General features: G+C 43.1%; 2 protein-coding genes, 2 long non-coding RNA genes, 1 other non-coding gene and 2 pseudogenes across 15 annotated transcripts; 3 read left to right on the top strand and 4 right to left on the bottom strand.

Annotated features, from left to right (window-relative positions):
- The first annotated feature begins 14,497 nt into the window (after window positions 1-14,497).
- On the top strand, window positions 14,498-14,632 carry LOC116268735. Its single transcript, XR_004175903.1, has one exon. It is a non-coding gene; the product is annotated as a small nucleolar RNA SNORA70 (small nucleolar RNA).
- Window positions 14,633-51,362: 36,730 nt separating this feature from the next.
- Window positions 51,363-53,338, bottom strand: LOC103886630. Its single transcript, XR_001905346.3, has 2 exons — window positions 52,595-53,338; window positions 51,363-51,612 (listed from the first exon to the last, which is right to left on the bottom strand). It is a non-coding gene; the product is annotated as an uncharacterized LOC103886630 (long non-coding RNA).
- A 237-nt stretch (window positions 53,339-53,575) lies between these two features.
- On the top strand, window positions 53,576-168,647 carry ERI1 (exoribonuclease 1). Of its 10 annotated transcripts, none has more exons than XR_004185732.1 (8): window positions 53,576-54,567; window positions 59,377-59,555; window positions 63,256-63,466; window positions 67,821-67,904; window positions 70,154-70,263; window positions 72,199-72,313; window positions 127,651-127,821; window positions 129,671-129,805. XR_004185732.1 is itself a non-coding variant. In XM_009212536.4 (8 exons), the coding sequence occupies exons 1-7, from the start codon at window positions 54,460-54,462 to the stop codon at window positions 85,147-85,149; spliced, it is 870 nt and encodes a 289-aa protein (XP_009210800.1). In that variant the 5' UTR covers window positions 53,576-54,459; the 3' UTR covers window positions 85,150-85,184; window positions 85,358-85,876. The 10 variants fall into 10 exon arrangements, 9 of the variants coding, with proteins under 9 accessions (XP_009210800.1, XP_009210796.1, XP_021797708.1 ...); XM_009212536.4 differs by lacking the exons at window positions 127,651-127,821; window positions 129,671-129,805 and adding exons at window positions 85,087-85,184; window positions 85,358-85,876; XM_009212532.4 differs by lacking the exons at window positions 127,651-127,821; window positions 129,671-129,805 and adding exons at window positions 81,847-82,136; window positions 85,087-85,876.
- LOC116268794 lies at window positions 111,853-111,937 on the bottom strand (annotated as a pseudogene).
- Window positions 119,393-119,447, bottom strand: LOC116268727 (annotated as a pseudogene).
- A 15,365-nt stretch (window positions 168,648-184,012) lies between the features above and the next one.
- PPP1R3B (protein phosphatase 1 regulatory subunit 3B) lies at window positions 184,013-199,052 on the bottom strand. Of its 2 annotated transcripts, none has more exons than XM_003902443.3 (2): window positions 198,796-199,052; window positions 184,013-189,177 (listed from the first exon to the last, which is right to left on the bottom strand). In XM_003902443.3, the coding sequence occupies exon 2, from the start codon at window positions 189,150-189,152 to the stop codon at window positions 188,295-188,297; it is 858 nt and encodes a 285-aa protein (XP_003902492.1). In that variant the 5' UTR covers window positions 189,153-189,177; window positions 198,796-199,052; the 3' UTR covers window positions 184,013-188,294. The 2 variants fall into 2 exon arrangements, with proteins under 2 accessions (XP_003902492.1, XP_003902491.1); XM_003902442.4 differs by lacking the exon at window positions 198,796-199,052 and adding an exon at window positions 198,013-198,123.
- Window positions 199,053-213,261: 14,209 nt separating this feature from the next.
- LOC110743907 lies at window positions 213,262-215,950 on the top strand. Its single transcript, XR_002523695.2, has 2 exons — window positions 213,262-213,690; window positions 214,539-215,950. It is a non-coding gene; the product is annotated as an uncharacterized LOC110743907 (long non-coding RNA).
- Window positions 215,951-250,105: the final 34,155 nt, after the last annotated feature.

The following is a 250,105-nucleotide window of genomic DNA, read 5'->3' as shown; positions in this document are numbered from 1 at the left end:
ATTAGATCATACGGCTTTGTCCAATCATAGTTTTGCATGGCCATCCATGAGTGAAAGTACACGGGTTTACCCTCTTCTTCAGGGCTTCATTTCCTTATCAAGGCTCCCGTGTCACGTAAAACTTATATTCAATTTGTATGCTTTTTTTGGCTTCTTTTCTCATGTTTCTTTTGTTATAGGAGTCTAAGCCCTGAACCTCAAACCTAAGATAGAAAGGTAAGGTATTTCTCTTCCCTAACACTCCTAAGCCAAGTAACCAGGTCACATGTCTATCCCATAGTGTTCTCCAGACTGCTGAGCCACTTTGGTCCTTCTTTTGTTTGTTTGTTTGTTTATTTATTTATTGAGACAGAGTCTGACTCAGTCGTCCAGGCTGGAGTGCAGTGGTGTGATCTCGGCTCACTGCATCCTCTGCCTCCCAGGGTTCAAGCGATTTTCCTGCCTCAGCCTCCCGAGTAGCTGGGATTACAGGCGCACACCACCACGCCTGGCTAATTTTAGTATTTTTAGTAGAGACGAGGTTTCACCATGTTGGCCAGGCTGGTCTCGAACTCTTGACCTCCAGTAATTGACCCACTTCAGCCTCCCAAAGTGCTGGGATTACAAGCGTGAGCCAGGGCACCTGGCCTTTAGTTGTGTTGTTGATGCTTATTTGATTCAGCTCATTTCAGGCATTCAATGTCACCCTGCTAAGGGAGAATGGATTTTGTTTGGTTAGCGGCCTAACCAGCAATTGTGGTTAGACACTTTACCTGTTTCCTTCATTCACTAAAATTATAATGTATTTTATTGCAAATGCCTCTCCATTTAGGGATTGAGTATAATTACCATTGGGTTTCTGCTGCTCCTAGTGAATTACCTAATGTTTCTTAGTTACTTACTAAAGAGCCTAACAGCCAAATAGTTTTAGTAATAGTTTAAGGTAAGAAAAAACGTAAACTTGGACAGGAGCACCTCATCCTTAACTTTTGTGGGTGTCGTATTTCTCTATGGCCATATGAAAGCATTTACCTCCCCTGTCCCCATAACTTTCACAGGGACCAAGAGACCTGGAGGCAAATGACAAAAGTCAGTGGGACAACAAAGGGGTTTACTCTTGTCATTTGCAGAGCTTTGTCTCTTTAAAGCAAACAGCCTCTTGTTTTTACAGTCACACCCTCCTCATAGTCATAAGCAAACAAATGTTGAGAAAGTGCCAGAATCACTCATGAGCAAGCTCTTTCTTTTTGAATCAGCCTTCCTCATGACTTTCTACCGTCCGCCTAGGGAAGCCTTCCTATGCCACCTACTCCCTCAGCTTATGTGTGCAAAACCAATATCACAGCCAACTCTTTTTAATCTACTAATCCTGATTTCTATCTTTTCTACCTCCATTGCATGGAGTTTTGGAAGGACAAAAATGATTAAGACAAAGTCTCCTTCCTCAAAGATCTTGCAGCCTTGTGAAAGAGACAAATACATATACATTTAATTTTAATAAAATGTGTTTAGCCAGGCACAGTGGCTCATGCCTGTAACCCCAGCACTTTGAGATGCCAAGGCGGGAGGATAGCTTGAGCCCAAGAGTTTGAGACTACCCTGGGCAACATGGCAAGACCCCATCTCTACAAAAAATATAAAAAATTAGCCAGGTGTAGTGGCACGCACCTGTAGTCCCAGCTCCTTGGGAGGCTGAGGTGGGAGGATCAATTGAGCTCCAGAATTCTTGGCTGCAGTGAGCCATGACCGCACCCCTGCACTCCAGCCTCGGAGGCAGAGTGAGATTCTGTCTCAAAAATAACAACAGGCTGGGCACAGTGGCTCATGCCTGTATTGCCAGCACCTTGGGAGGCTGAGGCGAGTGGATCACATAAGGTCAGGAGTTCAAGACCAGCCTGGCCAACATGGCGAAACCCCGTCTCTACTAAAAACACAAAAACTAGCTGGGCATGGTGGTGCGTGCTTATAATCCCAGCTACTCGGGAGGGTAAAGCAGGAGCACTGCTTGAACCTGGGGGGCGGAGGTTGCAGTGAGCTGAGATCGTGTCACTGCACTCCAGCCTGGGTGACAGCGTGAGACTCTATCTCAAAATACAAAACAAAACAAAAAACAATAACAACAACGACAAAAGGCGGGGGGAAAGTGCTATGATACAATTATACATAGGATGCTATGGGAGCACAGAGAAGGGCCACTGAGGCAAATGCAAAGCTCATGAAGGTTTTCAGGGGGAAAATGATACCTAAGTTGAACCACAAAACAATGATTACTGTTTGAACATAAAGCATGAGGCAGGAAACACTGGGCTGTGGCAGCTGGAGGGGTATATACAGGAACTATCATAAAAGTCATGGAGGTCAGGGCTTAGAAGAGGCTTTCAAGCATGGCTTTGAATTATTTATTCCTATTAGAGTTTAAGCTCCTTCAGTGTAGGAACCTGATCTATCTTGCTCACTAATGGATCTTTAATACCTAAAATGGTACCTAGCACCTAAATGGTACTAAATAAGTATTTGTGGAACTGGATGAAAGCTTGGAAATAACACTACCAGATATATATCTCTTATAAATCATTTTGGGAGCTATGTGGGACATCAGTCCTGAAGCTAATGCAATAGTCCAGGTAGTGAATTGAATGAGACCCCAACGTGGCAATGAGAGCAGGATAAGGAAGAGGGAACTTATCTGAGAAATGTTTACAAAGTGAAATCAGCAGGAATTAGTAACTGGATGTAGGAGGTCAAAGAGAGGCAAGGATGACTCTTAGTGATAAAGACTACAGGAGAAGGAACAGGAGTGGTGGCTCATACCTATAATCCCAGCACTTTGGGAGGCCGAGGCATGTGGATCACCTGAGGTCAGAAGTTCCAGACCGACCTGGCCAACATTGTGAAACCCTGTCTCCACTAAAAAATACAAAAATTAGCTGGGCATGGTGGCTTGTGCCTGTAGTCCCAGCTATGAGAAAGGCTGACGCAGGAAAATCGCTTGAACCCGGGAGGCTGAGATTGCAGCGAGCTGAGATCCCACCACTGCACTCCAGTCTGGGCTACATAGTGAGACCCCATCTCAACAACAACAACAACAACAACAACAAAGACTACAGGAGGAGGACTAGATTCAGGGAGGGAACAAAACGATGAAACCTACATGGCTGGAAATTCTATTTGAAAAAATTTCTCTTCCACTTCCCTTTTCATTATCTACCCTTGATCCTCAGAGACCCTCTAGACAGGTGATGTTCAGATCACATTCATCCGGTCATACACATTCAAGTCATGTTTATGTAACTTTGAAATTATATAATTTATGAAATTATAAAATAGAATATAATTATATGTTATTTTTATAGTTTCTTCTTTTCTGAAAATATTTTCAGGTTTGTCATTTACTTATTTAAACCTGGTAAGCAGAGTGGGTTTATCATCTGAGTCTGAAAATTCTGATCCCTGAAGTCCATGTGGCCTTTTTCTATTATCTGTTGTTTCTGCTGATTCTCCCTCAAGTGCTTTTGCTTTCATGTAAGTGTGAGTCTCTTTAACTGTATGTTTGACACTGCTCTTGAAAGTTACACATGAGGATTTCCTGAGCCTCAGAATGAATATGCCTTCCCCTGGGAGGCTGTGCGTGTGCTGCTGTCAGATGCTTAGACACACTGCTGCCTGGGAACCATCTCAAACCAAATAATGCTTGAGGCTCTCTGGCTCCCTCAGACTCTGTATGCTTAGAATGCAAATACATGTGAGAGCTGGTCTGTGGCCAATATTTCTAAGGATTTTTTTCCTTTTCTTTTTTTCTCCTGTTTTGCTCAGTTCCAAGGTAGCGTTTTCTAGTCTCTTGTGGTTATGAGGCAGAAGAGCATGTTTAGTTCTGCTTAACTCTCATGCTGTTGGGGTTGCACCTGTGGTTAAGGGCTATAGGGACACTTTTGGAACTGTCCCCCTGTGCTGCACTTCTGTCCCCCTCACTCCACAGGGCTAACAACCTTAGCCAACTGGGTGTTGCCCCCAATTCCCTCAGGAAATATGTAGCTTAGATCTCCCCCAACCCCATTCAATATATTATTCTGAAAACAGGCTTTATCCCAAAACTGGCCATTGAGTCCTCATTTGTCAACCTTTTTCTGCTTTTCAGTTTTTAAAGGCAATTCAAATAACCTAGCCCTCCTTTTATGGAAAAAAAGAAGTATTCTGCTAGAAATGTTGAACTTTGTAATTAACAAAAGGTAGAATCACTCAAAAGTTTTTTGCTTTGGGAATCTGCTGATAAAAATAAAGGTGAGTGGTTGCTTAATTTTATTAAAGAATAAATGTTTATTATTAATAGTCAACAAGATAAATCATTTCAGTTGGCATCATTATCTGTAACACTGTATGCAATTCCAACTAGCACTGTCTTTCTATCTCTGCACCTGGTACTCAGTTGATAAAAGTTCTTTGAATAACCAGGGACACAGATGGTGACCTGTACTAGCTTCTAATCATATGACCTTAGGCTTCCATTTTCTCGATTCTGAAATGAAAAGTTGAACTCTGAACTCTGAAATGAGAAGGTCATATCAGTTGAAAAAGTAGTATGGCTTATTTCAGAGCTAATAATCTGGGCTAATCACATTTCAGCTCTTTTCCCTGGGGAAGGAAGGGAAAAACAGGTTTATCCAGTTACTACTTTTTCCCCCTCTCCTCAGTCTAAAAAATAAAAGAGTTTGTGGCAGCATATGAACATAAATGAATATAGTAACACAGAAATATATACTGATACTTTAAAACCAGAGGAAGAGAAAAGAGATGAACACCACACATTTATTCCCTAATGTCCTGTAATTGGGTCCACATCTATGCAAAACTTTGCGGTGGCCCAAGTAGAAAAGAAAACTTGACTAGTTACTAAACTCAAATCATGTGTAAAATAATGGCAAGCCACAGAAAAGCTTTTCTAGATCCTTGTTCTGAGAAAATCTTCTCCCATGGGTTTTTAAAATCAGATTTCTAGGGCTGCCATAGAAAATTACCACAAACTGGGTGGCTCAGAACAATAGAAATGTATTCTCTCACAGTTTAGGAGGATGGAAGTCTGAAATCGAGGTGTTGACAGATTCTTTTGGGGGATGCTGAGGCTGTCCCAGCATGACCTCCCAGCTTCTGTTGGCTGCTGGCAATCCTTGGTATTCTGTTTGTTTGTTTGTTTGTTTGTTTGTTTGTTTGAGATGGGGTCTCTTTCTGTTGCCCAGGCTGGAGTGCAGTGGCATGATCTCGGCTCACTGTAGCCTCCTCCTTGGGCACAAGCAATCCTCCTGCCTCAGCCTCCAAGTAGCTGGAATTACCGGCATGCACCACCACGCCTGGCTTTCTTTCTTTTTTTTTTTTTTTTTTTTTTTGTATTTTTTGTAAAGACAGGGTTTTGCCATGTTGTCCAGGCTGGTCTCAAACTCCTGAGCTCAAGCGATCTGCCTTCTCAGCTTTCTGAGTAGCTGGGACTGCAGGTGTGAGCCACTGAGCCTGGCCCTTGGCATTCTTTAGCTTATATTTCTATCACTCCAAATTCTGCCTGCTGTCTCATGACCTTCCCCTCTGTGTGCCTGTATCTCTGTATCCAAATTTCATTCTCCTTTCTCTTATAAAGATGCCAGCCATAGGAAAAGCCTACCTAAATCCAGCAGGACCTCCATCTCAACTTGATTATATCTGCAAAGACCCTGTTTCCAAATAAGGTTGTGTACAAGTGATTCACATGTACCAGTGGTTAGGTCTTGAATATATATTTTTCAGGCACAAAATTCACAGGTCTTTACAAAAGAAAGCCTGAAGGGTATAGAAGAAGCATTTATAGCTCCTCTAGCTGCCCTTCTCCTGGGGTCCAGCCCCTCTTGTGCTCCACTCCTTCGCATCCCATCACCCCAAAGATGACTCCTTGACCACCTGAAAGATGACTCCTTGACCACCTGGATGTCCAGCATATTCTGACAGATTGTTCTGAACTGCCCAGATGGGGCATTAATAAATAACAGTAGCTGGATCAGCTAGTTATTTGTACAAGAAATAGAAAAAGCACTGTCAGTACTTACTGTGAACCGAAGCTTCCTGGAAGAATACCAGATTTTAGAATCATGATCAGTTTATCTTGGGTGAGTCTAATTAAGATTTTGGAATGAGGATCTAGCCATCTTTATCCTTACTCCAAATTTTTATTTGAATAAGCTGCCATATTTGCTGCTGTGTTTTAGATACAGTATGCCACTGGACCTAGTTTTCTGTGCCAAAGTCCAGAGAAATTAAGACAATGGAGGTTCTGGGACTAGTTTTGAGCCTCTATGGTTAAATGGGTGCTATAGTTTGAAAGTGCCCCCCAAATTCCATGTATTGGAAACCTAATCTCCAACTTAATATGTTGATTGGAGGTGGGGCCTTTGGGAAGTAATTGGAACTAGATAAAGTCATCAAGACAGGGCCCCCATGATGAGACTAGTGGCTTTATAAGAAGAGAAGACAGAGTTGAAGTGGCAGGCTCTTGCCTTTTGCCATGTTATGACACAGCAAGAAGGCCCTCACTAGACACCGGTGCCATGCTCCTGGACTACCCAGTCTGCAGAACTGTGAGCTAAATAAACTTCTATTGTTTAGGCCAGGCGCGGTGGCTCAAGCCTGTAATCCCAGCACTTTGGGAGGCCGAGATGGGCGGATCACGAGGTCAGGAGATCGAGACCATCCTGGCTAACATGGTGAAACCCCGTCTCTACTAAAAAATACAAAAAACTAGCCGGGCGCGGTGGCGGCGCCTGTAGTCCCAGCTACTCGGAAGGCTGAGGCCGGAGAATGGCGTGAACCCGGGAGGCGGAGCTTGCAGTGAGCTGAGATCCGGCCACTGCACTCCAGCCTGGGCGGCAGAGCGAGACTCCGTCTCAAAAAAAAAAAAAAAAAAAAAAAAACTTCTATTGTTTATAAATTACCCAGTCTGTGGTATTCTGTGATCGCAACAGAAAGCAGACTAAGACAATGAGTTAGAGACAGAAGCTGCTCTAAGTGTTAATTGGGGAGCCTCAAGACATAAGCACAGTTTTGGGGTTCAGACTGGGGCATAGAGCACCAGGGAGAGGGGGGCTTTCTCATTTTTCTGTGGTCACACAGCTTGACCATGCAGCAGGGAGGACCAAATGGAAACCTGTGCCATTCAGTGTATGAGAAGATTTGCAGCATGGAGAATGCAGCGAGTAAAGAAGTGTGTTAGGGAAGAGACACTGGTAGCTATGGCAGTGAACAAGTGACTCGTCTCTCAAACAGTTCTAAGTAGAGAACTTACTCATATAAGAAAACTGGCTGGGCACAGTGGCTCACACTTGTAATCCCAGCACTTTGGGAGGCCAAGTTGGGCAGATCACTTGAGGTCAGGAATTTGAGACCAGCCTGGCCTGCATGGTGAAACCCCATCTCTACTAAAAATTTAAAAATTAGCCAGTTATGGTGGTGCACAGCTGTAATTCCAGCTGCTCAGGAGGCTGAGGTGTGAGAGTTGCTTGAACCCAGGAGGCGGAAGTTGCAGTGAGCAGAGATGTTGCCACTGCACTCCATCCTGGGCGACAGAGTGAGACTCTGTCTTAACAAAATAAAAAAGGCCGTGTGCAGTGGCTCATGCCTCTAATCCCAGCACTTTGGGAGGCTGCGGCAGGTGGATCACCTGAGGTCAGAAGTTCGAGACCAGCCTGGCCAAAATGGTGAAACCCTGCCTCTACTTAAAATACAAAAATTAGCTGGGCATGGTGGCAGGTGCCTATAATCCCAGCTACTCAGGAGGCTGAGACAGGAGAATCACTTGAACCCAGGAGACAGAGGTTACAGTGAGTCAAAATTGTGCCATTGCACTCCAGCCTGAGTGATAGAGCCAGACTCTGTCTAAAAAAAAAAAAGAAAAAGAAAAAAGAATGAATTATTGGCTCCTCTCCCTTAAGCCTTGCAAGCAAAATCAGGGGACCGTCCAGCCTAGTCATAAGAAAACCGAAGTGACCTGTCTTCTCTCTGACTGCCAACAGAATGGGTCACAAGAAACAAGCTTTTTCTATCTTTATTGGAATTCTTATTTATCTTTTTGAAAATAAATCCTATTTGCATAAAAAGAACTTTATCAGATTTACTTCTTCATGTTCTCTATTCCCAAACTGCCATATTGTCAGATGGGCAATTTGGCCCGTCTGACTGACAGAACACTGAGAGGCTGTGATACAGCTGGAGGGCCATTTGAGTGTAATTACTTGGGGTTTTATTACTCTCCTTGCAAATGAAAAGTGTGAAGATGTGCAAGTGCCAATTGTTCCCAATTACTTGAAATAGTTTCTGTTAATATCCAACCCCTTTCTGCAATTGTATTGCCAAGTCCAAAGGGAAATTACCAGATTATTGTAGAGAATGTTAAGGTGGCTGAGCATGGTGGCTCACACCTGTAATCCCAGCATTTGAGGAGGCCGAGGTGGGAGCACTGCTTGAGCCCAGGCATTCAAGACTAGCCTGGGCAACATAGGGAGACCCATCTCTACAAAAAATTTAAAAATTAGTCAGGAGGGCCGGGCGCGGTGGCTCACGCCTGTAATCCCTGCACTTTGGGAGGCCGAGGCGGGCGGATCACGAGGTCAGGAGATCGAGACCATCCTGGCTAACACGGTGAAACCCCGTCTCTACTAAAATACAAAAAATTAGCCGGGCGCGGTGGCGGGCGCCTGTAGTCCCAGCTACTCGGGAGGCTGAGGCAGGAGAATGGCGCGAACCCGAGAGGCGGAGCTTGCAGTGAGCCAAGATGGTGCCACTGCACTCCAGCCTGGGCGACAGAGTGAAGACTCCGCCTCAAAAAAAAAAAAAAAAAAAAAAAATTAGTCAGGTATAGTGAAGCCCACGTATAGTCTTAGCTACTCAGGTGACTGAGGTGGGAGGATTGCTTGAGCCCAGGAGATCAAGGCTGCAGTGAGCACCACTGCACTCCAACCTGGGAGACAGAATGAGACTCTGTCTCAAAACAAAAAACAAACAAAAAGGCCGAGCACAGTGGCTCATGCCTGTAACCCTAGCACTTTGGGAGGCTGAGGCGGGTGGATCGCCTGAGGTAAAGAGTTCGAGACCAGCCTGGCCAACATGGCGAAACGTCATCTCTACTAAAAATACAAAAATTAGCTGGGCATGGTGGCAGGCGCCTGTAATCCCACCTATCTGGGAGGCTGAGACAGGAGAATCGCTTGAACCCAGGAGGAGGAGGTTGCAGTGAGCCGAGATCGCACCATTGCGCTCCAACCTGGGCAACAGAGCAAAAACTCCATTTCAAACAAATAAACAAAAATAACACGGCCGGGTGCGGTGGCTCAAGCCTGTAATCCCAGCACTTTGGGAGGCCGAGACAGGCGGATCACGAGGTCAGGAGATCGAGACCATCTTGGCTAACACGGTGAAACCCCATCTCTACTAAAAAATACAAAAAACTAGCTGGGCGAGGTGGCGGGCGCCTGTAGTCCCAGCTACACGGGAGGCTGAGGCAGGAGAATGGCGTAAACCTGGGAGGCGGAGCTTGCAGTGAGCTGAGATCCGGCCACCGCACTCCAGCCCGGGCAACAGAGCAAGACTCCGTCTCAAAATAACAACAACAACAACAACAACAACAACAACAAAATATATATATCCATATATATTGGTTAAGCTATATATACACACACATATATATAGCTTAATAAAACAATTACATGGTTGAAATATGATCATCAGAAAATATACCTGAATTCAATTAGAACAGTATGTGTCACATCTTTGATGCTGAATGGAATATTAGTAACAAATGAATAAATAAATAGCCACATAGAAAATACAACATAACTTTATACAAATAATAGTATATTGCCATAACTAGATATGTAAAGTCTCCTTGAAAAACCACAAATCAAATCAAACTTTTTAAAAATGTTTTTTCCTTTCTAATTTTTTTTAGTTAGCTTTGAGTTCAGCTATCAAAACCAAACTTTTTTTAAACTCATTTTCTCTCCTGAAAAAACAAAAACATAAGTAGAAAAATAAAATAAAATTGGGAATATCCTCTACCTACTAGTCTATGTCCTCTTAACGGACACAAAAAGTGGAACGCACATTTGGTTATGGCACCCTGTTGACCTGTTGAAGCAAGGAGTTTGATTTTGTTAATATGACCTTGGGTGAATCCAGGAGTGCTAGAGTTCTTGAACCGGAAGATATTTAAAAATAAGAAATAGCAGCAAATCTTCAAGTTACTTATGCTTGTTAGGTTGAATTGCGGTGTTGCTCTGGGCTGTCTGAGTAGGTGGCTACTTTAGACAGCCTCTACCAAGTGGGTGGACATCATGGGGAAACTCAATGTTATCCTAAATCTCAGGATTGGAGAATATCTTCTATGCCAATGAATAGCCTGCAGGTACTTATTTATAAGTTGTCCAGTGATCTAGGTGCTTGTTTAAATATTATGTCAAAGCATAACCTAAACAGGTAACACAGCATTTGGCCAAGTCATTCATAGTGTTTAGTAATTTACCTATAGAGGACTTGGCCCTGGGAAATGGTTGACTCGAATCTACGTGATTTTAGGAATTTAGGACTCTAAGAAGACCATGTGATGATGTATTGGTTTGGCATATGCCATGCCTGTTCTACTCTGTCACCTCATCACTTCCATTGGCTCAAATCTTGCAGCACATGTGGGTTTAGGGATTTTACAGATAGAAGATGGACCATCTTGGTATTTTTGCCCACTTTTGTTCTCTTATGTTACACCTTTCAGGTTGGAAACAGAACAAATGGGATTATTTGCTGGTAACAGTGTTAGATAACTCGGGGAAAAATAGATTACCCCTAGCTCCTATCAATGCACATTTAAATACAATTTAAATAAATGAGTTAGTGACATTCCCTATGCAGCAGATGAAGCCCGTCATTCTTATGCTTATTGTGCAGTCCCTGGAGAGCTTCCATTTCCTAGAGCTGATTAACTGGTTACGGGGCTTTTTCCCACTCTTCTCTCTAGTTTTGTTGTTGTTGTTCTTGTTGTTTGTTCGTCTTTAGTAAATGCTCAAAAGCCTAGTGAGACAGACTAACAAGAACCAAATAGAGTTTCTCAGGTAGGAATTTTCTATTAATATACAAAGGGGTTTATCACTAAGCCATGGTTTTGCTCATATCCAAAACATAGAGCCAGCAAAGTCCCCTCTGAAAGAGTCTGCCGGTGGACTCAACCCAAGCACCAGCGAGTGTGCTTGTTCATTTACAGAGCATTGATGAAGAAAAGATTCTTTTCCTGCTGATACTATAGTGATGTCCAAACTGAGTAATCAAGATGCCTTTTAAAAGAAAAAAAATCATCCTCCTAGTAGTTTAAAGATCCAATGTAAAAACACTAATATTTTATTCCACAAGAAAATTTTTTATTGTAAAATTATTACCGCAAAAGCAATGGTTTGTAAGAAGGAGTGTCTTTTTGTTTTTGTTTTTTAACCAGGCCTTCCATATGAAATTGATGAACACTGGTGATGCTTTGAACCTCTACTATGGTCATCATTACCCTAATGGAATTTAGGAACTTATATTATTTCCTATTCCCATTTCCTAAAGAATTGCAAAAGTTCTTGTTAAGACAGACAGCTGAGGGAAGTGCCTAGGCTTTCAAAAAAAGCCAGCCTTTATGCTACCAGTACATGGGAAAATGTAAAGGAACCCTCCCCAAAAGAGTTTATTCTATAAAAACAAAGTGAGCAACTCTGAGTGGAACTTTGGTTACAGAAGAGACAAGCTGCTTCCTGGGATGGGGGGATTTTACCAAGAAGATAGAATGAGAGAATACAAATAATGGTTGACCTAAGAATTTGCAATTGAAGTTGAGACAAACCAAGCCACCTTCCCAACTCTCCCACTGCTCAGGAGTGATACCAACGTCTTATTAATTTAGTGAAGCTCTAGGAATCGTGAAACTGAGTTGTATTTTGGAGAAAAGGAATCAAAAGTCTCTCTCTCTCTCATTGAAGATATCAAAAAGATCATTTAAAATACATATTATATTTGACTTTATGTTGATCCATTTTCATGCTGCTGATGAAGACATACTTGGGCCTGGGCAATTTACAAAGGAAAGAGGTTTAATGGAGAACTCCAGTTCCAGGTGACTGGGGATGCTTCACCATCATGGTGGAAGGCATGGAGGAGCAAGTGACATTTTACATGCATGGCAGCATGCAAAGAGAGCTTGTGCAGGCAAACTCCTGTTTTTAAAGCCATTAGCTCTCATGAGACTTACTCAATATCACAAGGACAGCTTGGGAAAAACCCACTCCATGATTCAATTACTTCCCATCAGGTTCCTCCCACAACGCGTGGAAATTATGGGAGTTACAAGGTGAGATTTGGGTGGGGACACAGAGCCAAACCATATCATTCTGCCCCGGCCCCCTCCCAAAACTCGTGTCTTCACATTTCAAAACCAATCATGCCTTCCCAACAGTCCCATGAAGTCTTAACTCATTTCAGTATTAACTCAAAAATACAGTCCAAAGTCTTATCCAGATAAGGCAAGTCCCTTCTGCCTATGAGCCTGTAAAATCAAAAGCAAGCTAGTTACTTCCTAGACATAATGGAGGTACAGGAATTGAGTAAATACAACCATTCCAAATGGGAGAAATTGGCCAAAACAAAGTGGTTACAGGCCCCATGCAAGTCCAAAATCCAGTGGGGCAGTCAAATCTTAAAGCTCCAAAATGACCTCCTTTGACTCCATGTCTCACATCCAGCTCACGCTGATGCAAGAGGTGGGTTCCCATGGTCTTGGGCAGCTCTGTGTCTGTGGCTTAGCAGAGTACAGCCTCCCTCCCAGCTGTTTTCACAGACTGGCATTGAGTGTTTGCAGATTTTTGAGGTACATGGCACAAGCTATCGGTGGATCTACCATCCTGGGGTCTGGAAGAGGGTGGCCCTCTTCTCACAGCTCCACTAGGCAGTGCCCCAGTAGGGACTCTGTGTGGGGGCTCCGACCCCACATCTCCCTTCTGCACTGCCCTAGCAGAGGTTCTCCATGAGAGCCCCACCACGTGGGCATCCAGGCATTTTTGTACATCCTCTGAAATCTAGGAGGAGGTTCCCAAACCTCAGTTCTTGACTTCTGTGCACTGGCAGGCTCAACACCACGTGGAAGCTGCCAAGGCTTGAGGCTTGCACCCTCTGAAGCCACAGCCTGAGCTCCACATTGGTGCCTTTCAGCCATGGTTGAAGTGGCTGGGACGCAAGGCACTAAGACCCTAGGCTGCACACAGCATAGGGACCCTAGGCCAGGCACATGAAACCACTTTTTCTGCTAGGCCTCTGGGGCTGTGATGGAATGGGCTGCGGTGAAAACCTCTGACATGCTCTGGATATATTTTCCCCATTGTCTTGGACATTAACATTCGGCTCCTCATTACTTATGCAAATTTCTGCAGCTGGCTTGAGTTTCTCCTCAGACAATAAGATTTTCTTTTCTTATTGCAGCATTGCAGCATTGTCAGGCTGTGAATTTTCCCAACTTTTATGCTGTGTTTCCCTTTTAAATCTGAATGCCTTTAACAACACCCAAATCCCCTCTTGAATGCTTTGCTGCTTAGAAATTTCTTCCCCCAGATACTCTAAATCATCACTCTCAAGTTCAAAGTTCCACAATCTCTAGGGCAGAGACAAAATGCCGTCAAGTCTCTTTGCTAAAACATAACAAAAGTCACCTTTGGTCCAGTTCCCAACAAGTTCCTCACCTCCATCTGAGGCCACCTCAGCCTGGATCTTATTGTTCATATCACTATCAGCATTTTTGTCAAAACCATTCAACAAGTCTCTAGGAAGTTCTAAACTTTCCCACATTTTCCTGTCTTCTTCTGAGCCCTCTAAACTGTCCCATCCTCTGCCTGTTATCCAGGTCTAAAGTCATTTTCACATTTTCGAGTATCTTTTCAGCAACACCCCACTCTACTGGTACTAGTTTACTGTATTAGTCTGTTTTCACACTGCTGATAAAGACATACCCGAGAATGGGCAATTTACAAAGGGAAGGGGTTTAATGGAGAACTCACAGTTCTACATGACTGGGGATGCCTCACAATCATGGTGAAAGGCAAGGAGGAGCAAGTCACATCTTACATGGATGGCCAGAGAGCTTGTGCAGGTAAACTCCTATTTTATCAGATCTCGTGAGACTTATTCACTATCATGAGAACAGCATGGGAAAGATCCCACCCCCAAGATTCAATTACCTTCCACTGGGTTCTTCCCACAATGCATGGGGATTGTGGGAGCTACAAGATGAGATTTGGGAGGGGATACAGGACCAAACCATATCAGATTTTATTTTCAAACACATTTTCTTAAAAACAAATACAAGATGCTTTTTAAAGAAATTATTTACACATATTCCAATTGGCATATATATTTTGTTACCATAAAAGGTAATATACACATATGGTTGTATACGAAGAAGAAACAGATAGTAGGCTACAAATGTAAAAATGATAAAGGGCTGCAGCTAATTGAGCTAATGGAGTTCCTTTCCTCATGGGGGCCCAGTGTGCAATAGCTGCAGACAGCAGCTTCCTTGGTAGTGTATGCAGCCTGTTTCTTGTATGGGTTGCTCCAAGGGACCTTGGAGACAGGTCTTTCAGATGGATGTTCATGTCTCTGACCTTGCACTACTCTCAGTGCAGGCTCCAAATAGGTATTCGAGGTGCCTTTGGAAAGCCCCAGGGTGCCGTGGCCAAGTCATCATGCCCATCCGCACCAAACTGCGGAACAAGGAGCATGCGACTGAGGCCCTATGCAGGGCCAAGTTCAAGTTCCCTGGCCACCAGAATATCCACTTCCCAAAGAAGTGGGACTTTACCAAGTTCAATGTGGATGAATTTGAAGACATGATGGCTGAGAAGCAGCTTATCTCAGATAGCTGTGGGGTCAAGTACACCCCCAATCCTGATCCTCTGGACAAATGGTAGGCTCTGCACTGATGATGGCTTCTACTGTGCTGCCCTCTCCTAATGCCCACCAATAAATCCTACTTCCTATCCACCTTAAAAACAAATGATAAAGGGTAGTCACCTCTTGGGAATGAGAATAGGGCTGGTGTGGAAGTGAGTTTTTACTTCTCACTGGACATATTCCATGTTTGAAAACCTGTTCTAAAGTGGGTATCATTTTTATAACAATTAAATTTCAAAAAATATTTCACTGTGTGCCTAATCTGTGCAAGGGGAGAATGCAGAGGAGGGAGGCATTAGAACCACATGCAAGGAACACCAGAGTCCCAGTGTGTTTGACTGCAGAAAGCCATTACTTATCATATTTGGCTAATAAATACTGTATGAAGATTACTTGTGATTTGTAATCTCTTAATTACAGATACACACAAAAGACCAGTCATGAATCACCCCAAATTGGAAGCAAGCAAGGTGTCCTTCAGTGTGTGAATGGATAAGCAACTATGGTGCATTTAGATAACAGAATATTACTCAGTGCTAAAAAGAAATGAGCTATCAGCCATGAAAAGATGTGGAGGGTATTACAGCCATATTACTCAATGAAAGAAGCCAGTCAGCAATGGCTGCAGATATACAATTCCAACTATATGACATTCTGGAAAAGGCAAAACCACGGAGACAGTAAAAAGATCAGTGGTTGCCAAAGGCTGGGGAAGGGGTGAAAGAGTAGGATGAATCGGTGGAGAACAGGGGGATTTTAGCCCAATGGAGCTAGTTCTGTATGAAACTGTAATGATGGATATAGGACTTTATGCATTTATCAAAATCCATAGAACTGTACAATACAAAGAGTGAATTTTAATGTATACGACGGATTCAATTAATAATAATGTATCCATATTGGTTTGTCAATTGTAACAAATGTAATACATTAACGCAAGATGGTAACAGCCTAACTGTTGGGCAGAGAGAAGATGCATGGGAGCTCTCTGGACTTTCTGCTCAGTTTTTCTGCAAACCTAAAGCTGCCCCCAAAAACTAAAACCCAAATTAAGAACAAAGTTAACGCTGTTTAAACACAATAATAATAAAAGGCTACTAATAACATACTAATGTAGAAAACTAGTATTTCAAAACCAAGTCAGGACTATGATGCTGTCATCCATGTTTCTTTGTTTGTTGTTTTCAAGGTTAGGCGATGCTTTCCTTCGCTGTCCAGTTTGCAGAGCCGTCTTGGAGCTGGTGCGGGTCCTCCCTCGGTCGTCCTGGCTCTTGGGAAGGAACCAGGCGGGCTGCGGACCTGGCGTGCCCTCGTGCGCCCTCAAGTCCTTGGAAAGCGCAGACCTCGTGCGCTCTCCAGCGCCCTGCCAGGGTGCAAGGGCAGGACAGGTACATCCCGCGTGCTGCGGTGGCGATCAGCGCGGACACGGAGCCCGGCTCCACCCGTCCGCCCAGCCCCGGGGTTCTGCCAGAGCGCCGGGCGCAGAGCAAGCGGGTCCGAGCTCCAGCACCTTCGGCAGCTCCCGGCCCCGGGATACGAACGGCGGCCGTGGCTCACTGGGTGCAGGAGCAGTCGTCCAGGACACTAGAAGAGAAGCCTAGAGCAGGGCGACTTTGTTTCCCCACCTCCTCTGGCCGGCTCAGGCTCTTAAACCCGCCGTGTAACAGACGCAGGTACCCGCTCAGGACGCTCAGTCAGTGGTGCAGGAAGCCCGGGTCGCGGTGCACCGTGTTTAAAAATAAACACCCACTTCCCTCGGGGCCATTGGTATTTATTCTATTTAAATTACACAGATTGTTTCCATTCCTTGGCGTCTGAAGTATTAAGGCTGAAGTCTGCTTTCCCAGCTATTTGCATGTATTTGTTTAGGGACGGAGTCGCTCTGCAACACGGGCTGCTCCTATGGCAACTGCTGCAAAACAAGATCAGGCTTCACCAGGGTCGGGGGAGGAAACCTCCCAAGAAAGCCAGGCACTGGAGTCACGGGTGTGGATGTCCTTTTAGGGCCTAGGAAAGGAGGGTCTGATGAGAAGGCATTGAAGAAAAGCCAGTATGACGACGATGCTTTCATGGTGAAGTTTTGTGCATTTTCTACTGAATATTTTTTAAATTATGCCCTTCTTTTTGAGTTAGAAGGAAATATTGGCATTCAGAGTTAATGCTTCTTAAAAACAGTTATGTGGAAGGGAAAGTATTCCACCTTAGCTCATTTGCATACAGTTGCATGATCCTTGATCTTTGTTTATATATATATGTGTCCAATGAATATACTGTAGGATGTGTATGTAATTATTGTATCATATGTATAGCATAGAATATAATTATATAACTTTTCTTTTGAAACTTGTGCTTCAGAGAAGACACTTTTTGGGAAACTCCTGCACACTTTATACACTGAAGTTCTTTTTTTTGAGACAGAGTCTCACTCTGTTGCCCAGTTTTAAGTTCTCTCTTTTGAGAGGCAGTAAGTGATGATTAGGGAGAATGAATGGACCTCAGAGACCGAAATGAACTTGTAAGTGATTCTCTTTGGAATCTGAATGGGCCTGAGAGTCAGACTTTATCTTGGGAAAAAGTCTGTCAGGTGTGGTCACATTCGTCAGTCTCTTTTTCTGAGATAATGAGATTCCAGGGAGGGCATAGAAAGCATTTAGCTTTCCTTTGGTAAGCTTCCTTGGTCAGATAAGGACATTCGAGAAATAGTCCCTGCCCTTGGGGTTTGGGGAGGCACAAGACGAGATTAGAGGGACCTTCATTCTGAGGCTTATTTCTGAGGCCGCTCAGCTTTCAATAAGCCCTCAGGGTGCTCAGGTGCCATATTTTGAGGCATGATTTTCTATACCCCCAACATCATCAAACCACCTCATTTAAGCTTCAGGTGATAGCCCATGGTTCCTTTCTAGGTTTTCTTTTCTTTTGTTTTGTTTTGAGACTGAGTCTGGCTATGTCCCCAAGGCCGGAGTGCAGTGGTGCAATCTCAGCTCACTGCAACCTCCACCTCCTGGGTTTAAGAGATTCTCCTGCCTCAGCCTCCCCCGTAACTGGAATTACAGGCACATGCCGTGACGTCCAGCTCATTTTTGTATTTTTAGTAGAGACAGGGTTTTGCCATGTTGGCCAGGCTGGTCTCAAGATATCCACTCACTTCAGCCTCCCAAAATGTTGGGATTACAGGCGTGAGTCACCTCGCTTGGCCTATGTTAAGTTCTTATATTAAATATAGAGTTGACATTTAGGATTCCTCTGGATCCAGCCTAAAAAGCAAGTCTTTATTTCCTTCTAAAGAAAAGGCTTATAACCCTATCAGACCCAATGCTCACCATTTTTCTCTTTTTTTGGAGACAGGGTCTTGCTATGTTGCCCAGGCTAGACTGCAGTGACTATTCAATACTGGTACCATCAGACCGCACTGCTTGAACTCCTGAACTCAAGGGATCCTCCTACTTCCCCTATAGCAACAGGCATGCACCAATCATCTTTTCTTTCTTTTCTTTTTTTTTTTTTTGAGGAGGAGTCTCACACTGTCACCTGTCACACTGCACCTAGAGTGCAATGGCACTATCTTGGCTCACTACAACCTCTGCCTCTCAGGTTCAAGTGATTCTCCTGCCTCAGCCTCCCAAGTAGCTGGGATTACAGGCACCCGCCACCATGCTCGGCTAATTTTTTGTACTTTTAGTAGGGACCAGGTTTCACTATGTTGGCCAGGCTGATCTCGAACTCCTGACCTTGTGATCCACCAACCTTGGCCTCCTAAAGTGCTGTGATTACAGGCGTGAGCCACGGAGCCTGGCCCATGATCACTTTTTATAAACAAAATTTTCAGTACTACCTACTATGCTTAATTTTTTAAAAATAGTTTTTATTTTTAAGAACAGTTTTAAGTTCACAGCAAAATTGAGTAGAAGGTAGGGACAAAGATTTCCCATACACATAGCTTCCCTTACACATATCTTCCCCTATTTATCAACATCTCCCACCAGAGTGGTACATTGTTGCAATTGATGATGCTACATTGACACATCATTATCACCCAAAATCTGTGATTTACTTATGGTTCACTCTTGTACATACGATGGGTATGACCAATGTCTACTGACATGTATCCACCATTATAGTATCATACTGAGTAGTTTCACTGACCTAAAAACCCTCTGAGATCCATCTCTTCATTCCTTCCTCCCCACCAACCCCTGGCAAACACTGTTCTTTTCACTGTCTCCATAGTTTTACCTTTTCCAGACTGTCATATAGTTGGAATCATACAGTATGGAGCCTTTGCCGATTGGCCTCTTTCACTTAATAATATACATTGTATGTTTCCTTTCTGCCTTTTCATGGCTTGAGAGCTCATATCTTTTGAGCACTAAAAATTTTCCATTGTCTGGATGTACCATAGTTTTTTCACACATTCACTTACTGAAGGACATCTTGGTCATGTCCACGTTTGGGCAATTATGAATAAAGCTTCTATAAGCATTCACGTGCAGGTTTTTATGTGGACATAAGTTTTCAACTCATCTGGGTAAATACAAGAGCTATGATTGCTGGATCATATGACAAGAGTATGATTAGGTTTACATTAATAAGAAGCCTCCAAACTGTCTTCCAAATTGTCTGTATCATTTTGCATTTCCACCAACACTGTGGAAGAATTCCAGTTGCTCCACATCCTCACCAGCATTTGGTGTTGTGGTGTTCAAGATTTTGGCTATTCTAATACGTGTGTTGTAATGTCTCATTGCTGTTTTCATTTGCATTTCCCTGATGATATATGATGTGGAGCATCTTTTCATGTATTTGCCATATAACAAATATCCTTAACACCTCTTTAACAATCCTGAAATGCAATTCTTAGCTAATATCATTTACCTACAATATAATTGTTAAAATAGTCAATACAATGCTCTAAGAAATAAAGGACTAAAAGGAAAGTGATTAATAATGACATAATACAGGGACCCCACAAGAGAAGACATGATGAAGTAGACAGATGATTGCCCTTAAATGTAATAGGATCACCATGGAAGTACCTCGTATTGGCAAGTAAAATATCCCAAATCAGCAATGAGATTCTCTGAAATGGCAAACAGCTCTTAGTAAAGCAAGCAAAACAAAGTATAATCTTCCCTCTTTTCACATTGTAGTTGCATTTGTGGAAATTTACTGTATATTAAAATTACACAAAACACATTTCGTGTTTATATATAAAATGGAGTTGAACTCTAGATGCAGATAATTATACATAGGGTGCTTAGTTTGTTTTTCTTACACAAACATCTGTTGGGATATTCAGAATTTGACAGAACTGTCTCATGCCAACAGTGCCACTCCAATATTGTGAAAAAAAATCCTACTTTAAAAACCACTGTTCTAAAAGATGGAACTTGGTTGAGTGTGGTGGCTCATGCTTGTAATCTCAACACTTTGGGATGCTGAGATGGGAGGATTGCTTGATTGAGCCCAGGAGTTCAAGAGCAGCCTGAGCAACATAGCAAGACCCAGTCTCCACCAAAAATTTTGTAAATTAGCTGGGCATAGGGCATGCGCCTGTACTCCCAGGAGGCTGAGGTGTTATTTACTGGTAGAGGGTCTTGACTGCAAGTTGTCTGGGTTAAAGGCATTTTTGAACAAAGAAGTGGACAAAATGCACAGCAAAGCAAGGACAGAATGAAACAAAGAAAGCTGAGATTTATTGAAAGTAAAGGTACACTTCACAGTGGGAAGCAGTTGGAGCAGCAGCTCAAGAGCCCAGATGCAGACTCTTCTTGGGTTCAAATACCCCCTATAGGTTTCCCATTGGCCACTAGGTGTTCACCTCATGTAAATAGAGTAGTGGCTCACAATCAGTGTGATTGGTTATGGACAGCAACCAATCAGAGGCTGAAGTTACAAAGGTCACACTGGTATGCACACATCGGATTGGTCTCGGACAGCAACCAATCAGAGGCTGAAGTGAAGTTACAAAGGTCACACTCGTATGCACACATCGGATTGGTCTCGGACAGCAACCAATCAGACTCTAAAGTGAAATTACAAAGTTGCACTTCTATGCAAACCAAGACTTGGCTGGCAATCAGCCTCATTGGTTGCAGACAGCAACCAATCAGAGGCTGAAGTTACAAAGTTACACTCCTATACAAAGGTCTGATTGGTTGCAATCAGAGGTACTTTCAATTTCCCATCTGCCTGAGCAGAAAAGATAGGGGTTTGCAAAGGGAGTAGCCGCTGATCCTTGTCACTCAGGTGTGGATAGTTAGGGTTCTCCTTTCCAGGACCTATTCTCCTACCTCAGGAAGACTGATTGAGCTAAAGAGCGAGGCTGCTTTGAGCCATGATCACCCCACTGCACTCAAGCCTGGGTGACAGAGCAAGACCCTGTCTAGGAAAAAAAGAAAGAAAGAAAGAAAAGAAAAAGAAAAAGAAAAAGATGTAACTCTTTCTCCAACAGGAACATTATGAATTTTATTCACTGACTTGAGATTTGAGTCCAAGAAGGAAGGTGAAATTGCTGAAAAACCAGACACACTTAAAAGTTAAAAGCTGAGCCAGGCACGGTGGCTCACACCCGTAATCCCAGCATGTTGGGAGGCCAAAGTAGGTGGATCACGTGAGGTCAGGAGTTCAAGACCAGCCTGGCCAACATGGTGAAAACCCATCTCTACTAAAAATACAAAAATTAGCCGGTCATGGTGGCAGGTGCCTATAATCCCAACTACTCAGAAGGCTGAGAATCGCTTGAACCCGAGAGGTGGAGGTTGCGGTGAGCTGAGATCACACCATTTCACTCCAGCCTGGGTGACAAGAATGAAACTCTGTCTAAAAAAAGAAAAAAGAAAAAAAGAAAAGTCTAAAGCTGGTGAACTAATCCCAATGAGAAGCTTGGCACTGAAATGATGAGTTTATTCACAGAGAAAAAGAGCAAAGTCTCCAAAAGCTTTTCTAGGCATTTTGTAACTGAGCTGGTCCCAAGCACAGGTGCAGGAGTTCCTAGCTCAGCCACGGGCAATAACACTGCAGGAAATGCATGGCCAGGGATGAGCTGAATGAAATGGGGGGGAATGGGATCCAGTATCCCGTCTCTTCATCTCCAAACAGCTGCCTGCCTGTAGAAACCATTTCAAGCTAGCTTGAGCACAGCGTCCCCTCTGCAGGGCTGCACGCCATTTGCTCGTCCAGCAATCCCGTAACTCATAGGCAGATGCTGTGTGCCGTATACCAAATAGCAAAGTGGAGCTGTGCAGGGTAGGAAAACTGGATTGAGAGGAAAGAGATGAGGCAATCATTCTTGGCTGCACAGCAGAATCTCTTGGGAAGACTTGCTGGGCCCATTCCTATGGTATTCTTTTTTTCTTGATAAATGTTAGCAATTTTATTAGTCTTATGTCCTTGTTTTTGTGTACTCTCTGTCCCCAGGGAGATTATTTTTGAGAATTACCCCTAAATTTTCATTGTTTTTTCCCTTCAAATTCAGTGCTTATGAGACACATTATGAAATGGAGAAGCGACTCCACATTTGTTTAATACATTACTTCCTCCACTTAACCTCTTGCTTATTGGAGCTAAAAGCAGACTCTGTAGTCCTTATCTCCTAGTCGCTCTAATCCGCACTCTCCTAACCGGGAATTTACCATCATAGTTTCAATGCAATGGCAGTTTCATTTTCTTTTTCCATCCTAATCCGGTGGTTAGCTTAACTTGCTCTACAGTGAAATATACCCATGGTATTCTGACTTAATTGACTGAGTGCATGACCCTGGCATCAATAATTTTTAAAAGCTGATAAGGTGATTCTAATGTGCAGTTGGGGTGCAGAATACCAATCTGGCAGCTGGAAACAAAAAAGAGTGAACATTTTCCCATTTGGTGCTTCCTCAAAGTAATTAAATACATATAAATGCTGGGGAAAAAGAAGGCTAAGTCCGAAGCTATAAACTAGTTATATGATGTTGAGCTGGTTATCTAAGACTCAGTGTCGTCTTTAAAAGGAGGGAAATTATAGCACCAGCCATATACAGGTGTGAAGATTAAATGAGTTAATATGTGTAAATCACTTAGCATGCTGCTTGGCAGTGCCCAATAGACAGGCCCAAGGCACAGTGGTTCATGCATGTAGTCCCAGCGCTTTGGGAGGCTGAGGCAGTAGGTTCGTTTGAGCCCAGGAGGTTGAGGCTGCAGTGAGCCATGATCGTGCCACTGCATTCCAGCCTGGGAGACAGAGACTGAATCTCAAAAAAAAAAAAAAAAGGGGGGGTGGGTGCTGGGCACAGTGGTTCATGCCTGTAATCCCAGCATTTTGGGAGGCCGAGGTGTGCGGATCACTGAGGTCAAGAGTTCAAGACCAGCCCAACCAACATTGCAAAACCTACTAAAAATACAAAAATTAGGCCAGGTGCTGTGGCTCATGCCTGTAATCCCAGCACTTTGGGAGGCCAAGGCGGGTGGATCACAAGGTCAGGAGATCAAGATCATCCTTGCCAACATGGTGAAACCCGTCTCTACTAAAAATACAAAAATTAGCCGTGCGTGGCTGTGCGCACCTGTAGTCCCAGCTACTCAGGACGCTGAGGCAGAAGAATTGCTTGAACCTGGGAGGCAGAGGCTGCAGTGAGCCGAGATCGTGCCACTGCACTCCAGCCTGGGTGACAGAGTGAGACTCTGTCTAAAAAAAAAAAAAAAAAAAATAGCTGGGCTTGGTGGTGCACACCTGTAATCCCAGCTACAAGGGAGGCTGAGGCAGGAGAATTGCTTGAACTCAGGAGGTAGAGGTTGCAGTGAGCCAAGATTACACCACTGCATTCCAGTCTAGGAGAGAGAGCAAGACTCCTTCTCAAAAACAAACAAACAAGAAAAGAAGTGCCCCAAAATGACTGCTGTTTCATCATTATCCTCATTGTCATTTTGGAGAATAAAAACATTAGAGGTTTATATACAACATATTTGCCACCATAAATAAGTGCAGATTGTGAAATTCAAAGCAAAAAATTTTTAAAAATCATTTTATATTTGCTAAGAGCTTTTCCTTTGAACAGAGACTGGGGGAGGCAGTTTCATAGATTTCAATGTTCATAACTGGATCCGTCCCCAGTCTTTTTTTGGCATTCTCAGCCTCGAACCGCGTCCTGTTAATCTTCCTCCACAAAAGCCCGTACTAGCTTTTATTTATGTTCTCTCAGAATATCCCACATCTGTAATTTGTGTTGATTTATGCTCTATAAATACTAATTCCAGACTTGTGTAGCCAGCACTTTCTGGCCCCAAGTGCTCCACAAAATGGACTCAGATTGTCTTCTTGTATAATGCACAGTCTACCGGGTTGGTGAAAGGTGATAAAATGATCTGCGGAGCTCAGATGGAAAGAACCGCCTGGGAGAGCCAGGCTCCTAATCACTTAAATCCTTTCCAAACATGGGGAGGGGGTGGTGCGAGGGAGAATGAGAGCAGACAAAGCTGGCTGTCATTGTTATGATTAGGCTTTTGCTCTAAGCCTCCAGAGAGTTGTGAGCTGGGGTAAATGATGTGAAGGATTCATTTGGCCTGGATAGAGACAGGCTCAAGGGGCTGCACCAGTAAAAGTGGGATGAACAGCATCTTAGACTCCCTTTCCTCTAAGCCCACTGCAAGCCACAGCCTCCCAAGCAGCCCAATGTGATAAGACAAATCCAAGGAAAAAAGAAGGAATACGCTTCCTCCTGAGAGCTAGATCGTCATGTCTCTAATCCCCCCAAACTGTTTTCTGTCAGGAATCTTATTTGTAAGCAACAGAATCCAACTCCAATGACTTTGGAAGGAAGAAATTTAGCAGAAGGCTATTCAGGAGCTCTGGCTCGTGCTGAGCTGATGGGAGAAGCAGGCTGAGAGTCAAAGTTTTAGTGGGAGGCAGGAGCACAGGTCAATCAGTGAGGACACCAGTGCATCGGACATGACCACAGTGCTCACCCATGGCTGATGCTGGCACGAGATAGTGGTTGCTGCTGCGGGCATCGCTACCTCTGCACTTGGGAACTTGCCAGTGCCCCCCCATCTGCCACCACCCACCTATCCATGGTTTCTCCACCACCCTGCTGCCTGGGGTGCAGCAACCCCCAAACAGATGCAGCTTTGGGCCAGCCTTATGGAAAAGAAAGCAAATTCCCCAAATGTCTGAATCACAAACACAGAGACTTCACCCCCGTGACAGTGGAAATAAATGCCCTGGCCTCTGACCCCTACAGATCCATGTTCCTGCCCTTAAACCGTGCAGTGAGAGGAGGGCTGGGCTGCTGAACAGGTGGAGAGAAGAATGTGGTGTGTCCCCTAGGGGTTGGTGCTGGGGCTCATATTGTCTCCAGGGTTTCGTGCCTTTCTATGTGGTTGAGGGCAACATTTCCCAGAAGTATGTGGATACCTGGGATTTTAAGAGGGTATCATGGCAACTGTTTCCCTCTCTAGTTTTAGAGGTGATGGTGACAAATATCTCTTATCTGAGAGCCTTTGAGTACGCACCAACTAATCATGTGGGGCAATTGGTGGGGATCAGGTTCAAAGACGGGTGACACAGTCACTCTATTGAGTTAGCACCAGCTGAGCACAACAGGCCACCATGTTGTCTCTGATGACCATGCAGCATGGCAAGCTGCTTGTTGTCATCCCACATCCATTTTCCCCTTCTTCCTTGGCAAATGGCAAGCCAGCTAAAAATTGTGTTTCCCAGTCTCCTCCTCCTCCTCCTCCTCCTTCTCCTCCTCCCTCCTCCCTCCTTCCCCTCCACTCTACCTCGCCTCCCCCTTTGCTTCCCCCTCCCCCCTCCTCTTTCCCCTCATTCTCTTTCTCCCCCTCCTTTTCCTTCTCCTTCTCCTTCTTCTGACAGAGTCTCGCTTTGTTACCCAGGCTGGAGTGCAGTGGTGCGATCATGGCTCACTGCAGCCTCAACCTCCTGGGCTTAAATGATCCCTCCACGTCAGCCTCCCAAGCAGCTGAGACTATATGCACACACCACCACGCCTGGCTAATTGTTAGATTTTTTCGTAGATATATGGTTTTTGCTATGTTGCCCAATGTGGTCTTGAACTCCTGTTCTCAAGTGATCCTCCTACCTCAGGCGTCCAAAGTGCTGTGATTACAGGTATGAGCCATCGTACTCTGCCTACCCTCAGCCTTTTTTACAGCTAGGTGTGGCCATGCAGCTAAGTTTGCATCAGTGAATTGTGAGAGGAAATGATGCATGACATTTTGATTTCCACCGGGCGCAGTGGCTCACGCCTGTAATCCCAACACTTGGGGAGGCTAAATCTGGCGGGTGGATCACTTGAGCTCAGAACTTCAAGACCAGTCTGTCCAACATGGTGAAAACCTGTCTCTACCAAAAATACAATTTTGCCTGCAATTCCAGCTACTGGGGAGGCTGAGGCAGGAGATTCACTTGAACCTGGGAGGTGGAGGTTGCAGTGAGCCGAAATCGCTCCACTGCACTCCAGTCTGGGCAACAGACTGAGACAGAGGGAGACTCCATCCTAAAAAAAGAAAAAAAAAATTTCTTTTTTGGTCTTACTCCCTTAAAACACTCCCCCAAATTTGACCTTTACTTCCCCCCAAATTGTTACAGATTTTCATTTGTTCCCTTTCTTTTTTTTTTTTTTTTTTTGAGACGGAGTCTCGCTCTGTCGCCCAGGCTGGAGTGCAGTGGCGGGATATCAGCTCACTGCAAGCTCCGCCTCCCGGGTTCACGCCATTCTCCTGCCTCAGCCTCCCGAGTAGCTGGGACTACAGACGCCCGCCACCTCGCCCGGCTAGTTTTTTTTTGTATTTCTTAATAGAGACGGGGTTTCACCGTGTTAGCCAGGATGGTCTCGATCTCCTGACCTCGTGATCCGCCCGTCTCGGCCTCCCAAAGTGCTGGGATTACAGGCTTGAGCCACCGCGCCCGGCCTGTTCCCTTTCTTAAATCAGAAAATGGCTATATGTGCTGCTTGGCTTTGATCATGTAGATTAATTCATAGCCCTAGGTCAATTTTTTTTTTCCTCCAGATGGAGTCTTGCTCTGTCACCCAGGCTAGAATGCAGTGGTTCAATCTCAGCTCACTGCAACCTCCACCTCCTGTGTTCAAGAGATTCTCCTGCCTCAGCTTCCCAAGTAGCTGGGATTATAGGCACGCGCTACCACGGCCGGCTAATTTTTGTATTTTTAGTAGAGACGGGGTTTCGCCACATTGGCCAGGCTGGTCTCCAACTCCTGACCTCAAGTGATCTGCCTGCCTCAGCCTTCCAAAGTGCTGGGATTAAATGCATGAGCCACCATGCCCAGCCCAGGAGCTCTTAATCAGGGTTTTATGAATACTCAAGGAATTTGGGGATATAAGCCACGTGAGTTCATGAACTTAAATTGGGGAAAAAATGTCTTCATTTCAACTTAACTTTAACTGAAATTGAGTGTATTTTTCAATTATGAATACAGGAAAGTAACCACAGTATTAAGAGTACAGGTAACTTTGTGACCAACAGAAAGATATTTTTATTTCACATTTCAGTTGAAGATATCTCAAAATATTATTTGTGCTCTTCACTAGTTTGAAATTGTGACACTAGACAATTTGACCCTACTAGATCTTTCTATTTAATGTATTAATAAAGAAGCAAATGTATTGGTAATTCACACATTTGCTTTATATGCATTGTGATGAATATATTTCAATATAATTGGTATCTTTTATAATCCTATGCATTTTATTTTACATCTTTGAAATAATTATTCTGAGGCTAGGCATGATGGCTCTCGCCTGTAATCCAACCACTATGGGAGGCTGAGATGGGAGGATCACTTGAGGCCAGGAGTTTGAGACCAGCCTGGTCAACATAGCAAAATCTCATCTCTATTAAATAATAATAATAATGATAAAAAGAAAAAAATTATTCTGAGATAGAGTCCATAAGCTTCACCAGACTGTCAAAGGGGACCTTGTCACAAAAAACTTAAGAAGCAACATGGTTTCTTTATTCTAGTCGTTCTGTCTTAGGGGATAGCAGAGCAACTGGCTCTCAGAATACATGTGGAACAGATCTCACCCTCAATGAAACCACTCACCTAGAGACTTTAAATAAGAGAGAAATCAACTTTATGATCTTTAAGCCATGCATTTTCCGGTCTTTTGTTACAGCAGCTTAAAAAATACTCTAACCATACATATAGTTTTAAGTTATTTTATTCTCTTTTTCTTTTTTTTTCTTTCTTTTGAGACGGAGTCTCGCTCTGTCGCCCAGGCTGGAGTGCAGTGGCACGATCTTGGCTCACTGCAAGCTCCGCCTCCCAGGTTCACGCCATTCTCCTGCCTCAGCCTCCCGAGCAGCTGGGACTACACGCGCCCGCCACCGCTCCCGGCTAATTTTTTGTATTTTTAGTAGAGACGGGGTTTCACTGTGTTAGCCAGGATGGTCTCGATCTCCTAACCTCGCGACCGCCTGTCTCGGCCTCCCAAAGTGCTGGGATTACAGGCTTGAGCCACCGCGCCCGGCTATTCTCTTTTTCTTGTTTTAAAATTTATATCAACATCATTCATTAAAGGTAACAAGTATAAAGATGTCAAAATCCAACAACTTGTTGAGGATTATTAAAATGATAATAATTATGCAAATTTATTTCAAGGAGATATTTGCAGTTTGTATGTTGTATTCATCTCAGCAAAAGTATTATGTAGCACAGCAAAATACTTCTTGTACTTTAAAAGGTATTGAGAGAAAATATGGTGCCTATTAAATCTAATTTGATTTCTTATTTATCAAAAGTAAACATTAACACCTGAAATATGTTGTTTGCACAGAAATACCTATATTTGGAAGCTTGAAATATTTCCTCTGAATTGATAACTTAGAAACCAAACATGGAAATTATAGTAAGTCAATTTCATGTTTAACGTGCTAAATGCAATCTGTTTATACAGTAGTATGCAATTTTAAATTTTAAACCAGATTTTAATATATGTTTGATCCTAAGGTTAAATATTATATATACTCTTCTTGAATTAATTTATTTATAAATCATGCTTTTGTGACTTAATTAATTAATTATTCTGGATGGAGTCTCACTCTGTTAGCTGGAGTGCAGTGGTGCCATCTCGGCTCACTGCAACTTCCACTTCCCAGGTTCAAGTGATCATGCCTCAGCCTCCTGAGTAGCTGGGATTACAGGCGTGTGCCACCATGCCTGGCTAATTTTTGTATTTTTAGTAGAGATAGGGTTTTGCCATGTTGGCCAGGCTGGTATTGAACTCCCGACCTCAAATGATCCACCTGTCTCAGCCTCCCAAAGTGCTGGGATTACAGGTGTGAGCCACGGTGCCCAGCCTGATTTAAATGAATAGTATGTATCAGTTGTTACACGGGAAAAAACCTAAATGTTTCTATGTATTTTAAATATTCCTACAGATTATATAAAAATGAACTCATATGCTAATTGAAAATACACTTTATACTTGAAATTACTTTATATTGTATGCCTTGCAAAGTTGATAGAATTATTTTTGAAGTTATCTTTTTGCTTCCCTCAGCTATGCTATAAAGGGGCTTTGAGGATCAAATACAGAGCTCGAGAGTAGTGAAAGCACCACCAAGTTGAGAGGGGGAAGACCTTGTATGCAGGATAGGATTAACTTTGCCCACACAGGGGCCTGGCCTTTGCCCTCAGCTCCTGGGAGATAATCTCTAAACCGCTGAAATATCCTGCCTGATAAGAATGTTCACCTGAGGACTTTGGAACAAGCCCATAACCTATCCTAACAATGCAATCGATAACGCAGGCTTTGGGCCACACGGCTCCAGCTCAGCCTCTAGAGGGGCTGCAAACTAACCATGTCGATGTGACAGAACCCCAGTAAAAACTGTGGACACCAAGGCTCAGGTGAGCGTCCCTGGGTGGCAATTCATATATATCCTAACACATCACTGCTAAGTTAGTTCTCCACTGGGAAAGAACAACTGGAAGCTTTGCACTTGGAGCTTTCCTGGACTCTTCCCCACATGTCTCTTCCCTCAGTTTATTTATTTATTTAGAGACAGAGTTTCACTCTTGTTGCCCAGGCTGGAGTGCAGTGGCGCAATCTTGGCTCACTGTAACCTCTGCCTCCCAGGTTCAAGCAATTCTCCTGCCTCAGCCTCCCAAGTAGCTAGAATTACAAGCAAGTGCCACCACCAGCACATCTGGCTAATTTTTTTGTATGTTGGTAGAGATGAAGTGTCACCATGTTGGCCAGGCTGGTCTCGAACTCCTGACCTCAGGTGATCTGCCCGCCTTGGCCTCCCAAAGTGCTGGGATTACAGGCGTGAGCCACCACGCCCGGCCCCCTCAGCTGATTTAAATTTGCATTCTTTCACTGTGATAAGCCACAACTGTGAGTATAACAACTTTCAGTGAGTTCTGTGAGTCCTTCTAACAAATTATCAAATCTGTGGGTGGTCTTGAGGATCCCTGACCCTGCAGTTAGTGTCTGAAGTGAAAGTGGTCTTGGGGCCTCCAGAACTTCACACCTGGCTTCTAGTCCTGACTGCCCCTAACTCTAGTTATCAACAAATCTCCATTTGCCTCCAAGCCACAATGTCTGCTGGTTCTCTACCAAACTCCCAACTTTCTCTGCTTTCCTTTGTGACATTGCCTATGTTCCCTAACTCCAGGGGAAGAGGAGCAGGTGGGAGACAGGGAGAAGCCATCCTACTTCTGGCTCCAGTGGCAGCAGTACCAGTGACTGTATACAACAGGGGGCCCGAGAAACATCTGAGGCTCCAGTGGAGACACAGGGTTGGCTTCTGTTCCCCAGCAGTGGGGACATCTCCAGACATTCAGCAGCTCCAGCTCGGGGACTGCTGCAGCTTCTGACCTCTGGGTAATACCCCTCTTCTCTCTCTTGCTCTTCTAGCATACCCTACACCTTTGTCAACATCCCCTGAATTAATTCTCTTTCTGCTTTCAGTTTTCCTGAAAGGACAAGAAGGGAATACAGATTTCCCATCTGTATAAGGGGAATAATAATTATTATCTCTGTTCTCTTTATCATTCAGAACTGTTGTGAGCATCCACTATTAATGGTTGCTTTAAGGTTAATAAAGAATCACCTAATTTCACACTATTAGGATCATGCAAATAGAGGCATTCTCATCACAAAACAAGTATCAAGTAGGGAGGGAATTTCTCTGGAACGTGGAACAAAAACAGAAAATATATTTTAAAATGTTCTTACTGTATTATGATGCATTTAAGCCTTGTAGTCAAATCCCAGCTTTACAATTTATTGTCTGTGTGGCCGTAGGCAAGTTGCTTAAGTTCTCTGTGTTTTATTTCCTCATCTGTAAAATGAAAGTAACCATGGACCTACCTCACTGGACTTCTGTGGGGATTAAATACAATAATTCATACATGACTGAAAGGTTGTATAAGCTATATTCATGGACCATGATAAGAAACCACCACTATTTTCGCCTGTAATCCCAGCACTTTGGGAGGCCGAGACGGGCGGATCACAAGGTCAGGAGATCGAGACCACGGTGAAACCCCGTCTCTACTAAAAATACAAAAAACTAGCCAGGCGAGGTGGCGGCGCCTGTAGTCCCAGCTACTCGGGAGGCTGAGGCAGGAGAACGGCGGGAACCCGGGAGGCGGAGCTTGCAGTGAGCCGAGATGGTGCCACTGCACTCCAGCCTGGGCGACAGAGCGAGACTCCGTCTCAAAAAAAAAGAAAAAGAAAAAGAAAAAGAAAAAAGAAACCACCACTATTTTGTTTCTCATTGTTTATTTAAAATTTTTTCAGCAGGAGAAAGTCTTTTCCTGCTCCTAAATGTAAAATCAGGTGGTTCTCTAATGCTTCTGACCATCCTTAGGTAATAAAAGTTTCTACAACCACATTAAGTTGCAAAACACACTCTCATTTTTAGATTTAGAATGTCACATCCCACGTAATAATAAAAGCTTCCAGTTTTATGGAAAGTTCCCCCTAGCTGGGGTCTTTTGCTAAGGAGCCAGGTTTAGGAGGTATGATTCTCTTCTAGTCACCTTACCCCTGCAATCCCAATTTGATAACCACAGTTTCTCATCAATTGAAGTGGGTTAGGTTGGGTTAGGATAGAAAAGGTTAGGGTGTGGTCAGAAACCTTCTCCTTAAGTGACACTCTTGTAGGCTATGTTCTCACTTTCTGGGTTTGGCAAATGTTTGAAGGTGACTTTTTCATCCTGGTGCTTCAGATTCCACCGTGACCTTCTACTATGCTTCCCATGTTGAGGGCAATGTATTTGCTCCTGGTTGCTTTCCTCTTGCTGTGTGTGTGTATGTCTGTGTGTGTCTGTGTGTGTCTGTGTGTGTGTAGCTATCCGCTATGCATAGAATCTCTGTCGAAGACCCCTGTTCTTCCAGGCGTCTCTTGACCAGAGTTTAAACAGGCTCCAAGCCATCCTCCTCTCCCTCATGGTCCACATGTGAATTTTTTGTCATGACATACTTTGGGAGTGCAAGCTGACCTCAGTGCTGAAGCAACTCTCCTTCACCCTGTTAATGTCTTTTCTAGACTGCCCTTCTCTCTTGCCCTCTAGATTCTCTGGATGCAAGTCAGACTGCAGTCTACTGTGCTTCCACCTTGCAGGGGACACAAACCAAGCTCTAGTTGGTCCTAGTGAGGTCTCTCTTGACCCGACATGAAGAGGAGGCGTCCCTACCGGTCCCCTTTGGTGCACGTGACAAAGGACCCATACAGCACCTCTTTCCAGACACAGTTCCTTCCATTTGTTTCCCTCAATTTCAACTTTTTAATATATAGCCATGTATCACTTAATGATGGGGATACTTCTGAGAAATGTGTTGTTACGTGATCTCATCATTGTGCGAACATCATAGAGTGCACGCACACAAACATAGATGGTCTAGCCTACGACACACCTAGGCCACGTGGGACAGCCTATTGCTCCCAGGCTACGAACCTGCACAGCATGCGATTGCACTGAAAACTGTAAGCGATTGCCATAGTCTTAGTATTTGTATATCTAAGTATATCTGAACATTAAAAAAGGTATAGTACAACTATGATATTATAATATTTTGGGACCATCAACGTATGCACAGTATATCATTGACTGAAATGTCATTATTCACTGCAGGACTGTATTTCTTTTTTGTTTTTGTTTGTTTGAGATGGAGTCTCGCTCTGTTGCCCAGGCTGGAGTGCAATGGCATGATCTTGGCTCACTGCAGTCTCTGCTGCCCAGGTGCAAGCTGTTCTCCTGCCTCATCCTCCTGAGTAGCTGGGACTACAGGCATGCACCACCAAGCCTGGCTAATTTTTGTATTTTTAGTAGAGACAGGGTTTCACCATGTTGGCCAGGCTAGTCTTGAACTCCTGACCTCAGGTGATCCACCTCCCTCAGCCTCCCAAAATGCTGGAATTACAGACATGAGCCACTGTGTCCAGGCCAGGACTGTATTTGACTTAGTGGAAGTAGTCCAAAATTGCGTAACTAGTTTTTGACTAAATCCTACTTTATAAGCCCTCTGGGGTGGTCTGTGTGAAAACTCACTTTGGTATTTAGTATCTATTATCTATTATCCTCATACCTGAGCCAAACTGGGAAAGAAGGAGCCTCATTTTTACATCTTTTATATGTGAAGAGCACTTAGAACAGTGCTCAATAAATATTAGCCATTGTTAACTATTGTGAACAGAAAACAGAACATGTGGGTAGTTTGAAATAAGCAAGTGGAACCAAAACAAAAGGATCACCCATTATCCTTCTTTCACAAAGAGCTTTAATGAATTTGATATTGTGGGATATCTTTTCTAGCTTATTTTCAGAGTAGAAGAGATTTTCATCTATTTGGAATGGATTAGCTGCCATTCAGCTTAAGCAGAGCAGTAGACTTGTGACCTCTTATTTTCAGGTTCATGATGCTTTGCAACTCAGCCACAGAAAGCAAAGATATGGGTGGCAAGGCTGGGCACAATAGCTCACGCTTGTAATCCCAGCACTTTGTGAGGTCGAGGCAAGTGGATCGCTTAAGGCCAGGAGTTCGAGACCAGCCTGAGCAACGTAGAGAGACCCCCCCCCCCATCTCTACAAAACAAACAAAAACAAAACAAAACAAAAACCAGCCAGGTGTGGTGGTTCCTCCCAGCTACTCCAGAGCCTGAGGTGGGAGGATTGCTTGAGCCCAGGAAATAGAGGCTGCAGTGAGCTGTGATTGTGCCACTGCACTCCAGCCTGGGTGACAGAGTGAGATACTGTCTCAAAAAAAAAAAAAAAGATATGGATGGCAGCAATTTTGCCCCACGTGGGGCTGCAGTGAGTGTATAGGGCCATGGTGTTTCTTGGGAAGGAGAATGCGGAAATGTTAATATTCAACCCATTTGGAAATACAGCAACTAACATTTCCTTCCACAGGTGTAGTAGGGAAACTGAGTGGTGCTGTCCACATGCTTGGAACCATTCCTCCAAGCCTGACTTTTTACAGCAAAAGGCTTATTTCATTTTACTTTACTTTTTGAGACAGTTTCACTCTGTCGCCCAGGCTGGAATGCAGTGGTGCAATCTCAGCTAACTGCAACCTCTGCCTCCCAGGCTCAATTGATCCTTCTGCCTCAGCCTCCTGAGTAGCTGGGACTACAGGCATGCACCACCATGCCTGGCTAACTTTTGTATTTTCAGTAGGGATGTGGTTTTGTCATATTGGCCAGACTAGTTTCGAACTCCTAACCTCAAGTGATCCACCCATCTCGGTCTCCCAAAGTGCTGGGATTACAAGTGTGAGCCATAGTGCCTGGCCGGCTTATTGCTTTTTAAACCTGAAATATTTTCATGGACTGGGAGAGACATAATTTTTTTTGTTGTTATATAAATTCAGTCTCTTTCTTTGCACTTTCTTTTCTATCGAAAGTTGAAAAGTTTGATGGATTTGGAATAGGGAATGTAGTTCTGATTGGACCGGTCAATTCCCAGCTCTTAAAAGCCTGGACTGATACTCACGGATTTCTTGCAGCCTCACTTTCTTATTCCATAAAGTGGGATCACAGTACCTAACTGCCCTGACAACTCACAGAACTGTTTTTGTTTTGTATTTTGTTTTTAGAGACAGGGCCTTGCTTTGTCACGCATGCTGGAGTGCAGTGTTGTGATCATAGCTCAATGCAGCCTTGACCTCCTGGACTAAAGGGATCCTTCCACCTCAGCCTCCTGGTTAGCTGGGACTACAGGTTCTGCCACCACACCCAGCTAATTGTTTAATTTTTTGTAGAGATGGGGTCTTCCTATGCTGCCCTTGCTGGTCTCAAACTCCTGGCCTCAAGCAATCCTGGCACCTTGGCCCCCAAAGTGCTAGGATTACAAGCATGCCCCACCGTTCACACCCTCACAGAACTGTTTTAAGGATCTGATCAGCAAACGGGTGTTAAAATTGCAATAATATTATTTCTTTATCATGAAAGCACTTAATAAGTATATCATATAACCAGTTTTCCTATTGAGTTTGTGTTTGGATCTGCTAAAAATACATTTTACACTGAGCAGGCTGAAAGAGAAAGCAAAACCCCAGAGAGCTCGGTGTTTTCTGACTAATAAAATAATCGACATAATCATATAATGATCAATTGCTGAACACAAGCCTGGCAAGTTCATTTATGTCAGCAAATTCCAATTTTTTTCAATCGACATATTTTGTAGAATGAAAAATTAATTCAATGTTTTATAACAGTGTGATCACACATTTGTAACTGAAAGTCACATTTCTAGGAGGTTGAATGAGAGCTAAGTTTTTATTTTTATTTATTTATTTTTTGAGACAGCATCTCACTCTGTCCCCTAGGCTGGAGTGCAGTGGCACAATATCAGCTCACTGCGATCTCTGCATCATGGGCTCAAGTGATTCTCATGCCTCAGCCTCCCAAGTAGCTGGGATTACTGTAGTATGCCACCACACCCAGCTAAATTTTGTAATTTTTTTAGTAGAGATGGGGTTTCATCATATTGGCCAGGCTGGTCTCGAACTCCTGGCCTCAAGTGATCCACCTGCCTTGGCCTCCCAAAGTGCTGGGATTACAGGCATTACATCCACCATTCCCAGCCGAGAGCTAAGTTTTTAATAGCTGAGCATCCTCTGAATTATTTTGAGAGGTTATTTCCTCTCAATAAACACAACAAGTCATAGATCCTGCAGAGATTTAAACTGAAATAAGATGGCTGTGCAAGGAGACAACAGGACCACGGAGACTGAGATAAAATGATAGGAATATTGAAATATGCAAGTAAATAACTACACTGAGATTAATTAAAGGTAGATATTTTACTGTGGAGGAAGAGATTACAAATATAAAAGGCTGAGAAAAACCCTGATGTGTGGGATTGAAACTGATGATATCAGCGTGAACTTATATTTACATAGAAAAAGATACACAAAGATGGAAATATTTATATAGAGTATGTGTATGTGTGTGTCTTCCATCTCTGTTCATGAGGGGTCTCAGAAGCAATGACCCTACTGTAGCAACGAGTGTATTCTTCATTAGGCCAGGTGCGGTGGCTCATGCCTGTAATTCCAGCATTTTGGGAGGCCGAGGCAGGTGGATCATTTGAGGTCAGGAGTTTGAGACCAGCCTGGCCAACCCAACATGGCGAAACCCCGTCTCTATTAAAAATTTTTTTAAAAATTAGCCAGGAGTGGTGGCACACCCCTGTAATCCCAGCTACTGGGGAGACACAGGCAGGAGAATAGCTTGAACCCAAGAGACGGAGGTTGTAGTGAACCAAGATTGTGCCACTGCACTCCAGCCTGGGTGACAGAGTGAGACTCCACCTCAAAAAAAAAAAAAAAAAAATTATTCTTCACTAAAAGACCCAGGACTCCTTAGAGAACTGGCAAATTCCTGGGCCAGGACAAGGGAAAGACAGAATGAGCTTGAAACAGTTTGTTGCACAAGAATGTAAGAAAATGCTAAAAAAAAAAAATGGGAACATGTCAAAAGGACATAGGAAGCAGCTTGAAGAAACTCCCTTGGCCAAATCTAGGTTAATCTAAGTGTCATCTCCTCCCCCCCGCCAAAAAAAATGATAGAAATGGATTACATTTCCTCAAATAAAATAGGAAGCCATGAGTCCATACTGACATACATACATAGGAAAGCAAATTTCATAGGCATTTGCTTACATAGGAATTACATAGGAAAGCATCTCTTTGTAGTAGAATGTCAACTACAGAAGGAATTATGGAAATAGAAAAATCATCATTTAAGGCTGGGCACGGTGGCTCACATCTCTAATCCCAGCATTTTGGTAGGCTGAGGCAGGTGGATCACCTGAAGTCAGGAGTTTGAGACCAGCCTGGCCAACATGGTGAAACCCCGTCTCTACTAAAAATACAAAAACTAACTGGGCTTGGTGGCAGATGCCTGTAATCCCAGCTACTCTGGAGTCTGAGACAGGAGAATCACTTGGACCCGGGAGGTGGAGGTTGCAGTGAGCCGAGATTGTGCCATTGCACTCCAGCCTGGACGACAAAGTGAGACTCTGTCTCAAAAACAAACAAACAAACAAATAAACAAACAAAAGTTAAAGTCATTGTTTAATGACTACCACAATGACGGTTGATTCAGACAGGAATGGGTAATGAATGGTCCAGCCTGTGTGCTGGTATTTGATAAGGTACAGATACTCCTCGACTTACTATGGGGTTATGACCTCACAAATCCATCGTAAGTTGAAAATATCATCGTGTTTTAGATACACAGTGCTTCTTCTGATTACAGAATTTAAATATTCTTGAAATTTTCCTTTTCTTAATATCAGTGGTTTTGTCACTAAGTCTGAAACTTAGCAGTTTAATCTTGTCCTATTTCCATTGAAATATGGTTAGTCTTAATACCTACTCAGAATCCCTGCAATGTAAGGTACAAATGAAGATTCTGAGGCTACCCAGATCTAGAAAGTCAAACCCTGAAATAAGGACCCCAGGAATCTACATTATTATGGAGTTCCTCAGGATTCTTACACACACTAAAAGTTAAGGGCTATTGTCGTATGGTTTCTATAATATTGAGCTTTGTGATTTTGTGAAGAAATGCCTTCAATAAAACCCTACAAAATTCCATCATGAAATCTTCATTTCAAATGTAATAATTTTCAATTGCTTAGAGTACTTATTCAAGCATTTTTTTAATGGACCCTTGCATAGCTAAGAATTTTTGTTTACATCACAAATGACAGATACCTTGGTTGACAATAAAATTCTTAGAGTGTAAACTTTTCCCCTCAAAATGTTGTAAATGTTGATCATTGACTTCTGGAATTTAGTATTTCAGATAAATTTGAGGACTACCTAATTTTTGTTTCAAGAGTTCTAGTTTTTGCTGGGTGTGATGACTATGTCTGTAATCCCAGGATTTTGAAAGGCTGAGGCAGGCGGATCACTTGAGGCCAGGGGTTTGAGACCAGCCTGGGTAACATGATGAAGCCCCTTCTCTAAAAAAATCACAAAAATTAGCCGGGCTTGTGGCACACACCTGCAGTACCAACTACTCCGGAGGCTGAGGCAGGAGGATCGCTTGGGCCTGGGAGGTTGAGGCTGCCGCGAGTTGTGACTGCGCCACTGCACTCTAGCCTGGGTGACAGAGTGGGACCTTATCTCAAAAAAAAAAAAGAAAAGAAAAGAAAAGAGAAAAGAAAAAAAGAAAAGAGAGTTCTAGTATTTTTACGCCTGGATAATTCTATAATCTTTTATCATTTTAATTCAAAACTTTGCCAAGACGTGCCATTAATCTTGCTTGCTCTCGCACTACGAATGTTTTTTGGGTACAGGCTATTGCCTTCCATTGCATCTTTGATTATTTGCCCCACAAGTACCCTGCCAGGTACCTTCAAGCCTCCTCCCCTTTCTACAAATTTCCTGAAGTATACCCCTGCTTCCTCTGCCTGGAAACTTCCTCCTCATTATTTTGTCACGGTTTAATAAAGCATACAAGTTTGTATTATTGAGAGCAAAGTAGAGGCTTATAATTTTTTGCAAATAATGTTTTTCTCTTCTGTGGTTTCATTAGTGGTAAAATATACATACAAAAAAACTTTTAAGAATATATAAGTAACATATAAGCAAAGTAGAGGGGTTATAATTTTTGGCAAATAATGTTTTTCTCTTCTGTGCTTTTATAAATGGTAAAATGTATTATATACACAAAATAACTTTTAACAACATATAAGCAACATACTACTATTTTTTTTTTTTTTTTGAGACAGAGTTTCGCTCTATCGCCCAGGCTGGAGTGCAGTGGCCAGATCTCAGCTCACTACAAGCTCTGCCTCCCGGGTTCACGCCATTCTCCTGCCTCAGCCTCCCAAGTAGCTGGGACTACAGGCGCCCGCCACCTTGCCCGGCTAGTTTTTTTTTTGTACTTTTTAGTAGAGACGGGGTTTCACCATATTAACCAGGATGGTCTCGATCTCCTGACCTCGTGATCCGCCCGTCTCGGCCTCCCAAAGTGCTGGGATTACAGGCTTGAGCCACCGTGCCCGGCCCAACATACTACTATTAATAAAACACTTTGCACCTGTCATCCCCGCTGAGAAATAGAACTTAGTGCATTAGGAGCCCCCACTGTGTCTCTTTTTTATTGCCTTTTCAAAATCTATTTTTCATGTAGGGATATGCGCCTAGCTATCATATTGTTTAGTTTTGAAAATTAAGATGCAAACACAGACTTAGCTGTATGAGGAGGGACAGAATCGTCTCTATTTGATGAAGTCTCCCAGGTAATCTGAACGGTCTCTAAGTCATAGCCTGGCTTCATCTTGCTTGATTGCTGATGGGAAACCTTTGGAAATTGGTGGGCAAAGCTGTATGTGTGTCCTAGGAAATGTAGGCGTGTAAGGGCATCAGACAGAACTATGGCATGGATTACAAAACATCAAGAAGAAATATAGGCCCAGTGCGGTGGCTCACGCCTGTAATCCCAGCACTTTGTGAGGCCGAGGTGGGTGGATCACGAGGTCAGGAGATCGAGACCAGCCTGGCCAACATGGTGAAACCCCATCTCTACTAAAAATACAAAAATTAGCTGGGCATGGTGGCAGGCGGCTGTAATTCCAGCTACTCAGGAGGCTGAGGCAGGAGAATCGCTTGAACCCAGGAGGTGGAGGTTGCAGTGAGCCAAGATCACGTCACTGCATTCCAGCCTGGGCGACAGAGTGAGACTCTGTCTCAAAAAAAAAAAAAAGAAAAAAAGAAATATGGTTACACACAGTGAGTTACAGTGTGTTTTCTCTTTCTTAGCTTACCATGTTTTATCTCCAGCTGTTGCTTAGTTCAAAGCACAATACTTTTGTGGGGTGAATGAGTGTCTTCAACTACTATAGCAGCAGGACTTGGAAGGGAAAGTGGAACTTCATCAAGTTTTCATCAAGACAAAGTAAGCAGCTGGGTGCGGTGGCTTGCGCCTGTAATCCCAAAACTTTCAGAGGCCAAGGTAGGCAGATCACTGGAGGCCAGGAGTTCGAGACCAGCCTGACCAACAGGATGAAACCCCGTCTCTACGGAAAATACAAAAAGTAGCCAGGTATGGGTGTGCACACCTGTAATCCCAGCTACACAGGAGGCTGAGGCACAAGGATCACTTGAACCTGGGAAGTGGAGGTTGCAGTGAGCCAAGATTGTGCCACTGCACTCCAGCCTGAGTGACAGGAAGACTCTGTCTCCAAAAAAAAAAAGACAAAGTCATCACATATCATCATCTGACCAGATTCATTGAACTTTCTGTTCATCTGTTAAATAAAGTAGGCATCTTGGTGGTAACAGCATTCAACGTGCCTGTCTCTTGAATTGCCCTGCTCCTATCCTGACCAGTGTCCCCTGGAGCACAGCTGTCATGCCGCGATCTTTCTCCATCATCTTGGGGATTCTCTCTGCCTCTGTCCGGTGTTACATCTCCTGTTTTATTATGGACGTATAAGAGTTGCCCATATTTATGGGGTATATGTGATATTTTGCTACAAGGATACAATGTGTAATGATGCAATCAGGATAATTGGGATACCCGTCATCTGAAGGATCTGGCATTTCTTTGCGTTAGGAACATTTCAATTTCACTGTTAGATATTTTGAAGTATACAGTAAATTGTTAACAACCTTTGAAGATTTTGTGGTATAAGTGTGGTTGATTCTCAGCTTTCCCACTGGCAGCTTGGGATTTTGTTTTCTCATATTGTTATGAGAAACAAGTTTGTTAAATCGCTTCGCACTGACCCATTGGTTTTGCAGCTTCCAAAATGTCATGGCTGTTGTCTCCTTTCCTATTCTTCTAGCCCTTGTGGGTGTAGGTCTTAAAACAAAACAACTCCTATTTTTATGGGGTTCCAGAGAGAGAGAAATATTACATGCACATGTTCAATCCACCACGTTAACTTGGAAGTCCAAAAATGCCTACTTCTGTAAGGTCCAGTTCCTCTGGGAAGCATTCTTTTGGCTCGTCTGCCTTTAGCAGAATTAATCCTGTCCTTCAAAAGATTTTTAGTGTGGTGCATAACACATTGGATTCTAATCCATTTGTTTACATATGCCTCTTTCCCCGGAGAAAATATGAATCCTCAAATGTCAGGATCAGGTTTCATTCTAATTTTATGAATAGCACCCATCACAATACCTACATGTATTCGCTAAATGTTTGCTGTCTACAGGAATGTGTAATTAGGTTCCGAAAAGGATAGTGCTGAACCTTTTCAAAAATTGGACACTTATTCAAGTACATGTTATATTGACTAGGAATTTTTAATTCCTCCTTATCGGTTGTCAAACTAAACCAAAACTGATAGCCGGTGAGCTCTTTCAGCAGCACAGAAGCCTGTTTCTGACACTCCAGATAGAGCAATGTTTGGTTTGAGTACCCTCTGGTGGCATTTCAAGAAACTAAGTTCTTTTGCAGCCTGATTTCTGGTTCTGTTGCTGTTAAAAGCTTGACGGAAGACATCACTCATTTTCTTAAATTTCTTGATTGAACATGCATGACTTTTGCAATCAGAAAAATTGTATAATTTTTTCCAAAATAACATAACTTTATGAGTTTCTGAGACAAAAGAAGATGTTAGGAAGCTGAACAAACATACAAATAGAAATTGCACATATTTTAAAATTAACCTATTTCTAATGTTTGCTTGCTGTTTTTTTTGAGATGGAGTCTCGCTCTGTTGCTCAGGTCGCCCAGGTCACCCAGGCCATCCAGGCTGGAGTGCGGTGGCACAATCTCAGCTTGCTGCAACCTCCGTCTCCTGGGTTTCGGCGATTCTCCTGCCTCAGCCTCCCATATACAGGCACATCTCATCACACCTGGCCAATGTTTGTGTTTTTAGTAGAGACAGAGTTTCACTACGTTGGCCAGGCTTGTCTCGAATTCTGGACCTCAGGTGATCCACCCACCTCAGCTTCCCAAAGCGCTGGGATTACAAGCAAGAGCCACCATGCTGGCCTGCTTTACCTTTCTTATTTCTCAGTCTGAGTTAGTTGAATTATGATAAGCCTCAAATTGATCATTTATAATTCAAATGGTAAAAATAAATCTGGAATTCTTCATACTAGAAAGTCCATTTTCTTTTTTATGCCAAAAAAATTGAGTTTCTTCCACTCAATTTCAAAACAAATCTGAAATTTTTAACATATAGGCTTAAGCATGTTTATTTATTTAAACAAAGACACATAAAAATGTGCAAAATGAACTTTGACATATTTTTAAGCTTTTATTTTTGTTTTTTATTTCTTTTTTCTGTTTTTTTTCTTTTTTTTTTTTTTTTTTGGTTTTCTTTTTTTTTTTTTTTTTTTGAGACAGAGTCTCACTCTGTCGCCCAGGCTGGAGTGCAGTGGCGTGATCTCGGCTCACTGCAATCTCTGCCTCCTGGGTTTAAGCGATTCTCCTGCCTCAGTCTCTTGAGTAGCTGGGATTACAGGCACCTGCCACCAAGCTCAGCTAAGTTTTGTATTTTTAGTAGAGACGGAGTTTCACCATGTTGGCCAGACTGGTCTTGAACTCCTGACCTCAGGTGATCCGCCCACCTTGGCCTCCCAAAGTGCTAGGATTACAAGTGTGAGCCACCATGCCAGGCCTTGGTGGACGATATTCTTAATGAAAGGGTCTGGATGTGTGTAAGCCTTCCCATTAGTGGGTTGTGCTTGTCAGCAAGGCTACACCTTCTGGTGCTGGGATTAGAGCAGAGGATCTTGTTTGTTTTTGTGATCAAGATTAGATAGAACATGATTTGTACCAGGTCACACAAATGTTTCTAAACAATCGTGTAACGCTTAGAATGAAACTTCGGGGTTGCCTGTATGAGAGAGAGGGCAAGTGTGTTTTATGTGTAGGAACAAGGGTGTGTGTGGATATGTGGGGTCACCAGAATTGTGGCAGAGAGTGTTAGTTGTCCTAATATTTGATCTTCCCTTCTTCAATAGTGATAGACTTTCAATTGTTCATAGGTAATTGTCCACAGAACCAAGACAATATTTTCACCAGGCTCTTTTGCAACTAACGTGTGGTCCTTTGACTAAGTTCCAAAGGACAACATATAAGCATAATTAATATGCATGACTTCAGGATGTGACCTTATAGAGAAATACATAGTCTCCCTTTTACTGTTTCTGCCTTTCCATTGACTGAACGGTGTGTGGAATGGGGAGGTGTCTGGAACACGGCAGTGAGGGCAGCATACGAGGAACGATAAAACTGCAAGACAGAAAAGCCCTAGGTCCTTGATATCTTTATATTAACCTCAGAGAGAAATATGTTAACTTCTACCTCACTTAAGTCACATATATTTAAGGCCTATTTTATTCCCAATCAAATTTTAATTGTATTTTTTCCTCTTTATTTTTTGTAGACATGGGGTCTCACTGTGATGTCCGGGCTGGTCTCAAACTCTTGGCTTCAAGTTATCCTCTCGCCTCAGCCTCGCAAAGTGTTGGGATTACAGGTGTGAACCATTGCCACTGGCCTTTTTTGTCTTATTTTCAAATCTTTATCCTAAAAAAAAGAAAACATGCCAAGAAACGAGACAGATTCTGCAAAGGGTGAGATGTAACAAAATCTGGGAGTTTGAGGGGAAAATCCTGGAGGAAGGGAAATTGAACCTCTGACCTAAACAATGAATGAAATTAGCTAAGAAAAGTTCTGAAATGGGAACCAGCATGGTGTATGGAGGTACTAAAAGAAGAATGGAAAGAGAAAAAAGGTAGTTTGTGCTAAATCAGGAGAGAGAAATATAACCCAGATCATCCTGAAGGCATTAAGGAAGGTAAAGAGGAAAAAAAGTCAAAAGTGATGCCCATATTTTTGACCCAATCAACTGCATGGGTTGTGGAGTTATTTACTGAGAAAAGAAACACCACTCTGGACATGGTGGTTCCCACCTGTAATCCCAATACTTTGGGAGGTTAAAGTGGGAGGACTGCTTGAATCCAGGAGTTGGAGACCAGCCTGGACAATATGGCAAAACCTCGTCTCTACTAAAAAATACAAAAATTAGCTGGGTGTGGTGGTGAGTGCTTGTAGTCTCAGCTACTCAGGAGGCTGAGGTAGGAGGATCACTTGAGCGATAATTGTGCTACTGCACTCCAGCCTGGGCGACAGAGGGACATCCTGCCTCAAACAAACAAACAAAAAAAGAAAAGAAAAGAAAAAAGAAAAACAGAAACACCAGAGAAGTGGCAGGTTTGGGGAGGAAGATGATGATTTCACTTTGGATATGTCAAGTTTGTGGTGTCTGTGAATAGGCAAGTAGTTATGTGGCTCTGGTACTCTGATTTAAGATCATGGTTAGAAACATAGATTTTGGAGTCATTGGCTACTGGATGGTAAATAAAGCTAGATGAATGGATAGAATACCTAGAGCAAGAATCTATACTTTGAAAAGAATATAAAAGTTACAAACAGGGCCTAAGATCCAAGTCCTGAAAGAATTCCGGAATTAAATGATTGGATATAAGAGGGGGAACTGATCAAGGAGATTGAGAAGAAATGGCCAGAGAAAAAGGAAGGAAGCAGGAGAGTTTGCTGTCTCCCCCTCTTATATCCAATCATTTAATTTCCTTAAGGAAATGAGTGTTGCAGTAAATAAAGAATAGTCAGCTGGGTGCAGTGGCTCACGCCTGTAATCCCAGCACTTTGGGAGGCCGAGGTGGGCAGATCACGAGGTCAGGAGATCCACACCATCCTGGCTAACACAGTGAAACCCCGTCTCTACTAAAAAATACAAAAAATGATCCAGGTGTGGTGGTAGGCATTTGTAGTCCCAGCTACTTGGGAGGCTGAGGCAGGAGAATGGTGTGAACCTGGGAGGCAGAGGTTGCAGTGAGCCAAGATCTCGCCACTGCACTCCAGCCTGGGCGACAGAGCAAGACTCTGTCTCAAAAAAAACAAGAATAGTCAGCAACGCTGGATGCTGTTAAAAGGTAAGTCAGATGAGATTTGATAAGAGGCTATTGGGTTTAACCACATGGGGATAACTAGTGACCTCAGTGGAGAAGTAGACGTCAGTGGAAATTAGGGTAGGTTGAATAGTGGGTAGATACGTGAAAAAAGAGACAATTCTTTCAAGAAGTTTAGCACCAAAGAAGGTGGGAGAAAAGATAGTGCAGCAGCCATAGGAATTCTGAGGTTGAAGGAGGTGTTTTGTTTAGCTGGAGGGCTTTTTAAGTTGGAAAATTTTGAGTCAAGCTCATTTAAATGCCAAAGGGAAAGGTCTACAGAGGAGGAAAACATTGAAGAGACAGAACAGAGTGGATAATACAAAATTCAAGATTCCTTGGAAGGTAGGAAAGGAGGGGAATTGAGGGAGAATGTGGTGGTGTCAACCCAGAAAATGAAGGTGGGAGGGAGGAATGGATGAAAGGGGAGAGGCTAGGACTCAGGTGAGGCAAGGGAGGTACTCACTTCAGGCACAAAATTTAAGGAGGCATCCCCCAAAAATCAGTAACTAAGGTAAACACTTTACTGTAATTTTTTTTTTTTTTTTTTGAGACAGCGTCTTGCTCTGTCGCCCAGGCTGGAGTGCGGTGGTGTGATCTCAGCTCACTGCAACCTCTGCCTCCCAGGTTCAAGCGATTCTTGTGCCTCAGTCTCCCAAGTAGCTGGGATTACAGGCATGCGCCACCACGTCAGTTAATTTTTGTATTTTTAGTAGAGACAGAGTTACGCCATCTTGGCCAGGCTGGTCCTGAACCCCTGGCTTCTAGTGATCCTCCCGCCTCAGCCTTCCAAAGTGCTAGGACTACAGGCATCAATCTCTTAATACATCAAAATTAATGTTAAAACTGTATGATGAACAAAATATCAGCATATTAAAGACACGATCAGATGTAAGCTGGTAGATTTGCCAGTAAAAAGCTAAAACTGTTTTCTTTGTGAAGCAGGAGGCAAGGTTGTCTGCTGAGAGTACGTGGGAAAGGAGATGGGAGGTTGGAGGTGAGAGCAGAAAAGGTTTGCTGCAGAAGTTGTGGACAGAGGGAAGACAAGACAAGTAGAGAAATCTGACGGCTGCCAAGGAGGACTAGCACCCACGTGGAGCAGGTGGCCCTTAATTCTTCACATCACTGATCTGGCCATTGCATGATCTCTAAGGCCTCTCTCAGAACTCAGAGAAAGTATGAAGAAGGAAAATAGATTTATGATCATGGCGGGTTTAAACAGGGAAAAAAGTTGAGGATATTGGCAAGGGATTTATGATAGTGGACCACAGAAGCTATGATAAGTTATGATAACGGACCGTTGAACCTAAGCCAGCAAGGGAATAAGCCAAACATGAGAAATAAACTAAATCAAATGTGAAATGATAGCTCTGAAATATAATGTAAATGCCAAATGTTATGGGGTGAGTTGTGTCCCCCTAAATTTATGTGTTGAAGACCTAACCCCCAGTACCTCAGAATGTAACCATATTTGGAGTAAGAAATAAAAATAAAATCCTAAATCCCCTAAGGCCAGGTGTGGCGGCTCACACCTGTAATCTTAGCACTTTGGGAGGCCAAGGCAGGCAGATCACTTGAGGTCAGGAGTTTGAGACTAGCCTGGGCAACGTGGCGAAACCCTTGTCTACTAAAAATACAAAACAATGAGTTGGGCATGGGGGCACACACCTGTAATCCCAGCTACTCTGGAGGTAGAGGCAGGAGAATTGCTTGAACCCTGGAGGTGGAGGTTGCAGTGAGCCAAGATTGTGCCACTGCACTCCAGTCTGGGTGACAAAGTGAGACTCTATCTCAAAAAAAAAAAAAAAAAAAATCCTAAATCCCCCAAACTACTGTACTGAACGGACCCCTTTCTAGTCAAGAAGACCCCAGAGAAACCTTAAAACAGAGTTCCAGGACGTCTCGGGACAGGAGGTCAGACATGTCTCAGTCTGCCCCTTCCTTATTAAACTTTAACCAGAATCTTTCCTAAGAAGTAAGCAGGAACCAGCTGTGGAAGACAAGAGCAGATGACTTACTCTGTTACTGCTGTTAGCCAATTGTCTGAGGCCATGATGAGACTTCCCTTTCCTCTTTACGGTTTTTACATGACAGCTCACCAGTTTCACAATGCATACCTTCCTTATCAGAGACTGTTGATGATGGAGATGCTCTGGCCAGTCTACGGAGGATGCACAGAGGATTTTCGTGTCCTCTGTTTCACTTTCTGATGTCAGAAGGCTGAAAACTCCACACTCAGATTATGCTAATGCTGCCATTTGTGTACATATGACCCATGAAGAGGTATGAAGCTCAAGTGCACACGCATGTTTCTCCTTTAATAAACACTAATGATTCCTCCTATAGCTTATTAAATATGTATATTTGGCCACTACGCTCAGCATACATTCCTGTCTTATGCTTCCTTCCCTCAAAGTGCCTATTTCTGGCTTCTGGCTGGAGGCTACACTTCCCAGCCTATCAGAATGGCAGCCTGCAAGGATGCATAACCCTAACCCTTTATGAGGGATAAAGCTCTCTTTTCTATACTTATGAACCTTGTCATTCTTCAGTTGGCAGGAGATTAGGTCTTTAAAGAGATGATTAAACTAAAATGAGATGGCCTGGCACAGTGGTTCACGCCTGTAATCCCAGCACTTTGCGATGCCGAGGCTGGTGGATCACCTGAGGTCAGGAGTTCAAGACCAGCTTAGCCAATATGGTGAAACCCCATCTCTACTAAAAATACAAAAAATTATGGTTTTTATTATACAAAACAAGGAGAATCCTCACCTAGATCTATTACAATGAAATTTAAGAACATCAATGACAAAAAGAAAATTTGCAGACTCCAGAGAGAAAGAACAGATTATCCATAAAAGAGTAAGAATCATATCGACATCACACTTTTCAAATAAACATAGGATACAGGAAGAAAATAACGTTTTTAAATGATTGAGGGAAAAGACTTTGTAACTTGCAGAAACCATTAAACTAAATAGAAAAGCTTTATACACGTTTCCCATGAAATCAGCACAGCACCATTACTATTAATATATTACAAAGTCTCAGCCAGGCACGGTGGCTCACGCCTATAATCCCAGCACTTTGGGAGGCCGAGGCAGGCAGATCACAAGGTCAGGAGATTGAGACCATCCTAGCTAACACAGTGAAACCCTGTCTCTACTAAAAATACAAAAAAATTAGCCGAGTGTAGTGGTGGGTGGGCACCTGTAGTCCCAGTTACTTGGGAGGCTGAGGCAGGAGAATGGCGTGAACCCAGGAGGCGGTGGAGCTTGCAGTGAGCAGAGATTGCGCCACTGCACTCCAGCCTGGGCGACAGAACGAGACTCCGTCTCAAAAAAATAATAATAATAATATAATATATATATATATTTTACAAAGTCTCCTGGCCAATGTAATAAGAAAAGAAAAAGATATAAGGGGTATAAGGAAGGGCAGGGCTAAAACTGATTATTTGCAGAATTTGATAATTTTAGAAAAAAAGCAACAGAATAATAAAACTATTAAAAATTACAAGAAAGTTTAGAAATTATCCAGAATGTTCTGGGGATTAATAAACAAAGAATGTTTAGAAATTAAAAACCATCAGGAGTTGGAGACCAGCCTGGCCAACATGGTGAAACCCTGTCTCTACTAAAAATACAAAAATTAGCTGGGCATGGTGGTGCACACCTGTAATCCCAGTGACTTGGGAGGCTGAGGTGGGAGAATAGTTTGAACCCGGGGGGCGGAGGTTGCAGTGAGCCAAGATTGTGCACTGCACTCCAGCCTGGGCGACAGAGCAAAACTCCATCTCAAAAAAAAAGAAAAGAAAAAAGAAAAAGAAAGAAATTAAAACCAATTTTTTGTCTTTAAAATTTTAATTTCTTTTACATCAAAGGCAAGCTTACATAGAGTGAAACGCATAGATCTTACATGCATAATTCAATGTGTTTTGATAAATACATACATTACATAACCACTATCCCAATTAAGACGTAGAATATTTCCAGGACCTGGAAACTTCCATTGTGTACCTTTCAAGTTAATCCTCAACCCCTAACCCCAAGCTGAAGCAGTCACTATTGTGAATTTCTATTATCATAGATTAGTTCCTGGCCTATTCTTGAACTTCATATAAGTGGAATTACAGTATGTCTTCTTTCGCATCTGGCTTTCACTCAAGATTTTTCCAAATTCATCCATACTATTGCACGTATCAATAGTTTATTATTAGCTGGGCACGGTGGCTCACACCTGTAATCCTAGTACTTTGGGAGGCTTGGCCAGGCGGATCACTTGAGCTCAGGAGTGCAAGACCACCCTGGGCAACATGGTGAAACTCCATCTCTACAAAAAATACAAAAATTAGCTGGACATGGTGGCATATACCTGTAGTCCCAGCTACTCCAGTGGCTGAGGTGGGAGGATCACCTGAGTCCCAGAGGTCAAAGCAGTCATGATCCTGCCACTGCACTCCAGCCTGCATGACAGAGTGAGGTTCTGTTTCCAAAAAAAAAAAAAAAAAAAAATGCTTATTATATATCAAGGAGTATTATGCCATTACAGGGATACATCACATTCTAGTTATCCATTCACCTGTTGATGGCGATTTGAGTTAATTTCATTTTTCAGCTATTATGAATAATGCTGCTGGAAATATCGATGTCCAAGCCTCCACCTGGACATTCACTTTCACTCTTCCTGAGTGAATACCTAGGAATGGAATCGCAGGGTGATAGGGACGATGTATTATGTTTATTTATTTATTCATTTTTGAGATGGAGTCTCTCTCTGTCACCCAGGCTGGAGTGCACTGGTGCTATCTAGGATCACTGCAACTACTGCCTCCCACGTTCAAGCGATTCTTTCCTGCCTTAGCCTCTTGAGTAGCTGGGACTACAGGTGTGCGCCACTACGCCTGGCTAATTTTTGTATTTTTAGTAGAGACAGGGTTTCACCATGTTGGCCAGGCTGGTCTCAAACTCCTAACCTCAGGTGATCCACCCTCCTCGGCCTTCCAAGGCGCTGGGATTACAGGTGTGAACCGCCGTGCCTGGCTCTTTTTTTGTTTGTTTGTTTCTAATCTGGTTGTCTTTTATTCTTTGTTTATTTAACTTAAAAATCAATAATATTTTATGTAATGGTATAAAATAATTTACCATTCATAATGGCAAAAAACCCATAATGTATCTAAGAATTCCTGGTTACGAATGTACAAGATATCTATGGAGAAAATCGTGAAATGTTAAAGATCATCATAAAAGACAATCTGAATTAGCAGTTCTATATTACAAGAGGATAATTTGTCATTTCTCTTCAAATTAATCAAGTGAATTCAATCTTAATGGGTTTTTTTTTTGGATTGGATTGGATTGGATTTTTTGAAGAGCAACAAATTTGTCCTAAAGTATACATGAAAGATTAAATATCCAGAAATAGCTAAGTCAGTATCGAAAAAGAGGAGTAAGAGGAGGAACATGTTTTAAAGATATGAAGACATATTGCAGAGCTGAGTAATAGAAAGCAGTGTGGGAAGGGTATAAGAACAAATACCAGAGACCAACAGAACAGAGCAGGATGCTCAAATACAGACCTAAACATATTGAATTATCTAACACGTGGCATCAGGCAGCAATGGGAGACAGCTTAGAAACAAAAGGCATTTTTGCTGGGATTACAGGTGAGAGCCACCACGCCTGGCCTTACAGTAAATTATTGATAAACAACCCAGGAACTGCCTCTTCTTTCCTTTAAAAATTCACTTGCAGCTACTACTAATCTGAGTATACCCAGGGCAACTTGAATCTACAATTGCAATCCTCAAGTTTGGCCCAAATAAACTCTCTACTTATATTAATTTTGCCTCAGCTTCTTCCTTTTAGGTTGATTATTTCATGCATCTTTCACCTTGTTCAATCTTTAATTGCTCAAACCAGAGTCTAAAGACAAAATAAGTTACTGCACGGTAGTAATTTTCACGTAGCTATTTTCATCTGGCTTGGATTTTTTTTTTTTTTTTTTGACTATTTTTTGACTGACTTTGACTATTTTCACCTAGCCAGGATTTTTCAGAAGGGACATTCTTTAATTGTGTCTTACAATCCAATTTCCTCAGAGAAACTTCTTGGAGTTTCCCCAGCACAGTTGCTCATCATAGCCTTCATGGACAAAAGCCTCACTATTTATTAGATTCTCTTCTTCTTGGTCTTTTTCTTTATGACAGTTCAAATTTCTTGATGCTGCTGCACTAGTTCTAGAAATCAAAGAAACAAAGTCAAAAGAATTGTTTCTTGAGATAGAAGCTGAGATGGAGGTATGTACGGTTAGAAAGGACTACTTATCCCCATCAAAGATTATTGTTATTGGCATTATACCCTATCTCAATTGCCTATTTAACAAAGCAAATAATCTAGAATGGGCAAGATTTGAGACAATTATGATTTGTTACTAAGTGTTCACTTAACTTCCAAATTGGCGTATCTTCTGAGTAGATGGATTCAGGGTGACTTTAATCTATGCTCCCGGGTTGCAATCCTCAAGCCTGGACCAAATAAACACTGCTTATATTAATTTTGCCTCAGCTTCTACCTTTTAGGTCAATAGTATTAAGCCTCTTTAAGTGGCCTATAGGTAACTGAAGCTATGTTCAGTTTTTTTTTTTCTCTGTGTGCGCCATTTTGTATCGTTTCTGTTGCTATGTCTTTAAATTCATTAATCTTTTTTCTGCATTGCCTAATGTGCTACCAATCCCATCCAAATAAATTTTTATTTCAAATATTTTTCACCTCCATCTAGAAATTTGTTTCTTTTCAAAAATCTTTCCAGTTTCTCTCCTATTATGTCTTCCTTTAAATCTTTGAGCATATTCATAACAGTTGTTTAAAAACCTTGTCTGTTAATTTCATCATTTTTATCATTCTGGAGTTTGTTTCTATTAACTTCATATTTTCTTACCACTTGGTCAGTCTCTCTCTCTCTTCCTCTCTATCTCTCTCTCTTTTGAGACAGAGTCTCACCCTGTCGCCCAGGCTGGGTTGCGGTGGTGCAATCATAGGTCACTGCAGGCTTGAACTCCTGGGCTCAAGCAATCCTCCCACCTCAGCCTCCCCAAGTGCTGCGTGTCTCTTAATTTTTGACTGGATGTCTCACATTTTGAACTTAATGTTGTCGAATCCTGGATTTTAGTCTTTCAGAGAGTATTAGACTTTGTTCTTACAGGCAATTAGGTTACTTACAGAGCAGTTTGATCCTTTCAGGGCTTGTTCTAAGGCTTTTGAAGAGTCTACAGTAGCTTATACTCTGGGTCCTGCAGTCTAGGGCTATTGTATCTCACTAAGGCATGACGCTTTTGTAACTGCCCAAGAGTTTCATCTTGCTCACTGCCTAGACAGAGTGGATTTATCAAGACAGGCAAATTGCAATAGACAAAGTAATTCATGCAGAGCTGGCAGCACAGGAGACCCGAGTTTTATTATGTAAATCAGTCTCCTTGAACATTTGGGGATCAGAGTTTTTAAGGATAATTTGGTGGGTGAGAAGCCAGTGAGTCAGGAGTGCTGATTGGTTGGGTAGGAGATGAAATCACAGGGAGTCGATGATGTCCTCTTGCACTGAGTCAGTTCCTGGGTGGGGGACACAAAATCAGATGAGCCACTCTATCAATCTGGGTGGTGCCAGCCGATCCATCAAGTGCAGGGCCTGCAAAATATCTCAAGCAATGATGTTAGGTTTTACAATAGTGATATTATCGCCAGGAGCAATTTGGAGAGGGTTAGAATCTTGTACCTTCAGCTGCATGGCTCCTAAATCATAATTTCTAATCTTTTGGCTAATTTGTTAGTCCTACAAAAGCAGTCTAGTCTCAAGAACAGGATTTTGAGAAACGGCTATCACCTTTGTTTTAAACTATAAGCTATACACTAAGTTCCTCCCAATGTTAGTTTGGCCTACGCCCAGGAATGAATAAGGATAGCTTGGAGGTTAAAAGCAAGATGGAGTTGGTTAGGTCCGATCTCCTTCACTGTCTCAATTATAATTTTGCAACGGCAGTTTCTCTTCTGAGGTTTCTAGTGCAAGTTCCATGGTATTCAATAATCTCTTCACTCTGGTTGAGTCGTTCACAGAGCTCAAACGACTCCCAGTTCTGTGTGAGCTCTCATCATTGTTTGGTGTACTGCTCCCCAATAATTGTTCTTTCCTGGCCTTGTGGAGTTTCACGTTTTTTACTCAAAGATTCAAAGGTACTCCTAAGCAGATTTCTGAAGCTCTTTTTCCATGTAATTCCCTCCTCTCCAGAATTCTGTCCCACAAATTCCAACCAACTTGGCCTACCCCAATTTCCTCAACTCCAATCCCTGTCTTCTCAACCTGGGAGATCCCAGGTTTCCATTTGATTTCCCTTCTCTGCACCACAGACTGGAAATGGCCTCTGGGCAAAAGGGCAGAGTGATATAGGGCTCCTTTTGTTTCTCTTCTCTCACGTAAAACAATCCACAGCTGCCTGTTGTCCAACGTCTGAGGAGTTGTTTCCTACATCTTGTTCCGTTTTCTAATTGTTTACAGTGGGACACTAAGTCCAGACCCATTTTCTTTTCTTGTCCAGAAGTGTAAGTTTTAAGAAACTCCTTACGGAAAATGCGAATTGCTTTATTATTTTTTATGGTTGAAAACATCTTTCTCTATGACACCTCCCCACTTACCCTGCTTTTTTCTTCTCAGAAAAAGCTGACGCGATCATCCGTTCCGGTGCTACCCTCTAGTGTCCGGACTAGATCCTTGCGCAACTTCAACCCGCGCTAGTTCCGCCCACGGCCGGCCACGCCCCGTCTTCTCACCGGCGCGCCTCCCTCTTGTTCTTCCTCCCTCCCCCGTGGACTGCGGCGCTGGCGTTCCGTGCACGCCGGCTCACTGCGCCTGCGCGGCGTTTGGACGCCACACGCTCCCGGAAGTAGGAGGTGGCCGCTGGAGTTTGTGTGGCCGCCGCCGCGGGAACGCGAGCCCGGTAATTTTTCAACGGAGAAAGGCGAGGCTTTCGGGCTCGGCCGAGTGAGAGTGAGTAAGTGTCCGGCTCCAGCAGCTCTCCTCTGGCGTGGCAGCCGGCATGGAGGAACCACAGAGTAAAGAGCCTGCCAGCGAGGCCGTGACTCCCGTGCTGCTGGAGTCGCCGCGGCCGGAGGGCCGGGAGGAGCAGCCGCGTCCCAGTCCCGAGGTGAGGAGTCGGCCCGCGCCCGGTTGTCGGCGCCCGCTGCCCGGTGCCCCAAGCGCCCTCGGCACCCCTTTCTTCTCAGGTGTCCCGCAGAAGGTGCAGCTGCGCGCCCTTGGACCCCAGCCTCTTCCCCCGCGCCAAGCTCCCTAGCCTTATCCTGGGATGGTTGTCTTGGAGCCCCATCAGGGCCGAATCACTCTGTGGGAGGGAGGAAATCGTCAAGACCAGTTCTGTCAATAGTGGGTGAATAGGTTCTAAGTGGGAGTTCTGCTCTAAACTTAGTTCTATGTTGACGGTTGCTGTTGTCACTCCATCTAGCCGTTATGGGTAATTTGCAAGGCTTTCTCTTTTTAAAATCTCACCATATACCCTAGGTATGTCACTTCATACCTTTAAAAAAAAATTTTAAAACACCCACCAGCATCCCTCTCTCTTAACCTGTTAAGTGGAGCTTCGTCTTAACTGCTTTTGCTCATTTACTGGTGTCTCATATAAACATAGTATAGTGTACGATTGAATTAATAATTTTGACATCTCGTTGGTCGAACCTAGTTATAGTGGCAAAGTTGTAGAACAGTCTTGAAACTTATCTTATTTAACGAATGTAATGGTTGACTAGCGCTGCGGATTGTGATTGAACACTAAAATTGATCTTTTCCTAATAATAAACATGTTGAGCACTTCGTGAAGTGGGTATTTACAAGAGGCCTCCTAACTCTTGCTCCTTACGTCCACAATCAATTTCCATCTGGCAGCTAGAACGAGCTTTGTAATAACATGAATTTGGCTTATTCTCCTCCTTAGTAACTTCGATTTGCTGCTCTGCGGGGTCTGGTGCCTGCCTCTGTTGCTAATTGGATCTCACACAGTTTTTCCCTTTTGTTCCCAGTGCCCCTCGCTTCCTTGTGTTCTTTTACGTTGGAAGGAAGGTCTTTCTTGTTAAGGGTGTCTCTATGTTCCTTGTGCGCTGCATGCACTTCCTTTGGATCTTTACAATTATCTTTCTCCTTCTAAAGTTGTTACTTTCAAAGAGTACTTGCTCATTCCCTCTCATAAAGAACCACTCTTCCACCTGCCTCCCTCTTCAACCTGAGATACATTGTGTCAGTCTCATCCTGTAAGTGGTTTTTAAAATAAATTTCGAAGTTTATTTTTAGTAAAAAGAAGTGTGTTTGAATCTACTTCTTTATATTTGAAAGTCTTGACACTTTTACAGCTACTTAAGGCCTAGATTTCTGTTCCAAATTGGCTTTAGTGACGGTAGTAATTGTTAAAAACTTACCGTTACATGCTCTTAATAATGATACTTTTTTTTTTTTTTTTTTTTTTTTTTTACAAAAAGGAGCCGGGCGTAGTTGCGCTTGCTCACAGTCCCAGCCACTAGGGAGGCTGAGTGGGGAGGATCACCTGAGCCCATGGGTGGAGGCTGCAGTGAGCTGTGATCGTGACAGAGTGAGACCCTGTCTCAAAAAATAATAATGATGACAGTTTTTTTTTTTTTTTTCTTTTTTTGGAGACAGAGTTTCATTCTTGTTGCCCAGGCTATAGTGCAATGGCATGATCTCAGCTCACTGCAACCTCCGCCTCCGGGATTCAAGTGATTCTCCTGCCTCAGCCTCCCTAGTAGCTGGGATTACAGGAACCCACCACCACACCCGGCTAGTTTTTGTATTTTTAGTAGAGATGGGGTTTCACCATGTTGGCCAGGCAGGTCTCCAGCTCCTGACCTCAGGTGATCTGCCCACCTGGGCCTCCCTGAGTGCTGGGGTTGCAGGCATGAACCACTGTGCCTGGCCATGTTACAGTTTTTTTCAATCTCAAGCAAAGTTTTTTGTTGAATTCACGTGGTAAATTTCCATTATCTCTAATGCCAGTTGTCTTTGAAAACTAACAGAAGCTATTGCATATTTATATTTTTAATAAGTAGGTTCAAATTTCATCAGAACTCTCCAAAGAGAGTTCTGATGAAATTTGAGAGTTCTGATGAAATTTGAACCTACTTATTAAAGTATATATAAAGTATATAAAACATCAAGAAGATTTCTAAGTTTTTTTTTTCAGTGTGCAGGTGCAGAGGTTTTCCTTTTCTTTTTTTAGTAGGTAGTACCTCGATTTTTGGCAACAAAATAATAGAAGTATTTCCAAAACCTCTGTTTTCAAAATGTTCTCTCTAAAGTTTCTTTTGAAAAGCAGTTACTTTCTAGCTTACTGTTAAAATGTATTTTCTTTTATCTTGCAACAACAGATTGTGTTCGTTTAAAAAAATGTTAAAAATCAAGCTCCCGTACCCTTCCGAGTAAGAAGAGGACAGCAATTTTAGAATATCTGTCTTTTTGTTATAGAAAATATGTAACTCATCTTTCAGTTCAACAACAGTTAAAGTGCTTTGTTGCAAGATAGTAAACCTGTGTTTGGTATGGAAGATTTTCATGGCCACATCCCAGAATGTAAAAGATTCTTTTATTTGAGATAATATAAACCATACACCCACTTAATTGAACACGTGAATATTGCAAAATGTTACAGTTCTGTGATGCTGAATGTTTCTCTGCATATTGTGGTATCTATCACTTTTCTCATTATATGGTCAGTATTCTATGTGACGTGATGGATGTAGATACTGGCGTGGATGCTGTTGCAAATGTAAGTATTTTGTAAACTAATTTTGTGTTTCTGCAGATTGACAATACAAGTAGGGTTTTTAATATTTTCTTTGTGCTCCTTGGTGGATTGACTTGAGCATCCTTCTTTGTGAATCATTAGTGTAGATCTGAAATTTGGGAGGAGACACTGATTTCTGAGGATTGGACCTTGGCTGTCTCTAGAACTTCAGTGAAGGAAGAGAACTAGATCTGGACCTAGGAAAGGAAGCAAATTTTTCTTTATAGAAGTCATAATTTATAGCATCTATAGAAGAGGCCTACGTGTTACTTGTGAATAATTTTTGTAGCTACAGTTTTGGATGAGAATTAACAAGTGAATGAGAAAGAGGATTTGTCCAAAGAGAAAATCTACTTAAATTAACCGAGACATCTGTTTTGGTAGACAAACTGTTTCTTAATGTTGACCTAAATTTTAACCTGACTAAAGATGAAGTTTAAAATTCAATGTAGATTTAAAGTCAAAAGATAATTTTTTATTAAATTCTGATCAAGCAGAGAGATATCTATTGTAAATTTAATATATTGTTGAAAGTGAATTATTGGTCAACTAGCAATACTTTTTTTTCTTAACATTGTTAACAACGAACCTCAATGTGGCTATTCTTTAATTTATGGACAGTTCACACATTGGAACTGCTGACTTCTTCCTCAAAGGAGATGGGTGAGTCACTCTTGAGTACTCTGGCACCTTTTTTTTTTTTTTTTGAGACGGAGTCTCGCTCTGTTGCCCAGGCTGGAGTACAGTGGCCGGATCTCAGCTCACTGCAAGCTCCGCCTCCCAGGTTCACGCCATTCTCCTGCCTCAGCCTCCCGAGTAGCTGGGACTACAGGCGCCCGCCACCTCGCCCGGCTAGTTTTTTGTATTTTTTTTTAGTAGAGACGGGGTTTCACTGTGTTAGCCAGGATGGTCTCGATCTCCTGACCTCGTGATCCGCCCATCTCGGCCTCCCAAAGTGCTGGGATTACAGGCTTGAGCCACCGCACCTGGCCTCTGGCACCTTACCTAGCATTACATTTCCAGGAAATGTGTGTTGCATTAAATTGAGAGCTTAGATTAAGAAATAGTTCCTGAACCATCAGGATCAGTTCTAAGTCAGGGACTGTGGCCTCTTTGTGATTATCCTTTCTTGATCTGTAATTAAAGTTTATATGAGGACAATGTGGTAAATTATAACTGAGGTAGCAAGCTTTCATAGGGATTAACAGTAAGTACTAAGTATTTTTGAAAATTCTGGAACATAGCTAATATTTGTGATAGTGCATGTGGAAAATAACTTATAAATGAATCTTTGGAACTTAACATATTAGTAATTTGAGACTGCCTGTGGAGAAAGTAGAATTGAGTCATGGTTTTTTCTTAACAGATTTTTATTTATGAAAAGATTTATAATTCTGTGCTGCTTCTGTTTAACTGACATAAGTATAAATTTTGGAAAACGTTAAGTTTTGAAATGAAATACATTTCCTTTGCTTTGAGTACTAGGAAGCTGTGATTAGATTTGCAGTCCATTTTGTTTTTATGTTGGGCGATATTTGTTAACTTTGTGAAATGAAGTCAGGTTAAACAATTATCAGAAGTTATTGTACATGTGTAATGTAAAAGTTCATTTAAAAATGGGTTCATTTGTAAATACTAGCATATTGTTTGTGAAGGGCTTGTTGTATAGTCTGTGATATTAATAGTTACCATTTATTAATTGCTACTGTGGGTCTAGGAGCCTGATACATATAATCTCATTTAATCTTTGTAATAATTCTGCCCAAACACTATTTACCATTACCAAATTGCCATTTTATAGATAAGGAAATTGAAGATCAGAGGCTAATACGTGACTATCCAAAGTCATGCTGCTATTTCTGGTAAATAGTCAGCTGGGGCTCTCTGTTGAGGTGGTGTTGACTCCCAACACCAGTCCTCTTTTTACTTAGCTTTGTTTCCTTTGAGGAACCTCATGACTCATAATAGAGTGGGGTAAATTGTATTGGAGACACATCTTCCTTCTTCTTATCCTTTCCTCCCTTTAGGAGCTGCAGTGAACACTTTTCATTGAACATGTAGCATGAAGAGGCTTTAGAAGTTTGAATCTTTAAATATGTGATGTTTGTACTGATTATAAACTACATCTCTTCCCCCCCCCCCCCCCCGTAGGAAACTCAACAGTATAGATTTGATGGCCAGGAGACAAAAGGATCCAAGTTCATTACCTCCAGTGTGAGTGACTTCAGTGACCCAGTTTACAAAGAGATTGCTATTACGAATGGCTGTATTAATAGAATGAGTAAGGAAGAACTCAGAGCTAAGCTTTCAGAATTCAAGCTTGAAACCAGGTAATTAAAAATAACTTATAAAATTATAAAAGTAGTACATACTGATTTTAGAAAGTCTTGAAAACATTGAAATATTAAAAATCGTCTGTAATCCTACCATAATGACATGACCCTATTAACAATTCAAAAACACCATAATTAACATTTTTTATGTGCAACTCTGATTATTTTTGTCCATCTTCTAGATGATAGGACTGCTGAATCAAAGTCTATGAATGTTTTAATGACCTTCCGGCAATGTATAGGAGTATCTGTCTCATTATAACAAGTGTGTTTTTTATTTTTTTAGTTGCTCATTTAAATGATGGATAGTTATATTAGTGAGATTGAGTATTTTTCTTTTTTATTTTCTTTTTGCCATTTGTATTTTTTATAAAAAGAGTTTGTTTGAAACCAGGTACGATAAACGAAAAACATCATTCACTTACCAGGAATATTTTTTGTTTTGATTTAGTTTCTAAAAAATAATGTACAGTGATGGTATGCATTATGTTTAACTGTATATTGAGTGAGAAAAGGCAACTTAGTCAACTGTGTGTGTATTTTAATGAGAGATACACATACCTAAGTTTTTAGTAATTTTTTATGAAACAAATCACTTTACGTTGACTTGGGCCATGGGGCAGGAATGGCTTTTGGAGTCCAGAAAAATACATAGATTTTTGATAAACAGTAGAACTGCCAGGCATCAAGAAAAAAAGTTGCCTGTATGAAATAGGTGAAAACTCTTACTTTTTCAAGGCATCTCTGAATCTTAATTCTCTTAAAAGTAGTAGTCTTCCTCTTTAGAGTTTCATCACTCTTCAGAAGAGCACAAATATATTTCTAGATTGTCTACATCATAATGTATGAAGAAATTTTTGATTCCTAATTCCCCGATTCTTTCTGTTATGAAGGTACAGCTTGTAGCCTACAGAAGATTTTCCGAGCAAAATTTTTGTCCTTCCCAGGTGTGAAGATCAGTTGCTTACTCCTGGCTTGCATGGGAGCTAGAGATGTAGATGTATGTTTATACATTTATTCAACAAGCCTGTATTGAATTCTAACTACTGCACTAGGCATTGAAGTTATAAAGGTAAATACAGATACGTTCCCCACTTTGACAATCTCAGTCTTTTGGGAAAACACACAAAGAAATCATCACAATACAGAGTGGCCAGTGCTGTATTGGAGGTCTGGCCAGGTACAGCATGAGGATCCAGAGGAGAATATTTCTCAGGGATTCAGAAAGATGACATTTGAATTGTGCCAAACAGAAAAGGGAGGGAGGGTATTTTAGACAAAAAAATAACATAGAAGCTTTTCTAATTCCAGTTCTATGGTTTCTGCAACATGATCTTGCCTTTTCTTCAGCTGTTGTGCAACCAAAGTTATAGGACATAAAAGTGTACCACACATACTGAGAACATGACTTTTAAAGTTTTTTTATTTTTTTGAGACAGAGTCTCGCTCTGTCGCCCAGGCTGGAGTGCAGTGGTGTGATCTCAGCTCACTGCAACCTCCGACTCCGGGGTTCAAGCGATTCTCGTGCCTCAGCCTCCCGAGTAACTGGGATTACAGGCATGCGCCACCATGCCTGGCTAATTTTTGTATTTTTATTGGAGATAGGGTTTCTCCATGTTGCCCAGCCTGGTCTCGAACTCCAGCTCAAGTGATCCACCCACCTCCCAAAGTGCTGAGATGATAGACGTGAGCCATCCAGCTGGTGGAAGCCATGACTTATAGTATGTTTTGTCTGCAGTACACAGTATACCTCAGGAACATTTGAGAGTGGTACTGAAATGATAGGTTGTAGCCAAGTTGTGAAGGAACTCTATGTTGAAGTCTGCATTTTACCTTGTAAGCAGAAGGGAGCCACTGAAGATACTTAAGCAGAAAATTGGCATTAGTGCTGAGTTCTCAAGTAAGGTAAAGAATGAATTGAAGGGTTGTGGTAATGGAGGCATTTGCTGTACTCCACAAAGCTAATGAGAGCCATGGCAGAAAGAATTAAAGAGAATCATGTTCTGAATATTTTTCTCAGTTGGAATTGGCAAATATGGTGAATATTTGGAAGAGCAAAGGAGATGTTAAAGGTAGCAGGTTTCTATCCAGAGCAACTAGTTGTATGTTTGTCCTTCCATTAGCTTTGCAGACAACTCTGGTAAATGTAGTCTCTCCCCCATCACACCTCCCACCCCCCAACAAAAATAAAAAAGAGAAACTAATCCAAAGCTGTCACATGACACAGAGGTCACTCACAGTGCCTTAATATGAAAGAGGTTAAGGATTTTCTCCCTAGGTCTTGATAATTTGGAAAATCTCAAGCAAAGAAACAATATTAAGACATTTTGTCTTAAAATAGCTAACTGGTCAATTATTACTATTTTCGTGGGTAGGGTTTTTTTTCACTGCTTAATTGTAGTTTAGAAAGGAAAATAGTCCGGGCGCGGTGACTCAAGCCTGTAATCCCAGCACTTTGGGAGGCTGAGGCGGGCGGATCACAAGGTCAGGAGATCGAGACCATCCTGGCTAACAACAGTGAAACCCCGTCTCTACTAAAAAAATTACAAAAAACTAGCCAGGCGTGGTGGCGGGCGCCTGTAGTCCTAGCTACTCGGGAGGTTGAGGCAGGAGAATGGCGTAAACCCGGGAGGCAGAGCTTGCAGTGAGCTGAGATCCGGCCACTGCACTCCAGCCTGGGCGACAGAGCCAGACTCTGTCTCAAAAAAAAAAAAAGGAAAATAAAAGTTTAAAACGTTTTTTTAAATAGTCATTAATCAGTTAACATGATACTTTACTTGGCACTACAAGTTAATTTAGATCCTCTTATTTTTACTTCTACTTCATATTTGCAGGCCAATATAGGATTCATTTGCATAACACTGAAGGAAGCCTGAATGCTGGTTGCAACTTTATTTTTTGGAAAAATATGTATTGTTTAAAGAATGAAGTCACCTGATCACTGTTACCGTTAGGATGACCTTTCTCTCCTCCCCACTACTCCCATTTGTGGAATGTATATTTTAAAGCTACCTGTGATATTGAAATCCCCTAAATCATATTCTACCCATGATAAATTAAGAAACTTATTTCTAGTTAAGAACCTACTAGTATGATAATGTTCCTCTGGACACAGTTCACTTAAAGTGTATTCTAATTTAGTTTTCCTTGTTAAGTAACCAATAGACATTCACCTTTATATGCTAGGCTCATAATGCTTTCATATTCATATGAATCTTTTGAGTTGACTAACCTACAAAAGCCAAAAGAAAGGAAAGAGATAATACTATATCTTCAACTTAACCCAAATTTTTATATTCTTAAGTTTATATTTTGGCCAGTGGAATAATTTTATATTAATTTCAATGTTTGTATCATATATGTTATCTTAGTATATCAGGCAATATGACTGTGTTGGTGGTATATGCTGACAATGTATATGGTTTGAAATACCAGTATATGTTGGAGAAAATACTGTTATATACTACTAAAATAAAAAACTACTTGTGAAGGAAAATGTTAATGTTGTAATGAACATTATTTTAATTGTTTCTTTGCTAACTTAGCTTTGAGTCTTGCTTTTCTTACATTTATTTTAGCTAGCATTTGCTAAATTATGCTGTAATTGTCAGTGTTCAACCCAGTGCCGGCAGGTAAGAATTTTGATTCTTGACTGTAGAATTTACCTAAGTGTAACTACTCTTCTTCTTCTGCTTAGAGGAGTAAAGGATGTTCTAAAGAAGAGACTGAAAAACTATTATAAGAAGCAGAAGCTGATGTTGAAAGAGAGCAATTGTGCTGACAGTTACTATGACTACATTTGTATTATTGACTTTGAAGCCACTTGTGAAGAAGGAAACCCACCTGAGTTTGTACATGAAATAATTGAATTTCCGGTTGTTTTACTGAATACGCATACTTTAGAAATAGTAAGTGAATTTTTATATTTTAATTGTATTTCTAGCAGCAACTATTCTGGTGTTTACTGGTTATGTGGAGGACCTCACTTGCTGTTTAGCTAGAACTAGACTTCTAAAGTAAGTTTTTTCTTTGCTGTGAACTTTATATCAGCTTGATTAATAGAAAAGCTTTATAATAAAGCAATTTTAGATACTACTGCTTTCTTTTTGCAGTAGCGAAAGTTAAAATTTTTTTTCCATTTGCTTAGAACATCTGGGCGTGGACATCAGAATCTCCTGGTAAGTAAAAAAATAAAATACTAATGATACAGATGCCTGGCCCTAGTCCCGGAGATTCTAATTTAGTTCTGTGATAGGGCTCCTGAAATCAGCATTTTTTTTAAGCTTTTCAGTTGGTTTTAATATGCAGTCAGGCTTGATAACCACTGCTGTGGCCTAGTGTGAACTCTAATCTCTAAGAATGATAATTTACAAAAATGTCTTTTGAACCTGTCTCTCTAGTGGAAAGTTTAAGGGTGAAATGACTCATATAGCCCTGGTTTCTAAGCCAAATGGTATGTGTGCTTTAGATACTTGTCAGTGCATTATTAGTTCAGAAAGTCATAGTAGGAATTCCCTAAAAGAATACTGCTTGCCTTATAAAATCTGGGCAAGAATATCCTAACGTCTCATCTTTCCAAAAGTCACTTCTATGATATCCTCAGTTGCTACCAACCCACTTGGGAGTAAGTATAAAAAGGCTTTGTGAATTAAAATGCATAGGTTATTCTTAGTGCTATTAAAAATCTCTTTTATAGTCTTAATTAGTCTTTCTATAATTTTCTCATGCAAAGCAGATTGAAGGTCAGTAAATTAGAAGGAAAAATGGCAGCTGTGAAGGCAAATAATCTTGCATAAGTCACTAGATTTTACTTCTGTCTTATTCGAGGATGTTACTGTAGCAGGTCTCCCGCATTTGGACGTTATGATTTACAGCTTTCGTCTGTATTGGTCCCACTACACACAAATATGTTATTTTTTTCACACCATAAAAAACCTTCTCTTCATCCCACTGCGCTGCCAGCTACCCCATTTCTTTGTTCCTCTTTTCGGGAAAATTCTTCACATAAGTTATATGTACTTATATATGTATTGCTTTCCTTTTCTTCCATTCTCTCAAATTCATACCATTGTGGGTTTACATTCAATAAAGTTTAAACTATGTATTCAATCCCATCATTCCACTGATATCACTCATCAACATCATCTTTGACCTTTACCCTAAATCTTGGCAAAATTGAACATTCTCACTTTTTTTTTTTCTATTTTGAGATAGAGTCTTGAACCCAGGCTTGAGTGCAGTGGTGTGAACCCAGCTCACTGTAACCTCCACCTCCCAAGTTCGAGCAGCTCTCGTGCCTCAGCCTCCTAAGTAGCTGGGAATACAGGTGCATGTCACCACACCCAGCTAACTTTTTGTATTTTAGTAGAGACAAGGTTTCACCATGTTGCCCAGGCTGGTTTCGAACTCCTGAGCTCAGGCAATCCACCTGCCTCAGCTTCCCCAAGTGGTAGGATTACAGGTGTGAGCCATTCTCACTTTAAAAAAAAAAAATTAACACTGCATTGCTGGTTTGAATACTTTTTCCTTGGAGCATTTTCTTCAGGTATAACTTGTTCTGCTTGATTTTTCTCTAGTGCTACTGGATTCCCTATTTGCAGTTTTCTTGGCTGGTTCCTCATTTCCTTCCCAGCTTCGCCTTCCCTATTTGCAGTTTTCTTGGCTGGTTCCTCATTTCCTTCCCAGCTTCGCCGTATCAGATGTCCCAGGTCTCAATCCTAGCTCCTCTTCTTAGCTTACATCCTCTCGCTTGATGATCTTATCTAGTTCCATAGCTTTCAGAAGCTATCTCTATGCTGGTGACTTTCAAATACATATTTCAAACTCGTACCTCTGTTCCAAATCCAGATTGCTTACTTGATATCTCTATTTAGATGTCTCAACCTGTTGAACTTACCTCCAGCCCATTCTATCTTTAGCCTCCTGTAGCTTGGGTGATGGCAGCTTTTTGTAATTAGAATCCTTCTAATTGCTCAGTTCAAAAACTTTGGAGTCATCTTTGACTCCTGTTTCTCTCACATCCAGGCCATCAATGATTCCTGTTTGGCTCTGCCTTCAAAATATATCCAGAACCCAGTCACTTAACTGAATTGCTGTGACTTCATTCTGAGCCCCTATCATTTATGTGACTTACTGCATTTGCCATCTAACTGGTCTTTGTGTTTCTGTCCGTGTCATCCTACAGCCAGTTCTCAACAAAGCTGCCAGAGTAATCCAATATAAGTCAGATCATTTCACCCCTCTGCTCAAAACCCTACACTGGCTCCTCATTTAACTCAGAGTACAACCCATATTCCTTACATGCCCTGGCCTGTTGTTTCCTCTGATTGTTTCCTGTCTTACTACTCTCTTCCTTAACTCACTCCTCTCCAGGCATACTGACCTACTTGCTCATTCTCAAAAATGCCAGGCTTGCTTTATCCCATTACTTGCCAGGACTTTAGCTCCAATTTTCTTACCCAGAAGTCTTGCTGACCGATGTTTTTCTCCTTCTCTCCCTCCCTCTCATTTTTCCTTCTGGTCCTTCCTTAAATCTTACCTCTAAATAAAGCCTATTTGTTTATCCTGTTAAAGAGTGTGGCCTATACCCATGTTTCTGACCCCCCTTACTGCTCTGCTTTTCCTTTGCTTGCTCAAGTGAGTCTCCTGCTTCATCTTCCTGAGTAGCTGGGATTACAGGCATCTAGGTTCCTTTAGTTTTAACCCTTATGACCTTTTAACTTACATAATTTATTTAAGTGATGATTAAAGATTTGGCCAATGAATGCATAGTTCTCTCTAGCATTTTTCTGTTAAAAGTTTTTAGTAGTGAATAATAACATTTTAGTAATATCTGTTATTTAGTACTACCGAATTGTAATTATAAGGGAAGTTGCAATGTATTTTTGAAAGAATGTCATTTAAAATGATAAATAGTGATTTTAAAAGGATATAGACTTAATTTATCTGTGATATTCAGTTAAGTGGAATTTTGCAATATGTCTGGTAAGTAAAGAGTGTCTAACTTTTGAAGTTCAATTATTCTTTTTTTTCTTTTTTTTTTTTTGAGATGGAGTCTTGCTCTGTCACCCAGGCTGGAGACCAGTGACTCAATCTTGGCTCACTGCAACCTCTACCTCCTGGGTTCAAGCGATTAGCCCACCTCAGCCTCAGTAGTTGGGACCATACGTGCGTGCCACCTCGCCCAGCTAATTTTTGTATTTTTAGTAGAGATAGGTTTCACCACTTTGGCCTCACAAAGTGCTGGGATTACAGGTATTAGTCACCACATCTGGCCTAAGGTGTGTGTTCTTTACTGTTGCTCATTTACAATTCTTTACAACCATTTATAGCTTAATAGATATGTAGAAATAATTTATTCTTAGGAAATACAATCTTTTCTTTTCTTAATTTTTAAATCTTCTGCCGTAAAGAATATTTTTTGTCATTTTCTCTGCTACCTAGGATTAACAGTTGCTGCCTTTAAATCTTTAGCGTTTAAAATTGTGCTTAATTTCTCAAAAGTGACTCAGTGTGTTCTGGTTAGGGAGGCATTACTGGGCTAGAGGAAAAAGCACTTAGAGATTGGAGCCTGATAACAATACTGGCCTCACTTAGTTTATGGAGTTGTGAGCATAAAATAAGACCATCGTGTCAGGAGGTGGAGACCATCCTGGCTAACACAGTGAAACCCAGTCTCTACTGAAAATACAAAAAATTAGCCGGGCGTGGTGGCAGGCACCTGTAGTCCCAGCTGCTTGGGAGGTTGAGGCAGGAGAATGACGTGAACCCAGGAGGCGGAGCTTGCAGTGAGCCGAGATCGTGCCAGTGCACTCCAGCCTGGGCAACAGAGCGAGACTCCATCTCAAAAAAAAAAAAAAGACCATCGTGAAAGCTTCTTGAAAAGGTTCAACATTGCTACAGGTACACTGTGTTAGCAACTCTTAAACTACGTATATGTTGTTAACAGTTAAATTTTGACTATTTAGAATTTAGTTCCATTGGATTTTTATATGAAAATAAAGACTATTCAGGAGTAAATGAGAGCAATAGTTTAAAGCTAATTTATTATAACTGAAGGCTGGCATTAATTATGAACCAAATGATTTTTTAATTTAAAAAATAAGAGTGCTTTTGGTGTGGGGAATTATCTTTAAAAACTAGAAAGGTTTATGCTATGAGATCCTATAAAATTACAACCTGCTGTAATGAATTCTTCATGTATCATGTATCGTGTATCTTAAGTCATATAAATTACTTTAACTTGCTATCCTTCCCTTGCAGGAAGACACATTTCAGCAGTATGTAAGACCAGAGATTAACACGCAGCTGTCTGATTTCTGCATCAGTCTTACTGGAATTACTCAGGTTATAATTCTAAGTTCTTCTTTCTAGAGTTTGAAAGAGTTTTTGAAATTAGGGATTTACGCTGGGTGCGGTGGCTCAAGCCTGTAATCCCAGCACTTTGGGAGGCCGAGATGGGCGAATCACGAGGTCAGGAGATCGAGACCATCCTGGCTAACACGGTGAAACCCCGTCTCTACTAAAAAATACAAAAAACTAGCCGGGCGAGGTGGCGGGCGCCTGTAGTCCCAGCTACTCGGGAGGCTGAGGTAGGAGAATGGCGTAAACCCGGGAGGTGGAGCTTGCAGTGAGCTGAGATCTGGCCACTGCACTCCAGCCTGGGCGACAGAGCGAGACTCCGTCTCAAAAAAAAAAAAAAAAAAAATTAGGGATTTATTTTATACATAGTTTTAAAAAATTATTATTGTTGTAAACAATTTAATACCTTGCTTGGTAAAGATGTTTCGTGTTGTAATAATTAAAAAAAAAAAAAAAACCAGCAAATTTTACACCTGGTAACATTTTCCTCAGCCTTTCCTCTTAAAGAGTTGTAGTGATGAATCTAAAGATTTCATTTGTAAAATGAAGCATCAGCAAATTGTTACCATACTGAACTTGGAGATAAATTTTATTTATTTATTTATTTATTTATTTATTTTATTTTTATTTTTGAGACAGTCTCACTCTGTCACCCAGGCTCGAGTGCAGTGGCATGACCTCGGCTCACTGCAGCCTCTGCCTCCTGGGCTCAAGCAGTTCTCCTGCCTCAACCTCCTGAGTAACTGGGACTACAGGCACGTTGCTACCACACTGGGCTAATTTTTGTATTTTTAGTAGAGACACGGTTTTGCCATATTGGCCAGGCTGGTCTCAAACACCTAACGTTAAGTGATCCTCCTGCCTCGGCCTCCCAAAGTGCTGGGATTACAGACGTGAGCCACCATGCCCAGCCAGAGATAAGTTTTAGAGTGTATCTGTTTACAACCTGACTTTATATGTTGCATTTATTTTTTATTTTTATTTTTTTGAGATGGAGTCTCACTCTGTTGCCCAGGCTGGAGTGCAGTGGCACGATCTTGGCTCACTGCAACCTCTGCCTCCCAGGTTCAAGCGATTCACCTGCCTCAGTCTCCCAAGTAGCTGAGACTATAGGCATACACCTCCATGCCCGGCTAATTTTTTTTTTTTTTTTTTTTTAGTAGAGACTGGTTTCACTGTGTTGGCCAAGCTGGTCTTGAACTCCTGACCTCAAGCCTGCCTCGGCCCCTGCAAAGTGCTGGAATTACAGGCATAAGCCACCACACCCAGCTTGTTTTATGCATTTTTAGGTCTCTGATTTTTGGTTGTATTCTAATGTGGTAGGCACTTTTTTCATTTAGTTGGTTCGTTCATTCACTCCACATGTGTTTGAGTGCCTACTATAATATATGCCAGGATTCATATGTATCTTTATGTGTATATAGATGTGTGTCTGTCCAGTGGTCACAGTAGGCCTGATAAGTCAATGTTTTATTGGGGTGTTGTGGACATCTAGGAAAAGGGCTTCCATATATGACAGAGGGAATAGAAGACTGTCCTGGGGAAAAACATCCTCAAGTTGACGAACTTGGGCTGAGTCATGAAAGGTAGGTAGGCAGAGAAGAATGGCTGGGCATTTCAGGTGGGGACTGGCAGGACTACAGGTAGTTCAGGATGGTTCAGATGTGTATGGGCTGGTAAGAAATGGTCCAGATAGGCAGAGGCAATCCAGATCCTGAAGGGTCTTGTGCATCTATTTATCCTGAAAGCCTTGGAGAGTGGTTGGAAGATTTAAATATGAGAGTGATAGGGTGGACCCGATTTACGTTTTAGGAAGATCAATCTGGCAGCAATATGTAGTATGCGTGGAAAATTGTGAGACCTGAGATGGGAAGACACTTAAGGAGCTGTGGCTTTCAACTTAGAAGAGATTGCTCTTTTCCCGCCTCTAGAAATCCAGTAAGCCACTATGTTGAGGCCTATAAAAAGAGAACCAACGACTGGGGATGATCTTAAATCTTAATTTTGGGAGGATTATACATTTCAGTTGAAAGTCGTCCCTGGTACTTGGTTATGAAATTTTTTAAATTTCTTAAAAATGAAACTTTAGGTGGAGCTAAGCCAAGGAAATCATGAATTTAAAGCATCAGCCTTTCTCATACTGTTTCTTTCCCTCCAACTTAGGTCTGGGTATTTTGTAGGACTACGTGAAGCTACAGCCCTGATTTTTGTATATTTTACTTTTATATCCTCAGGATCAGGTAGACAGAGCTGATACCTTCCCTCAGGTACTAAAAAAAGTAATTGACTGGATGAAATTGAAGGAATTAGGAACAAAGTATAAATATTCAATTTTAACAGATGGGTAAGTATTTAGGAAGATTATTTTTTGTATCTACTTTTTAAAGATTAAAGATACCCTAATTTATTTAACTTTTAGAATAACCACAAACTATTATTGAAGACCCTAGAGTCTCACCCCACAGGGGATAGTGTTTTTCCTTTCACCTAAGGATGGAAGAGAGGAGGAAAGCAGTGGTCACAGTTCAATCCAGGACTAGAACACTACAGAAAGATCAATATGTAAAGCTAAAAAGACTTTCCTACAACTCTGTTTTTATCATGACACTTCCTTGCTCAAAAAGTCCAGACTCTTGAGCTTGGCGTTGAAGGCCCTTTCATCGCATCCCACCTTACCCGTTTAATCTAATTCACCTGCCATTAGTCCTCTTCAGTCACACTGGCCCAGGAATTCACATGGTTTATCCTTTCTCTGTGTACTTAACGTATGCTTCCCTCTCTACTGGGAGAGTCTCTTCTCGACAACTTCTTTATCATTTTTCAAAGCCCATCTTGTGTTTTACCCTGACAACCCCATTGATCTTTTTTCCTTGAAACCTTATAACTTCTATGATATGTACCATTCATGTTGACATCTGACCATATATTCTGATATGTAATCTATGTACATACATCAGACTTACTTTTGCAAGGAAATTTAAAATTCTTTCAGAGAAGGACTTTTGCTGCCTGATAATCTTCCATAATGCTTACCTTAGTGGTGAGCTTAAAGTGTATGCCCAAAAAGCATTTGTTAAATGAAAAGCTAAATGGGAAGATTAGAAAAATTAAAACATAGATGACAGACATTGTGCCAGGGCAACTCCTATACCTTAAGGCCATTAAGGTTGAAAAGAATGTCCTAAACAATTTGTTTCAAACTGTACAGATTATCCTCTATCCTTGAGATGTCACCAACATAGAGAGTTTAGAGATCCTCACATATGATAGGAGAAGAGCGTTGAATTTAATCACATCATAACTGTTAAGTTTGGAAAAATGTTTATGGACCCCTTTAGAAATCTATTACTGATTTTAAACATGAATGAGCAGTGCTCTGCTAAAGTATACAAGTGTTTCTGCTGTAATATAGTATATGCAGTTCTGTTAAAGTGTCATTTTCTGGGACAGATCACTCAAAACCTATGCAATTTTGTAACTAGAGCACTAACAAAAACCAATCATTGGAGTCTCCATAAATAATTTGGACACAGCCCAGGCAAGCAACTAAGGGAAGGTAAGGTTGCGTCAAAGTATATTAAAATTGCACAGAAGCACTAGTATCCTGGGGACATAAACTTGTTTTTAATTTTCTTATAATATAGTCGACATTATTATAAGAAAATGCAAAGGATTATGTCCTGTTCCCAGTATAGCAGTTGAATTGAGGGCTTTTTTATTTCCTGCTGAAGTTTATAATTTCCACTGCTATTATTCTGACTCTCCTTGCTTAAGAACAACCACATGTGAACCAACACAATTTCCGTATTACACAATCAGTATTGTCCTTAACTACAATAAATTGGTTAGTGTTATAGAAACATGTTGTAGAAGAAAAAATTGTATTTTAACCGTTTGATACCAGCTACTTTTGTCTCTTCCATTTTTTTGTTTTTGGTATTGTTTCAAAGCACACTGTCAACTTACTTTGCTAAGTCTGGCATTAAAAGTAAGCTTAGCATAATACTCAGCAAGATAGAAGCCTGCCCAGAACCATAAAAACAATCAAGATGAGCCTAATAGGAATTAGTTTGTGAGCAAAATTTAATATATCCGACTTCTTTGTTTTTTAAAGCTTTATTTTGAATTAGTATTTTGTAGGAAGCAAGGTTAATTTTGTCAGGTTAATGTTACGTGTGAATATGAGAAAGTTGACATCAGTAAAAGATTTAAAATACTCATTTGTAAGAATAGTATACCATTTATTTCATCAATTTTTTGTCTTTTTTTTGATTTATAGTTCTTGGGATATGAGTAAATTCTTGAACATTCAGTGCCAACTCAGCAGGCTCAAATACCCTCCTTTTGCTAAAAAGTGGATCAATATTCGGAAGTCATATGGAAACTTTTACAAGGTAAAATTTCTATATTTAATAATTATATGGTTCTTCATAAATTTGTTAAATTTTGCATGTATGTTAAGTTGTAATTTTCCAGGTGTTTTTCATGGAAAAAGGCTATATAATTAGTTCTTACTCTCCAGATTCCAAATTAGTTATGTTCAAATTAGATAAGCCTTTTTCTCATTCAGCCTGTTAACTTTATTTAAATAGGGTAACTATATATACCTGACAAGTTTGAAACTGTAGGGGCAGTCAGTATGTGGATCATTTGTGGAGCAAATGCTCCCCACTGGATTTTAATTTTACTTTACATTTATCAAAGTTAATATGTGTGTGTGGTGTAAATGTTTAAAATATTATTGCAAGACTTACAATGAATGTCAGTATTCGGCCATAGCCTTCACTAGAACTGGTTCCTGTTCTGAGGCAAACACTTTCAACTTCTGTAAAGCTCTTTTTTTTTTTTTTCCCCCCAGATATTTACCTTTGTATTTCTAAGTTTCATGCTTATACTACTTCTTGACTTTTCCGTTTGTGACCTGTTGAATTCCTGCAATGAAAGATGAAGATTGAGCTTGACTAAGCTACCACTCCTGCATGTCCTTCCGTTCCTGCATCTTTCTACTATAGCTCTATTACCTTTCAGTCAGAGCAGTCAGTGTTCACAACTTTCCTCTAGGTGTAATAATTTACTTCTGGCGTTGTTTACTTATCCCCTTACTCTCCATTCAAACTGTAGGTCACTGCTTATGACTGAAAACACTCACGTAGTCTGTCAGATTTTCTTTTTTCCTCTTTTTTTCCTTTGCAGACTGTCTTCCTGGAGCCTTTAATCCTGTTCTAATCTGAACTATTAGTTCTTCAGGCTTCTTTTAAAATCATCTTAGGGGATTTCCTTTGATTCTCCTTCATTCTTTAGATCCTATGTTGTCATTTTTCTCCCTTACGGTTTCATTTTGGAGAAGGATGTTCTAAAGTAGTTTCATGAGAAAAGGTGCTTTTCCTTACAGACTCTTCTGTTTTAACAGTCTTTTAAAACTGAGAAGTATGCATACAGAAAGTAGAGTTTTGCAGATTGTTATAAAGCAAATACCCTTGTAACTTCCACCCACTTAACTCCCTTCCTTCCTCATGGAGTTAACCCTAATTCATCCTTTCATGGTAATCATTTTCTTATCATTCCTTATAGCTTTAATATTTAAATGTATATCCTTATACTATATAGTTTTGTCTGGCTTTGAGCACGATATAATTAGTGTTATACTGGCTATATTATTTATTTATTTATTTTTCTCAATATTATGCTTGAAATCCATCCACATCATGTATGTCACTACAGTTCATTCACTTTATTGCTATTATTTCCATTGTGTGATTATACCAGATTTGTTTATCTGTTCTACTTTGGCCATTTGGGTGGTTTTTATTTGGGGCTTCTATGAAGATACTGTTATAAGCATTCTTCGGCACGTCCCCTGGTGTCTTTGTGCACTGATTTTTCTGGGATATAAACCTAGGAGTCCAGTTGCTGGGTCATGGGATACGTACATCATTGACATTACTAGATAATGCAAAAATAGTTTTCCAATGGAGTTGTACCAGTTTGCACTCTTATCAGCACTGTGAGTTTATAGTTGCTGTAAGTTTTTGCCAGCATTGATATTATCAGACATTTTAAATGTTTTTTAAATTTGGTGGGTGTGTGATACCATCTCATTGAGGTATTACCTATCTGGATTGCGTTTTTGTAAACCCCTTGTTTAAATTTCTGACCATTTAAAAAAAAATGGTAGTCTATTCTTTCGTCACTGGTGTTTTTTACTGGTTTATAGATTTTTACTTTGGATGCTAGTCCTTTAGTTATATTTGATAACTTTTTTATGTGCATTTTTTGTTTATTTGTCTTTGAGATGGAGTCTCATTTTGTTGCCCAGGTTAGAGTGGAGTAGCGCTATCTTGGCTCACTGCAACCTCTGTCTCCCAGGTTCAAGCAGTTCTCCTGTCTCAGCTTCCCGAGTAGCTGGGACTACAGGCGCCCGTCCCCACACATGGCTAATTTTGTATTTTCAGTAGAGACAGGGTTTCACCATGTTGGCCAGGCTGGTCTCGAGCTGCCTGCCTTGGCCTCCCAAAGTGCTGGGATTATAGGCGTGAGCCCCCGCACCTGGCCTTTTGTGGATCTTTTTTTTTTTTTTTGAACTCATTTTGTGAATTTTTTTAAAAATTGTGTTCTGGAAAATTTCAAACATACAGAAATAGGTATAATGAGTCCTCATGACCCAGGTTCAACAGTTACAAACTCATGGTCAGTCTTGTTTCACGTGTATCCCCACCCACTTTCCTCTTCCTTATTATTTTGAAGCAGAAGTCAGATACGATGTTGTCTGTAAAAATTTCATTACAAAGCTCCAAAAGCTAAGGGTCATTTTCTTAGAAACACAGCTACCATACCATTGTCACATCTTAAAAAATTAGCAGTAATTCCTTCATCAAATAGTCATAAATATTTTCTTTTACCTTTTGTGTGTTGAATCAGATCAGAATAAGCTTCACAGATTTGTAGTTGGTTAATATGTCTCTTAAGTTTTTTAGTCATTGATATGTGTGATATCTTAATATGTCTCTTTAGTTTTTTTAATCTCTTCTTTTTCTTCCCTAGCAATTTCATTTTATTCTTTAAAGAAACTGAGTCATTTATCGTGTTATGTTTCCCCTTATCTGGATTTTGTAATCGTATCCTGGAATGTGGTTTCAGAGATGTTGCTGTCTTCTGTATTTCATGTCAATTTATACTCCATTTGAGAAGCTCGATCCCCTTTAGGTTCTTTTTTTGCTACAAGTCCCAGATGGAATAATTTTTATTATTAAGAATTAATAAACCTTAAAATAATTTTCAGTCAGGTATGCATAAATCTACAGCTCACAGTATATTAGTGTAATCAGAAAGTTGTAGATATTATAAGGCAATAAAATGCTCCCTGCTTTTTTGAGTAAACACTGGTTTCTCTTTGTGGACCTGTTTATTTTGGCCAGTTTGTTAGCCTACTCTTTTTTTGTGTGTGGTTTTCCCCTCTTCATAATAGGTAACTATAATGCAATTAGTTGTATAAGTAGAAACTTACGTTTCCTTTTTTTTTTTTTAATCTTATCTAAGACTTGGCCGGGCGCGGTGGCTCAAGCCTGTAATCCCAGCACTTTGGGAGGCCGAGGCGGGTGGATCACGAGGTCGGGAGATCGAGACTATCCTGGCTAACATGGTGAAACCCCGTCTCTACTAAAAATACAAAAAACTAGCCGGGCGTGGTGGCGGGCGCCTGTAGTCTCAGCTACTCAGGAGGCTGAGGCGGGAGAATGGCGTGAACCTGGGAGGCGGAGCTTGCAGTGAACTGAGATCACGCCACTGCACTCCAGCCTGGGAGCACAGCGAGACTCCGTCTCAAAAAAAAAAAAAAAAAATCTTATCTAAGACTTAAATAAAACTCTCCATCACAAGTTTCTGTTGTCTATAATGCTAATAAGGTATATTATTTGGTATGTCTCAAAACATTTTTGTTTTTTTTAAAAATAAAAATGACCTTTTTTAAAAAATTTTTTTGAGACAGAGTCTTACTCTGTCACCCAGGCTGGAGTGCAGTGGTGCGATCTCAGCTCACTGCAACCTCCACCTCCTGGGTTCAAGCAGTTCTCCTGCCTCAGCCTCCCGAGTAGCTGCGATTACAGGCGTGCACCACCATGCCTGGCTGATTTTTTTGTGTTTTTTAGTAGAGATGTGGTTTCACCATATTGGCCAGGCTGGTGTTGAAGTCCCAACATTGTGATCCGCCCCCCTTGGCCACCCAAAGTGCTGGGATTACAGGCGTGAGCCATCGCGCCCAGCCAAGAATGACATTTTATCCAACCTTTCTTGGGGGCAAAGGGTGGAAATGGGTAATTAAACTTGGAGCTTAATCTCTTTCATAAATTTAAAAGGTAGTAACTGTAATAATTTCACAATTATTTCTGTGAAATAATTGGCTTAGGCTAAAATGGGACTTGGTTTTTCTAAAAGTAGGCTGAAGTAATATGAATGAAAATATGGTCTAAGACACATTTTTATGCAAGATTTTGGAGGGAAAACCCAAACTTCTTTGTGCCTGGCATATCAGGTGCAAATGTGGGCTTAGCGTTTCCAAATTTTACAGCTGTTTCTTTCTTTCTTTATTTTTTTTGAGATGGAGTATCACTCTGTCATCCAGACTGGAGTGCAGTGGTGTGATTTCAGTTCACTGCAACCTCCGCCTCCTGGGTTCAGGCAATTCTCCTGCCTCAGCCTCTCAAGTAGCTGAGATTACAGGTGCCTGCCACCATGTCTGGCTAATTTTTTTTGTATTTTTAGTAGAGACTGGGTTTCACTATGTTGGCCGGGCTGGTTTTGAACTCCTGACTTCGCCCCCCTCGGCTTCCTGAAGTGCTAGGATTACAGGCATGAGCCACCACGCCCAGCCTTCTTTATGTCTTTATAGGCCTATGTATACGCATTAAAATGCTGTTGTTGAAGTAAAAGGAAAGGATGAAATATACCTCCTTCCTGTAAAATCTGTTTTTTTCCCTCCCTTTACAAATACTTAATTCTGGGTTGAATTTAAGATAAGCTCACATGAATTCATTTTCTTTGGAAATTAGACAATTTCTGCCTTTGCTCTTCATGTGTGTTAAACACAAAAAACCCTGCTTACACATGTAGAAAGTTGAAACTACAGTGAAATGTTATTGCTTTCAAATGAATGACAGGATACTATGTTTGCAGAAATCCACAACTTTTCTAGGGGCAGAGCATGAAGTCTCATCTCCGGTGTGCAGTCAGATTGTACCTATAAAGCTCTTTTCTTAAAGTCGGATTCTCAGGCTGAACAGAGATTGAGAGAAAGGATCCCTTACCTCATCATACTCTGGTGTTGAAAGGGAGGAAAAATACTTAATTTTCTCCTACAGTTTTTCCAGATTGTACTCAGTTAGACTTGAGACTTTCAAATAGCTTTCCTCAGTTGATACCAAACCCAAGCAAAAGGTGGACGTTTTAAGGTTTTCTGTTATAACATGATTATTTCCAAAGACATACTCCATTACCTTTGAAATGCAAGAATCTTGTCACTTGAAGTCAAACATTTTCTCCAGCTTCTGATAGGGACTTGTTCAGCTGGTTCATGTGATGAAAAATGTCTATAATGAGGCTACGTTTTGCAGCCCTTCTTCAAACTGCTCAGCAAAATCTGGCCTTTTTGTTTTCCTGTTGTTCACCTTTCAACTCAGACACCTGATGGAGAACTTTTCCTTGCTAAGCCAGAGGAAGTAAGAGGTTGGTTTGTTCTTTGTCCAGATTTTCACATCATTTTTAAAAACATGATGAAGTGACTGGCCTTTGTTTAATAAAGTTAGTAACTCTTTTTCAGGCATTATCTAGGACTTTTCATTTTAATCTTTTTTTTTTTTTTGATGGTAAAATATACATAATACAGGTTGAAGTATTGTGTATAATGAGTATCCCTAATTGGAAATTATTGGGACCAGAAGAAATGTTTCAGATTTGGTTTTTTTTTTAGATTATGGAATATTTGCATATACATAATGAGATATCTTGGAGATAGGACCCAAGTCTAAATATGAAATTCATTTTTGTTTCGTATATACCTCATAGCCTGAAATTAAGTTTCATACAACTTTGTGGATGAAACAGTGTATGTACATTGAACCATTAGAAAGCAAAATTGTCACTGTCTCAGCCACTGATACGGACAGTCTGGTGGTTTGGTGTCATTCCTGATGCTGCCAATAAGCAATCGCTTTCTTAGTCACACACAAATTAATTGTGCGTCATGTACCTGTGTTTTGACTGGGAACCATCACATGAGGTGTGGAATCTTCCACTTGTGATGTTACTTTGGCGCTGAAAAAGTTTCCGATTTTGGAGCATTTCAGATTTTGGGTTTTTGGGATTAGGGATGTTCACCCTGTATAACACTTGCTGTTCACTTAAAAATGCTCCCAATCATTGTTAAGTGCACAACAGTTCAGTGGCATTAAGTACATTCACATTGCACGACCGTCACCACATCGTTCTCCAGAACTCTCATATTCTGAAACTGAAACTCTGTGCCTATTGAACTTCCCCTTCCCGCCAACTCCTGGCAATCATCATTCTTTCTGTCTCTCTCAGTTTGGCTTATCTATATACCTCTTATAAGTAGAAGCATACAGTGTTTGATGTGTTGTGACTGGCATATTTCACTGAGCATAATGTCTTTAAAGTTCATATTGTATCGTGTCAGAATTCTACCTTTCTGAGGCAGAATAAGAATTCATTGTATGTATTTACGGGCTGAGTATCCCTAATCCCAAAATTCAATATCTGAAATGCTCCAAAATCTGAAACTTTTTGAGCACTGACATTGTACTCAAAGGAAGTTCTCATTGTAGCATTTCAGGTTTTGGATTTTTGGATTTTCAGATGAGGGATGCAAAAGTGGTGTGATGTAAACATTTAATATTTCAAAATCCAAAACATTTCAAATCCAAAGCATTTCTGGTCCCAAGCATTTCAGATGAGGAATATGTAACCTGTACCACATTAAAAAAAAAAAAATCCATTGATCGTTTGATGGACATTTAAGTTACTTCCATGTTTTGGCAATCATGACTAGTGCTGTTATGAACATGGGTGTACAAATATCATTATTTTTCCTGTGTAACCAGAAGCTGAATCATGTGCTCATCCTATGTTTAATTTTTTCGAGGAATCTCCACATTGTTTCGCACAGTGGCTGTACCATTTTACATTCCCACCAGCAATGCACAAAGTACTACATTCTCCATATCCCTGTCAATGCTTGTTATTTTCTGGTGTGTGTGTGTGTGTGTGTGTGTATGTATGTGTTTGTTTATGGCCATTCTAATAGGTGTGAAGTGGTATCTCATTTTGGTTTTGATTTGTATTTCCCTAATAGTGACGTTGAGCATCTTTTCGTGTGATTATTAGCCATTGGCATATCATGTTTGGAGAAATGTCTATTCAGGTTCTTTCCTCATTTACTAAATGTGAGGTATCATGATGTTTTGAGTTGTAGGAGTTCTTTATTCGGGATATTAATTCCTTATCAGATATATTCTTGCAAATGTATCTTCTGTTCCATGGGTTGCCATTTCACTCTACTGATAATGTCTTTAGTAATAAGGTTTTTAATGTTGATGAAGTCCACTTTATTTTTTCTTTTGTTGCCTGTGTTTTGGTGACATCCAGGAAATCATTATCCAATCCATTGTCATAAAGCCTTTTCCATAGGTTTTCTTCTAAGAGTTTTATAATTGTATGTCTTACATTTAGGTCTTCCATCAATTTTAGTTAATTTTGGTATATGGTGTAAGATAAGGGTCCAACTTCATTCTTTTGCACGTAGATATTCAGTTTTCCCAACACTATTTGTTGAAAAGGCCGTTGTTTTCCCCATTGATTCAGTGTATTTGTGAAGGTTTATTTCTAGACTCTATTCTGTTTTATTAGTTTATATGTCTATCTTAATGCTAACACCACTCTCTTTCAATTACTATACTCCTTCCTTCTGTTAATGGTTGTGTTAACATTGTTTTTTAAATGTTGAGCCATCCTTGCATTTCAGGATAAAATCCGGCTTGGTCATGGCACATAATTATTTTAATATGTTGCTGATTTAGGTTTGCTTATATTTTGTCAAGGATTATTGCGTCATGATATTCATAGGGGATACTGATCTATAATTTTCTTTCCTCATGAGGTCTTTGTCAGGCTTTTGTATCAACGTGATGCTGACCTTAATGGAATGAGTTGGGAAGTATTTCTTCTTCAGTTTTTTTGTGGTAGTTTGAGGAGGCTTTGTTCTAATTCTTTAAATATTTGCTAGAATTCAGCAGTGAAGTAATCTGGTTCAGAGCTTTTCTTTGTTAGAGGTTTTCAGTTACTGATTCAGTCTCCTTCCTAGGTATAGGTCTATTCAGATTTTCTGTTTCTTTGTAATTCAATTATTGGTAAGTTGTGTATTTCCAGTAATTTGTCCCTTCCATCTAAGTTATCCAGTATTTTGGAAAAGTTATTTTTAGAAGTGCATTTTCCAAGTGATAATTAGTGGAAGGTACAAGATATATTGCAGTATAACAGCTTAAGATAATTATGGATATTTTACATGATTTGCTTTGTGATTATCCCAGTAACCCTATGAGTAAATAGTAGAACCGTTAGTCCCATTTTATGGATGAAGAAGCTGAGATCCATGATGCATAGGCAAAATAGCTGTGCAAACTATGGAATGTAAAACCTAACAAATCTTGATAGAAATATGAAGAAAATATAACAATTTTTTTGTTTGTTTTTGTTTTTTGAGATGGAACCTCACTCTGATGCCCAGGCTGGAGTGCAGTGGAGTGATCTCAGCTCACTGTAACCTCTGCCTCCCGGGTTCAAGGGATTCTTCTGCCTCAGCCTCTTGAGTAGCTGGGATTACAGGTGCACACCACCATACCCAGATAATTTTTATATTCTTAGTAGAGATGGGGTTTCACCGTGTTGACCAGGCTGGTCTCGAACTCCTGACCTCAGGTGATCCACCTTCCTTGGCCTCCCAAAGTGCTGGGAATACAGGCTTGAGCTACCACACCCAGCCAATAATTCTTAAAAGTGGAGGTGCATATTGGAATTTGGGGAGTGTGAGTTTTTTGTTTTGTTTTGTTTTTTTTTTAGTTTATCAAGGAACAGGTTTTAAATAACTTGAAAAACATCACACGACATCATCTTTCATTCTTAATCTTCATTATCTTTAGCCATCCCAAAAGGCTAGTCTTTTTATCTAAGAAATCAGTCAAGTAAAGTAAAACATGATAGAAAAATACCATGTAAAATAACTAATTTGGTTTAGAAAGGTAGATTCAACTTACATGTCCTGAACAATACATTCCCTTTAATAAATTATTTTTAAATTTTAAAACTGCAGAGGTTTCAGATGTTTGAGGATTCGGTCTGTATTTTCAGCTAAAACTCTAAGATCATATTTTAGAACTCTGAAAATTTGAGGTTTTTTTTTTTTTTCTTTTCTTTTCCCCGATGGAGTCTCGCTCTGTTGTTCAGGCTGGAGTGCAATGGCTTGATCTGAGCTCACTGCAGCCTCTGCCTCCCAGGTTCAGGCAGTTCTCCTGCCTCAGCCTCCAGAGTAGCTGGGATTACAGATGTGCACCACCTCACCCAGCTAATTTTTTTGTATTTTTAGAAGAGATGGGGTTTCACCATGTTGGCCAGGCTGGTCTCAAACTCCTGACCTCAAGTGATCTGCCCGCCTTGGCCTCCCAAAGTGCTGAGATTACAGGCTTTGAGCCACATTGCCAGGCCTGAGTTTTTTATTTGCCTTATTTGACTGGGGGTATTGCCCTTTGCCTAGCTTTATTTAGCTATTTGTGCTAATTTTCAGTTCCGATTTTTCAGCTTAACTGTGGCTTATATTACAGTTTAGAACACCAAAGAATTATTTACTAAGCTGTTTATTTTTCAGGTTCCTAGAAGCCAAACCAAACTGACAATAATGCTTGAAAAATTAGGAATGGATTATGATGGGCGGCCTCACTGTGGTCTTGATGACTCTAAGAATATCGCCCGAATAGCAGTTCGAATGCTTCAGGATGGGTGTGAACTCCGAATCAACGAGAAAATACATGCAGGACAGCTAATGAGTGTGTCCTCTTCCTTACCAATAGAGGGCACTCCACCGCCACAAATGCCACATTTTAGAAAGTAACAGCAGTTTTGTGTGTGGATCATTCCAATTGAAGTTGCTATGAAGAGGTAGCAGATGAATCTCATTGAATTAGTCCTATAGTGCAAACTTTAAGCACCTTAAAACATTTAAGATCTTATTACAGGTGATAGAGATAGATAGATGTATGTGAACAGATTTTGCAGGAAGGCGTACTGAATTCTTTGTCACCAGCACTTTTGATAAGAGCAGTATTCGTTACACAGTAACAGTTCCTGCTTAGAACTGACTTTTATAATTTAAGGTGTTCACTATATTTTCTTTGGTTTTAAAATGCAAAATCTCATTGGCTGTTCTCTTGAATGTCATATCATACTGGTGTTAAAATATGTAATGTATTTCTTTATTAACATCACTAGATGAAACCATATCTTAAAATGCAGAAGTGATTGGAAAGTAGGTCTTATCTAGCCTTTGGATTTCAAGAATATCATAGTCCTTTTGATTTTTCAGAGTTTATATATGAAGTTCACCATGTATGTGATGAATTGCATAAGGTACTTGGTATACATATTTGCCTGTGTTTCTTTTCAACTCATAATTGGAAGAATTGTGATCGATTATAGGATCTGGTTAAAAATTCAGTTACTGAAGGAATTAATGAGAACTTGGAAGAAAATACTGAAAGGACTATCATAAGGGCTGTAGCTCAAACTTCATAATACATAAATCACTGGCGTCTTTTTGGATTTGGTTGTTTGATTCTCCTTCCTTTTTTGACATATATATGCCTTAATTCTTCAATCTGAGGGACCATGCTTTGAAATAGACTGAAAATTAAGGGTCACCACCTAATTTTACTTTGTATTCAATATCATAAGTGAGGTTAATAAAGTCAATACTTTCTACCACATATTATGTTTTTGTTATTAAAAAACTTCATTGGCCACCAGTGAAGTTAGTCAATAAAATACTTTTTTCTGATTTTACATAGTAAGTGGCTGCTAACTGTTGAGTTATTCTTAACTAAATCTAAAAACAAAAATGTGCATTTCGACTTGATAGGGTAGAACTCTTATCTAGAGGCTAAACCCATGTATTTTCAGAATTGAATTTTTCTTGATTTCAGGGGACAATTTTTCTTGATTTCATTGACATTGCTTGCTTCCTGCCTTTTACCTTTTAATAAAAATTGTGATGCTACTTTATTCTGAAGATTTATATTTTATAATCAAATGAATTTCCTCAAAGGTTTCCAAACCTGATATATAGGGTGAAAAGCAGGAAAGCAGACGTTTTGCTTGGTGTGGGAATTACCTACATAGGGCGGTAGATTTCTTTTTCTTTTTTTTTTTTTTTAAGATGTAGTCTCATTCTTTTGCCCAGGCTGGAATGCAGTGGCGCGATCTCGGCTCACTGCAACCTCCGCCTCCCGGGTTCAAGCAATTCTCCTGCCTCAGCCTTCTGAGTAGCTGGGATTAACAGGCTCCCGCCACCACGCCCAGCTAATTTTTGTATTTTTAGTAGAGATGGGGTTTCACCATGTTAGTCAGGCTGGTCTCGAACCCCTGACCTCGTGATCCACCCACCTTGGCCTCCCAAAGTGCTGGGATTACAGGCGTGAGCCACCGCGCCTGACCCAGGGCGGTAGATTTCTTAAGCCAATAAATTTCTGCTTTTGAGCAGTAGTCATATAATCAGTGTCATAAAGAATAATGTGTAAATAACAGAAGGCATGAGTGTGTGGTGTTCCTAGATAAACTGTTACAGATTATAGTAAAATAAGGAAATCTAAGTGCTTTAAGTTTATACAGTTAATTCTTAGGATAAGACAGATATATGCTGAGATGTTTGTGAATCCCAGATAGCACTGTATGATAAACTGTAAAGTATTAATGAATGTCGTAAAGAATTTCCTACAAATCCTTACTGTGCCAGGGCAAAGGAGTAGAAAATAGCAAATCACAGATGGCAGGAGATCTAGACACTCTTTAGCCATCCTACTGTGGAATTCAAATCCATGCTCTAGCAGAACTCTAATCTCTCAGCACTTCCAGAGTCGCACAGGAATAGCTGAAACTGCAATTGGAAAATCTGATGATGACAAGGAAATACTACATTTCCGGTTTTGTTTTAGCTCTATCTGCTAATTTCTTTGCCTATTTTCCGTTTTGCCAAGTACCAACAAGCTTATGTTGTATTTCTTTTTAAGACCTTCAACATTATAAGCTCTCACTACCCTATCTTTGGTTGTTGTTCGAGATAGTTTTTGCTCGTCTGCCAGGCTGGCGTGCAGTGGTGTGATCTTGGCTCACTGCAACCTCCGCCTCCTGGGCTCAGGTGAGATCCTCTTGCCTCAGCCTCCTGAGTAGCTGGGGTTACAGGCGCGCGCTACCACACCTGCTTAATTTTTGTTTTTTTAGTAGAGATGGGGGGTTTCACCACGTTGGTCAGGCTGGTCTCGAACTCCTGACCTCAAGTGATTTGCCCACTTTGTCCTCCTACGGATGTGAGCCTCTGCGCTCAGCCATAGATTTTACTGTCTTAACCCATTTTAATTCCTCTGTTGAGTCTCTGTCCTCCCCTGCAATTTGATTTGGGATTTTGCTGATGAGATTATGCTAAACATTGAGAGTACTGCTTTTTACTCTGACTTTTATTGTGTTGTCTTTCAAAGACAAATAGTACAATTTTGTACAAGGAAACACGTAAGAGGTGGATGTGTTTCTGGTATCCCCACGAAAACAATATTAGTATACTCTATTATTGTTACTTATTAATAGTATTTACAATTTATTAATTATTAGCTATGTTAATTTTTATTCTATGCTTCATTTGCTCTGACATTGACATAGTGGATTTCTGCTGATTTTTTTCGAATCCACGATCTTTATAACCAACTGAAAAATATAATAGAGCATTATATTTCGTCTTTATTTGTGTTCTTTTGGATCAAGTATTTAACATTTGCTCTGAAAAAAATGTTTTTGTGACGTGTCTTTGTTGCCTTGAGACAGAGCTGTTTATCCTGCCTCCTAGGGAGAAGTTTCTGCCTGGATTGAAACAAAAAAACACAGGAGTCACAAGCATGTTACCTATTAAAAGAGAGAGGGTATCTCTGAAGACTAATTAAAATGGTAATTTTTTAAAAGATGGGACCAGTTGACTTTTAGTATATCACCCCAAGTATTATCCCCAAAATGATAATACAAAACAATAATTTGGAGACCAGGAGAAAAACTGGTAGTAGGATTATGGGGGAGGGGAAGAAGCGCAGGTGGTCAAGATAATAATGCGTGTTTGGCCTCAGCTGTAGGTAGAGGTGCCAGAGAAACTACCTGCCTCACAGATGAGCACACACAGGTGCATTGTAAAAGTCTGGGAAGGATGTATTGTACTCTGAAGGAAGACTTTCCATTTCTAAGCTACCATGGAGAAGTATAAGTTCCTTGAGACCAGAGACTGTGACTTCTGCATCTTTGATTCCAGCGACATATGATAAAATGTTTTGCACATAGTTGAATCCAGCGTTGATAAAGGACAGCCTTACATCTTTTTTCTGTTATACTTAGCAATTTCCTCTTTCTTCTGCACCACCAACCTGTATTTCAAGCCTCCCTGCCCCACAGAGCTTCCAAAGCCAATAAATTTGTTAATCTAGAGCAGGGGTCAGCAAACTGCCACCCCTGGGCCAAATCTGGCCTGCTGCCTGTTTTTGTATGGCCTACAAACTATGGTTTTTATATTTGTTAATGGCTCAAAATAATATTTTGTATAATATGAAAATTACACGAAATTTTAGTTTCTCTGAATAAAGTTTTGGAAAGAACTACCATTCTCATTTGTTTTCATGTCATCTCTGACCACTTTTGTGCTACAATGGCAGAGTTGAATAGCTGCATCAGTGGTACCATCTGGCCAGCAAGGCCAAAAATACCGTCTGGCCCTTTACAGAGAAAGTTTGCCTACCCTTACCTCTCTTATCGAATGTAATATGTAAGTTGCATCAACAAACAAGAAATGGGACTGATAACATGAGAGCCTAGAGCTGAATGTTAAGGTGCAATAATGATACTTGCACCAAACATTTATTGACACTGTTAAGTACTTTACCCCATTGTTTAATAAGAATCTGGTGAGGGAGAGAGGCCTTCTCTCCAGTGTACAGATGGGAAAATTAGGTCCAGAGTAGTTAACTTGCCAAAGTTTAAGTTGTGGGAGCTGTAGACTCTGGCAGTCTGACTTGAGCCACTGCTCTTTACCCCTGTGCTATGTATGCTGCCTCCCCTCATAGACTTTGGCTTAACCTGATATTCCAGGAACAGATAGGTTGTCCTAGGTAGAATAAACATCTTTCTGCTACAGTTTAAACTAGACATTTTCAATGCGGTTTTACTAAATGCTGCAAATCAGATAATTTGATGTTCATTCTTTGAAGCAATATAAAGTATTTTTAACTTCTAATGTAACCAGCTCTGAGGTTTTTTGGAGATGGGGATAAGTGGAGAAGGAGAAGGATTTTTGCTTTAAAATTTCCCCAGTGTTCTTGAGATGAGAAACGTTAGTGTCTTGAGTTTATAATGACACAGGCTAAAGGGCTTAAGCCTGACGGATGGATTAAGAGGTGGAAGTAATTGTTTTTCTGGATTCCTTACCAAGACTTGGGTAAGGGGCTGATGCCTGAGGCTTTAAACCAGATCTGCTTTTCTACTTGCAAATGAATGTTCTCAAGTTAAGTTTCATTAGATTTGTTTTAGGATGAATACTGCTCAATCATTGTGGAGCCAGAAGGCATGCTTCTTTTTATTGCACTTCTCTTTATTGTACTTTACAGATACTATTTTCTTTTCTTTCTTTTTTTTAACATACTGAAGGTTTGTGTGAATCCTGTGTGGAAAAAGTCTGTTGGTGTCATTTTCCCAACAGCATTGCTCACTTCATGTGTCTTACATTCTGGTAATTCTCCCTATATTTCAAACTTTTTGATTATTATTATCTCTCTTAGGGTGACTTGTAATTAGTGACCTTTGATGTTACTATCATGGTTGTTTTGGGGCACCACAAACCACACCCATATAAGACAACAAACTTAATTGATAAATGTCTGTGTTTTCCCCATCGCTCCCTCTCCAGACCTACCTATTCCCTGAGACATAATATTGAAATTAGGCCAGTTAATAAGCCTACAGTGGCCTGTAAGTGTTCAAGTGAAAGGAAGAGTCACATGTCTTCCACTTTAAATCAAAAACTAGAAATGATTAAGCTTAGAGAGGAAGGCATGTCAAAAGCTAAGACGGGCTGAAAACTATGCCTCTTGATCCAAATTGGCCAAGTTGTAAATCCAAAGGAAAAGTTATTGAAGGAAATTAAAAGTGCTGCTCCAGTGAGCACACAAGTGATAAGAAAGCAAAACAGCCTTACTGCTGATATGGAGAAAGTTTTAGTGGTTTGGATAAAACATCAAACCGCAACATTTCCTTAAGCCAAAGCCTAATCTAGAGCAAGACTGTAACTCATATTCTGTGAGGGTTGAGGGAGGTGAGGAAGCTGCAGAAGAAAAACTGGAAGCCAGCAGAGATTGGCTCATGAAATTTAAGGAAAGAAGCTGTCTCCATAAAATAAAAGTGCAAGGTAAAGCAGCAAGTGCTGATGTAGAAGTTATAGCAAGTTATCTGGAAGATCTGGCTAAGATAATTGATGAAGGTGGCCACACCAGACAACAGGTTTTCAATGTAGATGAAATAGCCTATTAGAAGAAGATAACATCTAGGACTTTGATAGCTGGAAAGAAGTCAGTGCTTGGCTTCAAAGCTTCAGAGGACAGGCTGATTCTTGTTAGGAGCTAATGTAGCTGGGGACTTTAAGTTGAAGCCAGTGTTCATTAACCATTCTGAAAATCCTAGGGCCCTTATGCTAAATCTACTCTGCCTGTGCTCTATAAAGGGAACGGCAAAGCCTGAGTGACAGCACATCTGTTTACAACATTGTTTACTTAATATTTGAAGCCTGCTGTTGAGACTTAGTGCTCAGGAAAAAAAAATTTTTCAAAAGATGACTGATCATTGACAATGCATCTGGTCATCCAAGAGCTCTGATGGAGTTGTATAAGGAGATTAATGTTGGTTTTAATGCCTACAAACAATATCCCATTCCGCAAGCCATGGATCAAGTAGTAGTTCTGGCTTTCAAGTCTTATTATTTAATAAATACGTTTCATAAGGCTGTAGTTAGCATAGGTAGTGATTCTTCTGATGGATCTAGGCAAAGTCAGTTGAAAACCTTCTGGAAAGGATTCACCATTCTGAATGCCATTACAAGCATTTGTGATTTGTGAGAGGAGGTAAAGATAGCAACCTTAACAGGAATTTGCAAGAAGCTGATTTTAGTCCTCGTGGATGACTTTTAGGGGCCCAAGACTTCAGTGGAAGAAGTCACTGCTGATGTGGTGGAAATACCAAGAGAACTAGAAGTGAAGATGTGACTGAATTGCTGCCACCTCATGATAAAACTTGAGGAATTACTTCTTATAGATAGGCAAAGAAAGTGATTTATTGACATGGAATCTATTCCTGGTGAAGATGCTGTGAACATTCTTGAAATGACAGCAAAGGATTTAGAATATTACATAAGCTTAATTGATAAACCAGTGGCAGTGTTTGAGAGGATTGACTCTAATTTTGAAAGAAGTTCTACTGTGGATAGAATGCTATCAAATAGCATGATAAAGAGAAACCTTTTGTGAAAGCACAAAGATCAGTTGATGGAGCAAACTTCATCGTCTCATTTTGAGAAACTGCTACAGCCAATCCCATCTTCATCACCTACCACCCTGATCACTCAGTTGCCCTCAACATTGAGGCAAGATCCTACACCAGCAAAAAGATTATGACTTTCTGAACACTCATGATTGTTAGCTTTTTCTAGAAATTTAATCTTGCAGGTGTATATGTATTTTTTAGACATAATGCTTTTGCACACTTCATAGACTATTGTTTAAATGTAACTTTTATATGTATTGGGGAGCCAAAACATTTGTGTGAGTTGCTTTATTGTGATACTCCCTTTATTGCAGTGGTCTGGAACTGAACCTGCAGTATCTCTGAGGTATGCCTGTATATAGTATGATCAAGAACAAGTTTAGAATACAAGTCCTTTTTTTTTCTATTTAATTGAGTAAAAGAACAGAAGAGGAGAAAGCTTATGATTTTCTGCTTGCTAGTTTAGTGTGGCACACCATCATTGGTAATGGCAGATTGATGGAAGGGAGAGGTTGAGCCTTCCCTTTCAAGTGTCCATTCTTGCTTGCCATCTCTGCACCTTTGAACATAGACCTGTTTTCCCTTTGGATTTATTTTTGTCTGTGGGACCATGATTATCACAGTCACATAGGATTGAAACCATGAAACTCATGGTCCCTCCTTCCCCCTTTTAGCACAATGTCCTTTATTTTCCAGTCACTTTATCCTCACCCCTGTGTTCATCATTGCTGCACAGACTATTGCTAAAATTTAACTGACGTCTCTCTTGCTGTCTCTTCCTATATACCACTGTCATTAAAAAACCTTCCTAAAATGTTGCTTTGCACACTGATCTCAGAAACCTTCCCATTTCTGATGGGATGAAACTCAGCTCTCTGTTGGCATATAAGACCCTTCACAGTCCGATTTCCATCTACCAACTTTTATAGTAGCCATCTGCTCTGGGGTAATAGTTATTCGCCTCACCATCATAATTGAATTGCATGTGCACCATCCTACTTCTGTCCCCAGGAAGTTAGCCCATCAGTCTTACCTCTTGATTCTGTTTTGTTAAAGACCTGCTCTGATTTCAGCCTTCTCCTTCCCAGACGACCCGGACCTTTTTCAACAACTCCCTCTATTCGTTCACTGCACTTTTGTTGTATTCATTGGGCCCTTCATTTGTGCTGCAGAGATTCATTTGTACTATGTTGTTGGGGTTTTTTCTGTTTCCCCAACAGGAGTGTAAATTATTCAGGCACATTTTCTTTCTTGTATCTCAAGAACCTAAGACACAATGGGTGCTTAGTTAAAAATAATTAGTGATGGTAAAATGTATCCTCCAAGGTTAGTACCTATTCCTGAAATTGCAAAAGGTAGCATAAGTCTTGACTGCTGTGATGAATGAGTTGCTGCTTTGGCAGAGTTACCGATATGAGCTATCCCCTTTTCTGTTACTGTGCACCATAAATAAATTTTTACAGGCTCTATCTCCAGTAGAAATGTGTAATCCCTGTCTATGCTTGACTTTCCCTCTAGGTGCCAGGAAAAGCAAACAAATGTTAAGCTGTCCTTCCTGGTAGTTCAGTCTGTACATTGCTGATTAAAAAAAAAAAAAAATCTGCTCCAAGTATCTTTGGCCTTGAAAAAGGTTATTGCTTGCCTTTGTTCTGTGTTGAGCACTGATTTTTCAAACTTTTTTGCACAAGTACTCCCTAATACTTAAAAAATATTGTTTTAAAAGGAAACTCTCTATTTGCACATTTAAAGGTGTTCCTAAGTTAAATATTGGCAAAAGATACAATACCAGCATAGTATAAATATTGACATTTTAAAACAAAACAGGCTTCATTATATAATCAGTGGAGTCTACATACCATAGAAATTTAGTACCATTATCTACATAGAAAATACATAAAGGTTTTTAAAATTCCTCTTTCTCCTGGAACTTGTATTTTTGTTGCAGTTCTCCCACAAGATTTTATTCTAATGTACTACGTAGTCCCCTCTTATCCGTGGTTCCGCTTTCCATGGTTTCAGTTATCCAAGGTGCAGTAACAAGATATTTTGAGAGAGAGCACATTCACATGACTTTTATTGCAGTGTATTGTTATAACTGTTCTATTTTACTAGTTATTGATATTAATCTCTTTTCCTAATTTATACATTAAACCTGATCATAGATAAGTATAGGAAAAAACATCAGGTTTGGTGTTATCCAAGGTTTCTGGCATCCTGGGGTTCTTGGAAAGTATTCCCTGTGGATAAGGGAGTACTGTACAGCAAAACTCCACCACAATATCTAGGTAGGACCCCAAAAAATTGAGTTGTGAAAATGTGGGGTCATATTATTGCAAGAATAATGAAAAAATATATTTTAGTTTGTACTGTCGCACAAAGATGCAGAAATAAAGTTTTGGTGAAGCTTACTGTTTCACCATCATTAACTGACCAGTCACTAAACTTAGAAAGTCCCCGTTGATGACAAGGCAGTCACTTTCTAGCCACCACCACCACCTGCCATCTCAGAGAAGCTTACAGCTTTCAGCTCCTGTGTTTGAGCAGAGGCTCTGGGCTGGAGTACAGGGACCAATTCCACTACATCTGGTTTTCATCTTGTAGCTTGTCGTCATCAGGTTTTACTCTATATTTTTATGCCTGAAAGTCATTGATCATACTGTCATACATCTTTGCAACAAATGTATATACATTTAAAATTATATGTGACTGAGCGCAGTGGCACATGCCTGTAATCCTAGCACTTTGGGAGGCTGAGGTGGGTGGATTGCTTGAGCTCAGAAGTTCGAGACCAGCTTGGGCAACATGTCAAAACCCTCTTTCTACAAAAAATTCAAAAACTTAAGCCAGGCATGGTGGCATAAGCCTGTAGTCCCAGCTACTTGGTGGGCTGAGGTGGGAGAATTGCTTGAGCCCAGGAGGTGGAGGCTACGTTGCATGGAGATCTATTTATTTATTGTGACCGTAAGGATGTGTTAAATTCTATATTTAGTCATTTGCCTAATGGATCAAGATATAAATATATTAAAATTTTTGGAAATTCTTTAATGACATGTTTTTACAATTAGTTTATATAGCTGAATTAAAATGACATTGCTAGAATGAAAGAGGGTCCAGCATCAATTCTATAGCTTTACCTAAAAGCCTTTTACTCAGTTCTTTAATTTCTGTGACAAAAAATCACATTGTCATCTATCATCTGTGATGATAAATCATTCTGCAGCTGACAGCATGACTAGTTTCTTGCTTATTTTTGTTGAAAACAGAATTTTGAAAGTTGCCTAACTTTTAGAGGTGTTTACTTAGAATTTACTCATTCTCATATTTAGGGATGTAAACCCAAAGGGCTTTACCAAGACTATCAAATGATTATTAATTATATCTGTTACTCTTTAACCTGGAAAACCTTTATTTATTTCAGTATATTCTTAAAGGGTTGGGAAAATCCAACCTGTGCATTTTGGCTATAATACTCTTGGTACCGTTAGTGCTTTAAATATATTTTTATTATGTGTTTCATCAAAACCTTGGAACTACAGATTTAGTCATTCAATTTGTGGTACATGTCCATCATATAATGAAATCAAGCAAAATATTCATTTCATGAATCAAATCAAACTACTGACTTTGTCAGAAAAAAAGTCTGACTTGAAAATTCATGTTAGTGTATTTTGAACTTATAAAAATCATTAAAAACCATCACAGAACACCTTTTGTAAATGCTTAGTGAAGGTGTCAAGACTTAAAATTTCCCTTATTTAACTTATAACAAGTCACAGTCATCTGTGGCAAAAACAAGTTATTTAGGAAGCAAGTTAGGTTGATAAAAGGCAAGATACTCTTTCAATAAAGGTGTGTACGTATATTGAACTAAGATGTTTGGCTTTTGTTAGAATTAGGAATCAAAAAATAACATTAACTTTTACTAGGATTATGCTTTTCCTATAGAATGCTATCCTGCTAAAAACTAACTGGTAGCTATCTAGAACCTAATTTATTTTCTGTTAAGAGGTAAATATTTCCCATTTCATAAGATAAAGTAAATTGATATTTGACTCTATTTGGAGTAAATATTTCACAATATGATTGTGGTCAGTTTTTTCTTTTTTGTGATCAGTTTTGTCTATAGGTTTTATTCAGTGCATCATGAAAATTCTGATAGTCCTGAAAATTATTCCAAGTACAACTGAAATACTCAGCATCACTAAACTCTTTTTGTTTTGACTGTCCAACAATGATTGTGCTGTGGATGAGTTTTTAAATAGTTGAAAAAGTGACTTAGAAGAAAAGCTGTCTGTAGCATTCAGTATTTCTTACTGATACTTGCCGCTGTTTGCTGGTGGGACCTCCACCAAGAGTGATTTATTTCTTGGCAGGAGTCTTGGAGAGGGAAGTGGCCAGTTTGTTCAATAAAAATCATTACTGTCACTTTACCACATATTCACATTTTGAATATCCTAACAAGTCTCCGAACATCCCCATTTCTAAATCCCCCTTTACAGAAGTTTAGAACAGGGAAAGTCACAAAGCCCTTAAAGCCTTAAGCTGACTTGAGGAACCTTTCCGGGTGGGAGGCTTCTGCTCTGTTCTCTGTGTTCGCTACCGCCTTGGGGCAGCAGTGCCAAGTGGGCTGGGAAGGTGAGTGGTGTCTTTGTTTTGTAGAACGGAAGAAAGCGTGGATGCCACGGGTTTGCTTTTGTTAGAGGGCTGTATGAAAGCTCAGAATTACCTTAAATTCCGCATTAATTAGGTCATCCTGTAAAATTCCCCTTGCTGAGGCACCCTTTAGAAAGTTTCGAGGTGGCCCTAGGGTGAGACATATCCCACATGAAGACCTCTGGTTCGAAGTGTTGAAAATTTCTGTTATTTTTGTATGTTCGTAAAATGTTTTCATCAGTAATAGAGAGTGTGTGTGTGTGTGCGTGTGTGTGTGTGTGTGAGTCCACATTTGATACGATTCTTGTTTAGGGCTTCCTTAGCTCTGAGAAAACAAGCTGAGTCTTTTGTAGAAAGAGTGGAGCACAAACCTGCCCCTGCCTCATTCATGTCGAAAAGCCTCTCCGTCAGCCTGCCAGCACCGAGCGTTTTGAGTGCCCTTTGATAATGTCAGTAACACCTGGGTTAGCATTATTCCCTCCTCAGTCTAGTGCTTACTCAGTCCTGGGCCCTGCTGAAATTGCATGCATACAAGGTATAGTGTAATGAGACAGTTCTCAGTGCAGACAGCTGAGCCCCCAGTCACTTGCTCCGCTGAGTGTTTCAGCGATTACTCTGCACTTCTGCTAGCCTGCCTGAAATGCATGAAGAGTACAGTGGGGGAACAATGAGCATGACTTTTGTTCATTCTGTGTGTCTGGTGAGAAAAATGTGGGAATTCCAAGCAACAACGTATTAGTGATGATTCTGGAAATTCAGGAGAAACAGGTAAAATATAAAGAAACCTGAAGTTGTAAAAATTGTGTTAAATCCTACGTTCCTTACTACAGATGACTTCCTTGTATTCTCCCACTTCATGATTTGATAGGAGAGTGGGAGGGGGAGCTTTTAAAAATTAGGTGTGTTGCAGCATACACATTCTTTTCATCAGCCCATGGAACATTCTCCAGGGTTGACCATAGGTTAGGACACAAAACAAGTCTCAAGAACTTTCTAAAACTCGGAATAATATAAAGCATCATATCTGACCACAAGGGAATTAAACAACATCAATAACAAGGAACATTCGAAACTAAAGAAACACATGCAAATTAAACAACATGCTCCTGAATGGTCAGTGGGTGAAAGAAGAAATTAAGAATGAGATTTAAAACTTCCTTGAAACAAATGAAGTAGAAACACAATGTACCAAAACCTATGAGACATAGCAAAAACAGTACTGAGGGCAAGTTTATAGCAATACATGGCTACATTAAAAAACTAGAGAGATTTCCTTCTCTTTCTCTCTCTCGCTCTCGCTCTCTCTTTCTCTTTTCTGTCTTCTCTCTTCTCTTCTCTTTCAAGTTTCACTGTTGTTGCCCAGGCTGGAGTGCAGTGGTGTGATCTCAGCTCACTGCGACCTCCGCCTGCTGGGTTCAGGAGATTCTCTTGCCTCAGCCTCTCGAGTTGCTGGGACTACAGGCATGCACTACCACGCCCAGCTAATTTTGTATTTTTAGTAGAGACATGGTTTCACCATGTTGACCAGGCTAGTCTTGAACTCCTGACCTTGGGTGATCCTCCTGCCTTGGCTTCCCAAAGTGCTAGAATTACAGGCATGAGCCACTGTGCCTGGCCAAGAGATTTTTTTTGAGACGGAGTCTCGCTCTGTTGCCCAGGCTGGAGTGCTGTGGCCGGATCTCAGCTCACTGCAAGCTCCGCCTCCCGGGTTCCCGCCATTCTCCTGTCTCAGCCTCCCGAGTAGCTGGGACTACAGGCGCCCGCCACCTCGCCCGGCTAGTTTTTTGTATTTTTTAGTAGAGACGGGGTTTCACCGTGTTAGCCAGGGTGGTCTCGATCTCCTGACCTCGTGATCCACCCGTCTCGGCCTCCCAAAGTGCTGGGATTACAGGCTTGAGCCACCGCGCCCGGCCTGGCCAAGAGATTTTTAAAGGAACAACCTAACAGTGTACCTCAAGCAACTGGAAAAGCAAGAACAAACCAAACCCTCCGGGGGAAAGCAATGAGATACAGTAGAATAAGATAAGCATTAGGAATTTCTCAGGGCCAAGAGAAATCCCTGTAAAGAGAAGAGAAGGAACTTGGGGGCTGCAGAGCCAGAATGCCTCACCCAGCATATGTTTCATACGCTGTGTCCTTGGTCCTAACTATGTGATAATTTCTCCCTGTGGCACACAAGTTTTCAACTATCCCTTCTCTGCAAAAGGTTCCTAAAATCTATTGCCCTGACCTCTCTTTTGAGTTCCAATTTCCTGGATTTCATAGGTGTCACCAGTGTTTTAAATTTTATACATTAAGAAACAAACAGGTGTTTATTTCCTCACCTACTACCCCCTCTCCTGCCTCCAGCAAACACACAGCCTACTCTTGTGTCACTCAAGTCAGGGAACACCTTCCCATTATACTCGAATCTGCCAGTTCCCTGTTCTTTGGGGGTGCTTATGAGGAGGTAGCATCCTTTGTCACACTGCAGGCCTTCTGGAGCTTTATGCCCGTGGAGGAAGCCTGGATGCAATGGGTCTTTGTATCTAGAATGAAAGTTAGCTGACAAAGCTGGAGGGAAGTCTTATGCTTTGAGGAGGTAATACAGGTTGAGAATCCCTAGTCCAAGAATCAGAAACGATCCAAAATCTGAAGCTTTTTGAGTGTTGTCATGATTTCAGATTAGTGATGCTCAACGAATAAATATCAATACAATGCAAATATTCCAAGATCTGAGTAAATTCAAAATCTGAAACATTTCTGGTCCCTAGCATTTCAGAGAAGGGATGCTCAACCTGTACCTGCACTTGCTTGAGTCAGTTACCCTGCATGCTCCCGTGCGCAGCGCCGTATGTTCCCCGGGGCACGCTCTGCAGTCTGCAAGGCTCTGGAGAAGAAAGGTGTGGCGGCGCTTCCTGGCTGTGGGCGCTTCATCGCTGCCATTGGAATAGCTTGTGTTTGATTCTATTCTTATGTCTAAGTACATCTCTTTGGGTTTCTAGCCTTGGAACCATGCTTGACTGTGGAATGGGGTACATAATTCTGATTTGTTTTTAAAGTGTTATTTCTACTTCTTCATGTATAATTGATGCAAACCATTTCTGACATTCTTTAGAAGACGTGTGTCTTCTTGAAACTCTCACCTTTAAGACGAGCGACGAGTGTGTTTTTGTGTGGCTCAGATATGTAGGTGATATATCGGGGAGAAACCTGTGTATGCAGCACCCTCCCCCAACCACCCAATTTCAAGCCCAGCTTTTGTGACGCTTTTGTGACTCAATTATGAATAATTAGCCTCCTGAGTAGCTGGGACTACAGGCCACAATTGTATTGTTTATATTCAACAAAGAAATATTTACTGAATATTTAATTCTAATTGAGAAAATAAGGCATAAGCAGGGAAAGATAGTTCACAATGTAAAGTAAGTTTCAAAAGAGGCCTGTAGCATGGTGTTTAAGGCTATAAGAGATTGGAATTGGATCTGGGTTTAGATCTTAGTTCTGAGACTTGCTGGTGGTGGGACCTCAGCAAGTTACTTAACCTTTATGAGCTCCCAATTTTCCTTACAAAACTCTTTATAGGGTTGTTGTAGGAGTTAAATGGGATATCATCTGAATCATGCCTAGTGAATTATAACTGAATCATAGAGTAAGATAAAACATCTTCAAATAAAACATCTTCAAAATTCATCATGGTGCGAAAGGATGTCCTTGTTAGCACGGCATGCTGGATGCAGGGCAACAAGTCTAGAGCTCCTTCAATTTTCTGTGATTAGGGGATAAGTGGTCCCAGATCCTGGAATGGTGTTGAGATTGTTGAAAGAAGCAAGGTGACTTTGGTGTGGGAATAAGGAGGATGTGAGGAACAGAGGGGGAAGCCAGGGGCCAGGCCAGCAGGCACATCACTGTGTCAGTTCAGTAGGGGAGTTCACCCTGGCCCCCCTACAAGTAGATCTAGTTACCAAATTGCCAACTACCCATCATCAACTGAAGATGATGGAGAAATAATTACAATCCATGATGTGGCCAAAGTACACAGAGGACAGTATAGGAGCAGAAGCAAAGCTTAATGGACTAGGGGGTCAAAGAGGGCTCCTTCAGTTGGAAACATAAGCTAAGCCTTAAAGAACAAATCAATGATATTAGAAAGAGAAGCAGTCTTTTACCAAGCAGCAGACTCAGCATGTTGAAGAAATAAAAACACAGGAACATTGAACACCACTGGACTCTCCAAGGTGGTATTTTCCCAGTGGGGTTCTCCTTTTCTTCAGTGTGAAAATAGAGATTCCAAACCTGTCCTTGACTCTAACCCTGACCTGCCACACCTGCAGCATCTTCTTGGCTAACACTGAGCCAGATTTCACGTGGCGAGAACTGTTCTGAAATCTTGTCTTAGAGTCCTGACCACGAAGCTCTTAAGAGTAGTAATATTACATTCAGCCCTGAGCTGGCTTCTCAGATTTCCACTAGACTGGTTCTGCAGCCAGTGCTGTAGGGACTTCCCCATCCCACTCACATATACTTGCACTGAAACGAATTGCTCACTCCAGCCGTATAGGTCTAGCCTCCACAAATAGATAGCTTAACAAGCAGGCTCTCATTAAACTTTAGTAGAAACATTCATGGATACCAAAAACTGTGTTTCAGTGGCTCTCAAATCTAATGTATTTACCCTGGGCATGGTGGCTCATGCCTGTAATCTCGGCTACTGGGGAGGTCAAGGCAGGAGGATCAGTTGAGCCCAGGAATTTGAGATCAGCCTGGGTAACATATCAAGACCCCTATTTGTATTAAAATATAAATAAATCTAATTTATCATCAGAATCTATAGAGTTTTTTGTTGTTGTTTTGTTTTTGAGATGGAGTCTCACTCTGTCACCCAGTGCAGTGGTGCAATCTCGGCTCACTGTGGCCTCCACCTCCTGGGTTTAAGTGATTCTCCTGCCTCAGCCTCCTGAGTAGCTCAGATTACAGGCATGCATCACCACACCCGGCTAATATTTTTGTATTTTTAGTAGAGATGGGGTTTCACCATGTTGGCCAGGCTGGTCTCGAATTCCTGACCTCAAGTGATCCGCCCACCTCAGCCCTGCAAAGTGTTAAGATTACAGGCGTGAGCCACTGCGTGTGGCCATATTTATAGATGAATTTTTAATACAGAGTCCCAGACTCCACTCAGAGATTCTAGGGGGTGGAGCTGGGCCTGTGTTAAAGAAAAAAAATAATTAAAAAAATTAAATTAAAAAAACAAATTCCCAGAGGTAACTGTGATCCTCAGACAGATCTGGAAACCTTGACTGAGAGGACCCCCACTGGGCCATCAGCCATCACCATGGGCGTTGCCGATGGAATCTGACCAATGAGGTTCTTTTTCCTGAGAATCAGTTCTGAAAGATGCTAATTCTTCTGAGCACATCTCTTGAGAGGCAGTGATGAGTGCGCCCCCCCACTGACAGTGACAGTGACATTTCTCCTTGCAGCCTGGCAGTGAGAGCCAATCAGCAGAGAGAGACCTGAGCAGCACGTATGCGAGGCTGCCTAGAGGAGATAAGGCAGAGTGGCCCGAGGCCTCTCCAGTTCCTGAGGCCACGCTGCACACGGCCACACTCCTCTCCTTGCTTCCATGAGACGCTCCTTTATTTCTATGACAAATTCCCCTCTCCGGCTAAGGCCAGCACAAGTTGGTTTCTGTTACTTGCAATTAAAGAGCCCAGTGACTATGACTGTTACTCAAATAGCATCCCTAAAGAACAATGAAGGGACACACTTTAAACATGCTAGTTTTGAAATATCAACTTTGTCCCCAAACAACTCTGGAAATGAGCTCTTGCTCAGGGAGGAAAAAACAAAAACACTTTGACTGTTGAGTTGTTTATGCAGCTATTAGCTTGGTCCAAAGAATATCCCCTTGTGAAAAAAGAAATTCAAGATGCTGTATTGATGGGAAGAAATGAAGCCGTGGAAGCTCCACTCTCACAAGCAGGGCCCACATCGGCCTCCCCCCGGGAAGAGGAAATACAGTCAGTTTTGTGGCACAGGTGAGCTCCAGGCAGAGCCAATCTCACTCACGCTGATTGCAGCCTGCACCTTCTGCCTCACCCTCGTAATCAGCCAGAGGCTGGCAGAGGTCTGTGAACTGGGCTGAGAGTTTTGACCTGTTAGGTTTTAGCATATGGCAGAAACAATCAACACTGCCCAAGAAACGAATAAAGCACAGCTGTTCCCAAAAGGGAAAACGGGCAAGCTGCTCTTTCCCAGACGGAGCACTCCTTGCCACACCAGCATGCCCCGAGGGTCTTCCTGCACAGGGCACTTAGATATTCACCTGCTTAGGAAACACGTTCCGGCCTCTAGCCACCATCCCACACCTGAAAACCAAACAGAGCCATTCATCCAGCTGGGGACAGGGAGTTTATAGCAGTGCCTTTCGGGTGGGTGGTGAGCTCAGCTAGTGGTGGCTTACTCCACTCATCAGCCTGCGGCCAGAAAGCCACGTAGGCCAAGTAGCCCTGCTCTGCTCACTCCTGTGGCCACAGAGTGGTCCCTGGGCCTAGCCAGTCAGCTGGCTGGCAGATGCTTGCCACCAGGAGATGGGAAACGGGCTGCAGAAGTTCGGAAGCAGCAAATGTCACCTGACCCGCCTGGGCAACATAGCAAGACCTTGTCTCTATAAAAAATGTTTTAAAAATTAGTCAGGCTAATTTTTACATGCCTGTACTACAGGTACACATCTGTAGTCCCAGCTACTCAGGAGGCTGAGATGGGAGGATGGTTTGAGCCCAGGAGTTTGAGGCTGCCGTGAGCTGTGATTGCACCTCTGCACTCCAGCCTGGGCAACAGAGGGAGACCCTGTCTCTTAAAAAGAAAGAAAGGTAGAGTGGGGCTTGCATCTGTCCCTACCCTCCGCTTCAAACAGAGCAATTCCACCTTTACCTGTTTATTAATTGGACTTCCTATCATTTTGTTTGAAGACGGGAATTCATAACTGCTAATACTAATTGCGCACGCTGTGTGTTGGGGTGCACGGGTGCACACACGCCCACCAGGCACCATGCCAGATGTTCCAGATGCCTTGGCTTGATCTCTTCAAACAAGTCCAAGAAGGAGATTCTGTTATTATGTCCACAGCACAGCTGAGGAAACAGAAGTCAACTATCTTGTCCAAGGCCACAAAGCCAGTAAGTGGGAAAGCCAGGAATTGAACCTAGGTCCCTCAGACTCTACAGCCTTTCCTGCCATTGTCCTCTGGGAAGGGCCACAACACCTGAGTGAAGAAAAGCAAAACCCAGTCTTTCTCTAAAGCAACTGTTCTCCACCTTGTCTGCATACTGGAGTCACCGAGGAAGCTGCGACCAGCGCAGACGCTGGGCTGTCACCTCTGGAGGCACTGGTTTGCTTCATCGATCTGAGAGCAGCTTGGGCATAGGGATTTGTGTTTTTAAAGATTGACAATCACTGCATTAGAGAAGCAGTGATGGGAGTTCAATAATTAGAATTACATGTCAGCACTGATGTGAGGGTTCAAGATAGGAATTTCCCTCCTGGCACATTACTCAACTGATGGTTTAAAAAGTGTCCTTAAGAAGAAGAAAGACAGCCAGACTCCTCCTACAGCTCTGGTGGAAAACGGAGAAGACTTTTCCTTTCCTCCATCTCCCCCAGGGCCTGGTGGAGTGAGGCGTTGTCCAGCTGTAAACTGTGTGCACCAGGCAGTCACTGGTCGCTTTTCTGGTGGGGCCAGCAGATAACAGTTGATGTGTGAAGGAGGCAGGGAAGGACACGGGAAAAAGGTCCACTGGAAATCAAAGCCCACTGTCATAATTCTGTCCTTTTTTTGAGACAGAATCTTGCTCTGTTGTCCAGGTTGGAGTGCAGTGGTGCAATCAGAGTTCTCTGCAGCCTCAACCTCCTTAGCTCAGGTGATCCTCCCGCCTCAGCCTCCCGAGTAGCTGGGACCACAGGTACGTGCCCCTGGCTAATTACTATTATTTTTATTATTATTATTAGTGGAGATGGGGTCTTGCTATGTTGCCCAGGCTGGTCTTGAACTCCTGGGCTCAAAAAGCCTCTCACCTCGGCCTCCCAAAGTGCTGGGATTACAGGTGTGAGCCATCACATTCGGCCATCATTCTGTTCTTTATGCACCCAGTCCAGGACCAAGATAGGTGGAGGTGAGTGAGATGTAAACTCAGCCATCAACATAAATAATGTTTGAATGCCATCTTTACAAAGGGCAGCAAGGCACAGTGGCTCACGCCTGTAATCCCAGCACTTTGGAAGGCTGAAGTGGGCGAATCACCTGAGGTCAGGAGTTTGACACCAGCCTGGCCAGCATGGTGAAACCCTGTCGCTACTAAAAATGCCGCGTGTGGTGGCAGGAGCCTGTAATCCTAGCTACTCAGGAGACTGAGGTAAAAGAATCGCTTGAACTGAGGAGGCAGAGCTTGCAGTGAGCCGGGATCGCGCCACCGTACTCCAGCCTGGGCGAGAGAGCGAGACTCAGTCTCCAAAAAAAAAGGGCAAAATTAATGCAAAAACATTCATGGTGAAAAAAATGTCAATGTCAAGTGTTGAAATATGGATAGCATCCGACAGGGCTGAGGTTGGGGTGAGGGGAGTGAGGTGAGTCCTGCAAGTAGACCTTTGGATCCTGTCTTTATTTGAATTTTGTGGATTTTTTGGCATTAACTTTGACTTTTAAAAAATATTGCATGAAAATATTATTTTTCTTAAATTGTGTGCCCAACTGTAAAGGATTGAAACAACGTTTGACTTGGTGATCCTTCTGCATTGAGGGAGGGGATGTCTCAGAAGCACACCCTTTGAAAAGTATCAGAATACTAGGCCTCCTCCTGTAGCCCCCACAACCCCACCTCCCCTCAAAAGAAAAGAATACTAGGCCTCCCCAAGGCCGGATGGGGTTTCTGTATCAAAGAGAAGACGTCAATGGAGAGAGAACCTGGTCATTCAGACGCCGCAGGTGAGGAGGGCGGGACAGTGGACAGCCATGCCCAGAGAGGGCAAATTGAGTGCATGACCATCAGCCCATGCCAAGGGCAGCCTGCAGAGTTCCTGTCTCTGTTGATTCACTTGGCTGGGATAAGTTCTAGACCTGAACACACACCTCCCCATCATACAGGATTACTCACTGTTACCTTGGTAAATTAACCTGATTAACCTTCGGCTCCCTCGTCTGTAAGATAGAGCTAATACTATACCCCTCACAGTGATGTTTCAAGGATAAACGAGGTAGAATGTATGTAAGGCACTTTACAGAGTGCCTGGTACATTCTAAGTGCTTCTAAGTGCTAAAAAAAAAAAAAAAAAAAAAAAGACAGTTATTTTCACCTTACTATTAGATTTTCTAGGTCAAGGCTGGGTGCAATGGCTCACGCCTGTAATTCTATCTCTTTGGGAGGTGGAGGTGGGCGGATCACCTGAGGTCAGGAGTTCGAGACCACCCTGGCCAACATGGTGAAACCCCGTCTCTACTAAAAATACAAAATTAGCTGGGCGTGATGGTGCATGCCTGTAATCCCAGCTACTTGGGAGGCTGAGGCAGGAGAATCACTTGAACCTAGGAGGTCAAGGTTGCAGTGAGCTGAGATCGCGCCGTTACGCTCCAGCCTGGGCAACAAGAGTGAAACTCCGTCTCAAGAAAACAAAAAGCAAAAAACAAAGATTTTCTAGGTCTGTTCTAGGTCTGTTCTTGTCTGAGTCCTCACATTTCACTGCTCCCTGGTAAGTCACCAGAGGTTAGGCCAAGCCAGTGAGCTTTGATGCTTATTAATATAAAATCTGGGAAATTGTCACTAAAATGAGCCAGAGTTACAGAAGGAATGGAGAAGCCTGGATTCTGGTCTCAGCTTCAGGACTTGTTAGCTGTTGGAACTTAGGTCTATCCCATCGCAACTCTGGGCCTCTTCCTTCTTTATGCCATAAGAGTAACAGTATCATTCCCATTGCTCTTCTGTTGTGGGGATCAAAGAGATAAGAAGGGTGCAAAAGTGACTCAGGGCAGCACCTTCGGATGGAAATGAGCTTTGTTAGGGCATTGTTCTTTCAGTGGGCTCATTTCTTTGCCTGGGCTGGTTCATCTGGTTTTGAGACTGAACTTTAATGATCTTTGGAGGTGGATTCTTTATTCTGGAGTTTAAAATGATAGCAGAAAGAATTAGCTGAAAGTAACAAAACTTGGACTATGGAATGAACTGGAGTTATTGGCAAAATTACTATTTAAAGTGGGTATGATAGATATTAGTTCTGGTATTAATTATATTACTTTCCCATAGGGAATCAGAGGCATTTAAATATATTTTTATATATATATGTGTGTGTGTGTATATACACACACACACACACACACACACACACACGAAAAGGAGTTTATTTCTTACAGTATGGTGGCTGAGAAGCCCACAGTTGAGGGACTGCGTCTGATGAGGGCCTTGTTGCTGGTGGGGACTCTGTGGAGTCCTGAGGTGGCTCAGGGCATCACATGGTGAGGGGGCTGAGATTGTTAACGTGCTCAAATTGGAGGTGTTTTTAAGAAGCATAACTAAGGGCTGGGCATGGTGGCTCATGCCTGTAATCTCAGCACTTTGGAAGGCTGAGGCGAGCAGATTGCTTGAGGTCAGGAGTTCGAGACCAGTCCAGCCAACATGGTGAAACTTACATCTCTACTAAAAACACAAAAATTAGCTGAGCGTGGTAGCGTGCGCCTGTAGTTCCAGCTACTTGGGAGGCTGAGGTGGAAGGATCACTTGAACCCAGGAGGCAGAGGTTGCAGTGAGCCGAGACTGCGCCACTGCACTCCAGTCTGGGTGACAGAGTTGAGACCCTGTCTCAAAGAAAAAAAAAGAAAGAAGCACAACTAAGGGAAGTGCCTTCCTCTTGGTCCTGCCTAGAACCACTTCTTTTGTTCTTCTGAGTTTGTACATTTAGATCTTGGTAAGTGTCCTATTAGTTATACATTTTCCTTAAGTATGAGTTTGAATGATCACTTTATTTTCTCAAGTGAATGCACTCACTTATGAGAATTTTCGGTCATTTTGACCATAATTGCTTAAAATTCAGACTGTAGCTGCAGAGTCATTTTCTAGCCATCCTTAGAGAGTGAGTATGGTGTAAGGATTGAGACCCCAGGCTCAGATGCCATGCCACTAAATAAGTGACCTTGCTCTGTTAAACAGGGGCATGCCAGCCCAGATCTCATAGGGTCATGGTGAGAAATGAAAGAATTAATGTTTATAAAGTGCTTAAAATAGTGTTTAGTGAATAATAACCACTCAATAAATGTTAGCCATTATTGTATTGACCTATTTGTGTTAGCTCTTGTTACACTGGTCTGCACGAGGCTAAAACTTGGGGCTTGTTCTCTATGGGATGTTCTCTGTGAGTTTCAGCTACTGCTCCTAGTACCCTTCCTGGCAGCGTTTTTGTCTCTCTCTGTGTTCTAGTTCTCTGCTTTCTTCCATTCTTCCGTGTCCATGTATAGGATTAGATAGACTTCCCCCCCGCCGCCCCAATAAATCCTCTTTAAGCAAAATTGAGTCAGGTGTCTCTTGCTACCAAAAGAACTGGACAAACTCCACTAGTGTGAGAACAGTCACCTTCTATTCTTGTGCTAATTGGTTGAACTCTCCTAGAGCACTGAGTCTTCTGGGATTCTGGCAATGTACTGACACTGACACCAGCAGCATTCTGGGTAAGCAGCATATACCACTATTATCAGTGAATGAATCAAGGAACACGCTAAGTGCACATATATGAAGGGGCATCTTTTGCACACAGAACTGGGGCACAGTTGGCAAGGAGGTTAAATATGTTAGCTTCGGGATACATTTAAGGAAACTGCAATAAAGAGATTTACCCAGAAAACACATTTCAGAACTATGGTGTAATAAAAAATAGGTTTGGTCTTTATCCCTGACTCCTGGCACTGAGCATCAAAGACCCTTGGAAATTTCCGAGTGGTTGGAATGTCTTTTGTTATTCATTAATCCTTTCTGATCATAACTAAGTTTATGCTATTGAGGCGAGTCAGGGTGGGTCCTTAAACAGTTTCAAGAGAGAGGCTGGCCACACTACAAAGACCAAGCTTATGATTAGAGGGTGGGAACTTTGGGCTCCACCCCTCAACTGCTGGAGAGAAGAGGAGAACTGGAGATTGAGTTCGATCACTAGTGGCTAATGATTTATTTATTTATTTATTTTTGTTTTTGTTTCTGTTTGAGACAGAGTCTTGCTCTGTCCCCCAGGCTGGAGTGCAATGGCACAATCTCAGCACACTGCAACCTCTGCCTCCTGGGTTCAAGCGGTTCCCCTGCCTCACCCTCCTGAGTAGCTGGGATCACAGGCGCACACCACCACACCTGACTAATTTTTGTATTTTTAGTAGAGTTGGGGTTTCGCCATGATGGCCACGCTGGTCTCGAACTCCTGACCTCAAGTGATCCGCCTGCCTTGGCCTCCCAAAGTACCGGGATTATAGGCAAGAGCCACCGCGCCCAGCCAATGGCTAATGATTTAACTGATCATGCCTAAGTCATAACGCCTCAATAAAAACTCTTGAGCAACAAGCTTCCAGGAGCTTCTGGGTTGGTGAGCTCATGATGTCCTGTGAGGATGGCATGCCCAGAGAGGGAACGGAAGCTCCACACCCCAGCCACTAGCCCCATACCTCATCCTATGCGTCTCTTCCATTTGGCTGTTCTTGAGTCGTATCCTTTATAGGAAACTGTATGTGAATCATCAATACAGTGCTTTGTTGAGTTCTATGAGTCACTCTAGTCTATTAATGAACCTGATGCAGTCATGGAAACTCCTGAATTTATAGTCAGCCAGGTAGAAGTGCAGGTAGCCTGGGGACCCCACTGGCCCTGGACGTTTTATGGAACTGAGCCCTTAATTTGTGGGACATGACGGTAACTCCAGATAGTACCAGAACTGAACTGTAGGACACCCAGTGAATGTTAGAGAATTGACGTTGAAACCATAACAACTTTGGAGGAACTGATTGTAAGAATTCTCTTCTGAAAAGTAGCCAAGTCCTCTATTGCCTCCAGAGAACCACGTTGAAATCATTGATAACAGAGTATAGTATTTCTATTTCTCTGCTTTCTTCCTTTCTTTCGTGGCATTCAACAGATTGTTTGGAAGTGAAAGGAAGTATATCTGTGATAGGTGGCTAAACCACACCCTGCGGCACGCAGAGTTCTAAGGCCTGATAGGCTACGGGGTGTGATAACCAACTCCCATTTCCACATTCACATATGAAGTTGATCAGATTTGTGATTTATTCTGCTGAAATTCCCCACAGCTGGTCCAACTCTCTTACCATGTAAAAGTAACATCATGGGATTGAGTACATCAAAGGTGATATAAACTGTAGTGGGAATGGTGTTTTAGAGCACATTTTAAATAACCTAGTTTTGGACTTATCTGTATGGCGGGCTCCCATTAGAAAACAGTTGTGAGGGCTAAATGATCCGCATCAAAACACATCAGTTATGTACCCATTTAATCCTATTCTGTTGCACTTTTTTGTGGGATTCAGCTTTCCTTTTCTACAAATACATTTCTTCTCTTTTTCATACTTCTATTCTTACATTTTTGTTTCTATTCATTATGTAACTGAAGTGAGGATTGTGGAGTCAGAAAGGGAGTGATCCCTTTCCTCCCCATCCTAAGGCTTATGGCTGACACCCCTACAACAAAAGACAGGTTACCAAGGAAACAGCACAACAAATGCATTTGATCATCGTTTTATGTGGCACAAGAGGCTTCAGGATAAAGACCCAAAGACCCAGAGTAACCTATCCATGTTTACATTTAGGGTCAAGGAAGCAGGGACAGCCATGTAGAAATGTGATTGGGCCAGGCACCATAGCCCACGCCTATCATCCCAGCACTTTGGGAGGCCAAGGGGGCCGGATCACTTGAGGCCAGGAGTTTGAGACCAGGCTGGCCAACATGGCAAATCCCCATTTCTACTAAAAATACAAAAATTAGCCAGGCGCGGTGGCGGCGGGCAACTGTAATCCCAGCTACTCAGGAGGCTGAAGCAGAAGAATCGCTTGAACCCGGGATGTCGAGGCTGCAGTGAGCAGAGATCGCGCCATTGCACTCCAGCCTGGGTAACAAAGCAAGACTCTGTGTCAAAAATAAATAATAAATAAATAAATTAAATAAACACATAATAAATAGAAATGTGATTGGACAAAAAGGGTATAAACTGTTACAAGAAAAACTTCAGCTGAATTAAATTTCACAGAGTTTAATTGAGGAAACAATTCGCGAATCAGCAGCCGCCTGAGCCAGAGGAGGCTCAGAGACTCCGGCAGAGCCCCGTGGTGGAAGATTTGTGGACAGAAAAAAGAAAGTGACATACAGAAAATCGAAGTGAGGCACAGAGACACAGGAAGAGTGGTTATAGCTTAGTGTTTGCCTTATTTGAATGCAATTTAAACAGTTGGCCACATTTGATTGGCCAAAACTCGGTGATTGGCACAAGAGTAAACTACAGTCTGTTACAACTCCATTCAGGTATAGTTCATGAGGTACTTTAGGTCAAACTTAAAATATGTAAGGAGAGGCCGGACGCAGTGGCTCAAGCCTGTAATCCCAGCACTTTGGGAGGCCGAGACGGGCGGATCACGAGGTCAGGAGATCGAGACCATCCTGGCTAACACGGTGAAACCCTGTCTCTATTTAAAAAATACAAAAAACCAGCCGGGCGAGGTGGCGGGCGCCTGTAGTCCCAGCTACTCGGGAGGCTGAGGCAGGAGAATGGCGTAAACCTGGGGGGCGGAGCTTGCAGTGAGCTGAGATCCGGCCACTGCACTCCAGCCTGGGCGGCAGAGCGAGACTCCGCCTCCAAAAAAAAAAAAAAAAAAAAAATGTAAGGAGAGAGCTTTAGGAGACTTGATTTAACAGAGCTGATGGTAATAAACTGAATGGGGAAACCTAGCCAGGCTTGCCTGTTCAGATTCTTGTTGGCCTGTGGGTTGCAGCATTTCTTTTTTTTTTTTTTTTTTTTTTTTTTTTTGGCGGGGGTCCCCTCTGCGGCCCGGGCTGGAGTGCAGTGGCGGGATCTCGGCTCACTGCAAGCTCCGCCTCCCGGGTTTCCGCCATTCTCCTGGCTCAGCCTCAGGAGTAGCTGGGACTACAGGCACTCGCCACCTCGCCCGGCTAGTTTTTTGTATTTTTTTTAGTAGAGATGGGGTTTCACCGTGTTAGCCAGGATGGTCTCGATCTCCTGACCTCGTGATCCGCCCGCCTCGGCCTCCCAAAGTGCTGGGATTACAGGCGTGAGCCACCGCGCCCGGCCGGGTTGCAGCATTTCTTCTTCCTTGGTGTAGGGCAGGACCCCCTCTGGAATGAGGGGCTTTATTTATGAGCAGCTGATACATTGAAATGTGGGGGAAGGTAAGAGTAATATTTTTTTTTTGTTGCCCAGGCTGGAGTGCAGTGGTGCGATTGTGGCTCACTGCAACCTCTGCCTGCCTGGTTCAAGCCATTCTGGTGCCTCAACCTCCCAAGTAGCTGGGATTACAGGTGCCCGCCACCATGCCTGGCTAATTTTTTGTATTTTTAGTACAGATGGGGTTTTGCCATGTTGGCCAGGCTGGTCTTGAACTGGCCTCAAGTGATCCTCCCTCCTCAGCCTCCCAAAGCCCTGGGATTACAGGCATGAGCCACCGTGCCCGGCCAAGAGAGGAATATTTTTAAGGCTTTGAGGGAAAGGGGTTCTGGTTTCTGTGGCCCGCCTTGGGGAAGAGGATTACCAGTTTCTATGGCTTGCCTCGGGGAAGAATGAGGGACAAGAGACAGAAAGGCAGGGGAAGGTCAGAGAGAAACTTCACTCCTAAGGCCTTCACTTTGGGGCATCACTTTCTGAGCTCCAACATTGTTACTCTGGATCCTAATTCATACACGTTCCTCAGAAGCTCTGAGATCTCACAGGGTGCCTATGTGCTATGGGTTCCTGGAGCTTAGAGGAGGCATCGTGAAGAAGAGTTGGGAAATGGAAAGGTTTTTGGGCCTTGGAGCTGTGATCCCCAGCTCCGCCGGAAGCGGAAGACACTGTCTCCGGGGATTTGGGATCAGATGGATGGGGCACTCCCTGAAGTCAGAGAATGCAGGAGCACCAGCTCTGTCCTGCTCCTACCTCTGTTGCTATTTGACCTTTTTCCCCTAATCTGTTGGGGTAAGGGGTTATATAGCATCACATTAGGACTTTCCTACATTGTTAAACTATTAATGAGTCACTAAAAACAGGATCGAGGTAATGAGCCATGTATAGTTCGCTTAACCATGTTCTATGGCCAGTCATATAGGTTGCTTTCAAGTTTGGCTTTTATAAAGGCATCTGTAAATAAAATATTTGTCCATAAAGATGTTTCCAAATTTAGGGTAAATTCCCACAAATTAATTCCTGAACATCTTAAGGCTTTTGGTCCATTTTTCAAATAACTTTGCAAAGGGCTCTGTTTTCTAAAAGGCAAGGTCTAAAGGTACATTTTTTTCGTTCCTTTGCCAGCATTATTATAGTTTTTAAAAACTTTTACCAATGTAGTAGCTGAAAAATGGTTGTATTGATTTGATAAATACTTCCCTGATTACTTTTGATGTAATCAAACACTTTGGATTACCCGTCAATTTTGACTATTCCATCAATTACACAGGAACACTTTCCCCATGTAATTGTCTGTTGGTTTTTTGAGACAAAGTGTTGCTCTGCACCCAGACTGGAGTGCAGTGGTGAGATCTCGGCTCACTGTAACCTCTGTCTTCCAAGTTCAAGTGATTCTTCTGCCTCAGCCTCCCAAGTAGCTGGAACTACAGGGGGCACCACCATACCTGGCTAATTTTTGTGTTTTTTATAGAGATAGGGTTTTGCCATGTTGGCCAGGCTGATCTCAAACTCCTGACCTCAAGTGATCTGCCTGCCTCGGCCTCCCAAAGTGCTAGGATTACAAGCCTGAGGCACCACACTGGCCTGTTTTTTTTGTTTTTTGTTTTGTTTGAGACAGGGTCTCGCTCTGTCGCCCAGGCTGGAGTATGGTGGCGCAATCACTGCTCACTGTAGCCTTGACCTCTTGGGTTCAAGTGATCCTCCTGCCTCAGCCTTCCAAAGTGCTGGGATTACTGACGTGAGCCACTGTGCCTGGCTCCTGTGTACGTGTTAGCCACTTCTTTTTTTCAGGTGCTTTGCCCAGCTCTGGGCTGTGCTGCCTCATACAACTTGTAATTGCAGAATGAAACCCACTAGGGATTGGCAACAACTCCAATCGCCACCTAGAAGACCCAGCACGTAGCTCACAGACTCCATCACTTTTGAGGTCCAAGTTTAGAAATCACAGTTGTTAACTAATTTGTGGTTTGCAAAACAAGTGTTAGGAATCTAGTCATTTGCTGATTCATCAGATATTTTTTATGGGCTCTCTATGAGCCAGACACTGTTTTAGGCACAGTGAAAAAGACAAAAATTTTTCTTTTTATGGACTGTACATTCTGGTGAGGACAGGAAGAAAGTAAACATCATTAAGTCTGTTGTCAAATAAATTAAAAGATGTTCATTGCTTTAGGAAAATGAGCATCAAGGGTTGGGGTGGTTTGGAGAAAACTGGAGGTTGAAACCTGCTGCAGATGTAAAGTGCGGTCAGGACAGAGCCCAGCAAGGAGGTGAGAGAGCCATGGGAGCTGCCTGGGGACACTGCATCTGGCAGAGGCACCAACCATGGGGAAGAACAGTAGGAAACCAGGATGGCCAAAATGGGGCAAGCAATCGGAGGAATAGGAGTTGATGCCAGAGAAGTCCAAGGAGTGGATCTCATAGGGCCTTGGGGGCCGTTGCAAGCATTTGGGCTTTCCTAAGGATGAAATGGGAGGACCAGAAGGTTTTCAGCCACAAGAGTGATGAGATCTGTCTGGCGTTTGAAAAGAGTAGCTCTGGCTGGCTGCTGCATTCAAAACAGACTGCAGGGGGTCAAAGGCAGGAGTTGGAGGAGAGGGCGGAGCAGACAGACTGCTGCAAATTACCCAGAGCCCTCACGTGGCCCTGGAGCTGGTGAGTGAAAAGATCCCGGAATCCGGCAGAGCTGATGTGATTTCCTGATGGAGTGAATGTGCGCCGAGAGAAAGGGTGGAGCCACGGACAGTTTCTATTTAAGACCTCATAGGTTGCTCTGTGCCCCATCGTCCCTTAACTAATGTCTGAGCGTTTCCAGAGTTGAACCAGAGACACATTTACTCATGGGGCTTGCTTCAGGTATGAAGGGCATGATAACTAATCCCTGCCTTGAGAACTCAGAAGGGGTAATTGTTTTATCCATGTTAATGAGATGATGAATAAAAATGATAATGACATTGTGGCGTTTGGTCCATTCTTTGATGATCTTCATATATTACTGTTTAACATTTTTTTCTCTACACGTTTAGAGAAAACTTCTCTAGTAGCGAACTATAGAAATGATCCCTGAAAGTATTGTCTTCTGTTTAACTTTACTTAATTGAATTAGGATAGTTATTTCCTATCTTGGTAACCACATGTGGATCTTATACAAGATTTATGCATGATGTCTTTTTTGCTGTTGTTAGAACAACTCAGAATAATAAAATTCTAGTTCATCGTTGGACAACATTGTTTCCCACATCCGTGAAATAGACCAAAAAAATAAAATAAATAGCAACTTCATAGACAAATAAGTAAATAAATAAATACATCTTTTATCTTTAGCCTTTTTAACCGTCTCATACAAACCAACCATCTGTAGTACAGCTAAATGCATGTACAAAAAAAGTTAGTGGAATGCTCAGAATAAGATTGTTTAATTGTTTTTGCTTCTTTCTATGAGTTTTCTTTTGTCCTTTGAGGTGATAACGAACTTGGTCACAGCACAAGTAAAGTCAGAAGTCGGACAGAAGATGCTCAGGAGGCTGGTTTGATCACCTGAGATCATTAAAAATGGCGGACTCCTGACAATATGTGCAAAAATATAAAAGGAAACTCAAAAATACTAACAAATCTCCCTTTTAAAATTACTTAAAAAAAAAAAAAAAAAAGGCAGGGCCTTGGAAGTTTTGATTCTTTTTTCCTCTCCTGTTGCAAACTCATGTTGTGGTTTTGGGCAGGTGGTGGAGAGTGTGTCACCAGCAGGTGGCGCTATCTGCAGTGGCTGGGCCTCTCTCTCCAAGGTGACCATGTTTAGTTTCTGAGACAGGAAGTGGAGGGTGAATAGGTCATGGCCGCTTTTTTTTTCTTTGACTTTTCTGCTGTCTGGTTATCCTCCTCATCTTCTGCTTCGCAATATCAACACCACCATCTTCTTTATCTTGCCACCAGGGGCCTTAGCTTCTTCATTCATCTCCACCCTCTTCCTCACCTCCACCTTCTTCCTCCTGCCCTTCCTCCCCACCTTCTTCCTCTTCTTTGTCCTCTTCATCGTCAGCCTCATCTCCCCATTTTCTTCACTGGGGTTCCCACTAGCAGGGGCATCTCTTCCCCTTTCTTCACCTGCACAACTTGCTGCTTCTCCTTTAAGTGGTTGGTGGTCATCTCAGAGTTAGTGTCCACAGATGGACGTCTGTGACACAGCAGGCTCCCCGATGATCCCATGCGTTGGATAACAAGAAAACAAGAGTTTGAGGACTCTGCCAATAAAATGGGCACAATGCAAAGATGGCTTTTCAGAGCAACCGGTGAGCACCTGATGACTTTTGAAGTCGCCAACACTGGCAGTGATTCGATTTCGTGTTCACCTGACCTTTGTTGGGTTGTTGGGCACAGTGAAGGAGGGTGACAAATTACTGGCAGAAAGGAATCAGATGCATGACTTTGTGAAGATGCAGGATATTTTCAAGGAGTGTTCAGTTATGAGTGCTGGTCATTGTTTTTAAAGGAAGGGATTTAACATTTTAAGTATTCTAGTTTCTTACCTGAAATTTAAAAGAAAGGAAGAAATAAGAGGTCTGGCAGACCCCACTGCAGAGAATAAAATGTGACAAGCGGGTGAGTTGAGAAGGAAACAGTTGACTGGTTTATCTCTGTGGTGGCTTCTATTTTGGGAAAGTTGGTGATCACATTGCCTCACTGTTCTGATGTTCTCAGTGGCCTCAGCTGAGCTGCAGTGGAGTGAGCGGTGAAGGAAGCATGAATGGTGACAGTCATTCCAGCTGCCTTGCAACGTGGCAGATGGGAATAAATGCCCATGAACTGGGAGAAGATTTGATGGCTGCCCATTGCTGCATAAACCTGGCCAAGCCATTTTACGCTTCTAAGCCTCAGTAAAAGGGAAATCATTCTCATTGCCCTACCTGTTTCTAAAAATCGCATGAGTCTCCAAAATTGCAAGTGTTATGACATAAAATTGTTTTGTGAACACTAAAGACCTATACAAATATAAGCCCCCATTGTTGATTTAGCTACAGGGTACGTCATTCATACACATGAAGCATGTTATACTCAAAGACTGTATACACATTCCTGTATCAGCCTGAAATCTGTATTAAGTTTTCTAGATATCAAGAGTCCATTATTTTATGACTGGAATTTTCCTGCTCTGTGCATTTGTTTATTATAAAGGTCATGGTGGGATTTCATTTTTAACCTGTGTGCGCACGTGTGTGTGTGTGTGTGTGTGTGCAATGTCAATGGTAGGAGGGAAAAAAGAAAGGTGACCTAGCCTGGGCAACATGGTAAAACCCCATCTTTACAAAAGATGCAAAAATTAGCTGGGCATGATGGCATGCACCTATTGTCCTAGCTACTGAGGAGACTTAGGTGAGAGGATCCCTTGAGCCCAGGACCTCAAGGCTGCAGTGAGCCAAGATCGCACCATTGCAATCCAGCCTGAGCAACAGAGTGAGACCCTGTCTCAAAAAAAGAAAAAAAAGGTGACAAGACCTTCCATAACATGGATAAGGCCTTACAGATGATCCAGTCCCATTTCCTCAAGTTTTAAAGAAGCTGCATTCCATGGTATTCACTGAATGATTTCAAGATTACACAGCTAGTCTGAGCAGAACCGGGACAGGTCTCCAAGTCAACAAACTCCTGCCCCAGCAGGTTTTTCTATCTCATTTTGCTTCTTTCACTTATTCTACAGTTTTCCCATACATATGAGCACAGAGAGTTATGCTGCAAATACACACACACACACACACACACACATATACACACACAAATTTTTTTTTTTTTTGAGACAGAGTCTCACTCTGTTGGCTGGAGTGCAGTGGCGCTATCTCTGCTCACTGCAAGCTCTGCCTCCTGGGTTAACACCATTCTCCTGCCTCAGCCTCCCAAATAGCTGGGACTACAGGCTCCCACCACCATGCCCGGCTAATTTTTTGTATTTTTTAGTAGAGACGGGGTTTCACGTGTTAGCCAAGATGGTCTTGATCTCCTGACCTCATGATCCGCCCGCCTCAGCCTCCCAAAGTGCTGGGATTACAGGCGTGAGCCACCGCACCCGGCCACACACAAATAGTATATAACATTCTTCCCTCAACAGTCTCCTTTCCCCAAGCAAGAAGTTTCCACTAAACCTTGAACAATTTCACTCAAAGCTTTATGGCTAAAAACGTGGAGGAAGCAGAGAACATATAGTTTCAGAGCAACATCTAATCCAGAATTGCTTTTCTCCTTGCCCTTAACTTCTTTTTAAATTCAAATTTTCTCAGATGTATCTAAAATAGTATTACATACAGTTGACCTGAGACTGTCTCAGATTTAAGGAAGCGTTTCTGGAAACCTCGCCCAACGACTTCCCTCGCACCTCATGTGGCTGTCCTGCCCTTGGGGAAATTAGGTTAGGTTTCAGGGTTTGCTTTTAGTAAAGGCTCTCTTTCTTTCTCTCTTCTTTTCGGAGACAGGATCTCATTCTGTTACCCAGGCTGCAGTGCAGTGGCACGATCATAGCTCACTGCAGGCTGGAACCTCTGGGCTCAAGTGATCCTCCTGCCTCAGCCTCCCCTAGTAGCTGGAACTACAGGTGTGTGCCACGACGCCTGGCTAGTGGCTCTCTTATGAATGCTGAGTGGAGGCTGGATTGGTGGGAGTACTGGCCATTCGCCAGAGGGGTCTTTATTGAGCACCAAGCAAAGCAACCTTCTCCCTCACTTTTAGGGTCCTCATATCCATGCTTGCTTCTCTTCCTAGAATGCATTGTCTGAATTTATCTTCTTTCTTTATCTGTGTACACATGTATTGTCTTACTCTCTCTTCATTAGAATGTAAGCTTCCTGAGAGCAGAGAGCTGGCTTTTGTTGTTCACCTGCGTACCTTGAGTGACCGGACAGTGGTTGGCACACTTTTTAAAATTTTTTAATTTTATTATTAGTTTTTGAGACAGGGTCTCTGCCACCCAGCCTGGAGTAGTGGTGCAATCATGGCTCACTGCAGCCTTGACTTCCCTGGCTCAAGCAATCCTCTTGCCTCAGCCCTCCCTGGTAGCTGGGACTACAGGTGTGCACCACAACGCTCGGCTAATCTTTTTGTTTTTTATAGAGATGAGGGTCTCGCTGTGTTGCCCAGGCTGGTCTCAAACTCCTGGGCTCAAGCCATCCTCCCACCTCGGCCTCCCAAAGTGCTAGGATTACAGGCATGAGCCACCACACCAGCCACTTTTAATATTTATTAAAAGGACAAAAGGATTGTGGGGTTAACGGGTTGAACATCTGGATCCATATTCTCAAATCACCTTCCCAAAATGTCAGAATTCACTCTCCCATTAGGAACGTCTAGGAGGATCTTTTCCCTTGAATCCTCTCTGAAGCCGAGTATGATAGTTTTTAAAATCTTGATTAGTATGATAGGAAAATTTTTTAAAAGCACTCATATTTTAATTTACATTTCTTTGTTGCAATGTATTTTAGAAAGATTGTTATTCCGACAGATTTTTGAAAGGTATGGTAACATTCCTTTTATGTCAATACCTCCTTGGTAATCTTCCCTGGCAATGCTGGATGGATTAAAGGGGACTGTATCACCCTCTCTTAGTTATGGGCATCACACACGTATGAAAGTATTTTGAGAAGTATAAACAAGTTAGGCAATCAGAATGGTTTCTTTTGCTCAAGACGAGAGTACAGAAGACAATGATTTCACTTAAATAGCACTTTTAAATTACTCTAATGTTTGCCACCTAAGTGACAAGATCATTCATATCTCAGCATCATGCAATATACATATGTAACAGACCGGCACATGTACCCACTGAATCTGGAATAAAAGTTGAAATTATTAAATAAATAGGTAAATAAAAAAAGTAAAGTACTACTTTACAAATGTGGGAGCAGGAAGAATCATAGAGAAGGAAATGATTACACTATTGAACATGTTATTTCCTCCTTGAGTGTTTTAACTATTGTAAGTCCACAGAGGAATTTGCAGGTTTTAGAAAGTTGCTCCAATCATTCTGAACATTGATTAGTTTTGCTTAATTTCAGGAAGACTATTATGGCCGGGTAGAAGTGGCTCATACCTGTAATCCCAGCACTTTGGGAGGCTGAAGTGGGTGGATCACCTGAGGTCAGGAGTTGGAGACTAGCCTGGCCAACATGGTGAAACCCTGCCTCTACTAAAAATATAAAACTTAGCTGGGTGTGGTGGTGGGCACCTGTAATCCCAGCTACTCAGGAGGCTGAGGCAGGAGAATCACTTGAACCTGGGAGGCAGAGGTTGCAGTGAGCTGAGATTGCACCACTACACTCCAACCTGGGTGACAGAGTGAGACTCTGTCTCAAAGAAAAAAAACAAAAACACCAAACCAAAAGTAAAAAGACTATTAAAGAAAAACAACAATAAAAAAGAAATAACATGTATGTATAAAAATGAAGTACTCTGAAGAAGCAGGGTGTGGTGGCTCAAACCTATAATCGTAGCCCTGTGGGAGGCTGAGGCCAGAGGATGGCTTGAGCCCAGGAGTTCAAGGCTGCAGTGAGCTATGATCCCACCACTGAGCTCCAGCCTGGGCAACAGAACAAGACCTTGTCTCAAGAAAAACAAAAAGGACTCTAAAGATACCTAGTTATATTTGGGACACATTGGCAGGTTCAGAACTACTAGTATGGAACAGAAAGGAAGAAATTGATTGACTCATTTCCCAGCTACTTATTCATCCACGGAACATTCTTAATGAACACACACAGGACTCATTGCTCATAAGGATCAATTAGCCCACTTCAGCAGTGGAGGCCATCCTTGCAAATGCACACAGAAAGAGAACATTTGGCATCTGAAAGAATCTGGTTCAAGTCGCATGTCTATAGATCAAAGTAAAAATTTTTAAATAATTTTTACTAAAGTTCCATGAACCATGTTTGTAACTTGGGGATGAATTCATCTGAAATCTCCTTTCTCCTCACCATTTTTGCAGCCCGTGTGTGCAGGGCCGGGCAGGGAATTGTGGTGGAGTCCCCGGGGTGGCAGGGTTGGGAGCTGGGACAGAGACTTCCAAGGGCACCCATGGCTGCTGTCACTCACAGAGACTGCAGAGTGAACGGGCTCTAGCTTCTCTCCACCCAGTTCTTCTGGGTGTTTTGGTCTGTTGATTTTCCAGTTTCCCAAAGCAACACATCTTTCTTGGCCTGTTTGGAAAGAGAACTGTTGCTAAGGTTATTGAGCTCGCGAGGGAACGTTCTTGTGTTTACAGCTGTCTAATGCAGGGCAGTGTTCTAAGCAGACGATGGCATTGTTAGAGACATCTACGAGGTCAGTTTTTCCTAACCACTGTAATAAATCTAATGATAACCAGCTAACTCGACGAAGCCATTTCTCCAAGCGGCTTCAGTGTTTGATAACTCCTTTTCCTTTTCTGGAATTTCTATTCTAGTTATTACATTTGGAAGTAGAATGCACACCCATCACAAAATGCCTAACCTTTACGCTCCCTCAGTGGAATTCAATATAATTAAAAGCAGCACGTATTTAAAGTTCTAGTAATGCCAGCTCTATGTGAGAAATTTGGGGAACATCCAAGAAATATAAGTCTTATAAATGATGTCCTAATTACAAAAAGAAATAAAATCACCTTTTCCAGTTTTCAGTTTCCAGTTCATTCATCTGAGGAATGTTTTCTCCAGATAGGACAGGATAATTGACTCCTTTAACACGGTACCCCATTTTGCAGGGAAACAGGAAAAGTCCTCCTGCGGCTCACTCTATGGCCGATGCCTTCCTTGAAAGAGTTCAAACTGTAACACCTTCATCACACCCTTAGTTTTTGAGCTCCAACAGGGCAAGGTGATTCAACTTTGGAAATAGAATGACAGAGAAAGACTGGGTGCAGTGGCTCATGCCTCTAATCCCAGCATTTTGGGAGACCAAGGTGGGAGGATTGCTTGAATCCAGGAGTTCAAGACCAGCTTGAGTGACACAGTGAGGCCTCGTCTCTGCAAAAGACAAACAAAATTAGCAAGCGTGGTGGTGCGTGCCTGTAGTCTCGTCTACTTGGGAGGCTGAGGTGGGAGGATCATTTGAACCTGGGAGGTTGAGGCTGCAGTGAGCGAAGATTGCACCACTGCATTCCAGCCTGGGTGACAGAGCAAGACCCTGTCACACACATACACACATGCAAAATGACAGAGAGGCAGAATTCTCCCAAGTGGAAATGAAATACCGGAATACCATGATTTAGTTTTCCTGTAGTTCTTTCCCTAGCATTTGATAATAGCTTTCCTTTTGAGGGAGTCAGTGATCTTTGACTTTACCTCATAGCCCTCTGAGGTTGGTGTGTTGAGTCTTGTTTTCATACCACATTGACTCTCCTTTCTAGTGACTTGAAGGTTTTTATTATTATTTTATAAAGCTTTATTGATATATAATTCACATACCATACAATTCACTCATTTGAAGTGTGCATTCCAATATTTTAAAGCCTATTCACAGCATATATGCCACCATTACCACAACCAATTTTAGGATAATTTTTTCTTTCTGCTTTTTGCTGTGGGGTTTTTGCAGTGAAAACCTGCTAGACAAATTCCAAAAGAGCTTTAACAGTCGATTTCAGAATATTTAATCACCTCAAGAAGAAACCTGAAGGATCCTTCCATTGCCACCTCTATCTCTGTCCCCTCCAGCCCTCAGCAACAACTAATCTACGTTCCTTTTTTTTTTTTTTTAAGTCTTTGAAGCCTTCATAAATCAGCCCTTTGATGTAAATTTCCATCTCACTCTGCCACTATTTTTGATCAATTCTTCACCAGAGCTTCATCTTGACGTGTGCTCTGCCCTTCAGCCGATGCCACTGCACTAAGGAACAGAGTGACCCTCGGCCCCGCTCCCGACAGAAGCAGCCTCAGAGAGAGAAGTGGAGGGTTAGGGTCAGCGTCAGCACCGAGTGTGCTCGGGTGAACTGCAGGTCTTGACTCAGCCTCGAGGACCTCCTCAGCCTCGCACCCCTGCATTCAGTTCCACCTACAGGCGTGCATCTTTCGGCCTCCTCTGAAGTACAAAACCATTGTGTGGTCTAGCTGCTCATTGTATTTTCGTTCTGTGGTTTTCTTTTATTTACACCCCTCTTCTACTCTGCTGGCCTTTGGGAGTTTTTTATGTTTATTCACCACACTCATCAAGGAACAAATGCATAATCCTTCATCTGGCTTCTGCTGTCAGTCAGTTTGAATCTTGGTTGCCTTCTCAGCCATAAACTTTATCACCCGGCCTCATGCCTTCGGCTTGGTCCTTGATTTTGGAAGCGCAGTGAATCAACATTATTTATCTTTGCAGAAGGCAGTGTCTTAACCACCCCATAGTAGCATTAATCTGTCAAATCGTCCCAAAGATGTAAGGCACTATTTGTTATTGAAGTGGAGACTTCTTTATTGAAGGGTATTGTCCACTCTTAGTAAAGTATCTCAACTTATCCCAAATACTTCCAAGAAGGGGAAGCGTGAGAGAAGGCAGAGTTTGGGGTGTCTGTAGGGAGGTTACTCATGGACAGGTTAGCAAATAAAGCATTGTAAAGGAGATCAGTGAAGTAAGATTTTCATAAAATAACAAGTAGAATTTTGGTGATTTTTCTTTTGGTTTTCCAGTTCAATTTTTAACCATTCCATATTCAAATATTGTTTTGAAGAGGCATTAACTCAGGCTTTAAAAAATGTTGCTGAATCAGTGTGCAGGAGGGAGAAAAATAATTTTAAAATGTCGCTGATAAATTATATTCTTCTGGTATGAAATAATTATATTCTTCTGATATTAGAAAGCCTCTTATTTCTTAAATAGGCTTAAACATATTTCAATTAATCTTTCTCTATGCAATCAGGACTCTAAAGACTGACATGAAACTACATAGAATCCAGTACGCCTTTTGTTTAGAGTCTTTTACTTATTCACAACTAACTTCATAAAAAAAGTCAAATCCTATAAAACACCTTATAAAACACCATTACTAAGTAAACATTGTACTTTATAAAAATTGTATTTATTATTTTTAAAATTTATTTTTTAATTTTTATGCCCTACAGAGGTCTTGCTATGTTGCCCAAGCTGGTCTTGAACTCCCAGGCTCAAGCAATCTTCCTGCCTTGGCCTCCCAAAGCGCTGGGATTACAGGTGTATAAACCACTGCACCCAGCCATATTTTTGTGTGTGTGTTATTTTTTCGTTTTTGTTTTTTTGAGACATGGTCTTGCTCTGTTGCCCATCCTGGAGTACAGTGGTGCAATCTCAGCCTACTGCAACCTCCGCCTCCCAGGTTCAAGTGATTCTCCTGCCTCAGACTCCCAAGTAGCCTGGATTACGGGCACTCGCCACCATGCCTGGCTAATTTTTTTTTTTTCAGTGGAGATGGAGTTTCACCAAGTTGGCCAGACTGGACTTTAACTCCTGACCTCAAGTGATCTGCCCTCCTTGGCCTCCCAAAGTGCTGGGATTATAGGCATGAGCCACTGCACCTGATCCATATTTTTAAATTTAAATTTAAGTTTTTATTTTTGAAGCAAGGTCTTGCTCTGTCACCCAGGCTGGAGTGCAGTGGCAAGAACATGGTTCATGGCAGCCTTGACCTCCTGAGCTCAAGCAATTCTCTGGCCTCAGCCTCCTGAGTAGCTGAGACTACAGGTACATACTATTATGCCCAGCTAATTTTTTGATTTTTTGTAGAGCTGAGATCTCACTTTGTTGCCCAGGCTGGTCTCAAACTCCTGGACTGAAGTGATCCTCCCACCTTGGGCTTCCAACGTTTCTGGGATTACAGGTGTGAGCCACCACGCCTGGCCAGTATTTTATATTTATTGTGCCTGCATGTATATGGGAACTTCCTGTCATATTTCCTTTTTAAAAATTTCCAAATTCCTAAAACCTTAATTAATAGAGTACATCGTCCTCTTAGGTTGTCAGTCCTTCTAAGGGAAAAGCAGCATCTCCTGGTGTGGTCTGGTGTGGTTTTAATCTTCAGTGTCACAAGAGCAAGCCTGCCCCCACCAGCACCACAGTGAGGTGACACAGAAGAGCACTGGGCACCACGTGTTTACTTGCATTCCTCTGGCCCGTGGAAGCCCATTATTCCTTTCCTGAATCCTATCTGAGCCAAAGGCCCTATATGGCCAAGATTCCCTGTTCAGTGATGAAATGCCAGCACATGACATTCTTTCTAATGAGTCACAGTCAATAAAAAATGTTTTCTAAATGAATCTGAGTCTGTCTCCACACCAAGCAACACGGAAGAAAAATCTTATCAAACCAAAACATCTTGTTTTATCAGCTGAGCCCAGACAGACCTTTTCACTTTTGCAAGCAAAGTGAAATTGTTTCCACACAAACCAAAAACCCAGTCTGTCCTTAGTTTTCCTTGGATACATGTGTTGTATGCTATGAGGAAAGGAGGCAGACACATTTTGGGAAATATTTTCAGGGTTTGGAGACTGATGAGAGATTACTGAGGAGTTTGTGTACAATAATAATAACACAGCTAAAGACATTCACTTTTAAGAGCTTCCATGTAAACATTAGGTTAATATCGCATGCTAAACATGGCGTTCTTTTTTTTTTTTTTTTTTTGCAATGCTTTGTTTTCATTATGAACATGGTCTTTACATGGAATAGCACTGACCCTATTATTAGAAGTGGAAATTTATTAGCCATGCATTTTGTTGTTGTTGTTGCTTCCAAAGAGACTTACAGTGGGCTTAGGAAAGCCACAAAGAATCCCCACGGTGTGCACACATCAACCACAGACAGATTAACCCTTCAGGCTCAGGGAGAAATGAAAATGAACTGAAGAAATAAAATGTAATGATCACCCAGGGGTTAACTAGTATAGTGAAGGAGAAAAATAATCTTTTTTTTTTTGAGACGGAGTCTTGCTGTGTCGCCCAGGCTAGAGTGCGGTGGCAATCTCGGCTCACTGCAAGCTCCGCCTCCTGGGTTCACGCCATTCTCCTGCCTCAGCCTCCTGAGTAGCTGGGACTACAGGCACCCGCCCCCGCGCCCAGCTAATTTTTTGTATTTTTAGTAGAGACGGAGTTTCACCGTGTTAGCCAGGATGGTCTCGATCTCCTGACCTTGTGATCTGCCTGCCTCGGCCTCCCAAAGTGCTGGGATTACAGGCGTGAGCCACTGCACCCGGCCGAGAAAAATAATCTTAAAAAAATTTTATTTATTATTATTTTTTATAGAGACAAGGTCTTGCCATATGACCAGGCTGGATTTGAACTCTTGGGCTCAAGCCATCCTCCTGCCTCAACCTCTCAAAGTGTTGGGATTACAGCAGTAAGCCACTGCACTTGGCTTTTTTTTTTTTTTTTTGAGACAGGGTCTCACTCTGTCACGAGGCTGGAGTGCAGTGGCACAATCATGGCTCACTGCAGCCTCAATCTCCTGGATTCAAATGATCCTCCTGCCTCAGCCTCCCACGTAGCTGGGACTATGGGTGTATTCCTCCATGCCCAGCTAATTTTTGCTGTTGTTGTTTTGTAGAGACGAGGGCTCACTTATTGCCCAGGCTGGTCTCAAACTCCTGGGCTCAAGTGATCCTCCTACCTTGGCCTCCCAAAGTGTTGGGATTACAGGTGTGAGCCACTGTGCCCAGCCAGAAAAAAGAAAATCTGAAGGAAAAAATACAAGCAAGCCATGCATACACAGTTTTGTCCCCTAAAACTACGGTACAGAAGAGAGGGTATAAATTACGGGACTGGCATCCATAAAATTCCCTAAGGGAAAGATACACAACATCTAGGGTTCGTCTGTAAGTCAAAGCAAAGCCAAGTCAGAATGAGATGAAGGATTTAAATATGACCAAGGTGCCAATGTGTAAATGATACCATAGACAAGTGAGAATTCATTTGGGCCTTGAACTTGACTTTCTCTCAAGTACTCCCAATTTTACCCAGTAAGGAAAAGAGGTGGGTGGGGGATTAAGTTCTTATTTGCCCATCAAGAGTTTGTTTGCTTAAATTATCCAATGCCTTTGATAATACCATGTGCTTCTCTTTCTATGGGAAAAACTACATAATATCCAGAGAAGTCTAACTGGAATGGTGGAAAAGCCACTTCAGTGAGAAATGGCTGAAAAACCAGGCATATTTAACAAGAAGAGAAATCTGAATGAGGACAAGAGGGCTGCCAAGAATCTTTAGGAGGAAGCAGGGATGTGTGTTCTCCTGTAGTGCTGCAGAAGGCAGGGCTAGGACCGCAGGAGAGCTGCCCCACCTTTGAAGGAGCTCTCTGGGGCAGAGTTGATGATTTAGAAGATATGGATTTATTGTAAGGCCACGCCAGTGGAAGGTGGGGAGATCGGAATAAAGCCAAAGGGGAGGTAGAGAGAGCTGTTAAAGAATGTGGACTTCACAGCTTTCACTGCCTCCGTGCTCTTCCCCTTCCAATCTACCTCATACACATACCAGTGTTACTTATCTGCTGGTCAAAACGTTGATTAGCTACCCATTACCTACTGAAGTATGCTGAAACTCCTTTTCCTGGTATTCAAAGCTTTCTGTGGTTTTACGCTTCTTTTTCAGCCATATCATCAGATTAATAATTTTCCCATGTTCTCCAGTTCTTAAATGTGGCGTGCATTTCCCTGCCACATTCCTTCCCTGCTTAATTCCCTGACTGTTGAAAACCTTTAGGGCGCAGGAAAAATTCCACCTGTTTCATGAAACCTATGTAGAGGCAAAGGGAACTTTCCTTTTACCTTCTGAAGGTTCAATAATTTGAGTCTCTGGAAGAAACCAACAATAGACAGATTAATAGGAGAAAAGGCATACAAATTTATTATGTGTGCATGTGCACAGGAGCCACACAAACTGTGACTCAGAGGAGGACCAGTTGACTGAAGCTTTTATACTCCACAGAAAAAAATAGGGGCTGGGGGCTCCTGGAGGGTGGTGGTGATGAGATGTGGGAGGGAGAGGGGCAGAAATAAACTGTGAACAAAGGCTGCTTTATCTGCTTATAATGCAGAAAAAGTGTCTCAGGCAGCAGCCCTCAGAGGAATACATTGGTAGCCTATGGTAAAATTCTCTCTGAGCAAGAGGTCAGACCTTTAGTCTCCTTTCCTGAGTTAATCTTCCCTGCCTGATGATTGCATTCCTCTGGAGGAACTTCCCTTAGTCAGATAAGAGAGGACTACAGAAAGCTCTTCTCTGCATTTGCTACTCCCCAGGTACTCTCAGTTTGAAGTCCAAAGTAGCATATTTGAGGAATTGTTTTCTGAGCCCCAACACCAACCCCATCCAACCTTTCTTTATGCCAGGGGAATGCACTGCTTTCTTCCTGTGTTCCCATAACACTCTCATGGTCTTTCTGACACTGATCCAGCCTATCTTCTTTTCTTTTTTCTTTTTCTTTTGAGACAGTCTCGCTTTGTCAGCCAGCCTGGAATGCAGTGGCGTGATCTCGGCTCACTGCAACAACCTCCACCTCCTGGGTTCAAGTGATTCTCCTGCCTCCGCCTCCTGAGTAGCTGGGACTACATGCATGCGCCACCACAACTGGCTAATTTTTGTATTTTTAGTAGAGACAGGGTTTCACCATGTTGGTCAGGCTGGTCCCGGACTCCTGACCTCAAGCAATCCACCCACGTCGGCCTTTCAAAATGCTGGGAATACAAGTGTGAGCCACCACACCTGCCCTACCACCCTATCTTTTATCTAATTCGGTATCTGTATAGCTTTTTTTTTTTTTTTTTTTTTTTTAGTTCATACAGTATTTTTACAAACAAAAGTATTACCTACCTGGGAGAGCAGTATTCCCATTTCACAGATAACTCAGGCTTTGAGAGTTTAAGCAACTTGACCATAACCATAGAGCTAATACTTGTAAGGCTGGAATTCAAACTCAGGTTTTTTAACCCAAAGTGCAGACTCCACTTCCCCTCACACTGTTGTGAGGATGTTTTTTAAGTCTAATAAATATGACAGAGATTTTCAAATTCTGAAGTGCTACCCAGATCAAAAGAGGGTTTTGTCCATTAGACTGCAGCCTTGTAGAAGCCAGAGACCAAGTCATTTTCATCTGCGCATATAAATGCATATTCTCAGGTCCACCCAGACCTGCTGAATCAGTGACTCCAGGGTGGGTCCAGCAGACTTTGTTAGAACAAAGCCTTCCAGGTGTCTGCTGCATGCTCAAAGTCTGAGAAGCAAGACTCTAAGAGAAGATTATGTTTTTTCTTTTTTTTTTTTTTGGTGGGGCCCTTGTCCTACAGAGACTACAGGGGCATTATGGGATCATTAACAAGGACGCAAACCTCAATTCTCAGAGGAGAGAATTGCTACTAGTGCTGAGTAAGCAAAGATTTTATCAGGATAAAAAAATTTAAAGACTAACCTGGCAAGATTATGAGCTCTAAGGGGTGTTGGCTTACCTGGAAGGCAGGTGTCAAGTAAAGCTTTGAGTAGAGAAGGCAAGAAGACAGGACGTTGAAAGGAAAATTCTTTATGGGTGTCAGAAAAACTCATTGGGAGGGGAAAAAAGATTTATTATGGAATTTTAATATGAGAAAGAAATGACGCTTTTGTAAAAAAGGCTATTTACTGAACATTGCTGACAGCAGGCCTTTCATGAAAGGGTGGAACAATGGGGAGGAGTAGCAAACGTTGAGAGCAGATGATGAAGCACTGAAGGCAAGGGTAGCCCCTGATCTCCAGAAAAGAGCTTTGAGTTCCTGTGACCATTTGATTCTGGAAAACACTAACATGAGTTCAGCTATAGACTGTTTTCATTATCTCTAAACAAATGCATTGTTCTAAAGAAGGAAACAAATATGTGTGAAGGGTTCCTGGTTTCTTGAAGCTATTTTGAATAATGCAAAAGTGTTGGTTGTGACTCTCATTGAAAATGTGTCCAGAATAGGCTAGCAAAAAAAGAGGTTGCTAAAGTTCAAATGACTGTGTCGATCTAAAAGAAAGAAGCTGAGGCCTAAAATATAATTGGAATAGTTTAGTCAAAGTGAGGACAGCTGCTGGGAAGACTCAGACCCAACTAGCCTTGGATATGAATTCCATTCGATCTTTGCTACAAGCAGGTTTGTTTGTTTTTTGAGACAGGGTCTCACTGTCATCCAGGCTGGAGTGCAGTGGATCCTGGCTAACTGCAGCCTTGACCTCCCCAGGCTCAGATGATCCTCCCACCTCAGCCTCCAGAGTAGCTAAGACTACAGGCACACACCACCAGGCCTGTATAATTTTTGTATTTTTTGTAGACGCAAGGTTTCACCATGTTGCCCAGGCTGGTCTCAAACTCCTAGGCTCAAGCAATCCTCCAGCCTTGGCCTCCCAGAGTGCTGTGATTACAGGTGTGAGCCACTGTGCCCGGCCCACAAGCAGATTTTTAAAGACAAAAAAAAAGTTGTCAGGACGGGGAGTAGGCTGATACAAAGTTGTTTGTCAGGAACTGGCTTACAGGAATAACATTGATTAGTGATTGGCTATACATTGTTAGGCTATAGGGTGTGGTTATAGTGTTCAATGTGGCATTATTAGGTTACCTTACAGCTACTTGTGGCAATAGAAAGCAGTTTTAAGAATAGGACGTGATTGCTGTCTCATTTTAATGTCTCCCTGGGCCTGATAATTTAAAAGGACTTGCATTCCTCAGATCAAAGTCCGTTTACTTTCTCAACTGTATAACCCAAGTAGCCTGAATAGATGTGCCCTGTGAGTGTCTAGGAGCCTCTGGTGTCCATGTTCATGTGATGTCCTGACAGGATGACTTGTGATGAGTCTGGCCTCTGAGTGACAGTGACATTTCTCCTTGCAGCCTGGCAGTAAGAGCCAGTTAGCAGAGAGAGACACGAACAGCACATATGCAAGGCTGCCGAGGAGAGATGAGGCAGAGAGGCCCCGACGCCTCTCCAGTTCCTGAGGCCACACTGCATACCTTTGTGAAGTGCAGCACCCCTGCCCTGATCTTCCAGCAGGTTTTCACCAGGTTCATGTTCACCTGTTCCACCTTGCTGTTGCCTTATTCCCCGTTGTCTCTTGTTTTCTAGATGTGTCTTTGGGTTCTAGCAGCTCAGAGCTCTGAGTGTGGAATCATCATCAGTGTAGACCTTGGCCACTTCTTCATTTCCCCCTCCCCCAAAGCACCACTCACTTGGCTTCTGCAGGAACAAGCATTTAGTGCAGATATCAGCTAAATGGGGGGCAGGGGGCACCAGTGCAGACAGCACAGCCCAGAATTGGCTACTACTTAAGATTTAATGCTATACTGAAATGTTCACTGATAAAATGTGCTACCTGGATTTATTAGTCCAGTCTCACACTGCTATCAAGATACTATTTGAGACTGGGTAATTTATAAACAAAAGAGGTTGTTTTTGTTTGTTTGTTTGTTTTTTTTTTTTTGAGACAGAGTCTCACTCTGTCACCCAACAAAAGAGGTTTAATTGACTTATAGTTCCTCATGGCTGGGGAGGCCTCAGGAAACTTAACAATCATGGTGGAAGGTGAAGGGGAAGCAAGGCACATCTTACATGGAAGCAGGTGAGAGAGAAAGCCGGGGAAGCTGTCATTTATAAAGACCATCAGATCTCATGAGAACTCACTCACTATCATGAGAACAGCCTGAAGGAAACCACCCCGTGATCCAATCACCTCCCACCAGGACCCTCCATTGACACATGGCGATTACAATTTGAGATGAGATTTGGGTGGGGACACAGAGCCAAACAATATCACTGGAGTTTCTTTCAAGATAATCCATGGGAGAAAGGTGAGTGAGTGGGGCATTTTAGATGAAATCAGATTGGCTGTGCGTTAATAATTGTTGAAGCTGCCAAGGGTGCATTGAGGTTCTTTATACAAGTCTGGTTACTTTTGTATGTACTTGAAATTTCCCACAATAAATTATTATTTTTTAAACTGGATGCTGGAATCCCTCAGGCATTGCCAGCTCAGCCATTTTCTTTCCGGCCATCCTTCTCCTGATATGTTCCCTGGGATCTGTCTTCCCCTCTGCTACCCATTTCTTCACTCTCTTTCTTTCAGGGCTCTCAAAATTCCTGTCTTGTCTTCCCTACCTAAGGGGAATACTTAAAACAACTCCCCTTTCTTTCTTCCTTCCTTCCTTCCTTCCTTCCTCCCTCCCTCCCTCCCTCCCTCTCTGTCTCCTCCTCCTCCTCCTCCTCCTCCTCCTCCTCCTCCTCCTTCTTCTTCTTCTTCTTCTTCCTCTTCTTCTTTTGTTTTAAGGAGCAGGGAGTTTAATAAGCAAGAAAGAAGGGGGAGGAAAGACAGAAGAAGCTCCCCTGTACAGAGACAAAGGGAGGGGTGCTCCAAAGCCAAGAGAGGGAACCCCCACAACTCCCATTTCTTATGGAGAACAAGCAATTTAATTATTCTATGTCTAGACTTGTCATTAGCCTGCACTGGAAGACCAACTATACCCATTAATATTGTTTTTCTGAACAAAAGTTGTTCTCTCTGTATGAAGAATTCTGCCTTCATCTCAGTCATCCTGCAGCCACCTTTTAAAGTCACTGTATCCCCCCACCCCATTAGAACGCTAATATTTGTTTAACCTCAGAGTAGAATGGAAAGCATGAATGGTAGATATTTCTTACGACTCCAAGAAGTGGAATTTAGTCTTTCTCTAGAACCTTCCATCAGGAGAGGTCCACTATGAGCCTGGTTTAGAGGGGAAGGAGAATGGAGACCCCCACAATGTCCTCAGACTCTTGTTTTCTTTGTCTTCCTCTTACTCCTTTTACCAGAATTTCTGGCAAGTAACATGTTGACTCATGGTGTTTTATCACTTCCTTCCTCTGGCTCACTTCCAGTAGAGATGCTAATGAGTTGCCAAGTCACCAGTAGGCAGGAAAAGACGGAAGGGCTTCTCTGCCATGGAACCTTGATCATCTGATGTTAATAATCTGAAAACGACATTGACAAAATGAGAGTTAAGCTGAATGAGAAGGTATCTCCTGCTTTCTGGCATGAAATCTTTCTTTCTGTTTCCTTTGAAGTCCATATCTGTGTAAAAGATGCAACAGCAGGAATGATCTGTACTTCTTGGGGGTCTTAATCTCTGCTGTGTTGAAAGGATATTGAAAGAAATGGATAGGCACCTACATCTGGGATCCTCATCTTAGAGACTAGGTACCTGCTTGGGAACTCTTAGGCAAATGGCTTTTCTCCTTCCCCATTTCCCTTCAGGGGCCAGAAGGTCAGACAGAAAGTCCACCTTGAAGCTATCTAAGTTCTGGGAGAAAGCTTTTCTAGAAACATAGGGAAAGTAAATGATGAGATACCCAGAGAGTCATAATTATAAGAGTCCAGTCTGGTTAGTTTGGGGTGAACTAAGGCATGAAATGCATTGGAGAAAAGTGGGGAGGATGGAATATCCTAAATTTTGTAAGTCCTAAAAGTAGGGTTGCTAGATAAAATATGGAATACCCACTTTAGTGTGAACTTCAGGTAAACATCAAGTAAATTTTTAGCATAAGCATTTCCTCAATATTGCATGGGACACAAGTATACTGAAAAAAATGTATTTGCTGTTTATCTGAAATTTAATTTTAACTGAGACCCTGCATTTTTTATTTGCTGGTAACCCTAGAAAAGCCCAGCCAATCGGAGCTTTTATCACTCCATTGAATGTAACAAGTGGTCACTGCGCATTTGTCGGGGGGAAGCAAAGTCAATGACTGTGGTAATAATCCCTTGACCTACTTTCAGTGAAAAACATTACTTCTTTCATTCCTTTGGGAATGTTGCTAAAACAATGGCTGCGCTCTGATGGTAACTCCAATCCAAAGATCTTTTATTATGTGGTATATGCTCCCTAGAGAAAGCATACCATAATAAGAGAAAGCGTATCCTCTAGGGGTCAGAAATTGATGTTTATCTCCATTCTTTTTCTTTCTGTTTTTGATGCCTTATGAATTTTTATTTCTTTATTAAGGAAAAATTTAAACATATACCAAAGAAGAGAGAACAGTGCAAAGAACCTCCATGTACTCAGTATCCAGCCTCAGCAGTCATCAACTCATAATCAATACAGCCTCATCATGCTCACTTTGGGAGCACATATACTAAAATTGAAATGATACAGAGTTTTGCATGGCCCATGTGAAAGAAAAAGGTGGGATGTGGGAAGAATACTGCTTCATGCTTGGCACAGTGGTTCATGCCTGTAATCCTAGTACTTTGGGAGGCTGAGGCAGGAGGATCACTTGAATCCAGGAGTTCAAGACCAGCCAGGTCAACATAGCAAGACCCTGTCTGTACAATTGTTTTTTGTTTTTTGTTTTTTTTTTTTAATTTAGCCTGGTGTGGTGGTGCACACCTGTAGTCCCAGCTACTTGGGAGGCTGAGGCAGGAGGACCACTTGAGCCTAGGAGTTTGAGGTTGCAGCAGTGAGCTTTCATGGATGGCATCACTGCTCTCCAGCCTGGGCAACAGTGAGACCCTGTCTCAAAGAATACTGCCTCATCTATTCCACCACATTTTTGTCTATTCCAACCCCATTATTTTGAAATAAATTCCAGAGAGCTGGAGCATTATTGCTTTGTAACTTTCTACTTCTCACTGTACCTTTCCTTTCCCAGTAGTGGAATTGTATGGATAGTGGCTGCCCCAAATCTGAACATTCCTTGCCCCACATTTTTATCATTGTGTAGTTGCCTGCCTGCCCGATATCAAATCCCCAAATATGCATTTTCCAACCTCCCTTAACTCCACAGCTCAGACACTCAACTTCAGTTTTGAAAATCAGACCCTCTTGGCGCAAGATTTTGACTAGAACTTGGGCTTGGAGGAAGCGGGAGGAGTTGGGTGCACGCCATCAGGTCAGCTGTGCAGTGGCATTCGGGGGGCTGCTCCTGGAGGATGACCCAGGAAAATATTCCTCCGGCTTTTTCCAAGGAGTTTGTGAGCACCCTAACTACATTAATAACGCCCTTCCTTTACACACTAGCTAGAGGGATTCCACTGACTTTTACTAGATAGCTGGACTGATACAAAAGCTGATCTTTCTAACCTTTTAAGAAGCCTAAGAGGAGAGATGTACACAAGCACTTCAGTCACTCAGGAGAAAAATGTTGTGATTTGTATGAATATGATAATTTGTTAAGTACAGGTTTATGGGACCACCCTATAGCAGTCGTTCCCAAAACGTAATCCTCCGTGCATCCCCCTGCAGCCCACCAACCAACAGCATCAACATCACCTAGAAACTTCTATAAATTCAGATTCTTGGACCTATTCCCAAGACCTCGTGAATCAGAAACTTGGGGGGCGGGGCCTAGTAATCTGTGTTTTAACAAACTGTAGGTGATTTACGTCAGCAAATTCCAGCCTGAGGGCTACATTCTGTGCCCACTGCTTTTTTGTTTTGTTTGTTTGTTTGTTTTGTTGTTTTGAGACAGTGTCTCTCTCTGTCACCCAGGCCAGACTGCAATGACATGATCTCGACTCACTGCAAACTCTGCCTCCTGGGTTCAAGCGATTCTCCTGCTTCAACCTCCCGAGTAGCTGGGATTATAGGCTTGTACTTCCATGCCTGGCTAATTTTTGTATTTTCAGTAGAGACAGGATTTCACCATGTTGGCCAGGCTGGTCTTGAACCCCTGACCTCAAGTGATCACCCGCCTCAGCCTCCCAAAGTGCTGGAATTATAGGCCTGAGCCACTGCGCCCGGCCCTACCACTTGTTTTTATAAATAAAGTTTTATTGGCACACAGCTGCGCTCATTCATTTATGTATTGCCTCTCTCTGCATGTGTACTAAGCTAGTAGAGCGTCATGGTTATGATAGAGACCATAATGATCCACAAAGCCTACAATATGTACTATCTAGCCCTTAACAGAGAAAGTTTGGGGCCCCTGATTTAGATTCACTCTAAATGATGAGACAGTAAACATTAGAGGAGGAGTCAATAAGAACTAAACAGGAATATGTGACACTAATTTATAACAAAGTGTGGCTGTTGGGATTGGTGTCCATAAAATGGCGGTCTTTCCTTAGCTGAGGTCTGTGAGAGACAGAACAGCAGGTTGTTTCTAACTTGTTAACGGCAATCTTCATGCTGAGGACAAATTTAACAAACTCTTATTTGATCAAGATGCTTTTCTTAAAGTGTGTGCAAGAGCACGCATGTATTGGTTTGTGTGTATCTAGAAGATAATCTCTTGAGCAACCAGGAGGAATCACAGAAAAGAGAATGTTATCCTCCTATTAGGAAATAACTCTAGGCCTCTTTCAAGTCCTAATTTGTTTGTCTAGACTGCGGCATTTACCATGAATGCTAAAAAAATGGGGATAGTGGGCCAGGTGTGGTGGCTCACACCTGTAGTCCCACAACTTTGGGAGGCCAAGGTGGACATACTGCTTGAGCCCAGGAGTTCAGGACCAACCTGGACAAGATGGTGAGACCACCAACGCTACAAAAATACCAAAAGTTAGCTGGGCATGGTGGCCTGCACGTTTGGTCCCAGCTACTCGGGAGACTGAGGTGGAAGGATAACTTAAGCCCGGAAGTTTGAGACCAGCCTGGGTAATATGACAAAACCCCGTCTCTACAAAAAATACAAAAACTAGGTGGGTGCGGTGGTGTGCGCCTGCAGTCCCAAGCTACTCTGGAGGCTGAGGTGGGAGGATCTCTTGAGCCAGGGAGGTCGAGGCTGCAGCAAGCTGAGATCACACCACTGCACTCCAGCCTGGGTCACAGTGATACCCTGTCTCAAGACCAGCCAACCAACCAACCAATTCATTCTGTTTGACCCACAATTTCACTCCTAAGAATGCACTGTAACAAAATAAGTAAGAATGTGTTCAATGATATAGCAACAAGCCTGTTGGTTGCAGCACTGTTTATAACAGTAAAAAATGAAAAGCAGCCTAAATGTCCTACCTAATCAGTGTGGTTAACTGTGATATACATATGTTATGGAAATATTATGTGGCCATTAACATGATGTTGTAAAAATTTACATATTGGCATGGATAAATTCTCATACTGTTGAGTGAGCAACAGTGTCAAAACATTATTTTGTCTATTTTCCTGCAATGGGCCTACTATTATGTATACCCATTTATATGCCTACATTATAATCTAGAAGAGTACACAGGAAAATTCTCAAAATTTTAACTGGTTTGCACCTAGTTAGTGCTGGGCGGTAGGATTATGAGTAACTTTGACATCCTTCTCACCCTCTCATCTTTTTTTTTTTTTTTTAAGTTTTTTGAATTTTACTTTAAGTTCTGGGATACACGTGCAGAATGTGCAGGTTTGTTACATAGATATACATGTGCCATGGTGGTTTGCTGCTCCCACCAACCCATCTTCTAGGTTTTAAGCCCCACATGCACTAGGTATTTGTCCTAATGCTCTGCCTCCCCTTGTCCCCCACCATCATCTTATTTTTATTTATTTTTAAATTATATTTATATTTATTTATTTTTGAGATGGAGTTTCGCTCCTGTTGTCCAGTCTGGAGTACAATGGAGCGATCTTGGCTCACTGCAATCTCTGCCTCCTGAGTTAAAGCCATTCTCCTGCCTCAGCCTCCCTAGTAGCTGGGGATTACAGGTGCATGCCACCATACCTGGCTAATTTTTTTTTTTTTTTTTTTTTTTGTATTTCTAGTAGAGACAGGGTTTCAACATGTTGGCCAGGCTGGTCTTGAACTCCTGTCCTTAGGCCCACCTCGGCCTCCTAAAGTGCTGGGATTACAGGCTTGAGCCACTGCACCCTGCCCTTATTTTTATTTTTAATTTTTCTCCAGTGATCATGTATTACTTGTGTAATTATATGTATTTTAATGCACCTGCATATACAGACATCTTAGTTTGGAGATGTAACAACATATTTAAATAGATAAATTTGGATCCCTACCTTCTGCTCAAGTTGACATAAATGTCCTTCCCATGCAGCTGGGTGGGAGCACCAGGCCCCACAAGGGTTGCAGGTTCCCTACTTTTGCAGAAAGGGAAAGAGGCAGATTCTGGTAGGGACAATACATTAAGGACCCCTTGCTTCTTCCTCATTTCCTGGGTAGGATGGTCAATCACCCCAGTATGCCTGGAACTGAAGGATTTCCCAGGATACAAGACTTTCAGTACAAATAGGAAAAATCCCAGGCAAAATGGGTCCAGTTAATCATCCCATTCCTGGCAGATTTTTAAAAAATGGTATGTACACAGGTACACAGAGCTACGTTTGTGACTCATGCTGCGGTGTGTGGTTTCATGAGAAGTTACTTATGAAATCATTGCTGATTTCTGATCCTCATGGCCAGGAAAGGTAATAAACTCAACAGGGTTGAGGTCAGTTCAAAAAAGAGGCCTTCTGACCCCAAAGAAAGCAGAACTCATTTCAGACGTTCTGCATTTCTCTGCATTTAACACCAGTGCATGCATTTGTTCTGTGTCTGAGCCTCTATAAATAAAAGAAAAAAAAATTAACGTGTTTTCTGAATAATTCAGGTCAAATTAGGCATTCAGTGACTCAATTTCCTACTTTCTTTACAATTAAACATTAAACTAATGTCACTGAAATTGCATTTACTATATTGCATTAGCCCAAGTTGTGCCCATTCTGCTAAAGCTCTCGACATTCTTATTATCATTAAAGAGAAAGAGGAAAGGACCAGGAGTGGGGACTAGCAAACCACAGCTTGTATGGGAAGGAAATTTGACATGTGATGCAAGCGGAAATTTGTGTAAACTGCTGGGAGATTAACAGTGAGTGTCTCTCTGTGTGTTACCCATCCACCCATTTATAAATGGTGGGAGAGATGGCGCAGAGGGGGAGCAATGCCCATTCGACAAGTGCAAGTTGTGGGCTCAGCTGGCTGCTGGGCAGTCATCCTTTGTTTGAAAGCAGCACACCTCCTTTTCACCAGCAGAGTCAGGAGCTGTTCTCCTGGGTAATTTCAGAGAATTCACCTCATTGCTCACATGCACGTCATTCCCTTTGGATCACAGCATGCTGGAGGGTTTAACCAGGGAAGAGACAATGAGTGTCCCTGCAGAACAGGCCAAGCACATTCCCTGATCAGGTCATGCGGGTGAGTTAATACGTTCACTACGTGCTCCTCCTACCCTGGAGAGCAGCATGACCTTAGTTCCTAAGCCGCAGGGTTAGCACGTACAGTCTTATGTAGTGGCCTTGGCTGTAGAGTTAGCCAGACTTAGGACAGAACTGTAGCTCAACCACTTCCTCACTGTGTGATGTTTGGCAAGTTATTCACCATCACTAAGGCTCGGTTTCCTCAAGTAGATTAGGGAAATAACACGGTTCCCACCTCACTCTCATCTTTCCCCTTCTTCACTGAGTTTCTCTCACCTGTGCTTCTTTGTTGCCTGTAAAACATATAGGCCAAGGAGAAAGTTGATTCTGGCATATTCCAGACCATTCTCACCTTTAATTTAGTTTATTTAATTTTTAAAATATTTATAAATAGAGATGGGGGTCTTGCTATGTTGCCCAGGCTAGTCTTGAACTACTGGCTTCGAGTGGGCTTCCTGCCTGTTCATCCCCAAGTGCTGGAATTATAGATGTGAGATACCACACCCAGCCTGGATCTCTTTCCACTGGGGAACTTAAGATTCTTCTTCCTTTTCTGAGGATGACTTGGACACGAGGGTGGTTCACTGTGGTCCCTAGATGATGCAAACTTCAGAGGGAAGAAAATGCCCTGTGAGGAGGAAGGAGAGAGGAGCCCCCCTGGCTCTGAGTGGAGACTCCTGGCTCTGCCTTCAGAACTCCACTCCTGATCACCATCAAATTCCTGCCCGGAGTCCACAGATTCCAGTCCTTTGTTGTTCTCCCTGCCTCTTCTTCACCAGCTGCACCAAATGACCAGGTTTGGGTAGCGGGAGCGATGCTTTGGGTTTTTGTTGTTTTACACCATTAAGAAAAATAGGGGCCGGGCGCGGTGGCTCAAGCCTGTAATCCCAGCACTTTGGGAGGCCGAGACGGGCGGATCACGAGGTCAGCAGATCGAGACCATCCTGGCAAACACGGTGAAACCCCGTCTCTATTAAATACAAAAAAACTAGCCGGGCGAGGTGGCGGGCGCCTGTAGTCCCAGCTACTTGGGAGGCTGAGGCCGGAGAATGGCGTAAACCCGGGAGGCGGAGCTTGCAGTGAGCTGAATCCGGCCACTGCACTCCAGCCTGGGCGACAGAGCGAGACTCCGTCTCAAAAAAAAAAAAAGAAAGAAAAAAGAAAAAATAGAAGGATTAGGTGGGAGAGTCCGCTTCGCTTTTCAGTGAAGAAATGAAAGGTGTGGCAAGATGGGTTCAGGTGCATTTTGCTGGTGGGAATGGAAATAAGATTGGGAGGAGGAGGATGTGAATGTGAACAATGAGACAGATTCCCTGAAATTACCCAAGAGAACGGCTCCTGACTCGACCGTTGGCAAAGAGGGTGTGCTACTTGCAAAGCAAGGATGACGGCCAAGATGAGATCACATTTGCATTTTTTTGGATTGTCATCAGTCTCACTGTGCCATGTTTCCAATCTGCACATGTGCGGATGTGCAACCGGGAGACACAGACAGGCACCAAGAGCCAATATTGAAAATCCCACCTTCTCCTTGTAAGCAAACCTAATCCAAGGACCTAGGACACTTGCTTGACCCAATTATCCAGAAACTCCACTGCTTCGTCCTGATGTGCTGTGAGAGAGGAAAGGAAGAGGGGCGGACAGAGAAGGTGTATGGTGAGCTCAGGTGCATTTTGCTGGTGGGGGGACACATTGGTGCCAACTTGTTCTGTTTGTCCAGTGATGTAAAAGCCTTTCAAAGTTCTCATTGGTTGACCCAATCATTCTAGTTCTAGGAATCCAGCCAAAGGAAATAATCAGCAATGCAGATGAAGATCTATGTTAAGGGTACTTACTCTAGCTTATTTAATATGGTAAAATATTGGGGAAAAAAATCTACATGACCAAGGGTGGAAAATGAAGTAGAATATGGTGGAATTCCAGTCAATGAAGATGATGTTTTAGGAGTATTCATTTTTAAATGGAAAAAGTAATACATGCACATGGTTAAAAGTTTAAATAGGACAAAAGCGAAGAAATGAGAAAGGAATCTCTCTCTGGGGTCCTCCTCTATAGATAAAACTACGTACTCAGTTATAGATTGTGCTTTAGAAAAGAAATAGGTGAAACAAGAAAGTGGTTTCAAAGTAATGATAAGTGGAGGAAAGACACAAGATCAAAAAACAACCACCACAAAATAAAACAATGAACTTCCTAGTATAATTGCAATTTGAGAGGCTTGAGAAGAGAGTAAGACAGAAAAGAAATATTCCAAGCTGTTTTTGAGTGATGAAATTTGGGATAGTATTTATTTTCTGTATTTTATAAACTTTTTATAGTGTGTAATATTATTTCTAATAGCATTTAAGGAGCTAAAAAATTACATTTAAGTTCAGAATTCAGCAAGGAACAGCAATGATCTTCTGTAAATCATTTTTTCCAAAAATCAAGGTTCTTTATATTTACACATATGTGTTCCCCTATTTCCTTTATGCATAAGTTTAAAATAATGCTGCAAGTTAATTATTCGAGAACACCCAGACAATGCATTTTATCTCCCTGTTGGCCGGCCCTTCTTCAGCATCTAACTTAATCAACACAGGCAAGAAAGTTAGAAAACACCACCACAAGAAAGAATTCTTGGCCGGGCACGGTGACTCACACCTGTAATCCCAGCACTTTGGGAGGCCGAGGCAGGTGGATCACTTGAGGTCAGGAGTTCAAGACCAGCCTGGACAACATGGTGAGACCCTGTCTCTACTAAAAATACAAAAATTAGCTGGGTATGGTGGCAGGCAGCTGTAATCCCAGTTACTTGGGAGGCTGAGGCAGGAGAATTGCTTGAACCCAGCATGTGGAGGAGGTTGCATCACTGCACTCTAGCCTGGACGACAGAGCGAGACTCTGTCTCAAAAAAAAAAGAGTTCTTCCTATTGTTTGGTGGTCTTGTGCTCAAATAAAAATGTTTTGCTTATTTTGCATTTCAATGTCAAACACAGAAGTCTGAACTTTGCCTTTCTATAAATGAATCCATCAGGGAAGATAAATTTGACAGTGGTTCTTAGGTCAAGGTCTAATGTTATGAGAGTTTTCCAAAAGAATCCCAAGGGAAAGCATGTATCTGGTTAGCATATGACAGCACTTAAGAACAAATTATTCCCAGTTTCCAAAAATGTGAAATGTACATTTGGGAGTCAGGTTAAGTTTCTGGATTTACAATAGTATTTCAGAATCCATCCACATATTTTAAAGAGACAGACATTCCTAAATGCCCTCTAAAAAGACCCAGTAACAAAATTGTGAATTTTGGGGTGTTGGAAAGAGCTTTCTGCACTCACACTGAAGTGTGTGTATGTGTTTTTGTTGTTGTTGTTTTGAGACAGGGTCTCACTCTGTCACTCAGGCTGGAGTGCAGTGGTGCAATCTCAGCACACTGCAACCTCCACCTCGTGGGTTCAAGTGATCCTCCTACCTCAGCCTCCCAAGTAGCTAAGACTACAGGTACATGCCACCACACCTGGCTAATTTTTGTTGTTTTTGTAGAGACAGGGTTTTGCCATGTTTCCCAGGCTGGTCTCAAACTCCTGGGCTCAAACAATCTGCCCGGCTTGGCTTCCCGAAGTGCTGAGATTACAGGCCTGAACCACTGTGCCGCGGCTGTGTATGCGTTTCAGTGATGGGATCCCCACAGTGTGAAGGATCTTAAGTGTGAAGACCTTTATTTGGAGAGGATTTGGAGGGGTGTTGGCTTCTCGTTCTGTTCAGAATCTTCCCGTCTACACCACTGCACACATGGCCTGTGGTCAGGCTCACCTCTGAGTCCAGGCTGGAATGAGCAAATATCTTGTTTATAGCCACAGACTGGTTCATTGGTTAAGTAGGTGAAGATGTCATGAACTAAGATTTGCTCTTGTCATGGGTAAACAGATAGGGGACATCACTGAAGATTACGGAAATCAAATGAAGAATTTTTTTCCTTCGGTCTTTCTCACACATATCAACCTCTTAGGATGCATGATGACTGTGAGCTGACAGCGCTGAGAGCAGGAAGGAACCAGGGCTGCAAGCAGTGGTTTACCACTTGGACAAGATTCAGACGTATATTTCTTCATACCCTGAGTTCTTGAGAACTGGTGATTTATATTTTTAGAGATGTATTTTGTCTTAGTTTCCTAGGACTGCCATAACTAAGTAACAGACCGAGTGGCTTCTTAAGTCCCAGGATTGTATTCGCTTACAGTTCTGGAGACTGGAAGTCTGAGACCAAGGTTTTGGCAGCGTTGGTTCCTTCTGAGGGCTGGGAGGGAGAATCTGTTCAGGCCTGTCTCTGAGTTCTTGAAAACTGGTGATTTATATTTTTAGAGATGTGTTTTGTCTTAGTTTCCTAGGACTGCCATAACTAAGTAACAGACAGAGTGGCTTCTTAAGTCCCAGAATTGTATTCGCTTACAGTTCTGGAGACTGAAAGTCTGAGACCGAGGTTTTGGCAGGGTTGGTTCCTTCTGAGGGCTGGGAGGGAGAATCTGTTCAGGCCTGTCTCCTGGCTTCTGGTGGTTTGCTGGGAGTCTTTGGCATTCCTTGGCTTGTGGGCGCATCACTCTAATGGTTGCCTTCATGTTCACGTGCTACTTTCCCCGTGTGAGTGTGTCTGTCTCCAAATATCCCCTTTTTATAAGGACATCAGTCATATTAGATCAAGTCCCACCCTATTACTTCATTTTAGCTTAATCACCTTTTGAAAGACCAGGTCTCCAAATACAGCAGGGGTGTCCAGTCTTTTGGCTTCTCTGGGCCACATTGGAAGAAGAAGAATTATCTCGGGTCACACGTAAAATACACTAACATTAATGAAAGCTGATGAGCTTAGAAAATCTCTTAATGTTTTAGGAAAGTTTATGAACCTGTGTTGGGCCACATTCAAAGCCGTCCTGGGCTGCACGTGGCCCAAGGGCCTCGGGTTGGACAAGCTTGAAGTACAGTCACTTTCTGAAGTACTGGGGGTTGAAACTTTAATATGTGAATTTTGCGGGGGATGCAGTTCAACCCATAACAAATATACACACAGGTATATGCGTACACCTGGATAATATTTTTGGAAGGGAAGACCTAGTCTCAAAAAAAAAAGAAGAAGAAGAAAGTAAGAAAGTTTGTAAAACAGCTTAAGGCTATTTATTTATTTATTTATTTATTTTTGAGATGGAGTCTTACTCTGTCACGCAGGCTGGAGTGCAGTGGCTCAATCTCAGCTCACTACAACCTCCGCCTCCTGGTTCTAGCAATTCTTCTGCCTCAGCCTCCCGAGTAGCTGGGATTACAGGCACACGCCACCAATCCCAGCTAATTTTTTTTTTTTTTTTTTTGTATTTTTAGTAGAGACAGGGTTTCACCACATTGTCCAGGCTGGTCTCGAACTCCTGACCTCAGACAATCCACCCGCCTCGGCCTCCCAAAGTGCTGGGATTACAGGCGTGAGCCATCATGCCTGGCCAAGACTTTAAAATAATTATTTTGTCAATGGAAGAGCTAGGTGTGACTTTTACGGGAAGATGTCCGTGTGCTTAAAGTGTCATTTATCATTCAAAAGCAGATAAAGGAAACTTCTTTTTTATTTTTGTTTTTTATTGTGGTATCCCATACACCAATCAGCTAGCTTCAACAATTACTAATAATTGTTATAAACTAATTGTTTAATAATAACAAGGATAGTAGTGATTATTAGCAATGTAAAAGCTTTGCTGGAGAATACCATCAAATACAAATAGCAGACAAAGCATTGAGGACAATTGAAAAATTAGCTACAGTGTTTCTCAACAAGCTCCAATTTCTAAAATAATAGCATATTACAATATGAGCATGAGAATCGTCGTGGACTCTCAGGACAGATCCAGGCAACCAGCAGAGTCTCCTCAAGGGGCAGAGGATTGTGCCCTCATTCTCAGTGCAGACCCGGGCAGCATTCCAGAAGCCTCTCCAAGAGTGAAGCACTGATATTTGCCTCGCAGTCCCTCTCTCTGCAATTGCTGCAAGGGCTGAGTCTCAGACTTTTCAATCCACGGACCTCTTTGATGAGGCGAAAATCCTCCCCACCATCTGCCCCACCTGTTTGCTCTGCGCACAGGGAGAGAGCTTGGCTCTGTTCCCTCTCCTTCTCTGCGTCCTGTGTGTTGATGGATGATGAGTTTCCAGCAACCCAACTGCTCAGAACAAAGACACATCTCCTTTCTCTCTTCTCTGTGTGCTAGTTGAGGAACGTAAATGTGTTTCTCATTATTTGGTCTGTTTTACAATGTGAGTTCCTGCTGGAGTTCACTGCTTTGGGGATTACAAGGTATTTCATCTCCTATAGGACAGGCCCTTCCCTGACACTTAACAATGGCAGTCTGTCTGAAGACAGGAAACCCTGAAGTGTTTTGCTAAATTTAAAGGCTCAGACAAATATTAAGGTTGGAGAGATTTTTCTTTTTTTTTTTTTTAAACCTAATCCTTTTATATAGCTAGTGTGTATATGTGTTATGGGGATTGGAAGAGTCCTAAAATGGGTGGTAGGAAGGATCCTGAGATAATTAATTCTCAGCTTAAAAACCATAATGCACAATGGAAAGAGAATGGGCTTTAGAACCAGAAGGTGGGATGTGAATCCTGCGGTTTTCCTACTGGCGGTTGTAACAGCTTTACTTCCATCAGCTGCAAGATGAGGATTGTATAACCTGCTTTCTTAGGACTGGTGTGAAGACTAAATGAGATGCTGCATGAGAGCATCTGGCACACTGTAGGGCTTCATGAGTGCTACCTCTTTGAAAACACTTTTAAATTTTAGATTCAGGGAGTACATGTGCAGGTTTGTTATGTGGGTATGTTGGGTGACACTGGGGTTCTACTGAATAGATTGGGTTTCTGTTAAACCCATCACCCAAATTGTCAACATGGTACCCAATAGGTATTTTTTCAATCCTTCCCCTTCTGCCTCCCTCTCCCCACTTGGAGTCCCTAGAGGGCTACCTCTTATTAAAACCTAACTCTGTAATGGTGAGGAGTTCAGCACTGCAAATTCAAATACAGGGGCGGTGGCCACGAGATGCCCAAATCCATGGGACAGTTCTTTGTTGTTGTTGTTTGTTTGTTTGTTTGTTTGTTTGTTTTTGAGATGGGGTCTCACTCTGAAACCCAGGCTGGAGTGCGGTAGCCTGATAATGGCTTAGTGTAGCCTCAACCTCCTGGGCTCAAGCCTCCTGGGTTCAGGTGATTCTCCCACCTCAGCCTCCTGAATAGCTGTGACTACAGGCACATGCCATAATGCCCAGCTAATTTTTGTATTTTTTGTAGAAATGGGGTTTCACCATGTTGCCCAGGCTGGCCTTGAACTCCTGGGCTCAAACCATCTGCTTGCCCTGGCATCCCAAAGTGCTAGGATATTGTGCTCGTCCAGGACAGATGTTTATATAATAGAAGTTTGCTCTGTGTTTAAGGATCATCTATAGAGGTGGCGGGGGCAAGGCACTTGGCCTTACTAGCCTCATTAAAGAAACGTTTCGGGAGCCCCCGCCGCCTAGCTGCAGGGCACTGGGTCATCTGGAATATAGAAATCATAATAATCCCCCTTGCATCACAGGCTGACCTGAGGATCAAATGAGATAATGTCTGTGAAAGTACTTGGTAAACGTGAAGCACTGTCTAAATGTATTGCTGAGGGCCTGAGGTAGAGAGGACGTTTACTTTGGGCCATTCATGAGGTTCAAGTACAAACTCTCCGTTGCGTGGCATTCAGCGCAGAGCAAACACACTCTATTTGGCTTTAGCATTGCATGAAAAGTCAACAGTGCCTTTTCAGTTGCTTTGCTTCCTCTCTTCTCCTTTCAAAACAAAGCCAGGCCCTCTAAGAGTTTCCTGCTGAGTTTATAAAGAGGTGCCGGCAAGTCCAGCCCCGGCTCCCAGGATATTTGAGGCTGGGGAAGAGTATGGCATCAAAACAAGGGGTGTTTGAGGACACCTACCCTTGGTTCTTCAACGGATTGGCCTTCTCTCAAGCCTGAAACCAGGGCTAAGTACCCCAGAAGCAACGCTTTCTTTCCCATGGAGGTAGTCACAGGAGAGGGACCATGAAAGAACTTGGACAAGGTCACTGCTAGATTGTGGAAGGTGTCACTGTGAGGATGATCAGAAGGGAGGAGTGGTGACTTGGGGCTGACCTCGGAAGCATGGTCCAGCTGCCTGATGTGGATTGTACATTTCAGGCATGCTTTGAGAAGAGTCCTAAGTGATCCGAAGTCCCGTTCCATGAAATGAAATGTCCATCTCTTCACTTCTATTGCCATCTTCTTTTTTTTTTTTTTTTTTTTTTTTTTTTTTTTGAGACAGAATCTCACTCTGTCACCCAGGCTGGAATTGCATGATCATGGCTCACTGCAGCCTCAAACTTTTGGACTTAAGCAATCCTCCCGCCTCAGCCTCCCAAAATGTGGGATTACAGGCATCAGTCACTGTGCTCGGCCTCTGTTCCCATTTTCTGTCTGACTTTCTCCTGACATTCTTCTTTTCTTCAGTCTCACGCGCCCATCCTGCAGATCCTAAATATTGCCTTTATGATGGGAGTCAGGGCTCTTCACTCTCTAGATGAAGCAACTTTCCTACCCAGGTCCCAAACGGACGCACTCCCTGTCTGCCTTTACTCTTTTAGCTCTCCTGCTTCCTCTGGAAGTCCCCCTTTCTTCTATCTTCCCATTGACACCCTCTCCATCCTTCAGGACCCTTTGTGTGTGCCTCCCCATGAAGCCTTTTGTGACTATTCGATACCCAGCCCTTTCTCCCCGCTCTCATATGCTACCTATTTTTTATGTTTTTTATATTGCTCTTTGGCCCTTCATGATTTTCTGTTTCGTATTCACTCATTAACAGTTGAGTGTCTTTGTGCTAGGCATTGCATTTGGTACTGGGGACCCAGTGGTAAACCAAACAAACAGGGCCTCTCTTCAGAAATAATTTATCATTTAGGGCCGAGAGTAGTGGCTCATGACTGTAATCCCAACACTTCAGGAGGCTGAGGTAGGTGGATCACCTGAGGATCACAGGTTGAATTCGAGACCAGCCTGGTCAACGTGGTAAAAACTGGTCTCTACTAAAAATACAAAAATTAGCCAGACACGGTGGCATGCGCCTATATTCCCAGCTACTCAGGAGGCTGAGGCTGGAGAGTCACTTGAACCAGGGAGGCAGAAGTTGTAGTGAGCCGAGATTGTGCCACTGCACTCCAGCCTAGGTGACAGAGTGAGACTCTGTCAAAAAAAAAAAAAAAAAAGTAATTTATCATTTAGTAGGCAGTTAAGAGACTTTTAAAAGAAAGAAAGGAAGAAAGAAGAAAAGACATAAATAAGCACTATATACTACATCATAAAGAATGTGGATTTTATTCTGAAGGCAATAAAAGCCATTGCAGAAGTTTAATTTTTTTTTAATTTAAAAATTGCTTAACAACCCAAATGCCTATCAATCAAAGAGTGGATAAAGAAATTGTGGTATATATATACCATGGAATACTACTCAGCCATAAAAAGAAATGCAATAATGACATTTGGGTAGAATTGGAGACCATTATTCTAAATGAAGTAACTCAGGAATGGAGAACCAAACATCGTATGTTCTCACTCCTAAGTGGGAGCTAAACTATGAGGATGCAAAGACATGAGAATGATACAATGGTCTGGGCACGGTGGCTCACGCCTGTAATTCCAGCACTTTGGGAGGCCGAGGTGGGTGGATCACTTGTGGTCAGGAATATGAGACCAGCCTGGCAAAAATGGTGAAACCCTGTCTCTACTAAAAATACAAAAAATTGGCCAGGCGCAGTGGCTCACGCCTGTAATCCCAGCACTTTGGGAGGCCGAGGCAGGTGGATCACCTGAGGTCAGGAGTTTGAGACCAGCCTGGCCCAAGATGGTGAAACCCCATCTCAACTAAAAATACAAAAAATTAGCTGGGTGTGGTGGCTTGAGCTGTAATCTCTACTGCTTGAGAGGCTGAGACAGGAGAATTGCCTGAACCCAGGAGGTAGAGGTTGCAGTGAGCCAAGATGGTGCCTTTGCTCTCCATCCTGGGCAACAAAAGCGAAACTCCATCTCAAAAAAAAAGAAAAAAAAAAGAAAAAAAAATTAGCTGGGCATGTTGGTGCATGCCTGTAATCTCAGCTACTTGGGAGGCCAAAGCAAGAATCGCTTGAACCCAGGAGGCAGAGATTGCAGTGAGCCGAGATCACTCCACTGCACTCTGGCCTGGGTGACAGAATGAGTGAGTCTCCATTTCAACAACAATAACAAAAAGAATGATACAGTGGGCTTTGGGGACTCCAGGGAATGGTTGGGAGGGAGGTGAGGGATAAAAGACTACACATCGGGTACAGTGTACACTGCTTGGGTGATGGGTGCACCAAAATCGCGGAAGTCACCACAAAAGACCTTATTCATGTAACCAAACACCACCTGTTCCCCAAAAACCTATTGAAATTTTAAAATTTTAATAAAGAAATAGAAAAAAGTGTTTAACAGCTTTATTGAGGTATAATTGACGAACAGTAAATTGCACATATTTGAAATATACAATTTGGTAAGTTTTTTTTTTTTTTTAAATTGTTTGAGACAGGCTCTCATTCTGTCACTCAGACTGGAGTGCAGTGGTGCGATCTTGGCTCACTGCAACCTCCGCCTCCCCGGCTCAAGTGATTCTGCTGCCTCAGCTTCCTGAGTAGCTGGGATTATAGGCGCCCTCCACCACACCCGGCTAATTTTTTTATTTTTAGTAGAGACAGGGTTTCACCATTTGGGCCAGGCTGGTCTCAAACTCCTGACCTCAAATGATCCACCCGCCTCGGCCTCCCAAAGTGCTAGGATTACAGGCGTGAGCCACCACATCTGGCCACAATTTGGTAAGTTTTAACATCTGTATATACCCATAAAACCATCACCACAATATGGTGAACATATCCATCCACCAACAAAGAGTTCTTGTGCTCCCTTCTTCCTTCTCCCCAAGCAAGAATTGAACTCCAATGCTACTGATTAGTTCAACTTTTTCAGAATTTTGTATAAATCATCATACAGGGCTAGGCACAGTGGCTCATGCCTGTAATCCCAGCACTTAGGGAGTCAGGAGGTTTGCTTGAGCCCGGGAGTTCAAGACCAGCCTGGGCAACATAATGAGACCTTGTCTTTACAAAAAATAAAAAAATTAGCCAGGTGTGGTGGTACATGCCTGTGATCCCAACTACTCAGGAAACTGAGATGGGAGAATCAGCTGAGCCCGGGAGGTCCAAGGTGGCAGTGAGCTGTGATGGTATCACTGCAATCCAGCCTGGGCAACAGAGCAGGACACTCTCTCAAAAAAAAAAATAAATAAATAAATAATCATATACTATATACTCTTTTTCACGTGGCTTTCATGCTCTTTACTATTGAAGAACATTCCATTGTATGATACACCAGTTTATTTATCCATTCATCTATCAATGGACCTTTGGGGTTGTTTCTACTTTTTGGTTATTATGAATAATGCTGCAATCTTTGCTAACAATATTGGTGTGGATATATGCTTTCATTTCTTTGGGGTAGACAACTGTGAGTGGAATTGCTCAGTCATGTGGTGAACAACCAGTTCTGTTGAACCTCAGGGCCACCGTACTGTTCATGTCAGCTCATTGCAGAACCACATCAATGAAGACCAAGATAGTAAAGAAGAAAAATTGTAGCTAACATTTACTGCACATTTACTACAAGTCAAGCATTGCGCTATGAACTTTAAGTGCGTTATTCATTAACCCCTTCAATAATTCCTCTGAAATAGGTACCGTGAATATCCTCATTTAAAATGAGGAAGCTAAGGCTTTTCAAAGTTAAGTAACTTGCCTAAGGTCTCTTAACAACTAGCGAAAAGGATAGAACTCAAACCTAAGTCTTTCTGACCTTACAGCTTGTGTTTCTATCCATGGTATAAATGAATGAGTCAATGTATGCTAAAGTCAAGACGCTTATCTTTTGTTTTGCCTTCTTTCAGCATGGACAGAAGCACATTAACCTAGTCACAGGTGCCAGGGAGGGGCATTCTGATTAGCTGAGATGTTGGTTTCATTTTGCTTTACTCTTAGTCTAAGAATCTAAGGAAAATATAATGTGCAAGGTACATTTGGCAATCATTTTATAGATTTTGTTAAAACTCCATAGGAATCCTTTATAAAGTTGTCTGATCTAAAATATATGACTGTATTTAAAATGTATTTGTTTGCTTGGTTTAGATGGTAGTTTTTTTTACAGGACCTCATCCATCAAAACACAATAAATGGGAATTGACTATAGAATCCTGAGAATTTGTAATATTTGGAAGCAGAATGACATAGCAGAGAGAACATGAGTTTGCAGGTAAAAGAGACTTGGATTGAATATTCGGTCTGATGTTTCACAATGGAAAAGCTATTGAAACCTCATTTTCTCTGAGGTAGAATGAAGATAGTAATGCCTATTTAAAGGATGGTTCTAAGGATTAAAGAAGATGACAGACCTGTTACCCAGTGAAACATTAGATTCTTGGTGAGGGTCAGGTCCTAGTTCATTTTTCTAGTCCCCCACCCCTTGCCCCCCACCCCCTCCCCCCTTTTTTTTAAGGGATCATACCTTTTTATCCTGGCTTAAAATCTAAATCCCTTCCTGCTAGGAGTTGGTGATCCTTCCCAAACTGTGTGCAAAATTTTGTATGTTTGTACATGTTCATTTGTGAGAAAATATCCCTGTGTATTAGTACCTTTTCAAACTGTTGTAAAGAACTACCTGATACTGGGTAGCTAATGAAGAAAAGAGGTTTAATCGACTCACAGTTCCACATGGCTGGGGTGGCCTCAGGAAACTTACAATTTTGGCAGAAGGAGAAGGGGAAGCGAGGCACGTGGCAAGATGCAGGGGAAGTGCCACACTTGTAAACCATCAGATCTCGTGAGAACTCACTTACTATCACGAGAACAGCATGGGGGAAACCACCTCCATGATCCAATCACCTCCCACGAGGCCCTTCCCCATGGGGATTACAATTCGAGATGAGATTTGGGTGGGGACACAGAACCAAATCATATCACCCTGGCTTTCATCAGATTTCAAAGAAATCCGTGATTCAAAGGCAATTTAGAACCACTGGGAGATTGTTCTTCATTCATTCAACAGTATTTACTGAATATCCACTATGGGTCAAGCATTTGGCTCAGATAAACTGTGTCCCTGACTTTCAGGAAGATACAGCCTAGAGTGGTGAATAAAAGTATGACCTGTTTTGTGAATCTGTGTGTTATCACGCTATTATTAGGTTAGTGCAAAAATAATTGCAGCTTTTGCCATTGAAAGTAATTACTTTTGCACCAACTTCATGCTTACATGTATGGAGATGACACATCAGAGAGAAAGGAGAGTACATGAAACAAAAAGCAGAAGAGTCCAGGCCGTAGAGTGGACATGAAAAAGAGACCCTGTGAGCAAGGAACAGGCATCAAGAAAGTAAACCTTCCTGACTTTGACTTACAGCCAACTGCTGTATTAAGGTGTAGGACTGTGTAGGTTCTGCCCCACAGAAGCGCCGGACAAGGGGTAAGTGGAGAGGGTTGGGGTGGGGAGGTGATGAGATGCAGCTTGAGCTCCCCTTTCCAAGCTGGGGGCCCTCAGGACTCTGCCTACCTGGAGAGAGCAACTTTTTCTAATATGCTCCAAGGTGCCATAAGAGGCTGCCAGCCCAGCGTATTGCTGCTACATAGAGAGTCAGATTTTCCTTTAGGAGCTGAGCTGTGAAACTTGAAAGTAGATCAGCTCTAGTCCTGAAAAGGAAAACAAAAGTGGGTTCTTTGGCTCTTTGCTCAATTGATCCCTTAAAGGACGAGATCAAGATAACTAACAGTTGGGTCACTATGTCAACAGTGTTTGGAGAACAAAGGAGGTGTCTTTCAGCCTCGCACCTTTCCAGGCAGCTAGTAAGGTGAGTTGGAAAAATCCTAAAGCAGGAGAGGAATTTGGGTTTCTTGTGGCTCAGTCCCCTCATTTTATAGATGAAGAAACCGGGACCCGGGGGATCATTTCACAGCCTCTTCTTAAGCACGCAGCTGGAGAGTGGATGGTAAAGGCAGGAGGCCCTGAAGGATTCATTGTGCTCACTATGAGCACTTGACAATGGGAAGGGGCCCCTCTGTGGTGACACTGGTGACACCGCCTCTCCTGGCCCTGTCCACGGTGACTGGCTCCACCCACCTGGCATATCTCGGGGCCAGCGCCTGTGCCTATTTATTCTTTCGAGTCTTGCACTTTGCTCTTTTATTTTTACTGGCCCTGCACTTGTGTTTGCTCTTGGTGCTCTCTTCATACATATTGCAGGAGGCCCCATGTTTAACTTGAGCTCAGGACTAAATATAACCACTGCTATCGCCAGAGGCATCCATGCATGTCAGCCCTTTTTCAGTGTTTGCTGCACCCTGGGTCGCAGGCACAGGGCAGGCCCCAGCACTCCTTTCATAGGAATTCACTTTTAAATGGAAACTATCACCAAAAGCAGGAGTGACCCGGGCCAGGAAGAAATCAGTTCTTATCACAAGCTGCACTCATGCTTTGTCCCTGGTGTGCAAAAGCCTGGTCTCCACATCTCCAAACCTCTCTTCTCCGTTTAATGGGATGACTCCATCCCCATCCTGCTGACTCCATCCCCATCCTGGGGGCTGTTTGAAAGGAACTGCAAAGTATCTGCAGCTTTGACACGTGCTTTTGTCCTCTGGGGCCTTTCAAAGCCTTTAGGCCATGCCACAGACCTGCAGACCATGGTTCTTGGACATTGTTCCCACACTGCACATTGCACCAGGACAAGCTTCCACCTCACCTCCTCCAGGAAGCTCTCCCCCACACTCCTGTCAACACTGCCCTTGCCTGTCTCTAGTAATCGTGGTGATTAAAAGTTGCCTGCATGGTTCATAAATTATGGTGTGGTTTTCATCTTGTCAAAATGAGAGCAAAAGTCCTTCATTACCTGAACTAGTGTCTTCTGCTCACCAATCCCTGATCCCTTTTCTCAGTGCTAAGAAAACAGGTGCTTGCCAATATCTCACTCTCTTGAGAACATGGAATAAGATTCAAGCTTGCATTTCCTGCTTCTCTAAATACGGTAGGATCTGCTGTGACCTCCGCTGCAGGCTGGGGAATGCCCGGCCAGAAGAGGGGCTTGGAGGGGCAGCTAGAGCTCCTAGAGAGAAAAGAGGGCCCCCGCCCAGCCAGCTGAATCAACCCAGGATAATGAGACAGCAGAATTCGAAACCACATTGTTCTTGCAGCTTCCACTGCATCTGAAATCAGATCCTTTACAATTTCTTCAAGATCTACAAGTTCAGAGACTCACTCCTTTGACATCATTTTCTGAATCAATCCCTTTTTCTCTCCATCCCTTCCTTCTAGCAATTGTGATCACCTGCTGTGGACAAAGTTCAAGGTTAACAAGAAGTCTAAGATGTACTCCTTGTACTTCTAGAGCGTGCTACCTAGGACAAAAGACTTCTTTAAAGTTATGTTGAAAGGAAGAAGAAAGGACCCTTGGATAAGTCGACTGGGCTGCTGTTGGAAGCCATCAGCAGCAGGGGTTGTTTCGGGCACAAATTCAGGGAGAGTGGGTGATGACAGAGTAAGGAGATGTACGGAGGAAAGAGGAAGGGTTTATTTATGTGTTCATTTGTGAGCTTGTTTCAACCCTGGGGAAAGAAGCAAGTGGTGAAGGTGGAGATTGAAAATACCAGAAAAGGCAGAAAGGAAGAGTACCCAAGACTCCATTGGAGAAAGAGACAATGCAGCGTGGCAGGGACATGGGGCCACGCCTTGGATGCTTCTCCATGAGGACAGGTCGTGATTGTTCCATCAGCCTCCAGATAGACAGCTAGCAGTTTTCTATATGGCTGCCTAGCCGCTCAGCCTGTTCTTCAAAAGGTCTTCTTAGGTCGCATGTTGGCTGTAGGTGAGGACTGGGAATACTTCTTGTTCTTTGCCTTTGATCCTGTGTGTACAGGGTCACCCTCATGCCATCGGGACTTTGACTGAGGACACAGTGTCTGCTGCCATTCACGGAAAGAACTATTCTGGTCAGGGTACATCTGAAACTGGCTGCAGTTTGCTTGTGGGGGTGGGTGGGGTAGAGGCATCAGAATTTGAGAGTCTCTCTGGCTTCGACCTGTCTACTCTGGACAGTTAACCTCAAGGGGCCCCAGGAGGGTATCTTCCTGGTGCCATTGAGAACACAGAGCATGAGCAGCCCCCATCTTCAAGGAAGTGGAGCTGGCTGTGAGCTCAAGGTAGGGCCTTCTGATTTTCGGTGATTTGTTGTTAGAACCGGAATTTCAGGGTTTTTGCGGCCTGGGGTCTATCCAGGCAGGGTTAGAAAACTGGAATGACTAGATCATTAAGTGGTGTTGAGTGTGGCCATGCCAGAGTGTGAAAGCTTTAGCAGGAACACAGAGCAGGATCTTATCTCCACGGCCTCAGTTAGACACATGATATTGCATTAGACATAAGCTCAAAGCTCACATCTCCCTTGGAAATACATAGTAATATCTATAAACAATGAATTGAGATTAATAAAATATTCTCGGCTTGTGTTTTAAATCTGATTGGAAGTCCAGTTCATTTCGATAACTAATATATGCTTTTAGCTATTCCACAATCCATGCAAAATAAGATAATGTGTTGTGTGTATAGCCCAGGACCTGGTGGACACTCAGAAATGCTGGTTACTTTCCTTAGCCTCGTCCCACCTGTTCCCCATAGAAGGAAGTCTGCACCCCATACATTTGAAGCCCTGCACAATTTTTTCCCTTTCTTGTGTTCAATCATATGTAAGCACTAATTATGTGCCAGGCCAGGGAACACAATAGACAAAGTCCTTGCCCTCATAGAATTTATTTATTTATTTCTTAGAGACAGGGTCTTGCTCTGTTGCCCAGGCTAGAGTGTAGTGGTACAATCATTGCTTACTCCAGCCTCCAACTCCTGGGCTCAGGCAATCCTCCCACCTCTGCCTCCCAAGTAGCTGGGGTTACAGGCATTCACCGTCATGTCCAACTCGTCATATAATTTAGATTATGGTAGGAGAGAAAGTCAAGAAACAAAACACAGTGTACCATGCCAGGTAATGAAAAGTTCTAAGAAAAAAGTGCAGCAGGGTCAGAGGATTAAGCATCCACCTTAACATCTTTATTTCACACTTAGTCACCAAAGGAGCCCTCTGCTAGAGCCAGGCTCACATCCAGCCTCAGATAGTACAGAGTCTCTTGAAGGTCAAAGTGTATGCAATTCAACTATTTATTTCACCAGAAAAGCCCTCCAAGTCCCCTAACTCAGGGATCCCCCAGCCCCAGGCCATGGACTGGTACTGGTTCATGGCCTATTAGGAAGTGGGTCGCAGGGCAGGAGGTGAGCAGCAGGCAGAAGCTTCATCTGTATTGATACCCGCTTCCCATCACTCGCATTATTGCCTGAGCTCTGCCTCCTGTCAGATCAGCAGCAGCATTCGATTCTCATAGGAGCCTGAACCTTATTGTGAACTGTACATGCGAGGGATCTAGGCTACACGCTGCTTATGAAAATCTAATGCCTGATGATCTGAGGTGGAGCAGTTTCATCCCCAAACCATCCCCTGCCCCTAAGTCTGTGGAAAAGTGAAACAAATCCCTGAGACCACTGCCCCAACCCTTATTTTGCACATTTATTGTTGTGTTGCTTTTGATTAAGATTCCAGTGCTTCTTGTATCTTATTCTTTCCAGTTGGGTTCAATTTTCTTCTTTAGAAAATATACTCTTTTTCACAGAGGGGCTGTGAATAGTATATTATCTTAGTCTTAATTTGTATATATACACATATATATATAGAGAGAGATGGAGCCTTGCTCTGTTGCCCAGGCTGGAGTGCAGTAGCACAATCTTGGCTCACTGCAACCTGTGCCTCCTGGGTTCAAGCGATTCTCATGCCTCAGCCTCCCGAGTAGCTGGGATTACAGGCACCCACCACCATGCCCAGCTAATTTTTTGTATTTTTAGTAGAGACGGGTTTCACCATTTTGGCCAGGCTGGTCTCGAACTCCTGACCTCAAGTGATCCACCCACCTTGCCTCCCAAAATGCTGGGATTACAGGTGTGAGCCACCACACCCAGCCTTAATCTGAATATATTTTTGTTTCATCTCTACACTTATTTAATAGTTTAGCCCTCTATAGTTTCTAGATTAAAATTACTTTCCACTAGCAGTTGGAAATATTATTCCACCATCATCTGGTATCCATTGCTACCATTGAGAAACCTTTTGTCAGGCAAATTGTTATGCTTTGGGTAATCTGTCTTTTTCTCTCATTGCTTCCTTCTCTCTTCCCTTCTGTTTTTTTTCCTCTCTCTCTCTCCCTTTTTCCCTTGTCTGTTTTTAAGGTTTTTTAGATTGCGTGTGTGTGTGTGTGTGTGTGTGTTCAGTAGCTTCACTATAAGGCTTCTTGGTATAGATTTGGTTTCCTCTGTCCTGCCTGGGACTAACATCTTCAAGTATGAATTCTTATTCATTTTCTCAAAGCTCAAATCCAGTGAATGTTGACTCTTCATCTTCCGTTTCTCTTAACATGCTGTAATATTTTCTATCTCTTTATCTCTCTGGCTGCAGAGGGTAATTAATCTGTGCATATATTTTACAATCACAGATGACAATGATCTATTTTGCAATTCCCATATTTGCTACTCAGTTTTGCTGATCTGCAGTTACGCTGTGCCCTGCATTTTAATCTCAGTGATGAGATTTATTCATTAATAGTCTTTTTTTAAATTTTTTTTTTCTACTTTCCTAGTGCCTTGTTCTCTTCTTGGGGTTTTGTCTTTTTTAGATATGTATTTAATCATTTCAAGCGTTTTTCTTTCATATTCTCTTTCTAATTGCCATTCTGTTCTATCAAGTCTAATTCTCCTGTTTATTTTGTCTGCTCATTCTTGGTGAATGAATGGTGAATTGTTGCCTTGTGTATTTTGTAATTTTCAATTTGTGCTCTAATATACATTGTGTGTGTGTAAAAATTTCTTGTGGCATGGGTGGTGAGAATATCCTTCTAATGTTATTATCTCTATTTCTGCCAGGGACTCTATGGGTATCACTTAACTAAGACCTGTTTTTTGTTTGTTTGTTTGTTTTTTTGTTGTTGTTTTTTTGAGACAGGGTTTTGCTCTGTCACCCAGAATGGAGTGCAGTGGTGCAATCTTGGCTCACTGCAACCTCCACCTGCCAGGTTCAAGCTGGAATCAGGGTTTCACCATGTTGGCCAGTCTAGTCTCGAACTCCTGGGACCTCAAGTGATCAACCCGCTTTGGCCTCTCAAAAAGTGCTGGGATTACAGGCATGAGCCACCACGCCCAGCCCTAAGACCTGTTTCGTTTGTTTGTTTGTTTGTTTGTTTTCTTATGTTAGTTCCTGAACTTACAGGTTCCTAGGCCAAATAAATAAATTTGAATCCTTCATCCAAGCAAGGTATAGGCCTAGAGTTCCCATTTTTCAAGAGAGACCTTATTTCTCCACCCAGAAACAGAAAAAACTTTCTTGTAATACCTTGGTACTGCTGGGTAGATTTTTCTAGTTGATCTTATAACCAAGGAGGCAGCTCTAGCAGGGTTCCAGCTTAATGCAGGAATTTCAGTTGCCAGCTCCATGGTTTTATCAGGCTCAAAGCCCTGCTGAGGTTAACATGTAGTCTCAATGTTGGCTTTAAGACGCGATGCTACATAGATCCCTAGTGTGGTCCCTGAACCAGCAGCCACAGAAGCAGCATGTTGTGGGCTGTCAGAAATACAGACTCTTAGTCCCCACTGCAGAATCAGAATTTTTATCTTAGCAAGATTCACAGATGATTCCTGTGTACCTTACAGTTTGAGAAGCACCACCCCAGGCCACATGTTTTATAATGCTCATTCTTTCATCCTCTCCCCTACAGAAGTTATCATGTCACTCATGTTTTTTCTGGGCTCTTTGTTTTAAACTTCTCTCAGCATTTTTGGAAACAGAGATGTAATTTTCTTTCTTGAGAGCTCATCTGCGCATTTAAAAACATTTTTGTTGAAACCTTCTTAGTTGATCATATTGCCAGGCCTGGAAATCCAATCCTACTCATTCTTCAAAGTTAAACTTCAAGCTTTCAGCAGTTTCCTATGCCAGCCCCTACCTTTGTGCTTTGTAGATACAGACACTCAATAAACTATTTGTAGCTTTTGCATTCAAATGATGGATTAGAAAAATGTTCTTTATAGTGAAGTGGTATCGTTTTTGCTTAGTTCTGCCCCTTCTATGGTATTCTCTTTTTTAACAAAATATCCTCTGTGTCCCACTATATACTTTTTACAAAGCTAGCTCTGTCTCAAGCCAAGGCCTCCTCTCTGGCGCCGTGGAATTTTTGTAGTGAGAGAGGAAAAATCTGTTGTGCTCTCACAGTCATAGACACGGAACAACACAGCAGGGCCACTGGGCACCGTGGAATTTCTGTAGTGAGAGAGGAAAAACCTGTTGTGCTCTCACAGTCATAGACACGGAACAACACAGCAGGGCCAGGTTATCAGTGGCCTCTTCTTCCAGAGTTCCTGTGGGACACTTGGTTATCTCAGCCTGTTCCCAGTTAGCCTACACGTGGCGGTCTGCCTAGTAAAAGCTGCAGAGAAAGCAGCTCTGTCCAGATTCATTTGATTAACTATACAGGCACGTTAACTGTACACTTGCTCATTGCATTGCAGTATCCTGAACCTCAGGGGCACTTGAAGAGGAAGAGGAAGTAGCTCCTGCCTCTAGGGTGCTTATAATCATATGGTGGTGAGACACCCACATCCAAAAGGATGAGAAGAAAAATCCCAAGACGTTAGAGACACAAGTGCCTCATAGGGAGGTAGAAACTGTGTACAAAGTACTGAGAGAACATCAAGTAAAGAGAAGCAACTCCATTGGGTGGGACAGAGCAACATCATCCCTTGTTTCCTTAAATTGCCAGTAAATATTTATCCCCTGCTTGCTACTGCTTGGGGCCGAACCATTCTCCTTTGTTTTAGAGAGAAGGAAAGAACCCGTCTGCTCTCCCCTGCCTGGGAAATTCATCACACCAACAGCAGAGATCTTGGCTTTTTACACTATTTTGGGGGCTCTACTTGGCATAAAATAATACATTCCCTGCATGGGGCTAGGAGGGATTGCTGCTTTTCTCCCACCTCCTGTACAGTACATCTGGCCAACAGTCCCGATCATTGTTTGCAAAGCTTCTATTCGAACATGTATATTGTTTTATGAATGGCAAAAGAGGAAGCCAACAATAATCTTAGGTCTTCATCTGCTTCTTTCATCTGAAGGGCGGGATGATTCTATGAAGCTGCCCTCCAGCCAGTGTCCCATGCTCTCTGTTTCCTGGGAAGCCAAGATCATCAAGATTATTGTCTTCTTTTGCTCACGGCACACCCACCCCTGGAGTCCCGAACCGCATTCCTTTCTAAATCCTACCATTCTTAAATGCTCTCTTTCCCTGGTGACTTTGTATCTGAATGGATTATTTGAAACTTCAGTGGTGCCTTATAGTGTTAGGAATTGTTTTTATGTCTTTCTGACTTATCTCCCCAAATATATTTTAAGCTATTCGAAGGCAGAAGATTCATAGCATGTGGCACAATGGCAGGCAAGTTCTCAAAGATCTCAAGAAAGTCTGTTGAGCCCAAATTCATAGCACTGTTGGTTATCATATATAAGGTAACTCACCTGCTCTGATGAAGCCCTTCCATATGATGCCCAGGTTGTTGTAGAAGTCATTTTACTAAAGAATGTCTAAGGACATAGGAATGTCTTCTTCGTAAAGGTCAGAGGAATAAGCCAGACTTTCCACTGTTGGGGGAGGTGAAATGCCACACAAGTGCTTACCTGAACCCAGTACCTCCATTCTCCCTCCACTGACAGTTTACTTCCTATCATCTTCTCTGCCATATAGAATCATCGAATGTCCCATACAACTTCCTGATGTTATGTACAGACATACCTTGGAGATATTGCAGGTGCAGTTCCAGACCACTGCAATAAAGCAAGTATAGGCTGGGCACGGTGGCTCACACCTGTAATCCCAGCACTCTGGGAGGCTGAGATGGGCAGATCATTTAAGGTCAGGAGTTCGAGGCCAACCTGGCCAAAATGGTGAAACCCTATCTCTACTAAAAATACAAAAATCAGCCGGGCACGGTGGTGGGCGCCTATAATCCCAGTTACTTGGGATGCTAAGGCAGGAGAATCCCTTGAACCTGGGAAGCAGAGGTTGCAATGAGCCAAGATGATGCCACTGCACTCCAGTCTGAGTGACAGAGTGAGACTCCATCTAAAAATAAAAAATAAAAATAAATAAATAAAGCAAGTATTGCAATAAAGCAAATCGCCTGAATATTTTGGTTTCCTAGTGCACATAAAAGTTATCTTTGAGGCCGGGCGCAGTGGCTCAAGCCTGTAATCCCAGCACTTTGGGAGGCCGAGACGGGCGGATCACGAGGTCAGGAGATCGAGACCATCCTGGCTAGCACGGTGAAACCCCGTCTCTACTAAAAAATACAAAAAACTAGCCGGGCGTGGTGGCGGCGCCTGTAGTCCCAGCTACTCGGGAGGCTGAGGCAGGAGAATGGCGGGAACCTGGGAGGCGGAGTTTGCAGTGAGCCGAGATCTGGCCACTGCACTCCAGCCTGGGCGACAGAGCGAGACTCCGTCTCAAAAAAAAAAAAAAAAAAAAAAAGTTATCTTTGGGAGGCCAAGGCGGGCAGATCACAAGGTCAGGAGATCGAGACCATCCTGGCTAACAAGGTGAAACCCCGTTTCTACTAAAAATACAAAAAATTAGCCAGGCGTGGTGGCAGGACCTGTAGTCCCAGCTACTTGGGAGGTTGAGGCAGGAGAATGCCGTGAACCCAGGAGGCAGAACTTGCAGTGAGCTGAGATCGCACCACTGCACTCTAGCCTGTAAGACAGAGTGAGACTTTGTCTCAAAAAAAAAAAAAGTTATCTTTATACTAAAGTCTATTAAGTGTTCAATAGCACTCGTCTAAAAAAAGATGTACTTATCATCTTTTTTTTTTTTTGAGACGGAGTCTCGCTCTGTCGCCCAGGCTGGAGTGCAGTGGCCGGATCTCAGCTCACTGCAAGCTCCGCCTCCCAGGTTCACGCCATTCTCCTGCCTCAGCCTCCCGAGTAGCTGGGACTACAGGCGCCCGCCACCTCGCCCGGCTAGTTTTTTGTATTTTTTTAGTAGAGACGGGGTTTCACCGTGTCAGCCAGGATGGTCTCGATCTCCTGACCTCGTGATCCGCCCGTCTCGGCCTCCCAAAGTGCTGGGATTACAGGCTTGAGCCACCGCGCCCGGCCATACTTATCATCTTAATTTAAAAATACTTCAGGCTGGGTGTGGTGGCTCATGCCTGTAATCCCAGCACTTCCGGAGGCCAAGGCGGGTGGGTCGCTTGAGGTCAGGAGTTCGATACCAGCCTGACCAACATGGTGAAACCCCGTGTCTACTAAAAATATAAAAATTAGTAGGGTGTGGTGGCGGGTGCCTGTAATCCCAGCTCCTCAGGAGCCTCAGGCGAGAGAATTGCTTGAACCTGTGAGGCAAAAGTTGCAGTAAACTGAGATTACGCCACTGCACTCTAGCCTGGGTGACAGAGTGAGACTCCGTCTCAAAAAATAAATAAATAAAAATAAAAATACTTTATTGCTAAAAAATTGCTAACAATTATCCAAGCCTTTAGCAAGTCATAATCTTTTTGCTGGTGAAGAGTCTTGCCTCAATGTTGATGGCTGCTAACTTAGCAAGGTGGTGGTTGCTAAAGATTAGAGTGGCTGTGGCTATTTATGAAAATAAGACAATAGTGATATTTGCTGCGTTGATTGACTCTTGCTTTCACAGAAGATTTCTCTGTAGCTTGTGATGCTGTTTAATAGCATTTTACCCATGGTAGAACCTCTTTCGAAATTAGAGTCAGTCCTCTCAAATCCTGCCGCTGCTGTGTCAGCTAGGCTTAGGTAATATTCTAAATCCTTCATTGTTGTTTCAGGAATGTTCACGGCATCTTCAACAGGAGTAGATTCCATTTCAATAAACCACTTTCATTGCTCATCCATAAGAAGCAACTCCTCATTTGTTGAAGTTTTATCATGAGATTGCAGCACTTCAGTTATATCTTCAGGCTCCACTTCCAATTCGAGTTCTCTTGCTATTCCCACCACCTCTGCATTGACTTACTCCACCAAAGTCCTGACCCTCTCAAAGTCATTCATGATGGCTGGAATCAACTTCTTCCAAATCCCCATTAATGTGGCTATTTTGGATGCATGCCTGTAGGCTCAGCTACTTGGGGAACTGAGATGGGATTATTTGAGGCCAGGAGTCAGGAGTTCGAGGCTGTAGTGAGCTATGATTGTGTCACTTCACTGCAGCCTGGTGACAGAGTGATACCCTGTCTCCAAAAATATTTATTAAAAAAACAAAAAATTAAAAATGTTTTTTGGCCTCCTCCCATGACACACAAGACCACATAATGGCATCTTAAATGGCAAATCTTTTCCAGAAGGTTCTTAATTTACTTAGCCCAGCTCCATCACAGGAATCAGTATCTACGGCAGCTACAGCCTTACAAAATGTATCTCTTAAATAAGACTTGAAATCTGAAATTACTCCTTGATTCATGGGCTGCAGCATGGATACTGTGTTAGCAGGCATGAAACGGCGTTAATCTCCCGTGCATTTCCGTCACTGCTCCCGGGTCACTAGGTGTATTGTCAATGAGCAGTCCAATTTTGGAAGAAAACTTTTTTTTTGGAGCAATGGTTCTCAATAATGGGCTTGAAATATTCAGTAAACCATGCTGTAAACAGATGTGCTATCTTCTGGGTTTCTTTGTTCTCTTTATAGAGCACAGGCAGAGTAGGTTTAGCGTAGTTCTTAAGGACCCTAGCATTTTAAGAATGGTCAATGAGCATTGGCTTCAACTAAAATTTACCCGCTGGATTAGCCCCTCATAAAAGAGTCAGCCCCTCCTATGAAGCCAGGCATTGATGTCTCCTCTCTAGCTATGGAAGTTCTAGATGGCATCTTCTTCCAGTGAAAAGCTATGTCTTCTACATCAAAAACCAGTTGTTGACTGTAGCAACCTTCATCAATTATGTTAGCTAGATCTTCTGGATAACTCTCTGTAACTTCTATATCGACACTTGCTGCTTCCTCTTACACTTCTGTATTATGGAGATGGCTTATTTTCTTAAACTTCATGAACTACCCCCGGTAGCTTCCAACTTTTCTTCTGTAGCTCCCTGACCTTTCTCAGCCTTCACAGAATTGAGGAGAGTTAGGGTCTTGCTGTGGGTTAGGTTTTGGCTTAAGAGAATGTTGTAGTTGGTTTCATCTTCTAACCAGACAACTAAAAATTTCTCCATATCAGCAATAAGGCTCTTTCACTTTCTTATCATGCATGCGTTCCCTGGAGTAGCACTTTCAATTTTCTTCAGGAACCTTGCCTTTGCATTCACAGCTTGGCTAACTGGAGCAAGAGGCCTAGCTTTAGGCCTGTGTCAGCTTTCAACATGGCTTCCTCACTAAGCTTAATCATTCCTATCTTTTGATTTAAAGTGAGAGATGTGTGACTCTTCCTTTCACATGAACACTTAGAAACCATTGTAATATTATTAATTGGCCTAATTTCAATATCGTTATTGAAGTTGTTAACAATAACAATTTTGTTAATTGGCCTAATTTCAAATCGTTATGTCCCAGGGAATAGGGAGGACTGAGGAGAGGGAGGGAGACTGGGGGATGGCTGGTCAGTGGAACAATCAGAACATACACAACATTTATCAATTAAGTAACCGTCAAATTACTAACAACCAAAGGCAAAAAGAAAATCTTGAAAGTAGCTAAAGAAAACATAGTTTACAATAGAGAGCAACAACGTCAATTATCACTGATTTCTGTGCAGAAACAGACAGAAGAAGACAGTGGAGTAACATCTTTAAAGTATAAAAGAAAAATACTCTCAACCCGGAATATCTATATCCAGTAAAAACATTCTTCAAGAATGAAAGTGAAATGAAGACATTTTTCAGATACACAAAATCTAAGATAATTAATTACTGGCAGAACTAAACTCTGAGAAATACTACAATGTAAGTTCTTTAGAATAACGGAAAAGTTATCACATAACATCTTAACCCACTGAGGCTGGTACAGCAAAATAACATAAACTGGGTAGCTTGTAAACAGAAATTTATTTCTTAAAATTCTGGGGACTGGGAAGCTAAAAGTGTCAGCAGATTTGGTGTGTGGCGAGGGCCCACTTTCTGCTTGACAGATGATGTCTTCTTGTTATATCTTCACATGGTGAAAGAGGCAACTGAGCTTCCTCGGGCCTCTTTTATAAAGGCACTAATCCTATTTATGAGGGTCACATCCTCATGGCCTAATCACCTCCCAAAGGTCCCACTTCCTAATTCCATCACCTTAGGGTTTTTTCAACATATGAATCTTAGGGAGACACAAACATTCAGACCATAGTACATAGCAACTTGGAATTTCAAGGCGGAATGAAGAGCATAAGAAATGTTAAGTATTTGGGTGAACATGAAAGACTGTTCCCCTTTAATTTCTTTGAAATACACATAACTATTTAAAGCAAAAATTAAGACATTGTTTCTAATATATATAGATGTATATGGATATTGGTAAAATGTATCTAGATACATGAAAACTATATCAAAAAGAATAAAGGGACCTGTACAAGTGCAAGATTTATATATTTCATGTAAAGTGGTGCAAAAGTAGCCCTAAGTAAATAAGAAAGTTAAGGGTGTATATATTAATCCCTAGAATAATCACTAAAATCTAATGCAAATAGTCATAAATAAGCCAATGGATGCATTAAAATAAAATTCTAAAATCTACAATTAACTCAAAAAAATGTAAGAAAGGAGGAACAGAGGAATAAAACACAGATAAGACCAACAGAAAACAAATAGAAAATAGTAGGCTTAAATCCAACCATAACAATAATTATATTAAATATTTATAGACTATGCATTCCAATTAAAAGGCAGAGATGGTCTTAATGGATAAAAAAGGTAGACCTAAATGAACACTGCCTATAAGAGTTACACTGTAAATATAAAAACAGTAGATTGAAAGTAAAGGTAAAGTAAAAGGATAGAATAGAAAAAGAAAGATATACCATGCAAACAATAAACATGAGAAGACTGGGTGGCAATAATATCAGATGCAGTTGACTTTGAAACTAAAATTATTACCAGAGATAAGGAGGGACATTTCATAATGATAAAAGTATCAACTTATCAGGAAGACATAACAGTTATGTATGTGTATGGACCAAATAACAGAGCTTCCCAATATAAGCATACCTTGTTTTATTGCGCTTTGTGGATACTGAATTTTTTACAAAATGAAAGTTTGTGGCAACCCTGCATCAAACAAGACTATCATCACCATTTCTCCAAATGCACATGCTCACTTTGTGTCTCTGTGTCACATTTTGGTAATGCTTGCAATGTTTCAAACTTTCTCACTCTTTTTAGTGTAATACCATAAACCTTGAATAATATCATGAGATCCATATTGAGTGCCCCTAGTGACACTGGAAGTGCTCCCAAGAAACAGAGAAAAGTCACGACATGACAAGAAAAAGTTGACTTGCTTGATATGTACCATAGATTGAGCTCTGCAGCTGTGGTTGCCACCATTTCAGACAGATTATTCATCTTGTGAACAGGCAATGGAAACTTACAGTATCAGTATGTACAGTAGAATGTCGTAAATGTATTTTCTTCTCCTGATGATTTTCTTAATAACATTTTCTTTTCCCTAGCTTACTTTATTATAAGAATATAGTATATAATACATATACAAATATATGCTAATTGACTGTTTATATTATTGGCAAGGTTTCCAGTCAAAAGTCAGCTATTAGTAGTTCAGTTTTTGAGTTATATGCAGATTTTTGACTGCATGGCAGGGATCAGCATCCCTAACTTTCACATTATTCAAGGGTCAACTGTAATAATAGTTGCTTATATATTCTTTGCAAGGTCCAGTGCGAAATGTTCCATATACATTATCTCATTTGGCCTTCCCCCAAACCTTTACATTAGGGGCAAGTACGGTTCTCATTTTGCAAATCAATGAGTGAGACCTAAAGGGATCGAGTGAGTTGTCTCTCAGTCACACAGCTGAGTGTGTTTGGAAGCAGGACTGAAATCTACTTCTGCCTGACTTGAAGGCCCCTTTTCTTATAAGAATGGGGTAGATACAGGTTTTATTCCTTCTTCCCCATAGACAAAAAGTAGCATGGTTCATGGTCATGTAAATACACACCCTGAATATTTACCCTTCTGATTCCCTTGCGTTGGGGGAATATCCACATCCAAGAGACCCCTGCAGTGCGCGGGGCTCCAGAGGGAGGGAGTCCTGTGGATGTGGAAGATCTGCTTTTATCTGAGAGTCATGAGATCTGACTGTGGGTCCCTGTTGTTGCTAACCCCCTGTGTGATCTTGGGCAATTCACTGTCCCTGTCTTTACCTCTACTTGCTCCTCAGTAAGTGAGAATGAACTGAGATCTCTTCCTGAAATTACTTAGCCTAATTCTATGGTTAGTTTCTGGTGGCCAGGAACCAGAAATAAATCTCTCAGCAAAATTTTGCTTGTGGACCATGAATCTTAGAGTATCCATGGTATCACTGATATCTTTAATTCCCAGATATTTTCCAGTAATGAAACTCCAATAAAGCCAGGGTCTCTGGTTCTTAATGTGGTGTTCTCCAGATCTCTGACTCCATCTAACCCCGCTTCCCCCAGATCTATCATGTTTCAGTCCGTGCTGCTGGCCTGCCATTCCTTAGGAGTGCCTTAATCCTGGCCGGGTCACATTTTTTTCTTTTTTTTTCCTCAATCATAAGGGTTTCTTGATTCCTACAAAGGGAGAAAATTCAAGGGTATGATAGTCATCCATCTTGGGAGCCTGTGCTCTGGAGTTGGGCGGCTTATCTTTCCCACCTACCAAAATTATCTCCCTGCCTCATCTGTCCAAGGTGGGCGGAAAAGGTTGTTTCCATTTACGACTCCCTTGCAGAACTCAGTTTCCATGACGCCGCTTCCGTACCACGCCTAGCCCTATATTAACAGCACAGTGGATTGGACACAGGGCCTCTTCTCCCAAGAATTCATCAATCCATAAGTTTTCATTAAGTAAATTAAACTAAGGCTCTTGCTAGTGCCTTCCTGGCACAAGAAACTTGTCAGTTTCTGGAATCTCTAAGGGTTCACACCTCCTCTCCCTCATCTCCACCTTGTCTTATTATTATTATTATTATTACTGAGATAGAGTCTCACTCTGTCACCCAGGCTAGAGTGCAGTGGCACGATCTCGGCTCACTGCAACCTCTGCCTCCTGGGTTCGAGTGATTCTCCTGCCTCAGTCACCCGAGTAGCTGGGATTACAGGCGCCCACCACTGTGCCTGGCTAATTTTTGTATTTTTAGTAGAGACGGGGTTTCACCATCTTGGCCAGGCTGGTCTCGTACTCCTGACCTTAAGTGACCCACCCGCCTCGGCCTCCCAAAGTGCTGGGATTACAGGTGTGAGCCACCACACCTGGCCTGTATTATTTTTATTTAAATAATTGTGCTGGAAAAACCATCCTGCTTGGGGAAAAAAAAGTAACGTAGAAAGAGGCATGGGGCAGACTCAGGGTGTTACAGCAGTCCTTTTGAGAATGACAGCTTGGGGCACAGCCAATGGAAGAATTCACCTTCCTCATCTCAGAAATGGCTTCAGGATGAGGTTATGGGCATAAAATATGCTTTCCTTTAGGCTTGCTGCGTAACTTTGGGGAAGGAATTTAACCTTGCAGTGGTCCAAGTGCAAATGTCCAAGGTGTTACTTCCCATAATTTTGTGACAATAAGAATTCTTGAAATACTAGGAGACCCTTGCAAAAATAAAGTGACCTTGCAAAAGTGACATTTCTGGCCACTGCTGAATCTATAACCGGACTTAAAATGGAGCTTTCTGGTTTGTCATAAATTTATGCCCTTAATTTACTCCGAGACCGACCTCTCCAGCTGGTTCTGGGAATGTCTTAATCACACGTCAGCATCTTACACGCCATGGGCCAGTGATGACGAAGGCTGGATTTTCGCACATGGGAAGGCCAGGTGGCACCACTTTTGCTTATGACTTCCATTTGCCATCTCCCTCTTTCCACTTCTCCTGCTGCTTGTGAGAACAGATCCACATTTGCTAACCTAGACCTCATGGGAGTTAGAGTCACCAAACAAAGAGAAGAAGGCCCTTAGCTTGGCAAAACTTCAAAAGTTTCCACTTTCTAATCTAAAGGGGCAAAACTACAGCCATACCTTGGAATGCAGACTGAAGTTTCCCCAGAACTTCTAAAGTCTCACCCATGGCTAATCAAATGTCAAATTCTCACAGCAAGAATTTTCCAGAAGGGGAACAGGTAATTGGATGTCATTTAACTTCCCTGGGCCTTAATTCTCTCAGCCGTAAAATGAGGCAGTAGGAGTCACTGCTGCTCCACAGTTCTTTCCTGAGTCAACTATGTAAGAGTCTATCTTTTTATTCTTTTTTGTTCTTTTTTATTTTTTATTTATTTTTTATTTATTTTTTTTTTTTTTGAGACGGAGTCTCGCTCTGTCTCCCAGGCTGGAGTGCAGTGGCGCAATCTCGGCTCACTGCAAGCTCCACCTCCCGGGTTCACGCCATTCTCCTGCCTCAGCCTCCCGAGTAGCTGGGACTACAGGCGCCCGCCGCCACGCCCGGCTAGTTTTTTTGTATTTTGTAGTAGAGACGGGGTTTCACCAGGTTAGCCAGGATGGTGTCGATCTCCTGACCTCGTGATCCACCCGTCTCGGCCTCCCAAAGTGCTGGGATTACAGGCTTGAGCCACCGCGCCCGGCTCTTTTTTATTTTTTAATTTTTGAGACAGGGTCTCACTCTGTCGCCCAGGCTGGAGTGCAGTGGCATGATCTCGGCTCACTGCAGCCTTGACCTCCCAGGCTCAAGTGATCCTCCCACCTCAGCCTCCCGAGTAGTTGGGAGGGACCACAGGCATGCACCAACATGCCCAGGTAATTTTTTAAATTTTTTTTGTAGAGATAGAGTTTCACCATGTTGCCCAGGCTGGTCTCAAACTCCTGGGCTCCAACAATCTGCCTGCCGTGGCCTCCTAAAGTGCTGGGATTACAGGCGTGAGCCACTGCACCCCGCTGTCTTTTTATTCTATTGCATTCAAGTATTATTGCCAAAGGTTGATGTTACCTAAAATTAGCCATTTTATTAGTCTTCTCTTCCCCTTTCCCATGCTATAAAATACAATGATTAGTAAAAGCTCATGACTTCTATCTTGCTCTAGCTCAGCAAACAACAGGAGGCTCTCATCCTCCTATGGATATATTTCAGGTCTTCACTGATTTTTCTTAGGTGTCTATAGTATCTTGGGAGGGTTTCTATTCCCAACTAACCCTATATCCTCTCTAAAGACCTACCCAAATATTCTAGCTTTAACTTCTCTGCAAAGTTCTATTCTTGTATTTCCGGTTACCCATAGAGAATTTTCACTTGGAAAGAACATCTCATCATAAGATAGTTAACAGATATTTTTGAGTGGCTATGATATATCCATTGTTATGAGTAATCTAGAAGAAACATTAGACACTGCCTCTGTTCTTTTTTTTTTCTTTTATCCTTTTTTTTTTTTTTTTTTTGAGACGGAGTCCCGCTGTGCTCCCAGGCTGGAGTGCAGTGGCGTGATCTTGGCTTACTGCAAGCTCTGCTTCCCGGGTTCAAGCGATTCTCCCGCCTCAGCCTCCCGAGTAGCTGAGACTACAGGCGCCTGCCACCACGCCCGGCTAGTTTTTTGTATTTTTAGTAGAGACGGGGTTTCACCGTGTTAGCCAGGATAGTCTCGATCTCCTGACCTCAGGTAATTGACCCGCCTCGGCCTCTCAAAGTGCTGGGATTACAGGCATGAGCCACCACACCCGGCCACCTCTGTTCTTCAGAAACTTAAATTACAGCAAGGGAGGAAAAAACAAATATATTCATCCAGCAAACACTTGTTGAGGATCTATTTATGTGAGATACTTTAAAGTCTGATAGGAAATGTCGCCATGTATCTCAATTTGCCAGGAACTGTCTTATTTATACCTGTCGCATTGGTGTATTATAAATAGCAATCCTTCTGACCTTCAAAAGTGCCCTAGTTTGTATGGCAGATTAGAAGATTGCTTTGATGCTGGGAAGTGATAGGGCCTTGATAACCTCATCCGCTAGAGTCGGGTCAATGGAGAAGATTACCATAGCAACTAAGGACCATTATGTTAACAGAAATAGATATTGTCACACCCTGGATATTTTTGTAATTTGAATGAGGCAATCTCATTCATTATCTGAGATATTTCTAGAAGCTATATTCATGTTGTTGGTTAATCTAATGCAAATTGTTATTTTCTCCAGCTTACAATTCTGATCAGCATCTATGCCTCTGGGATAAGCTTAGCCTATGCTGAGACAGGTCAGATCTCACGTCTATAGGAAATGGACCAAGGAGAAGCCTTAAAGAGTGGGCAGGCCTGGTGTGGTGGCTCACGCCTGTAATCCCAGCAGTTTGGGAGGCCAAGGCGGGCAGATCACTAGAGGTCAGGAGTTTGAGACCAGCCTGACCAACATGGTGAACTCCTTCTCTACTAAAAACAATACAAAAAAATTAGCCGGGTGTGGTGGCACATGCCGGTAGTCCCAGCTACTCAGGAGGCTGAGGCAGGAGAATTGCCTGAACTTGGGAGACAAGTGAGCCGAGATCACGCTACTGCACTCCAGCCTGGAAGACAGAGCGAGACTCCCCATGAAGAGAAGGGACCTGAAGTCTCATCAGCTCAGTTCCATAATCATGCCTGGGTGGCTACTCCATGCTGGGCACTGCCTCTAGTCAACAGGGCAGAAGGAATTTTATGAGCAGAGCAGGGAGGTGGGAAACAGCATGCGGTGTGTGGGGCCCGTGGAGTAACTTGGCACTGGTGGGCGTCTACAGTGTGTGGCAGTGGCCAGCAGGGGATGTGCTATGGGAATAGGCAGAAGCCACACGATGGAGAACCTACATCAAGAAACACCATGCTTTTTTAAAGTTTGAAAATGAAAAAGGTCCCTCCGATGTGGCTCTATCCCAAGGGCTCTGACTGCCTTGGCAGCTGCCACACCTGCAGCAAGACGATCCATTTTTCAGCGCTTCTGGGGAGTCCCTGACAACCTCTCTGCCCCTCCAGAGCTCTGTCCAGCTGTATGTTACTCCTATTTGCAGATTTAGTGCTGATGAGACAGTTTCTGGAGACCCAGGACAAACAATGCTGGCTGGAACAGCCGACCCCGGGCAGTCAGCCCCTTGTTTGGCAGCACTTCCAGGTGCTACAGAAGAACTGGTGCAGCAAGGACGATCGATTCGTGTGGGTCAAATTAGGGGTGTTGATGTTCTTCCAGAATGTGCGGCAGTTGCTGATAATGTTGGCTGACACTGAAGATCCTGCCAATTTCTTTAATCTTCCTTCCTGCTGGTAGACTCGGATGGTCCCAAAGGCCATATATACCAGCCTGGAGTGCTACCCCGAAGCCACTGGATCTTGAACTCCCTGCCACTCTGAACTGCAACGCACAGAGCAGGTGATCTTATTCACGCTGGCGACATAAGTTCTTGGCAACAGGAGCAGAGCAGTATGGTTTGGTGCATAACACAGGAAGTTAAAAAAATAAAAATAAAAAAAGGAAAGGGGAAAAAATGCTCATGTCAGTGTGGAATGGGCAAATAGAACCCACCAGAAAGGTAAAATGTGAAACTAGCAGGAAGAACTGTCTCCAATTGCATGAGAAGAACGTGCCAACAATGATTATTTTCAAAGATAATTGTTAAGAAACACATGGCCAAGAACTTTAAAAAAAATCAAGTACAAGCCAGGCATGGTGGCATGTGCCTGTGGTCCCAGCTACTTGGGAGACTGAGGCAGGAGGATGGCTTAAGCCCAGAGTTTAACACTGTAGTGTGTGATGATCATGCCTGTGAATAGTCACTATACTCCAGCCTAGGTGACATAGCAAGACCCCAGCTCTAAAAAAAAAAAAAAAAAAATTATGTGCTGACATTTGTTTTCCAGTTTGCTGGGCACCAGCACTTGAAGAAATATCTCTTTTAGGAGGAAGAGATATTTTCCTGAAGTTGTGTGAAACAGCTTTTCCTCTGTACTAACTCATTTAAACATTAATGAGTCTTAATTACTTTTTCTTCTCTACTGCAAGAGTCTCACTGGTGTTCATTTGGTGAAGAATCAGCGATGAACTAAGGGAGTGTGGGAGGCATCCTCCTCCTCTGAGGACTGTAAAGATGCCGAGATAGAAATAATCTTGAACAAAAAGGTCCACGAGGTTATTGGGCTGATTTGTGGTCCATTCTGGGTCATGTGCATGCCAAGTCCATCTTTTTCATTCAAAATGCCTTCATGAGTATGTTCTGAACTGGGATCCTGAGGGTCATACGTACGATAGACCATTTTTTTTTTTTTTTTTTTTTTTTTTTGAGACGGAGTCTCGCTCTGTCGCCCAGGCTGGAGTGCAGTGGCCGGATCTCAGCTTCACTGCAGGGGCCCGCCTCCCGGGTTCACGCCATTCTCCTGCCCCAGCCTCCCGGTAGCTGGGACTACAGGCGCCACCTCGCCCGCTAGCCAGGCTTAGGTAGAGGACGGGTTTCACCGTGTTAGCCAGGATGGTCTCGACTTCCCTGACCTCTGGATCCCCGCCTCGCCTCCCAAAGTACTCTGGATTACAGGCTTGTCACCCGCCGCCTGGCCAAGCCATTATGGGACTTATTTTTAACTGTGACTCTCACCGGAGAGAATGCTCCAATTTAACATGCCCCTTTATGAAGTTCAACTCATGATTAATTGTCATTTACACCAGCGCTACTCAAAGTGTGGGTCTCTGATGCTTGAGGAGCTTGGTGCAAGCTGTAAATCAACATACTGCTTTCTTCATGGAGAAACTCAAGCACTAAAATCCTGTCTGCCAAACTACAGTGTGCTTGGTGAGGTGGTTCACACACTTTATGGTGCAAGCTTCTCCTCTTGATGTGGCAGGGTAACCGGTCTCAAACTCCTGGCCTCAAGCGATCCTCCCATCTCAGCCTCCCAAAGTGCTGGGATTACAGGCATGAGCCACCATACCCAGCCCCCATATGCCTTTCATTCAGACTCCTTTCAAGTTTTACCCATGATGTGCTTGCTACCAGTGGGTCCAATCATGATCCCATGATCTGGCCTCTTTCTATCTGGATGTTTCTTGGAGTTCCATGCCCTTGACCTTTATGAAGGTTACATTTTATAGAATGATCCTTAAGTTGGATTGTTCTGTGTTTCTTCATGATTAGACCAGGTCATGCATTTTGGACAAGAACGTCACAGAAGTGATGCAGTGGTCTCACTGCCCATTATCAAATAGCCCCTGATGTCATTTTGCCCCATTGGTGATGGTAACTTTGATTGCTTGATTAAGATGGTGTCTGCCCCATTTCTCCACTGTAAAGTTACTTTTTCTTTTGTAGTTAATATTATATAAATATTCCATTACTCATTCCATTTTTACTTCCTTGTTTTAGAACTCATTGATGTTTCTTGCTGGAATTAGTTATTACTGTGATGTTTGCCAAATTGTAATTTTCTAATTGTATTATTCCCCTTACATTAATAAATTGGCATTCTATTGTAAGGAAGAACTTTTGCATCTCCCATTTTTACAAACAAATGTGTTATCATCCATTCTATTCTTCTATTATTCAATGGGTTACAAACCTCACTCTCATTAATTACTTTGATGTTCATGTAGACCCAGATTTTGACAGTTGGTTTCCTGTAAAGCTGGATTCTGCATCCTTTTGCCATGTGCCTCTCCTTCTTTGAGAACTTCTTCACAAAAAGCCCTTCCAGGATATCTGGTACTTTTTCTGTTCCAGGTCTGCATCAGCCAGTTCTTTGAGGAGCCTTAGTTCCTTTTCATGGATATTTAGAAGCCAAGATCTAGGTGCAAAGTAGGCCCTTTGCTACTGGAGTGTTGCTTCTCCAGGCCCTCTCAGTGGACAGAATTAGGAAACAGATGTATTTGTATCCGTCCATACATGCAAACACACAAAGGTGTGTATACACACACATACACCTTTACATCTATAATTCTATCTTGACATCTTAGGGTTGCATCATCCTTAGTGTATTTATTTGCTGGCCCCTGTAGGTAGCCATCCTCTCGACTACATGAGGGGCCTCTCACCCTGCTCTGACTCTGTCCTCATAATTGTTACCATTGTCAGGTGCCACCAGCTGCTTCTGCCACCTTGCTCCAATACCACTCTTGCCCAGGCCACCGTCACCTGCCTTTCTTGTGCCTGCTCAGTGACTCTTGGGCTGAATTAGGAAAGAGAGGAAGGAAGCCAAATTTTTGTTTCTTAATTAGAAAAAGAAGTAAGCAAAGGCTAAATTGAGATTACCTGCCAAGGTTACTCCTTTGTTTCCTCTTAGGAGACAGATAAGACAGCCTGTCAGGATGACATCAACATTGAAATGAAAGGGTCTTCAGTATCTCTAAGTCTGCTTCAGGATCGTAATCATGGCCAGAAAGGTGGGAGGGGTGGTGCTTGTGCATCCTGCAGTGCACGTCAGCCTTGGTTTTTGCAGCGGGAATAAGGCTATCAGTGCTGGCTTTAATGTCACTAAATCAGCAGAATGCTTGTCGACTGGTCTAGACATGCATCATGCCTGATGAAAGAAGATGAGAAAATAGAACATTGGTTTTTCTGACAAGGGGCATTTGGAAACGTGGGGGTGTTATGCGTTGTCACAATGCCTGGGGCCCACTGACATTTGGTGAGCAAGAGCCAGGGATATAAATGTTCTGTAGTGCACAAGGCAGTCCTGCATGACAATGTCTTGTCCCATTCAAATGCCAGTGGAGCCCCCTCTAAGAGATACAAACAGGTGCTCACCCACAGGGGTACAGTTTGTAATGCTTTAATGCCATTACTGCTATCATGTTGATGAGGGGACAGGGTCTCTAGGCTCCACCAGATGGGAGCAAAATAACCATAACTGCCAGAAATAGGAGTGTTTGTAGTAACTGCTTCCACATATTCTAGATACCCACCCACTGTGTGCAGTTATGAGTGAAATTGTGGCACCTTTGTGAAACCCACAGCCCTGATCTTGGTCCTAGTGGGCAGCATGACATTGGAATAAAATTCAAGACATCACGTGATCCTGTGTTGTGCCCTCTGTTGAAATTAGCAACTGGAAAATAAATGTGTTTCTACGGTCAAGGAGAACTGGTTACCTATTATGAGCTCACACATCCCGTCACTTGGTCAAGGAGTACTTGCTTGCACTTCCAAATTGATTGTAAGCTCCTCGAGAGCAAGAGGCAGTATGGCAGGCTTGTATAATCACCCATAGTGTCTTGCAATTGGTAGGTGATTACTAGCCCGTGACTCAAGGTTTGATTTTTCCCAGCTGGACCATTCACCATAACACTGGGTAAGGGCTCACATCTATTTTCTACAGTGTTCCATCACCTCACTAATTCATATTTTAGATAGGGCTGAAATCTGTAAATTTCTGAACTGGTTAAGCAAGGGAGAGGAAGCAAAGCCCTTTTCTCTTTCACCTACTTTCTCTCCCTCCCTGCCTCTGATTTATAGGCTGTCAGAAGGGGATGCAGGAATGACTTCCGGATAGGTGGGCAAATGACCCTACTGCTGAATTGTGCTACTTTAAACTCAGAGCTGAAGAGCAGGACATCCAGGCTTGGGAGGACAACTAGGGTCATAGGTGTAGGTTGGCTTCTGCCATGAACTCTCTGTTCAACGTTCAGCAAGTCTTCTAACCTCTCTGGGCCTCATTGTCTGCATCTGTAAAATCGGGAGGTTGGACCTCACGATCTCTTCACATCTGTGGTTCTACAGTTTTCTGTCTTGGACCTCATGAAATGCTATGAATCACGGCCACATCCTGAACAATAGGCAAAGTGACAGGGAAATGTCACAAGGATGGCAAAGTGACAGGGAAAACAGAGTGAAAAGTGTGTCCTATGATAACACTGGAAAGACCGTTCTCTGGCCACAGTTCAAACCTCTCTTTCTCAGTGAGGTTTGTCTTTTGTCTTTTTCTTTTTCTTGTAATTACAGGAAGAACAGCAAACAGCACTTACAGCTGCTGCTTTCCCAGCTAGGAGGATAAGCCAGGCTCAGGCTCTGGGGGTGGAGAGATGGTCTGTTGACCTCAGCTTTACTTCCAGACCACAGGAGTCCCACATTTGTCCAAGATCTCTTTCTTTTGTCCTATGGAAGGAGGGCTGCAATGACTGGACAGTTCCACTCTCAGCAACCACTTCTGATCTTTGAAATTCTGATCTCCTTTTAACAAAGTACAGTGAGAAGTAATTTAGACTAAATGACTTGACACCTATATTTCCTGTTACTTTACTTTTCTTTCCATAATTATTTTAATTCCTGAAAAGTGGAAAAGTACTTTCTCCATCATGTCTCATTTTTCCCTTTTACCTTAAAAACATAACTCTGCATTTATTATAAACTATCTTAAATCTACTTTGGAAGTGATTTAAAAATAAACTGTAAAATAACAGTGTTGTAGGTATCTAATAAGCTTTGTGTTGTAGTCAAAAGGAAAAAGCAGTAGACACATTTAGTGGTAAGTATATGAAGTAGAAGGGACATGAGAGAATATTTAAATCATTGCTTTTCAAATTGCAGGTTGTAGCCCATTAGTGGGTCCTGAAATCAATTTAATGAGTTGCAACCAGAATTTTTTAAAAATAACATAGAATAGAGTAGAAAATACCAGAGTACATCACACATAAAAAAAGTTTGTTAATGAAATGTTTGCTTAGGCAAGTTCTGACTTGCGTAAAATATCAAAGCTATTAGAAACTATAAAAAACAGAACAAGAACTTTGCACAGTAGATGAGAGCATTTTATTTTACTAAGAATTAGTTTATATGATTAGCTATTGTGATATCCCATTTAATTTAGAAATAGTCTTTGCAAAATCCACTGAGAAAACCACTTGATTAAATATTTATTGAGTGCTCAAATGTATGAGGAAGTGTGCAAAAAAATTTAATGAAAATACTACTTATTAGGTCCTGTAACTAATAAAGATATTCAACTATAATTTAAAAGCTCCCAAAAAGGAAATTTCTAGGCCCAGAAGGTTTCAGTGGTGAATTCCATTGAACATTTAAAGAAAATTTAATAATTTTGCACTATTTCTTCCTGAAAACAAAAGGGGAGGGAATGCTTACCATTTCATCTTATGAGGCTAGTATTACACTGATACAAAAAAAAAAAAAAGATCAATATGGCTTGTCAACTTAGACACAAAAATCCCTGCAAAATATTAGCAAATCAAATCTAGAAATATATTAAAAGAATTATATACCATGACAAAATTTATTTCAAGTATGCAAAGTTATTAGGTCAATATTAAAAAATCAATCCATATAATCCACTGCAAAGAAAGAAAAAATCACACAGTCATATCAATTGACACAGAAAAAGCATTTGACAAAATCCAACAGCCACTCATGATAAAAACTCTCAGCAAACTAGTAATAAAGGAAATCTTCTTTAGCTTGATAAAGAGTAGCTATTAAAAGCCTACAGGTAACATCATGCTTCATGTTGAAAGACTGCTTCCTGTCTGAGATTAGAAACAAGGCAAGGATGTCTACTCTCACCACCCTTACTCAACGTGGTGCTAGAAATTCTAGCTATTGCAAGAGTGCAAGAGAAGTAAATGAATAGTGTAGAGACTGGAAAGGAAGAAATTAAACTGCCCCTATTTTCAGATGAAATGATTATCTACATAGACAATCTCAAGTGATCTATAAAAACTCCTAGAATTAATAAGTGAATCCAGCAACCCTGCAGGATATAAGATTGACAAACAAAATTAATTGCATTTCTATTTGTAAAAATGAACATCCAGAAACCAAAATTAGAACACAAGTCACTCCAAATAAAATGAAATACTTATGTGAAGGATTTATGTGCTGAAAATAACAAAATGCTTATTAAAGAAATTAAAGAAGATCTAGATAAATGGAGAGGCATACTATGTTCATGGATTAAAAGATTTAACATTTTAAGACAGTTCTTCCCAAATTGATCAACAGATGTAATGCAATTTTGATCAAAATCTCAGCAAGAGTTTTTATAGACAGAGACAAGATTACTCGCGTTTATATGAGAATTTTTAAAATTTTTTAGAATTTAAAAACGTCTTGGGGCTGGGTGTGGTGACTCATGCCTGTAATGCCAGCACTTTGGGAGGGCAAGGCGGGCAGATCACGAGGTCAGGAGATTGAGACCATCCTGGCTAACATGGTGAAACTGTCTCTACTAAAAATACAAAAAATTAGCTGCGTGTGGTGGCAGGCGCCTGTAGTCCCAGCTACTTGGGAGACTGAGGCAGGAGAATGGCATGAACCCAGGAGGCGGAGCTTGCAGTGAGCCGAGATTGCGCCACTGCACTCCAGCCTGGGTGACAGGGCAAGACTCTGTCTCAAAAAAAAAAAAGAAACTTGTTAAAAAAGAATGAAGTGTGAGGAATTACTCTACCTCATATTAGGTTTTACTACATAGCCACAGTACTCAAGATAGTATGGTATTGTTCAGGCATAGGCATATACATAATTGAAACAGAATAGAGAAACCATAAATTAACCTATATAAATATGAAAGAACCCATAGATCAACCTATGTAAATATCTCCAACTGCTTATTGACAAAGACGCAAAAGAAAGCCTTTTCAACAAATGGTACTGAAGTAAGTGGACATGTATAGGCAAAAAAAAACCACAACCCAAACCTCTTGCCTTATCAAATTTAACTCAGAATACAACACATTTGTAAATTTAAAATGTAAAACTATAAGACTTTTGGAGGACAACAAAGGAAAAAACATTTGAGATGTAGGCCTAGGCCTAGGCAAAGAGTTCTTATACTTGACATCAGAAGCGTGATCCCATAAAGGAAAAAATTGATAAAAAGTAAACTTTCCTATGAGAAAGTCCATGTGAGGAGAATGAAAAGGCAGACTGAGAGTAATATTTTCAAATAATACATACGACAAAAGACTAGTACCTGGAATATATAAAGATCTGTCAAAACTCAATAGTGAAAAAAAAACCCAGTCTACTTGGAAAATGGGCCAAAGACATACATATATTTCACTAAATAAGATATACATATGGCAAACAAGCACACAAAAAAGTTCAGTATAATTAACCACTGAGGTAATGTAAATTAAAACCACAATGAGATGTTACTACAAGCCTTTCAGAATTGCTAAAATAAAAAGTAGTGACAACAGTGGTCAGTGTGGTGGTGCTTACCTATAAGATTGTATGAGCCCAGGAGTTCAAGTTCAGCCTGGACAACATAGTGAGACTCTGTCTCTAAGTAAATAAAAACAGTGACAACACAAAAAGCTGACGAGGATGCAGAGAAACTGGATACATTACTGGTGGCATTGTAAAATGTTATAGCCGCTCCAGAAAACAGTTTGGTAGTTTCCTATCAAATTAAACATGAGACTGCCATATGACCCAAAAATGTCACTCTTGGGCATCCATCCCAGAGAAATGAGAATGTGTATTTGCACAAACACCTGTACATGAATGTTCATAATAGCTTTATTCATAATAAACCCAAACTAGACACAACTCAAACGCTCATCAATATATTATTAATCTGTACTATGGAATAGTCCTCAGCAATGAAAAGGAACAAATTGTTGATACATGGACCAACTTGGATGAATCTCTAGAGAAATAAGCTGCGGGGAAAGTCAATCCTCAAAGTTTACCTGTAGGATTCCACTTACATAACATTCTTGAACTGACAAAATTAAAGAAATGGAGAACAGATTCATGGTTGCCAGGGGTCAAGGACCATGGTGGGAGTGGGGTGGGGGAGGAGAAAAGCCAGGCAGAGGGGAGGAGCTGTGGTTATAAAGGACATGAAAGATCATTGTGGTTCTATGTCCTGACTGGGGCTGGGAGCAGTGGCTCATGCCTGTAATCCTAGCACTTTGGGAGGCTGGGGCAGGAGGGTCGCTTGAGTCCAGGAGTTTGAGACCAGCCTGGGTAATGTGGCAAAATCCCATTTATGTTAAAAACAAAACAAAACAAAACATTAGCCAGGCATGGTGGCACACACTTGTGGCCCCAGCTTCTTGGTAGGCTGAGGTGGGAGGATTGCTTGGGCCCGGGAGGTTAAGGCTGCAGTAAGCCATGATTGCATCACTACACTCCAGCCTGGGTGACAGCAAGACCCTCTCTCTCTCAAAAAAAAAGGTAAAAATTATATCTGACTGGATTAACATCACTATCATAGTTGTGATACTGTATTCTAGTTTTGCCAAATGTTACCATTGGGGGAAACTGAGCCAATGTTACATGGAACCTCTCTGTCTTGTTTCTTACAACTGCATGTGAATCTACCATTATTTCAAAACAACAGTTTAAATTTTAAAAAGGAAACATGAGGACTCTCTGGTCTTAGATGCAAGCAAATGGAATAAAAAATGTATGATTTGGGCAAAGACTAAAATAACTATTGGAGGATTCTAAATGGCGTGGTGACGATGACATGCCTTCTCTTTCTACATTGCCGTAGAGTACTTAGTCCCAGTCATACCCTTGCCCATTAAGGCATTCAATAATTTTGTTGTATGTGTTATTATTAGTGTGGAATAGACGTTGCCCTGTCAAGCGGTTTAATATATGAATATAAATATAAATCGCATATGTATAATAGGCAGCTCAAGTGTGGTTCTGTGTGAACAAGCCAATATTTTTTTTGTGTATGGAAGGACATGATAATTATCCTTGAGAACAGAAGGAAAACATAACCAGAGTCCACATTTACTTTGGGGTCCACAGCTGTATTTCCTTCCCATGGAGGTTTTGCTTGTTCACTTGCTTTTGCCTTTTTCTATAGAATATCCTTCAACCACATTCATCAGCCTAGGAGGCAGGAGAGTGGAATTCCTGTGTTGGAAGGAAAGGGTTTGCACCCATATTTCTGGGGCCCTGGGGCTCTCAGGAGATGCTTCAGGGAGGGGGAATGGGTGCCGTTTCTATCTTGGGCAGCCTGTTTTCTACCTACTTGTCCATGGCTTCACATTGGATTTGGTTTTAGAACAGATTCTATGGCTTCATAAAATGTTAGAAAACCACCAGCGGCTCCTGTCTGAGTTCAGCTGCACAGAACTGAGGTTGCAGCTGGAGACCTGGGCCTCTGCATTCCCTGTCTGGGGAGGGAGTGCAGAGGCTGAGATGAGGTGTGAGCGGTGTCCTGGAGGGCTGGAATGAGTGCCCCCTGTCACTGTCTCTCTGGCTCCTGCCACTGACCGCAGAATGTCGTTGATTCAGTGTTGCTTGCCCAGGGAGGACAGGGTGTGTCCTGCCTTACAGAAGCCCTGGGGCAAAGCTATGATATTTCAAAGCAGGAAAATCAACCAGGGTGAGAGGGACTTTTTTTCGGGAGAAAATACTGTTTGAAAAATGTTTGTTTTCAAAGTCTGTGTGTGTGATATAGTGTGTGACTAATAGAAGCGATGAGAGCCCAAGGTGGTCAGGTGATTGATCAATCGATGAGAAAAGCCCCTGGAAAATTTGTGTGAACAAACACTTAGTTGCATGAGCAAATGTGCAAAGCAGTGTTCAAAAAGATCTTATGAAAATATCTGGGAGATGGAAGGTGGCAGTTGCAACGAGCCAAGATTGTGCCACTGCACTCCAGCCTGGGTGACGTAGCAAGACTCTATATGAAAAAAAAAATTGGAGAAATCTTTCAGTAATAGGTTCAATAAATTGACTAACGATGAAGAATAATATAATAATTTGTAATAAAATGGCGTGATAATAATAAAATCAGTGAAATTTCACCTGCCTTATTCCACGTTCAGATGAGACCAAGATGTTGACCAGAAGGCAATCTACGTGGTGACTCTGGAAGGGAGCCTGGCTGAAGCAGTGACTGGTTTTTCCTCCTCATCAGCTCTAGCAGTGTACGTGGTGATGTGTGGTGTTTGGATGGATGCTGGAAAACTAACCCTCCTTTGGTGGTGAAGAGCTCCCCTTTGATATGTCGGGGCTTCCTGAAACCTTTCCAAGACCCCTCAGCACTGATGTTAGGATCCTCAGCATAACAGACCCAGCTTCAGCATGGGAGTAATGGTAAATACCAGCCAGAGGAGGCAACAGAGATGAAAGGGAAGAGCATGTGTGCCTGCCCCTCATGGTGCCACCAGGAAAGCATGGGGGACTTCAGGCCCAGGGCCCAGGGAGAGCACTTCGGAGATGAATTTCTACCTCTTTGGTCTCCTGCAGTGCTTAATGAAGGCCTCTTGAACTTGCTGGGCTAGAGAAAGATGAGCTGAGGTCCTGGAGTTAGTTAAATTCCTAGGAGCACTTTGATGTTACTTTCTGGGGACTTGGGTTTTGGAATACTGCAAGATCCAGTCTCAATGTCTCTGTCCACAACGAGCAGCTTCCTCAGGAGCTTGGCCAGTCTCGATTTGTTGAGCATGGGGGAGAAGTGGGAGAAAAGCACTGGGAGGAAATAAGCCCAAAGCGTGAATCACCCCTTTCCTCCTAAAGAAGCTACTGTCAAGAGTGAATTGGCTGAAATTTCCAGAGGGCTTTTGGCCACCAACACTACAATTAGGAAAGAAAAGCCAACCAATACAAACAAATCTAAACCACAGACTAAATCACCACTCCATGATAACCCATCCAGAAAAAGCACAATCCAGCCAGAACCGACTCCCAGCACAGGACCAGCCTGGGCTTTCCGAGCTCTCTAGAGGTCTGAGAAGATCCCGAAGGACCAGGAAAGGTGAACTCGGACAGCATTCATGCCGTCGGTTTTGCCCAAGGTGTTCCTAGTATACCCTGGTTAGCTTCCGGCTAACTCAAAGGATCCTTATTCATTCTCGAAAGCGTCCCAGATTAGATCATAAATTATATGGTCATCTTAAAAAGAAAAGAAAGCAAGCCACTGAAAATAACCTACGGACTCAAGACTTCGGCAAGTCAGCTCTCAATTCTCTTCCTATGTGACTCTTGCTTGGGGTTGGCGAACCACGGCCTGAGGGACAAAGTCTGCCCAGGCCCTGCTTTAGTATGACCCACGAGCTAAGAATGGTGTTTACATTTTCAAAGGGCATTTAAGTAAAAATAAATATGTGACAGAGACCACATGTGGCCCACAACACCTAAAATTTTCACTACCGGCCGGGCGCGGTGGCTCAAGCCTGTAATCCCAGCACTTTGGGAGGCCGAGACAGGTGGATCACGAGGTCAGGAGATCGAGACCATCCTGGCTAACACGGTGAAACCCCGTCTCTACTAAAAAGACAAAAAACTAGCCGGGCGAGGTGGCAGGCGCCTGTAGTCCCAGCTACTTGGGAGGCTGAGGCAGGAGAATGGCGTAAACCCGGGAGGCGGAGCTTGCAGTGAGCTGAGATCCGGCCACTGCACTCCAGCCTGGGCGACAGAGCGAGACTCCGTCTCAAAAAAAAAAAAAAAAAAAAATTCACTACCTGGTGCTTTACAGGAAAAGGTTGCTGACCCCCTACCTGGCCACTTGATCCTGCAGCTTTGGGTAGAAGGCTGTGATCTTGGATCATTATCGATGTCTTTGGCCCCAAAGAATGTTGACAATTCTGCATCCTCATCCTACCTTTGCCAAATCCAAGGCCCAACGCGGGGCCGCCCAGTGCTGGAGAGGCAAAGCAGTGTTTGTGGAATGAACAACATCAATGCAAGCATGTCACGTGCCAGAGAATCCCATGCAGAAAGCAAAAGCCATCTGTTGAGATTCCCTCTCTTCTCCTCCAAGGGAAGGTGATAAGACGGAATGAGGTTTAGTTAAAGCCTTTCCCTGCCGCAGAGGGTTTCTATTCTGGTGGAAGGGAATGCTGCCGCCAAGAATTCTGCCTCTCTCCTGGAATGCCCTGGTAGCTACGGTTCCTTGGTGGTTTCCTTCCACCAATTTAGCCTGAGGTTTAATCAGGCCCTCAGAGACCCACATCATTTCATTCTAACTTTCATACTTCTACGCGGTCTGTGGTCTTGGTACATACTGAGGAAGCCCTTGGGAGGGATGTGACTTTCCCTGTATAAAAATGATTTTGTTCACTCCTCTACTGGGAACTGTATTTCTCCAGCATGAGGGACAACTTTTGAGAATCACCATCTTGGTCTCTCAGTTCTGTGAGATTGTTTCTGGTTCACAGGGACAGTTCTTGGAAAAAAGACCTGTGTCATTCTCCTGGCTCAGTCATTGATGGACTCTGGACTAGAAGCAGCTCACTCAGGGCCTTTGTCTCTTCCTCCCTCTTTTTTTTTTTTGAGACAGTCTCATGCTGTTGCCTAGGCTAGAGAGCAGTGGTACAATCACAGCTCACTGAAGCCTCGAACTCCTAATTCAAGTCATCGTCCTGCCTCAGTCCCCTGAATAGCTGGTATATAGACACGGCACCACACCCAGCTATTAATTTTTTTTTTTTGTAGAGATGGGGGTCTCACTATGTTGCCCAGGCTGGTCTTGAACTCCTAGACTCAAGCGATCCTCCCAAGGTGCTGGGATTGCAGATGTCAGCCCAGCTCACTGTACCCAGCCACCTTCCTCTCTTTACCCATAAAAAGAGAGCTCTGTGACATTTCTTCCGGCCCAGTCACTGAGGATGTGATGAAGTCTGAGCGAGTGTCTGGAATGTGATTCACTCACGTGATTCCTGGAGAGGACACGAATAGTGTACAAGGTGCTTCTTATGAGAGTCTATATTTAGAAACCTCTTAAAAATGAACATGTTGGCTGACTCTCAAAAGCATTCGGGGCACTGCTAGAGTCCCTGGTTACCTTATTCCTACTAAACATGCTCAGGGCCTTTTCATTAGAGCCACTGACAGGAGATGGGAGGCCAAAGAGGTCGGTGGCAGAGCTTGGATTGGAAGCCAGACTTCCTGAATTCCAATACCTTCCAGTGGCTCTCCATGCCCACCAGAGGTGTTACTCAGAACATGTGAATGTCCTTTGTGGGAGCTGGGGGAAAAGCACCTGGCACTGCTTCATATATGGAAGCCGAGCAGTAAATGTTCAATTGAATTACTCAGAGGTGGACATTTGCCATTCTAGGGACATTGCTCTAGAAAAGTGTTTTTTTCTTATGTTGTTTTTATTCCAGACATCCCTGAGGTGTTGGTCTCACAACTTACGATTAATGATTAATTAAAACCGCATGTGAAGGCAAATTGTGAGCAGAGTGTAAAAATCTGGAGAAAGTTATGTATGGAGCTCACTTTTCGCATCTGCACACTAGCTGCTAAACTTTAATACACTCTACCTTTCCACTAGAGCCACTGCCCACTTCCCCCGGGTGGCAGAGGACTTGCTGACATGGAACTTCAAGATGCAATTTCCCAGCCTGCATCTTGTCTTGAACTTTGGGAAAAAAGCAGCTCTGGAAATCTCACTTCTCACTTTGGGTGAATATCCACTACCTATCAGGGGCTGTTTGGTTTTGCTGGTTACAGTTTGTTTGCTCAAGCAGTTAAAAGCTGTAATAGCCACTTACAGTTTTCCTGCTTTTGTTTGAATACCTCTGTCTGCACTGGACTTCAAGTGCAAATGACAGGGTAAGAATGCCTGTGACCTAGGGTGATTAAAAATGGGTGCAGAATAACAGTAGCTCCTGTATCTCTTCCCTAAAACTTACCTTCTCAGCTAAGATGTGACAACTTAAAAAAAGCAATTATCTCCTCTCTGCCTTGCACCTTTAACTCGGGCATTGACTGTGAGCTTTTCCTTTGGAAACCTAAGATCGATATGTGTAAACATATCAATTTGAAATATTACTCCACTTACTCTGGCTCTAAGAATAGAAGGACAGTTTCAGTTTTGTTTTGTCTTCCTTTATTACATTTTTGCTCTTGAGATACAAACAAATCTCTCATACCACACAAAAAACATCCATTCGTGGGATTTTTAAAGTGCATTTCCCCTTGAACTTTGTGTACAAAAATATTTATCTTTTAAAACATGCAGAAATTTCTTGACAAGGCACTTTTAGGTATAAAATGAAGATGAGTCCTTGGTTCTACATTCGCATTGAAGTACAAGTGAAACATCCTCACAGCTGCGCTCTCAAAGCCCTCAGAGGTCCAGCAGTCTAAAAACTCGTCAGCAAGACTGAAAACATTCACAGTTTTACAACGTGGGTTGCAGAGCTTTACAGCCATGACCAGGAAAAACTGCCCGTAACAACAGCTGTCCTTCCCAGTTCCAGATGTGTTGTCTCACTGCAGGAATTAAGATAAGCTGCCAAATTGTCTTCGTGTGACCCTGCAAGATCCCATTATCCATGTAACTTCTTGTCTCCAATTTCAGTGAACATGTCAGGAGAGATGTGATCGGGACTCTCCCAGGACTACATTCAGGTGAGAAATTTTAGAAGAGGAAACAAATAAAAGGCAACCAAGGTTTTCATCCCCTATCCATTGAGAGGGAAGGTCCAGAAAATGGGCAGTTCCAAAAAAAATGAACACTTTCTTAATTGATAAGCATATGTGGCCCATTTAATGTCCATGTGACTACAACTAATGCCTTTTTTCAAAAAGAAAATGGTTTGAAAAGATCAAAACCACAAAGCAATCTCCTAACAGTTCCAAATTGACATCTTCTAAAAATGTATCGTATTTTACCACCATTAAAATGAAATCTTAGAGCTAAATTAAATTCTACCATTGCCTCTGAAATTGTTTGAATTTCTGGAGAACTGCACGCCTCCATTATTTCTCACCAGCTCCAGTAGAACAATAATTTTTTTAAATAAAGAAACCCACTCAAATGCTTCATGCCTTCCAAGAGATACAGAAAGCTTATTTATTAATTATCTGTATATAATCCAGCTTATTTATTGTACCCAGCTGGCAAATGCTCCGCAGGGCACTTGAGGGAATACATATACAACAAAAATGAAGTTGCTTCCCTGTTCCCGGACAGCTGCATCTGTGCCAGGTGGCTGGTCTTTCTGGGGCAACCTGGGAAAGATTCTGGGACTCAAGGGTCACTTGTTACCATAACCAAGAGCTGTCTGAAGGCAAATCTACAAGTTAGGCTGCAGTGAAGTCTCCAGCTAAGGAACCTGTCACCCTGTGAAGTGTGTAGGCTTATCTACTGATGAAGAGCTATCAAACAAGGAGAGAAGCCATCAGTGCAGCTCCTGAGGCCATCTGAGAATTTCACGGGACAGAACTGGGCCAAAAGGAAAAAGAGTGTTTGTGGCAGGAGGGTAGCAGGGGAGCGAGTGGTAAACAGAAGCCAGCTAGAAGGCAGTATTTTTCAGACCCCCATACATCACTGAATGACAGCCCTCATGAGGAAAGTCAGGCAAGTAGAGTCTTTTCTTGGAGAAGAAGGGTCTCTGCGAGCGGGTGAGGACTTGCCTTCTGAACTGTGCGGTGGGGTGAGCATCCCAGGTGTGCTGGCTGGGGTCTTGCAACCAGCGCCCCCAGCAAAAAAAGCCAGGGTGAGCTAGGAGAAAGACGGGTAGTGGGAAGGGTTTACGGCTGCTTTAGAAGAGATAGTTATCACTGAATTATCATATTTCAAATTTTGACATGGGAATGTCTTAAGATCATTATTAGATCAAATTCAACTGACTTTATTAAACAGAGTCACTGCAGGCCTTTTTCTTATGAACACAGAATGATCCTTAGTTGGGTAACATGTCAATGCCAGTGCACTCTGTGCCTTTCCTGCATTGTGGGGAGGGCACTTCTTAATGCAAAGTAAAATTCAGGATCTACATGACATCAGTTTTGTTCCATTTGAGTTCGATTTATGCTATTAATAGCTCTGATCACCAAATTTACAACATTTAAAGTACTGTCTATTACACGATGTCTGGTATGTTTACATACAACATGGTTCTGCCCAGTAACAGCGTAAGGTAAAAATGTGATTTCCCCTAAAATTATATTATCATGTAATCCCAGAGTGTTACCCACCTGGGAGAGGTACAAAAAACAAAGCATTAGAATTCAGGCTAAGAACAGCCAGTTTTAGGAATAAGAATTACATTGAATAGCATTTAAGAGTATTTAAAAAGTCAAGGCATCTTAAACTTCAAAAATGAAAACAAAAACAAAACAAAACACCACCAACAACAAAAACAACCTAAGCCCACCACGAAACTCTAGGAGCCAAGGCACTCAATAGCTGCCTGTTGGTTATGTACAAAGCCACCGATGGGAGGTCTTTCCAAATTACTCTGGAAAACCCAAGCACAAGACTCTTAGCTTGAAAAGCCTAACAGCTGTGCCTCCAAATCCAGGCAACTGTGCTTCCACTCCTCTTCTTGCTTGCCTTAGGAAAACTTCACTTTAGTAAGATCAGGCAAAACAGCAAATAAAAGAGTCATTTAACCAAACTCCAAAAACAAACAAAAATAGAAAGAAAAAAAAAAACCCAATTTCCTACAAATATACATGTAAAAAAATATTTTTAAAGCACCCCTAAGTAAACACCAATCTTACCCAAGAAAAATCACAGGTTTGGGGTCTATCTGATAATGATTGTCCCAGAGGTCTCTCTCTTTTTTTGAGACACAGTTTCACTATGTTGCTCAGGCTGGAATGCAGTGACATGATGATCTTGGCTCACTGCAACCTCCACCTCCCAGGTTCAAGTGATTCTCCTGCCTCAGCCTCCCGAGTAGCTGGATTACAGGCGCCTGCCATCACACTCAGCTAAATTTTGTATTTTTAGTACAGATGGGGTTGCACCACGTTGGCCAGGCTGGTCTTGAACGCCTGACCTCAGGTGATCTGCCCGCCGCAGCCTCCCAAAGTGCGGAGATGACAGGCATGAGCTACCACACTCGGCCCCGGAGGTCTCTTTCACAACAGCACTAACCAACAGACTTTAGTCCAATATGGTTAAGAACAACAAATCTCTGAAATGTCAGAGTTGGCAAACAAACATTTAAAATAACCTATAAGAACTTGGGTGAGGTTTTTCTCCCCTATCCCTTTCCATACACACCATAAATAAGAACACCCAAATCCGTGTCCCTGGGTGCTGGTAAAGTGTTCTAGATATTGTAAATCACAGTCAAGATAAAACCATTTTCTGCAGGTTTTGAGGAGACATTGGATCTGCAAATCAAATGTCCTAAACACAGCAGAAAAGACGACGCTTCAGGAAGGGAGATCCAAAATTCTTTCATAAAGAATGAAACCAGCCAAGTAAGTTAAAACAAATCTTGTCATTGAGCTTTCCAAGGAAAAATCAGATTTTCCCGGTGATTCAGGGTAAATGTGGGGACTTAGAAAGCTCCCCCTAGAAGGCAAGAGGAGAAGTGGAAAATGTCCCCACTCATGACTGTCCTGCCTCGTCAGAACCCTGCAATCTGTGCCACCGCACAGGAACCAGTGGGTTTTGATGACTGGTGTGTTGCTCTCCGCTGGAATAGATCTGTGGGGTCAAGAAGAGTGGGGAGGAAATGCCTGTCTCAATCACCAACTATTTTGCCTTTATTATCTTTTCCTGAACGTCAGATCAATTGTGGAAAAACATAAAATGCAAAAGATGAACTTTCAGAAAACAAGAGCCAATCCCATTTCTCTTCTGCAGCTGCATTGGAAATGTGCGTCAGGTCAGTGTGTCACAGCACAGAGATGCATGTGGACGGGGAAGCACAGCAGCTTGCAGGAAAGGCCTGGCTGGCAGAGAGCACCCAAAGATGAACACGACGAACAGTGAGGGTCCAACGCGAGGTGGCTGGGGCTGAGCGGCTTTTTCTGCTCTCCTCTGAGTGGAGAGCAGAGATCCTTCCAGCTTCATCAGCTCCTACAGCTTCATCAGCACTGGCACAGGCTTGGTTCCCATCCATACCCTTTCCAGCATAGACCTGCACAGACTCTCGTGGCTGCCACAGTGCCCAAGCGCGCCAGCCACCACCGCTTCTTTGAGGGAGACACCAATTGTGTAATCTGAACCTGGCTGGATTTGCTGGTTTAAGAAAGAAGTGAAGAGGATCCTTTTATTTTCCCAAACTGGGCCTCATGGAAGTTCCACTTTGCTCCTCCCTGGCCTTCCATCTCCACTGCACAGTGAGCAGAGCTAGGCTTGTCTGCGGCAGCTCTGCCACGCCCTGTCACCCGCAGTCACTAGTAGTAGGGCCCTAGCTTTTCGTATCCCAAGTAACTTGGCCACTCTGGAAACAGACCATAGGAACACCGAGGGCTTCCAAATTGGTCAAAGGATATTCCCAAATCCGGTCCATTGTGGGGCTTGGTCGTTCCCTGGGTAGATTTTAACTCAGCCCGGATGATCCTATAGTTCTTGCCTCTGTTGCTGTCCCAGTGCGTCTGTCCATTGCACTCGTAGTACACAGCAAACTCCATTCTTTCATAAGACTGAATCTTCTCGGGCAAGCTGATATCGAAGGAGAACGTGTCCCTGTCTGAACCAGCGTAAGTGTCCTTCACGTACTGACAAGGAAAGTCTGTGTAGCTCTTCCAGGTGTCAAACGTCATCCTTATTTTCACGGTTTTCTCAAATGCAAGGTTCTGAACCTTCACAGTGCCTGCAATGGCCCTGTCCTTGAGCACACAGTTCTCAAGGCAGACGTGGTCAGCCTGAAGTCGATTTCTAAAGTCTAAGTAATCTGCAGAGGGCTGGGAAAAATCCAGAACAAAGCTCTCGCTCTCTGCTGTCGTCAAGCTCACAATGCTGTCTAGGAGCTCGGTGATGTTGAATGTGATATCTAGCGGGTCATCGAATTCTGAGAACACTTTGACCATTGTCAAGGCCAGCCCTTGGTTGTCTGCGAAGGACACCCGCTTTTTCACCTTCTTCTCCTGGACAGCTGGGGCCACCATTCCACTGGCTTCCTTCTTGCTGCTCAGCTGAATACAAGGCCTCAGTGGTTTGCTGGGCTTTGGTGAGATCTTAAAGGCAAACCTCTCTCGGCGCAAGGAAGGAGCCATGCAGTCGTATCTGTACTCGATGTCCACGGCCATCATGGGGCTAGATGAATAGGCCAGAACCCTGGAAAGGGAGAAGAAAGAAAACAGCAGAGCGGTCAGATCAGACAGGTGTGTAAAGGCATCATTCCAGCAGGGACTGGCAAACAATATTTCCTTTTATCTCTGCCCACATGGCTACAGGTCAGGATTAACTCTAGTGTGCTCCAGCACAACACGGGTTTGAGGGAAGATTATGCTGTGGCGGGGACGAGTTGGGGGGTGCGGTTCAAGGTTAAAATAAACAAAAGAGTAAGAAACCCACCAGTTTTAAAACTAAATGCACAGGTTTTTGGGTCAGCATTTCTTGGGGCCTTCTGTTGGCTAATGTGCCACAGAGGATAATTAAAAGGGCATATACTGTTTTAAGATTTCCCAAACCTGTATGACTAAAAAGGTGTCTTCCACAGATAGACACTATTTATTTACGTATTTTTAGAGACAGGGTCTCGCTCTGTTGCCCAGGCTGGAGCACAGTGGCGTGATCACAGCTCACTGCAGCCTCGACCTCCCAGGCTCAAATGATCCTCCCACCTCAGCCTCCCAAGTAAGTGGGACCACAGGCGCAAGTCACCACGCTTGGCTAATTTTAAAAAATTTTTGTAGAGACAGGTCTTACTATGTTGCCCAGGTTGGTCTTGCACTCCTGGCTCAATCCGTCCTCCTGCCTTGGCCTCCCAAAGTGCTGGGATGACAGGTGTGAGCCTCTCTGCCCACACTTTATTAATTGAGAAGTAAAAATTGTATATTCTTATGGTGTACAACATGTTTCCATATATGTATACATTGTGGAATGGCTAAATCGAGCTATTTAACATGCATTATATCACACTTTTTTTGCAGTGAGAACACTTACAATCCACTCTCAGCAATTTTCAAGTACATAACATATCATTACTAAGTATAGACACCATATTGTACATTAGAGCTCTTGAATTTATTCCTCCCTGTCTACCTGAAATTTTGTATCCTTTGGCCAAAAGATACCTCTCCAGTCCCTCCACCCCCAGCTTCTGGTAGTCACCATTGTACTCTCTGGTTCTATGAGTTTGACTTTTTCAGATTCGACGTATAAGCGAGATCATGCTGTATTTGTCGTTCTGTGTCTGACTTATTCGCTTAACATCCTCCAGTTTCATCTATGTTGGCACAAATGACAGGATTTCCTTCTTTTTTCAGGTGGAACAGTATTCCACTGTGTTTATATGCCATGTTTTCTTTATTCACTCATCTAATGATGGGCACTTAGGTTGATTCCATATCTTGGCTTGGTGAATAATGCTACAATGAACATAAGAGTGCAGAGAACTCTCTGATATACTGACTTCAATTCCTTTGGATATATGTCCTGTAGTAGGATTGCCGGGTCATATAGTAGTTCTAGTTATGGTTTTTTGAGGAGCCTCCCTACTATTTTCCATAATGGCTGTACTAATTTACATTCCCACCAACAGGAGACAAGGGCTCCCTTTTCTCCACGTCTTTGACAATACTTATTTTCTTTGGTCTTTTTGAAAATAGCCATCCTAACGGGTGTGACATGACATCTCGTTGTGGCTTTATATTTGCTATAATCTGATAAAAAGAAATGGACTCATCCCATAAATATAGATTGGGTGTTTCCTATATGCCAGGCATCGAGCAAGACACTGGGATTCAATAGTGAAGACAGACACAAACCTGCTTTCATTAAGCTTATGGTAGGTTTTTAAATGTCAGGATACCATTCTGGGCGGTGGCTCACGCCTGTAATCCCAGCACGTTGGGAGGCCGGGCAGGTGGATCATCTGAGGTCAGGAGTTCGAGACCAGCCTGACCAATATGGTGAAACCCTGTCTCTACTAAAATTACAAAAATTAACCGGGCATGGTGGCATGCACCTGTAGTCCCAGCTGCTCTGGAGGCTGAGACAGCAGAATTGCTTGAGCCCAGGAGGCGGAGGTTGCAGTGTGCAGAGATCACACACTCCAGCCTGGGCGACAGGGCAAGACTCCGTCTCAAAAACTAAAAATAAATAAAATAAAAACAATCAGCAATTTAGTATTTTCAAGCCTTTAACATAGGTGAATATTTGTTTTTTCCACAAGTAAAAAATTGGCTCTATAAGAATAAAAAGCAAATACAATCATGCTAAACGAGGATAAATCTGAATTAACAAAAACTATATTTTCTATAAGTAAAAATGATAAGTAAAACAAAAAAGATTAAAGACAAACTGTGAAAATATTTTACAGTAAGCATAGCAGCAGAGCTAATACCTTAATATGTAAAGTGTTCTTACAAAGCAATAAAGTCAAATATTCTACATAGAAAAATAAGCAAAGAACGTGAATAGAAAATTCAGGAAAAAAAATTTTTAAGTGGCCTATAAATATGCAAAATGTTCAACCTTATTATTAATTTAAGAAGTATAGATGAGAAACAATGTCTGTTTTTTATTTATTGAATTAGGAAAAAAATTTAAAAGATAATGCAAGCTTTTTCTTTTTTTTCTTTTGAGATTGGGTCTTACTCTGTCACCTAGGCTGGAGTGAAGTGGTATGAACATGGCTTATGGCAGCCTCCACCTGCTGGGCTCAAGCAGTCCTTCCACCTCAGCCTCCCAAGTAGCCAGGACCACAGGCACGAGCCACCATGTCCAGCTAATTTTCAAAAAACATTTTTTTGTAGAGACGAGGTCTCACTATGTTGCCCAGGCCAGTCTTGAATTCCTGGACTCAAGCAGTGCTCCCACCTCCGCCTCCCAAAATGCTGGGATTTACAGGTATGAGCCACTGTGCCTAACCGATGCAAATATTTTCATTAGTCTAAAATGGCACGACCTTTCTAATTTTTTTTATCATTTTTTATTCTAATATCACACAGAGACATTTATCCTAAGAATTAAAAACTATACATAGAGGTGAAGGTACTACAATGTTCAATGCCACATTATAGGCGGAAAAAAGATGACAAAATAACCTAGATGACCATTAACAGGTACCTGGTTAAATCAAATGTACCACATCCATGTGATGTACTTTTATTTTTATTGTTATTATTTTTTCCTTTTTTGAGACAGAGTTTCACTCCTGTCGCCCAGGCTGGAGTGTAACAGCACGATCTCGGTTCACTGCAACCTCTACCTCCCGGGTTCAAGTGATTCTCCTGCCTTAGTCTTTCGAGTAGCTGGGATTACAGGAGTCTGCCACCACGCCCAGCTAATTTTTGTACTTTATTAGTAGAGACAGGGTTTCACCATGTTGGCCAAGCTGGTCTCAAACTCCTGACCTCAGGTGATCCACCGCCTCAGCCTCCCAAAGTGCTGGGATTGCAGGCAGGAGCCACCAAGCCCAGCCCATGTGATACAATTTTATAATCATCATTAAAGCCATTATTTTAAAAAAGATTTAAATGAAATGAAAAAATTATACTTATGTCTATATATATATATAGAGAGAGAGAGAGAGAAGATAAAATTGTACGTAGAAACTAGACTTGTGGTGAAAAAATGCATTTGACCCTTCAATGACATGAGTTTGAACTCTGCAGCTCCACTTATGCTCAGATTTTCTTTTCTTTTCTTTTCTTTTTTTTTTTGAGACGGAGTCTCGCGGCATCTCGGCTCACTGCAAGCTCCGCCTCCTGGGTTCCCGCCATTCTCCTGCCTCAGCCTCCCCAGTAGCTGGGACTACAGGCGTCCGCCACATCGCCTGGCTAGTTTTCTGTATTTTTTAGAAGAGACGGGGTTTCACCATGTTAGCCAGGATGGTCTGGATCTCCTGACCTCGTGATCCGCCCATCTCGGCCTCCCAAAGTGCTGGGATTACAGGCTTGAGCCACCGCACCCGGCCTATGCTCAGATTTTCTTCTGCCTCTGCCGCCCCTGAGAAAGCAAAGACCAACCCCCTCTCCTCCTCTTCCTCCTCCTCCTCAGCCTACTCAATGTGAAGAGGATGACAATGAAGACCTTTGTGATGACCCACGTCCACTTCATGAATAGTAAATATACTTTCTCTTTTCTTTGATTTTCTTAACATTTTCTTTCTTTTAGATTACTTTACTATAAGAATACAATATACGTTACATATAAAATACAAAATACGTGTTAATCGACTCTTGATGTTATTGGTAAGACTCTGGTCAACAGTAAGCTATTAGAAGTGAAGGTTTTGGGGAGTCAAAAGTTATATATGGATTTTTGACTGTGTGGGGGCTAGCCTCCCCTAGACCCCATGTTGTTCAAGGGTCAACTGTATTATGTAAATGCAGAGAAAAAAGACTAGAGATATATTTAAAATCAGAATACCTAGGTGACAAGATTTCAGGAATTTCTGGTTTCCTGGTTTATATTATCTTATATTTTCTAAAATAATATTGCGTCTATCAGAACAAAATGAACCTAAAAAATCCTCACACATTTTAAGATATGCCAAAAGCCTATCCCAACACTATTGCCTCACTAAAGCTGAGCACTTTTTTTTTTTGTGAGACAGGATCTTGCTGTGTTGCCCAGGCTGGAGTGCAGTGGTGCAATCATAGCTCACTGGAACCTCAAACTCCTGGGCCCAAGCAATCCTCCCGCCTCAGCCTCCAAAGTAGCTGGAACTAAAGGTGTGCACCTCCATGCCCAACTAATTTTTCAATTTTTATAGAGGCAGGGTTTCACCATGTTGCCCAGGTTGGTCTCAACCTCCTGAGCTCAAGCAATCCTCCTGCTTCAGCCTCCCAAAGTCTGAGCACTTTTTATCATTCTGATTACCATAGCAAATTTATATTTTGACTTGACAGTTTCAATGGACTAAATTAAGGAAATGAGTGACAAAAATAGGATTAAAATCTCAAGTCTGAGAATCACAGAACACAGGATCTGGATGAGTCCCCAAACCTATCTCCTCTCAATCTATCCCCCTCCTTATGGCACAGGTGTAGGTGTGTGATGATGTGTTGGGGAGCTCACTCTCGAGCAGCCATGGCCACCCCAAGGAGTGACAGGCAACATGCCAAGTGTCTTCTGTAAAGAGCTGGGACCACTGGTTCAGTTCCATAAATAATCTCTCATTTTCACCCTCTGACTGTGATTAACCAAACATGTAAAGAAAAAGGGTGAAAGGACAAACGCGTATCAGATTTGACCCCATTTTTCCAAAAGTATAGCACTTCCCTGGGATGCAAGAAGCACTTACAGATGGTCAGTTGGAGAAATACACATATTCAGAACCAAATAAAACAATAACTTATGGCCAGAATGCAGGTGCTTAAACATTCATTTTAAAGGATATCTGTCTCACCGTTTCCCCTCTAATAAAATCAATCTAGTGAAAATGTTAAGGGCAAATTTGCTTTCAATTATCTGTTCTTATACCCACGTAACTGTTCTGGAAAGGAAAGTTCTGACTGAATTAGGCAAGGTAGGTTTGCAGAGGTTCCATGGATTGACTAACAGGTTCAATGTGAAAAAAAAAAATCCTATACTTAACAAAATATCTAAATTTTAGTTATTCTTGTCCTTTGCAAAACTGTGTTGGAATTATACCCTCAGCTCTAACTTTAACACAGGTAGTGTTTTTGTTTTGTTTTGTCTCATTTTTATTATTTATTTATTTATTTATTTATTTTTGAGACGAAGTCTTGTTCTGTTGCCCAGATTGGAGTGCCGTGGCGCGATCTCAGCTCACTGCAACCTCTGCCTTCCGGGTTCAAGTGATTCTCCTGCCTCAGCCTCCCAAGTAGCTGGGATTACAGGCACGTCCCACCACCCCCAGCTAATTTTTGTATTTTTAGTAGAGACGGGGTTTCACCATGTCAGGCTGGTCTTGAACTCCTGACCTCATGATCTGCTCGCCTCGGCCTCCCACAGTGCTGGGATTATAGGCATGAGCCACCGCACCCAGCCTCGTTTTTAAGTAAGTATAAAGACCAAACAAATGGCTATATCTGGCATCCCAGTGACCCCCACTCTACCCATCCTGAAAAATCTGGGTGTGAAACTGAGGGAGGAGGGGTTCCTCTTCACAGCTTCCTCCTCACCTGAGTCAGCACAGGTCAGCTGCAAGTTCTCTTTGCACCTCCAACAAGCCTGCAAACCAACCTCCTACGTGCTTTCCTGCATGTTAGAAAAAGGCTTGGAAACTCTCAAGATATTGTGGAAACAGAATTCCAAAGCAAAAGGATCAAAGAATATACACACTTACAGCCCACTAGAGCCAACGTCCCAAGTTCTAATCCCGCAGGCTGAAGAGACTTAGCTGAAGACCTTGGTAGAGTTTCACTGTTTCAACCCAGTGGCATAAATTTGCCTCTGAGATCCCTTTTATCACCAAACTGTAAGAACAAGCAGAAGTCCGGCTTGGAAAGGCCAGGCTCCAGTCAGAGCCAGAGCTAATTAAACAATGCTGCCGGCACTTGCAGGAGTCAAATTGCTATGGCAAGATTCTTCCATGAAAGGCAAAAGTAAGGTTATGATGGCCCAAGATTACCTGCAGGACTACTACCCCAGGAACATTGCACAAGCAACCCCAGTCTAGAATCCCTTCACTCTGTTTGTGTGTCACCATAACTGCAGGTGAGGACATTAACCTGTGTGACCTCAATCTGCGGTATGACTCGACTGTCAGTCACCTGGCCTGTCCCACAGATAGCTTCCAGCTTTTATTTACCTGGTCATTCTCCAAGAATCAGCACACCAAAATGCTGGTTTGGTGTGGGCTTTCCTGACCTGCTCAGGAACTCCCCAGCAGACTGTGACAGGGATGGCTGCCGCCATTCAGAAGTACTCCTAGCAACTGAGATGTGCAAGGTAATATTAAGTTCCTGAAAAGGAGGCACCTGGACAGGTGCTTCTTTTACAAATGACATGAAAATGATCGGTTCCAACATAGGATGCACCAGGCTGCAGCCCAGCCTCCTCTCCTGAGAGACTCTTTGGCTACTCCAGCTCTGTCCTTTTCCCAGGCCAGGGAATACGAGTCACCAACGTTGGCCAGGGGAAAACAAAAGAACCAGAAGTTATGGACATACATTTGAACCATGAGAGCAGGATTCAGGATCTGATACCAGTTGCAGGATAGGAACAAGAGTGTATGAGTGCTGCTCCCAGGTAGGTATGAATTCTCAAACACTTGCTTCCATAGAGATGCCTCAGAGCTCAGGGATCAGTTTCCCTGGTGAGGGACTGGGCCATGCTTGAGGGTAGATTTAGGTGTTCATGGCTAAGACAGGGCAAACCCTAACAGATCATGGAGATAGTTTTGCATAAATGCTTTCTCTGTTCCACTCATGACACATACCTTCTCAAGACAGCTGGCCAAGGTGAGACAGCCATGGTGATAACTACAGACCCGCACAGAAAATAACCCCATGACCTTCACGGTTTCAGGCAGCTGGGCTACTGACTTTCTGGCTGTACCTTTCATAGGGAGGAAACCTTTTTTGTATCAGGGCCATGACATTATCCCCTCCATTCTCTCATTCTCGCTTGCTCTCTCTCTCTCTCTCTCTTTTCTGATAAGAAAAGACAAAAAAAGGCCGGGCGCGGTGGCTCACACCTGTAATCCCAGCACTTTGGGAGGCTCAGGCAGGCGGATTACCAGGTCAGGAGATCCAGACCATCCTGGCTAACACGGTGAAAGCTCGTCTCTACTAAAACACACACACACACACAAAATTAGCCGGGCGTGGTGGTGGGAGCCTGTAGTCCCAGCTACTCGGGAGGCTGAGGCAGGAGAATGGCAGGAGAATGGGGTAAACCCAGGAGGCAGAGCTTGCAGTGAGCTGCACTCCAGCCTGAGCGACAGAGCAAGACTCCGTCCCCCCCACCAAAAAAATAAATAAACAAAAACAAATAAAGAAACAAAAAATCAGATGCACAAGCAACCCACCAGGAATACTGAAAGCTGCCAAACTGCATTCAGTAAACATTCACAACCAGGTTATAATTTTCATTTTTAAAGACGTGGCCATCTACCTCCCTCCAACAATTAATTCTGTGTTCCCTTCCAAAAAGTTTCACTGATCCAGCATGAGGAGAGTGCACGTCTTTTCCCCTTGTATTTAGACCATGGGGCCCTATTGACAGCCTTAAAGGCTACTTGTACCCCTTGATCCTGTCCCCATCATCCAAAGAATCTTGATATGTGAATGAGGTTGCATATTCTAGGAAAGAGGCAAGTTCAAATGACACAGCCCCTGCCGTCTGAAAACGTAGGAGGGAAAACAGGGCACTAGGCTAAGAATGCCCGCACCTTGCTTTGTTGCTGGAGCAAGTCACTCAGCGGCTCTGGGCTTGAGGTCCCCCTCCAAGGTCCCTGCTGGCCCTGACATTGTATGTTGCGACCCACGCCTGGTGCCGCGTCTCTTCCCACTAACTTTTTTCCCTAAATACCTCAACTGTACTTTTGTGGTAAGTCCTCCAGCTGTCTTCACTTTAGTTTTGGCTCCTGGACAACTCTGCCCAAGGAACTATTTCCTCCTTTCCTCCTCTTCCTCCCAGCCCAAAGCCCTATTTGTCTCTTCTGCTGCACCCTGGGTCTCCCAGGCAGGCCCCGCCACTCAGACCACAGGTTCCAACACCTTCCAAGTCTCCAAGTTCCCAAGTCCAGTCTTCCCTCTATTTTCTCCTCTTTTTCAGAAAACAATGCTCTCACAGGCCCCCAAATCTTCCAGTACGTCATTACCGGCCCCCACTCCCTCTTTTGCAGCTACTGTGCCTTCCACACCCCTTTTTTTGGATTCCAAAAGGGGGCAGGAACAGGCCAGTGCTCTCCAGGCTGGAGGATCCTACCAGTTATTCTCCGACCCTGTCCCCTCCGTCCAGCTCGGCCAGGGCTGCACTCTGCCCCCAACCTCCCTACAAGCTTCCTCGGCCTCGCGCGGCACCCACCTTTTGGGCCGCAGATAAGCCCCCTCCCCAGCTCGCTCGCCGCATCGGAGAGCCCGCAGGGTTGTGGCAAGGGCGACTACGTGAGCGTCGGTGTGTCCGGGAGGCAGGGCCTGGGCTGGGTTCCCGGAGATGTCGGCGGGGGGAGGAAGACGACGAGGAGGAGGAGCCCGTTATCGCACCCGGGCGGGGCCGGCAGCGGGGCAACCCCGGCCCGAGCAAGCAGCGCGACACCAGCACCCCCGCGCGGCCGCCTGGCCTCCGCCAGCCCGGGACGTGGATCGTCCTAGGTCCTGTCGCCCTCGGTGGCCTGAGAGCCTACCAACTGTATTTCCTCGCGTTTTATAGGGAAACTAGGGCCCGGAGAGAGACGAAGCAGCTTGTCCTTAATCTCCAAACCCCACTACCCAACTTTGGAGACGTCTCCAGACCTGTCGGGACCCGGGGCTGGGAACTTGTGCTAGGTTCGAAGCCAGAACAACAGGTGGCAAAGGCATCAGCCGCCGCAGCCGCAGCTCCCGGGTCACGGTCGCAGCCGGGCCCAGCAGCGCTGTGGAGCACGTGGGCCCGGGAGGCGCTTCCCAGCTGCGGTCCCTGGATCGCCTATCCACGATGAAGCAACAGCTCCCTGGGGCCAGCTCCCTAGAGTGTTCCGGCCCCAGTGTGCCAGTGCAAGTCGCACGGTGAACATGTAGGTGACAGGAACCCAAACGGGTCCCCGCTGCACGCCCTCGCCTTGTTGTCCCCGGCCCTTCCCTCGGACTCGAGGCTTGGGGAGGTACGTACCGGGTTCAGCTCATAAGTCCCGAGGGCAGACGCGCCAGCCCGCGGCAGCATCCGCACTGGGGGAACAGGGACAGCGGCCGCGACGGCACGAGCTGGGCGCCGGGCTCGGGTTCGCGCCCCCCGCCGGCGGTCACGTCCGTCAGTGCGCAAGAGCTGCGCGCTCACCTCCTCCCTCCAGCAGTCACCCGGGACTCGAGCTCCCCGCGGCCGCGCTGCCCCCTTTAACTTTCCGGCCACCTCTCGGGACCCCGGGTTCCATCCCAGGCCCCCTTCCACGTGAACGCCCCCCGCAGCCAATGGGCACGCCCGGGACCCCAGCCGCTGACCAATGGACGCGCAGCCACGGTGCCGGGGCGCACCACTTCGCCACGTGATCGGCAGCGCGCCCGGAGTGATCCGGCTGCGGGCCAGGGTCTGGGAAGGGGGTGGTGGGTCGCCGTTTCATCAGAAGCCCCAGAACGGGCGCCAGGGGGCAGGGGCAACTTCCTACAGGAGAGCGTCCCGTTAGAGTGACAGGGCTTTTGCAAAAGTCTGACACCCGTGGCACAGAGCGCCCCAGATATGGAGGGTTTCACAGGTAGGTATACTTTAGAAGAAATTTCCTAACTTGAATCTGTTATAATCACTACCTAAATCTACAGGGCCTCCGTGATACATATTATGCACCTTGAGATCTATAGAAAATGATCTTAGAAAAAGAAAAAAAATAATGACCTTAGAGAGTTTGAATCACAGGCTCTTCCTTTCTTCAGTTTACATGTAACTTGATCTGAACTAGCCACGTTAGGCACAAGGCTACCAGTTTTCTAATTTTAATGACCAGTAAAGTTTTAGAAAAAAAATTAGAAATTGATATAGGATTGCCAACTTTTTAAACTGCCAAGAAAGACATGAAAATAAACAAACCCTACCGTCTTCTGTTACTATTCTTTTATTTTTATTTTTAAAAGTACTCTTAAATAGCAATAACCACGACATGCAGGAAGGATGTAAAGGCCAGTCTTTCCCATTGGATATATTTAGCTTTCTGAAAACTCACTTTGTTGAATATGGAATTTGGGAATTTCTGCTCTAAGGGATATAGGCTCAGCTTCCAATTTTACTAGGAATGCAAGCGTAAAACAGTAATCGGTGACAATAATCCAAAACAAGCCTTTAGCTCTGTAGAGAGCTTCCCCGGAGGGAGTTGTGGTGTCTGAAGGGTGATCATTAATCTTCTTCCTTCTTTTCCGTTGGGCAAATCTGATAAGGGACCACCTGTGAAATCAGCTATTGGTAGGTGGTTGGCAAATAGTGCTTCTGTGCAATATTCCCTCTGCCAACTTTAAACCCTCTCTTGTTAGGTGATGAGTAGGTTGAAGATTGTTAAGCCAAGTACTAGCTAAGTTTCTCAGGTGTAGGGAGCAGCCGGAGGAGTAGGCAAAGATGAAGAGCCAACAGGTATTGCAAAACCTATGCAGGCAAAGGGTAATCCGAACCACACCGGGAAAGAGTTGGGACGAGTACAGCTTTGGAGCATTAGGGTTTGGAAGGATTTTTCTTACGTAGATCTAGGAAACCGTGGTCAATAATTTCCCCTGTGGTTTAGATGACTATTTCAGACCAGGAGAGAGGGGTTAAACTTAGTTGTGGCACACCACAGACTTAGTAGGTAGGAGGGTAGCATCTTTGCCATCAGCATAGAGCTGAGATGCAAGCTCAGAGGACGGCTTCAGCAGGAGACCCAGCAGTCCAGAGTTCCGGAACCTGAGAGCTGGACCCACCCTCAGACACGATCTTGCCTCACCCTCTCATTTTATGGCAACAAAGAGGGAAAGTGAAAATGGAAAATTTCAATGTTTAGTGCATCAGTCACACCAAGTTCTTTCTATTATATCTGGCATTGGGTTTCAGCTTTAATTTTATTTAATAACCCTCCTCCCCCAACCAAAAAAAAACAAAAACAAAAACAAAAACCGAAACCAGAAAACAGCAGTGGCTAAGCATAGCAAATTATTATTCTTCCATAAACTGTTCTGTTTCATGGCTATTAGTGGTAGCACTGTCCATCTTTTTCCTTGCATTTAGGCTCATGTATGGCTACTTCAGTCCTCTCTTCATTCATTTATTCAACAACATATTACTAAGGAACCTCCTTAAGCCTGGATGCTGAACATGGAAAAATAGGTGAAATATAATTTTACCCCTGAGAAGCCCATAGGCTAAAAAATATTGATTTGGGATAAATGTATGTTAAGGTAAGTCTCTGTGTTTAGGGGAGTTAAGAGGAAGACCCTGTGTGTTTAGAAGCAGAGTGGGTGGGGAATGGGGATGACCAGAGGATGATCCTATAGATGTGACCACTGGGATCTTGGAGGAGGAGTTAGAGTTAAAGGGTCACGTCAGGGAACATGGCAGGAATTGGCAGAGACACAGAGTTCGGTAAGTACCCAAATAATTTCTATTCTGCTGATTAAAAGTTAGGTTCTCTTTCTGGCTTAAATATTAAACAATGTTCCTTTATACATGTGTTCACATCAGCTTTCTGCTCATCCAGAAAGTTTGAAAAAGGATTGCATTTGTTTTACCTCCTTCTCAACTTAATGCATTTCAAAAACAGCTCAAACCTAGTCCTGTTCTCATCGGAGATTTTGGAAGAGAAATCTTTTTTTTTTTTTTTTTTTTTTTTTTTGTGGAGTTCTAACATGCTTCTCGTTGAATGAAAATGATTACAAAATTAATCTAAATAAAAATAACCAGCCTTGGGAGTCAGAACTAAAAAGAGAACATTCTTTTGCTTGATCAGAATAGCAAGTGGGAAAGACTGCTTCCAAACTGCCCAAGTCAATTTATATTTAGCCGAGTGGAGTTGTTTGCACCTGTCAGAGCTGCAGACGTGTTCTGGCGCATTATGTTACCTGGGGCCCCCTGCCCCTCTCTCAGATTTGACTGATGTTGACTTGCAAGGTCATGTTTTATGGGGACAGGCACAGGAATACTTACAAAGGAACTCTATGAGCCTCTGTCTGCAGATAATGTGTCCTTAGCATGTGAGAAGATCTTGAGTATTTTACACACGAAAGCTCCTAGAGCCCATTAGGGCATTTTTTCTTACTGTTGAGGGCTTCGGAGTTCCTGAGTGAGGTTGATAAATGGATCACTTGTTTGAAAGCTGTTTGACTACAGAACTGCTTTTATTCTACAACTTCATACTTTGTGCAGTGCTTTGTGTGAGTGTGATATATTTTCTTTAATTTGTGTTGTTTATTCTTTTTTATGGTTACAGTTGACTCTTGAACAATGTGGGGGCTAGGGTCACCAACCTTCTGTGCAGTTGAAAATAGACATATTATAAGTTTGACTTGCCAAAAGCTTCACTACAATAGCCTGCTGTCAACCTGAAGCCTTACCAAAAACATCAATAGTCGATTAAACATATTTTGTATGTTATATGTATTCTATGCTATAGTTTTACAATAAAGTAAGCTGGAGAAAAGAAAATCTTAAGGAAATCACAAGGAAGAGAAAATATGTTGGCTAGGTATGGTGGCTCATGCCTGTAATCCCAGCACTTTGGGAGGCCCAGGTGGGCAGATTGAGCCCAGGAGTTCAAGACCAGCCTCGACAACATGGTGAAACCCTGTATCTACATAAAAATACAAAAATTAGGCCGGGCGCGGTGGCTCACGCCTGTAATCCCAGCACTTTGGGAGGCCGAGATGAGCGGATCATGAGGTCAGGAGATCGAGACCATCCTGGCTAACATGGTGAAACCCCGTCTCTACTAAAAATACAAAAAAATTAGCCAGGCGTGGTGGTGGGCGCCTGTAGTCCAAGCTACTTGGAGGGCTGAGGCAGGAGAATGACATGAACCCAGGAAGTGGAGCTTGCAGTGAGCCAAGATCGTGCTACTGCACTCCAGCCTGGGCAACTGAGCGAAACTCCATCTCCAAAAAAAAAAAAAATTAGCCAGGCATGGTGGTGTGCACCTGTAATCCCATCTACTCAGGAGACTGAGGTAGGTGGATCATGTGAGCCTGGAGAGGTAAAGGCTGCAGTGAGCCGTAATGGCACCACTGCACTCCAGCTTTGGTGACAGAGCAAGACCCTGTCTCAAAAAAGAAATAAAAGAAAAAATATATTTAGTATTCATTAAGTGGAGTTGGATCATCATAAAGGTCTTCATGCTGGTTGTCTTCACGTTGAGTAGGCCGAGAAGGAGAAGGAAGTGAAGGGCTTGGTCTTGCCGTCTCTCAAGTGGCAGAGGCAGAAGAAAATCCAAATGTAAGTGGACCGATGCAGTTCAAACCCAAGTTGTTCAAAGACATTGTATTAGCATTAGACATTGTGGAAAATACAGAAAAATGTAAAGATGAAAATAGAAGGCCGGGCGCGGTGGCTCAAGCCTGTAATCCCAGCATCCTTGGGAGGTCAGGACGGGTGGGATCACGAGGTCAGGAGATCGAGACCATCCTGGGCCGGCACGGAAAACCCCACCAGTACAAAAAAAATAGCCGGCGCGGTGGCTTTGCAGTCCCAACTACCGGGAGGCTGAGCAGGAGAATGGCGCGAACCCGGGAGGTATGGAGCTTGCAGTGAGCTTGAGATCAGGCTACTGCACTGCCCAAGCGTGAGCGAGACCCGCCCTCAAAAAAAAAAAAAAAAAGAAAATAGAATTAGTGCTACCCAATGATGTTCACCTGTCACCATACTTTCTTTCAGTATTTAGTCTGTGCATAAACATTATATTATCTGAATCATAGTGTGTATATATAGTTTAATATCTTGATTTTCATTCATGACTGTTTCTCATTTTGAGTATATTAGTATTACAGTTTTCCTGACATATTCTTTTTAGTGGCTGCATATTATATTTAAACATGTAACTTTATGTACATATAATGCAAGGCATAGCAAAATTGCGTGCAGAATTTCATGACAAGTGGCATGCATTTTTGTGAGAAAAAAATATGTCAATTTTCTTTCACATAGAGAGATCATAATTAATTTAACTATTTTCTTATTGTGGGACACTTAGATTTTTCTTCCCAAAGTTTCTTTATTGTAAATATGTTAGGTTGGTGCAAAAGTAATTGCTCGGCCGGGCGCGGTGGCTCAAGCCTGTAATCCCAGCACTTTGGGAGGCCGAGACGGGCGGATCATGAGGTCAGGAGATCGAGACTATCCTGGCTAACACAGTGAAACCCCGTCTCTATTTAAAAAATACAAAAAACCAGCCGGGCGAGGTGACGGGCGCCTGTAGTCCCAGCTACTCGGGAGGCTGAGGCAGGAGAATGGCGTAAACCTGGGAGGCGGAGCTTGCAGTGAGCTGAGATCTGGCCACTGCACTCCAGCCTGGGTGACAGAGCGAGACTCCGTCTCAAAAAAAAAAAAAAAAAAAAGTAATTGCTGTTTTTGCCATTAAAGGCAACAGCAAAAACCAAAATTACTTTTGCACCAACCTAATACTTCAATAAGCATCTTCATATTTAAATTTTGTCCACATTCCTGGCTGTTTCCTACAGAGTATAGACATTCTTCAGGCTGGATGCATATTGCCAGATTTGAATACCAACCTTTTAGAGAGTTTAGTATTGACCTTTCGTTCTTGCCACTGGGGAAAATTAAGTTAAATAATCTCAATAAGGTCTTGGTTTGTGGACTTGGGGGAAAAGTATATCTCATCTTGCAAAATAGCCATATGAGAAGTGTTACGAATGAATCATTTACTGTATGCCTGGGTAAAAATAGCTGCACACCTTATCTAGTGCTTCAGCTTTGAATCTCAAAGTACACAGCCAATTTGTATTATGAATAAGGACTTCGTAACCCATATTGTTGACTTAAATGGTATTAAGTGGTGGTTGGTCAGGGAGAAGGTGGAGAGGCTAGAAACCAAGGAATACCACCGTGCCGAAGGTTGAATCCCATTAGGTAGAACCAGTATATATTTATATTCTTTGCTTATTCATCCTCTGTTCATGACTAGTGTGGTCATTAATTATATTTAAACATGTAACTTTATGTACATATAATGCAAGGCATAGCAAAATTGCGTGCAGAATTTCATGACAAGTGGCATGCATTTTTGTGAGGAAAAAAATATGTCAAGCTACTTTTAGGACTGTAACTGACCACTTGGCTATTGCATGCCTTGTGCCTTAGGTCTGGGATGTTTCTTTTGCATGCCTCTGGAATCAAGTGACTCTGATACTGCAAGCACTTCAGAGTGTGTGTAAGCAATTTCAGCTGGTTCCATCCTGATATTTACAAAACTGCCTGGATCATACTAACAACCATGCAATGATATATATTTATATTAAGAAAACAACGATTCAACTTGAAAGATGAAGGAAGACAAACTATTTATGTACAATGAGTCCTAAGTGTACACCACTATGTTTTCCATCAGCCTTTGATTTTCTGTCACTCCTCTTTTTCTTTGAAATTTAGAGTCAGAAGTGAACTGACTTCATGGTTTTCCTCATGATTATTTGATATCCTCTAGGGAATCACAACTTAAAGACTACATTCTTCCTTCTCAAAATTCATGTTAAAGATTTCTCGATGCAGAGCCACAGGCTATTTTGGAGTTTGAAATGGAGCAGTTAAAACTAGGAGGTCACACACGTTGAGATTATTCCTTCACTGCATCTCGCCGGCTTGTGTGCCTGAGGAGACACGCATCTCAGAGGGCAGAGGGGCAGCCATTGTCCAATGAGGTTATTTCACCTACTATATAATAGAATGCACAGGACAATAGTGCATTTGTTATAAAGGCTACTCGAGTATGTTATACAATTATTCTTCACCAAAAACAACAACCTAATAACTCACTGTTGGTATGAGTCTTATTTGGTAGATAGCCAGGACTATAAAATATACAAAGCCAAACTTTGCCATTATTTCCGTCTAAACCTTAGAGATTGCTACAACCATATATTCAGCCTTAACAAAGATCTTTGGCGCCATTCCCATTTTCTTTCTGTTAATTCTTTGGTCATTTTCAAATGCAGAGTCCTCCCAAGTGGAGGGCCGTTTGTCTCTTACTTGTGGCCCTTTGCTCCAAAAAGAGAACTGACTAATCCTTTCTTCTCTGAGTTTAACCCTCATTCTTTTTTCTTCCCTCCTCCTTTTTAAAAGTATTCCTCCTTAGTTTATAAAATCTAGAAATTTCTGTCTTATAATTTTGTTTAAGATTAGTAAATAAGCAATTCTCTTTGTCATTCTCCCCTCTTATAAATCAGCATTGTTTATCAATTTTTAGGAACAATCCCAAGACATGGTTCATGAAAAGAAGGAACCAATTGCAAAATAAGTGAGGAAGTTTCTGATTTAACTTCCTGCTGAAATTCCTAGGAAGAAAGACAAAAAGCTGAAGACTCACATAACCCTCATGCCCTAGAGACAGTGAAGTGTAGGGTAAGAGCTCAGTCACCTGGTGGTCTTGGATGAGTATACTGACTCTGCCACAGTGAGCTGTGGACCTGGGGGAAATAACCTGCCAACTTTGTGCCTCTGTTTCCAGATCTGCAAAATGGGAATACTAATGCCTGCTTGGTAGGGTTATTCTGAGGATTTCCTGGAACAATATTTATGTATAATCAGGATGACTTGCTCCACAAAACCCAAATGCAAAGAAGTCACATTTCTTGATTATTCTAAATACAGTGAAATCTGGATCTGAACCCTCCACCTACTAAGGCCAGCAAGAAGCTTAGTGTCAGTTGGCTTATGTAGCTCATGCAGATGGGAACGGGCCCTTTGTTCCTCGACTCTGTGGTCACAGCCCTTAGCACTGCTCCTTCTGCAGCCCAGCCTCTGTGCAAGTCAGGTCCTCACCACCCACTGGAGCTACTACTCAAGGCCAGCTTTGGTGATGCCCACTTAGCAGGCCTGACATGAAGCTCATGCACCCCCCAGAGAGACGCCTCTTCCAGAATGTTGCACTCAGATGGGGTGTCCTACCACCTGCAGAAACTTAAGTCCCACCGCTCATAGACTGTGGAGATTCACCCCCTTTCTGGGGTAGATCTTTCTGTAAATCCACAGAAGTACCAGGCTGGAAGTCCTCTGACTCTTGGACAGTTCTGGCCCCTTCTTGGGGAGGGCCCAGAATTCCCAAACAAATGCTTTATGGAAGCAGTTTCTCCAGAGGCTCCCGGAACATGAAGGAGCTGTTAGCACCACTTTAGGTCTAAAAGAGCCAAGACCTTGGAAAACGAAGACCTCCCTTTCCCTCCAGTGTAAGATGTTGGGGTATGTGAGAATGAAACACGAATTTCCCTGCTGACGCATTTGCAAACTATCAAGTGTATGGTGACTGTTCCAAGGGCATCACCATTTTGCCAAATTCCCCCTGTGAAACAGTTTTACTACAGGAAACAAAATAAATTTTTTAAAACTTCTTGGATTGCAGGAAGACATGGTCTATGAATTACAGAAAACCACACACAGAGGTAAGATGAAAAGTTAGGAAAACAAGATACAAAGAGAGATGCGATAAGAATGAGTGACAAAAAAACAAAAATAACAAAAATGCAATCAAAGAATTAAAATCCCTCCTGGAGGTGGAAAGAAGCAAAATTAACAGTGTAGAAAATGGAAACGTTGATTTGGAGGTGAGCCTTGAGAGGTCTTTTAGGATATACAGGAAAAGAGCATAGAGTTAGACATGATAAGCAAAAATAAATAGTCACTAAGAAAAGTGATAGATTCTGATAAATATAAAGAATGGGAATTCAGTTTAAGACTTAACAGTATTACTAACCAAGAAACCAGAACAACAGAAATAAGTGATAATGACTTTATTGAAGAAAACATTTTCAAGCTGGAAAAAGACTGGGCTCACAAATTCCAGGTGAAATCAATTTTAAAACACCCACACCTAGACACATATTGACATTTTTTAGTTACAAAGAAAAAGAAGAAGTGCTGCAAGTATCCACACAGGAAGTACTACCCCCAACCCCAAACAAGTTGTTGATGGAAGAACAAATACCAGACTGACTTCTGATCTCTTTGTACTACTACAGTCAGAAAACAATGGAGAAGCATCTAAAAGCATTTTATATTCAGCCAAGTCGACTTTCATGTGTAAATGACCTTGCTTCCGAATACCCCCTAGTTTTATTACCATAATACAGCAATGAGACTGATTAGTACTCAAAAGAGTAGTTATTGTATCTTATCCACCATGGTAATTTAGTTTCTTGATGAGATTCTAAAGTTGTATGTGAATGCCAGTTTTATGCCTCCCCATCTCTGTGTGTGTGTTTTAACTTTGGTTTTAACGATCCTCTAATCTGGCAGTGGTGGTGTTATTTGCTGCTGAGGAAAGAGGTCTCTCTCCCAATGACTTCTGTAACCTCGTCTCTCCCACTCCAAGGGTGGTCCTATTGTTTGCCTTGCCACTGGGAATTTCTACTTTGTGGGCGTAGTGTTTGCTCAGGTGGAAGAGCTCCACATAGCGAGTCTTTGTCCCTTAATTTTACTCCAAATGCCAACACTTTGATTTATGAATTATATTGAAAAACTGGCGATTATTAGAGTTAAAGGCCTCTTACATCTTCTAGGCTAGCATCCTTGGTTTACAGGTGAAAAAACAGTCCCAGAAAAGAGCCATCACTTGTTTAGAGTCACAGATTCAGATACCATTCATGTTAGGACCAGCTAGGCTCCTGGTTTTTCTGCATCCCCCACCAGGCTGAAACTGATGGACAAGATCTATTGGGAGACCCAAGTGATCCCATCTTCACCATGATGAAGAAGTTCGTGAGTGGCAGGGCTCAAAGCCTGTGGAATGGCCAAAGGCAAGCTAATGCCGCATAATCAAAAAGTCAATGAATTTCCAACAATAAGCAGAGGCACACCTTCAACCTAGCACCTCGGAGCCATTGAAAACTCAAGGTATTCATTATAGAAAAGTCCAAGGATACAGAAGACATGCTCTAGCCAGTTTTTCAAAGCTCTTAGAAGTTTTGACTTTGGGCAGGGGCACAGTAACTCACCCCTGTAATCCCACCTACTCAGGAGGTTGAGGAGTTCAAGACCAGCCTGGGAAGTAGAGTGAGACCCTGTCTCAAAACAAACAAAAAGAAAGAAAGAAAAGTTTGACTTTTAAGGGCTCTAGTAACAAAAACTTCCTTTCTAAGCCAGCAAACTTGGCTCATGGCACCTGACATCCTTTCATCAAACGCTGGTCCAAATTCAAGGGGCAAGACCATCTCCTGCGTTTGTAGATTTCATAGCTTCTCTTCTTAGGTGAGTCATAACTCTTTAGGTTGCAAAAGAGAGGAGCCCTGCTCCAACTAGCCTAATCAAACAAACCAGAAGAAGAAATGAATTGCTTCATAACCAAATACCAGGAAGGCAGGGGCAGAATTGGGCCTAGGATTAACTTCTCCACATCACATGGAACATGGCTGCTCACGTCTCTGGGCCAACATCAACCCCACTTAAAGAGCAGAGAGGAAAAGAGGCCGGGCGCGGTGGCTCAAGCCTGTAATCCCAGCACTTTGGGAGGCCGAGGCGGGTGGATCACGAGGTCAGGAGATCGAGACCATCCTGGCTAACATGGTGAAACCCCGTCTCTACTAAAAATACAAAAAACTAGCCGGGCGTGGTGGCGGGCGCCTGTAGTCCCAGCTACTCGGGAGGCTGAGGCGGGAGAATGGCGTGAACCCGGGAGGTGGAGCTTGCAGTGAGCCGAGATCGCGCCACTGCACTGCAGCCTGGGCGACAGAGCGAGACTCCGTCTCAAAAAAAAAAAAAAAAAAAAAAAAAGAGCAGAGAGGAAAGAGGGCACCTTCCACCTGTTGTCAGTGTATAGAATTCCCAGGCGGGGACACTGATGGCTGTGTAACTGTGGACAGGGGGATGACCCAGCCTGGTTCCATGCTCACCACTCTGTTGAGGAACATTTTCTGTCAGTAAATTAAGGAGAATGGGCAGGAAATGGGCACAGGACGGATCTGAATAATAGCCACTACATTATCCGCAGCAAGTGTTGGTTAGTACGGAGTTTATTATCCACCAGTGCCAAATACCTGTGTTTCCAAGAAAGGAGAAAATAAATTAATAATTCCCCTACATTGCCTTCACCTTGGCCATGACCAAGCCCACTTCTGGAAGGTACAGGGCACTCTCCAGCCTGCCTCCTGCTCAGGAAAGACTGCCAGAGAGCACGAGGGCTTAGGAACCTGCATGCATAAGGAGATGTCCACTGTGCTTTGTGGAGACTTTCTCCTCTCTTGGAGCCCTTTTGTATTAGTCCATTTTCATTCTGCTGAGAAAAACCTACCCAAGACTGGGTAATTTATAAAGAAAAAGAGGTTTAATGGACTCACAGCACAGTTTTACATGGCTTGGGAGGCCTCACAATCATGGCGAAAGGCGAAAGGCACGTCTTACATGTCAGCAGACGAGAGAATGAGAGCCAAGCAAAAGGAGAAACCTCTTATAAAACCGTCGGACCTCCTGAGACTTATTCACTACCACGAGAACGGTATGGGGGAAACTGCCCCCATGACTCAATTCTCTCCCACTGGGTCCCTCCCACAACACATGGGAATTAGGGGAGCTACAATTCAAGATGAGATTTAGGTGGGGACACAGCCAAACCATGTCACCTTTCCAGGGGTCTTGGTGGTCTCTTTCCCTTCCCCTAGATAAGATAGCAGTAAGGAGGGCAGGATGGTGTGTTCAGGGCTTAGAAAACAAGTTCGCTTGGTACCAGGTGAGAAACAAACTCACTGTTGGGTCATTACTGGTGAGAAGACACTCAAGTTCAAGTCTCCGAGATGATGCCTCGTGCTGTATTGGGCAGGCGGTGGGAATATAAGTCAGTCTTGGAAGGTGTGGCTGTGAGCAGTGTCAGCAACCCAGGTGAGACCTTGTCTCTGCCATCGACAAACTGGCTGGTGCATTTTGAGCAAAGCAGGAGCTATTGACCTCCATGAGTGAAAGCCCACTGGTCAGCTCATTACTCTTTGTTTGTGTGCCACAGCCTCAATCTAAACAGTAAGGACTGTTACTTTTTGAGCATTCTTGCTGCACAAACACTTTACATACTTGATACAAATATCCTGAAAGGTAGGTATTTTTGTTTAACCCCCTTTCATAGGTAAGAAAAGTGAAACTCAGAGAAGTGAAGTAACTCACCTGAGATCACACAGCAGTGAGTAGCAGAATCTTGATTCAAAGTAAGATCTGACCCCAAAGTTTAGGCTACTTCCACCACACTAGGCTGCAGCTCTCAGCGAGCAGATGAAAGAGGGTGATGGTCTCACTTTGGGGACATCTTGTCTTTCTTTCCCAGTCTGCTAGATTGAATTCTAGGGCCTTCACTGGGCCTCAACAGAATACATTTGGGATTTTGAAAACATAGCCCTTAATTCAATTTGACTGCTAGGACAACCCCCTCATTCACAGGCAGGAGGAAAAGAGAGGATGATTCGGTTACTGGTGGTGGTTACAGCTCTGAAGGAGGAGAGGTTTACAGCCTCCCTGAATGGCTGTTGCAGGGCAGGCAGGAAGGAAGTCTGGGGAGATAGAGAAGAAAACCATGAGAGGGGACACCTGGGGAGGCAGGTTTCTGAGGTTTGTGCGGGGTGCAAGGAAAAGGCCACACAATGGATGAACAGATGCCAAATATCTCTGTTTCCAGGAGGAAGCCACACATGGAAAAAAAATTCTACCCTAAACAGTTCTCAAGTACACCCACGTCCTGAAACAGCATGGAAAATAAATTAACAAATAGCCTGCTATAAACACAGTGGAGGTGGGAAATTCTATAGTAAACCAGAAAGGAATTCATTTTATTCAAAACTGCTTTGAGAAGGTTGTCTAGGGTGGGTGAATACTTTGAGGCCAGGGCAGCTAGACATCACGGGCATCTCTGGCTTTGTCACACCTGGGGGCCCAGAGCTCAATGTGGAAAGAGTGTGTCACATTTGGGTCCATGGTTTGTGGGAGTTAGGAGAGGAGTGGAGGCTCTTGAGTGGCTGAACCCTGTCTTCTTATCTGCAGCCTCTCTTCATGGCCCTCAGCCAGGACTTGCACTTTTCACATGGCGTGTGAAGCAAGTGACTCTTGCAAGGAGAGAGTGTGATCAGGAGCTGGGGACAGTTTGCCAGCTGGTCATCTTGGATGGGAATCCTATGTCCCACTGACCTTTGTGCCTTGAGAACTCCCTGGATCTCAAAATAGAGTATTTCCTCCCAGGGCGGGGGGGGGGGGGGGGGGGGGTCATACCAGCCTCAACGACATCTTGCCAAAACAAAAATTAACTTTAATTTGAATTTACACTAATTTAAAACAGGAATATGTGCCATCTGGCATTTTTATAAATAAGATGATATGTTGCAGAAACAAGTAATGAGAATTTCAAGGCTTCCCAGATCACTGGAAGGTCGTGAGTTTAGCATTCTTTTTTTGTTGATTTTTTTAGTTTTGAGACAGAATCTCACGCTGTCGCGCAGGCTGGAGCGCAGTGGTGCAATCTCGGCTCACTGCAACCTTTGCCTCCTGGATTCAAGCAATTCTCCTGCCTCAGCCTCCCGAGTTGCTGGGATTACAGGCGCCTGCCACCACGTCCAGCTAATTTTTGTATTTTTAGTATAGACGGGGTTTCACCATGTTGGCCAGGCTGGTCTTGAACCCCTGACCTCAGATAATCTGCCTGCCTTGGCCTCCCAAAGTGCTGGGATTACAGGCATGAGCCACTGTGCCTGGCCGAGTTTAGGGTTCTGTAGGGATTGTGGAAAACCTCCACTGGGACAAATGTTCCTAGTGCTTTTGTGGCCACTTCCAGCTACAGAACAATGAGGCAGAAGACTGTACACTTGTGCCATTCACTGGCAGGGACGCCCACCTCTCCTTCTCCCAGGGGAGGCAGGACGTGGGCTGTGACCACCTTACAGTGCACAGGTGCCTCAAGATTTCCTAACTCTGTTTGGCAAATATTTAAAGACCTTTATAAATGTATTTAATACCTATTTGTTTAAACAACACTTTTGATTAAGAGATGACCAAAATTGGATACAGGAAAACCCAGGAAAATTATTTTATCTCTAGAGAGACATTGGAGAAAAGGTGTGATCGTGTAAAGAAACAGGGAAAAACAACAAATAAGCCAAGTAAGCTATTGGTCCCCAAAGTGCTTGGGTAGAACACTAGTCCTGAGAGAAGGTCATCACAGAAAGGATTCTGGGGTCAAAACCAGGCTCAGTCTATCGTTGATGGGCATTTGGGATGATTCCATGTCCTTGCTATTGTGAATAGTGCTGCAATGAATGTATGCGTGCATGTATCTTCATAATAGAATGATTTATGTTCCTTTGGGTATATACCCAATAATGGGATTGCTGGGTCAAATCGTATTTCTAGTTCTAGATCTTTGGTACATATACACCATGGAATACTATGCAGCCATAAAAAGGAATGAGATCATGTCCTTTGCAGGGACATTGATGAAGCTGGAAGCCATTATCCTCAGTAGACTAACACAGGAACAGAAAACCAAAAACCACTTATAAGTGGGAGCTGAACAACGAGAACACATGGATACAGGGGGGGAACAGCGCACTGGAGCCTGTCGGGGGATGTGGTGGTAGGAAGGAGAGTATTAGGGAAAATAGCTAATACATGCCAGGCTTAATACCTAGGTGATGGGTGGATAGGTGCACCTAACAACCATGGCGCATGTTTACTCATGTGACAAACCTGCACATGTACCCCAGAACTAAAAATTAAAATTAATTTATTTTCAAATAGGCTCAGAGGAATCCTGTATCGTGGGACTCTGGCTAGCTTTATTTAACCTGGAACTTCACAAACTGACCCAGGATCTCATGGTTCTTGCAACTCTGCATTTTACTGTATGGAAAGGAGGGAAAGAAATCAGAATGAACATAGGTGAGTGTCTTATTTCCATTTAGGCTGCTCTAACAAAATACTGTACACAGAGTGGCTTGTAAATAACATACACATGTATTGCTCACAGTTCTGGAGGCTGGAAAGTCCAAGATCAAGGCGCAGGCAGCTTTGGCGTCTGGGGAAGTTTTGCTTCCTTGTAGACAGTGCCATCTTGCTGTATCCTCATGTGGCTGAAGGGGCAAAGGAGCTCTCTCTGGCCTCTTTTATTAGGACACTAATCTCATTCATGAGGGTTCTGCTCTCCCATAACATAATCACCACCTCTTGGCTCTAATACCATCACCTTGGGGGCTAGGACTTCCACGTATGAATTTTGGGGGCACGCAAACATTCAGACCATAGCAGTGAGCATGAGCGAAATTTTAGGAAGGAAATTCTAACAGAATTGGGAAATGCATTATGCATGATTCAATTTTGTGCAATCTTAGGCCTCGAGAGAACAAGGAGGGAAACTAACAGATTTTGTGCTGAGCAATTTTTTTCTATAGCAGGACAGGCAGAACAATGTCTTCTTCCACCCAAGCACTGAACCAAACCACAGGAGAAGAAACAGAACCAAATGAGAGAGATTCAACCGACCAGTCTAAGGCTTACCAGAAACGAACAAAGACATACCAAAATAGTCCATCCATGCACAAACACAGACACACAGGGACAAGGCACAAGTGTGTCTCTTATACCAGCACAGGTGCTAGCGAGAAACCCATTCACATGAACACTTTATGCAGATTTTAAAGGGAAAACTCTTCTTTTAAAAATAGAGGATTTTTATCTTTGTAGTATCCATATTTATTCATTCATTCATTTGATGCAATTTATGTGCCCAGATGCCTGGTCAGGGCTGAGGATGTGGAGTGGACAAGCCAGGATTGCTGCAGTGATGTGCTCACCGTTGGACAGAGGAATGACTGTCAACAAATCACTACAGGCCCATACGTTAAGTTCTTTAATAGTACGATGACTGGAACTACTGGACGGAACCCAAAAGGCAGTCACCCAAACGTATCATGTCCATTTTGATCCCTACAGCAATTAAGCCTTGCTTTCACGGCCGCTGAAGCAGACCAACAGATGGTGGTTTAATTGTTTATAAAACCAAACATTAACTACTGGGCTTGGCAACATATCTCTTCTCCTGAAGCCTCTCAAAGCAGATATGAGACAACACTCTGGAAGATGCTAAGAAACACCAAAAGATCAAAGGTCAAATCTTGGAATTCAGATCTGTCCTTTTCCTGCCTTATAACTTCTGTCAAACTGCAATATGGTGAGATCGTTCACATGTTTCACAGCAGTGTTGCATGGAATGACTAATGGCCTTCAGTTGGTTCCTGTGTAGATGGTAACACGGAAAGCTGTTCACAAAACCCCTTTCTAGCAAAGATGCGTTTCTGCCAAGTCACATATGTTGGCCAGAGGTGTGTTGAGGGAAATTGGCCCTCTTCAGAAAAATATAGTCTCCTTGTTCCTGGCCACATTTTAATGTTGCCCTGCCTTTTAGCTTATGAAGCTTCAGGCTCTCTATACAAATGCTGTCCGTTTTAATAGAGTGCTAATCGCAGTAATGGGCAGGGCACTTATGTCTGTAATCATCACATCAACGCCACTTGGCTTAATCCTTGAAAATGGACAACAAGCTATTACTAAACCATAAAAATCGCAAATTGTGCATGCTGACCTAGAGACACCTCCAATCAATGAGAAGCAGCCTCAGAGCCACCAAAGGCTCTTCAACGTCCAGCTGTCACAACATTCCCCAAGAACTTCAAAGATTTTAAAGGCCACCATTTCCATGCACATGTCTCTGGGTATTGCTGCTGTTTACACTTCGCAGAAGCTGGACACTCAGCCTGTTTCGGGGGGACCCAGGCTAAAGGTTCTGCCCTAGGTGTGGTAAGTATCTATTGATGCGCAGTGCGAACACAGCCTTTGTAGCTTCCCCACCCTCTGCGTGGGGAACGGATGGCTCCTATTGCAATCTTCCTTCCCCAGCGACCTCTTCCTTATCCTGGGTTCAGCTTCAATGTCACATGCCCAGACTTTCAGGCTCCAGGACTTATACCAGCACCCACTCTCCTTCCTGGTTCCCAGGCCTTTGGCCTTAGACTGGGAGTTATGGGATTGGCTCTCCCAGTAAAGGGTAAGATAGATATATTCTTTTATATATAATATATAACACAATGGCTCTCTGTCTGCATGGGTTCTACATCTTCTGATTCAACCAATCATGGGTCAAAAATATTCAAAAAAATAGAAAAATAATAATGCAACAATACAAATAATGCAAATTAAAAAGACGGTATAACCATTTACATGGCATTTACATTATATTAGGTATCATAAGTAATCTAGAGATGATTTAAAATATAGAAGAGAATGTGTATGGTTTGTATACAAATACTATATCATTTTATTTAATGCACTTGAGCATCTGAGGATCTTGGTATCTGCAGGGATCCTGGAACCAATCCCCCGTGAGTACCTAGGGATGGCACGACTATGTATAATATATCTTTGTAAAGGGGCTAGCCGGATAGTGGGAGCCCTCATTTCCTTACCAAGGAATCTGAAGTTGATCTGATCAGTGGAAAGTCTCTGGAAGAGTATTGCATGATTAGAATTTTATTTGTTTTACACACACCACACACACACACACACACACACACACACACACACAAGATAGACCAATCTGTGTGGAAGGAAGTAGGTTAGAAGAACACAGGATTAGAAAGCTTGCCTTGATAACAGGTCACAAATGCTGCCAAGTGTGTAGTCAAAAAAATTTGGACTTATTTTCTAGACCAAGTGTCCAGATCTTAAACATTTTCAGAGGTTGGTGAGGTAGCAAATGTGTGAAGTCTCTGAGTGTGGTTGCTCTGTGTAAATTTAGAATGTCAAAATGCTGCATTTTTCCAACCAACCAGTCACATCAGTGGCTGACAACTGCTCTGTGAGCTTGATCCTTGCTGTAGGAAATGGGGAGCCATAGATGATTCTTGGGGAGGAGGACTTATAGCAGATGCTGTTGGTGTTCTCTGCCCAGATCCCATTGGTCCACTCTTAGAGTTGCCTGCAGACAAGTCCCCTTGAGCTGGTATCTTCCAGCATCTCTGCCTGAGAGCATTCTCGGGGCTGGCCATCTAGAGACAGGCTAGAAGTGCCAGGACATTACAGCATTGGGAGCATCCCTCAGACAGTGAGGGACAGAAGCTGCTGGATAAACACCCCAGCCTTCTGGCTCCTTGATAGGTCATTGCTGAGGTTTACGCAGTTTTTCGAGGGCGCCTGGAAGAATTGAGCCTCAGTTGCTCACATTTTTGTCATAAATGCAACTTTATTAGCTGTCTTAGGTGGGGTCACCTGAAAAATAGACCCTGCCATACGCAGTTGACTGCAAGAAGTTTATTAGGGAATTCCTTTGAGAGCAACACCTATGAAGAGGAAAGAAAGTAGGACTGGATAGAAGGAGTCGTTGAACCGTGGTGCCATTAAAGCTTCAGAGGATCCCACGGGAAGCTCTGGCGCTGGGATAGCCCTTCAGAGCCGACCGATTGAGACCAAGGTGGGGTCAGGGCTTTATATCCGCCATTGATTAGTCAGTAGATGTGGCTGCCCCAGGTTGGGACCTGGGTTAAGGCTGTTCTCTGCTGCTGAGAGCAGTTCCTGGCTCGAGACTCAGCTAAAAGCCATCAACCAGCAACACTCCCAACGGCTGGGAGAGGGAGGACCTCAGTCCTGAGGGGGAATCTCGGCAGCACACCATACCATCGGCCTCCCTCCCTTCCCTGTCTTCCTTCTTTAACCCCTCCCTATCCTAGGGGTCATCTTCCAAATGAACTACCTACACCCACATTCTTGTTTCAGGGTCACTTTTGGGGGAACCCAAACAAAGGCAGGTATGGCATGATCTGTACTTCTGTCTATCCACGTAGCAAAGCTGCACATGGATTCCCTGAAGTTGAAAAAAGGAGCCAACTAGAAAATAAATTAGGATAACAACAAAAAACAAAAAAAGAGGCTAGACACCAATATGGTAGCAGTATATGCAGTAGATCAGAGGGTGGACAGACTGTCCAAAAAGATGATGCCGGTTGTTCAGGGGCATGGGATTAAATTAAAAGGATGCCCAAGGGAAAACAAGAAATGAGACAGGTGAAATTGCAATGAATGGAAGTAATGTATGCAAAAACGGGGAATGGTATGCAGCTGACAGAGGTTAATATGGCTTTAGGAATTTTGCCCTCGAAGTCATGGTGTGCTGTCCAAGTAGAGCTTCCCTCAGCCAGGTGGCTATCATACCAATTTACAAGTTAGGCATATGGAAGTGGTAGGTTGATATGATAGAAGAGATTATAAAAAATTGTTAGCGTAATCCCAGCACTTTGGGAGGCCAAGGCGAGTGGATCACCTGAGGTCAGGAGTTTGAGACCAGCCTAGATAACACAGCAAAACCCTGTCTCTACTAAAAATACAAAAATTAGCTGGGTGTGATGGTACGTGCTTGTAATCTCAGCTACTCGGGAGGCTGAGGCAGGAGAATCACTTGAACCTGGGAGGCGGAGGTTTCAGTGAGCTGAGATGGTGCCATTGCACTCCAGCCTGGGCAACAAGAGTGAAACTCCATGTCAGACCAAAAAAAAAAAAAAAAAAAAGAGAGAGAGAAATTGTTATGGGAGAGAGGACAGAAATGGAGACACCAACTAACAATCTCCAAGCATCTACAATGTACCAGATATTGTGCTAGGCTGAGGACAGGTCTTTAGAAAAGATCAACATTTACAGGATTTTTTTTTTTTTTTTTAAAGGAGGCAGACAGTTGGGAAGAGCAATCAGCAATGGCAAATCCCAAATCCACCAGCTACAACCTTTCTATGGTCTGCCCACTGCAGACATCACTGATTGATCAGTTTTCTCCACAGAGCTTGGACTTGCCTCAAAATCCTTCCCCACATCGTGCTCTAGGAAGCGATTCTAAATCATCAGATTTAGTCCTTGAGAGAAAAACTCTGCTATTCTATATTATGGAAGCCAAGAGAAGAAAGGCTTGCACAGAGGAGAGAGCACGTGGGAGCCATTTTCAATATAAGAGAGACAGAAGCCTCTTTCTCTCTCCCGATTTTTAAATTTTTTTTTTTTTTTTTTTTTGAGATGGAGTCTCGCTGTGTCGCCCAGGCTGGAGTGCAGTGGTCGAATCTCCGCTCACTGCAAGCTCCGCCTCCCGGGTTTACGCCATTCTCCTGCCTCAGCCTCCCGAGTAGCTGGGACTACAGGCGCCCGCCACCTCGCCCGGCTAGTTTTTTGTATTTTTTTAGTAGAGAGGGGGTTTCACCGTGTTCGCCAGGATGGTCTTGATCTCCTGACCTCGTGATCCGCCCGTCTCGGCCTCCCAAAGTGCTGGGATTACAGGCTTGAGCCACCGCGCCCGGCCCCGATTTTTAAATTTTTTTAAACAAAGCCTGTGAAAAGCCCACTGGGGGCCAGATGTGGTGGCTTACACCTGTAATCCCGGCACTTTGGGAGGCCAAGGCGGGTGGATCACTTGAGGTCAGGAGTTCAAGACCATCCTGGCCAACATGGTGAAACTCATTCTCTACTAAAAATACAACAATCAGCCGGCTGTGGTGGCACACCTATAATCTCAGCTACTCGGAAGGCGGAGGCAGGAGAATCGCTTGAACCCGGAAGGCAGAGGTTGCAGTGAGTTGAGATCGTGCCACTGCACTGCAGCCTGGGTGACAGAGCGAGACTCTGTCTCAAAAAACAACAACAACAAAAAACAACCAACCAAACAAAAAAGCCCACTGGGCTGAATCAACAGGGGGTCTTGTGGACCAGGGAAAGTTCTGAGAAGGAGTAGCAGCAGTCAAAGTGCAGGGTTACAAGCAGAGGCTGACATCCAGATACGTGCTGAAGGGAGCACTGAGCCAGTATTTTTTTTTTTTTTTTTTAATGAGGTCTCGCTCTTGTTGCCCAGGCTGGAGTGCAGTGGCACAATCCCAACCTCTGCCTCCCAGGTTCAAGCAATTCTCCTGCCTCAGCCTCCTAGGTAGCTGGGATTACAGGCATGTGCCACCATGGCCGGCTAATTTTTAGTAGAGACAGGGTTTCGCCACGTTGGCCAGGCTGGTCTCGAACTCCTGACCTCAGGTGATCCACCTCTCTGGGCCTCCGAAAGTGCTAGGATTACAGGCATGAGCTACCACACCTGGCCAAGCCTGGAAGTTTTAAGCTGTAATTGGTGAGTTCCTTGTAGCACACTGTGGTGCTATAATCCGTATCCCGAGAAATAAAAGATTTTGGGAGGCAGTTCACAATTACATTCTCTCTGTAGATAAAACTTTATTTAATTTTCCAAACCTGTTTTAAGGATACGATGACCACTGAGTTTCTAAGATATATTAGATTGGCCCAGATGCAGCAGGCATTTTGTTTGCATATTCCACAGGTGCATTTGGTAGACATTGGAAAAGCTTGACCAAAAAAAAAAAAAAAAAATCCCTAACTGCAAGCATTTGTCAACCTAGAACAAGGTCTTCTGCTTTCCATATTCATGACGTTTGAGATCAGACACATCAGATAAAACCAGAGATGGCTGGGTGGGCGGAAGGAAATGAGCCCAGCAGGGGTTCAGCCCCGGGAATCGTCCCAGCTCTGGCTCTAACTTGGGTTTGACCTTGGCAAGTTGCTTGACTTCTGTAGTCCTTTGTTTCCTCATCTGGAAAATGAGAGTCGCAGCCCCGTGCACTCTGGTTGAGAGAAAGTCTGTGATTCATCTATAGCCAATCCATCTTTACCCCCAAATTCATCAGGCTGAGTCCTCATCAATAATTTATATCCACCTGGAGGTCAGCTCTGCATAGAATCAAATTTCTCTTCTTGTTCTGCTTCCAGTGGAATTAAAGTCCCTTGGTCCCTGCCTTCTAATGACACCATCCAAAGTCTGTAAGTTTTAGAGGGCACAGTTGATGACATCTAAGGTGCTTTCAAAGCCCAGCATTTCTAGGAAGGGGAGCATCAATATTAATTAAGTGCTGGCAGCTCTCGGGATTCCTTAGTATTCTAAAAAATGTGCAAGTTCCCTGGTCCTGTGTGCCCCTGAGGAATTTGGATATACCTGCAGATCTGGTTACTGTATCAATTGGGCCACATCCAAAGGCCACAACACTCTGCTTCCTGCATTTTAAGTGTGTTCTTACTGAAAATTCTGATGACTACCTAAAGAATTAAGCAAACTCCTGGCCAAAACCATTTAAAGTCAATGGGTTAACTTGAAAAACTTAAGAGTTATGACTGCCCCTAAATGATAAACCAGAGATCAGTGCTGGGTCATACATTTCTTCAAATGTTGTGCCTTAAATAGCTGCAGAAGGACAGACAGTAAGGCAAGGGAGAAACATCTAGACTCCATCCAGAGACGAGCTTCCTATGGAGCTGATTCCTCAGCCCAGGGATGGGTAAGCCCTTGGCTCTTGGGATCCCAGACTTGTCATCGGCTCGTCTGCTCTTCCTACTCTCATTTCCACGGTCTGCTTGCTCTGTTCTTTTCTCAAAGGGTGGTAGCCCTCCAAATTCACTCATCACCCTCTTCTCGCATCACTTTATTTACTATTCCAATGCTCTTCCTTTTTCTGGACTTAAAAATGCCTCTGTTGCTGATGAGAAGCATACGTCCCTCCCAGAAACTCATACACCGGTGGAAGAAGCAGGAGTCCACGTGCACCCCACCCAGCACATGCTCCTGCAGTCTGAAGCCACGTGAATAACACCACTGACCACTTTGTTGCCTGAGCTACAAACCCAGATCCACCGCACGTTTCTTCCCTCTCACCCCTAGCAGGTGACCACCTCCTTTTCAAGCCACCTCCCTTCTCCCCGCTGCCACTTTCTCTCCATCTCAACTGCTGCTGCCTTAATTTGGTACTTTTATCCTCTCTCACCTGGACTATTTCCACAGCATTGCCTATATTTCTGCCACCCCCCACTCCGACCTCGCCCTTTCCTCTGCAGTCAGGATGAGCTTTCTCAAATGAAAATCACATTTTGGCAGGGCGTGGTGGCTCACGTCTGTAATCCCAGCGTCTTGGGAGGCTGAGATGAGAGGATTGCTTGAGCCCAGGAGTTCGAGACCAGCCTGGGCAACAAAGTGAGACCCCACCGTCTCGACTAAAAAATTAAAAAAAAAAAAATTATCCAGATATGCTGGTGGATACTTATGGTCCTAACTATTCTGGAGGCTGAGGTGAGAGGATCATTTGAGCCCAGGAATTTGAGGCTGCAGTGGGCTATGATCATGTCATTGCACTCCAGCCTGGGTGACAGAGCAAGACTCTATCTCTCCAAAAAAAAAAAAAAAAAAAAGAAAAGAAAATAATATCTCGTGGTGCTTCCCTTTGCTGGTGTCTCTTCTTAACTAACTCTGCAGATGAAGTCCTTTATTTCCAGCCCCAGGAATCCTTGCATCTTCTGGTGGCTGTTGCACACCTCATATGTAGCCTTGTAGGCTGCTACGTCTACCCAAAGAGCCTCTTCTTTTGTTTTTCTGGTGGGCTCTTGTTCATCCCTCAAGACCCAATTCAAGTTGTACCTGCTCAGTGAAGACAACTTTCACCCCAGCCCATCATCCCCTTCTCCACAAGCCACAATGTGTGTGCCTTGTTCTCACCTTCGGCACTTACTGGGGTTTCTCATGCAGCTGCAGTCAGACAGCAACTGGGACTGGAATCACCTGAAGACTCGCTCTCTCATATGTCTGACATCTCTGTCTCTATGTCTCTGCATGTCAGAATAGTATGGCTTCTTATGTGGCAGCTTAGCGCTCCAGAGGCACATGGAGAAAGAGAGAGGGAGAGAGGGCACGAGGGAGAACCGTCAGCCTTTTCTGACCCACCCTCAGAGGTCGCAAAGACCTGCCCAGATAAAGTAGACTCCAACTCCTTTTTCTTTTTTCTTTTTCTTTTTTTTGAGACGGAGTCTCGCTCTGTCGCCCAGGCTGGAGTGCAGTGGTGAGATCTTGGCTCACTGCAAGCTCCACCTCCCGGGTTCACACCATTCTCCTGCCTCAACCTCCCGAGTAGCTGGAACTACAGGCACCAGCCACCACGCCCGGCTAATTTTTGTGTTTTTAATAGATACATGGTTTCACTGTGTTAGCCAGAATGGTCTCGATCTCCTGACCTCATGAACCACCCGCCTAGGCCTCCCAAAGTGCTGGGATTACAGGCGTGAGCCACTGTGCCCAGCTTTTTTTTTTTTTTTTTAAAGACACGATCTCACTCCGTTTCCTAGGCTGGAGTGCAGTGGTCTGATCATGGCTCGCTGCAGACTTGACCTCCCAGGCCCAAGCAATCCTGCTACCTCAGCTTCCTGAGTAGCTGGGACTATAGGTGTGCACCACCATGCTCGACTAATTTTTAAATATTTTGTCGAGATGGGGTTTTCCTAAGTTGCCTAGGCTGGTCTCAAACTCCTGGCCTGAAGCAGTCCTCCCATCTTGGCCTCCCAAAGTGCTGAGATTACAGGCTTGAGCCTGAACCTGGCCAAGACTCCACATCTTGATCAGAGAACTGCAGGATTTTGGAATAGCATGAGGGTTTTATGAGCATTTTAGAAAATACAGTCAGCTTTGTCCTACTGTGAGTTTTTGGTTATCAGCACTTCATTTAATGAGCATCCTACCAAATAGTGCCTTTCCATATCTATGGCAGATGGCCGCTGTTGCTGAAAAAGGCCATTAAACATCACCTTGAGGCACCTGAGCAGTTGCTGAACCACCAGAGAGAGCCTGAGATTTTCCAGTCACCCATGGCAGTTGCTCATTACTTGGAACAGAAGGAACCAGCTCCCCAGGGCTTCCATTGGGCTCCCAGTCAACGCTGCCATAACCTGGCTGGCTTTGCTTGGGCAACCTGTTGGCCACAAGTGCCTCAGATCAAAACCAGGGGCTGACCTAAATCATGCCTGCTTGGCATTCTGTGGTTTGATCAGAATAAACAAGATTCGGCCAAGTCCCCAAATTTACCGTAGAGATGTTTTCAACTGCACGGCTCTTCACCTGGACTGTGGATTTTTGGTGTGTGGCTTGCCGGGAACTACAGGGGCCACGCGCCAACCATAAGCACCAGGCCTAAGGCAGAAGCAGAGAGAAACCAACTCAAGGCAGAGGAGCACTGGGAGGGAGAAAGGTGTGGGGAGAGGACTAACAGAACAAGAGTAGGCAAACAGATTAAAAAGAGCTGGAGGGCCGGGTGCAGTGGCTCACACCTATAATCCCATCGCTTTGGGAGGCTGAGGCCAGCGGATTGCCTGAGATCAGGAGTTCGAGTCCACCCTGGGCAACATGGCAAAACCCCGTCTCTACCAAAAATACAAAAATTAGCCGGCCGCGGCGGCAGATGCCTGTAATCCCAGCTACTCGGGAGGCTGAGGCAGGAGAATAGCTTGAACCCGGGAGGTGAGGTGGAGATTGCAGTGAGCCAAGATCGCGTCACTGTACTCCAGCCTGGGCGACAGAGGGACACCCCACCTAAAAAAAAAAAAAAAAAAAAAAGCAGTGGGTGTTGGCATGGGCTCCATGTCACCAGCGCAGTGATCTCCCATTGATCTTAGCAAGATAAGGAAAATTTAATAAGCCTCGTGCCAGCTTGTCTCCACCCCCCACCCCAAGACAGGTGTTTCCCTCTCTTCGCAGGATCCAGTATTTAACATAACTATGCAAGTCTGACCAGGCCAAAGTATCCCGTGGAGAGGACCCTCAGGTGGTCGGAATTAAATCAGAATTTTAATATCACTGACTTGGCTTAAGTTGATTACTGGCCAATCTGGTTGAAAGGAAAGGCATGTTTTTCTGTTGTGCAAGTGATTAATAATAATTTTTTTAAAGCCGAAGAATTAAACATCAACTTAGCGTAAGAACCAGGGTCATTCCAAGTATCCTAGCAATTTTAGAAAACCCTGAATTTTGTTTGTTATTGTCACTTAAAGCGGCATCATGGTATAGTCTGCAGGTTTTTACCTTTTTACTGGACCCCTTGGCCACAAAAATAATTCAACTGAGGAAAGGTTAATTAAAATCGTGTGAGGAGAGCTGCAACTGTCTTCTATCAGGCTGGTCTTGCAACTTCAGTGGATTCCACTAAGTGCTGTTAAGAAGGCCAATAATCCATTTACATATGGATTATTCATTTCCAACAGTATGTATTGGTTGCTTTCCAGTAGGCCAAGTGCCGGGGACAAAACCACTAATAAAATGCACCCCTTCAAGTATGTGACGTCCCTTTTATGTTACAAAGTCATATATGTATATTGAAGAACATTTAGAAAATTAAAAACACACCTTCTAATACCACAATTGTTAGTATTTTAATGTATTTTCTTCTTGGGTACATAAAATATTTAGTTGTAATAATACTGAATATAAAAACTTTTAGCCCAGCCTGGGCAACATAGCAAGATCCTGTCTACACACACACACACACACACACACAAATTTAGCCAGGCATGGTGGCATATACTTGTAGCAACAGAGCAAGACCCCGTCTCTAAAAAACAAAAAACAACTTTTACCATTTACCCCACTTTTTTTTTTCCATAAGACCCCTCTTCTTTTTTTTTTCTTTTGAGACGGAGTCTTGCTCTTACCCAGGCTGGAGTGCAGTGGCCGGATCTCAGCTCACTGCAAGCTCCGCCTCCCAGGTTCACGCCATTCTCCGGCCTCAGCCTCCCGAGTAGCTGGGACTACAGGCGCCCGCCACCTCGCCCGGCTAGTTTTTTTGTATTTCTTAATAGAGACGGGGTTTCACCGTGTTAGCCAGGATGGTCTCGATCTCCTGACCTCGTGATCCGCCCGTCTCGGCCTCCCAAAGTGCTGGGACTACAGGCTTGAGCCACCGCGCCCGGCCAAGACCCTCTTCTTAATGCTACAACTAGAATGCTAACAGGCAGAGCTAAGACTTTCTCAGAATATTCCCAAGCCAGGAGCATGTTAATAAATCAGTGCTCCTGAGCCCAGGAGTTCAAGGCTGCAGTGAGCTGAGATGGCACCACTGCACTCCAGCCTGGGCGACAGAGCAAGACTCTAATTCTAGAGAAAAAAAAAAAAAATCAGTCAATGAAAATAAAGGCTTAGTGTTTTGAGAAATCCCATACAGGGTTTTGTTTGTTATTCTAAGATATTCACCAGCCCTTCCCTCATTCCCCACCACACAGACCCACCGCAGTATTGCCCACATGGGGAAGAGCGAATGATACGCCAACAAGGGCGTGTCCCACGCCACCCACGAGGCCCAGTTTCTAAGGAGCTGACTGTCCACCTGAGCGCCCTGCTTCGCTTAAGGACGCAGGTGGCTTCAGTGGGTTATAATGAAAGAGTGCTGGGCTCCTGGAGGCACTGCCTTCCTTTCCTTGTTTTTCTTTTTTAGGCTTCTTCAGTGCTGCTTAGGGAGAGATTGTTATTCGAGGCTCCAGTCCTGCTTCATGTTATCTTGAGGATGGCCTGAATCAGTGTTGCCCCCGACACCAAAGAAACCTTTTTTGCTTTCTTCAGATATCAATTGTCAATAGATAAAATCATACAAATCCAATGATAACCTCTTGCTGTGTTGGGGTTTGTACAGGAACAGCTCCAAACCCTTAAAACAATGCCAAAACCTTCCAGCAGAAACCAGACCCCTCAAGGGGACAGACCCCAACGCCTCCGCCAGTCTGCCCTTTATAGCTGTCATTTGATTTGCCTGGTCACCAGCGGTAGATCCAGGGCTGTGGGGCTTGGAGTTTATGAAGTTTGGGAGCCTTACATGCAGGAAAGCAAATACATTGGTCATACAGAATTTTGTAAAGGGAGGCTCCCAGATAAGTGAGAGGCCTCTTCACCTTATTTTTTAATTGATTTTTTGAGACAGAGTCTCTCTCTGTCGCCCAGGCTGGAGTACAGTGGTGCAATCTCGGTTCACTGCAACCTCTGCCTCCCAGGTTCAAGTGATTCTCCTGCCTCAGCCTCTCGAGTACCTGGGATTACAAGTGCCCGCCACCATGCCACCAAAAATACAAAAAAAACTCCTAATTTTTGTATTTTTAGTAGAGTTGGAGTTTTGCCATGTTGGCCAGGCTGGTCTCGAACTCCTGACCTCAGGTGATCCTCCCACCTCAGCCTCCCAAAGTGTTGGGATTACAGGTGTGAGCCACCATGTCCAGCCTCACTTGACTTCATTAGGTTTACAGTGAACCCAACTCTGCCTATCCTGACACATCCCTTTCCTGGGGGAAGTGGCCTCCCCATCTATAATTTACCCCAAGATAAAGGATGTCAGGATGGTCTGGGGGAATAACTCTGCTCATGGCCTATAGTGCTAAACACTCTTTTTCAGATAAGCTGATATTTTCAAAATGAACATAAGCAAAAATGACTGGAAAAGAGAGAACACAGAGATTATATAAAAATTGCTAGGATTCTATGGTAAAATGTCTGAGTCTACCTGTCTAAGTAGAAGCACAGAAGCATTTTAAGTACTAGCCCTGGGATCTCTTGAGCTACAAAAGCCATATTATGGCCCTGAAGAGCTTACCTGGCTTTTCCTAAATCTTGTCCCTCTGCGCTTCCTGACCACATGATAGACATCCTCTAATTCTGCGTTCTGAGGGAGAGGTAGGCCAAATATTTAATACCCTCCTGGCACCACTACAAAGGTCCTTTCCCTGTTAAATCTGCCGATTCCGTTGAGTTTCCAGCGGAGGTCCCTCTCATATTAATTGGGTTAGTGTAAGTGCTGGCCTTGGAGACTGCTATAAGGCTTCAATCCAGGTTCGTTCATAAGCTCTGAGTTTCCTTTCCCACATAGAGAGAACTGTGCTTTTAAAGGTCCACCCATGAAGGGCAAAGAGCCCCAGGAGGTTGAAACCATATATCAGCACATGTAACAAGTGTCCAAACACAGGTAGTAGAGAAGTGATCTTTCAGAGAGGTTCTGTGCTCGCTAACACAACCTAGGGTCTGTTCTAATGAGGTCACTTCTGTAGGGCTCACCCGGCTATGTAACATTTTAGATTTCCTGAAACTGCCAGACTTCCTCCAAGTCTAACGCAACCCATTGATGGTATCGTTTATTCAGCCCTTAATATGTGCAAGGCAGTGGGCTAGGGGATGTGTGAGGTATACAAGATCATTGTACTAAGACTGCAATTGTTACGTACCTATTAAGTGCCAGGCCCTATGCTATGGTTCCATGAGTTCATTTTATGCTCAGTGCAGTCTTTCAGATAGGAATGGTTAACCCCATTGTATAAAAGGTGAAACAGAATCAAAGACATTAGGTAGTTTTCCAAGGTCATATACTAATGGCTACTGGAAGTAGAATTCAAACCCTCACCCCCTGCTTTAAGCCGCCATTTTTTTCTTTTTAAACCACCATAGTTTCCTTGCACATCCTTAAGGAGATCACAATCTTGGAGAAATAATCAGTTGCTTTCTTATGGCTTTAATATCCCAATGTTTTCTTAACTGAAGAGAATGTAGCTCAACTTAAGTAGCAAGATGGTATGATTTCCCTGACTGAAAAGCAGGTAGAACCATAGATTTTAAAAATTATATATAATTTATTTTATTATAGGAATAATTCCTGCCCATTGAAGAAAATTTTTAAAATGCAGACATGTATCAATAGCAAAATCATTAATTAGCCACAACTGCACCATCCAGAGATGATTGTTAACGTTTTAGTCTACACCTTCTCATGTTATTTACAACTGATAATTAGTTCATAAAGTTGGGATGACACTGCATTATTGCCTTTATATCTACTTTTCTAACTTAACATTCTATGACGAATATTTCCCTGATATATTTAAAGAATAGTTTAAATATTTAAATATTCTTTTTTTTTTTTTTTTTTTTTTGAGATGGAGTCTTGCTCTGTCACCCAGGCTGGAGCGCAGTGGCGCGATCTCGGCTCACTGCAACCTCCACCTCCTGGGTTCAAGCAATTCTCTGCCTCAGCCTCCTGAGTAGCTGGGATTACAGGTGCCCACCACCATGCCTGGCTATTAAATATCCTTTAAAACACAATTTTGATGACTTCCTAGTATTTCGTCACATGAATAGACCGTCATTTATCGATCTGTTTCTTAACTTCTTCTACAGACAGAGCCAACAGAGGGCTGCATATTTTGCACTCTGCACAAAGTTCTGGCCTAAGTTGAAGGCTCCTTCATCTGTGGGCTGACACTCGGCTGGCACTCTGGCCCCTAGGGCAAGCATTTCCACAGGCTGTGGCAGGCCAGAGGAGCATCTTTTTCTAGTGGACACAAAAGCTCCTAGAGAGGCCAGCAGCAGCCTTGATGATAGACAATACTCTGCAGAGTGGAACACAGAAAGCTCTTGAGTATCATCTACTGTTGGTAATTTCTACCAGCAGAAGCCACTATCACCTGTATTGACTTCTGTGTCTCTTTTTTCGAATTAAAAAACTTGAATGTTTATATTACTGTAATTAATGTTTGTTTGTTTGTTTGTTTAAAGAGACAGGGTCTTGCTATGTTGCCCAGGCTGGCATAGTTGCTATTCACTTGTATGATCATAGCACACTACAGCTTGAACTCCTAGACTCAAGGAATCCTCCTGCTTCAGCCTACCAAGTAGCTGGGACTACAGGCTCATACCACCATACCCAGTTTATTTTCTTTTGGTAATTATGTTTTTTTTACTATGAATTTTATTGCACCATTTTTAATAACACTGCAGTTACTTGGAATCATGGTTCTGCAGGTAATAAGAGATTTGTCCATTTCCTTATTTTAAATGCAGTTAAAAATGTACAAGCATTGAAGATTCTTTTTAACAGTGGCAAATATTACAGATCGAACGTATACTAAAAGAGTCTAAACAACGATGCCAGATCCCTAGGCTTATATAATTCCAAAGAATTAATGCAACTTTTGTACATTTGAGAGGTGTGATTGCAGTGTTGAACAGGTGCTGAACTCTTCGTGTCAGCAGGGACAGAAGGTCATCAGTTTTCCAGTGTCCTGCTCCGTTATAGATGATAATGCAGAATTAATTTTAGTGGGGAAAACCAGCGGTGGTTATGATCATTCTTTTTAGATGAAGAATTAAAATGACATTCATTTTGGGAATGTTTCTCTACTGCCTTCGCCACAGGAAACTTGTTGGACTATAAATTGCCTAATACATTTTGCATGTCCTTGAGTTTTGGCTAATGTACCAATGTCTTTATTAGAACAATCATTTACATGATATAAATCTGCTCTGAGCACAGCTTTGAGACCAGGCGCCCTGGTTTCTAGTTACTGCTGCTGTCCTGGCCGGCGTACGGGAACTCTCACAGGGGCTGCATCTGACAATTTTAATTCTCTGCTCTGGAGCCAAGAGGCTGCAAATGTGCTGCACACCAGTGCTTCTAGCTTGCCTAGGGTCAGACTTTCATTTCCAACAGGAAAAGCCAGGGAAGTTGAGATGAGTCATAACTTAAAAAGAAAGGTTAAAAGTACGGACACTTACCAGTGGAATGCAGGAATGATAGCAGCTTAATCTTATTCTTCTACCAAAGAATGTGACTATAAGACATTCCTAAAAGTTAAAGAAACATGTGGCAGTGGCAATAGTCTTTGAATCAGAATGGAATCATGTCACTCCTTGAAGAATTTCACTTTAATTTATACTATAGTAAGTATTGACCTTCATTTAGGAAATTGATGTACAACAAGCATTCTAAATATTGTTACATTGTTTTACAGTTAGGTGAGTGTGTGTGTGTGTGTGTGTGTGTGTGATGGGTCCAGCCTCACTATGTCTGGTCAAGAATAGATATAGTGCTTTCTGTTGGTTTTCTTTTGTGTGTGTGTGTCTTTGTCAGGTTTGCATGTCTAGGTAGGAAATGGAGCTGCACCTTGGGTCTATTTCTTGAAATAAGGGACACACAAGAAAAGGGAAGCAGCAGCATAAAATTTAGCGTCACTTACGGGCTAGGTGACTTCAGTGTCACTTCTGCTCTTGGAGCCTCAGTTTCTGCATCTGTAAAATGGGAAAGCAGGGTTTTCAGAAGATTAAAATGTGAATATGCTAGAGCAGTGTTTGCTCATCTCTATTAATAGAAGAAGAGGTGCATCCCCCACTACTGCCCCATGACGAGACTGGGGCTCATTTATCTTCCCTGACACCCCTGCTCTCCCTGTTGCTATGCACTGTACATGCTGCAACCCAGGACACCTGGGCTCTGTCACTTAGTCATTGCCTGTTAAGACTATGAGAAATTCATAGAAACCCCCAAAATCTACTTGGAGCTCAGGTTCCTCCTTAACAAAATGATAAAGAGGGACTAGAGACTGTTCAGCATCCTTTTGGTGACAAACATCTATGAGTCCAGAAATAAGTGCCAGGAGGTGACAAATGGGATTCTCTTTCCTCACTGTAGGGAATCCAGAGAGGTAATGACTTTGCACTTAGCACCTGGGTCAATTCTGCTTGCTTTTCCCCAGCCAGTTTCCTTCTCTCTTTGGTTCTGACCTTTTGATTCGGAGCTGTCAGGAAATTGATCAATGATACCCTTAGTATGGCTCATTTCATCAATATAAGGTGCTAAAGAGCCACTTTTTCTTTTCCTGTAAACAAGCACTTGCTTATGAGCCCAGAGGGAATTGGTAGACAGCACTGTGTTCTTTCTCAGCCATACACACACACACTGATGATGCACTTTGAAATCCAAGAAAGAAAATGAATTTTATTTATTTCCAACCTGCCACTCAGATCCTTCCTATGGCCCAGAGTGACTCTGTGGGGGCACTGTACCTGTGGACTCCAAATATCTGAGATAGGTATCAGTCAATTTAGAAAGCTTATTTTGGCCGGGCGCGGTGGCTCAAGCCTGTAATCCCAGCACTTTGGGAGGCCGAGACGGGTGGATCACGAGGTCAGGAGATCGAGACCATCCTGGCTAACACGGTGAAACCCCGTCTCTATTAAGAAATACAAAAAAAAACTAGCCGGGCGAGGTGGCGGGCGCCTGTAGTCCCAGCTACTCGGGAGGCTGAGGCCGGAGAATGGCGTGAACCCGGGAGGCAGAGCTTGCAGTGAGCTGAGATCCGGCCACTGCACTCCAGCCTGGGCGACAGAGCGAGACTCCGTCTCAAAAAAAAAAAAAAAAAAAAAAGCTTATTTTGGCCAAGGTTAAGGACGTACCTGTGACACAGCCTCGGAGGTTCTGATGACATGTGCCCAAGATGGTTGGGGCACAGTTTGCTTTTATACATTGTAGGGAGTCATGAAACATCAATCAACATGTGTAAGATGTACATTGGTTCAATCCAGTGAGGTGGGACAACTTGAAGCAGGGGGTTTGCAGGTCATAGGTAGATAAGAGACAAGAGATTACATTCTTTTGAGTTCTTGTCTGTCCTTTGTCCTTTGTGGGCAAACTGTGAGGAAGGCATGTAGCTTTTTATCATTCTAGCAGTCTTATTTGGGAGTAAAATAGGAGGCAGGTTTGCCTGACATAGTTCCCAACATCACTTTTCCCTTTGCTTAGTGATTTTGGGGTCTCAAGATTTATTTTCATTTTACACACCTTACTCTTCGTTTCCTAAATAGCATTAAAATCCAATTTTAAACTTTCTGCCTGGCCAGGCACAGTGGCTCACACCTGTAATCCCAGCACTTTGGGAGGCTGAAGTGGGCAGATCACCTGAGGTCAGGAGTTTGAGACCAGCCTGACCAAGATGATGAAACCCCATCTCTACTAAAAATACAAAAAATTAGCTGGGCATTGGTGGCTTTCACTCACGTCCGTGTGAAGAGACCACCAAACAGGCTTTGTGTGAGCAACAACGCTGTGTATTTCACCTGGGTGCAGGTGGGTGAGTCCAAAAAGAGAGTCAGTGAAGGGAGATAGGGGTGGGGCTGTTTTATAGGATTTGGGTAGGTAAAGGAAAATTACAGTCCAAGGGGGTTGTTCTCTGGCTGGCAGGAGTGGGGGTTCACAAGGTGTTCAGTGGGGGAGCCTTTGAGCCAGGATGAGCCAGGAGAAGGAATTTCACAAGGTAATGTCGTTAAGGCAGGAACAAGCCATTTTCACTTCTTTTGTTATTCTTCAGTTACTTCAGGCCATCTGGATGTATACGTGCAGGTCACAGGGGATATGATGGCTTAGCTTGGGCTCAGAGACCTGACATCACTATCTTCTTATATTAATAAGAAAAATAAAACAAAATAGTAGTAAAGTATTGGGGCAGCGAAAATTTTTGGGGGGTGGTATGAATAGATAATAGGCGATGTTTCTCAGGGCTGCTTCGAGCGAGATTAGGGGCGGCGTGGGAACCTAGAGTGGGAGAGATTAAGCTGAAGGAATATTTGTGGTAAGGGGTGATATTGTGGGGTTGTTAGAAGAAACATTTGTCGTATAGAATTATTTGTGATGGTCTAGATACCGTTTTGTATGAACTGAAAAACTAAACGGAATAAAGAGGAGAAAAACAGGTGTTAAAGGACTAAGAATTGGGAGGACCCAGGACATCCAATTAGAGAGTGCCTGAGGAGGTTCAGCATAGCCCTGCCAGCAAAGATTATTTATTTACTTTAAGAGTTAAGAGTGGTGGTTTGGGGATAGCACCAGCAGGTATCAGCTGTGATGGCTTGGCGAAACAGTGTAAACAAGAAGACAATGAGTTCAGCTTGCTGAGAAGTAGTGGAGGGGGCAGAGCGGTAGCCTCAATGATTGATAGGTGTGGAAGATACTATAGCATAGCCTGCCTTTGCTGGTGAGTGGCAATTAGCCCTGCCATCAATAAACCAAGTGTGTTCAGGGTGAGGAACAGGAAAGAAGGAAATATGGGGAAATGGGGTGAACGTCACGTGGATCAGAGAGATACAGTCATGGGGGTCAGGTGTGGTATCAGAAATAATGTGGGGGGCCGGATTGAAGTCCAGACCAGGAACAATGGTAATTGTGGGAGACTCAACAAAGAGTATAGCTGAAGGAGCCGGGGAGCAGAAAGTATATGCGTCAGGTGGGAGGAAGAAAATAGATTTTGGAAGTTATGAGAACTGTAGAGAGTTGAGCATAGTTTGTGATTTTTAGGGCCTCTAGAGGCATTAAAGCAGAGGCAGCCGCTGCACACAGACGTGAGGGCTAGGCTAAAACAGTAAGGTCAAGTTGTTTGGACAGAGAGGCTACAGGGCGCAGTCCCGGCTCTTGTGTAAGAATTCTGACCGCACTAACCATGCCTAGGAAGGAAAGGAGTTGTTGTTTTGTACAAGGGATTGGGGTTTGGGAGATTAGCCGGATACGATTAGAAGGGAGAGCATGTGTGTTTTTATGAGAATTACGCCGAGGTAGGTAACAGATGAGGAAGAAATTTGGGCTTGACTGAAGTAATGGGGGCTGTCTGTGAAGCCTTGCAGCAGTACAGCCTAGGTAATTTGCTGAGCCTGATGGGTGTCAGGGTCAGTCCAAGTGAAAGCGAAGAGAGGCTGGGATGAAGGGTGCAAGGGAATAGTAAAGAAAGCATGTTTGAGATCCAGAACAGAATAATGGGTTGTGGAGGGAGGTATTGAGGATAGGAGAGTATATGGGTGTGGCACCACGGGGCGGATAGGCAAGACAATTTGGTTGATAAGATGCAGATCCTGAACTAACCTGTAAGACTTGTCCGGTTTTGGGACAGGTGAAATGGAGGAATTGTAAGGAGAGTTTATAGGTTTTAAAAGCCCATGCTGTAGCCGGCAAGTGGTAACAGACTTTAATCATTTCAAAGCGTGCTGCAGGATGGATATTGGCGTTGAGTGGGGTAAGGGTGATTAGGTTTTAATGAGATGGTAAGGGATGCATGATCAGTCGCCAAGGAGGGAGTATCCCATACTTGAGGGTTAAGGTTGGGGGATACAAGGGGAGGATGCGAAGGAGGCTTTGAACTGGGGGAAAAGGCGGTAATGAGGTGTGGCTGTAGCCTAGGAATAGTCAGGGAAGCAGACAATTTAGTTAAAATGTCTCGGTCTAATAAGGGAGCTGGGCAGGTGGGGATAACTAAAAAGGAGTGCATAAAAGAATCTTGTCCAAGCTGGCACCAGAATTGGGGAGTTTTACGAGGTTTAGCAGCCTGGCTGTCAATACCCGCAACAGTTATGGAGGCAAGGGAAACAGGCCCTTGAAAACAAGGTAATGTGGAGTGGGTAGCCTCCGTATTAAGAATGGGACGGACTTACCCTCCACTGTGAGGGTTACCCGAAGCTCGGCGTCCGTGATGGTCCAGGAGGCTTCCAAGGCGATTGGGCAGCGTCAGTCTTCAGCTGCTAAGTTGAGAAGATCTGGAAAGGAGTCAGTCAGAGAGCCTTGGGCCAGAGTTCCAAGGGCTCTGGCAGTGGCTGCCAGGTGAGTTGGACAGTCTGATATCCAGTGGGGTCCCGTACAGATGGGACACGGCTTAGGAGGAATCCCGGGCTGCGGGCATTCGTTGGCGCAGTGGCCAGACTTCTGGCACTTGTAGCAAGCTCCTGGGGGAGGAGGTTCTGGAGGAACATCTGGCAGCTGCAGTTCAGGCATTTGGAGTTCTTGTGTGCTGGAGATGTGGCTGGGGTTTGTCTCACGGTGGAGGCAAGGAATTGCAACTCAAATACATTGCTGCTTGGCTGCCTCTACTCTATTATTGCGCACCTTGAAGGCAAGGTTAATTAAGTCCTGTTGTGGGGTTTGAGGGCCGGAATTTAATTTTTGGAGTTTTATTTAATGTCGGGAGCAGATTGGGTAATAAAATACATATTGAGAATAAGACGGCCTTTTGACCTTTTAGGGTCTAGGGCTGAAAAGCATCTCAGGGTTGCTGCCAAATGGGCCATGAACTGGGTTGGGTTTATATAAATATATGTGTGTGTGTGTGTGTGTGCATATATATACACATACATACATATATATATATATATATATATATTTTTTTTTTTTTTTTTTTTTTTTTTTTGAGACGGAGTCTTGCTCTGTTGCCCAGGCTGGAGTGCAGTGGCACGATCTCGGCTCACTGCAAGCTCTGCTTCCTAGGTTCACGCCATTCTCCCACCTCAGCCTCTGGAGTAGCTAGGACTACAGGCGCCCACCACCATGCCCGGTTCATTTCTTTTTGTATTTTTAGTAGAGATGGGGTTTCATCGTGTTAGCCAGGATGGTCTCGATCTCCTCCTGACCTCGTGGTCCACCTGCCTTGGCCTCCCAAAGTGCTGGGATTACAGGCTTGAGCCACCGCGTCCGGCCTGGGTTTTTATGTTTGATGAAAAAGAGCCTAAACGCTGATTTGGGAGAGGTTGGATAAAGAAAAAGGAGCATTAACTTTGACTATGCCTTTAGCTCCAGCCACCTTTTTAAAAGGAAATTGCTGGGCAGGTGGGGGAGGGCTAGTCGCGGAATGAAACGGTAAGCCAGACCGGGTGTGAGGAGGGGAGGTGATAAAAGGATTATAGGGTGTGAGAGCGGGGGCTGAGGAAGAATTGGGGCCTGGCTCGGAGCAGCCTGGGGAGGAGGGAAGAGGTAAGAGGTAAGATGGGTCCATAGAAAAGGAAGATTCAAAAGACTCAGCGACGCTTGGATTTGGGACTGAGGGGACTGTCGGGAGGGAAAGGAAGATTTGGGACGAGTTGCATTGGGAACAGAGACTAGGGAGGGACCGATGTGTAAAAGAATGCCTGGACATCAGGCACCTCAGACAGTTTGCCCATTTTACAAGAAGAATTATTTAGGTCTCGTAGGATGGAGAAATCCCAAGTGCCATCTTCTGGCCATTTAGAGCCATTATGGAGTTTGTACTGGGGTTAAGCGGCATTGCAGAAGAAAATAAGGTGTTTAGGTTTTAGGTCAGGGGTGAGTTGAAGAGGTTTTAAGTTCTTGAGAACACAGGCTAAGGGAGAAGGAGGAGGAATGGAGGGTGGAAGGTTGCCTATAGTGAAGGAGGCAAGTCCAGAGAAAAGAGGGGGTAGAGACACGAAGAGAAGGGGTGGGGATGCTTGCCCCCCAGGAAAGTGGAGAGAAGAGAGGGTAGAGACACAGAGAGAAGGGGTTGGGGGAGCAGCAAAAGCAGGCGTCCCCGCAATTGACTTGCCACCAAGGGAATGTGGGTGAATGACCAAGGCAGGCGTCCCTGCGTGATCAGACACCTCTGAAACGTGGGTGAAGAATCAGGCAGGCGTCCCCTGATTAAACACCTAGGGAAGACTGTCTTCTCAAGTCCGTGTCTGGCGCCGGAGTTTTGGGTCCACAGATAAAATGTGTCTCCTTTGTCTCTTCCAGAAAAGGAAAGGAACTGAAATTAAGAGAAGGGAGAGATGGAAGGGTGGCGCCAAGATTGAAAGGAGAAAAAGGAAAAAGGTTGAAGGATAGTGAGAGAGGTTGGAGAAGAGAACAAAAAGAAGCCGCTTACCCGATTTAAAACTGGTGAGATGTTCCTTGGGCTAGTTGGTCTGAGGACCCGAGGTCGTAGATGGATCTTTCTCATGGAGCAAAGAGCAGGAGGACAGGGGATTGCTCTCCCAAGGGAGGTCCCCCGATCTGAGTCACGGCACCAAATTTCACTCGCATCCGTGTGAAGAGACCACCAAACAGACTTTGTGTGAGCAACAAGGCTGTTTATTTCACCTGTGCAGGTGGGCTGAGTGCAGGGTGCAGGTGGGCTGAGTCCGGTGCACCCACCTGGGTGCACCCACCTGGGTGCAGGTGGGTTGAGTCCGAAAAGAGTCAGTGAAGGGAGATGGGGTGGGGCGTTTTATAGGATTTGGGTAGGTAAAGGAAAATTACAGTCAAAGACGGTTGTTCTCTGGCCGGCAGGGGTGGGGGTCGCAAGGTGCTCAGCCTTTGTGCCAGGATGAGCCAGGAGAAGGAATTTCACAAGGTAATGTCATCAGTGAAGGCAAGGACAGGCCATTTCCACTTCTTCTGTGGTGGAATGTCATCAGTTAAGGCAGACACAAGCCATTTTCACCTCTTTATTTTTTATTTTTTATTTTTTTTTGAGACGGAGTGTTGCTCTGTCACCCAGGCTGGAGTGCGGTGGCGCGATCTCAGCTCACTGCAAGCTCCACCTCCCAGGTTCACGCCATTCTTCTGCCTCAGCCTCCCAAGTAGCTGGGACTACAGGCGCCTGCCGCCACGCCCGGCTAATTTTTTTGCATTTTTAGTAGAGACGGGGTTTCACCGTGTTAGCCAGGATGGTCTCAATCTCCTGACCTCGTGATCCACCCGCCTCGGCCTCCCAAAGTGCTGGGATTACAGGCGTGAGCCACCGTGCCTGACCGCCATTTTCACTTCTTTTGTGATTCTTCAGTTACGTCAGGCTATCTGGATGTATACCTGGAGGTCACAGGGACTATGATGGCTTAGCTTAGGCTCAGAGGCCTGACAGTGGCAGGAGCCTGTAATCCCAGCTACTGGGGAGGCTGAAGCAGGAGAAGCGCTTGAACCCAGGGGACAGAGGTTGCAGTGAGCCGAGATCGCACCATTGCACTCTAGCCTGGGCAACAAGAGTAAAACTCTGTCTCAAAACAAACAAACAAAAACACACACACCAAAAAACACACAAACAAAACTTTCTGCCTCTAGTGCTGTCCAATGGGTCTCTGAAGGCTTTTGATGGTGTGACTTCTTTCTTTTTTTTTTTTTTTTTTTTTTTTTTTTTTTGAGACGGAGTCTCGCGCTGTGTCACCCAGGCTGGAGTGCAGTGGCGCGATCTCGGCTCACTGCGAGTTCCGCCTCCCAGGTTCACGCCATTCTCCTGCCTCAGCCTCCGAGTAGCTGGGACTACAGTCGCCCGCCACCACGCCCGGCTAGTTTTTTGTATTTTTAGTAGAGACGGGGTTTCACCATGTTAGCCAGGATGGTCTTGATCTCCTGACCTCGTGATCCACCCGCCTCGGCCTCCCAAAGTGCTGGGATTACAGGCTTGAGCCACCGCGCCCGGCCTGTGTGACTTCTTTCAAAGGCTTTTTCCTGGATGCCTGTGGTAGCTCGATTGTTCTTGCCTAGTCTTTTTAGGGATAGAAGGTGGTATTCTAAGCATGGTTCTATTGTTTTAAGAGTTAAGGGGATGTGTGTATGTATGTGTGTGGGTATGTTTCTAATCACAGAAAGTGAAGATTAAATATCTCATCCAGATCTTATACTAATGTGCAGATCATTGACTCATGATTTCAGGAGTGGCAGAAAATCCTTTGTCTATTTTGTCTGTCCCTCTGTGCGTGGACAATGTTGTCATCTGATAGGACATTACAGTAGTGTTCGTCTGTAAATAGCTTTTGCTTTAATTCTGTGCCCTCCACTTGGGGATGCAGGACAGCAGAGTCAGGTCACTGGAGAGCCATCTAGCCCAAGGCTCTGCTGTCAGGCAGCCTTCCAGCCATGTCAGACCAATGACAGTCTCTCATCTCCACTGCCTACATGAGCCAAGGTGCCACCATCTTGTCTCATCACCTGCTGCAATGTGGAATGGAAATGTGTGTTTTTGAAGGAAAGGCTTGGAAGAAACTGTTATTTTCCCTAACACCAAAAGGTTCATCTGAATATCCCTAAGGACTTAGACAAATGTGTGAATGAATATCAATGTAAATACTTTTTTTTTCCAAGTTTAAAAAGGGAGTAGGGAGCTGAGAAATAAAAGAAGAGAGGATCTTTCTATGCAACAACCATTTTTAAAAGCCAAAAGTTCCCTCAAAAATATAATAAAGGGCCGGGCGCGGTGGCTCAAGCCTGTAATCCCAGCACTTTGGGAGGCCGAGACAGGCGGATCACGAGGTCAGGAGATCGAGACCATCCTGGCTGACACGGTGAAACCCCGTCTCTACTAAAAAATACAAAAAACTAGCCGGGCGAGGTGGCGGGCGCCTGTAGTCCCAGCTACTCGGGAGGCTGAGGCAGGAGAATGGCATGAACCTGGGAGGCGGAGCTTGCAGTGAGCTGAGATCTGGCCACTGCACTCCAGCCTGGGCCACAGAGCGAGACTCTGTCTCAAAAAAAAAAAAAAAAAAAAAAAAAATATATATATATATATAAAATAAAGGGCTGGGCGTGGAGGCTTCCACCTATAATTCCAGCACTTTAGGAGTTCGAGGTTGTCATGTGCGTCCGTGTGAAGAGACCACCAAACAGGCTTTGTGTGAGCAATAAAGCTTTTTAATCACCTGGGTGCAGGCGGGCTGAGTCCGAAAAGAGAGTCAGCGAAGGGAGATAAGGGTGGGGCCGTTTTATAGGATTTGGGTAGGTAAAGGAAAATTACAGTCAAAGGGGGGTTGTTCTCTGGCGGGCAGGAGTGGGGGTCACAAGGTGCTCAGTGGGGGAGCTTTTTGAGCCAGGATGAGCCAGGAAAAGGAATTTCACAAGGTAATGTCATCGCTTAAGGCAAGGACCGGCCATTTTCACTTCTTTTGTGGTGGAATGTCATCAGTTAAGGCAGGGGCAGGGCATTTGCACTTCTTTTGTGATTCTTCAGTTACTTCAGGTCATCTGGGCGTATAGGTGCAAGTCACAGGGGATGCGATGGCTTAGCGTGGGCTCAGAGGCCTGACAGAGGTGGGAGGATCACTTGAGGCCAGGAGTTTAAGACCAGCCTTAGTAACACAGTAAAACCCCATCGGTACAAAAATTTTAAAAATCAGCTGGGCATGGTGGTGCATACCTACAGTCTCAGGTATTCAGGTGGCTGAGGCAGGAGGATCACTTGAGCCCAGAAGTTGGAGGCTGCAGTGGGCTCTAATCACACCACCGCACTTCAGCCTGGGTGACAGCATGAGACCCTATCTCAAAAATAAAACAAAAAAAAAAGAAAAGAAAAATAATGTAAAAAGGTAAGACTCGACTGCCTAACTTCAAATTCAAGATTTGAGCAGGAAAATCAATGGTCAATTTTCCTAGGCAACTATAAGTTACCTTCCTTAATAAAACTCCTTAATCTAAGATGTCCCCCCCCCCCCGATTCCTGACCATAGCATTTACAATAAGACCTCTTATTGCAATTATGAACATAGGATACTGGAAAATATCTTCTATATGGCAAGCCCAACTGTAACGCTGCACTCAGGAATTCTCTTATTAAAATATGCACGCACTCATACTTGAGATTTATTGGTCTTTTGTCTTATTGAGTTAAGTTCTTAAGCTGATTTTTGATATTACTCTTGTGGCATTTTAAAGCTTTTGTGCTTAAACTGCACATTCTTCTGCAAGCATAGATATTTGAGATGAAGTAGGCAGCACTTCATAGAATTCAAAGAGATGGGGAGGCTGAATGATGAATGAATGTATTTACTGTGTAAATGAGGAATAAAACTGGGCCAAGGTTTTTCTCCTGAAGCCAGATTTTAAACATGGTTTAATAATATATTTTAACATGTTCCCCTTTGGGGAACCATGTAGATCTAGTAGACTGTACTTTTCCTCTTATTTTTCTTGACTTCAAATCAGAGTGATGGTTTGGTGGGTTATACGCCCCAGCGACTTTCCTCTGTGCCACATTTTCCTATCTGTTGGCATCTGAGGACATTTCAATGGCTTCCTTGAAGCTCTTGCTGTCTCTCCTCTATGTTCAATTTTCTGCCTTTAGCACACTATTCAAGAACGGCTTTGCAATCTTAGTGTTTGTTATTTGCTCTCATCCCTTGACCAGGCTGTAATGTTTCCGGAGGTAATCTGATGAATTGGTTTGAATAGCTCAATTTGGAGAATAGCTAATAGGCAGGGAAAGTGAGGAGCATGAATAATGGAGGTAGCTGGGCCTCTCATTGAATCAATACATACAGTGGGGGAGGAGACAGGCATCAGGAACACTGGCCCACTAGGAATAAGATTGCTGGGTATTACGTTTTGGCATTGTTAGAATTGTGACATGAATGAGGAATGAGAATCTCTTTGGTCTTCTCTGGCTATCTTGGGGCGGGGACTATCGTTTACTGTTTCACTGTTACTACCCTATGAAAAAGCAAGGGTCACCTGTGTTCTGTGTGGCACTGCAAAATCAAATTAACATTGACCTGAGCCCCTGTTGCAGGCTACAAAGCAAAGTGTGGGTGCAGCTGAGGATATTGAAGAGTATTAAACATGGTTGGGCATAGTTGGAAACAACAGTGGGATTCTGAATACAAGGTGTTAGGAGGTTAATTGCATAATGAATGCTTTTGACCTTCAATGGGTCTGCTGAGGTCAGTGTGAGTGAGGAGGAAACAGGAGCTGTGGCTGTAAGGATGAGAGGATAGAGATGGTAGAGGGTAGAACTGGAACATTCTAGCCGAGAGTGACATTGGCAAAGTAGAACTCTCTCTAGGAGGTAGGAGGTAGGAGACCTGGCTGAAGTGCAATGGCGTGATCACGGCTCACTGTAGCCTCACTCTCCTGAGCTCAAGGGATCCTCCTGGTTCAGCCTCCAGAGTGTCTGGGGCCACACATGCACGCCACCACATCCAGCTATTTTATTTTTTTTGTAGACACGAGGTCTCACTATGTGACTCAGGCTGGTCTCAAACTCCTGGGCTCAAGCAAGCTTCCCACCTTAGCTTCCCAAAGTGCTGAGATTGCAGATGTGAGCCACCACGCCCAGTCCGAGACCTGGCTTTTGACTCATTATACCGGTGCTCCTGCTTCCTGTGTGGCATTGGGCAATCAACACAGCCTTTCTGAATATTCACTTCCTCAACAGTCAACAGAGGAGTTAGATGCACTCCTTCATTCCAGAAATAGTTTTGAGCATTTTCTGTGCATCAGATCCGGTGCCACACACCATGGGTGCAAAGGGGAGCAGCATAGGTAAAATCTGTGCCTTCTGAAGAGGGTAGAGTCTTCTGGAGGGACATGACAAATAATCAGGCACTCCCAGTGCTGGGAGCTAAGTTCTGTTACAGGGAAGAGAAAGAAACACTGGGAATACCAAGGAGGATATTTACAGAGGGGGAAGCCTTTGAGCTGAAATTGAACAGTGAGTAAAGGCTGAGCAGCCATGGTGAGATGGGGGAGACTCTTCTGAATGGTGTGGCGGCGGGGGTGGGGAGGATGCAACACTCTTGTTGGACTGGAACACAGAGTTCAAATGGTGGAATTTCAGAGCTCTGGCACTCTTAAGAAGGTCCAGCAAGTTCTGCCATGAACAGTTGTGCTCCTAACTAGCTGTGTGACCTTGAACAAGTTTCTTTGTCTCCAAAATCCAGTTTTGTTACAGGTAGGCATGAGTGGGCTCTTCCCCGACACACTAGAAATGTCGGATGACAGTTCCACAATTATCGCATTGCCTCTCTAAAAATGATAATTCAGCAGTCAGGGAGAGACAATCTCCTGATGGTCCACACCCTTAACATTAAAAGTGTTAGGGCCGGGCGCGGTGGCTCAAGCCTGTAATCTCAGCACTTTGGGAGCCCGAGACGGGCGGATCACGAGGTCAGGACAGCGAGACCATCCTGGCTAACACGGTGAAATTCCGTCTTTACTAAAAATACAAAAAATTAGCCGGGCGCGGTGGCGGGCGCCTATAGTCCCAGCTACTCAGGAGGCTGAGGCAGGAGAATGGCGGGAACCCGGGGGCGGAGCTTGCAGTGAGCTGAGATCCGGCCACTGCACTCCAGCCTGGGCGACAGAGCGAGACTCCGTCTCAAAAAAAAAAAAAAAAAATTAAGTGTTAACTGAATGCAGATCCCAGGGAGAAGCAGGTTCTTAGGCATGTGTGTTAAGAGGCAAAATGGCAAAGTATGAAGCTCAGGGCGTACACGTTACAGGAAAAAGGAAAAAGTCTCAGCTGCGCATGCGCATAACTCCCTAACGCACAGCGCGTGCTCAATTCCAAAGGTGAAGGAAAGCACTGAGCATGCGGGAAGCCCACCCTAAGGGAAGAATCATACGGAAGAATCACAGGAAAGAGGTAAGCCTATAAAGTTTTAGGATCAAGGTTAAAGGCCCATTTTTGCTCTCCTCTCTCTTGGACCTTGAGGTGCTGGCTTGGGTATCTTCCAAGCGAATTTTCCTTTATTTCCTGTTCTAAAGCCTTTATAAATAAACTTCTACTCCTGCCCTGGAAATTGCCTTGGTCTCTTTTTCTTCTTTATGCCCCTCAGTCAAATTCTTTCTTCTGAGGAGGCAGGGACCGAAGCTATTTCTGACCAGTACAGATATACGCTGCAGGTAACTCGGATGTCTTCCACCGGTAATAGTTTCTTAATCTGTAAAATGGGATAATACTGGTATGTATTGCATTAGCCTATTCATTGTGTGGATTCAATGAGATGATGTATGTAAAGCCCTTAGCATAGTGCCTGGAATATAGGAAGTCCTTAGTAAATGTTAATTGCTGCGTTTTCATTACTACTACATCTTTCACATCCTGTGCGTCACCGAGTGCTCGCCACCACCCCCAAAGGACACTTTCCCCAATCGCCGTGGCCCTCTCTGGGGAGCTGAAGGCCTCCGCAACTGCCATGGGATTGATTTGTGGGCAGTTGCTTGCACAGGTTCAGCTTCTGTCCTGATTACTACAAGCTTTGGATTCAGTTCTCCCCAGTACTTCTCCGGTAGTATTATACTTAGACATTTCCTATGTGGGATCGAGATAAAATATTCCATTCCTATGGATAATATGGTTTTCTATCTCTATTATTCAGACACAATGACCAAATAATAATTTGGATGGATGGCAAGCCTTGAATCAATAACATGCTGCCTGCTGTTGAAAAGCTAGTTTGGTCATCACATTTCTTCTTGGCACTAAGGATAATGTTGTACCTTGATCCTCCATCCTTTCCACTTTCCTCCCTCCCATCCTCCATCCTTTCCTCAAGTGTAATCTTAATGTTACTCTTGGCCGGGCGCGGTGGCTCAAGCCTGTAATCCCAGCACTTTGGGAGGCCGAGACGGGCGGATCACAAGGTCAGGAGATCAAGACCATCCTGGCTAACACGGTGAAACCCCGTCTCTACTAAAAATACAAAAAATTAGCCGGGCGAGGTGGCGGGCGCCTGTAGTCCCAGCTACTCGGGAGGCTGAGGCAGGAGAATGGCGTGAACCCGGGGGGGCGGAGCTTGCAGTGAGCCGAGATCGCGCCACTGCACTCCAGCCTGGGGCACAGAGCAAGACTCCGTCTCAAAAAAAAAAAAAAAAAAAAAAAAAAAGTTACTCTTAGGAGGTGTGAAAGGCTAACTTAGCCTTTAAATGTGTTCTTTGAATTCCTTAGTTCTAGAGCAGTCATTTCTAAGATCATCCTATCAGAGAAATGCAATACTCGATTAAAAATCTACTTTTATTTGGTATAGACCACTTCGTACGTATTTGCTGAGAACTTGCCACAGTTTTTAATAGACCATATACATTTTAAGGAACCACAGACATGCTTTAAGTTTGGGCATTTTGAGAATCGAATAGTGTTAAAAACATAAGGGCCCTCAAAAATGTAATTCTCTTCTTACTTCCCAGCCTTCTCTCCCTGCCTTACTCAAATTCTGACCTTGAATAGTTCTCACTTTACTGTTGAACCATGATTTAGCAGCAGCAGCAGCAGCAGCAGCAGCAGCTCTTGTAGAATGTTGCAATCGCAAAAGGGATTTACAATTGTTTGTGTTTTTTCACCGTTGACTTGAATAGCGTTAATTCAGAATGATGCACTGTGCTTCAATATTGCAGATCTGAAGGAGGTGGGAATTGAGACAGACTGATTTATCCAGGGCCCCATGTTCCATCTAGAATTTAGACAAAGGAGTTTTTTTAAAATGTAGTTTTAATACAGTCTGCACTTTCTCTTCCACCCACATCTCTGGCTTCTAAATGACTTTGGTTAAGCATAATCGATTAATCCTTCAATGAGAAAGGAAAGCCATGGAAAATCTAGCAACAGGAATTGTGTGTGAGTCAATGCTTGGACTATTAGAAGCGGAAGATATATGCAGAAATAAAAAACTCACCTTGTGGCAAATTAAGAGCATTGATTGAGCTGTGCAAGGAAGTGTTTCTTTTGTATTCTTCTTTTTGATGGATGCCAGCAGTATTAAAATAAAGAGAATAAATAATATTGAGCAAGGAATCATTGGTGCCGATGTTGGCACTAAAACCCTCACTTGTAACTGTGCATAGAATAATTAGGTTAGAAGACTATGAATGCCTGTTCTCTTAGACTGGTACTAGTGGGAGCCAGGCAGGGGAAACAGGGCTGGAGGCTTCATCTAGCACAAAACAGCTGGGTCCCCCACCTCAGAACCAAAGCTAACTTCCTCTTGTGACCTGGTTTCTCTCTCCATCTCCATGCTCAGTCCCCACTGTATCCCCTGGACCCTGGGGATCTTCCTTTTTTTTAATCAGCCTAATTGCTTGCAATAGGGGCTGCACCCTGCACCAGAGGCCCCAGATAACACAGGCAGGTCTCTAAGACATCCTACTTAGCTTTTGTTTTCAGTTTCCATCTTGATTTTTAAGATTGCTGATATTATCACTGTCAAAAAAACAAATAAAAACATATTATAAACTGATTCCAAAGTCATATTATGTTTTGAAAGGAACATGGAGGTTGGAAGGGGCCCCATGGCATGGCCGTGCGTAAGCCCTTCCACCTCCTCTGTGTTCTTAGTTCATGCCTTATGCTCTTAGTTCCTTTCTACCACATCCCATAGTGCCCTGTCCCTGGTTCTGTTCCAGTGCCCCTAGCAGTGTCCCCTAGCAATGTGCCTCATTTATGGCTAAATGTGCCTCTGTGCTTGGAACAAACCTTTAAGTTCACCTTTCAGAACCTGACAGATTGGAGCTACTATCCTCAAGTACTTGCTTTGTATCGATGTCAGCATTACTGGGCAGCTCTTTAGAAAGGTGGATGTGTTCTTGGATACAGATTTCTTACCCTCTAGCAGACTGTTGTTTTAAAACATTGCATCTGCAATCCAATCTGGAGATTTTGATTCAGTGGGTCTGGGATGCGGCCCAGGAGTTTGTAGTTTTTTTTTTTCTTTTTTTTTTTTTGAGACGGAGTCTCGCTCTGTCGCCCAGGCTGGAGTGCAGTGGCCGGATCTCAGCTCACTGCAAGCTCTGCCTCCCGGGTTCACGCCATTCTCCGGCCTCAGCCTCCCGAGTAGCTGGGACTACAGGCGCCCGCCACCTCGCCCGGCTAGTTTTTTGTATTTCTTAATAGAGACGGGGTTTCACCGTATTAGCCAGGATGGTCTCGATCTCCTGACCTCGTGATCCGCCCGTCTCGGCCTCCCAAAGTGCTGAGATTACAGGCTTGAGCCACCGCGCCCGGCCGGAGTTTGTAGTTTTAACAAGTATCTCGGGTGATCATTCTCAGGAAAGTTTGGAAAACTCTGCCTTATTGTACACTCAACTTTCCTGTTTCCTTTCCTGCCTCATTCTCATTGACCTGCTAAGTATTTGCTGGCCGTGCAAACAACCTTTGTAATGACTCTAGGCTTCCATTTGACAGAGTTTGAATATAATATGGCAATTTTGAACCCTCCTAATCTTTTTAAGATAGAGTTTTACCAGATCAGTCATTCTATATTGACACTTTTTTTTTTTTTTTTGAGACGAGTCTCACCTCGCTGGAGTGCAGTGGCCGGATCTCAGCTCACTGCAAGTCTGGGCCCCGGGTTCACGCCGCCATTCTCCTCGCCTCAGCTCCTGAGTAGCTGGGACTACAGGCGCCCGCCACCTCGCCCGGCTAGTTTTTGTATTTCTTAGTAGAGACGGGGTTTCACCGTGTTAGCCAGGATGGTCTCGATCTCCTGACCTCATGATCCGCCCATCTCGGCCTCCCAAAGTGCTGGGATTACAGGCTTGAGCCACCGCGCCCGGCTATATTGACACTTTTAATTCATTGCTTGTTTCTGCACGAACTTCTCATTGTGGAACAATTAAGATTCCTAATTTTTAAAAGAAATCTGGAATTTAGTTTGAATTTCTCATTGTGAAGCAACTACGATATCTACTTTTTAAAAAACCGGAATTTAGTTTGTTAGAAAAATCTGATTCTTAGAGTAGCAATTAAAGTTCTTGATTTTTTAATTTGTTCCTTTTAATTAAAAAGTTTTAGGGAAGGGAGAAATGAAGAGTTCTTTCATGGGTAAGAATTTCAATTTTACAAGATGAGAATTCTACAGATTGGTTGTACAACATCGTGAATACATTTAACGCTGCCAAATTGTACACTTAAAAATGCCTAACATGGTACATTTTATGTTATGCATATTTTATCACAATTTTTTAAAAACTTGGGGAGAAGAGGCCGGGCGCAGTGGCTCAAGCCTGTAGTCCCAGCACTTTGGGAGGCCGAGACGGGCGGATCACGAGGTCAGGAGATCGAGACCATCCTGGCTAACACGGTGAAACCCCGTCTCTACTAAAAAAAAAAAAATACAAAAAACTAGCCGGGCGAGGTGGCGGCGCCTGTAGTCCCAGCTACTCGGGAGGCTGAGGCAGGAGAATGGCATAAACCCAGGAGGCGGAGCTTGCAGTGAGCTGAGATCCGGCCACTGCACTCCAGCCTGGGTGACAGAGTGAGATTCCGTCTCAAAAAAAAACAAAAACAAAAACAAAAACAAAAAAACTTGGGGAGAAGTGTCCACAGGTTTATTGTCTAGAGAACTTTCAGAAAATGAATATGATTACCTACCATGGAACCAGGCACTATGCTAACACCTTTTTGACTTTTTCAATGGAGTAGGTTATTTAGTTCTTTTTTTTTTTTTTTTTTTTTTTTTTGAGACGGAGTCTCGCTCTGTCGCCCGGGCTGGAGTGCAGTGGCCGGATCTCAGCTCACTGCAAGCTCCGCCTCCCGGGTTTACGCCATTCTCCTGCCTCAGCCTCCCAAGTAACTGGGACTACAGGCGCCCGCCATCTCGCCCGGCTAGATTTTTGTATTTTTTAGTAGAGACGGGGTTTCACCGTGTTCGCCAGGATGGTCTCGATCTTCTGACCTCGTGATCCACCCGTCTCGGCCTCCCAAAGTGCTGGGATTACAGGCTTGAGCCACCGCGCCCGGCCGGTTATTTAGTTCTTAACAACAGTGCTGTCTGTATTTCACAGATCGGGAAGGAGAAGGTCCACTTGACTCACAGGCCAACCGATATGGACTGAATTGTGTCTTCCCCTCATTAATAGGTTGAAACCCTATCCTCCAATGTGATGGTTTGCAGAAGGGGCTTTTGGGAAGTAATGAAGTTTAGATGAGGCATGAGGGCTGGATGGATATGATCAGATCAGTGCCCAAAGAAGAGACACCAGAGAGCTAGCTTCCTCTTTCTCTTTCCACCTTTACACACTGAGAAAAGGCCAAGTGAGCACACACCAAGAAGGCAGCCATCTGCAAACCCAAGGAGAGAGTCCTCACTAGATACCCTGCTGGCACCTTGATCTTGGACTTCTAGCTTCCAGAACTGTGAGAAATAAATTCCTGTTGTTCAAGCTAGTATTAATATCTGGTGTTTTGTTACGGCAGCCCAAGTGACTAAGACACCAACTTAACTTACTTGGCCAGGGTCAATCAGTGTTAGGGCCCAGGATTCTGACCCAGTTCTGCCTAACTCCACAATTCATGCTTTTTCTGGATATAAACATCTGCCTTGCCAGGTTTCCCTGACTTTTAAAGCCTTGGAGCAGTGTGTGTCATGTGCTGCACACCCAGGCTGGAAAAGCCTGTCCCCAGGTAGGTCTCTGCATAGTGTGTGACTCCATGGGGACTTCTGTGCAGCCCCAATCTTGTGAGCTGATAAGATTTATATTGGTAAGCTTGGCAAATGTAATGCCTACCTCTAACAACTCTTCAGGAATGCAGGACCATCTAAAGGGATTTATTTGCAGAGACAGAAGCCTTGGTGTGAGATGTATTAGTGTACAGTTTGTACAGTTTGCCAAACCCCTCAGCCAATGCAGTTTCTATTACTGGTGCCCCCCACACTTGCTGGGATTCACTGTTGTGCGCTGATAGCTCCAGCTGTTGAGCATCCCTGATGAAGCCTTAGCCGGCAATGGCTGAAGGCGGTATCTCCGAGATGTCCGGTCAGGACCCTCGTCTCTGTTGCCATGGCTGTATCTCACTGCTGAGCCTCTCCTCTGTTCCCTGCAGGGTAGAGTCTGGATGCTTTCGTCGACATATTGGAGTTTTTCTACTAAGTACAGAAGCGTCTCTAGGTCTGAGCACAGTCACATCAAGCTTGGATTTTAATGTCCTGGTTTCATTAACTTCTATTTCAGTGACTCCAGGGGCTGCTCTCCCTCACTGGGTTCTTTTCAGATGTGTGCAATGGCTAGAACTTCTTTCTGTTCTTGCTGCAGTATGCCAGCCACATTTCCTTTTACACAGGCATCTCCTTTTGTCTCCTTTCTCTGGGTACTCCAGCAGCAAAAGGGGTAATCTGTGGTCTTGCCTCCCTAAACCCTCCTGCAGAAAACAACTTTCAGGCTGGGGGCTTCCTGAAGAATAG

The sequence above is a fragment of the Papio anubis genome, chromosome 8, assembly GCF_008728515.1.
Source record: "Papio anubis isolate 15944 chromosome 8, Panubis1.0, whole genome shotgun sequence".
Taxonomy (NCBI): Eukaryota; Metazoa; Chordata; class Mammalia; order Primates; family Cercopithecidae; genus Papio; species Papio anubis.
Note: the sequence above shows the minus strand (reverse complement) of the source record. Positions and strands in the feature narration are given on the sequence as shown.

Excerpts from the sequence above, each read along its gene's own strand:
- ERI1 (XM_009212532.4), top strand. The coding sequence starts at position 54,460 with ATGGAGGAACCACAGAGTAAAGAGCCTGCCAGCGAGGCCGTGACTCCC. Across the intron at positions 54,568-59,376 it reads AGCCGCGTCCCAGTCCCGAG|GAAACTCAACAGTATAGATT; the intron begins GTGAGGAGTCGG and ends CCCCCCCCGTAG. Across the intron at positions 67,905-70,153 it reads GTCTTACTGGAATTACTCAG|GATCAGGTAGACAGAGCTGA; the intron begins GTTATAATTCTA and ends TTATATCCTCAG.
- PPP1R3B (XM_003902443.3), bottom strand. The coding sequence starts at position 189,152 with ATGATGGCCGTGGACATCGAGTACAGATACGACTGCATGGCTCCTTCC.